The 234,642-nt window shown below is 37.9% G+C and overlaps 5 protein-coding genes, 1 long non-coding RNA gene and 1 other non-coding gene across 14 annotated transcripts; 5 read left to right on the top strand and 2 right to left on the bottom strand.

Annotated features, from left to right (window-relative positions):
• Window positions 1-2,399: 2,399 nt before the first annotated feature.
• On the top strand, window positions 2,400-19,152 carry ERCC4 (ERCC excision repair 4, endonuclease catalytic subunit). The gene is made up of 11 exons (XM_058850002.1): window positions 2,400-2,583; window positions 4,126-4,306; window positions 7,056-7,251; window positions 8,582-8,789; window positions 9,862-10,042; window positions 10,387-10,521; window positions 11,098-11,208; window positions 12,358-12,949; window positions 13,663-13,755; window positions 14,388-14,500; window positions 15,544-19,152. The coding sequence occupies exons 1-11, from the start codon at window positions 2,410-2,412 to the stop codon at window positions 16,275-16,277; spliced, it is 2,718 nt and encodes a 905-aa protein (XP_058705985.1). The 5' UTR covers window positions 2,400-2,409; the 3' UTR covers window positions 16,278-19,152.
• An 11,771-nt stretch (window positions 19,153-30,923) lies between these two features.
• Window positions 30,924-98,830, top strand: MRTFB (myocardin related transcription factor B). 4 transcript variants are annotated; one of them, XM_058850066.1, is made up of 17 exons: window positions 30,924-30,967; window positions 34,034-34,078; window positions 47,315-47,479; window positions 71,746-71,811; window positions 72,780-72,835; window positions 73,372-73,447; window positions 73,954-74,115; window positions 74,648-74,832; window positions 79,316-79,456; window positions 80,906-81,153; window positions 82,723-82,876; window positions 84,994-86,016; window positions 87,359-87,514; window positions 89,583-89,741; window positions 90,070-90,207; window positions 91,645-91,705; window positions 93,429-98,830. In XM_058850066.1, the coding sequence occupies exons 3-17, from the start codon at window positions 47,335-47,337 to the stop codon at window positions 93,965-93,967; spliced, it is 3,309 nt and encodes a 1,102-aa protein (XP_058706049.1). In that variant the 5' UTR covers window positions 30,924-30,967; window positions 34,034-34,078; window positions 47,315-47,334; the 3' UTR covers window positions 93,968-98,830. The 4 variants fall into 4 exon arrangements, with proteins under 4 accessions (XP_058706049.1, XP_058706052.1, XP_058706048.1 ...); XM_058850065.1 differs by lacking the exon at window positions 30,924-30,967 and adding an exon at window positions 33,636-33,761; XM_058850069.1 differs by lacking the exons at window positions 30,924-30,967; window positions 87,359-87,514 and adding an exon at window positions 33,634-33,761.
• A 4,354-nt stretch (window positions 98,831-103,184) lies between these two features.
• On the top strand, window positions 103,185-103,256 carry TRNAT-CGU (transfer RNA threonine (anticodon CGU)). The gene has a single exon. It is a non-coding gene; the product is annotated as a tRNA-Thr (tRNA).
• A 3,373-nt stretch (window positions 103,257-106,629) lies between these two features.
• On the top strand, window positions 106,630-128,822 carry LOC131584698 (uncharacterized). The gene is made up of 2 exons (XR_009278784.1): window positions 106,630-108,211; window positions 119,979-128,822. It is a non-coding gene; the product is annotated as an uncharacterized LOC131584698 (long non-coding RNA).
• A 35,297-nt stretch (window positions 128,823-164,119) lies between these two features.
• Window positions 164,120-210,692, bottom strand: PARN (poly(A)-specific ribonuclease). 3 transcript variants are annotated; one of them, XM_058849444.1, is made up of 24 exons: window positions 210,558-210,692; window positions 210,205-210,282; window positions 209,262-209,341; window positions 208,843-208,910; window positions 208,669-208,750; window positions 207,950-208,010; window positions 207,169-207,334; window positions 206,891-206,956; window positions 206,101-206,139; window positions 204,669-204,711; window positions 203,947-204,027; window positions 202,075-202,131; window positions 201,149-201,226; window positions 200,213-200,256; window positions 199,683-199,725; window positions 197,930-198,005; window positions 196,851-196,961; window positions 196,696-196,765; window positions 190,951-191,006; window positions 187,390-187,476; window positions 183,067-183,141; window positions 172,696-172,885; window positions 166,535-166,728; window positions 164,120-165,019 (listed from the first exon to the last, which is right to left on the bottom strand). In XM_058849444.1, the coding sequence occupies exons 1-24, from the start codon at window positions 210,574-210,576 to the stop codon at window positions 164,967-164,969; spliced, it is 1,917 nt and encodes a 638-aa protein (XP_058705427.1). In that variant the 5' UTR covers window positions 210,577-210,692; the 3' UTR covers window positions 164,120-164,966. The 3 variants fall into 3 exon arrangements, with proteins under 3 accessions (XP_058705427.1, XP_058705429.1, XP_058705428.1); XM_058849446.1 differs by having other exon boundaries at window positions 209,281-209,341; window positions 210,571-210,639; XM_058849445.1 differs by having other exon boundaries at window positions 210,571-210,633.
• Window positions 210,693-210,841: 149 nt separating this feature from the next.
• BFAR (bifunctional apoptosis regulator) lies at window positions 210,842-220,292 on the top strand. Of its 3 annotated transcripts, none has more exons than XM_058849448.1 (8): window positions 210,842-211,174; window positions 214,525-214,855; window positions 215,700-215,898; window positions 216,223-216,392; window positions 217,009-217,153; window positions 217,409-217,579; window positions 218,036-218,238; window positions 219,126-220,292. In XM_058849448.1, exons 2-8 carry the CDS (start codon window positions 214,590-214,592, stop codon window positions 219,316-219,318), a joined length of 1,347 nt encoding a protein of 448 aa, XP_058705431.1. In that variant the 5' UTR covers window positions 210,842-211,174; window positions 214,525-214,589; the 3' UTR covers window positions 219,319-220,292. The 3 variants fall into 3 exon arrangements, with proteins under 3 accessions (XP_058705431.1, XP_058705432.1, XP_058705430.1); XM_058849449.1 differs by lacking the exon at window positions 210,842-211,174 and adding an exon at window positions 213,131-213,379 and having other exon boundaries at window positions 214,578-214,855; XM_058849447.1 differs by lacking the exon at window positions 210,842-211,174 and adding an exon at window positions 213,131-213,379.
• Window positions 219,662-230,521, bottom strand: PLA2G10 (phospholipase A2 group X). The gene is made up of 4 exons (XM_058849451.1): window positions 230,334-230,521; window positions 225,629-225,794; window positions 224,014-224,120; window positions 219,662-221,586 (listed from the first exon to the last, which is right to left on the bottom strand). Exons 1-4 carry the CDS (start codon window positions 230,383-230,385, stop codon window positions 221,441-221,443), a joined length of 471 nt encoding a protein of 156 aa, XP_058705434.1. The 5' UTR covers window positions 230,386-230,521; the 3' UTR covers window positions 219,662-221,440.
• Between the last annotated feature and the right edge of the window lie 4,121 nt (window positions 230,522-234,642).

Genomic DNA, 234,642 nt, shown 5'->3' with positions numbered 1-234,642 from the left:
TGTCTGCTTACTATTCTATGTGGAATGAAACCCCAAAAGTTACTCCAAGTGTTTATTACACACATATATAAAACATAAGTTTTAATATGTTTAAAATTAAAAACAAACCTTGATTGCTGAATATAGAAATGTGTTCATGCGCTCCGCTGAATAACATTCTCCCAGCCTATTATTCCTATATAAAACTACATAGCTCATTCTTAAGACAAATTTTATATATCCTGTTTGTATTCAAGTTATTTCTATGAATTTTTTTTCAACATTAATCTAGTGTTTTGCAAAGAAAAATTGCACAAAAATAAATTGCAAGATTTAGGCCTAAATTCTGGTCTCCTAAGGCAAGAAATGACAGCCCTCTGCTGGCTGATAAATATGTACCCACAAAAAGGATATCTCACAACAGCTTTACTTTAATACTACATTTAGCCAGAGTAAAAATATATAAAAATATAGAGTAAAAATAAAATGTTAATACAGGGATGCCTGAAATATTTTATCTGGACCATTAGGAAACATTCTCTCTACTTCCTGTAGGAAACAGCAGGGTAAGGAAATGGCTAGTTCCTAAATTATATGGAAAATTCTGTAGAATACTGAAATTCCTCAAAAAAGTAACCTTTTTGGGCCTCAGTTTTCCATACAGTATACAAGAACAGTAAAAAATGTTAATGGTAATCATTGTGTTACTGTGCAAGTCATTGTTTTGTTCAATTAAATGGCCTGCAGTCCACAAATGACAAAATGTCAAAAAGAAAATACTGATTTTCTGACATTTTTATGGTCTAAAATAAGTTTTAAATGCAAACATCAGAGCGCTGATTAACAACCAGACAAAAAGTGAGAACCAAAGTGGTGTATTTGGCACAACAGTTAGCAATGTGATCCAAATTGAAAAGAAAGAATTGCTTAGGTTTCAGAATAAAATTTCATAAACATGAAATGTGTATGAGAATAATCAAGACTAGTCCCCATATTTTATTAATTTTTGCCTGTTTTTAAAGATTTGTTTTCTACTTTGCCCTGAGAATCTGTACTGCATTTTAAAATACAAAGGCATATATTGTAAATAATATGTATTTCTCCTACATTAATTAAAAATGTTCCATAGCATAATTCTGACTGCATGGAAAATTTACAAATAATGCTTTGCAAAGTGGCTCTTCATTAACTGTGCCGACTGGAACAAGTGTGCAGTAAAGGAACGCGTTGGCAGCGTACACTTTATTTTCCCTCATTAGAAAAACACTGAAACCCAAAGGAATCCCCGCTGCAGCTGCCCACAGGTGACAGTGTGAAACTAAGAACTGAAAGTGTTTATTTGAATATATTTGACCGTTGACTCAATGCCCTGATAACGGCATTTTACCCAAAGAAGACAATATTGACAGAGATAACTGGAATCAGCGCCCTGCACAAATAGAAGTGATGGGAACATTTTGCCCAGGTTCCCAGGATGGAAGGAGCGGGTGGTGAGCTGCTCCCCTGCCCAGCAGCCCTGCACACAAAGCTGGCAGCTTTCTTCCCTATCCAGAGGGGGATTCTGACCCAGCTGAACCACCCCGGGGGCTCTGAGCAGCCTGGGCTAAAGGGAGGTGTCCCTGCCACGGCAGGGCGTGGAACTGGGAGATATGAGGCTCCTTTCCATCCCAAGCCCTTCTGTGATTCCATGATGCTCGGCTGAATTGGAGGGGAAGTCTGAGGAGCGCCCTACATTTCCAGCTGTTTCTGAAAGCAGACCTGAGGAGCGCCTTTACCCCTGTGGGCACAAACAGCCTTTTCTGGGGCGGGCACCACGGAAACAGCGAGGTGCCGATGCCTCGTGAGAGGGGTGATCAGGAGAGCTTGGATTTGGTGCTTAATAAATGCAGATACCCGGTAAAAAATAACGGAATCACAGAATATTCTGAGTAGGAAAGACCCACAAAAATCATCGATCCAACTCCTGGCCCTGCGCAGGACACTCCGACGATCCCGCCCAGCGCCTGAGAGCGCTGTCCAAATGCTCCTAGAGCTGTCAGCATTGGGGCCGTGACCACTGTCCTCGGGAGCCTGTTCAGTCCCCACCCTATGGATGAAAACCCTTTTCCTAGTATCTAACCCAAACCTCTCCTGAGGGAATGTCAGGCCGGGTCGTAATAAACACAAAATAATTGGAGAAGACCGGCCAGCTCGCATTACCACTCGGCGCACACGCCCCGCGCGGGGAGAAGCGGGGGCTCATCTGGCCGCAGCAGGAGCCCGTGTGTGGGGTCCCGTCCCCGCCCGCTGTGGGTGTGCGTGAGGGGACGGAACCTCCCTCAGGGACCCTCGCGCGCGGGGCGGGAAACCGCCGGGCTTGGAGGACCGCGCGCGCGGGCTCAGCAGGGGGCGCTCCCGGGGCGCGCGCGCGTGCGCGGGAGCGGTGCCGCGATGGCGGCGCTGCTGGAGCACGAGAGCCAGATCTTCCTGGAGCTGTTCCACCGCGACGGGCTCGCCGTGTGCGCCCGCGGGCTCGGCATCGACCGCCTGCTGCTGCGCTTCCTGCGCCTCTACTGTGAGCCCGCCAGCCTCGTGCTCGTGCTCAACACCAGCCCCGCCGAGGAGGTGAGGGCAGCTGCCAGCGCCCGTCCCTTCCCCTCCCGGCTGCGGCGGGCGCGTCCCGGGGGCGGCCGGCAGCTCTGTCGCTGCCCCGGCCCGCGGAGCGGCTCCCCGGGCTGGCGGGAGGGTGTGCGGGCTCCGGGGAGGGCGGTGTGGGGGGTGGGCCTGGCGCTGTGCACCGGCCCCGGCACAGAACCACAGACTGGGTCAGGTTGGAAGGGACCACAGGGCTCATCTGATGCCACTTCCCCGCTCAGGCAGGGTCATTCCAGAGCGCACAGCACAGGACTGTGTCCAGACAGTTCTGGAACATCTCCAGCCAGGGAGACTCCACAGCATCTCTGGACAATCTGTCCCAGTGCTCGGTCACTCACAGGGAAGAAGTTCTTCCTCGTGTTCAGGTGGAGCTTCCTGGGCATCAGTTCCTGCCCGTTCCTCCTGTGCCATTGCTGGGCCCCAGGGAGCAGAGCCCGGTCCCTGCTCTGAGCCCTCCCCGCTCACACTGACAGACATTGGTGAGGTTCCCTCTCAGCCATCTCCTCTTGAGGCTGAACAGCCCCAGCTCCCTCAGCTTTTCCTCACAAGAGAGATGCTCCAGTCCCCTCATCCTCTTTGTCACCCTCTGCTCCGGGAGTTCCGTGTCCCTTTTGTCCTGAGGAGCCCAGAACTGGACCCAGCACTCCAGATGTGCCCCAGCAGGGCTGAGTCGAGGGGCAGGGTCACCTCCCTGGCAACGCTCTTCCTAATGCACCTCAGGATCGCCTTGGCCACAAGGGCACTGCTGGCTCAGGGACAGCTTGTTGTCCACCCCCAGGTCCTGGGGAGGCTGCCAAACCACACACATGGATCATGGCAGTGGAATCTCTACTCCTGCAGCGCAATGAAGTCCTAGTAACGCTAATGAGATAAAACAACTACATGACTTAGAAGTGACCAGTGAGGAGAAAGGGGTGAATCAGGGCTTGACAGGTTTGTCCCTAACTGCACAAAAAAAACCTGCTCTTTTTTCTCTGGAACCAGGTAAATTTCCCACCGTCAGGAAGGGGAGGTCTTGGGGGACTTTTTATAGCAACCATAGGTGAATAAAAATCACAGCTGTAGTTTATAAGATTAAGCTTGGTATATATGATATACCTGCTGTAGTCATCTAATGACAGGTGAGGGGACTACAAGATGATCTCTTCCGAATTCTCTGTTCTTAAGGCAATATTAAAATTGAATTTTCTCTGAAAATGAGATATTGAAATATAAGAAAATATAAGCTCCTTCATTTGTTAGTTGCTCATTTTTATATAAGTATTGTCGAGTTACTACCGAGTATGTAGATTTTTTAAATCACCCAGAGGAGTTTGAATCTGAAGAATGCATGTCAAAGGAGAAAAAAATCATAATGATTCTGACTTCTTTTAGTATGTTATACTATCATGTCTTAATTTGTTTTTGACAGCTCCTTATTATATACTGGAGTATATATAATAAAGGTGCTTTTTGGATCCCTTTCCCTGGATACCACAATAACGTCTTGTGTTTTTATTGTGTTTGGTTTAGGAGTATTTTATTGATCAGCTGAGGTCAGATGGAGTTGTTCATCTCCCTCGACGCGTTACCAATGAAATTGCAAATAATACTCGGTATGAATTTTATACACAAGGAGGAGTCATCTTTGCAACAAGTCGGATCCTTGTGGTAGATTTCCTTACTGACAGAATTCCTGCCAATCTCATTACCGGTAAGAGCTTAATGAAATACAGGTAAGAGTGTTCTGTTTGAAAATACACAATGCTTAATTCTATTTGAAGAGTTCTACTAACAGCTACTGAGGTTGAAGAATTATTTTTTTTTTCCCTCACCAAGACTGAGGTAAAAGGAGCAAATACGTAGTTCTTTCATATTTTTAATTTTTTTTTCTCTCAACTTGTTTGCCTTACTTAATCATACAGTTTTAAAGAGCTTACAAAGAAGAATAATTGACTGCGCTTGATGAAATATTGTTCTGTGTTCTGTTGGACAGTAGCCTATCATTAAAGCTGATTTAAGATGTCATGCTTTATGCACCATGCACACTACCTCTATTTTTGCATTAACAAATTACTCCTGATGATTTCTCATCAAAAAAATACCTCACTAGTATTTGTATTGACACACTTGGACACTATGAAAATAGCAATATTACAAAGTAATGCTGTTACTGTGATTGTAAAGATTTGGGGAATAGCTTGCAACTCTTTTATCGTAGTTATATAGAAGCTATACATGGAAGATGTGAGAGTTACCCTTTTCTTCTCATGTTCTGTTCCCCTTCTACCCCAGCCACTTCTGTTTTTATGTTCCTTTCTAAGCTGGAAATCCTGTTACAGCCTGGAGAACTGGAAAAGGAGATATCTAAGAGCCAGGGATTTAAGAATATTTTCCTGTTTTCTAAGTGTTGACAGCTTAATGATTAAACATAGCTGAATGTTGTATGCTTAGAACAAGTTGAGTTTCTGCTTCAGAAGCTGTACCTTCTTCCTTTTAGTCAAGCTATAGCAAGTTCCACTCTGAAACATTTTGAACACTTTTATGCTGGAGTTGAAGAACACCAAATTTGTCAATTCTGATATTTCTAAGTTCAAAAGAAGTGAATAGTTTTTTTGGGAAACCTGTGGTAATCTCTCTTTTTCCCTTGACTCCCTCCACTCTACCTTTCTACTCTACCAAAGAAGAAAAGGGAAAAAAAAAAGAAGAAATACAGTAAAGTTTTAAAACTGCTGCTGTCCTGTAGTGCCACAGAGCTGTGACAGGTTTTGCATTGCCACCAGAGGTCAGTGTGAGAGCAGCTGCAATCGATTGGTTCAATGGTTCATTCATTCCCAGCCACCTAACACCTGGGTCCGTGTGCCTTGTCTGTGTGTGAGATTGTACAACAAAATCTTGTAGTAGTGTTTCATGAGGAATTAACAGCAAAAGCCTTTCATTACATGACATTAAAAAATGTCAATTTTTAAATCAATGTGAATTAACATCTGATAAACTCATAAATCCAGCTAAATCAAGATAAGAAATTATCACTGCAGTAAAGCAGAATTATTCCTGGTGGTTATAGCTGACTACAAATTATGTACCTGACAGCATAGTGATATTGATGCAAGTTGGTGTAATAAAAAGTGGCAAGTTATTTGTAGCAAGGCTTACAGAGCAGGTGTGAACTCCACCAGCAGATGACCGAAAGCAGGAAGGTATTATAATAAACACAGTCTTACTGACCTCTTAGAAGTTCTGTCTTTCCTGTCATGTCCATCTGGGGTAACAGTGTGATAAACTAGAAGTTGCTCAGAGATGGATATGATCATTATTATGTACTGAAAAGTTTGCTTCATAGGGCAGGTCTAACAATATCTAGATAGAGAAATACCTTGTAGTGGATTATTTTAGGACTTAATCATGAATAGCTAGCTGTTAATGGAAGTCTTTTCTGGATGCTTGTTCATTTAGCAGGCAAAGACATGTTAAAATCAATGGCTGGGTGCTGAGCTGAGGAGACTTGTTACAGAAATTGAACACTAGCATATTGAATTAGCATATGTAGGCACAAGGTAAAACCTTTGATGTTTGATGTCCTTTGCCTCCATTTTAGAAAGGCATTTATGATTCCACTGGAAGCTGTGAACAGATAGTACACAGGCCTTACTTCAGTAGAGGGAGAGGGAAAATAATGAAATGTGCTGTTTAACATGATTAGCATGAGGAAAAAACAAGCCTTGGTTTAGCAGGTCTTGGCTGAGTGAACTGTGAACTCCAGAAGTGTTCACCTCAAACACGTAATTAAATTAAACTCTTTCACTTCTCTTTATTGAAATGTGCTTGATAGGTCTTTAATTCCTACTATACCCATAGCCATAAAGAAAGCTGGTGGTATACTCATATTTTATAATACTTGCTGTTCTTGAATGTGAATATGACTGTCAGATGGGAGAGAAAACCAAAATTAATGTTTTCAGACGTTCTTTGATTATGTAAACACTTGAATTGTTACCAATGAAAGTTACTTGACAAGTCTGTATTTCCAGAATTTCTATTAACAAAAGAAATCAGCTATCACAGCCTCAAACACATCAAAGTTGCGTTGTTGTAACAGTGCAGTCGTGCATTTGCTTTTCCTCCTTTTAAAAGGCTCAAGTTCAATTTATGTTTCAGGAGTAAAGAAATTTACAAGCTAGTAAGTCCGGCCACTCATGCATAAGCTTTGTTTATTCTGTTAAAGATGCATTATTAACCCAGTTCTGTTATTTGGCAATTCCATGGTATTAACACTGAGGAATCATTCGTTTCAACCTCATAAAATTTTCAATGTTCAACCTTCATTTTAGAAGACTTAAATTCCTGTAATTAAAAGAACAGTAGAATAATAAGACAGTTATGGTGAGAGAGGAAAGATCTGTACAAACCTGGACCTTACTGTGTTTTTTCTTTTAAATTTGATTTTTTTTTTCTTTTGCCAGGCATTTTGGTGTACAAAGCACACAGAATCATTGAGTCCTGTCAGGAAGCGTTCATCTTGCGACTTTATCGTCAGAAGAACAAGCAAGGCTTCATTAAAGCTTTTACAGATAATGCAGTTGCATTTAACACTGGCTTTTGTCATGTGGAAAGAGTGATGAAAAATCTTTTTGTTGGGAAGCTTTATTTGTGGCCAAGGTGAGGTACTTCTTTACTTCACTGGAGAGTTAAACTTAGAAGAAAGATGAAGGATGTTACAGTGGGTTCCTAAGAAAATGAGGTGCTAATCTGTGTTCCCTCTTGTATTCCCAAACAAAATTTTTTCGGGTTTTAACAGAAGTAGTCTTAAAGATGCTGAATTTCTGAGAGCATTTTTGAAAATAGACTCAAATTGACTCTATTAAGAGGATGAACCTTATGATAGAGCTGTCCTTTTAGTCAACAGAAATCACAGCAAAAAGTGACATTCTTAACAGTTTGAGAATAACTTCTCTTACTAAACAAGAGTTTTTAAGCCATATAATGACAGGAAAACAGTCTCTCAGTTCTGCTAATCATGGAGGCATTTGTTTCCAGCTGTGATAAAACTCCATGCATCTTTTTCTATATGTCAGATTTTTTCAATCTTCTTATACACATATGTTGTGTATGAAGAACATTTCTTGATGACTGTTAAAAAACAAATTGCCAAGATGTGGCATGCACTGTGTCTTCCAGGAGCAGATCCACAAATGGAACTGGACACTGAGGACCCAGTCATCTTGCCCTGGGCAGGAGCTCTGCCCATTTGTTCCACTAGTCTGGGCTGGAATGTGTTTCACTCCTTAATGAACTGTTCCTCTGCATTGTAAATTCCTTAACAGTGTTTCTTTCAGTATCCCAGGGAAGTAGAAGTGGACATACCTAGGGTAGGAAGGATTAAGTAGAAGCTCTCTAGATTTCCTTCTTTAACATCCATGAAAAGACCTGGGGCTGCAGGCTGCAGGAAGGAAAATGTCCATAGAGTTGCAGAGGTCAGCAGCCATCAGGTTCTCTGAGCCTCATCCTGTCAGGAGCAGTCAGATGGCATCTCTGGATCTGAGCAGCTGGAGTGGCTCCAAGGGCAGGGTTCCAACAAGGGCCTACAGGTTGTCATTGCAAGCTGGAAACGTCACAAAATCTGCTGGCACAGCCGTGTGATTTCAGAGATTTTGTGAACCCCTTCCAGTTTCTCCCTCATATGATTTTGGGCTTATTTTAATATTTGCTATGTGTGGTGATGATGATGCAGAATCCAGTGCAGTAATTTTCCATGGATCATTCACCAGCACTATAGGCTCACATGACTAGAATGACTTCAGTCATAATTGTGGAACAGATGGTCCAAGGCTGTTCATAAGATTGCAGTCTTCACATCAGTAGAAACTGTTTTTGGAATTAACTTACTTGTTTACATTTAAAACAATTGTAATTGTAGTTTATAGAAACTTTTGAGTAATTCTAAGTCAAAACTATCCATGTAAATCTTAAGAAGCCTTTTTTCTCTTAGATTTCATATAGCAGTGCACTCCTTTTTAGAGAAGCATAAACCTGAAGTGGTGGAAATACATGTGGCAATGACTCCTGCTATGCTTGCTATCCAGACTGCAATCCTGGACATTCTGAACGCGTGTCTAAGGGAACTCAAACGTTACAACCCAGTTCTTGAAGTAGAAGATCTATCTTTAGAGAATGCTATTGCTAAACCTTTTGACAAGGTAACCATTTTGATTGTTCTGCAGCATCTAAGTAACAGGATATAGAGCTCCAAAGTGCCTGCCATGCAAACAGAAATGTTATTTGCAAAATAAACAACCAGCAGCAGCTGAGTGTTCTCCCATGATGTGTTTATTACTGGTACAAGGGGATGTAATGGTGATGTGACAGTTGCCAACAGGGTTTTTGATGTGTTGGTATTATTGTTCTTCCTTCATTTCCAAAGTCACAACAGTAAGAACATCCTGGTTATAATAATAATTGTCGCTGCTGTTATTAAAAAGATAGTTCTAACTTCAGCTCAGAATACTTTGGAGATAAGTATCAGTAATTGCCACACACATACTCCCTTTTTCCTTTTGGATTTCATGCTTGTGTTTTTTATTTTCTCTAGTAGGAGAGGCACCATACATAACAGACAATTTGCACATGCATGTATCTGCTGTATCTTTAATCTTGTATATCAGTAACTTTGTGTTCATTGTTATTTTTGACAGATCTGCAATGTTTGGCACATATATGCTTTCATTAGGATGAAATCAACTATAATAGTGCAACGCAGTTATTCGTTAACTGTGATTTAATCTGCATGGAAGGCCTTCTGTACTTTAAATATTTGCAGGTTTTTTTCCTTGGGCTCTAGAAGTTGCACATCTTCATGGCACTTATCTGCTTTTGGAAACTAAATTACATTATAATGGTTTTTGCTGTACCTAAGTAAAGAACACTAGATATGAAATACAACAGGCCAGTACCAGTAAAATAAAGGTGGTTTTTTTATAGTTTTACCAGTGGATAGAAAAGAAAAAATTTACTGAAAGCATTGAATTATATACATCTGCTAATTGGTGAAATGTTCTTCATAGAGACAGCTATATTATGTTAACTTTGCTAAAATATGGTAACTTACATCAAAACAAGTATGTCACCAGTACATCTTTATTTTGGTATCTGTAATAACTTTGGGAAGCCAGAGCGTCCCCTGTAAAGTTCAAGTGCATTCTCAGCTTGGTTAGAAGCTATAATGCAATAATGTATGTTTGACACTTCAAACTTGCCAATTTTTATTTCCAGACAATACGTCACTATTTAGATCCTCTCTGGCATCAGCTTGGAGCTAAGACAAAGTCTTTGGTCCAGGATTTGAAGATCCTACGTACTTTGCTACTGTATCTAACCCAGTATGATTGTGTCACTTTTCTTAATCTCCTGGAGTCACTGAAAGCAAGTGAAAAAGCTTTTGGTGAGAACTCAGGTAAACATGGAATAACAATACAAGTTAATGCATGAAACAGTGCAATGTTGATGTTTTTAATTATCATTCCCAAACATGAAGGTATCTAATTAGGTTTTACACAACCAGCCATAAGGACGTAGGTTTTTATTGACAGATAATTCTTTCATCTTCCCACTTAACTGCTGTTACTTAACAGTACGAGAGCTGCATCACATTTCTGTCTTTTATTAAGCTGGTGATTACACAGCAAGCAGGTAGGGCAGGTATTCGAGCTGAATATCTGGGGCTTTACTGCAGAGGATTGGAACACGTACACATTGCAGATGTCAAACTACTACTGCTTCCTCTCATTTCCTCTCCAGGCTGGCTGTTCCTTGACTCCAGTACTTCAATGTTTGTGAATGCTCGAGCTCGAGTTTATCGCATTGCAGATGAGAAACTGAATCAGAAAGGCAAAGGCTCAGGCTCCGAAAAACGTGATGTAAAGAAGGAAAATGGTACTGATCATTCCTAATTTTAAGTTTGAGAGTGTCACACGATTCCAAGAGCTTTGCATATTATTACTTGTGCTCTGGTTCCCTGCATGAACTTCCACTACTCAGGATATCAGTCTGTTAGCTGGGATAAATTGAGACATAATCTTAGTTCCAAAACTATGTAATAAACAACGTAAAAGAGTCACGAAGTAGGGGATTCTCCTAAGCTTGCTCAGCTGATCACTGGAAGAGTTTTTGTGGAATTGTTCTTGCATTACATTGATGTTTAGTTTCATCTTTATTATCTTATGTGAAAGAGTAGGAGGCTGTGGTTGCTTTTATTAAAAAAATATATTCAGGAGTTTCAGAATTGAAGAATGAGTGAATATTTCAGCGTTTTGCTTCACAAAAGCACTTATCTCCATTTTTAAATTTAAGAGTGTTCTCCAGCTCATTAGCATAACAAGTTGCATATGTAGGCTGTTGAATATCATATGTGCCAACAACCATCACACTATTGACATCTAACCACTGATTTAAAGTCTGAAGGATATTTTGGCTGCAAGAGCTGCTATCTTCAATCTTACTTTGTTTCAGAACTGAAAAGGGAATTGGTTCTAGAAAGTAATCCAAAATGGGAAGCTTTGAGAGAAGTCCTGAAAGAGATTGAAAATGAGAATAAGAACAGCGACAACCTTGGTGGTCCAGGTGAGAGAATACAAAACTATAGAAGTTTTCTAGTACTTCTACTGGTTTGTACTTCTACTTGACCTTGAAGAGAAGGAACTACCTCTTTTCTGTAGTTTTATCAAAGAGCTTGTTTAAATTTAGTAATTTGTGGCCTTAAGATGAGTTTAAGTACATTATATACATAAACTATGTAAAATCAGATAGTTTTACATAAACTCTTACTAGGTCTTGCTCTAAAAGAGGAAATGCTGTTCATTCCTATACAATGCGTTTTAGGAAAGAACTGCATTATTCCGAAAAAACATTTTAGGTTACATTTCAGTAGTATACTGATACCTTTGTTCCAAGCCAAATAAAACTGATGTGAAAATTTATAATGATCAAGGTACCATTCACTCATTTCTGAAGTTTGGGTTCAAAACAAAAACAGGGGTTCTGTCTTACACCCTTTCTAACTTGAAAATTCTTCTCACGCACCTGAAAATTTGCTTCTCATGAGTTGCATATAAATGAGGTAGAAATTAGGAGGCAGGGAAGAGAGTCTAACTGCTTTGCTGCCTTTCCTATTTTAGGGCTTTTCATTCCCTTAAAATTTAACAAGTTTTATTTTAGGAAATAGTAAGGGTAAAAAAATGCTCTTTTCTCCCACCCACAGTGTTCTGACTCTGGGTAAGAGCTGGCTCTCTCACCTAGCCTTGTAGGAGTTTATCTGAGTCAGCTTGCAGAGGATTGTTATTCACAAATGTCAATAATACTGTGTGAAACATGTGTTTTGTAGACTCTCTAACACAGCTGACAAATTAGAATGGTCTAAATTAAGTTCTCTCTTATTCCACATCTTAAAAATGAGTAGTTGTTCAAGTATGTTTTAACACATGCTGTGTCTGCCTTGTTTCCAGTGGTCAGAAGGGAAGGAAAACTTTATGAAATTAGATACTGTAAGAATAAGGAATGTTGAACTTCCATTAGTCTTCTCTAATTTTATTTGGTACAAAAAGCCATTCAATTTAGATTCAAAGTCCAGAGTGACTGTGGCAGCCGAATGTCAAGGCATTTGGCAGGCACAGAGCTTAGATCAGTGCAAGCCCTTGGCTCGGGAGGTGCTTGTAGCTGGATAAGCAGCACAGCATTACAGGCTGTAAACATGGTCTTGTTTCTTGACTGCAGGGCAAGTGCTCATTTGTGCCAGTGATGACCGAGCCTGTGCACAGCTCAGGGAGTATATTATTGCTGGAGCAGAAGCTTTTTTAACGAGACTATATAACAAAACCTTTGGAAAGGACGAGAAAGCTGGAGAAGTGTGGATTAAGGACAGAAAAGCCATCAAGTCCAAAGGAAATGCCAAACCAGACACAGGACCTCAAGCCAAAAAAGCCAAACTCACAGCTTCTTCAAAACAAAATAAACAGAAGAAGCAGCAAGACCGGACTATAATCCAAATGATAGGGAAAACTGAGGAGGAAAAGAGAGAGGAAGTCGAGGTGGAAGACATCAAAGAATTAAGCAGTAGCCAAGAAAGCAGCACTGAAGAGACCATTCCTGAAGATTTTGATGTGAACTTACCCTCAGATTGTTACTATGGGATTTTCAAGGACCCACTGACAATTATCCACCCACTGCAGGGGTGTGGGGATCCCTACGCGCTCACTCGGGTGCTGCACGAAGTAGAACCCAGATATGTTGTGTTGTATGATGCAGAACTCACTTTTGTTCGGCAGCTGGAAATCTACAAGGCAAGCAGGCCTGGGAAGCCTTTGAGGCAAGTTGACTTGGCCAGGGTAATTCTAGTCTGAACAGAAAAAAATCAAAAGTGCACTGTCAGCAGTTAAGGCAGAACATGCTGCTGTTCATTTTCATTAGCTACCTTTCAGTTCTTGTTGAGCCCTTAAGTTTAAACAAAAGCATAACGTCTGGTGTAACCAAAAGATAATTTTTACTTTCCAGCAAATATTTAATCCCTTAACAGCAGAAACATATCTGTTAAAAAAAACCCAAACAATTCCAAGACCTCTGCTTCAGTTGTTTTAGTGGCAATAGATCATTTTGAGGTGGTGTAGTCTCATTTTAAACCATCTCTCAAGATATGATTTTTTAAGCAAAAGGATTCGAGTTTAATTAATTTTCACATTTCCTGATGTTTATCATGCTGAAGACCAGTTATTCAAAAACTGTGACAGAGAAGCAAGTAAAGGAAACACAATAAAGAAAAATAGTATTTGCAGTTACTGCATTAGCTGACAGAAATATCACCACATTGGGTATATGTATTTAATACACCTTGAAATTGTAATACTCAGTTTTATGAATAGATGCCACATATTAATTAAAAATTTAGAAAACTTAAAATTTAATATACTTTTAACTACTTTGTCAGGCACCGACTGCTACCAAACTAAAATTTATTGGTTGTGGATTTTTTAACTCAATACAAAGTTTTGTGTCCTCTATTTTTTTTCTCTTTTATACCTACAGAGTTTATTTCCTCATATATGGGGGCTCCACAGAAGAGCAGCGCTACCTCACAACTCTGAGGAAAGAGAAGGAGGCCTTCGAAAAGCTCATTCGGTAACACAATTAGTTTAACTGCCTTTATTGTTAGTGTTTCATGTAATTCCCTAATATGCTTACATTTTAAATAGATTGAAGTTCTTTACTGGGTGAGGCTTTAAATAAACTTTTAATTCAATTCTTTGTTGGATGTAAAGACTACTCGCCTATCGAGAATCAACAAAAAGTCACAACTTTCCTTTTCAAAGCACCTGGTATTTTGTTTAATAATTTTAGCAGCATTTAATATTAATGTAAAGGCTAATCAGCATCACTTGAATTTTTTCCTAATTGTCTATGAAGTTCATTTGTGTAATTGTGTTTTTGTAGGTAACATTTCTTGTAAGATAATTTTTAAAGCTTTTATAACATAAGTCAATTGGGGAAACAAAATTCTTTCCTTAGACTGTATAAGACAGTATTTTTACTGACAGTTCCTTCTCAGCTGGTTGCAGTGCTATTACTAGTTATTAGTTCCTTTGTAAAAGGAAAAACCTAGAAAAAAGCAGTGAATTGCATTTCTGATCAGGTTGGCATTTAGTATTAAACTATATATAATTTTACATCGGGATGAAGGGTATTGAAGTATTTCAATCTTCTTTACTCCTGCATTTGCAGTTTTTAGTGTGTGTTTGTTTGTGGTTTCTTAGAGAGAAGGCCAGCATGGTTGTTCCTGAGGAAAGAGAAGGAAGAGATGAAACAAATTTAGACCTCCTCAGAGACGCTAGACCTGCCTCTGTCTCTGCTGACACACGCAAAGCAGGTGAGCAGCTCCTAGGACAGGCTTGCAGCCCAGAGTTTTCCAAAAGTCCTGTAACTATTGCACTTTAAATCCCCCTCAAAGCATCGGGGGCAGAAACATGTTGCACGTTGGTTCTGCAGTCTTCATACTAAATAAACATTATTTCCCAGTGACAATGGGCTGTGGTTTCCTTTGAAAATACAGGTTAATGAAGTATTTGACCATTAAGACAGATTCCATTTGGATTGTTACTAATCAGATTGTTGGTTATGAGGCTGTCTAGTGCTGTTTGTAGGAAGAGAAATTAAAACATAGAAACTGAAGTCTGTAGATGGTTAAAGGCAGTGTTGTCCTTGAGCTAATGAATGTTGGGGACTTCTTTTCATCTTGGCAAAACATGCTGCCTGGATAAACAACTGCACATTATGGATTTGATCACTTCTTTTTCAATAAAGCATCCTTTTCCTTTTGGTGCAATTTTAACCACATTTTTGTTCTTTTCATCTAACATGTATGCTATGCCTCTGCTTGTTTTTCTCTGCTGATGTTTCTGTAATCCTGCTCTCCTTTGCCATGTACTCTCTAATCTTTGCTGTTACATCTTTTGTGGCCTTGGTGCTATATGTGTCCTGCAGATCTGTAGAGGCCAACACATAATTCCTACAATAAAAGCTGTATTTCTGTGGGAAACAGCCAGAAATAAAAGGGACCAACCTCATTATTTTGTTTTGCAGGCAGCCTTTTAAAGATTTCCCTGATTAATGTAAATAATTTTCATCTACAGCTTAATTTCATTGTCACCTATACAAAGCTTACAGCAAGTAGCATGGTAGTTCTATCAAGCTGCAAAGCATGCTCCATAAATTACAGTATGTATTTAAGCAAGTGTTTTTTTCTCTGATGGTAAAAAATCAAATGAAGTCTGGATTTATTGTACTGCTGAATTTGAGGTATAATTTAAGATGATAAGTCCATCCCCTGCAGAAGCCTTGGCAGCAGACAGGAAAACAACCGGAGCAGGAGGTGCCAAGTATGGGGATAACTGCGTTTATTTTGCTCTTTAGGTGGACAGGAGCAGAAGGGTGTTCAGCAAACCATAATCGTGGATATGCGGGAATTCCGTAGTGAGCTTCCATCACTGATCCATCGCCGTGGGATCGACATTGAGCCTGTGACTTTGGAAGTTGGGGATTATATTCTAACCCCTGACATCTGTGTAGAGCGGAAGAGCATCAGTGATCTGATTGGTTCCCTAAACAATGGCAGGCTGTACGCACAGTGCGTGTCCATGTGCCGCTACTACAAGCGGCCAGTTCTCCTCATTGAATTTGATGCTAACAAATCCTTCTCCTTGATCCCACGAGGTTCCTTGCAGCCAGAAATTTCCAGCAATGATGTTACTTCTAAACTAACCCTTCTCACCCTGCACTTCCCAAAGTTACGAATCCTGTGGTGTCCCTCTCCCCACGCTACTGCTGAGCTGTTTGAAGAGCTGAAACAAAATCATCCCCAACCCAACGCAGAAAAAGCGATGGCCATCACTGCAGATTCTGAAATTCTCCCTGAGTCAAACAAGTACAACCCTGGGCCTCAGGACTTCCTGCTAAAAATGCCAGGGATTAATGCAAAAAACTGCCGTGCCGTAATGACCCACGTTAAAAGCATTGCAGAGCTGATGACACTGTCCAAGGATGAGCTCTCCAAGATTTTGGGTAATGCTGCCAATGCCACACAACTCTTTGACTTTATTCACCTGACCTATGCAGAGGCACTAGCCAAAGGAAAAAGCAAAAGATGACTCATGAGATTGTCAACACACAGCACTGATAAGTACTTTGGCAAATACATGAAATGTTTTAATAAATGCCCCATCTAAGATAACCAGCTGTTTCTTGCTAATGCTGTCCCATCAATTTTAACACGTGAGTTAATTATTGAAGGCAAGTTTCAAGAAGAAAAAATATATTTAATAGAGAAATGTGAGTTATTTTTATTCTTTTTGAAGCACTTTAACCAGTTCTATACCACTGAATTAGCTAAATGAAGTTTTTACTAAGACCACAAGAATTAAGTGCTAAGACTAACTGATAAAGGAATTTTCTTGTGAAAGTTATGATGTCTTGTTCAAGCTAAAAATGTGTTGTGTTTTGATTAGTCTGTGTGACCTGCTACATGATATAACACTGCTTTTACCATTTTTAATGTCTCACTCTCTGGCAACTGCCTGTTTTCAATGGACAGTGATGGAGGAATGTCTTTAGAATATACTGGGACTGAATTCTGAATTTTAGAACATGACCATAAGCGTTTGTCATAGTAAAATCCATTTGTATGCTATGCTCTACATTTTGCCTGCTTACCAGTTATACTTGTTACCATTCCAAAGCCAGTACTGCTCTGCCTTGCTGGATTTTGCAAAGGGCTTTCCTTTGGTCTGACTGGGTAGAGATTCTGTGGTGCCACAGTGCGAATTAATTTTGAGTGTGCCTTACTTATATTTTTAAGAGGCTTTGTTTTTTACTCAGTTTTGATAGCTCTTTTGCCTCTTTCACTAGGAAGTGAAAAACGTGTATACCACTGGCACTGTTCCTTTATACCAAAGAGTAATTCCTCTTGTAAAATACCATTGTTTTCTAAGCAAGATTTTCGAAAACTGTTGAAAGTTCTTCCAATATTGGCTTCTTTTGAGTCCTATTGCTTTTGTATTTTTATGTCTCAAATCAACTGTTTGTCAATAAACTCAGTAAAGTCATTGTCATATAGAAGATAATACTTTTAGCATTTTGTGTAGCATAAAAGAGGGAAAAGTTTGTGAATGTGTGCATTGTTAAATTATAATATTCTACATTGAACTCTGATCCAACAGTAGAACAAACTGCCATTGCCAAAAGGGTTGGTCCAGTGTTATTCCATACTAATATATTTACATTTGCTATTTACAAAACCTTTATCTATGACTTGCACATGTATTTATACGATTCTAATGGGAACCAACAGACCAATATTATTTACTTCATGGAAGGGGAAAATATTTTTTGTGTTTAGGAGTAAAAGAAGTAAAAACTTTACTGTGCACTTTAAGGTAAAATATTTATTGTGCATTTTAAGTGTGAATTATGAATTGTTAACTTTAACCTATGGCTGAGCTGTGACAAATTTCCAAGGGAACATTTTTCTGCAGATGAAAATTTAAGATGAAAATAAGATTAAAATTTGCTAATTATCTTGTTTTTCATTTGGCTGTATTGATATCAGAACATTTTTATTTTTAGGGTGTGGTTTACAATCCAGATCTTAGGGTTTCTGTTGCCCTGGATTCGAATTTACTTAATATGAGAAGAAGTCTTTCCATGAGACTTTTGCTTATTCAGACTGATGATGTCAGATGTGCAGAGGATTGAGAATGCCTCTAAAGTGTGCCAAGAGAACTGAAAATCCGAGTAAGATCAAGCTGTCCTGAGTGCATGGCCTGTAGAGCCTGGTTCAGAAAAGGGCAGCTGGCAGCCTTTGAGGGCAAATGTTGCTTGTGCAATGGGCATTAGGGTGCTCCACGAACTGTGGGTTTGGGGTTTTTCACAAATGCTGCCTCAGCTCTGTAAGTGAGGTTTGGGGGTTTTGCATTGATGTGCATGGGGTGAAAATGAAGGGTATAGTAACAGGTGATAAAGTTGTAGCCTTGTGTTGTGTGCTAGATTAAAGTTACATCATGCAATGAAGTAATTATTTGCTAAATATTTTAAAGAAATTGCCTTTTGCTTGTATGTGTGGAGTTTTTGTAAAGCTTTTCCTTTTTTCTTTCTCTATGTAGGTTTTGCCCTTTTTCTCTAGAACAGCAAAGTAGCACTGTTGCATGTTGTTATTGCTCATGTGCTTTGGCATTTCACTGTATTAAGTTCAATTGCCAGTTAGAGCTGTGTCCTCCTGGGGCAGGAGGTACAGACTGTGCTCCCAGGTGGGAGAGGTCCTGTGTCCTGAGACCACTTATCCCTGAAATAACAGAGCCAAGGCTCTGCCTGAATGCAGTTAGAACACAAGTTTGGATGAATGGTGAAAATTCTCTCTTTGATCAACAACCATGGAATTTGTACATCTTGTCATTGCTGATATTTTAAATGTGTGGTTTTTTATTAAAAAAAGCAAACACAAACACCACCTTCCTTCAGTTTGGGAGTGTCTCAGCTTCTTCCTTATCCCCAAGACTTTATGCTCCCAGGTCACTCAGTAGGTGATGCCCCTCTGTGTAGGGTTCATGTGCTAAAGAGTAGCCAAGTTGCTCTTTTCTGAAGTTTCTCCTGGGCTTTGGTCACTGACAGTTCTTCTAGAATAACCACACAACCTCTTAGGAGCAAATGCAGCTTATATTAGCAAGTCTATTTAGCACAGGATGGATCAAGCTGCAGTTCCTGTGTTTAAGTTACCTGGTTACTATTCCTCCTGATGGGGACACTTGCAGTTTTGAGCTACAGCTGCAAAAGGAGGCTTTGCTGGCAGTGTTGTTACTGTGCAGTCCCTAAGCAAACCAAACCAAAGCAAACCTTACCTGCAAAATTACTTCCGCATGAACACGTAAAGTAGGGTTTTTCTGGTAGCAGATAGATTGATTGCTTTCAAAATTTAAATGTAAGCTAGTTGACCAGAAATGCACAGGGTTTATAAAATAGGTAGCTATGATGTTAAAAATAGTGACTCTTTTGGAAAGTGGAAAAATTTAATGTGTGAGTATTGTTGTGATTGTGATATCTTATTTGCAGAGTGACAGTACAACCACAAATAACTTAATTTTTAAGGATTAAAATATTTGTGTCTAAAGCTTTCCTTAGTCAGGATTCCAATTCTGACTGTGAAATAGAATCCAAAAGCAAACATCTGCCAAAAAATAATTATTAAAGGGATGCATTATTTCTATGCCAAACAGCATAAAGAAATGTAACTGAGTGTCATTAAAGAAACTTGTCCTGTTTGCAGTATTTCAGGCTCCATGAACTGGGTTTACAATCCTTTCCTAAGGACCATTTTAGGATAAAGTTCTCCTTAGCCCTTACTCCAAGATAACCTAAATTAAATTAATATTCAGTTGATGTGTTTTGTAAAATATGTGATTTTAAGAAATGCAAATAGGGTCAGAAACAGAAAATTCAGAAACCATTGCTCCAGCATTTTGTAATACTTTTGTCATTATAACTTATTTCATATGTTCATTCTTCATTTAATAGCAAGAATTTTGAATATTTGCAGAAACAAACTAAGGATAAACCCTTTTATGTGTTTCATATGAAGTCTTTAATATCTGATTAACTGTTAGGTACCTTCTTGCATTGAAAATACACTTGCCAATAGTATATGCACCTTCTTAATTTGCATGTTTTGATAAGGTTGTACAAGGAAATTCTCAAGTGTTTTAAAGTTTCAGTGCCATTTTTTTGAGTACAAAGCTAATCTCCCCGACTTTTCAATGCAAATACAAATAGGCTGGCCATTTTTTTACTTGAGTTTTGATCTGTGTTTTGAAAGCTTCTCCTCAGTAAATTAAAGTGAAGAAAATCTTCAGTCACAGTCTTGAAAAAAAGGGAAGAACTGTTCAGTAGCTTGGCTGGCCAAGACTTAGCTGAGAGATGAATTCTTACTGAAGTTGTTGAGGGTAACCAGGGCTGCTACACTGTTATGGTGATTTGTTGTCTAAACAGAAGATGTTGCTGCAATATATCAAAATGGGCCTGTGTATGTACTAATTTTAGTGTCATTTTTTTTAAAGCATGGCAAAATTACCTTAATTCACAACTGCTCTAAAGCAGTCTTCCTAGGAATATTTAATCAGGGATGGATAGATACCATTTTCTCAGCTTGCATTTTACTGTGGTTCTGTCTGTGAGAGCTTCCCTCTATAAATAAAAGCATAGTTTTCATTTCTAGGGTTTTTTTTTCTTTCACCTTGATCATCTCCTATCAAAGAGCAGGAGCCTGGAGTTACTAAACAGCTGACATTGTTTCCAAGCTGGCATTATTAGTCAGCAGTGCAATCTTGTTCTTGCACTCTCAGCTTCTTCCTCAGCTCTCAGAATGGCACTAAGACCATTCTTATTTTTATTCTCTTTTGTTTAGGAAAACACAGCAGCTACATTGCAAAAGTTTTTGGAACTGACTTGCCTTTTTTAATGTAACCTTTCTCGTGTAAGTTCAGATCACAATCAATAGTCAAAGTAAAACCACACATAAGTCTTCCTGGTTTTGACTTGCTAAGGTTTACCATGAGCTAGGCCCAGAGTTTTTAAAACTATTAAGCTGGAACTACTGATTAATGGATTTTAGCCAGGAGCCAGATAATAAGTTTATAATTTTGAAGGTAGAATTTTCAGAATCACTACTAAATCTTATCACATTTGTACAATAAATTTATAAGGGTTTTATTTTAAAATCACTATTCATATCTTTAGCTTCACTTTGAATTCAAATTTCATCCACCCAAACTCAGAGAACTTGGAATTTTACATTGTTGAATTAGCAAGAAGAGAAACAAATTCTTGCCTGTAAATTCAATGCAATATCTCTGGTTTCTGTCTCCTTAATGGCTATTACCTGTTGTCCACAGAAACATGCTAATCTTCAAATTTCAAGTGCATACAAAACCATCTCCCAAGGGATTCAAAGCCCGGGAGTTTTCCCAGTGAAACTGGCACATGAAGCCTAAACTTGACAAGGCTGCATTTCAGCCCCTCTAAAAATAGGCAGCATAGTTCTAATTTGAGCTCTCTGCGTAGAGCCCTGCAGTTCCATGAGGATACACAGTGGGACACGTGCATTATCCCTCCTCTGAGCATCTTCTAGGGTGAATGGAATGTCCCAGCAATGGCCCAGCTGTGCAACTGCAGTGGAGATCTGTGTGTCCTGTACTCACAGCATTATTTAACACTGAATTAAGTAACATTTGACAGTTTCTTCATCACCTTTTTCTTGTGAAAAATGTAAATTCTTGTGAATTTACATTATTCGAAGATTCTCTATTCAACTTTTATCTTTCTTCTATTTTTATTCTGGAATTTTCTGATTTATTTCTTTTTCACATCCTTTATCCTAACCATGACTGTCTGTATTCTTGTCCTTTTGTTTCTCTTCAAGAATGCAGCTTAAATATTGTGGCAATTTGTCATGTCTGTTGAGCACAAATAACACTGAATTGTTTGCAAGACTGGCTGCACTGAAGCCTTGTCCAGTATTTATTATCCAGGGGCTTACATAAAAAAAGTATTGTACCTTGTTTTCCTTTTGGTCCCAGACTTGAGGCATTGTCACACTTGGAAAGCTGACACTCAAAGAAAAGAGACCAGCAGGTTGGCAGCTCTTGTAATATTTAATTCTCGGTTTTGACTTAGATTTCTTTTTAAACAGATTAAAAGCAGTCCAAATAACAGACACAATAAAATCATAATCAGTTGATTTTACAAATTTTTCCCACCCTGGCAAAATTTCAAGGTATTTTTTATGTGTCACAAAATTCTTAGAACCTTAGGCATAGATAGCAGAAGTTGCAAATTTTCTTGTGGCATTTATATCCCATGACCATTTTTACATATTGCAGTACTACCACTGGCAAGTTCTCAGATCCTGCAAAAACTCATTTCATGCTTAAGCATTTACATTAGGATGTGGGAGATCTGCAAGAGCAAAAATATTAACTACATGTCTTCTACTTTTGTCTAATTTTTCTTTATTGAAATCCCCCTCTCTAGTTCTTCCCATTGTCAAAATACACTTTGTTTCTGCATCATCTTAAATCTCTGAATGTTAAGTGTTGGAAAGAACTATGGTCTTTAAAATCAACATATATTTGTGTTAAACTATCACATGATTTTAACTTCTGCAGTCTCTCTAATGCTCTGGTTTCATTTGTTACAGATGCATTTGGAAATCTATCAATCCACTTTCTCTACAGCCTCCACAATGTCTTTCCAACACTTCCAATGTGACAGCTAGGTGAGCAGACACTCCTGACCAAAGCTTGACCACAATGTAAATGTTCAGATCACCTGCAGCTACAGCACAACAGCAAAATCTAGAGATCCCTCAAGAAAATCCTGCCCATACCAAATATGAGAAAATACCTAAAATCTTCAAGACATGTCCTGTGCAAATCTTGGTGCGTGAGGTACTGTCTATACAGACAGTCTTTCAGATAATTAAGATGTCTCAGCAAAGCCTTGAACTGCAGCAATAAACCTGCTGTACTACAGTTAATACAACTATTAGGGTAAGTTGCTGTTTTCTTAAATATTTGCATTATACTGCACATCACTAGCTGACAGAAGTCATAATCAAGTTTTCCTTTTTCACTTTAATATTTACTTGACAGAAGGTCTGAATCACATACTAAGTTACCGGAGTTCTTTTCCACAAAGTGCAATTGGTATTAAAATGTAGAGATTTGGGGTTTTTCAGTTAGCCCCACAAGCTCCTTAGGGATCTCTGACATATTTCTAGTGGCTTAAAAAGCTCTTGTGTTATTACCCAAACAGAGGAATTTCAACTGGTGTCCACCAGGAATGTCTGACTTTCCTTGGGCCATGAGCAGCTTCAGCCGGTGCTGTCCCACAGCAGGCCATGCACACACACACAGAACCTGCACATCTGCACTGGCCATGTCTCCACAATGACCCTGAAAAAACCAGCTAAGCCCATCCCTGGTTCTATATTTAAAACTGTTTGTTTAATTGGTGGAGTGCACCAAGAATAAATAATGAGCTAATTCTGAAGATCATTCCTAGAACAGCCAGCTCGGATATTTTTCTGCAAGTCAGAACTCTCTCCTCTCCTTTGTTTGGGTTTTCTGGATTTTGGTGTTTTTAAAGGTTTCTTTATCTGAAGGTGAACAGTTTTATCTAAATGCAATTGTAGGAACAGTACAATATTTCAAGCATGAAAAATTCTGCACGTAAGTGAGGTTTTGCAGTGTTTGTTTACTGAATATAAAAATAGTTAAAAGTTCAAATTCTAAAACTGGATCAACAATTCTAACCAGATCGGAGATGAAATTTCTCCCATGCAAAAAAAAATCCCCATCAAAACCCCACAAACAAACAAAAAACAAAAACAAAAACAAACAATAAAACCCAAAGAAACAACAAACCAAACCAAAAGTCATTTAAGGAATATTACCACCAGAGTTTTTCCAATGTACTGTACAGACCTTCTTTACATTCCTTGATAAAGTTAAAAAAAAGGAACTTAACTACAAATTTTATCTCCAAAAATAAGCATTAAAAAAGACTTAAACAGATACAGTAATACCTTTTTCAAAATTTTCATTAACATTTTAGCTGTAATAGGCTATAAAGGTTTGATAATATCTGTTTTTTTAAAAAAAAATTTGTATTTTGCTTTGTTCTAATAGTTCTAATTTCTTTGTTCTAATGCGATCTCCTGCTTGATTTGGGCATGGATCTCTGTATCTTGGTGAGTGCACAGGCAGAGAGATAAGGTACAAAGTAACACACAAAGTTCAGAGTGCAGTGAAATGACTGCCCAGTAATAGAATAGGCTTGCTCGTGGACTTGATGATTAATAATATTAATACAGCAATTGTCCTTTTTAATGACTATGGACATAAGTGGATCTGATTTAACTTGACCTGCTGTGGTTGAAAGAATACAATCTTTAGTCAAATACCAGCCAGACCCTGGGAGAAGAATACTGTGTCTCTTTGCTAGGTTATAAAATAAAGAACTTAATTCTGTCATGCACTCGGTGTTGTACTCATTTCATCTCACACATAGGGAGCCAGAAAAACTAAAGGCAGAGGTTATGCCCAAGCTGATAAAGAAAGTCTGTGATGAAGTGTGAAACTGAAACTCACCACTGACTCATAGGACAGTTTAAACCTTAAAATCTTATCTTTCATATATTTCCATATGCTTTTTCAGCTCTTTTATGCTGTTGCTTATTACCAGTTTCAGATGAAATCTTTGTTTCAGTAGCAGTGTAGTGATACTCTGAGCAGCTTACACTGAAGTTTCTCTTGATTCCCAGCACTGATGCACCAATTCATCCTGTCCCAAGCAAAAACATTCTGCCACCTCTGATATAGCTTTGGGATCAAATATGACACCTATCCCATGGCATGAGGCTACCAAAAAATCTGTCTAGAAGCCAGTTGAATTTTACTTTCTGGCTTGTGTCTAACTACCCTGTAAGACAGGAAAGCTGTGGATTAAGTGGTAGCATGGAGTCAAAAACCAAGAAGTTACTGTTTGCTGCTAGACTTCCTCAGTTCAAATCCTTTTTCCAAGAATGGGTTTTAAATACTCAAGAATACCGAGAAATTCAAGCTGGCAGGCAGGACCCAGTTCAGACCTGGAAAATCTGGATTTCTGAGCAACTGTAATTAGCTTGACCCTTATTTTTAGGGTCACACTGCTTAAACTGGTCGATATCAAAATAGGCTGAGGGCCAAATCAGTTATGATCTGGATTTATTTATCTAAAAGTCTCATATGGACCTAATTTGCTATTTTGTGTTAAGAAATAATGAGTAAGTAGAAAGGATTACGAACACATGTTTGGCATAGAGAGGAAGAGAGAATGCAGCCATAGCTTCAATTTTAGAATGTCTTACTTCATCATAAGCTTAAGTTTCAAAGCTGACACAGGAATTTTGGTAGATCATGCCTCATTTTCATCTCATTGCATCTTAGCTGAACATTGAAACCTCTAATTTGGAAGCTCAAATTAGCAGCTATATGATGGTAGTTTCTTCCCCAATTGTGTGTAGATGCCAACTAGAGGATCTAGACATATGATCAAGTCTTTAAATGTGGTTTTATTAAGTAAAATGCACAATCAATATATGGTGACAATTTTTACAAAACAAAACTTCTTATAGTCTGCTGTCTTATCCTTAATCAGTATCTTGAATAATTCACCCTGGAGTTTTCTCAGCACTCTATGTAGAGAAAACAGGTACCCTTCCTTGAAAGTGCCTGGCTTTTTGGCTAATAAAAAAAAAATTAAAAAATTAAAATAAAATAAAATAAAATGTAACTGTTCTAGGTAATTCCCATACTATGTTGTGTCAAAATTGTATTTGAAAAGTTGAAGTTCCCCCAGGGAAAAGTAAAAACATCCCTGGTAGCATATACCAGTTAAATATGAGTGCAAATCACTGCTTCCTTAACTATTTATGAAAATTAATCTTTCAGCTGGGTATGAGATGTTTATACTTTAAGCCTACCAAGCTGATTAATAGTTTGGTCAACATAAGCCTTGGTTCACAGGGAAGGCATCTGTAGATAAATAAATCAAACACTACTTGCCAATTTGTAATATTGTATTTATACTTCTACCCTGTGCATGCTGAATGATGGCAGTGGCACATGAATCAAAAGGAGACTTTACAGCTTCTCAAATGCCACAATCTGCCAATTTCATTAGCAATACCATAAAATAAATTTTTCAATCTGGGTAATTTCCTAAGGAAATTAAACTTAGAAAAACCACCCTGCGTTCTTTGAAAGTATGGAAAAGATATATGAAGTCAAACTGTTGGAGAGCAAGGTGTGAGAAGTTGCAGAGGAGGAGTTGAGCCACTGAGGGTTGGCAGTGAATGGTGCTGATAGAGACAGAAATGTGTGTTTAGTGACACAGCCATCCACAGAAACTCCTGAGTCTGTGGTGCCCTTCCTTCCTTCCTTCCTTCCTTCCTTCCTTCCTTCCTTCCTTCCTTCCTTCCTTCCTTCCTTCCTTCCTTCCTTCCTTCCTTCCTTCCTTCCTTCCTTCCTTCCTTCCTTCCTTCCTTCCTTCCTTCCTTCCTTCCTTCCTTCCTTCCTTCCTTCCTTCCTTCCTTCCTTCCTTCCTTCCTTCCTTCCTTCCTTCCTTCCTCCCTTCCTCCCTTCCTCCCTTCCTCCCTTCCTCCCTTCCTCCCTTCCTCCCTTCCTCCCTTCCTCCCTTCCTCCCTTCCCTCCTTCCCTCCTTCCCTCCTTCCCTCCTTCCCTCTCTTCCCTCTCTTCCCTCCCTTCCCTCCCTTCCCTCCCTTCCCTCCCTTCCCTCCCTTCCCTCCCTTCCAGACAGACACCCTGGCTCCTGTTCCCCAGGGATCAGTAAGCATTGTGTACAGCACAGTGGGACAGAGAAGTGGAGAAGCCTGGGCCAGAGCTCTGCAGCTGAATCAGCGCTGCATCAGCATGAGAATGGGGGACGACAAAACTGGGTTACATGGCTGAGCCATCTCACAGACCTCATCCCATGGAACAAGCAGGACAGGAGTATCCAAAGGATGGGAGTTAAAAGGCAGAACGAACATGCATAATTAATTTTCAGGGACTGGAAGATGATGCGATCACCTTCAGATTTTCCCCATCTGTTGCTAAGCAGCGTTCTTAAGTCACAAGCTTTGCCTTACCAAATGAACAGCAGTCTCCTCACATTTTGCTATTTTTCCATTTTACAATGTTCTTTTGCCAAGCTTGCACTATAACTGTATTTCAAAATGCTTTAAAACAAAGATGAGCACTAAGCTGCAATCTTTGGGAAAAGGTTTCAGTTACTACCTGGGACAAATAGCCCATGGACTTGCCAGTCCCCAAAAAGGAATTAGAAAAGCCTCCGTCTCGCATGTACCAAAGGAATTGCTTTCTGCCTTTCAGCCCTGAGATTTACATGAGAAATTGAATTTGCATCATGGAAAAGACAAGAGTATCATACATTTGGGGTTGTATATTCATTATCAATCTCAATCTGTATAAACAAAATCTTAGAATTTTTCCTGTGGTGGTAGTAAATTAATTGTATTAAGTCATTCGATCTGGGCTAAGGATGTTATTCCAATGACACCCATTCAATGCTCTGGGCATTCTGACAAAAATTAAAATTAAATCAAGGAGGTCTCTCTGTTAGAAATTCTCTCTCTCATTTAATTAGAAGTAAAGGGCTGGCTGCCAGTATTCCGAAAGTAATACCGAACATGCCCACTGCAAACACCCTCTCCACAAATGCTTTGATTCACACCAGAAACTTCAGAAATCCTCGTTCCTGGAGACCAAGAGAAGCAAGTGACAAAGAGTTCAGGATCTTTCAGCAACTGCGGGGAATTAATTCCTCACACTTAGATCCCACATGTCTGCAGTTTAACCACTGTACACTGGTAGCTCAGTTAAACAAAATGAGCAATCATTTTAAATTGCAAAATGACCATCAGCTCCATTTTCAATATTCATGAAATGAACAAATCATAAAGCTGAATAACAGGTGATCCTGTGGAATATGTGGCCGGAAGCAGAAGATGCCTTCCAATGAGATGTTTTTTGGAAAACCGTCCCCTGTTAACTGCGCTACCATTTTGTAACTAGTGTTAAAAGCTTATACAAATGCAAATAACACTGTATCAACAACTCGTCCACTTCCTCCTCACTTACAACTCTTTGGAGAAAGCTCTGTGGAGAAAGTAGTTATTTCTTCCTTGCGTAACATGTTTTGTCAATCTTTTGATCTCAGGCCTTTAAGGAATTTATTGGAACACAATAATTACAAATTATATGACTGTAGTAGTTCTTGCCCTAGTTTCAAAGTAGCTTGCTCAACTGTAAGCCAACTGCACTACTATTCTGTAATCCTGCAAGTTAGGTGGCAAAATTGTGGTTTTTACTCAATTTTATCTAGAAATTCAATGCCTCCATTGAATATGTAGTTGCCACTATACAGAATATAATATTGTATGTTTGAAATAATGACTTGTCGTTATTAACAAATCTAAACAATGTTTACATCTCTAGAATAATAAAATTCTTTGTATAAAGCCTGTACTAGAGTTCTTGTACAGCATAAGTAATTAGTAAAGCATAGGTAATTTCTGAATAATTCTTAAAAGATGTTTGCATTGTTTCATTAAACAAACAATCCTTCCCTAAAATATACAGCTTACAATTGCATGATTAAATACATATTCACTATCAATCACAACAAATATTTTTATTTGTGCATTAATTGGAATATTAAAATGCTCATATTGTGTCATTTATCTGCTTTTCATATTCAGCAGTTTTAACAGCAGAACACTGGTTTGAAAGTGAGAGAGGGAGAGTTGGGTTCATCCTTTCTCTGCAGAGCTTTGCATTGCTCTGGCAGCTTCAACCACTGTACCACTACTTCTTATCATCCTGTTATAAAAAAGGGAATATAGAATCTACTGTTATTCTTGGAGGCATATGCCAAGGGCTCTTATTGAACTATTCTGTAAGAAGGAAGTACTGTACATGTCCATGCCCAAGACAGGAAAGGTGGTGCTCAAAATTCAAGAACAATTGTGTGGAGCTGGACAACTTCCATAGAGTGATTTTATGGAAGAAACTTTTTAAGTAGTTATTTGCTGCTTTAAATGTGTCTTTTTCATTGACTCCTATCACCACATGGTTTCATAAAGCACAAATGCCCTCAAGAAATGAGCGCCATCTGTGTTCCATGTCACACCCTTTAACACATCTCTGTCTCAGCCATTTTTTTCCAGCTTTTCAAGTTCTATAGTTTCCTTTAGCAAGGAATACTCCATGTCTTCTGCAATAGGAACCATGTCTATACCCTTCTAATCAACGAACAGGCAATGCCTATTAATGCGGCCATTGGAACAACTATAATAATCTAGGCTGCATTGTAACATTAACAAGATTTACACCTCTTGCACAATACTCTTGTATATTGTTTTTAGTTTGCTTCTGGAGTTGGATAAAATCTGATTAGCTAACTGTAATCTAGTGAATATAAGAGAAATTTACCCTGTTTTTCAAAGCTTAACAAAAAAAAAATAACCTTCCAATCCATCTAAAGCAATTTGAACAAGTCATTCTTTAAATGTCAAAGCATTCATTTGTAGTGAAGTGTACTGGAATGCTGTCTTAAAAGCAAAAGAAATTAAAAACTGCCTCTTTTTTTGTGCCTGTGGTATCACTGCTGAACAAGTGCACTGGAAAACTCTTTTGGAGCAGGGAACCATGTTTTGCTTGGTCGGCACATAGTGTAAGCTCAGTGCAGTCTCTTAGCAAGCTCCTGGACATCAGCAAATTGCAAATAATAAAAAATCTGTATTAGACCATTGCACCAAATGGCAGCTTAGTCCTTAAACTGTGAGCTAAAAAAATAAAAATACAATTCAAAAGCAGAGTTGCATAATACTGGGCCTGATGCAGTATGCACTTACAGAACAGGACTGGCTCGATATTAGTAAAAGTCAATTTGTTAGATATTCGCTGTGAGCAGAGTTGCACAATATGTGCAATAAATTACTGTGTGCATGCATGATCATACTTTGATCACAGAATAAATGCCTGAGTTCTCTATTGCACATTCTCAAGTGTAAATCATCAGGTTTCCAAACTTCTTTGAAGAAAATTTTTTCCTTTGTGATTGGTTTGATGTTGAATCAAGTTCAATAACCTCAGACGCTGACAGCTAAGCCTGAAGGTGAAATACACGAGGTATGAGTCCAGTCTTGTTTCTGAATATTTGCACAGCCAACATTTGAAGTCATACCCAGTCCATTGGCATCGAATTTAAAATCCATGTGATTGCAGCAGCCCGAGGAGGGACCCACCCACTCACCCGCCTCAGCCTCTGGCTGCCCCGGGCCAAAGCCCCGGGCACGGCTCGGTCCGGCCCTCCCGCCACTGCGGGACCACCACGGCTGAGGCACCGCTCTGAGGGATGGGCCGATTTGCCTGGGCCTGGGGAGCGATCCCAAAGAACTTTTCAAAAAATACCTGCTCCAGGAATAGTGTGTCCAGCAGGACCGGGGAAATGACTGTCCTGTACTTGGCACACCCCAAGTGCTGCTTCCAGTTGTGGATCCCTCGGCTCAGGAAGGACATTGAGGTGCTGGAGTGTGTCCAGAGAAAGGCAATGAAGCTTGGGAAGGGTCTGAAGCACAACTCCAATGAGGAGCAGATGAGGGGGCTCAGCCTGGAGAAAAGCTGGCTCAGGGGGGACCTTATTACTCTACAAGTATCTGGAAGAAGGTTGTAGGGGTAGGGGTCGAACTCTTCTCCCAGGCAAACAACGACAGGCCGCGAGTACAGTCTTAAACTGCGCCAATGGAGCCCTACGTTGGACGAAGGAGGACGCAATGTGCTTTCCGACATTGGAATGGGCTGCCCAGGGAGGTGGTGGAGTCACCGTCCCTGGAGGTGTTTAATGACAGGGCTGGACGTGGCCCGTAGTGCCATGGTCCCGTTGGCACGGTGGTGCTCGGTCCTAGGGTGGACTCGATGATCTCAGAGGTCTTTTCCAACCTCAATGGTTCAATGGCCCCGGTCCGGAGGCAGCCGGGACCGACTCCACTCACCCTCGCTCGCCGGAGGTGCGAGTGCCCGGATGTGCGGCCCCGCCTCCCGCACGTGCGCGGCGCCAGAGCGCGCGGCTCCCCCGCCCCCGCCAGCGGGCCAACCGCCGGGGCGCGCGCCCGGGGAGGGCGGTCCCGGGCGCAGAGCTCGCGAGAGGAACATGGCCGCGGCGGGCCGGGGTGAGCGGGGCAGCGCGGGCGGGGGGCGCGGGGAGCGCGCGGCCGGGCGCCGCCTCACGGGCTCCGCGGCTTGCGGACGGCCGCTGTGCCGCGGGCTGCACCGGGCTAGGCCGGCCCGGGTCGGGTCGGGTCAGGCCGCTGAGCGGGAGCGGCACCGCCGGCAGCCGTCGCCGCCCGGCCCCGGGGTGGGCTGCGCGCCGCCCCGCCTGCAGAGCCTTCTGAAGGAGGTTGAGGCGGGCGGGAGTGCCGAGAGCGGCGGCCGCCCCCTCTCTGCCGGGATGGGCAGGGTTCCCGCGAGGTCGCAGCCGGGGACACGGGAGGGGCGGCCCCCGGCTCCGCCGGGCCGCTCTGGGCCCCGAGCAGGTGAAGGTGCCGGTGCCCGCACCGCGCCCTGGGACGCGGCTCGCACCGGGCCGGCCGCTGGCAGATGTGGCCCGTGTTATTATTTGTTAGTAAGGAACACTAGCTCCCGGGGGAGGTGCGGGGCTGGAGGCAGCAGGGCGGCGCTGCGGGCCCGGCCCGAACCGAACCCTGCGGGCGTTGAGATGGGAGCGCCTCGCCCGGGAGCCGCGCAGGGGAGACCTGAGCCCTCCGTGACCCCAATCGTGCAGCTGCAGCGGAGGTCACTGGGCTGTGAGAACATCTGCGACCCTTAAACCAGGGGCTGTTACCGAATTCGGCTCGTTTTCTGCGACGTGTGGATTTAGGTGGCACTTGGTTAACCCATTTTAGCGTGGTCAGGCATTGGAATAGGTTGGCCGAGAAGATAGTGGAGTCACCATCCATAAGGCGTTTAAAAGACTGGATGTGGCGCTGGGAGATGTGGTTTAGAGGTGGCAGTGCTGGTTTGGTGATTGGATTGGACGATATTAAAGGTCTCTTCCAAGCCTGATGATTCCATGATTCCGGAATCAGCTTTGTTAGCAAGTGCATCCACGGCACGTTTACGCACAGATCCTCATGGCGGGTGCTGGTCACTTGGCTGACATTTGGGCAGTGACATTCTTTGGGGCGCGGGGAGCCAGGTGGAGAGCTGTGCTGCCGTGCGTGCCTTTCTGCCAGCAAAGACATTTTCCTTTGTCCCATTTATGTGGGTTTTGTATTGGTGTGCAGGTGTGCAGTGCAGAAAACTGGTGTTAGTCTCAGTGCAGTCGAGAGATACTAGGACTTCTGCCTGCTGCAGGCAATTAGGTGAAATAAAGACTACAGGATTTAAAGAGAGTAAGTTGTTTAGCTATGAAGTCAATATCAGGAAAATTATCTTTTTAGGAATGTTTTGAAAACACCTCCATGAAATCTGTTACGTCAATATGTCTAAAATACTTAGAGCTTAAACATCACTCACCTTTTAAGGAAAAAAGCTAAGCTTCCACTGTCCTATGAATACAGCATGTTTTGAAGTTCTTGCTTATGGGAAGGTGTTTACACTTCTTCCTCATGCTACATCTTTTCCTTTATGAGAAAAAAATGCCCAGGTTTTGAATTAATTGAGGTTTTAAACCTCTCAACAAAGGCATTTCATAAAATTATTCTCTTAATGTGTGACATTTTATCTTGTTCCTTCCTAAAGTTTTCTTTCCTGAGTAATTACTTACAGATGTGACTTTGTGGTATAACTTGCATTTAAAACTCGACAAGATTGCTGTTTGGTAATGACACCAGTTATTAAGCAAATAAAAACATATGGAAGCTGAAGATCCTTAGTACATTATTGGGAATGCAGAACATCTTTCAGGATTTGGCAGTATTTGGAGAAGTGTAGAAAACTGAACTTAATGATGCAAATGAGGTTTTAGAAGCAGTCATACTATAACATGGAAATCACCTTAATATTTACCTTTTCTATTTGTCAGATTATGTTGAATGAGATATTATAAAACAACTTTAACAGTGAGGGTTAATACATAGATATTCAGACAAAATTAGTGGTTTATATGCATATCATACTTAAAATTTGGAACTTTTACTTGTTAGCCTAGCAATGAAATTAGATAATTGATGACACAATGCATTAATGTAATATTGGATAGGGAATATACTTAGTTGAGGTTTGGGGTTTTTTAAACAGTGTTTAGATTATTGATGAAATGATTATTGGAAGGAAGAGGGAATATATTTTATCATAGGCCATTTATTTTTGTGAGTCTTTTTGGCATTTCTGTCTTGTAGCCTCTTCCTTTTGTGTGTTTTGCTTTGGTTTTTTACATGTTCAGTTTTTAACCTCTGTCACTGATATGTACAGAAACTATAACATCATCTTCAGCCTTTAAAAGAATTAAAAATAATCTGTTAGGATTCATCTCTGGGATTAAAAGTAAAATTGTGTGGCTGAGCAATGTCAGGGACGTTTTAAGTCTGGTTCAGTGCCAAAACTGGAAAACCCCATTAGTGTTACTGTATGAAACAGCACTTGATAAATGCCAGACTTTAAAATAACTGATTTTTAAACTTTTCTAAATACAGTGTGCAGTAGGTTTCGGTTGACTTAATGTGTCTGTATATGTATATATGTACACACATACTCTAAAATACTCTAGTAAATTAAATTTTGATGTTGAAACAAGTCCATTTGAGTTGGTGACTTAGCAAAATGACAAAATGCAAACGTGAACGGTTTCCTTTTTTTAAAAAAAGTTCAATTATATTTGAATCTATAGAAAACTAATATATATTTCAGTTGTATAGTTGGCACTTCCAAGTGTGAAGACTTGAAGGAACTACGGTGGGTTTGTGTATTGCAGTTGAGTTAAAAGGAGCAGATGATGCACATCTGGTACTGCTGTTCTTGCCAGAGGTAATTGGAAAGACAAATATCGACTTAGAATTGAGTAGGAATATGAAAGGTGCTAAAAGATGCACATAGAATATATTGAAATCACTTTAATCTCAAGATTTTAACCTAATAACACACTTTAACATCTGAAAACTGCAGAAACTGAGAAAGCTGAGCTAGTATTCTTACGGCTTTCATTTCTCAGGTAGATCAAAATATGTAACTTTTAAAATAAAGAATCCTTGCGACATCTTTGTGATTTTTCTTTTTCTTTTTCCTTTCCAACAAACTAGGAATGTGCTGAAACAGATACTCTAGAAGGGTGCTAGAGATATAAGGTAAGTGCTGTGTCTTAAAAAATTTTAACTTTTTTAATAAGTTATTTTAATAAAGCTGCTGTGCTATTTTTTTTAGTGAGCAGTGTATCCCTTATGTTGTGATGGTTTTATAATACTGTTAAAATGGAAAGTTTTCCATGAGATCTGTTCCTATACAAACAGAAATTTGGTTACATGTAGTACTTGTATTACATAAACTTAAGAGCAAGTTACTGTGACTTTATGCTTTGGCCTTTGATATGAGTGGACTTTAATCACCTCTTAATATTATGACTTAAATACTCATATGCTGATTTAACAATATTTTCTCTTTTTAAAGGACTGTCATGCTTGCAAGTCTTCACAGATGTTAGATGTTTTCCAAACATAAATAGTTTTGATGTTAAAACTTTGGCCTGTGGAGCATTTTGTTTATTTTTAACAGTTTTTCTGCAGTGGCTCAGGCTTGTACCAGCACAGCACCTCCAGAGCAACTCCAGACCCTCTGTGGTTTGGTAAAATCAATCCAGTTATAGATGAGGAAAATTCTCTCTCAAAGAGAGCAACCAAGGGTGTTTAATGGCTGGTGATAGTGCTGTTTCAGGGGGTGTTAGGAAGGGAAGTCAAGCAGTTTAGTAAAACAAGGAAGCTGGGTTATATTGGCTAACACATTCTCTGTTCTGGAACTCCGTGCTTCTGGTGTTAAGCTGGTCCCTGAATGGTGAAAATTCTGATCCTGCCCTTCCTTACTCATCTTCTGTGTGGGAAAAAGAGGGTGGGACAGGTTGCCTGATTTTCAGGATAACCAAGACAGAGCATCAAACTTAAAGCCTCTTGGTAGTTTCCACTGAGGCGTCCTAGATGAACCGGGGCATTGGTTCCACCTCTACAGAAAAAGCAGACACTGCACACGACTCTCATGGCTAAGAGCTGCTCCAGAGACTGGAAGAACAAGATGTACAGAGCTGGATATACACAGAAAGGGGTATGTATCTGTAGCATTGATGTATTCCAGCAAACCCCAGAACTGTGTTAGGCAAAAAATCCCGACTAGAAACACTTAAAGGTAGGGGAGGGCAAGGTGTGTTTGGGGTTGTGTGTAGGCTCTGTGAAGAGCAGGTTTGATTAGACTTGGCAAACCAGTTCACTCTGTGTTCTCTTCTAGTAAATCTGCAACCTTTGGTTCTTATTTTGAATAAATCTGCTGCTCTTCTAGCTATATGTCCAAAAAAAGACAAATTAAGACTACTTGCACTTGACAGCTATGAATGTTTCATGTTTGCTTCTTCAAATGAAATTATTCCATGCTGTGCTGAGGACAGGGAACCAGTATTACTGGCATTGTCTTTAAACCTTTTTAGCACCTGAAGTTCAAGAGCCAAAATTGCCCAGTGTTAGTTACAGAATACAACTTTTTTCAAACTTCTGTGGCAAGGATTGATGTCTACCACAAAAATCTTCCATATCCTGAAACTCCAAAGCAAATGCACATTACAGAATTTATTGAAGAGTTCAGATTACTATTATTAAATCCAGATGTTAATGTAACAGTTGTGCACTTGTGCAATAAACTGGATCTCTTTAATTGTTGACTCAGTAGAGAGTATTTTAAGATTTCATATTTGGTACTTGGCTTAAGCCATTAATAAAATGTTTGAAAAGGGGCTTTTACCTGGGCATGGTGCCAAAAGCAACAAAGTGAGAGAAGAGTTCTAGTTACACTCAGTTTTGACTAGTGAAACACAAATTAATGAAACAAAAATTAAAGACTAAAAGGAAACCTGCTGGTTTTCTAACCTTATAAGTGAATTTATGACACAGGTACTCCTAGTTCCATACCTGAGAAGGACATGCAGTTGTGTTCTTATTTCCACCTTCTGCTAGAAGCCTGCTGGAACGCTACAGAACAGTTGCTGAAAAGTTGTTTACAAATTCTAGAGACATCAAAATTAGTTTCTTAGTCATTCTTTAAATGTAAAAGAGGCAGCTCATAAAAATTCAACAGAGGAACTCATTAAAATGAGTTCATATTTGTAAGTCCAGTTAATACCCAAAAATGGTCCTTATATCTCATGTAGAGCAAATTTCTCAATATTTGCTATACAAAAAAGATAGAAGAGAGATAGAATTCCAGATACTGAAATTCTGTTTAATTACATTGCTGCAATGCTTAATTTTGTTCCCAATATTTTTAAAATTGAAAATGTAAAGCTTGGTAAAGTTGCAATCCAGCAAAGGTTTAAGCATGTGTTTCTGACACTGAATGGGTTGCACAAAGTCAAATACACACTTAAAGCTTTTCATGATTTAGAACCACATGTTAGTAAAGCTTTAGCAAAGTAAAGTTGTGACATAGGCAGAGCTGTGTGTGAGTGTGACTGTGGTGTCTGTCTCCTTGCAGTGCTGCAGGTGCAGTCCTGCATGCAGGTGCTGTGTTACATTGGCAGGGGTTCAGTGTACGTTGGGAATTAGGGGTTTGTACGTTGGTTATCTGAGAGAACACCTGATGTCACCATTAATCTCTTGTTGTGTTTTAAAATGCTGCACAAGTTGTGTTCCCAGTCTTTGTACATTGTGCATTGACCATCTTGGCACATTCCCTTGTACCTGAGTGACTGGAAGTGTGAAAGCAAAGGAGTGTTAGTACTTTTATAATCTTCCCTTGGTCCTTAGGCAGGTCAGGGTCTCAGGATCGGTGTATTCTGAACATGGAGCTTACTGAATATACTAAGATGGCTATACAGAAGCTAATGAGGATCAACCTGTTCATTATGGTTGGCCTGAACTGTACCATTTGTGTTTTATTTTAGGAGTTTTTGAATGGACTAATAAACCTCTCTGAACTATTTTTGAGTGTGTTTTCTCCTTATATATCACTTGGTACACTATTTTTTTTAGTATTTCATTTTTAAAAATAAAATTTTAAACATATTTTTCCATAACATATATTTCCATAAAGTACAGCTAAGACAGGTACCCAAAAAGAAAAGCCTTAATGTTTTGCTAATGTTTTTCAGAATGTAATTTGTACTCTCTGTACAGCTGTACTCTTTATAGATGTAACTAATACATTTATAAGGTTTTTGTTAAAACTTTAACGTGTGTGAATAAGGAATTTATAGAAACAACTGGAAACCTCACCATTTTCTACTTTATATTTTCAACATTAATTTCATTTGGAGTGTCTGGACTGCAGGAGGGTTTTAATACCCAGTTTATGAGGGTAGAGCTCACTTACGGTATTTCTAGTAAATACTTAATTCAAGAGAAGTTACTGCTTTATTTTGCAGTCTGTATTATTTCTGAATTTGTATGGGTTAATTATAGTAATGCTTCTTTATTTTAATGTCAATACAGCAGCATTCAAATACAGAGTACTGAGCAAATACTGTCAGTTTTTGCAAAATAGAAACCATTTTTATGGTTTTGGGAATTATAAGTCTTCCAATGTGAATCAAGCCCTAAATAATTCTCTCTATATCTGCAGACAGTTTTAACCAACTTTCTTTGATTCTATGAATAACAGAGTGTAATTTGTGATTTCTTCTGGAATCAGATCCTCACTCCTCTGCCAGATGTTCCACCCTTCCTCTGTTCTGCCAGCTAAACCATTTGATGACTCTTTTACCAGGTCCTGCATCAGAAGCCTAATTTTAAAAGCTTGTCATGCAGAATTGGTAAAAGACAAAAGTGGAGTCTCTTGGAAAGGAGGAAATGCAGGTGGTGACAACCTGCTCTGGCCCATAGTTCATCTTTGCTGTCCTGGGAACACTGTGAGCAGGAGCACAGGTGGGAATGTGGAGCCAGCCCAGCTGTCAGACGTGGGGAATGGGGGGCTGCTTCCCTTTGCTGCAGAGTAAACCACGCTCCCAGGAGAGCCTTGGACACAGTTCTACACCTGCTGCTCCTCAAACACCTGGGGCAGCTGGGCCCTGGAGGTGGTGCAGAAGAGAGTTCCATAGTGGCTCCCATCTGCCTGTGGGTTCTTGGCATCAGTAGCAGACTTTGCCAAGCTTTGTGCTGGCCGGCTGAGGAATGTGGTCAAGAAAAGGTTATCAAGGAAGGGTGGTAATACAGAGCATTTTTGATGAGTAAAGCTGAGTTGAAGTGATTCAGTGATACATGGAGGATAGAAAAAGTAGAGAATTCAGGAATAGAAATCAGGAAAGTGGGTAGTGATCTGGGGAAAAAATAGCTATTGTCTGACACTAGAAAAAGAACAATGAAAATAAACCAAGAGGAAAAACTCCTTGGCTACAGTATTTATATCTGATCAGCTTATATTTAATGAATATCTTGTTTTCATCAAATAATCAGTATTTTCCAACAGAGTTTCTAATAAAGCTTTGTAGTATCTTTTTAAAATATTTTGAGAGCTACTCAAACTACAAGGACTACAGAAAGTAGATGTGTGACAGCTGCTAAGTGCAGAAATTTGTAATCTACTGTAAACAATTTTATGTTGCCATTTCTTATTTATTTTTAAACAAGAAGCTTTGTATGGAATGAAATATTGGAACACAATAGTTTAACAGATAAGACTTCTTTGAAACAGGCCTTAGGCAACATAAACTCTTCTGACCCAAAGTTTCTGCCCTATTAGTCTTTAGCTAATTTCAGTAGGGAAAATGGAATTTGAGTTCATTTTAACTTTGGAGATCGTGAGAAATTGGTTCTTAAAGCCCTGAGGGCATGGACCGTGGATTATAGCATTAAACTGTTTAGAACATCAGAGTTTTCAGGAACCATACTAATATCATACTTCTTCTGATTATTTTAGAGTATGGGTGTCGATCTGGAGATTAGGCTACATCAGTTATAATCTTGGATCTGTATTTACAAAGAAGCAATAAGTGATATTCCTTCATGTGGTCCTACTCTGTTCCTTGTTAGAAGAAATGTGTTTGATTTCAAAAGCAAAATTTGGCTTTTGTTTAGTGAAGAGTGTAATTTTGTCTTTAAGAAATGATTTATTATGCTGTTAGTCATAATACTATGTGTGTGGTATATCTTTATGCTTAATTTCCAGTGTTTAGGAGTCTCAGGGCTGGGATTTTGTAGTCTGTTGTGGGATTTTTCTTCCTGGAAGTCTGCTTTACTGCATGGAATTCAACATTCTTTCAGTCTGCGTCCTTATTGTTTCTATTAAAAAAAATCCCCACTCTAATTCTTGGGAAGATTCTCTAAGGTGTAAATCTAGTACAAGTGATGTAATCACACTCAGATTGTGACCTTTTGTCACTGCTGTATAAAAAATGAGGCCATATAACACAATGTGGGATTTAGAAGTAAGAAACAGGAAAGAATTTTGTAGATGAACTCTAAGCACTTGGTGTAAATCAGGTAAAGAATGCACAGTAAATAGCTGCTGCTTAAGATGTACCACAAGCTGATTTTTGTATATTTTAATTGAACATTAATCTGTCACCTTATTCTTTTGTCCATTAGCAGATTAAATATTTAAAGTTTCATTTTCGGAAGTTGGGAGCAACAAGTTGTTTGGTTTCCATGGGAGCTAATTCAAGTTACTGTTTGCATTGTTAATACCTCAAAGTAGCTGTGTTGGTCCGAGTCAATATGCAGCAAAAGGTTTGTGACAGAGGCATTTTCTTAGCTGTCCTAAGGTTGTGAGTAGGGACTGCCTAACTGAGGACCTTCTGTCACTGAATTTCAGCTCAGACAATCATTCTGATTTTTGCAAGATCCCCTAAACTTAAGTTGCTTGTAATCTCTATGCTTACATTATTTTGAATTAATGTCTAATGAGCAGTTTCTTGCTGAATGTAAATAGTATGTTAAATTTTGTCCAATAGAAGTTTTTAAGAGAACACCTAATAATGCAATAATAAGACTTGCCAATCTCTGTAAAGTGTGTGGTTCTAAAAAGATGCAAAGTATAGATTTGTCAAGAAATCTCATCTACTAGAAATGGTTGTGCAATGTTCAGTCCCACTTCTGATAGGAGATAGAAAGCAGCATGTTCAACGGGAAGCAGTCCTGCAGTTCCTTCCTCTTTGATTTGAATCCTTGTGCTTTCCTTGCTTTGTTCAATTCAAGGGTTTGGTTTACAGGCAGTAAAATAAACAGAATAGCACCTGCAGCTTAGTCATAAATGGGAACATCTCGCAGTATCCAAGCAAACAAATGAAATCATGGAGTCCTCTAACCTTTCCTGAAATGCCTTAAGAGCTTTACCAACATTCATTTTTAAGATGGACCACTTTTGGCTATCAAAGGTCTCTGATACATACAGGAATTGGGAAAGATTATGATCCAATTCAATGATAAAAGTTACTAATTATTGTCTGAGCTATCAAGTGCATTTAAAATACCAAATGAACATTTGGCATTTGATTTTTTCCTATGTTGGCAACTTCAATTACATAAATAGATTCTTCTGGTTGCACCTTATGTTTGCTGGCCACAGAAAATCTTGGAGCACATGGGATCTTAGATGGGATCCTTCTACAAAGTTCTGTCTGTATTCCAGAAGAACTGAACTTGCTTTTGAGCAGGTTAATCAGAGTTGATCTTATTTAAATATGTAGGCATTTATGAGGGTGAGAAACTACAAGCATGATTTGTTTGCACACCACACTAGTGCAGTTAGCTGTTTTTTGGTTGGTTGGTTGGTTTTGTTCTGGTTGGTTTCTTTGTTTCCTTGCCTTGTTAAATTTAGGTGTAAAACTGACTTGTTTTGCTTTGTAAACTCAGCCTAAATGTAGTTGTTGCCAATGTTAATATCAGCTTTTAAAATTAGAGTATTAAAGCAAATGTAGAATATTGACAGTCAACATCATCTTCACAGACTGAAAAATAGGAATGCCATGTTTAGATTTTTCTGACCATTTTCACACAACGTATTTCCATATACAGTAACATCTAAACAAGATACTACTTCATGTTTTGATGATATAGTTTAAAGTATTTTTATGAAAACTCTTTATTTTAATAGAACTAGTGAGGATATATGCTATTACAGCTTTGTATCTATTTAATCAAATATCAATATTCAATCAAAAATCAAACCAGCTGAATGACTTAACATTGCCTTAAGAGGAGCATTGTTTATTAAGGATATCCACAGAAAAAATGAGATTAAATAAAATTATGTCTGCTTATACAGTGATTAAAAGTAAAAAGTTATTGAGGACTGTGCCTGATGTCTTTACTTACAACAGGTTATGGGACAGCATTTTCTCCACTTCAGGTATTGTGGCCAGAATTCAGGTTGCTGCTGAGTGCTCAGGCAGCAGCTCTTAGGGAAGATGGACTTAGTGGTAGATTAAATAAGTCATCATCCCCTCGTGATTCAGTTTTCAGCACAAATCTTTATGAACTTTGCTGCAAACACTGCAAGTTAACACAGCGTGGTTCTGCTTATGAAGCATTGTGTCAGTGGAAGGCAAGTTGAAAGCTGTCCTGGGTTATCAGGATGGGTTAATGGATGTTTGCTTCCATGCCTGGTCTTCAACAGCTCTCTAGAGGTGAGCATCTCTCTCGCAGGGTGGAATAGCAGAGCAGTTCAGACTTCTTAAAGATGGAGGTTGTTGACTGCGTTACCTTTCTAAGAGGAAGCCAATTTTAGACTTTACTTTTTGTTTGGTCCCTCAGACCAATTTATTGATTTTGGTGCACACTACTGAGTTTCTTAATGGAAAATGACATATTTGAACAGTTTTATATAGTCAGTAAGCAATTTAAACATCATTTTCATCTGACAGTATGGGTTTTGTTTCAGTGATGAATATTGTGCATATTGAACCTTTGCTTGCTTTACTTAAAATATTTATAAGAAGTTCAGCATTTTGAATAAATTCTATTATTATAATTTTAAAGCCCTTGAAATGTGAATACAGAAGATAGTTTTAATATTTACAACTACTGAAAACATTTGTATGAGACCTTAAGGTATTTAAACACTAAGCTTCACAACATTGCTATGAGGTAGATTCTTTCCAGTGAAGGTTTATGTGTAGCCCAGATTTCACTAACTCTTGTTTGAACAGGTTAGTTTGAGAAGGCAGTAATGTGAGAAAAAGAATAGATAAATCATCTCTATGGCCCTACACAGTGACAGGGTAGGCTTCAGTTTCCCCACACTTTAATGGAGCTGTGGGAGGCTGCCTTTATTCCTCAGAGCCCCACACTGCTGGGTAATTCATTTGCACTTAGCAGGGCACAGCTCCAGTTACCAATTACTGTGATTTTTTTTTTTTCCTACCTGGAGGCAGCAGTGGAGGGAACATATCATCAAGGATTCTCCTGACTCATCCCCAGCCTGTGTCCAGATACAAGTAATTCTCTACACATTACCTCATTTACGATGTGCATTTGCCACTGTAGCTTATTCTGCATAGCAAAATATGCAGAAGTGTTAAATGAGTTTCTGGAGGTCTTTTGGAGTCTGTTCAATGGTATTAATTTAGCTAGAACAGACAGTTATGAAAGTTTAATCTCAGTTACTTAATAAAAGTGGACATTTTTCTGCAGTATTGACCAGCCCAGTCCAGGAGGATTCTGTGCTCCTGGAAGAAACATGTTATTCCAGGTACTAGAACAGTGAGAAGCGTGACAGAACTTCAGTTTTGTCAGATACTTCTGCACACTGTTTTTTAAAGAAATGAATAGTAATACTGAGTTTCTCATAATGCATAATCCAAGGTGATTACTCATAGTTAGTCAGCTGCTATTTCTCATCTTTTTCTGCTTTTGTATAATTACCTTCATAAAAATAGCTGTATGATTTAAATAATTGTTGCCCTGTATTTGACCACAAAACTTAATTAATTAAGTTTATTGACATTGTGTTTTAACTGTAAGAATGAAGTTTTTATTTCAATATGGCAACTGAATGCCAGTTTTCATGTCACAGTTCACGTGCTGCAGTAAGATGGTGTCAGCACAGCAGGGGTGAGGCTGTGCCTGCCCAGTCGGGGCTTGTCCCCCACAGCCCTTGCTGCATTTCTGAGCTCCGGCAGCTGCTGTGGCTGGGCTGAGGAGCGTCACCCTCTTTGGAGCACAGCCTCTCTTTGGTGTTGCTCCAGGAGCTGGTGGAGATGGAGACTGCAGCCAAGCCCATGATTTGTTTCTGAATTTCTCTTTACCCCTTGCTGATAGGCAGCATGCCAAGAGGAGCCGTCCTTTGAAACTCTGCAACTCTTCCTCTCCTTGGACTGGGTGTTCCATCCCCTGGGCTCGTCTCCGGGAAGCAACTCCCGTAGCTTCCAGTTCCCGGACTGTTCAGTGAGCTGAATGTTCCCGACTACTTTGTTTATGTTCAAGCCTGACGTGTGTTGATCCTTGGAAGAAAAGAGAGACTGAGCATTCCAAGGGTCTGACCACTGGACTGGACTAATTTGTAGCCTAGGAAGGAAGTTTGCTGTAGGCTTGTGTAGGCACCGGTAGGGTCTGCTGCATTCTGAAAGCACAGTCTTTGCCCTTCTTCATGAGAGGGGAAGGGGAATTGCCAGGTCAGTCTCAGATTGTGACTTCTCACATTCTCTCAGGTACAAATCACGAATGCCCTCTGCTCAAATAGAAGGAATATTTAAAACTAAAACAACCCCCAAAGTGCTTATTGGCCTCAGTGTCAGAAATCACTGTTCCCACTGCACAGATCTCCAAGTCTTTCCAGACTCATGTTCACACCATGGTGCTGTAAATCCTGGAGCTGGTATTGGTAATACCTGATGACTTTGATTCAGTTCAATACTGTACTGGGTACAGTGACCCAGGCTCCTTGCAGGTGTGAGTGAGTGAGCAGTATTAATGTCAGCCAGTTGACTTGGCCAAAGCTTGAATGCATTGTGATTCTTTAACTGTTATTTTCCAGCAGATTGCTAAAATAAAAGCTGATTTACTACTGAAGTGTCATCCAGATTTCTGAGCTTGTGCCAAATTAAATACCAGTTCTGGTGTCTCAAGCAGCAGGGAAGTATGTATTTCCCCCCCATTATAAGATTTTTCCAAGGAAATACATTTTGTCTTTTGAAGATAAAATGTTTAAAAATAAAAGGAGCGTTTGTCTTCAGCAGTTAAGAAGATAGCAACCACCTACAATCTGTGAGAACACTTACATAAGGTTCATACATTGTACAGGAGTTCTGGTTTGCCAGTGCTGGAACACTGTTCCTATGTACTTGTCAGGGAAATGTGAACCAAAGCCTCCTAGCAGTGCTGGTGCTGATTCTATTTTGATAATAGATTCTAAAGGCTAAGTAGGAAAATAATTTTTTTCTAGTTTTCACTTTACTACTCTTAAACATTTTGCTAAATTCTATGTTAAAACAAACCAACCAAACAAACAAAAACCACAAAAAAAAAACAACCAAAAAACAGCCACCTGTAATAATTTAGAACTAGTGGAGCAATTGAGTAATTCTATTTTTAGTTTCTGGAAATAAATTGGTATTATGATTTCTAACAGCTTGTAAGCAGAAATGGTTTTCATACCTAGCAGAGTGATGGCTCACACAACTTTAACTTCAGGTGTCTTAGTTTTGAGGAAAGGAATGGAAACTCCTGGAGTGACAACTGATTTTTGTCTGATCAGCCTGGTATAAAAGGTGCTTTCTTGAATTACGCTAAGTAGAATACTGAAACTTTAATAGAATGGGTGGGTTTTTTTAATTGTATTTTTCCTGGTTTTTCCTGGTTTTCCTGGTTGAGTTTCAGTTATGTTATTAATATACTTTGTGTATAGGTCTGCTTCCATTCAGGGGTTACACAGATAATGGTTACCATCTGTAAATGCAGATGGCAAATCTGAAATAATTCTTCAGGATTGAGGAGGCTTCAAACAAATGAGAAAGGGAAGGCAAGTTGTTATCTTTAATACAAATTATGAGAGTATCTTGACCTTTGCATTCTAAATGAGAGGTTTTTCAGTTTTGCACATGGTTGATGCACATGGATAAAGTGTTTATTGTACAGGCTTTGATTTTAAACAAGGTGAACGAATGTTTTCTACTACTCATTTTGAATTGTTTGTGTTTCTAGTGTTAAAGGATCATTTGAGAACATAGCTGGGTTTTTAGCACCCTATCTAAAAGATTTAGGAAAAAAAGGAAGTGCAATATCTGGGACTTGACTGTGAGTTGGAAAGTTTAAAATTAGGGTTACAGGTCTGCACAGGAGAACTTTGGATTTAGAGGTTTCCTAATGATGACATTCATGCACTGTGTGAAACTACAGTGAAAATGGGGACCTGAGAGTCATGATCAGCAGGGGAAGAAATTCTCTGTGAAGAGGGTGGGCAAAGCATTCATAGTGAGGTTACCCAGAGGTGGTGAAACCATCTGCTTCAGAGATTTTCAGAAGCTGACATGGCAAGTTCCTGAGAGCTGGTAATCCCATGGGAGGGGGGGATGGACTGGATGACCTACAGAAGGTCCCTTCCAACCTGATCTATTAATGTTCAAACCACACATCAAGCGCATTTTGTGTGGGAAGTCAAACTTGTTTTGAGTTGTGCTGCTGTGCTGCAGTCAACATCATCTAATTGCATGCTGTGTTCTCAGTTGGATCTGGACAATAAACACACATTTCTGTACATTCCCAAAACAAAAATTACGAGATGGACATGTTAGCAATTCTGTAGTGTGTTGTAGAAATGGTGAAAGTCAAGCTGGTTTAATTCAAAGCATGATGATTACTTACCTGTCACGGGGGAAAAAATAGTCAAAGCTAACCTGCAGCATAACAAATGTGAAACTTTTAGTACAAGAAGGTGTTTCTGTTAATTTCATCTGGTTTGAAAGCATGAATACAGCTCACGTGGCTTAATCTCTTTGAAAAGTGACTCCAAGACAACTCATAACTAGTAAATTGTGGATAAAATGCTGTGAATATGAACAGATAAGCAGCTAAATTTTCACTTAAATTCTGCTCTGAAGAGACCTGCTTGGTTAATAATGTACTTAATTTGTATGGGTGAGTGGGAGTTTGAGGAGAGTGTAATGTCAGGAAATCGAGTGAGAGCTGAGTAAATTATGCTTCTAAAAGCTAAGAACAAAGAAAAAAAATCTTGCATAACAGAAAGTTAATGTGTCTTCATTTAATGTGAAAGCACCACTTGGTAACTAGGGAAAATAATGAAAAATATGCACTCAACCATGATAATTGTTCTATTTAGGTGTAATCAAGCAGTTCTTGCTTATATTTCTTATTTTTCAATTCACGTTTTCAGAACATGGTTCCTTACCCTTTTGTAGTGTAGGCCATTCGTTGGTGGTCAGGATAACTTTTTGTCATCTTGTTTTTTTTAAATATCATGCTAACACTTGAAATATTTTGGTATTGATCATTGAAACATATATTGCATTTTAAAAATTCTGAATGCACACCCCAACACATATGGTGTTTATATTCAGAATATTTGAAATTTGAAGTTTAAGGCTGAGTATGGCAAGCAGTCGTGTTTCTTAAGAAATACAATTTAAAGTTAACAAAAAATCTCACAATAATAAGACATTTCTTAATTTTTGTGGATCTTTCTGAATCATCAGTATTTCCTATCATTCAAGTTTCCAAGAATTCAGGGATAGGACTTCAGTCCATATTGATTTATTGAAACTTGAGTAATTCATACTTCTGTCTCTCCTTACTGTAGATCAAGTACTACACTAATGATAGAAAGGAAGGAAATAGTAAATTGGGACTTTCATTCAACTATTCAAGAAGTAGCTAATGGGCAGTAAAATTAATTTTAAAATATTCATGGCCAAAAATCTTCCTTGCTGGAGAGACTGAGGATGAACTAGTTCTAATACAGTGCTTTGGTGGTGTGAAGTCCTATATGAACACTGACGTTGATTTGGGATCTGAAGGAGAGTTGTACAGAGCTTCAAAATATTAAAAGCCATGTGTGTGTTAGCACGATCTGTTAATTCAGCATTCTCTAATAGAAACGATTGGAAAAAAGGGATGTTGCCGATACGCGGGTGGTGGCAGGGGGTGAGGCACGGGAGCTTCTGGACGTCCATCGTGAGGGTTAACGCCGGGTGCTGTTTGTGTCGGTGGGAGCGGGGAAACCGTCCCGCTTCTCCGGTAAATTGCCTCTGCATCCGTTCCCTGGCTACATTTTTGCCAACCCGTAATATTTGTGGGGAATCAGTAGGTAACGTCCATAATTCAAAAGCTGAATTTCTCGTGCGAAGGAACCGCCCAAAGCCCAAACGTGAAGGCAGAGCGGTGTCCGAAGCGTTTGTCGTGTTGCGGGAGCAGAGAGTGACCGGAGCCGCGTTGTTTCCGCAGAGCGCCGAGGCGTGCCCAGGATGGAGCCGGCGGACGGCGAGGACGAGCCCGGGCCCCCGGCGCGGCTGGCGCCCAGCCCGCACAGCGAGGCCGTGGCACACGAGCTGCGGGGGCTGTCGCTGCAGGCCGGGCCGTGCCTGCCGCCCCTCACCGAGCGCAAGAATGGTGAGTGCGTGCGTGGGGCCGGGCCGCGGAGCCGCGTGTGGCGGGGGGCGCTGCCAGCTCCGGCCCGCAGCTGCAGCCGCCAGGGCGGCTCTGGGACCCACAATGGAGCTGAGCAGATTTTTAAGTAGTTTTGAAACTACAACTGGTGTATACTACAAGTATTGATAAAATATTTTTGAGAGTTGTATTATTATCTGACAAAAAGGGATAATTTTCAATAATAGGTGGGTTTTTTCTGCATAAATAATACATAATTAATGTTTTGCATTCTATAAAGTTTAATTCAATGTTGGTATACTTCTGGAAAACTTGTTTTTCCTTAATTTCCTGTAAAACCAAAATGGATGAGGTGGGTATCTGTGTCCTGTCAAACTATTGCTCATCTATAAGTTCAGATTCAGTAATTTGGGTTAATTTGGTTAGAAACTATTTTTCATAGAAATTATGAAAGAAGAAAATTTATAAAAGTGAACTTTGAACTTGATGGATTCAAATTAAAAGTAGTTTTAATAACATTTTTACTTCTTTCCAAAAATTGGATATTTGCAAGAGTATTTTGGCATGTCACTACTTTATAAAATCTGTAAGTGTAAGAGATTGCAGTTCACAGAAATACAGTGGCACTTAAAAAAATTCTGACCTGTTTAAGGGTATTTTTTTGGTAGGATATTTTTATGCAGGAAGCATTATGCTTACTGTGAGCTTTGGTAGTGATCCTTTAAACCTTTTGTTTACTTGAATGAGTCTTTGGCAGTAGTCCAGTAGGAGGCTGAACTGTTCTAATGTTGTTCAGCAGTGTTGTTAAGCTGACTTGCACAAGTTAGTACAGAAACTGTGTTTCCAGCTTTTCCAATGTCACTGCAAGGGTAGGAGGCTTCTGCTCTGGTTTGGTTTTGTTTACCATGGAGGTAATCACAGCGTGCCTGGTGAGCCAACAGTCACTGGAGCTGTTACTACCTTCTCCTTTTTCACATTTTCCTCCTCTCCCCTGCCCTCTGCCCCAGAGATCCCAGTCACAGAGCAAAGCAGGCATAAGAGTTCAGGTGGGCAGAGCTCGGTGGGTTTGCTGCAAATTCTCATGGTTAGCTTAAGCTCCAGTGGAATTATTGTCCCTTGAGTTTACAAAGGTACATTTATATGCTGTGCCAACTCTGTTGAAGAGGTTTTAACTTCCAGCAGAGGATCAATAACAAAACAGTTGGAGTGCATTAGGAGCTTAAGATTTTCTACTTACTTATTACGTGCAGGTATTTACTCCCTGAACAAAGACAAATGGACAATTTTGGGAGGTGGATGTTGAATGTCAGTCTCCTGGGCTGTTACAATTTTAAGGTTCTCTCATTTCATTTGAGCTGTTTTCAGGTTCATGGCTGTGGACAATACTGTATTGCTAATGAAACTAATTTCAGGTTCTCATTATTCTGCATCTCTCTGGATAATTAGGCAGCACATACAGTGCATTGATCATGTAAGCCTGTGCTCTGTGTGTTGCAATGGTTTATCATGCCTGTCCTCTGGAGGCCAACTCTTGCTCCAGTTGCTAAAAAGCAGCAGAAGTTCCTATTTCATTGCTTCTGCTCTTCACACTTGTTACTTCCTGAGTGATGACGGAGATGTGTCTGTGATTCTGGCAGTCTCATGACAGTGTGCAGTCTCTCTCATGAGCAGTGGGGCTGCTCACATACGCGGAGTTTGGGATATAGGCTTTGCGTTTGCATCCTTGCCTGAAGTATGCCAGGTTGGGTCCAGTGTATGTGCTTTTTAGGCAAAATGCTGTGTCCCTAGGAAGGACAGCTTGGGGGAAAAGTGACATGGATGAGGCTCTTTGGAAGCAGGAGGGATAAGACTGATGCTAGGGTGTGGAGTTGGACTGCAGTGGAGGGAGGCTGACAAGAGTAGCAGCAGCAGCATGGCACAGCCTGAGTACCAGTCAGAACAATGTGCTGCCCACACACTGTACCACAGTTTCACGAGCTTCTGTCTGAGAGCCAGGAGGTGGCAAGGGAGGGAAGGATATGCTGTCTGCTGCTGACAGCAGGAGGGTGGATGGGAATGATGCTGCCTGCAGCTTTCCAACCTGCTGTTTCAGAGCCAAATGATGGGAAGGGATTGCACATGTAGATACCGTCAAAAAAAGGAAACAGTGCATGACCAGAGCTTTTTTGCATGCTGAATTAGTATTTTTCCAGAACTGTTGAGCATGCCACTTTGGCTGGAAGAGGGAGCTGTGAAGGGCTGGGTGTGAAGAGCCATGCAATTATTTCAAGGTACATGTAAAACAGAAAGCTGCTAGCTTGTGTTTTACAGCAACCTCTCTTGGCTCTGCAGTGGCTTCCTTGATTATCTCATTGTGCCAGACTCTGCTTGTGACAGTGGCTACTAGCTTTTGAAAAAGATATATGTAAGTTGCTCTTGTGCAGTTGTCATCCACAGGTGGGAGCCTGGTTATATTCTTGTAAATGGGTGGGTAAGTGGCTGCCACCTGTCCAGGCCATTGACTGCCCTTCAGTTCTGCCCTTTGGCCATAAATCCTGTCAGAAGAGGAGGGTGCCTATTCCCTGCCCCTTGTGCAATGTGGAGAAGCAATTCTGATCCAGGCAGTGAGGGCTGTGAGGTGTCTGCTCCTCCAAACTCACAGCCAGCATAGGAATGGGATTGCTTCTGCTTCTCTTTGGGTTGTGCATCATGAACTGGAAGAGGGTAGAGAAGGTAGTGCTGTTCCTCCCATGGCTGGCAACAACTGTTCTCTAGCAGAACTGGCTAATTGAGAGAAGAACCAAGAGGCTTGGATGTTCAGGAGGTAAAAAGCCTTGGAACAGTGAACATCTTAAAGTAAGAGCAAGACTGGTAAGATCTCAGTTTGGAGAAAACAGCCTAAAGAAGGCAGTGCCCCTGGCTGTGTAAGAACAGGGACACTCAGGTGCAGAGACCCTGAGGCACAGAAGATCAGGTGAGAATTGCAGCTTCTATGGGGCTGGGGAGCTTGTGGGGAACTGTGGGGAATTCAGGGGGAGACGGAACACACACACACACAAAACCCAACACAAACCCAAACAAGAACAAATACTCCAAATGGTGTATATTGAGTCCTCCTAAGGGACCAGTCTAGTCAGCTGGGAGACAGAGTTCTTAAAATAACTGAATGAAATCGACATCCCACTTAACCTAATGGTATTACTTAAATAAATTTGATGATCCAAGGGATTTTTTTTGGCATCTAAAAGAGTTGTGGTATATTACTTTGCCTGTTATCTCTTATCTTCTACTCCCTCAGTATGTAGCACTGGTAATGTGCATTCTTGGCATAGTTTTATGGCTTCTGAACAAATTCTTAATCCTCTGTGCAATTAATAGATTTGAACTGCAAATTTGATACTCGGGAATCAGGTGAGATTTGGGATTCTCCTTGCATTTGTGTATGACAGGTTTTTCTCCACTTCTCTAAGATCAGTGATTAGGTGTGTTTTTTTCCTCTTGTAATGATATATAGGTAGGTCACTGTGCTTAGAATTTAGGTTTTTGAGAGAGTTGGGAGAAAAGGTACACTACACAGTGTAGAAAAGGTGGCTAGTGGAAAGACTAGAGAACAACAAATGGAAAACTTAGTTATAATTAAAAGTAATAGCTTGGCAGGGAATGTAATTGAAAATGTCATCTTAAATTCAGCAGTTTCATAATCACTAAGCTGAAAGCAGTGAGATCTGGAAAACAGCACACAGATATTCTGATTAACAGTACCACCACCACCAATAACATTAGCAAACCAAACATAAAAATCCCCCACAAACCAGACCTCAAAGGAAGTGTATCCTGAAAGACCTATCTAGATAAAGAATGGCACAATCTAGATAAAGAGGTGCACAATTTCTGTAAGTTTACAGGAGAAATGTGTGCATTTATAGTATAGTGCATAAATAAGGTGTGTGTGTGTGTACACTGGTGGCCTGGAGAGAATGTGGAATCTCCACCCATGGAAATACTAAAAATCAGACTGGGCACTGTCCTGGGCAAGCCTGTTCCAGCTGATCCTGCTCCAGCAGGGCTTGGGCCAGGGGATCTCAAGAGGCTGGTGCCAGCTTTAGTGATTCTGGGGTTTGTCTTTCCGCTAAGGTTTTAATAGACCATGGAACATCCAATGCAAATATTCTACTAAATAATCTTTGCTAAGAACACACAGCATATTGTAATTAAAATATGTTTTCCTTTGTGCTTTGGGTTTTTTTTTTGAGAGTGCTCTGTTTTTTGGAGGAATTGTTTTTGGGGTTTTGTTTGGTTTTTTAACATGTCAGTAGAAAAACCATATCTCTTGGTCTCCTTTTAAATATTTGAATGTCTCTCTATCTCTTCCGAGAGGAGAGCGCAAACTGAGTAGGTACTGATTTCCCAGTAAGTCTGTCTTTGTCATTGGTACTGCCAGTTCCCACAATCCTAGCATTCCCAGGCCATCAGTCAGTGTCTACAAGGAACAATTTTCAAATATTAAAGCATGTGAAAAGACATACAAGCCAAAACTCAGAGATCTCTAGGGACTGTGACCTCTTAAATGGAATATATTCTGACATTTTCACAGGCTACATGAAAGAATTCCAGCAGGGTCATTCCATTTGGTAAACTTCTAAACAAACATTCCATCATTTTAGTTTGATTTATAGATATTATTTTTTTTAATTATCTGCTTATTGTGAAGAGATTAACAAAGGAGACATGACCTGTGACTGACTCAATTCAAGGCATCTGGTATATATGAATTGCTGTTTGAGGGCCTGGCATTTGAGTGATTACAGGAGATACAGAAAGCATGTTTTCCTTTAAAGAGATCACTTGATCAAACTTATTCAGATCTTATTCTGACCTTTTTTCTTGAAATTCCTTGTGTATAACTAAATGCATAGCTAGAAAAGAATGTTGAGTTAATTTTAAATTCCATTGTACAGTTGTTTTAAGTTGTTAGAACTAAGTCCTAACTGCAAATGTTGTGGTTGAAATGTCAGCTTGTGACAGAGCCACTACAAGAAGGTAACACGGAGCAAACAGGAGTGGTAATTGCTGTGCAGCACTTTCCACCTTTTGCAAATCAGAGCTAGCACAGTGGATGACTAAATATTGTCCTCTACAGGATATATATATACGCAGTTAAACATAGATCTGCATAGTTAAACATACAAAAATGCGTATTTTTATGTACTTTATATACACATTTTAAAAATATTTATTAATTTAGATATGTATATGGGCAAGACCAAATGGAAGGTAGTTTTCATTTAAGCAGTGAACACTGCCAACATATGTCCTCCCTTAAAAGGAATTTGTGTGGGTTTTAGTGGGAGAAGTAGAACATGCAGACTTACAAATTTGACATCACTGTAAATGTTTGGTATTTTTCTGGGAAGGGTGACTGAGGTAGATGGTGATCATTATTTATGTTGTTTGGGTCTTGGTTGCCACAATGGTGGAGAATATAGGTAGAACTCCCCCAAAACAAATCCCCTTATTTAATAATTTGAAGTAATGTTCTTAATGTTTATAGAAGTAATAGAATAAATTATAATAGGGGTTATGTAAACTGATGTTTTAGTTTGTGTAGTCAGAGCACTATTTTCCTATGTGAAGAAATTATTACACTATGATCAAGAACTAGATTATCCTAACACAGTATAAAGCTCCAAGATATTAACCAAGGTGTATGTAAGGCCAAGGTGAAATAGATATTTGAGTAATTAGGCTTTTTTCCCACTTGAAAATGTTATTGTGGTAGTGAAAGAGTTTAAACACCCGAGGGAGCTTGGTTTGGTTTTGTTTTTCTTTTTGGTGGGATTGCAAAGGAATGAGTTCCATATGATGTGAAGAGTTGGAATGTACTGTTAAAGCAATTGTTGCTTAGTTACTTGATGTTTAATAAGGTTGGGAAGCAGCTCCCAGTCAGTGATGTCACTCAGCAGATCACTGATGCTTCACCCAGATTAGGCTCTGGGAAGGTACCGTGGGGCTGCATGGCTTCCTCCTGTACTTTGGAATTTTGGCTAATATCTACTAGACACTTCCACTTTTTAAATAACACTTTTTCTGTAGGCTGAAGGTTGGCAGAACACTTGGAAGTCTGTGTTGCAGAAGAATGGAAGGAACAAGCATTGATGACCTTAGATGTAAAGCAAACATTTATGAAAAGCTTGTGCAATACATTACCATTAAATGAGATGTTACTGGAGTCTGGTTTATGGAACTGACAGAGATGTTCCATTCCAAGGCCTTTTTTTTTTCATTTCACCCAGTCATGCAATATATTCAAATTGAATTTAAATTCAAATGAGAGGTGCTTGTGCCCTCTGAAAATACTTCAATTTCTAGCAGATTTAATTTTCATTGAAACCAAGAGCTTGTTGTGCCTCTTTTACTTCAGCCTCTGGTTTGGATACACTGATGCAGTGTAACAGAGTTTAAACCTGTAATTGAAAAATACAGCATGCACAACTCAAGATTTTCTTTCAGTTGAAAGAGATATTTTGGTTTTGTTGTTTGATAGAAACCAGTCTCTCAGCTGCAGTTTTGTTTCTAGGTCATTATAGGTTTCTCTGTGATCCTCAGAGTCATTTTGCTATTTGTAATGTTAAAAACAGCTCTTTTGAAACAGGTACATGCTCAAATTGCAGAGGTTTTATGTCCAATGTTTAGTTTGGAAATGAGTAGTTCTCTCTCTTACAAAACATCTCTATTTAAATAGTCAGCAGCAGAAATAGAAGATGAAAAAATTGCAATTTGAAAAAGTTTTTCGCCTTTTTTTAACAATGCTATCAATTTCAAATGACAATCCAAATTCCAGCTCACTTTTAGACACTGAACACAAAATCATTTCAAACTGAGTGGAGATCTCAAGCAAGATCCCAAGCTTTTTTTGTCCCTAATTTATATTGCATAATTCATGGGCTGTTCTATTAATTGTATTACTGCTAAAATAAAGAGTCATCAAAGAACAAACAAGTTGCTATTGTTGCACTAATACTTACTCTACTTTTTGTGGTAGGCCAAAATGGGTGATTTGAATAGGAAAGTATTAAGTCGCCCCCTGTAAAGTCACCATTTCTTTTAAGATAAATGTGAAATTCAGGTCCTTTAAAATCAACAACAAAAGTAACTGAAACACAAAGCAGTTTTTGTCTGTCAAAACAATCTTCAAGGCAGATACTGCCCAAACATAAGCAGTGTGTTTAATGTTTCAGTGTGGTGGTGGTGGCTCATGACAGAACTTCTACTATTTCATTAGAGCTTAAAAAATTACCATCAGATTTGAAAGTGCATGAGTAAATTTGAGGAGTCATTATGGTGCTTTAGCAGTCAAAGGTAAGAACGTATATGAACCATTCCAGAGGAGTTACAAATTTATTTCATTTGGCAGGGAAGAGGGAGTTCTTAAGTGGCAGGTGGGTCAGCACTGGGGTAACAGGCAGCTCTCTGCCTTGGTTCACATGGGACCTGCTCAGGACACCTTTGAACACCTGGGTGTTGGTAGTGAGAAGGTGAATTTAGTACTGGAAAGTGCTAACAGTGTTTCTGTTCCTTCTAGTGCAGCTCTTAGGAATGTTGACAAGGTCCATCATAAGAACATGCACCTTTCCCACATTGCAGTGCTGTGGAGCTGGGAATTGTGAGATGCCCCTGGGTACCTGTGAAACTGTCTCAGAGTTTTAGACTTTTCCAACAGACATGTTGAGACAATGAGTAGTTTTTGTTTGAAGCCTTATCACTAAAAATACAAGAACTATATTGTTGCACACTCAAGTAACCAGTAAAACCAAGTTATCAATTGAGTTTGGATTGATATATATTCAAGACTGATGGGAAAAACAAGAGGTTGTTGGAGTATTTTTTCCTGATGTGGGAGATGTTATTCATGCAGGGATTTAAAAGAAACTTTTCCCTGAGCAGAATATCCAGATATTCTCAATATTCACAGTATACCTGAATCTGTAGCAGAACTATTTCCTTCTTCAGAGGCATTTTTTTTTCTCTATTTGTTCACCCAAATATTCCATATTGTACAGCATTTACTGGCAACAGCAATATTTGGTTACATGAAAAATACACAGCATCATTTTGACCATTCATCTCTCCTGGTCTGTACAAAAATTTCCTCATTCTTATTTTTTCATAAATTCTGTGATTCCTGCTTTTTCTTACTAAAGATTTTGCATATTGCTGTTGAAATTTTGATCAGACTTCTTAAAGGTCTTTTAAAATATTCATCTCTGTGTTAAACTTGTATTGAACTAAGAGGTGAAGTTGAGGCACAATATGTGGTATAACTCCAAGCAGCTGAAGCACACTGATCTGCTGTGGGGTGACTACCCTTGGAAAGGGGGAGGAGTGGATAGCACAAACTCCTGGCTAAACTCATCTTTCTGAACAAGAGAAATGCTCCTGAAGGCTTCAACTACTCCCACCCAGCTGCTGTTACTGTCATCACCTTTCACCTGGGCACAGGGAACTCTCAATTTATATAAAGCACTATAAATGGATAGGAATGGATAGCACTTCCTTCAGAAATATGGTGTTTGAAGGAAAACATCTTCCTCTGGGTTCTTTAATTATACACTTCCTCATTAGAACATGGAATTTCTTAAATTTCAAAATACTCTGTTTTCTGAATCATTGGGAAATCACTTCAGACTGTGTGAAGTGCACTGTACCCTTTCCATAGAACAATTTCTCCTCTTCTGTATTGTTATACTGTTAGAATATAACTCATCCATCTGAACAGTTAACTTCTCTCTTGGTACAAGAAAAATGTGGAGTTATAATCTGTTATATTAGTAAGTGTGTAAGATTCTGTTTATTTACTGTGTCAGAGTTTAATATGTGTTCAAGTTTAAGCAGTATGTGTTTGTATTCTGCTTGTCTGAGTTTTTATTTTCTGAATGTGTGGAGTTTCTCAACAATGATTTTATTTCTTATGCCCAGTAAGTGTTCAGCTGCAGGCAGTTAATTTGATTTATGAAGGAGCTTTTCCACAGTACTTTTTTTTCTTGTTTTCAGTAAAAATCACTGCAAAAGCAAATGTATTGGAATAGTCTGTAACTTGTATTTAAGCAGAACATAATTTAAGCTGATAATTTTCATACAAATGATGTGCAGACAACTGATTTTTAGGCTGGGAGAGTGGCCTCAAATCATTCATGCTGCAAAGAGTTTTTTGCCTGTATTGTCAGCTCCTTACATGTCAAGGGGTTGCTAAAGCCTGGTGAGCTCATGCCTCCTTGGAGTGTGCAGTTCTGAGCAGATCTAGGTCTCCCTTCTCCCAGCAGCAGGCAAACAGGGAGAGGCTTCCAAATCCTGCTGGCTGGGCCAGGCAGCTTCACACCCCATGGTATCGCTTGCCCTGGGAGCGCACTGTCAAGGTGAACAGTCACTGCCCAGTGATTGTCTTGTAGAAAGATCCAAAGAGGAAAAGATGGGGTTTTCTTTCTAGTTTCCACTTTTAAAAATTCTGTATCTGAAGGTATATAGATATTTTTAATTCTGATTCTATAGAAGTGAGATATTTTATGTGAATGGAGATGTCCTTTATAATTTCAGGTTGAAAGATTTAAAATATAAAGTAGATGTGTGGAAAATGTGTGCAATGATAGCATTTTTAGGCCAAAGGGAAGGGAAAATACACCTGCCAGGGTTCTTAGTTGACATGTAGATACTCTTTAACATTATGTATAGTTTATTTTCTCTAAGTACAGGAAATTAAATGCAGACTCGTCTGCTGTTCCCTCATGGCCAATGCCAGGTAATTAGAGGGGATCCATTTCCCTGAAATCTTCCAGGTTGACATTGAAGTTGATGACTCATGTAAGATAAATGGGATATGCTGCAGAGAATGGCACATCAGAAGCTGTGGGAGGAAATACTCCTGAAACTGCTGGGAATAATGAGATGTGTAACTAATGCGAAAAGGAAAATAATAAAATACTCGGAGCTTAGATATTTACAACAAGGAACCGAGGCTCTCATACTGCAGGGAAAGGCATGGAAATCATCACTGGTTTTCCCAGTTACCTCTGCTAGATAAATGTCTCTGGAACCAGACCTAGGGTTTGGGTGGGTGGGAAGGTTCTTTAACATAACATTTTCAAATGCCACTGTGCAGCTTTGTTTACTGGTGAAACTTAATGAGTAATGAATGTGCCGGTCAGGCAAAGATGAAGTATTTCTGCTGCCTGCAGCAGTGTTCCGAGGAGTGGGGGCAGGGAGAAGGAAGGGGGGAAAGGGAGAGAGCCCTCAGCAGCCGTTTGTCTTAGGTATCAGCGAATGCTGCTCCAGCAACTGCTGGATTTATTTTTAACCGCTTGACTCATTCTTTGTCAGATGATTGACCACCGAGCTGCATACTGAAACACCAATGTGCAGAGGAAGCGAGCGTAGCTGAAGGCACAGGGGGAGTGTCTGGCTGGGCAGAGAGGCGGGGATTGCGAGTTGTGCTTCACATGCTCGGTGCCCGCCGTGGGAGCGCGCTGCGGGCTCGGAGCGGGCTGAGCTGAGCCGAGCCGGGCTAAACTGAGCCGAGCCGGCTGAACCGAACCGAGCCGAGCTGAACCGAGCCGGCTGAACAGAGCCGGCTGAACAGAGCCGGCCGGAGCGGGCTGAGGCGAGGCGAGGGGCAGCGCCATGGGCGGCGCGGCGGCGCCGGGGCTGCTGCCGTAGGACTCCGCGCCGGGCCCCGTGCGGACCGCGCTGCACCGCTGCCCATTGCGGCCTGCGTTTTTTCGGTGCTGGATGTTGCCATTCTAAAGGATTCCCACCATGATCGATAGCTCCAAGAAACAGCAGCAGGGCTTTTCCGAGATCTTACCTGCAGGGGATCTTAAGCCACTGAAGGAGAAGGAATGCCTTGAGGTGAACAGCCAGAAAAGTCTCAAGGAAGGTCAGTCACTTGCTGCATGGGGGACAGAGAATGCAGAAGTCCTGGGCACTTTCAGTTCACCGGCATGTCTGATGTAATGCTGTAGGTCAGAAAGAGTTTTTATACATTAAATAAGGTATGGTTTTCCCTCTGAAAAAAACCTGAAACATAAACCTCTAAAAACTGAATTTAAATTTTACCTGAGACTAGTAAAATAATGATGATAACTTGATAGGAATTGTAGTATGAAGAAAAATGAGCGATGAAGTAGTCTTCAAAGTATCATTTACAGCTGAATTAGTGAAGGACTCTGAAATTGCCCTGTAAATATTGCACAAAGTACTTCAAAATGTCACTACTGAAATAAATATAATGGAATAAACATCATTAAATATGGCATGTCAAAATAAAACCTCACAAACCTTTAATATTGGACATATTGCTACCTCATTTTCAACAGCTTTTTCTCAGCTCTTTTCTTTCTTTGGAATTCCCTTCTCCCCTCATATGTTAAATCAGATTTGATTCTGGTTTTGAGACATGTGCTTTTCAAACCACATTACATCTTTTTACATGATTGTATTTCGACTGGCATTAAACTGATAAAATGCACAGGCATTAGTTTCTAAAACAGCAATCATCAGAGAATATTTGCAACATCATTTAAAGCTGACAAATAGAACTATAGGCGATTCATTTAAAGTAATCTTTGTTAGGTTGAGGCAATAATGCTGCTGAGACGGAGATTGTCTTACTCTGATGGGCAGGATTCTTCCAGCTGCCCTGGGTGAAGGAGGAGAAGGCAGAGACCTGGAGGTCGGCTGCCAGCCCTGCCCAGAGCAGCCTGACACTGGTAGGAGTTAACACACCAGGCTCTTGCAGCTCTGGGCTCAACTCCAGCTTCTTAATCAATAGGACACAAACTGTATTTGTAGTAGACAAAATTCCTGCTTTTCCTTTTACAGAACTCTGCCTTGGTTTTTCCACCAGTATCTCTGGATTGTCTGGCGATTCAGAGATTTCTCCCTTGGTGTGGTGGCAAGAGTTCTACATGAAATCCTGCCTTTCTCAGAATTTAAATGCTGGGTTTGTTTGAGGGTTTTGTTCATTTGTTTTATAAATTTGGACCTTAATAATGTTTAAAATGGCAAAAAGATAACCCATATCCAGTACTAAATTCAGTACCTGACAGGTTAGTTTAAAAACCCCATTACTTTGCTTTAAGTTAGAGCTAGAGAAAACACTGATTTTTATGCAACGTACTGATACCAAAGGTCTGTTGTTGATTAGAAAGGTAATAAGAGGTTGAGTGTTGCTGCATGTGGCTGAGAGCAGAACAGATCTGTTTCCTTTGTGGCAGGAAAGTACTGACTAAAAAGTACTGACAGCGACTAAAAGAAAGGGCCAGCAGTGGCCTCATGCTCAGAGTGGTTTTGTCTCACAACTCAGAAGAGGCCGGGTTCAAACCCTGCTGCTGCTGAGACTCCGGGAACAGCAGCGAGGGAAGGGAGTGAGGAGGTTCAGAGGGTCAGAGGAGTGGGAAGTGCTGTAGGAAACAGAACCTATCTGGGGTAAGCTACCAAGAAATAAAGGGCAGAAAAACATGGCAAAACCCAGCACGGTGGGTAGTGTAGGTGGGCTAATGAGTAATCACAGTAATGATTATCTTCAGGCCTCCTCAAGCATGTCAGTTATGGAGAAAGTGGATGAAAGAATGTACATTACAGTAATGATGGTCTGTCAGAGTAGCAAAAACCCTGCAATTATGGGACATTCTGCCAGTCTAAATTCATGAATATTTTAGAGCTTAAATTATTCAGTGCATAAAAGAAGATATAATTATTTTCCATAATCACTATCTTTGCTTCCTTTTCTGTGTTTTAGTACCTGTTCTCCATTTTCACTTTCCCCAGTGAATATTGCTTATCCTTTTATCTCTCACAAGTTTGGCAATGTAATGATTAAAATAATGAACCTCATCTTGAGAAGTTGATTGACTACAAGATCTCCTCTTCCAGCCTTTCCTCCTTCTAAAGCTTAGAAAAACAATCATTTTCTTTCTTGTAGTATATACAATAAATTATTGAAAACACTCCAAATCTGCTTGATTTATGTCTGGAGAGACTAAAACAGAGCTTCATGTTTCCAGTTTATAATGTTATGAAATATGTAGTTCAGATATTTCATAGATTTTTAAAAATTCAGTTGCAGTTGTTAGTTTAATCCTGTTTAAATAATGCTACAGGTAACATATTTTACTTTGTTAAAAACATAAATTGTAAAGACAACTTATTTTACAAAACAGTATCTTCTAAATTAACTTGTGCTATTCTTTCTTTTTTTTGCCCTCCTCTTTTCTCCTCCTTTCTTTTTCCTTAAAACAATGTGGCTGGTTTTGCCATGCGAATTCTCAAACGTTTCTTCATTAGGACACAAAAATACTTAAAAATATGATATATGATTTGTAAAACCTGCAAAAATTAAAAATGTAATTGTATTAGCAAACTCAGAGGAGGTATGTAGAGATCCAGCAATTCAAAATGTGCCTTTGTTTCTTAAGCTGCTGTTGGGGGTATTTTGCACAGGTTTGATAAATCTAAAAATCCTGAGATAGTACAGTGCTTATTTCAGCAATGAGTACCTTAAGAGAGCTGTGAGGTGCAATTCTTTTTTTAGTTAGTATTTCTTTATATGGAAAGAGATTTTTGGTGGAAACAAAAACCCTAACACTGTCTTCAGCAAATTAATATTAAGGACATTAGCAGTTTAGATTGCAAAGCTGAATTTTGTTCTTTGTCTAGGCTATTGATACACATTATAGCATCCTGTAGCATGGGAGGAAATCCTCGTAGTTACCCTACTTTCTTGTAAACAGCTCAGATACTATTGTTGCATGTCGCCTTTTTTGTGAAAACAATTCTTAGTTTTATCTGTCTGATCAAAATTACCTTTTGTATGAGCAAGGAACAAAGATATTTTCTTTCTCTGAGGTCAACCACAGAGTGCTAACTAAACAGCTTTTTCAGAAATTCCTGTACCATTGACTGTACCTCCTGCAGCGTCTTGTAGCACTGTCAAGTAAGCAACCAAAACATTGGGAAAATTTAAGTGAAAGACCTTAAATGTGCATACAGTTACTAAGGAAGATTCAGTGTTATCAAACAGTGCATGTATTAGGAACTGGGAAAATATCTGGACTGCAGATTGAAAGGCTTCTGACAGCACTGGAGAGAGCTGAGGAAGTCTTGTTTTATACCCTAAATTGTTTCAATATAAAGATGGATGAGCTGTATGATCATGCAGAACTCTTGAAGATACAGTATTAAATGGTGAAGCAGATCAGTCTGGTGCATAGGTGGGATTTAAAAGGAGGTTGGATCCCAGTTTGTTTGCCCCATATTTGTTCATATGATAATCTGAGTTTCAAAGTTACCATTTGCCTACAGGCTACTCTAAATAAAAAAACTAGCCAGGAAGGAAAATTTGTTTCCACCTTGAAACATAATTTCTTTCCGGGATTTGTTTTGCATTTTAAATTTACTGGTTTCTGGGGAACTGGAGACTTGACAAGTGCTGGAAACAGGATACAGGGTGGAATGAGTGGATTTCTCAGGTGTGCACTGGAATTGTCTTTGTGCTGCTTGAGTAACAGATTACCAGGTGTAGTCAGGAGGGATTTCTTCCCCTCATCCCTTGCAATCAAATCCATCTTGCATGAGAACTGTTTATTCAACAGACTTCCTGCTATTGCTAGTATGTTGAGTATTGATACTCTTGACCTCTTCTGCTCTCCTGCCCTGGCATGATAAAGATTCTGCTCTTGGTTTGTTGAGGTTTTTTATAAAGAAAAAGCTCTGAGTCGTGTTGTCTGGTGTTTAGAGGTGTTTTTATGACCCCTTATCAGTGGTAGTCTATCAGGTATGTTTCTTGAGACATAGCTAATGAGAAAAATACTGGCGAAAAAAGTGTTATTCCTTTGTTAATAAAGGAAGCACTGTAAATTCCATGTATTGATCCTTCAGGGCTGTGCTAAACTCTGCCATAAGCACCATGTCAGTGAGATAGATGGATGTTGTTAATCAGCACTTACTCCACAGAATTTTCTTCTTCAGTGTAGCACTTCAATGAATAATAAATATATTGTAATACCATTATAATAAACACATACTTAACTACTTCAGTTAACCAAGACTACAATGTACTAATTTGATTTTGTATGTAATGTGTATACAATTAGAAGATGAGAGTGGCTAACCAAGAGCTTTTAAAAAGGCTATGGCAACTGTAAGATTTTGTGAAGTTTTTATAAAAGGTTAGGATTAAGACTGCTGCTGCCAAGAGCCAGGTGTATTCCCATCCAGCCCTGCCCTGCTTACTGCCAGCCTCTGTCTCGTGTTGGCATTAGGAGTTACACAGTCCACAGTGAGTGGGATCAGTGACCAGGTATTGCTGAAGAGAATTTATTTCATGGTGCTGCCAGGCCAGAGTACAGACCTGACAGGGGGCATCTCTGCCAGAGTGAAAGCAGCAGAAGCAGCTGGGCTTGGAGGGAGGCACAGACTGTTGGCTTTTCATCGGTAATTCTGTGTTAGGTCATATTGAGTTATGAAACCACACTCTGAAACCACCGTCTGCTTTGCTGCTCTGCTGGGAGACTCTTATCTCCTGTCACATCCAACGCAACGTGTGTGAGCCTCAGCCTCTAGTGCAGGGTCCTCCCTAATGCAGCAACTTCCCCATCCCTGTGATCAGCTGGACTCACCCACTGAGCATCTGCAGAGTCTGGAGCTGTCTGTAGCAGAGTTGACTCAGTACCTTTGCTCACATCCCCGTTTGCACTCAGGCAGCTCAGTGACAAAATCCACCTTCTTCTGTTTTGAATTAATGCGTGGTCTCCTGAGTTGGAGAATCTGCTTGGGTGTGTATTTTGTTTGCTGTGCCTGGAATAGCATGGACAATGGAGGGGGCTTGGCTGGAAATCATCTGTCATCATTCAATGTAATACATTCCAAATTATTGCATAGGAAGTTGTAATACATGTAGAATTTAAACTCAAATTTCATGAGTCCCTTGCCAGTACACTTTTTGGCTAATAGTTGTATTTGAGGAAATGCAGATTATTTTTTAGAAAATCAGAGGTCTGCACTATTACAAGAGTAATTCTTGCAGATTTAGAAAATGTTATTGTTAATATACTTAAGTTATGCAATTTTACAGAAAATGGAAATAGAAGCTTTAGTTTGAGACTTCTCACCCAAGATGGTCATGATTTTTCTCATTTTAAAGATGTAAACAGAATCATGAAAAGTATAGATTTTACTTTTTACATATCTATATCTATATCTATATCTATATTCATCCCAGCAGACACCCCACTAATTTGTTTGGAGGCTTGTGTATGTTCTGGCTTGTTTCTAAGCAACATGTTCCATAGCAATAGGATACAATACAGGTCCTATATCCCAGTCATTTAAGCCTCTCAGCTAATGATATAGTTCATATGTTTGTTTGAAATGTTGAGCTTACATGCAGCTCTCTTTGTCATCTAGGTTTTCATTTTCTGCTTTCAATGGATGCTGTTACTGCTGGGAGCACTTACCTGAGCATCAGCACTGGCTACAGACAAAAGCTTTAAATCACAGTGGTATCATTTAAGAGATTTGGAGGTCCTGCAGAGCTTCCCTCCAGAATTCTGGAGAGATTATCTGAAATTGCCCTCAGTAGTCTCCTCTCACATACTTTATACTTACAGAGTACATTTCTAAGCTGAAATGGAAGTATGACTGAATAATTGCTTAAAATTAATATGGAAAAGAGCTGCTTCAACTTTTCTTAATTATTTTGGAAATACTCTTAGCAGAAAAATCGCTTATACAACAATGGAAAAAAGGACATTAAAATTATATAACAAGTGAGGGTTTTTTTTAACAAAAGCAAGTTAAACTAAGTAAAGTAGTGCCTTTATAAAATTATATCCTGGCATACATGGAAGTTTTGAAGGCATTTACCCATGGTTAGATGATGTCTGATATTTTTTACAAGATGAATTGGTGATGAATTACTTTTGTTTTAAAAGTGAGAGTATTTAACATGCTGTATTACCATCTTCAGGTTGATGGGGAATGAGTACCACAATTTTAAATGCATTCTATATTTAAAATTCTGTGCAACTTACTTAGAATCATTTCCAACAAATTAAAGGGAGCTATTTTCATGGTTTTCCCTCCTCTCTTTCTCTGACATGCCATAAAAATGAAGTGAACATTATATTTATTAACAAATTTCTGACTTTATGCTGGTGGAATGTGCAAACTACCATATTCCATAACTTTCCTGAATTATGTACCTTGCATATCACTCACTCTTTATTTTACTTACTATCAAAGTACACTTTCTATTGGTTTTTATTTTTTTATTCACAGAACAAATATTAGTGGGAAAAATGAACCATTTTTTAATAAATAGAGTAGAGTACCTCATCATAGAGTTGAGGGAGGAACAATCTCAGCTCAGGAGAAAGCAAAACCTATCTCTGGAGGATTAACCTAGCATAAAGTTACAGTGTTTAGAAAATGTGAATTTCTGGATGCGAGCAGCCGGGGTTTGGGGCGCAGGGTAACAATGCAGGGTGCACAGAGAGCACTCGGTGCTCAGGTTCTGCACTTCTCGAACTGCTGCCCTGTGAGGCTGGGCCACAGTTCCAGGACACAGCTGATGCTCGGCTCACTCCAGAGTTCACCTGTGCCTGATGGAATTCTGTGCTCTGGAATTCACTGTCCCGTGCTGGTGACACACTGCAGCTGAGGTACAGCTGCTCCGGTTCTGCGCCCGGTGCCGCCGCAGCCTCTGCCCTCTGTGCTTCGGCCTCAGCCTTCAAGGGGCAGCGGCTGCAGAAAAGCTGTTGGCTGCTGGCAGAGAGAAATGGAGGTTTTCAGTGTAACAGCTTTTCATTTAAAGGAAACTGCCGTGTTTCCAGCACTGTCTGTTTCCATGGCAGCCAGCCTAGCAGCCTGCTCTGGAGTTTCTGCTGCTCTCGGAAATTTCCAAGGGGGTATGCAGGAATGTTGGACATTACATTTTCTCATTTTTACTTGCAGTTTTAAGGGTTTAAATAGGTAATAGCTATTGGATTTTAACTTCGAGAGAATAATGAGATGATTACATACAGAACACTAAAAAAAATCTTGATGTGTTGTTTTTCTACTTGCTGCCATTTGAAAGGACTGTGTGGTGTCTGCTGGAACCCTTGTCCACGGTGAAGTGTTTGTTTCAGCTGTGTAATTGGGAAATGGCAACAACTATTTGCTGTTTCATAGTATCTTCTATAAAAAGATTAAATTTTGATCTTAAACTAATAGGCTATGTAATGAACTATGTTAGATGTGGAATTATTAGTGCTGGAACTGTGCACAGTATTGTTCTGGCTTTTTTCAAGGCAAGAAGCAGTGGTGAAAGCTTGTCAATCAGTGTAGATAGCATTGTTCCTGCAGGACAACTATCAATTTATTTTTGGCATCTTTACATTCCAGTGCTTGTAATTATGTAGTACTACTTTCTATAGGATACACATTACAGATTCGTAACAGGAGTCACTTGCTCAGCTCTGATAAAAGCTGTTTGTTGTAGGTGATTTAATAATACACTTTATTTCACTCCTGCCACTCCCAGCAATAAGATGTGCCCAGACTGCTCTGTTTGCTGCCTTTCCAAGGTTGATACAGAACGTGCTGTGTCTCCTCAAGTGCCTGTTTGTGGCACTTCTGCTCTCACCCCCTCAGAGTGCTTCAGCAGGAGATTGAGGAGCTGCTGGTTCTGGTTATCCTCAGTCTCTGCCCCTTTGGGGCACAGTGTGTGTGAACCTGAGCAGGACTCCCAGTGTGAGAAGAGGGCATTGGCTTTATAAAAGTTACTGCTTTACAGAAATACACTTCCACTTAGCCAAGTGCATTGGTTAACAGATGAGCTCCCCTTTCTGCACCATCATCTCCATTCCCTGGCTCAGAGAAGTGTTGATTCCCTGGTGTGCTAGCACTAGAAGGAGCTGGAAGAGTGGGAGCACCAGCCTCTGGCACTCAGCTTTTGTGCTGGCAAAAAACTCTACCTCCAGTGCAGTCACAAGACTTCTGCTGACTCTGAGAGTCAGATAACCAGATGTTCTTACTGTGAGGAGGGATTATGCTGTTTTGTTTTGTCAGTAAGTATTAAATAAGATATCCAAGCTTTAATGATCATCTTATTGACTTGAGAAAACACATGGAAATTTTGAAATCTCTCCACCTGGTGTTCAAGTGTTAAAATTGTATGCTTAGTTGAAAACAAAAAAGAATACCCTCCCTTCTCCCTCAGTCAAAGCTGGAATTTGACTGACCTCTCTGCATGGCTTTTATTCAGAAGCAGTTCACAGACAATTTTTAGAGTTGCAGTAGTGTGAAGGAGGACTCCTGCCAGATAATGTGAAGTGCAAAATATTTGTACTGTCCTTTAGCAACTACATTTGCTCAGCGGTGTTAACATTGCCTTTCTGCACTTGTACTTTAAATAGGAAGAATAGTATTTACAACATTAATCATTTATCAACATATGTAAATATTTGCTAATTTTGTGTCTTCATTTTTGAGATCACTTATGATTTTAGATGTTATGTAGGTAAATGCCTGATTTTAAAAGTGTAAGAGTGAAAGGTAAACTATATGGCAACAAGCTGAATGGATTTACCTTGATAAGAACCATCTGTAAAACACAGTATTTGAGTGAATACCATTCCAAGGGGAACTTTGCTTTGTAATACCTCCACCTCCTGTCTTTCAAATTCTCCCTTCCCCACATTCCATGATGGCATGTCTGTGAATGATTCTTTAAAATAAAGGGGAGGGGGAAAAACAAAAGAAGGAAAACAAATCCAAACCCTGATCCATCTATCTATCTATCTATCTATCTATCTGTCTGTCTGTCTGTCTGTCTGTCTGTCTATCTATCTATATAGATATATCTAACATGTGTTTTATTTGGGTAATGCTTCAAATTTTTTTTTAACTTTTTGATTTTGTTTTTTTGATTTACTTTTTTTTAGGTTGGGTTTTTTTTAGGCTGTGTCCTCTTATATTATCCAGCTTTACTAGATTTACCACTTTGTGTGTTACTGACTCTTCTAGAAATCTCTTGCTCTATGGATTTCCATACATATGATAAGCAAGGTCTGTATTAGCTTTAATTACATTAGATTCAAACCAACCTGCATTCTGTTCTAGATAGTTTCTCACAGAAGTAAATGAGCAATTCTTTGCCATAAGTGCAATTCTCAGATGGCTCATCCTTGTGTCTGAAGATAATTTCATTATATTTTCCTTATTGAAAACATGTGATTTAGTTTCCATGGCTCCCATCCTCCTGTCGGGCTGGCTGTTCTTTGAGCTGCTTCTTGTGAGTCCCCATTTCTCTCTGAGCTTTTCACAGACCTTATTCCTGTTCTGTTCCTCCATACCCACTGCAGGTTCCCCTCCAGTGTAAAGATACACATCTGTCTGTAACTGCAGAGACAATGGAAGGGTCACTCCTGACTGAGGTGTGACCACCTGCTCTGACAGCCTCACCTGTAACCCAGGTGTGCTCTATGTGAAGTCATGCTCACAGACTCACAGACAGGCATTCTTCATTAGAAACAGCTCTGCTTTTTACTTTGTGACACTGTAGGGGCTGAAAGTATTTTAGATTCTCTAGATTCTTATATCTCTTTCATAGAGATGTCAATATTGGCTTTTTTCCTGATGCATTTGCTTTGAAATGGCAAAACCTTTTTAGCTTTCCAAGTTTAAAAAATAATACATTTAGGGTTTTTATTCGCAATTGCTTCCTCTTTGAAAATTTTATTTTCTTTAATAATGCATTCAACTGTTCAATATTTTTCTTTTTTAAAAGTATAGATATGAAACACTTTTTTAACCCTAGTTTTGGAGCTGATTGCAAAAGCAAACATCTGGTTTTCATCCAGCTTGGTTTCTGTTTAACCTCCTTGCTCTGTTCAAGTCAAACTCTTCAGTTATTATCTTTCTAACTATGAGTCATCTCTTCTTTAGCATTCTCCCTTGCAGTGCTTTCTTATTAGTCGTGCTACTGGCTGTCCTTTCCTTATTATGTAATATATAAGTTCATGGTATTTATTTAGTGAGTGAATAACTACATGTTCTGTATCTTCTATATCTCATTTTCTCACTGTTCTTATATCTTGTCCAGATACAGATGGGACAACTTCAAAATCCTTTCTTAGTGCTTTGTAATGCCCAGTGTAGATGAAGAGATGATGGGCAGACAAGTAATGTTATGAGAGACAAGAATGGTTTGTTACATGTTTTTCTTAAAAAATGCTAAAGCTTCACACGTGAGCACATAAAGTTTATGTGCAGGTACATTCTTACTGTTTTTCTCTCCCTTTTGCTCTAGTCCACTGCATATTCTCTTGTTACACTGTGCATTGTTTAGGATATGGCTCAGTTTTAAGTCTTCCTACAAAGCTTAAGCCAAATATCTGACCATAATTGAAGCCACAAATCATAGAAACATTCCTAAACTACACAGCAGGGCTTACCATCATTTATATTTAGAAATAATGTTCAGTATAATATATTCAATAATAATGTTCTTTCCCATTTGTGATTACTAATATTGAAAGCATAACCCTAGCAATGCTCAGGTAGTTACAGCTGAACCAGCTACACCTACAATGAGCTTTTTGAGAAAGCTTAGTGAAAAAGAAAGTCTGAATAAAAACATATTAGAAATCTGGGATATCACCATAAATGTGTTATTTCTTATTATATTACCTGCCTATGATATGTTGGTATATGAGTCATGGCATTATTAACATTCCTGCACTTGCTGTGATATTGCCAGCATTCACTTGTTGACCCACTGTGTTTCAGGTGATGGGACTGACAAAGAAATACTAATTCTGGTTTATTTACTTTGTCTGGCATATATCAATTCTACTGTGGGCATCACTGATGTTGGAACAGATCATTTTGCTTGAAGACCTTGGGCCTGAAATAAAGAGGCATGTGTTTAAAACTGACCTGTAACTAGGTAAAGATTTGGAATGCACATCTGTCATTTGCTTCGTGTTCCAAGAAAACCAAATTTAAGTGTAGTGTGAATTTGGACCAAGTAGAGCTGTTAGCACAGATGAGATTCCTTCCCAGAGCAGGACATGATTTTCTAGCCTTGTCACAGTCTCCTAGTGATGTAAAAGAAAGCATAGTTTAAGCAAAGAACAGAAGAAAGACAAGTTTTAATCTACTCAGAACTAAAAACATTAGAATACAGTAGTCTTGCCATCCTGTTTATAAATCGTCTTTCACATCATTTGGATGGGTAAAATTTATTTAAGATTTTTAGAAGGATTGAACATACAGTTTTAAGGCTGACTCTGAGCTTTCTTAACTTACTAATTGTAAGCAAGGAGCCCCAAACCAAGAGCATATCAGAGTTCTTCAACTTTCCTGTAAACACCATTGCAGTCAGTGAGTTTCTCCATGCCTTGGGCTTGTGATGTACCCCAGGGTTAAAAGCTTAACATCACTGTGTGCTTGAAGTAATTTTTTTAATGCACACTAGAACTGATGCAGGATTCCAGGCAGTACAAGTTTGCACCTATTGGTGAGAGATACCTTAAGAAGAGGTCTTGGCTTTCCTGGCACCACAGGAAATTAAGAAACACAAAAACAAACTATTATGAAGTTATTCTTCTGTTGACTTCTCACAGTCAAGATTAACTGGAAAATACAATGCCCTACTTAAAGCAGGTATTTTCAAGTTTCCAGAGGAACTCAATACCTTTTAAATAAAATGACTTTTCATCAGTTTACATTTTAGTGTTGTTCTTTATCATTCTCACGTCTCTGTCCTCTGTGTTTCTTGTGTCACAATATTGTGAAGTCTGAACAGATCTGCTGTGCCACAGTCCTGAAATGTTTGTATCTGAACTCTCAATGTTTGTGTGAGACAAGAAAATAATGTCCTTGTTTTCAGGACTTGCTATTCCCGGTCTTAATGCTTTAGCCAGAGGAATATCCTTCCTGTACTGCAGAACAGGAAATAAGCTGGTTCCTTTTAAATTCTGGAAACAATGAACTTTGTCCTTAGCTTAATTTTTTAGAAATTACATTCATTTTGATGTTTTGGACAATGCATTAGCTTGTTTTGCTTCCTTGTGAAATACAATAGGAACAGCATACTGTAATCATACACCCATAATAACCTCTCAAGTCTGAATTTCAGCATGTAAATATTACACCTTTAATATATTCTGTCTCTTGACTGTCCCTTGTTCAGAAGATGAAATTTCACTTTGGGGTAGTGGCTATATGTGTCAGAGATAATGAAGCACTATGATGAATTGATACAGAAACAAGGGGAGTGGAGGACTAGGAGAAAGAAAGAAAGAAAGAGCTCTTTTTTTTCTTTCCTCTTTTATTTCCCCCTTGCAACAGAAAATCACAGTCTTTGAAAGTATAAAACTTTTATGTCTACATCTTCCCCCAGGTTTTGTGGTTTCTGGTGTAGTATTTAGTATATGTCACATTGGTTACTCACACAGGAACAAGAAGAAACTTTTTATTAAATGTAATGAAATGTGAGAAGTTATCTCTGGAGCTTTATAAATGGTTTTTCCACATTTGACAGTATTTGATTTATTTTGTCCTTTAAATAATTATGGTAACACATATCTCAACCAAAAAAACCAACATATTCTGTTATTTAGAGAGAATGAGGTGTGTTCCTGATTGTAACACTTTTTTGTTGTTTTTAAATAAGGCAAATAAAATCCCACTTATCTCAGTTTCTTGTGTTTCAGCAAGGTTTATTTAAATGTACAATCAGGCTTCATACAAAAAAAACACCCTTAAGAAGAAACAATCAACAAGACACAGGGAGCTTTTCTTCTAAAATGCTCTGCAAACATCATTTCTATTTCAGCACAGTGCAGTCATGTAAGATTGGCTTAGGACACACAGTAGGGCTCTGTAGTCATTAGGGGCTCCAGTTTATGGTTTAAATGAACTCTTTTTACCTCACTGTTTTCTTGATGTAAGCACAACACTCCTCCTGAGGCCTGGCTGATAGGAAAAATGGATGCACTTGGGAAATACAGTCCTGGCATCAGATGAGATTGAGAAGCAGCAAACTCCAATGAAAGTGGGGATGGAAGTAGTCCCAGGGAACTGTTCTAACAGCAGCTGTTCCTGGGATGGCTCTTGGGGGGTTACTGTCAGGTCTGAATACACAGCAAAAAGTATTTCTAAGATTGCAGTACTTGGTGTCTTTGGAATGGGGGTTTTGCACTTTATGAGGAGGCTGTGCTTACACAGGAATGAATGTTTTCTTTTGGCAGTACTTCAGCTGAGGCTGCAACAGAGACGGACACGAGAACAGCTGGTGGACCAGGGCATCATGCCACGTAAGACTTACTTCTAGTAATTTGTATTTCTATAGTGTTAATTATGAATTATTAATTGAATATATAAAATAATGAAGAGAAGCATTCCTGTGAGATCATTAAAAATAACTTAGCATTTGAAAAGATTTGTGGGATCCTTTTGATAACCTAAGCAAGTGGGTAGTAAATTCATCGTGCTCACATCATGTTTCAGTTAAAATAGCCATTGTGATGAAAGTACAAGGATTTGTAGACGTAGTCTGATTTTACTTTTATTTTCTCTATTTAAATAATTATTACTAATTTACTAAATAAACTGAATTACTTAAATGAGTGGACATTAATAATAAAACCAGCAGTTTTTAAAGAGTAGAATGACATAGGTTGACAAATGAGGGGTGCACAGAAAACATGGAGAATCTGTAAGTGGACAATAGTGAAGTGGAGCACTCTACAGTTTATACTATTTCTAGGTGAACTGTGGTTTTTTTTACTCTTTTTGGTTATTTAGCAGCTAACCATCATTCTGTTTTCTAAGATGAACATTTAAGGTCTCTACATATTTCTATTTTGTTTTTAAATCAACACATAGTTCTTAAGGGAAGGTCCAATTCTCTGTAATAACAGCAAGTATGAGGTATGGACAGCCAGAAAATTAAGTTGGCATTTTGGCATTCTAGACCTTACCTCATAAAATTTCCACTCTGGGACAGTTTTGATAAATAAACAAACACCTTCGTACATAGCAAAAAAGTTAACCATTTCATGGTAATAATCTGTTAAAATAAAATATTCCAGTTATTCTATATAGGAGTATTGCTCATCTCTGCTAAATATAGGTGGATACAACTAGCACGAATCAAATGTAAGCCTGGTCAGATGCAAACCCAACTCTGAGGTGGTGTTAAACACCCATACACACATTCTGGTTAGCATATTTCTTTTGAAAATCACTTCCTGTCAGTTTAACTCTTACTCTCCCTTCACAGCTTTGAAAAGTCCAGCTGCATTCCATGAGCAGATAAAGAGCCTGGAGCGAGCCAGGGTAAACCACTTTGTGTAAACTTGTGATTAACATCTGGAAATGGAGAGTCAGTTTTTTTTTGATACTAAATTCTCTGAGTACATGGAAAAATTCTTACCATTACCGTAATAGTGTATGCTTTTATTTTGGGAGAATTCATTAAAATAAAATATGTGTGTCAAATCTGTGGGGGGGATTAAACTTATGGGGGGTTAACACGTAGCTACCTCCAGTTAAGGATTGGATATGTGGGGAAATTATGCTTGTGCAGTTTTTCTATAGCAAATCTATACTATTGTGATGATGTGGTGGTGTGGCATCAAATCCAGAAACATTCCCATCTTGTTTGGGGAAGCTGGAAATCCATCAGCCCTGCTTAACTGCTAGGAGAACAGAACAAAGCAAGAGGAATCCCTCTACTGCCTGTGTTCTGACAGTGCTACCCACCTATCTGAATGAAACTGCAGCTATTCATTGATTGGACACAGGTGTTTTGTCAAACTGCTTTGAGTTTTTAAGTGAACAGTAGTTAATGGTGTTTTCTCCTTTCTTTTAAGACTGAAAATTTCTTGAAGCACAAGATCCGGAGCAGGCCGGACCGCTCGGAGCTGGTCAGAATGCACATCCTGGAAGGTACGTGCCGGCTCCGCGCTGTCGGGGCTGCTCACACAGGGACTTGGTTGTGCTCTCAGTTGTGTCACTGAATTACACTTGGATGGGAATTATTTCTCAAGGTTTATTCCTATATTCCTGTACTTCTACAGTGTCTGTGGTAGTCTGTATTCTAAATGTGTATAGTAATAGATAAATCCGTGGCAGTGAAGGTATTCTCAGCAGTGCATTTGCTTGCTATTGCATATTGTTCTTAATCTATACTCATAATTATATTATGGGATATGTACATGGAGTATTTCTATTGCGTCAGTTTCTACTCATGCCCTGAAATGACCTGACAGCTTTGTGCTCTCTTTTGGCCCTGAGGGACCTTTAATAAATGTGACTGTTACCCTGTTACCTGTTATACTTGACTGCTTTTGATATGAGAGGAATGGTTATTGCAAAGACAAGACAAAGTTGTTGTTTGTCATGAAATTGGGGAACAATTGGAACAGAATGTTTAAATCAATAAATCCTTTTAGAGACCTTTGCAGAGCCTTCACTACAGGCCACTCAGATGAAACTGAAGAGAGCTCGGTTGGCAGATGATCTGAATGAGAAGATTGCTCAGAGACCTGGCCCTATGGAACTGGTAGAAAAAAATATTCTTCCTGTAGACTCCAGCGTTAAAGAAGCCATTATAGGCAAGTAGAAGTCAGCTTCTATTTGTGATCGACATGGCATTGTGGAAAATAAATAATTTAACTCTTCAGCTTAAGTTCACGAGAAGATAACATATGCTAGGTTTATTACTACTTACTATTTCAGCTTCTGAGACCTAAACTTTGTTATGATTTAGATAAAGTAATCCTATTTTTATATGAAACTTTGATAATACTTGTTTTTAATAAAAATCATTACAGAGTAATCAAACATCTGTGGCCATACCTCAGCCTGTCTTAGGTGTCTGTGTGCACTCCACATCTGTTGAATATACCTTTTATACATTTTTATTGAACGTACCTTGAATATATGAATATTATGAATATATATGAACATATGAATATTATGATTTAATATGACTCTATATTAAAAACTCAATAAATACCATATGTTTAGACTGCTGAAAACTGATCATTTTCCAGCAATTAGCTAATTCTGCCATTAATGTCTAAATTCTATTTGTTTGGAATTTGTTTGTTTGAAACATTATTTCTTTCTATGCAAACATTTTAGCAGTTGGACAAGAGAATTACCCTCAAGCTTTGGATGATTTCTCATTTGATGAAGACAGCAGTGATGCTTTATCACCAGATCAACCAGCTAGCCAAGAATCCCAGGGTTCAGCAGCTTCCCCTGGTGAGCCAAAAACAAGTGACTCACCCTCACCTATAACCCCAAATGCTGCTACATCAACACAGGTACACTTTTTTAATGTTTAAATCTTCACAGTATGGTTTTTGGTCTGACATTGTAGAAATGGGGCATGGTTTCACATGGAGTGAATACCTCTGCTGCTACAAAGGAATATCTGGGACTCACTTTTCTGATTGGGAGTGCATGGATTAGAACCCTGGCTTAGCTGGTGGCAGTGATGAAATTCCCATAGGCAGCAGTGAAGCCATAAATTCCCTGAAATTCATTATGGCCCATAGAAGATCTGTAGCTTTCCCAGAAGTTGTTTAAAAGGTCACAGCCATGGTTTGCTCCAGCTGTTATTGATTACTTAATGTCTGTCTTCCTTCTGGGCAAGGTCTTGAACTCACTTAGAATTAAACTTAGCTGAAACAACAGTTGACGTCAGCTCCATTATCTTCAGAAAAGTCCATAAAAAAATGGTTTCCCACATAATTTAAATATTCTTTCCTATAGTTTTAAAATACTCCCTAATAAGAAATCAAAATAACAGTTACAGTGACTTTTCTATGAGGTTTTTAGTATTTTCTTAAGGTACTTACAAAGAAAGAAAAGTAATTGTGTCATGGCAGATAAAATGTTATCTTTATAGCAGAGCATTTAGAGGTGTGAGGATTTTGAGAGCTGTGGATTTGCTCCTTACTGCAGAAAGTAATTTAAAATTCAACTGTTAAATAAGTAAAAAAGAGATAGCTCTTGTTAATGCTACAAAGACTATATTGCCTTTATGACCATGGACACTTGACATCTGAGTGGTTCAAGATCTGGTATTGCTTTCCTTGGTTTTCTTATTACCACAGTAGATAGAAAAAGTATTGCAAAGTTCATATTCAGTAACAATGCTGGACACAAAGTACAGCACATCCACATTGAGAGAATATAATTTGTGTTGAATAAATTGAAAACAAACCACATGAAATTAGATTCCTGAGTAAGGAATTAGGTTCCTAATAGAGAGTTAAATAAAAATACTCAAAGCACTACATGCCAAAAGCTTTCCAAGTAGGAAGCATAAGAGAGATATGTGACTGCAGAAACAAAAAGGCACTTGAGCTTGATTGAAAAAGCGCTTCAGATAGAAATTCAAACCTTTGCTTACAGATTTCGTATCACATTACAGACACTTCTGTACACACATCTAAAATGAGAAAGTTGCTCTTCTGCAGAAAAAACCAGATGCTCCCCTTGTTGTTCCTTTTGAATTAAAGAATAGCAGCGCAGCAGGTTTCTACAGGAGATGTGTCTGGGAATGGCTCCTTTATTCTTTTAATTTCCTCTGATAAATTTTAAATTTTATTACAACAAAAAAATACGAAGAATGTTTTGAATAAAGCGAGTGCAGCCAGAGTTCTTTTCAAGGCTTCCTCCTCCGCACATTTCCAGACTACAGAGGATGTAACATAATTTTGAGAACCCTCAGCTCTTGTTGACTGATGACCTAAAACTTACTTTAACCCAGTGTACTTGCATCTGGTAAGGATTAGGCATTTTAGTCATACTCCAAACAGATCAAAATGGGGTATTCACAATTCAGTAAATGTTAAACAGTTATCTTCAAAACAGCCGAAGAACTTTGCTTGATGGCACAGAATAACTGTTTTCTTAATATATTCTCTGTAGCTTAGTGACCTGCTAGATTCTTGTTGGCATCTAGCAGAAAACTCATATTATTTGGAAATAGCGATCTGTTCAAATTAAGTAATTACTAGTTTATGAAGTAATCAAGTTAAGAAGTCAAGACCTGTTAAATCTAATTTTCTGAATTTAAAAGTATATAAAGTAAATGATGTCTGTGGTTCATTGCCTCGTCTAACACTTGCAGGAAAAATTGGGAAGTCTGTAAAAAGCTTTTTGTGTAGGTTAGGATAATGAGTAGTGTAAGGAAAAATAATTTACTCTCTGGCAAGAGGAAAATGTTTTGCACCATGATTTTCACACAATGTGATAAGAGATAATTTGGGGGTTTGGTGGTGCTTTTTTTTGTTGTTTTGGTTTTGTTTAGGCTTTTTAAAAAATATACTAACTTTCCCATTTTTAAGAGTTTTGCTGTGCTGTCATCATGAATTTGTTTTCCTAGCCTATAATGGGTTACTAAATAGGACGTTTGAAGTCAAGTTGTTTGGGTTCAAGAAGGATCAGAACAGTACACGACTATGCAATGAATAAGTGAAGTAGCAAACATTTAAAATGGTGTTTAGTTAAGAATCAGTGAAAATCGAGAGGTCATTTTAATTCCTCTGTGCTTGATGGTAATATGGTACTTGACAGTTTGATTCTAAGACAAACTAAGACCATTTTAAAGTTTTGCTGCTGTAACTTAAATAAACCTTTTAAACTGGATTGCCATAGGGATGCAATATGTTGGAATACAGCATCCAAAATCCTTTCTTGAAGGCTAAGTCCCTCTAGTGTCCCCTCCCAATTCTTGTGCAAGCAAATAACAGACACTGTGGAGATATCAGATGCTTTCCAGAGCAAACACTCTGAAACTTGGATATAAAATAGAGGCCTTTGTATCTTTAGCCTGCCACCATAAACTGACAGGAGCCCAGGATGGGCATGTGCAGTGTTACAGTGACTAGGGAGAGCATGGTAAATCTGCTATTTAGTAAAGCAGTCATCAGGAGCTGTTCCTCTGTGTGGCTGCAAGACAGAGGGATCAAACCTATTCAGTTTTGCTGGATTGTGGGAAGGCAGCAATGTTTCCTCTTGGCAGCTGATGGCTGGGAACGCAGTGGGATTTCTAAATGAACCACGAAGATAAAATGGAAATTTATTACAAATTAATTGTAAGCAGAAGTTGGAGAGCTTTGCATGCAGACTGGCAGCTTGGGAACTGCTATCCCAGAAATAAAAAAGAAGCAGGACATAGAGGTGCAAAATGTGTACCAGGTTAAGTCCTTTGTGGTACAATCTCATAGAAGAATATGGGAAAGGTACAGGAAGAAGTGAAACAGAAAGAAGTACCTGTCACACTTAATTAGAATGCAAGTCTTGGAATTAATTTGTAAGAAAAAGGATGTTTACTGGTAGGAATATAAAAAAGGGGCTTTTATAAAAGGAATATTGTACTAGGTGATCTAATTGCTTTCTTCAACAATGGAAATGCAACTGATGTAATCTGGCTGGATTTATTACTGGATGATATTAAACACTAGGAAAATGAAGATGGAGATTACCAGAAATGAGACAGAAAGAGGGAAGTCCTGGGCTGAAAGGAAGCTGGAACCAGTGCTCTGTGGGAGTTGATTTGGGACATTCTGGTTTCATGTTACCATTAACAACCTTGACGTAAGAATGGGTCACCTAACAAAAGTAGGAAGGCATAGTCAGCACACAGTTGGATTGTTATAATGCAAAAAGAACCAGTTGATTTGGCTTTTAAAAGATAAATGTAATTCCAATAGAATGAATAATTATTGGAAAGAAAAATATACAATGTCTCCTTCCCATGACAAAGAAATGTGGAAACCTGGGGACTTCTGACTCAAGATAAAACTGGGGAGGAAGAGAGCTGGGGTGCAGTGTTCAGCAGTGGAGTCAGAGCTACTGTGGACATCCTCTGTAAAATTGCAAGTTTGTCAGAAGAGATCATTCCAGTAAAAGTGGTAATGCCACTGTAAGGACTCTATATATGTAAATATATATCAAGAATACATGAATATCCTGTACATTTTCAGTTACTTATATCCCAGAAAGACTAATGAAAACCATTAACAGAGTTACCTGTAACAGGTAAAGATAATCAGAGAATGAAAAATCTGTTTGTGAGAAAAGAGTAAAAATTTCTTTTGTGTATCTAGGAACACAAGGACCGAGATCTGTTTATGTAGAGTGTAGATTCCATCAGAGGGATACTCACCACAGAAGGAAATCATAAGGTCTCTTTAAGACTTAAAATCACAAACCAATTTCAGCACAATAAAAATTGGTATGACAAATTTTAGATGTGCGAAGTTTGGGTTTACACTTCTGCTGGCATATGATAAAAAAGAAATGTACCTCCTGGCACAATCAGAGGTGGGGTTCTGTGAAAATAGGAGTAGGAAAGGTGAAAATACATCTGCTGTCCTGCTGGGTGATCATTCTGAAACAAGAAGTTTGATTACCTGTGTTGAAGTTTGACCTTTATGAAAGCCGCTTTTCTGACAGTACTTGTTTGGGTGGTAAGATTCTCCTTGTATACACAAAAATCTAACTCCACAGAAAAAAATACTGAAGGCCTCAATTTCATAGTAATAAAGCAGTGTTTTCCTATCTTGAGAAACCATTTTATTTTATTTGCTATATTTGAAGTGTGCCAAAATGTTCCCTTACAGAATACTTATACACATGTACAGGAGTTCTGTTTTCACCATTCCTCTGAAAAAGATTTTGTATATTTGATGTGATAGTAAATTGTCTTAACTTTTTCACGTTTTTTTCCAGTTACTCAGGCAGTTGATGTTTTTAATGTTTCTCTTTTTCCTTATATTTTTTTAATACTAGTATCCACCTTTAACCTCTCCAGTTCCTGAATTCCTCAAAACTCCCTCTGCAGTTGAACAGCACGTGACTCGTTCCACTGCTGCAACCACCCTGACCACAACCACTGTATCTGCAGCAAAGCCTGGGCCAACGTTAGTGAAGGTGGGTACCTGGAACTGTGGCCCATGAGGACAATATTCTTCATCTTTGTCCTAAGCCCACAGTGCTGTTTTTAATGGAAAACTACACAAGTAACCTTGCAGTGCCTGTAGCTAAGAAAAACTTCTGGTGTTTGGATGAGCATACTGGGCTGGGGTGACTCAAAGCTTTTGTGTGCTAAGGTCAGCCAGTAACCCGTGTAGGAACAGCTCATTATTCCAAGAAGTCCTTACAGTACAGTTGACAGAAGTTTTCAGGCAGAATTGTGCATAAAGTTGCTATGGAAGTTTTTAAGAAATAAGGACAATAGTTTTTTGCAATAGAGTTTCTGCTTTCTATTTCTATCTGCCTTGTAATCTAGTTTTATATGGAGGATAGTTGAATAGAGAGTCACTGCATTCATAGTCTACCTGTAACCAAAGTGATGAAGAGCAGCAGCATTGCTCCTTCTCCACAACTATTTTCTTAGCTGGTTTAATGTATAAGCATTGTGAGGAAGAAGTTATTGTGTCCTTGTTGAATACCAGAAGAACTTACACAATTATCTTTTCTGCACTGACTTAGCCAGCAGCCTGGAAAACCCTTTCAAAAACAGTTAAGAGAGGGATTTCTTTTAGATGTCCATAATGTTTCATTTCAGTAACTTCACTGTCTTCAGCTGTGTTAATGAATATATGTATGCAGACTGCTCCTTACCTACATTAAACTAATCCAGTTAAATGTACAAAGATGATCTCTGGCAGTCAATTTCTAGTATAAATTTGGCTATATCCTTTGAAATCACTGGATTTGTACCAGCTTACTTAATGCAGGACCTTAATGACAAATTCAAATGTGCCCCAAGAGAGGCTGTCTGTGTAGTAAACGTGCATGGATCAACACAGCATTTCTGCTTTGATACCTTCTGTATGATTAGGTAACTACCTTCAATTTTTCCCTCAAAATAATTTGTAAAGGAAGAGCTTGGAAAGAAGAGAGTTTTACCACTTGAGCAGGTATTGCTAATGAGGGTACTGCTGCCTCTAATTTATAGTAGTGTCTGCCCATGCTTTTAGTCTAGACCTCTAAGTACCTCAGATGTTTACAGATGGAATTTAGAGTACTGGATTTTACTTCCACAAACTGCTAAGTTGCTTTGAACTTACCTGCTTAAGAAGAATGCCTCTTGAAAATGACAGGTCATGACTGGTAGAATCCCTTATCTGTGCCACCTTTAAAAAACCATTCACAAACTGTGATTTGATGACCTCTACTTGTGCAGGGGATAAGCCAGCTGGAGTATGTTAACCTTCCAAGGATGGTTCATTTGGGCATGTTTTCAAGGACAATTGTTTTCAGTAGCTCTCCACAGATTAAAAAAGTGCTCTGGTATGCTGCATCTCTGAGCCATGCATAACTGCTTTAAATGACATCTTTTGTGGTTTTGTTTCAATCTTTTCCAACCATAAACAGCAAAGCCACCCAAAGAACCCAAATGATAAACATCGGAGCAAGAAATGTAAAGAACCTAAGCCAAGGGTGAAAAAATTGAAGTATCATCAGTATATTCCACCTGATCAGAAAGGTGAGAAAAATGAGCCACAGATGGACTCCAACTATGCTCGTCTGCTACAACAGCAGCAACTGTTTTTGCAGTTGCAGATCCTGAGCCAACAGCAGCAACACTACAACTACCAGACAATTCTACCTGCACCGCTGAAGTATGTGAAGCATTGTTTGTGTCCTTTAAAGAAAAGCATATACATCAGTTATAGGCTTAGGGCTTTAGAAGTAAACACGGTTTGCAAATGTTAAAGAGACAGTTGGAACCCAAGAAAACTTGAAATGGCATTGTGCATCACTGTGGGTATTATTTGCCTTATTTAACAAGGTGATGAGGTTGTTCTCTTGTTAAAATAATCCTGTGGTCTGATAAGCCTTGAAGTGGTCCTAGTTATTTTTATGTGACATGGAAACAACATCTTACCTGTCAGATGTGTTTTTTCTGACCAAATGCATACTTGAAACTCAAAAGCATTTGTGCAAAATCAAGAAAAGTTTTGACAGCATTTTCACTCAAGTGTGACATAAGTAAGCAAAGCAGGAGAGATGCTTGCAGACCATGTCTTTAACAAAGACATACACTATTCTTGTGGGCTTATTTTTTTACATCAAATTCACAAACCACATTTTTGCAGTTTATAAATAAGACAAAACAGTAATTTTAAATTTGATAAGATCTATCTGTTGTTTATAACCTCATCTCTAATTCTTATGAGAGTTCCTCATTAGTACTGATCTTTAGCACTTTTAACAGTGAGAAGTACACTCACTGATTTATAGGTAGAAGCAGTCAGAAAAATAAGTGTTTAAAGAGTTGCCAGCACCCTGTAACAAAACAAGAATCTGACTATCTGCAGAGTTACATTCTCATCATCTATGACCAATCTTTTCCTAGAAGTGCTTCAAGTGTAACATGCCACAGTCACACAACCCTAAATTCATATTGACTTTCAGCTGTTCTTTTAAAATGAGTTTTCACTGAGTTCTTTTTCTTCAGCAAGTGAGGCTAGAAAAGTTAAAGCTACCATCTGTGGTTTTATTTATAATTACCATGTATCCTAACATTTGGACTGGCGATGTTTCTGCCTGCTTGCCCACGCTTCTTCTGTTCCATTTAGTGACATTTCAGAAACGTTTCTTCATAAATCAGCTGAACGAAATAAAAGAGATTACTTATGGTACCTAGTGTAAATGGTGGCATTTTTAATCTTTTACAATTATTTCAGAATCCTTATATGAGATTCTTGAGTTCAGCTGATAAAAATGCATCATCTTCAAAGTGCATTGCTTTATGTCAGTCCGAACTGTGTGTGAACATTGGACATCTATGGAAGGGTTGATGCACAGAGTTCAGTACTGGGGGTGGTTATTGATGCCAGACAAAAAACTAATTGCCCTGGCTGGTGATTAATTTGTGTAAACTGAGTTTGCAGTCCATAGTGTTCTTCAGGGATACCATGACAATAATTAAAACTATGAAGCATAGATTGGTATGCTTAACTGCAAAATCAAAACAAAGTAGCACCACACGACTCTCTGTTTTCTTATTTGTTTTGTTTTACTGAAAATACTTAACAGTAATGTGTTAGGTTAAGCATGGATTTGTAAAAAGAGTTAATTAGTTCATTAGCTTCACAGACATGAAATTCAGAACCACAACCTCTTGATTGAAAACATAATAAATTAAACATTGACGTTTTTGTCCCTCTTTTTCCTGTTACTTGAAGGTCACTGAATGACAAACAGAGCAACAATGGGAATTCACCACTGAATACTTTGAGCAACAGCACACCAACATCAGCTGCCAGTTCACCAAGACAGAACAGTAATGCTCCTAGCAGAAAACCAGGTCCACTACCTTCAAGCTTGGATGACTTGAAGGTAAAAGATAAAAGGAATTTTTCCATTTCCTGTGCCTTACTGTAATTCATAATTTGTGAAGAGTTACTGTCAAGAATATGCCTGGTAATTTGTACCAATGAAAAATGTCCTTTCCTCCTAATTGGTTAGAGAATAAGATTGTCAAAGTTTTCATACACAGCTCTCCTGGACTGAAATATTTGATTCCTCATATACATATGTTCCAGAAATGACATTTCTTTCCCAAAGAATTAGAAGAGGACACATTGTATAAGTCCCTCACTATGACACCTTGGGTCACCTGTGGGGCTCACCTCATGTGAAGTTTCAGCTCAGGCAGATTTAAACTCTGGAGCAGTAATTTCCTCATGACATATCTCAGTGTATCAGTGGTTTAGTTAAGCAATATAAATTAAAAGATGTCCTAATAAAAACATTTATTAGCTTATATATAATATTAGTATTCTGAGAGGTCACTGCTATAAACAGAAACAGCAATAAGACTGTAAAAAGACAGTAGAAAAGACATTCTTACCAGAGTTCAACACGTCATCTGAAAATGAACACTAAATTCTGAAGTTTTTGAAGTCATAACTGTGTAGACTGTTGAGGTTGCACTATGAGGGCATTGCACAGGATCTTCTTCCTTCTAGCAGGAATAAAGACTGTGAGGGACGAATATGAAGCAGCTTGTGGAGGTTTAGGATTCATTCAGCAGCTGCAGGAATGTGCCAAACCTCAGCAGCAGGATAGGGACATCTAGTGGGCATTTAATCCCTTTATCTTTGCCTTTACCAAGGTTTGTGAGGGGTGGGAGGGAGGATTTTTTTAGATTTGAAGGAATAAAAAGAAGAAATCTTGGAAGATTAGATTCTCAAGACAGTAATGTATTGTCCTAAATTAATGCAAATATTTTAGTATTAAATAAGTCTATAAAATTTGTAACTAAAAATTTGTAAAGTTTTAATTTAAATTTAAGTTAATATCTGAAATTGTGCTTTGCAGTGATTAAAGCTTCTCACTTACCTATTTCTGCACAATTTATTGGTATTCCTGTTGATGTGGTAACACTAACATAAGCCTTTCTTGCAGACCTGCTGGTGGTAGTTTTACCACTGAATCAGCTAAATCAATTCAGATTAAGAGTTCAGAAATGAATTGTTGAAAAAGAGAAAAATTAGAACACACTCTCAAGTGTAGAGGGTACTAGACTGGGGAAAACAGCTGATAGTCATTGGCTAGGGAGTTATTTAACATTATTGCTGTGGGTTTTAGAGATATAAAATGTATTGCTGTGACTTTTCATCATTTCCAAATAAAAAATACCTCCAAGTTAAATTCTAGTTGGCTGATTACTGAAATACTGCTGAGGTACCTCTTGTCCTATTAGAGGTAACTCTAAAATGCGGAGAGCCCCAACTCTGCAGTTAGCTGTGGTGCATGTTTACGATAAACAAAAGCCATTCTTTATGATTGCTTTTCTTTAATTGATATTTTGAAGCACAAAAGTAATTTACACTCAACGCATTTGCACTTTACTTTGTAAGCTTATTAGAAAAAACTGAGAACATTTTTCTATCAGAAAATAATTTTGACTGCTTACACTGTCTATGTAAAAGAAACCCAGATGGCACATAGGGTAACTGTTTGGTTGCTAATTAGCAAGAGAGCCTTTTGTGTTTGATGGGTCTATTGAATCATCAACTGACCTGATAAAGTTTCTCAGAAACAGATCTGTCTGTCCTGATGGTGTAACAAAGGGACTCAGCGTGCTGCTGTTCACTGCTTTTATCTGTACTGCTGCCACTGTCTGCTGGTTTGCTTCAGAGGTTTTTAGCTCAGAACTGGAGCTGTAGGTGCATTTTTCCATGTTGAATATTTATGAAAAACATCATCAGTTTGCTACTATTCACTGTACAACTGAACACTCCTAAGATTTTGGCCACTTAAACACTGAAGTAAGTAGGAAGTCATGGAAATGTGTTCATAGATAATGCATGCTGTCAGAACCCAGAGGTGTAATAACCACAAATACACCACTGAAAATGATTTTCATTATTGAGATGTAATAAGAAAGCATATTAGTAAGTTTTAATATTTTCCTTTTTTATTATAGTGTTTTATTTTATTTATTTCAGGTAGCAGAGCTTAAAATGGAGTTGAAACTGAGGGGGTTACCAGTGTCTGGAACAAAAACAGATCTTATTGAGCGACTGAAAACCTATCAAGATCTTAACAACAATGGGGTTGCTACAAGTACCTCTGTGACAGTGACTACTTCTAGTGGGGCCACAGGTAACACTGGGGAAGTGACTGTGGCATTTCCTGTTGCAACACTAAATAAACCAGTGGCTAATACGATATCCAGCTTCCCTCCAGAAAAAACATCTACTGGACCTGGCAACAAAGCAGCAAATACTGAAAACATCAGCTCTCCCTTGCCTATATCTCCCTCTCCTTCTGAACAGTCGAGTCTAAGCACAGATGATACGAGTATGGCAGACACTTTCCCAGAAATGACCATGATGTCATCGTCCCAGTTCATAAGTACTTCACCACTGACAGCAAGTACAAATGAGGATAATCAGAATCGCAGCAGTGGAAGCATCTCAACCATGGAGTTTGATGTAGCAGAAAAGGACCGCAAGCTTCAAGAAAAAGAAAAACAGATTGAGGAGCTCAAAAGAAAACTGGAACAAGAGCAAAAGCTTGTGGAAGTATTGAAAATGCAGCTTGAGGTTAAAAAAAGGGGACAACAGCAACAGTCTCAGACTTTTGGTAACTCAGCTGCTTTGGAACAGAAGCAGATCAGTGCTGCTGTCAAAGATGAAACTGCTCCTGCTGACTGCGCAAGTACAAGTCAATCTGTACCTGTAGCCAGCCATTCCTTAGGGCAGTCAGTGTACACCGCTGGCCAGAATCCAGTTGCCAAAAAGGCGGTTGTTATCAAGCAGGAGATACCTGTGGCCAAAGCTGAACCTCAGAATGCCATTTCTCAGTTTTATGTCAGTCCACAGAGGCAGCCACAAACTGCGGTTGTTGCCCAGCCTCAAGCTCTATTAACTACCCAAGGAACTGCCCAGCTGCTCCTCCCACTGTCTATCCAGGGACCGAATGCTGCTACTGCAGTGCAGTTACCAGTTGGAAATATCAAATTGCAGGTAAGAGTGTTTCTATTTTTTTTATCATGTAACCTGTATGGCAGTATTTCATAACTTAGTGTAAATAGGTAAATGTGCTGCTTATAGGATTAACTTAAAAATCAGGCATAGCCTGTTTCTGCTTAAGGGAAACAGTAGAAAAACTTGAGCCAATCTTGTAATACCTGCTTCTAGTACTTGTTTCTTTGCAACTTTTTTTCCCAGATACTCTTTCCTGGAAAGCAATTCTTGCTATGTACTGCCTCCATGCACAATTAATACCATCATTTTGTTAACTGAAAATTGTAATAGAGGGCTACAGCCTTAGTACTTTGTTTTGAGATAGCCCTGTTGGCAAAACATATGTGAACTACCTTGTGTGGTGGTGCTTCAATGCATTTAAAAATGTGAATGCCAGGTTGTGGAACTCTGCTGGGGACTTTGGAAAAGAAACCATGGTTACACAAATATTATTTCTAGGCTGATTATAGCTAGTGAATAAATACAGCATAAACCAAGACAGGCTATAAATACAGAGTTATAAGAGTAATCTGACCAAGCTGAATTAGTGTAACCTTTTGATCTGATATAGAATTAAGCAGTAATGCATTGTGGAATGCAAATGGCATTGTGGGAACATCCCCTGCCACCCATCACGGCAGCTAAGTTTTCTTCCAGCTGCAGTGTGTCCCTGGCTTTTGTGCATGCTGTGGGCCTAGGCTTGCTGCAAACCTGTGCACATCCAGCAGTCTTTGAGGGGTGGAAAATTCTGGTGAGGATGGGCCCCAGTCTGCAGTGCAAGAACTGTTCCTAGGAGCTATACACCCAGATCTCCACCTGAATTGTTCTAAAACACTGCTAGAATTCTGTAACAAGCTTAAGCAACTTTTCCTGGTATTTCACTTCACCAAAACTCCATAATGTTTTCCACTACCACTTAAAATAGTTTTTCATGAGGTTGGACATGCTTCTTGTCTTTCACTGGCCATTAAAAATTACCACGGTCTTAAAAGCAACCTTTTCTTGGATCATCAGTTTTGTCTTCTGGTTACTCAAGCCAGTTCCTTAGAGTCCTTTCTTGCTGATTTATGCTTTCCCTGTCCCCTGACATTTTAATCACTCTCCACTGGGCTCTCTCCAGTTTTTCTTTGTCTGAAACTGTGTTGGCTAAATAAGCATCACCTTGTAACTGGGAACTCCCCAGTACCAAACATAGTAACAGTTTGGTTTCCTGTACAGTTCACACTCATCCCTCCCAGCATACATGTTACAGCTACTCTGCATAAGGTGTGCAATAGATTTTTACATGATGCAACTTACTGTGAGATACAAATAATGCAAATATTTTATCTTCATCCTTTAGGCTCAATCACAAGCTGGAATACAGACCCCATCACAAATACCTGCTCCTATTTCTTCCTCTGGCCTGGTGCAGACAGCACCTCAGATGCATACTCCACAATCAAAACAAAATACCAGCATGCAGCACGCACTTGGTCAGACCCAACCAATCAGAAAGGTTTGTGGATAGCAATAAACATTAAGATAAGTAGTTGTATAATCTAGTTCTAGGCAGTGCTTTTAGAATCTTTCATGTGTCATCTGTGTTATATACAAATGATGAAATCACCTAACACTGTAGGATAAACATCATATTTATCTGGGTGATACAATGGGCTTGTAACTCCTTCTCTTTCCAAAATTTTAGTCTGTGCAGGACTTGATTTTTCAGTTGCAAATAAATACATTTTCTAAAGACTTTTTATCTTAATGGTACACTTAGGGCATGACCCTTACTACATTCTTCCTCATGCTTGGCACAAGTAGTGTGTACCAGGTATATTCCAGTCAATTTCTCTTATTTGCCACTGGCTCTAAATGGGAAGTTCTCATAGGCAGCTCTTAAGAGAAAGCTTTTACCTATGACTTCAGAGATTTATTCTTTTATAGAAGTTAATTTTGGTTTTCTTATTTTCCTTGTTGATTTCATCCCTCCTTATGAAGGAAGCTATGGACTCAGATTCTAAGGATGGTAATTCTAGTGGGTCAAAACCCTACCATACCTCTTCCTAATGAATGTAGGGTATGATTCAGAGAGATCCTTCTCTTTTTCCCTACCAGAAACAGTCAGCTCTGTAATGTCCCATTGCAACAGATGTTCCTCAGCACTGGATGTTCGGTTGTGACTGCCACTCCAGTCATGTTCATATGGGAACTGCTATCAACTCATCAGCACCAGTCATCACAAAAGAAAACGTTTTCTCCTCCCCTGAGCCTCTTCCAGACTGACCTCTGTTATTAAGAACATGGAGATTAGTTTTGGACCTTTATTGCATTCTTATCAGTATAGCTACTTCTGTTGACTGTAGGGCTCCAATTACTTAGGAAAGCAAGATTTTTTAGCCTGCCCCTAGGGACAGATAATTTAGAAACAAATTCCAATACGAAGAGGGTAATTTTTGCAGTATATTATGTAACTATTATATCTCAACCTTCAAAGTTCTTATTTCAGTGTACAAAAGTACATCATGAACCCCGTGTTCTGCTGTGATTTGCGGATTTTACCTGAGCAGTGTCACCTTACCTGCCTCTGCCTGGGTTCTTGTTCCAGATAAAAACTTACCTTAGGAGATGTATGATTGTGCTTTGCCATTCTCTAGAGAGCTGGCTAGTAAAGGGGGACACAGCTAAAGGAGCATCAGTACTCTTCAGACTCCTTGTTCAGTCTGTTTAATTTCATGGACATTGAGGTTATCCTCCAGAAGTCAAAACTGACATACATCCAAAAAGCAGATTTCAAGCAGGTTCTCTGGGATTTGATGAGGGGTTAATCTTACCTGTTAATTCAACAGGTCCTAAAGAGAAATTTTCCAGTCATTCTGAGGCATGTACTTGTGCCAGAGACTGGCAGCTTGCTGCCATTGCTGCCTCAAAGTTCCTTGAAATGTCCATAGGACATAACCAATCCTCCCTGCTATTCAGATCAGTTGTCACAAAGACCACAGTTCCCAGCAGAGTTTGCAGCCTGCTATTGCACTGGTGTTTACATCAAAATGAAAATATTGATGTGATACAACAGATCAGGACACCCCTCATGCATTCAGCATTAGATCTACCTCTCTCCATCCATGACCTAGGATTTGTCACCTTTGTCATAAAGGTATCTGGGAGTGATACAGAATTTAAAACAGCCTTATGCACTATGCATTGGTAGCTTCTCTTTATCTCCCTTATGTTACTGACTGTCCACTAGGTGGGGAAATCATGGATATGCTGTTTGAACTGTTCCATACACTTTCCTTATGCTTCCTGGAAAATTGTAGGAAAATGTTTTTATTATTGAGTGATGAGTGAAAGTATGTTAGAGCACAAAAGTTCTTTCAGAGACCAACTGTTCTGAATTTAGAAATTAGTCCACTGAAAGGAAAAATCAGTATAAATAACATTCACTTAATAGGAAATTGAAGCAAGCAAGCATTTTAGGAAAAAAGGTCTTATATTTCATTAATGTAATTTATCCCATATTACCTGTTTTTTTTAAAATAAAAAACACCACAATCTAAGACTGATCTGTTAATCCTTTTCAGGTTTTTCCACCTGCCACATCAAATGCAGTTTTTTCCTATCAGACTGCACCAGTTTCAACACCTTCACAATCTTTTATTAATAAAACATCAAACTCTAGCGTCCACCCTGGTGGTAATCAGGTCCTCTCTGTGCAGAATGGACCTGCTGCTCCCAACAAGGTAAGGATATCCCAACAGTGTTCCATAAAGTTCTTTTATATTTATTTTATATAAATATCATTTTACTCTTCTTCTATAACACATGACTATTTACATACAGAAGCTCACTCAAGGAAGAATGTTTTGTAGATTTTAATAGCAGTTATATGTGCATGTATATGAGAAAGGGAGAAAGAAACTTATTTTATCCCTCTGATTATGCTAATACATAGATTGACGTGACAAAATAGAATAATCTGTAGAGCTGATTTCAGTGAATTTTCAGAGTGAATCCATCTTGAATTCACTAACTCACATTATTTAGTCACTGTTTTGTTATTTCACACAGCCTGGGTCTCCATCTCAAGCCCAGCCTTACATTGTTCAGCAACCCCTCTTCAACAACACAGTGTCCAAGACGAAAGATCCTCCTCGTTATGAAGAGGCCATAAAACAGACCCGCAATATCCAGCCAACACACCGTGAGGTACTTATTTTCTTTAGTCTGTTAAAAATAGAGCTTTTCTTCACAATTACCAAAACCATTGCTTGTTTTAAGGATTTTTAGTTTTGTTTTGGGGTTTGTTTTTGGTTTTTGTTGCTTTTGTTTTTTTGTTTAGCATCAAGGTTTTCTTACATACCCTGTTACTAGTTGTGTAACTGTATTTAATTACAGGACTCCTGTTTCATTATTCTTTTATTAAAGCAGCATGTATGTAAATAAGTCTTACAGTTCCCAGTTGGCAATACATCTAATTGGGTTAATGCTGCTATTGCTACTAACAGTATCTAGCCTTCAGGTGACTTGTTTTGAGAATGTGTGATACCCAAACCTTATGCTTAAGAGAGGAAAGATGCATTTTCCAAAGAGAGTAAACTTGAGGAGAACGTGTGTGAATGTTTATGCAAACAGACAAACATGAACATAGGTGTTTGCTTGAAAAGAGTCTGTATTGAGTGATCTTGGTAAATAATCCTGTGTAGTGCTTTGCCAGTTTACCTTAATAAGGGTGGAAGTTCCTTTATATCAGAGGAAATTTGTAAACAAAATGAATGAGTATCCCTAATTTCATGCTTTTATCCCAACAGTTAAAACCTTGTGGCCCCTAGTGTTGGTTGGGTGTTTGTGGTGGCAGATCTCAGGAATGACTGTGGGTGTCTAATGCTCTTTCCTGTGTCCTTGGCATGTCCAGGACATCCCCACAGTGAGGGCACACAGTTTGTCTTAGGTCACTCTTATCACTACCAGTCAGTCAGGGGCTCCCCACTAGATCTGATGACAAATCACTTCCCATCCATCCCTGGAGTATAAGCAATGGTTGAAAACACTTCTTCAGACCTTCATTAAAGTCTCCATTTTTTCTAGATATGTTATTGAATAAGTGGGTTTGTGGGGGGCTTTGTTACCTTTTCCTTAAGATTCAGTTATTTAGGGGATGTCTGTTTAAAACAGAGGTAAGTTCCCGAAAGCTTACCTCCCCCCCATAAAAAATAAAAGAACATAAATCTACAGACTGGGAAAAAAACCACAGATACATAAAATGCATTTTACATGACGGCCATTCACAGGCTGTCTCTGAGATACAGTAGAGCAGGGTTTGCAACCCCAAAGTGCTGCAGTTATTATTACCCTGGTACAAAAGGGGGTCAGTAACTCTCCTGAGCCCTAGCTTCTTGCACCTCTCTCCTAGGTTGCCTTCATGAAGTGTTTGTCATGCTCTTTGCCTATTCCTTTGTACTGAAACCAACCACAGAGATTACAAATGTCTCTCCAGAGTATGTTTTCTAGATAGACAATTTCATATTAAGCATTTCAGTCTTTATCATACATTAGTACTTACATGCTGTTGAGAGAAACTAGGAACAATGAGTGTAGGAAAAAATACCACATGAAAGAGAATAACTCTGTTCTCCTGCACTACAGATTTCCAGTGCACACAGTCAACAGATGGATGATCTTTTTGATATTCTCATCAAGAGTGGAGGTAAGCTTATTGACAGCTGTGTGATGTAGAGATTTAAAACCTGGTAATAAAAACTCACTGCTATAATCAAATGAGAATTCTTTTAGGAACAGGAGTTAGAAGCTATCCAGCCTGAATGAAGCTAAATTTCTGAAAGTTTGTTTAGTTCCTTATTAAAGAAAACATTTACTGAAACACATACAGTTGACCTGCTGTGGAACTTCAGTGCTTGCAAATTAGCTCAGGCAGACCTTTAAAATAATCTCATTCAAATTATTAAATAACCCCTTAGGTTAGCACAGACATACTTTATCAAAATTGGAAAAGTTGAGCAAGTCCATAACATGTTTATTGAAATTATACAAAGAGTAGAATAGAATAAGGTAAGAGTTAAAGCGTGTTGATAGTAAAATTTCAATAAATATAACCATGTGCTATCAGCTATAAAAATCAAATATACATTACTGGGAGAAGTGTGCATGAACTCTCTATGAACATATGATCTCTATGAACATTTCATATTCTATGAAATCTCTATTAACATAGAGATTAATGAATAATAACTTTATGTTAGTTAAAATAAGGAAGTTGTCAGAAAGGCATTGAAATAACTAAAGTAATAAACAGAGTAGCTCAGCAATAAAAGAAGGAGGCTTTCAGCCATAAATAAGCTTAGTAGACTAAGAAGCCATTACAATACTGGGAAATGTGGTGCCAACTGATTCAATTAACAGAATGGTTTGTAACTACTGTCATATAAGGATCTTGACAGGAATGAATGCCAGGGCAGGGGTTCTAGGCTACTGGAAGACTTTAGCCATATTCTAAATATCAGAGTATTTTTTTCTTTTTCAAAGCAAATTGCAAGGTCACCTGCTGAAAATATGAGTAGACTGAGATAAGTAACTTGTGTAGTCAACAACTCAAGCTAAATTAATGATCATCTTTATGAAAAAAATGAAGTAAAGCATTCAGGCCTCTTGCACTTAATGTAAGCAAGCTCTGCACTGAAAAATGTTTAGCTTACCAATGTACTTCAGGAGTGTGAGAAGGATGTGGGTTTTTTCTTGGAAGACCAGCACATAATACATTGTCAGGTATATTTTTGCTGCTAGGAACATCACTCGTGCTAGAGGATTTATTTGCATATTTTTCTGTCTTATTTTTGGGCTTCATTCACATCTAAGAATTGGAACTTATACTTTAGTTCCCTTTATTGTTACTGCCGCTATGTTACATGAAACTTCTTGGCAGAAGCATCATTTTAGATTCTAGTATTGGGAATAAACACATAGTAATCACACCAGTTCATCTCGTAGACTCTTAATTAAACAATGTGGTCAGTATTAAACAGGGATGAAACTGAAAATTGGTTTGGGTACTCTTCTCTAGACAAGGAAATGTGTTGATTCTATAATTATTCTAGTTAATGAGAAGAGCTACAAACATGAAGGAGGTTAATGTAACATCTAGAAATATGTTTCTTTTTTCATCAATACTCATACTAATTGGCTGAGCTATCACTGAAAGCAAAACACTGGGACTTTTTAAGAATACCCTGTTGTTCATGGAGGTCTTGCCAGAGTCTGGTGTATGTAAGTGTGAGTATGAGTGGAGCAGCAAAGTGACTGCTACTGCACTTAATTCACTGTGGATGCATCCCAAAGTGGGCAAAGAAGTTCTAAGCATGAGGATGTTACGTCATTATCTTTTTGAATTCAACAGTGGGTTTTTTTTATTACAGAGATTTCCCTTCCAATAAAAGAAGAACCATCTCCCATATCTAAAATGAGACCAGTAACAGCCAACATCACTACAATGCCAGTGAACACAGTGATATCCCGTCCACCTCCACAGATCCAAATGGCCCCTCCTCCTGTGTCCTTAGAACCAACAACCAGCTTGTCTATAAGTTTGGAGAACCAACTTGAAGCCCTCTTGGATGGAACTTTACCATCAGGTAATGAAATTCCTCAACTGACAAGCAGTAATGAGGACAGAGAGTCATTTTCTTTAATTGAAGACCTCCAGAATGATCTGCTTAATCACTCCAGCATTTTAGATCACTCTCATTCACCCATGGAAACATCTGACCCACAGTTTACTACTAATAATTCTTGTCTGTCTCTTGACCTTCCCGATACAAATTTGGACAATATGGAATGGCTGGACATTACAATGCCCAGCTCCTCATCTGGACTCACCCCTCTCAGTTCTGCTGCCCCGAGCGTGTTTTCCACTGACTTTCTAGATCCACAAGATCTACAGTTGCACTGGGATTAAGCTATAGCCAATGAGAACACGACCTGCAAGTCTCTCTACAGCAGAGGTCCATTATTATACCATTCTGATTGCAGTTAACATAAATTAAGACAGTAATGTTTGGAAGAACAAATGCTTGAAGCTAATTCTTTATTGATTTTCAAGTTTACAACAGTGAATCACTTTATGCACCTATCAGTAATGCAGATCAGGGCCCTCTGAAAGCTGTATTTCGCAAGTCAAGAAAGGATGATTGTACTTTGTGATTAAAAGTACCCCAAGGTAAATGTATCACAAATATTTAAGAAAGAAGTTACATCTCTGACTTTGTAATGCTTAAAAGAGCAACACAACATGACGACACTTAGAGTGAGATGTCAATTCTCTGTATTGACCCAGTGAGCAAATGTCTGGGGGAGGGGAGGTATCACTGCACTTCATTGTTCCTGTGGAAAGCCTGAGCCAGGTTCAGAACTAATTGAGGGCAAAGGCAAGTAGAAGCACTGGCTGGTTCAGTGAAATTTCATATATCTAGTCTCTTAATTTGTTCAAGTTGTTTTTATATTTTGCTTTTGTGGATTTTAAAACACTTCCCCCATTCTTTAATCATGAGGGAGGAATTTAACTGCATCCAAAGGGATATTTAAGTATAACTGCAAGAAATCCACTGTAGCTATGCCAGGTAATATTGAGAACACTGAATTTTCTATAGCAATGCTCTGGATTTAATAGCTAGGTTTTAATGTGTATATCAGACAGTTATTTGTATACTCTTTTAACTTTATATAGCTTATTTTTGTGAACAGAGGGGAACACAGTGGTCTTCAAACAAGAGATTACTATAATGGAAGTAAATATCCTATTTTTCTTTGTGTTTGAGGATATTTGTTAGATCATTGAATCCAGTATCTCAGCATATTAGAAAAGTTTGAGGAAGTAGAAAAGTTTAATTAATAGTGTTGTACACTACAATCCTGCAAACATCTATGCAAGAATAGTCCCAATGCCCTCAATAAAAGATGTTTGTAGGATGAGATCAAGTTGCAGGAGACAGTGCTGACAGGACAACCATCATTTCTTAATGAATACTTTGTTGAACAGCTTTGTCTGCCACTACATAACATCAGGGAAGCCAGCAGAGAAACTGCTCAGTGTGAATCCTAAACACCAGAATCAGAATGTACTGTTTGTGATAAGAAGGCATATTGCATAGAAACAGAATAGCAAAAATTAAGCTCTTACCTCACAGCACAGCACATGAATATTTTTTTTTTGGTTTTAAAGCCCTTAGTTGTTGTTTTCAAAGTCTATTATGTAAGCAGTTAGAAAAACAAACAAAAAATTTAAGTAGAACTACTATACTTTGAAATTCTATGGTTGTCTCTCAGGTAATAGCTGTTAAATATTGCCATAGATGATGGAGGCTGATAATCAAACACAAAAATGGAATTTCCTATTAGGGAATTCCTACATTTAGATAAACTTACTGTTTCCTAAAATAGCGAAATATTGTATGTTTTCTAGTCTGAAAACTTATCTCATTGCATGGTTCTTTCCTCACCAACAAGTTTCAAAAATAAAGTTTTGTAGGATTGAATGAAAAAATGCCCAAAAGCTTTTGCCTATTTCTTAGAATGATGATATATATCAAAGGAATACTGAAAACAGTAAGTAGCTGTTTTCACTTAGCAATCTTCATCACATTTTTCAAAAATAAAAACATAACACAATCATGTTAACATGAAACAAATATTTTTGTTAGAAAATGTTATGGAATTAATTGAAAATTTGCATCTCCAGATATAATGCAGTCTGGTGTACTGCTATGACAGAATTCCATTGGCATCAGATAAAATAATGGATTACATCATTGATTCAGGGTTTGAACTGATACCATGTTTGCATCATATCAATTACAGCACTTTAAATCATTATGTATCTTCACTGGTTTTACTGGCCAAGAATTACTGTAATATGAAACTAAGTACAAGAAAACAATCTTAGGCGATTTTCACTACACACAGTTGAAAGACATAATTCCTTATTCCTTCTTGCTGTGCCTACAATACTTGAGTACAATATTACATGTGGACTGTCTGCCTTAAGCTTTGACGGTATAGGACTTTTCAATAACAGTGAACACTTAACATTCAACTTTTTGCATTCCTGTTCATCATCCTATCTTGGGAGCTAATACTTTGAGATACGAAGTGCCCTCGGCTGTTATGAGAATAAGAATTGAGGACTCTTGGTCTGATAGGAACAACTCTGAATGAAATTTAGTGTTCTGCAGTACTGTCAGTTTATGTGTGATACACCAGACATCATACAATATATGTGTGGTTAGAGTTATCCCTTTTTGACCCTGCCTCCTGATTAAATGAGAGGCAAGTAAATTAATTTTTAGAGGACAAATTAACCTAGAGCAACTGTACTGTCATTTTTGATGTGCATGTAAATAGAGCTTGAAACTGGCAAAGTCATCTTGCTACAAAATTACCCTTATTGGCAGTGTAGAATGTTAATTAATCCATAGGAATCTTTGTGCAGAAATAAACCCAAACAGCTGAGATGTCTTGTTATCAGTACGGTATAGCTTTCTGCTCTGAACGTCTATTTGAAAAAAAAATAAAATAATAAGGGATCATTTTAGTTTCTGAAGTACAAATATTCTAGTGTAGGGAATGTGTGATTACTTTTCTGTACATTTCAGAATTGTGTATTAAACTTTATATAAAATGGTTTGCTTTAGACTTTGTTCTGAAATGTTTGCCATAGTTGTATATGCCTGTTTATGGCAGAAATAGGTTTTGCTTAGACTTTTGTGTGTGCATGTTTTACATGGAAATTTTTGTAGCACAATACAAGTACATCTTAGAAATTTAATCATGCTGTGCAGTTTGACTGCACAGAACTAAATCTTTCTCATTAAGAGAACAGTTGCAAAGGAATGCACTGGCACTAAATTTGCCATTTAATGGCTGCAGTATACTAACAGAATGCATCCTATCAAATGTGGTGTTAGTGGGTCCTTCAAAGTAATTAAGAATATCTTTTAATCAGTGTGAAAATCAAAAGTTGGTTGTTTACACATCTAGACAGAGAGCTCAGACAAGTTTTCTAAAGCTTGTGTTACTCAAGAGGAGTTACATCCTGTGTTCAGTAGAGAAATGGAATTTGTTACGCACTTTTAGTGCCATTCAGCATCAGTTACAGCAAGGAAGTTTACAGGTAAAATTTTGTTTAACATTAGAAATAATTAAAAAAGCATTGTCATACTCTCTGATAATAAAATCAATTTATGGCAGTTGTTCTCTACAGAAATTTGAAGTGTAATCCAGCAATGTGGGCTTGCAGACCTGCAGAATCAGAACATTAAAAAGCTGAGGTCACAGCTTTTAGAAATAATCACTACCTAATACTGACATTTATTTCCCAGGTATTCCTAAATTCACAGCAGGAGTCATGTTCAGAGAAGATGATGATTCGAACAGAAGTGTCAGTATTAAACTTTTCTGTTATAGAATCTCAAACATTCAGATGCCTCAAAAGTACAGGCACTGTAATCAGAACCCAAGCACAAGCTGCTGAACTTATTTTCAAGGCAGAGAAACTGCAATTACAGGATACATTGAACTGGAACAGCATTATGTAATCAAAACACAGGAAAGCTCACCAATGTAAACAATTATTATTTGGATGGCATCTTAAGTGTATTATAAACTTAAAGCAAACACTATTAAAACTGGAAAAAAAATCTTCCACTTATCTCTAGTAAATGTTCTGTTGGAACTCTTCACATTGTGGTTTATGAAATTACCTTTCAGTGACTTCTAGACCATACTCCAGAAGGTATTTCATGTGAGATCTGTGGAATTGAGTTACATATAGTATATACATGGCCAATAAAGAGCATCCATTAAAATGGGAAATAATCTCAAATATTCCTTTTATACCTGTTTGCTAGGAAGAAAGTGCAAAAAAGAGACACCTACGTCATTCTGTAGTGTCCAATACTGAATATAAAGTGTTTTTAAGTTAAAAGTGCATAAATGTATTTGTAGAAGTCTAGCCAAAAAAAGCCATTCTAGCTATGAGAGAAAATTCTCAAAAAAAGGCAGGGAATGGTTAATAACTATATAATCACACTATTTTTATAAAAATATACAGCTCAGATATTCAAAAGACAGCCTAAAATAAATTATAATAATATAAAAATTTAAATAGGAACCAAAGCATTGCCATTTATATTGCCAAAGGAGGCACTTTGTATTTTAAAATATAGGAAATTAAGTCCCCAGAAGTGTTATCCATACTTTTTTAAAATTAAGGATGTAGATATTTTCAAAGCTGTTTTTGATGTTTAACAGTACAGATTTGTTTTTGTTGTTTGAGAAATTTGTAGTAAGTAATAGCACAGGCTTTTTTTCCAGATAGGATTTTCTTCACAGTACGGCTTGCAGTAGAAATAACGCTAACCCTCGTAGGTGTTTCTCTTCTTATTTTCATAGTCATAATTATGTCTTAGCATCTCATTTTGTGAAAAGAAGAAGATAAACACCTGTCTCTGGGGCCCTCTTCATGTAAGCACTACTTTACTAAATGCAAATTATGGCAATCAGGGCGTCAGTTTATGTATTGCCTTTCTAGAAGAAACCATGATGCCTTTGTATTTGCTGTTTGCACCCCTGAAATCAATTCCATATGTTTGAATGCCATATGTTTTGCACATTGTACTGTATATATGTAATGCATACTGTATTTTTATATGTGTACTACATTTATCAAATATTTTGTACATAGTGGCAATATTGTAGCTACTGAGGAAATGTTTGATATTTCAGCATTTTTGCTAAGTGTCTCAAATAAAAAAGGAAAACTGTTCTTTTGTCCATGGTTACTACTTTAAAGTGAAAATATCATTCTGACTTCTGTGAGTCTGAAACATTTGGCCTATGTTCTAAGTACTTTTCCCACAAAAAGGAGTAAGAATGAACCTGCACTTAGACAAACTCCAAAAGAATTATGGTTTGTCTTTAAAATCAGAGACAAATTCTGTAAGAACAGAGACTTCCTGAACCCTCAGAGTTTAGGTTTGGACTTCCTTTTTTTTTTTGCAAATTTTTTATATAGTCATTTCACCATAGAATGGCCTTGCATTGGAAGGGATCTTAAAGCTCATCTTGTTCCCTGCAATGGGCAAGGACACCTTCTACTATCCCAGGTTGCTCCAAGCCCAGTCCAACCTGTCCTTAGACACTGCCAGGGACTGGGGCAACAACAGCTGCTCAGGGTGACTCACTCCAGTATCTTAGCACCACAGTAAAGAACTGCCTCCTAATACCCAACATAAATCTACTCTCTTTCCATTTGAATCCATTCCCCTTTGTCCTCTGACTACAAACCTCTTGTAATGTATTTTAATATATGACTTTCCCAAATTCTTCCAAGGTTTTCAAGATATGTTTGGTTGTGAGATTTTGTATTTTCAATTTGCATTCTGCTCAGCTTCTAGAACACCTGATTGAATTTTTTCAGGAGAATGAGCTATGAGCTGTTTGCACAAGTTTATTTTAAGGATGAAGCTGTTGCATTTAAATATTTAGTGTTACACTTTCCCTTGTGAAGGCAGTCCTGTACTAATCACCCACCCTTTCGTGTCTATTCTACACTGATGCAATCAGAACTTGGCCAAATATTAAAAACCCCGTCAAGTAGTAAATAGTAATTGAGTAAACTGAATAAATTAAAAATTACTAATAATCAGTTCAAATTTCATAAAATACCTTTTCTCTATGAACTTTAACCATTGTAAAAGTTTGTAGGCTATATATGCCACAAACTTACATTCAGATATCACACACCAAACACAAACATTACAAAACAAGTGCAGCACTTTTTGACCATATATTTGTACATTACATTTAAATTACAACTGGAGTGTAAGAGAGATAAAGCATTTGGTTTGGTGCCAACTGGCAGTCTGGGGGGTTGACTGTTTTACAATGACAAAGAATACAAACACATAACCCTCCCTTACAAGCCGCCTTCATGTTACTATTTGATGTAAACACAAAACAAGGCTTGATAAAACTTGAGATTTTGCTGAGTGAACTTTTTCCACAGGCGAAACCCTGATTTCCAAGAAAACCTCAGTTTATTCAAACATGTTCTACAGATGGCCATCAGCAGATTTGCCTTTACTGTGTACCACGTTTAATGCCATTTGCTCCTGCTTATTGGCTTGTTTATTGTACAGATGTTGCTACAGGGATGTATTTCTTAGAGCATTTCTACTGTCTCAAGAAGCAGATTTTTCTTTGATGGCAGAGAAGTCACACAGGTTTCCCCACACCCCAAGGTATAGTCTGCAACCTTACCAAGATATTCCCAATGCAAAATCAAAGTAACAAATTAGAGCTTCTGAGAGCCAACAGTCAGGGCTTGGGGTTTTTTGCTTCAAATGTTTATCCATAAATGTAGCAAGTAACTGAGATGAATACTTCCCTTCCTGTAGAAAAATTACCTGAAGTTGAGTCTCCAGTCTTCTCTGCAGAAAAAGGCCTGCAGGGCTACTCTGCCATCTACTGTATCATTCTTGAACCCCTCCAAGACAAGTACTGGATTAGAAGTTAAAATAGTGAACAGAAACATTCTTTCTTACAGCTAAGACAAAGTCAAACAAGTAACTGCAACTGAGGAGCATTCTACCTCCTTAGCATCCTATAGCAAGTCTTTATAAAACTTATTTGCACCAAATCTACATAAATAGGATTGTTCCCCCGTATCTCAGAAGAGTCAGGGAATGTGTTGAAAGGCCTGGTTTTGAACATGAAAATAGACACCAAAACCTTCCTAAAGCAACATCTCCATCTCATATGTGTGATGCTAAGGAAAGAAAGAAAAAAAACCTGCTGATAATTTCTCCATCCAACAAAATCTCTGACAGTATCTTTTCAGCAATAGAGTGCTCTAAGACTTCCCTTTTGAAAAGCCATGTTGGGTTTAAAAGAAGATCGTATCACAAGAGAACAGCCCTTAATGCACGGACGATTCAGCGTGGAGGAAGGGCTTTCACACTGAGCTCAAACAACGGTAAGGGCCAGCATAAAAGACACTTCCAAACACAAGTATCCAGACACTGAAAGGGTGATTACACTTTTTAAAATCAAGTTAACTTTTTTAATTATAAAAACAATTGTGATAAATCAGCTCACCATTAAACAGCACTTTCTTTAGACAGAAACAGTTTCTCCAGACACAGAAGGAATTTAGGCTCAGAGAGTAGACAATTTTTTTAAACAAAATCAAGTATTTCCTCAATCTAGTCAGAAGATCTTTATGAATTCAAATTGAAGTTTCCATCTCCCCACACAGTTAAGGAAGAACTTGATCAATATTAGTTAATTTACTATTAAATACTACTCCTAATGCCAAGCAAATACATTTATTAAAAGTATTAAATTTATTAAAATTTAGTGTATTTGAAGACATAAAACCCACATGAATTCCACCAACAGTTCAAACAGCCCTCACACCACAAAATTGCCTCTCAGCTCACAAGGATCCAAAAACATTAGTAAACATAGATACAACCTGCACAGGGACTGTGAAGACAAGTTACAACTGGCAAGTATGGCACATAAAAGAGCATATTTTGTAATAAGCAAGTAGGCCAGAAATGGCATATCATCAATCAGACATGACTGATTAAAACTGAACTCCTTCCTGATGCCAGCTTGGTAATACTAAGAGTAACTCCTTCAGCCAGGGAAGTGGCTCTCTGAGGCCACCCCGTTCATAAACATGACAGGTGTGAGAGTTGAGGGAGGCAGCTTCCACTCATACACACCATCACACTTTAAAATGCTGCAGTGATTACACTGACAAGACAAAAGCAGAATACAACAGTGCTATTCTCACTTCTCAGCTTTCCATAGTCCAGATGAGGGCATGTGATGAACAAGAGTAGCAGATAAATTCCAGCAAGCATTCAGATTGAGCAGGCCATCAGTTATGCCCAAAGGGACTGGAAAATCAGGTTTTTGGGGCAGATTTTCCAAGGTAGCAGCAAACACACTTAACATGGGCTGACTATCCAGTAAGGTAATTTAAATTAAGCACTTTTCATTGCAGGTCAAGCTAATTCAAATCACTCTATTTAAATACAGCCATAGAGTTACTATAGATAAACTAACAAATGATAACTTATCAAGAACTAATTTTTTTTCATACAGTCAAGGCATCAAGCATGACTTTCCATGAGGAGACCTCAAAGAACATCCCAAAAGGATACTTAAGTATTTCCCTGCTCACTGCAGGGCAGTTCAACTAGAGGACCTTTGAAGGTCTCTTCCAAGCCAAGCTATTTTGGTTCTATATCAACCTTTTAATGCACCTGCATTACAGCACTACCAAATCAGTAACTCTTATCTCAATCTTTACAATGGTACCACTGTAATATGTTCACATGCTTCTTCCACAAGGAAACCAAAACCACACCAAAAGGAATATAAAACTTGGATATCAAGCAACAGTTTTGTGGAGAATTTAAACAGACATCCACAACGAACATTAAATGAAAAATAAAAGCTTTGTTTTCAGGTCACACTCGTAACAATCTAGGAGACCCAGTCTAGAAAATAGCTAGAAAGCATCTTTTCTGCATTTCACAACACTGAGGTTTTTGAGGGAACAGCTACCAGGCAGCAAGTGTGTTTAATTTAGTATTTACCATTTAATTATCCCAACGTTTTTGCATTCCTGCTTCTCTTCTCGGAGGAGGAAAGTTTTAATCCCACTTATTTCCTCCTCTCTAAGCCGTTGTGGCCGGTGTGAAGCAGCCCCTCGAGTGCTATCTCCGGGCACCGCACCCTCACAGCCCCGGGGCCGACTCGGACAGAGGACGCTGCCTTCAGAACGCCTCGACATCGGGAGGGGAGGTTCCTGGCAGCTCCAAGAGCGGGAGACAGAGGGAGACGAAGGGGAAGGGAGAGTGAGACCGAGAGCAAGAGCCAGAACAAGACCGAGACCGAGAGCGGGCGCGGGCGCGGTCCCAATCGCTCGGTCCCGACCCCTCCCTCCCTTTCCGCCCCCTCAGCTCCCGCCGCGCCCTCAGCGCCTCAGGGCCGCGCGCCCCCGGCAGGTGGCGGCGTAGGCGCGCGCGAGGGCGGGGCGTGGGCGGGCGCGCGGGAGTGGCGCCAGCGATAGAAGGGCGTCAGGAGAGGCCCTTAACGCAGGCGCGGTGGCCAAGTGGTAAGGCGTCGGTCTCGTAAACCGAAGATCACGGGTTCGAACCCCGTCCGTGCCTTGGCGGGTCCGCGCAGGCGGGAGCTCTCCCTCTCCTTTTTAGGGGAAGGCGGAGCCCCGGCCCGGCGGCCGCAACCGCGACCCTCCGCGGAGAGTCCGATCCGCCGGGCGCCGGGCATGGCGGCTCTGCAGAGCTCCGGCTGGCGGAGTGCACCGCACCCGGCGACGGCAGAGCCGCTCCCTCCGGCCGGGTCCCCGGCTCCACCCGAGCGCCCGTAGCCAGCGAAAGCTCTCGCACCGGCGGCAGCGGCTCCTCCGGCCCCAGCAAAGGGCTCTGGTGAATGTCATAGCACCCCTGCCTACGGTCATTCCTGCCCTGCTGCACGACCGCCCTCCTAACATCTGCAGCAACAGAAACGTTTTTCTCCGGTTTTTTCTTGGAGCCTAATCCTATTTTCAAGAGACCCTCAGCTCAGCCTGAAGAAACAAAAAATACTTTGAAATGTGAAAAGCCAAGAGGACTGCAGAGGCCGAGTGGAAGTCACATCACATGCCTTTTCTACACAGCACCCTTGAGACAAGTGCTGGTGCCCACCTTAACATGGAGTCATTCCTGGGAGGAACACGTGGAGTCTCTGCAGGGTCTTGTTTGAAGAGATCCTCCAGCTCCTTCAAACTCTTGTTCGAAGAGGGCCTTCTCCAGAGGCTGCAGCTATCAAGATCATCCTGTAATCCCCCAGGTCCCTTTCATTGGTTCACCCCCACCCTGCCACCATGTAATTATTTATTAATTTGGTTCTGTCTTCTGATTAGTAAACCATGAGGTTTCTTCATCTGTCTCACTAACCACTTAGAAGGATTATTTGCAATCTGATTAGTGTGTACTTTACATTTTCTGTTTTTTTAATAGAAAAGGACTCTCTGTGACACTGAAAATGGGTAAAGGTGCGGGGGCTACGCTCCCAAGAGCCCAGCAGTGCTCCCCTTCTCCAGGTGGAACAAACACTGGGTGTTTCAGGCACAGCTGATCCAGCAGGACCGGACTGCAAGTGGCCAGGAGGTCCAGCTCGGTGACACTGACGGGATCAGGCACCAAACCCACACACACAGTTAAGGGTTGACAGCACTTAAACCCATCCTAACAGTGTAAATAGGAACAGAATTACTAATTGAAGGAAATCGTTATTGATTCATGTTTGATATTTACTTACCATTTGAAATTTTACTGACCAGTATGTCCACACAATCAATTTTGTTCTCTTCCTGATAAATATTTCTCTCATATTCTGCACCACTGTTGTCAGGAATATAAACTCTATATTTGTTGTATGAACAGAAAGACATGTCCTCAACTGTTTGCACTGGATTTTGTAAATATTCTTAGACATTTTTCCTCATAGATACAAAGGATAGTGAGGTACATCCATGTCCCTGAAACTACTTTCACAGGAGGGCTGTAAAAATTAAATGCAAAAATCAAACTCAAGGGCAAAACGTGTATCTGATAAATACTGCTTTCTGCTTCTTAGAGCCTCAGGGATAAGCTTCTCGGGTTAGTGGAGATGAGCCACCTTGCCACTGATGAGTACAGCTTTCATAAATTCTTGCTTGTGTTTTAGAAATAATATATTTATAGGACAAAGCCAGGTATGCACAAGAGCTATGGCTGTTGTGTTGTCACCCTCTTAACAATGGTTTGAGGCCTGTGAGTCTGTGTTAGATGACACAGAAATCAGATAACACAGTGCTTGTTTTTCCACAGTTTGCAGACAAAACTTACATTTTGTTGAATAACATTACTAAACTATTAGTGTGATAACAATGTTGCTAAGTAACATTTAGACATGTCTTGCAGTTATTAACTTGAAATTAATTTTGTAATTAGAAAACTATCTGTGCACTCACAGCCTAGGAGAAACTTGTGCAGCCCAGAAATAGTAACTCCAGCTGCAGTTAAGAGGTAGAAATAATTAACATGTCACACGGGTGTACTGCCACAGTGGATTCACTTACCTGATGTTAAACCTTTTTTTAAAGTGTTGCTGTATTTGCCTTCAGCTTTATTCTTTTTAGACAACACAATGCCCAAATCTTAAAATCTCTCCTTTTAGGCCAGGTTTTCTACACCTCTAATCATCCTTGCTACAATGCTCCAATCCTGTCCAGATGCTACATCTTCTTCTTGAGCAAAGCAGTGAGTGAGGCTTAACAGCAGTGCTCAGAGCAGGGCATTTCTGCCCAGCAGAGCCCCAGGGAGCGCGGCACGGGCCAGGCAGGGCTGTGCATCACACACCGCTGCCATCGGCACCTGCCCTGAGAGGCTGCCCAGCTGCCGTGGCACCGCACGGGTCACTGAGCACTGACCAGCACACCGGCCCTGTCCCCGCACCACACCTGTGTCAGGTGATGTGAAATTTAACCCCCAAACTCCCGCTCTCGCCAGGCGCTTGGCCCCCCGCAGCCCTGGCTCCCTGTGCCACTCACACGCTGGGCACGGAGGGTGAACCAGCAGCTGGGGGCCAGGGAATCCCAGGGCTGAGTTTGTACCACGGTCGTGTGAAATGAGTCCTCTCCATAATCCAGTTTCTGTCATTGCATAATTAAAAAAATAAAAATCCCTTACACTGTGCAGTGATATTGGTGAATGCAGAAAGTGAATCAAATTTATTTTAGCTTCATATTCTTTTGTTGTTGTTGTTGCTAAAACAGCCTCTTGCTGCCTTTTTAATTGAATTTTACTTGTGACAACCAGTATGACCAACAGAGGACAGCACATCCATTTCTTTTAAGGATTAAAAGATCCTGAGCTTGAAGCTGCCATTCACTTTTTCACTCAGGAAATGAGAGTGACAGGCAGAGAGGAGCAGTGTGCCATAAGTAAGCTAGCCAGATTAAAAAGGCCTTTTTGCAATTAACTAGAGCTGTTTTGAATTCCAGGAGATTACTTCAAGTAAATCTACTTCTAACCAGGCATTACTGCTAATGAAACACTGTGGGTGTACATCGGTAAAACCTGGGTCTGTATTTTGATGCAATTGTTTACTGAGCACTGCAGTAACAGCTCAAACACACTTCAGAGTCAAACCACACTCAGAAGTGTCAGGTGAACTCTGCTAATTCCCCTTCAAAACTGCAGACACACAAGGTGTCTGTAACCAAGTTTTGATTATATGTGAGTGTTCATAAAACACTGAAGTGAAGCCAACTCTGGTGTTTTTATTGCATTTGATTTGGGGGCAGAGAAGACTCTGCAAGTCATAATGAAATTCAGAGAACAAACCCAAGGATTTCATGTGGCTGAGGGGAATTTCATTAAGGAAATCCAATTAACCTGCAAGAGTTGCACACATTGAAATCTATTATCTTCCCCTAAAAGCTGGCTTCTTGGTTTTTATAGCAACCTTTGCTATTCCTGGATAAATAATGCTTTATTACAAATGTACTGACATCTTCATATAATTAACAGCATATAATACATCTTCATTCATCTCTGCTTTGCAAACATTCCATTCTGTTTCCTGTGAAATGTATCAAACAGTGTTTTTAAAGAATATATAAGTCAGGAAGGATTGGGTGTTAGACACTGGCACAAAGCAAACACAGGTTTAGGAGACACATGAAGAATAATGTGGCTCCTGACAGCATATGGGTCTGCATTTGTCGGTCAGGGCCTGATCCTGTGAATTGCTGAACTGAATTAATTAAGAACCTAAGATACCATTAAGTTCATGGGAACTGACAGTGCTCAGCAGTACTCAGTGTTGGAGCCCTTAAATAAAAGCCAACCTACAAATTCCGATTCATGCGAGTAACAATATTGCACACATCTACAGTGGGCACATGAATTATTCACATCAGTGTAGCATGAAAGATGCAAACGGCAAAGCCTGTTTAAAATAACACACAAACACTCAGTGTTTCTGTGATATGTGGGAGGGTTATCATTTGGCCCATTTTTCACTCATATGCATATTCCTTTTATTTGCTGTATGTATAAGTCTGATATGAGGATGTGGAGAAAATAAATACAGGAAATAGACATCTAATAAACATTAGTAGAAAATGAGGAAAGGAGGTTGCTCATTAGCATTCCTCCCATATGAAACTACTAGATTGTATCAGAGAAATGTGAGTTAAGTGTTTTACCGTTCTTTTTTTTTAACCATTATCTGATCAGAGAAGCATGAAAAGCACTTTATTGCCTTTTTTTTTATCCCTGTGCTAGGAGCCCTCTGCAGGAAGTGAAGCTGAATTTCACAAATCTTCCCTTTCTGACGTCTCCCGAATTTCTAGGAATACCCCTTCCCTGTTACTATATTTGGTGGTAGTTTCTAGGAAAAAAAATAATTTTCGGACGGTCTTGGACTCACCACACCTCCTGTCAGAGGACTGTGCGCCCCGGGTCTCCTGGCACGGCCCCCGCGGAGTTGAGAAGCTCACGGCTCGGGCTCACAACTCCCGGCGCAGACTGCACGTCTTTGTAGCACTGTTGGAGGAATGAGCATGGAGAAGGAGTGGGAAGGGGAGAGGTGTCTTTGTGGCAACAATGAGTGAATCTTCTCTAGTTTTTTTGTTGGTTTTTTTTTTTTTTTTTCCTGGCGGCTGCTCTTTTATTTTTTTTTCTCCCTGCACTTTTTTTTCTTTTTTTTTTTCCCCCCCTTTTTTCAAGGAAGAGGATCCTAATGAAAGAAAAAAAAAAACCTCTGGATTTTTTTTTTTCCCCCTCCGCTTCCCCCTCTACCCCTCCCCTTGATGTGGCCTCTTGTTTAGCTTGTGGCGTGACCGTGATGAAGAAATGTTTCAGGGCGCCTGGCAGGGTGATCTTTTTATGTAATGAGTCAGGATTTTGCCAACGGAAGGAGCCGGCTCGGAGCGAGGACCGGAGGGCTGTCTCCTTTCAAGAACGGGGACCTGCCCGGCGAGCGGCTCCCTGTGCTCGGGACCCCCGCTCGCTGCGGGCGCCGATCCATTCCCATTCCCGGCTGGCGGGGGCACCGCCGCGGGCACTGACAAGTGGTGAGTTGCGCTCTCCCTCCGCGCCCCGGCTCCGCGCAGCCCGCGGGGAGCGGCGCGGCCCCGCCGAGGCCGCAGGTGCGGCCGCCGCCCCGCGCCCCGTTCCGCGGGCGGCCGGGGCCGCGCCCTGCGCGGGAATGGGGCGGCTCCGCGGCGGGCGGGCCCCGGCGCGTGCGGGCACGGCCGCGGAAAGGCGCCCCGGGAGCGGCGGAGCCGCGGGGCCGCGCATGGCCGGGCGCGCGGCCCCGGGCAGCTCCCGGCGCGGCCCCGCGCCCACCTGCCGCAGGCCGCGCAGGGGGCGCGCCGGGCGGGGCGCCGGGCCCGCCGCGCCCCGCGGGGAAGGGGCGGTTCGCAGCCGTGCCGGCACCCTCGGGAGCTACAGGTGTCCGCTCCCCGCGGGGTCCGCTCCCCGCGGGATCCGCTCCCCACGGGGTCCGGCCGCCGGTCCCGTCCCGCCGCCTCCGCGTGGCTTCTGCGGCGACTTTGGCCAGGCACAAATAACTACAAATGCCCGTGCGGAGGGGTGCCGATACGCACCGTCTGATCAGCTCGTGTGAAAGCATAGCCGGAAAAATCTCCTAAATCATCACAGCCATAAATAAGTCAGTTAAAATGTATGGTCTGTAGAAAGAGGAATTATTTAAACATTTCTACTTAGCCAGAATTTCCATCAACTTCTCTGCCTTTTCCTTTCAGGATGTATTTGGTGATTATAAAGCATTTCAGCTAGGACAGCATTCTTCGGCTCTGCATTTTGATTATCAAGAGCAGAATGAATGTAAGAGTGGCTTTTCAAGGACAGTAATTATTTTAACGTAACTGACAGCATTAACCTACTTCAGCCACCCAAGTGTAAACTATAATGCTTTTAAACGTTGATTTTATTTAGAAGCTCTGTTTAAATTATAAAGTGAAGATTTAGAATATATGTAGTTTTTGTCCGTGAATTTCTACTTTTCCTCTCATCTTTGAAAGAAGATCTTACGAAACATAATATTTAGGGTAGTAAGACGATGTAGAGCTGAATACTTGATACTATCATTGTTAGTAATAAGAGACCTATTTTCAAGTAAAGTGAAAACAATTTCTAGTTTTTTGTACAAATAGCGAATTTAGAATAATGACAGACATTTCTCTATAATGTGTCCACTTTAGTCTGAAATACAGTGAAACAGATAATTAATAACTTGTTACATACTTTGAGAAGAAATCTTAATAGGTATTTTGAATGCTGGGTCTAGTAACTGTTACTCTGTGTCATTTTATAGACACTTAGAAAAGGTACTCCTTTCCTGCTTGATAAATAGATCTATAATATTAATATTATAGCTAAAATATTCATAAAACCAGTTAGTATCTGTTAGCAATTCCTGCTATCCAAAAAGTGAAGGAGGGTGTATTGCAATTGGGCTATAATGTTCTCTTTTGATTAATCTGAAAACTACCCACTCTAGAAGCAATGACTCGGTTGATTGGGCATATCTTACAAAGATATTTTACTTACAAATTGAATCTTGGAAGGCTGTGGTTCCAGAGTCGGGGTTTTGGGGGCGAGATGAGCTTATCTTTTATCCAACTGGCCCACAAAGTCCCGCTTTTGGTGGTCACTTTGTTCTGCAAAAGAAAACAGCACATTATGGCTCTTACATTGGACAGTAAACTTAGTAGTAAACTACTGCTGCAGGCTATTATACACCTTAAACAAATAATCATGTTCTAACTTTAATGTTGTCTTCAGCAATAAAACATGGATAGAAAATACAATAATTTTGAAAGTTAAACATAAAAGTTTTCTAACTGTTGGTGGTGTTTTTCTCTTAAAAAGCCAGCAAAAGCTGAAGAAAAAGTCACCTTTCAAAGGGTGGTACTGAAATACAGGTGAATTGGGAGAAAAGATGGTACCAAGAAAAGAGAGGCTTTCTAAACCTTGAAAAAATCTTTTAAACGCTGGTGGCATTTGTATTGTCGATCCCTGCCTCATTTTTTTTGTTGCTCACAATGTATTCAGTTATAATGTATCTCTTGAACAAGCTGCTGCTTTATGTGTGTCTGTGTGTGTCTACCTGTGTACAGTCTGTATCTGTGATTCAATTTAAAGACTGCTAATTTTTGAACTGGTAAAAGTTGTGGAATATATTATTGTGAGTAAGGCAGTGTAAACCTAAGCATGGTAGAGCTGTTTACGTTCACGTTATTATTTACATTTTGGTATCAATATACTAAAGAATTTAAGTATTATATTTACTTAAAAGTTACACAGCTGTACTTTCCTCATGGGATTCTTGAAATTTTTGAAAATGCTGGTAGAAGCACTGAACTTTCTCATGGTTCCAGATATACTGCACAGATATTTAACACTGATGAACACATGATACACAATGTAATTTATACAATGTTTCACATATACAGCATATTCACACAACATACATACAGGAATGTCCTCTCATTTGGTGTAAATGTGTCTGTCATAGTTTTGACATTTAATGCCAGCTAATCACCTGTGTAAGCTACACATAAACATCCAGACATTCACATTGTGGTCACATTGTCATTACAGTCCAGTTAATTTTAAGTGTTGACCTACACAGACTGAATCAATTTGAGTATTTCAAAAAGGCCTGGAAATTCAGCTGAAATGAGACTGACACACTGTTAAAGCAAAGTTGTTGGCATGTGATTTATCATATGACTAGATGCAGGATCTGTACATTTATGCAAATGAATATCAAGATGAATTATCAAGATTTTTCTATAGAATTCTCATATTTTACATTTTACAGCAATATAATTGCAACACAAGTGAAATAGGATGTATCCAAGCCTCAGTGCAACAAATTCCTCACTTGTTTAAGACTGAAATCTGATTTGGAGGAGCTTAGGCCAAAACTATGGTGGTAATATGCTTTTTAGCTACTATTTTCCATTAAATAATACTGTTCAGAAGCAGCATTTATAAAAGGTTAAATTTTAATAAGCCAATTAAGTTAAAAATTTAACTATAGAAATTTTTTTATTTTTGAATTTTACTAGAGTATATTAGTACTTAGTTTGTTAATACATTCCAGACCTGTCCAATCTTCCTAGCTGTCAGATTTGGATTGGTTTAATTCTTGTGGTGTCTTCTCTAGTATTCTGAGAATGCAAGAGCAGAGAATCAGACATGAGAAAGTGAATCAGTGTGAGGATCTTGCTTTAAGGGAAAAGAGAAACACTTATATCCAAACAGCAGCGAAGATCAGCCCTGCTCTGCTGAAATACCACAGTTGCTTCTCACCAACTGTTACTTTAAAGCTCTTAAATTAAAACATAATTCTGTAGAGCTACTTCCAGTAAGATGTGCTTTATGTATCACACTTTGTTAATCAGCTACTTTTAGATTATTTTTTAAAATAGATTCTATGTGGCTCTCTACTTAGGATATATAAAATTCACTTGCATTGCTTTTAGCATCAATAACCTAGCTATAGAATTAATACACTATTTAAATGATTAATGAGCAGTGTTAAAGAACACAGTTACGCTTCTGTAGGCCTTCCTCATACAATATTTTTTTCCCATCAATAAGCTTACAGAAAGAGCTCCTGTTTGTCTCTGGTGGGTAGTAGAACAGACAATTTGCTGCTGCTATAGATAGCATGCATATATTTTAAACTTTAAATGTATGTTCATTTTGTATGTGTTACTTAAATTAATGATGATTAGACAAAACAGTGATAGATTTCCTAAACATCTGTGTTATAAAAATTTGATCTCTTTCCCTTGCACTGGTTTTCCCACCAGGTTTGCGTGCAGCTTCGGGTGCTGGCCTCAGAGCTGAGAGTCCTGAAGTGCACTGTGTATCCAGAGCATTAATAATTAAATACCTGGGATCAGTCTGTCTTGCTATTTGATATGAAAAAAGAAATTTACAGAAGATAAAAAGTAGATGGTATGTTTGTAATAAAATTAATTTTTCTTTGGATAAAAATTGTCATTAATTATTGAAAAAATAATATTTGGAAATATCAACCTCAATTATTTATTGCATTTATCATTTATAAAGTTGAAAGTCCTACCTAGCTATCTTTCTATTTAGAATAAATTTAAAACTACATTTTTAGAATGACTTTTCTGCATTTTTAAGCAAACCTTTAAAAAAACCAGCTTACAAACACACTGAATCAGCAGAGGATTACCAAATGGCCTAATCTGTTTACTTTCGAAATTTTATTGAAAGCAGCGAAAAGATCAGGATTTCCACCAGAATCCTGGGGCATGGTTTGGATATTGGTCTGGGGCCTGCATTTTCTGAAGCAAGGCCTCAACCTTTGACACCTCCTGACTCTGTGTTGCAACAGAAAAGTTTTGTGACTCCCCTCTGATCCAGGCACAGGAGAAAGAAGTAACAGCCCCAAGTTTGGAAACTCACAACCTGGAACAACTGAAAATTTTCCCTTACTAAAGGCTACAGAATCAGTTGTCCTTTCCTAGAAAGCTATCCAGAGTTTTTCAAGGGCAAGAACACAGACATCTGAGCTCTGATTTTTAAACTGTGCCTTGTTCTTTGCTCCTTGTTGCAGTGTCACACACCAGCACTGCTTCCCTGTGGAAAACCTGGACCTCATGCCACAAGGAAAGCCTATGCAAACACAAACCAGTACATTCAGGCATATTTTCTAAGGACATCACTCAAAAGATCATTTTACCTGCCTTGGAAATTGTATTTAGAAGCCTATGAAGCAAAAACAAAACAAAGAAGTTGTGAATTCTTTTAAGTGGGTTTTTTAAATGGGTTTAAAAGATTAGGGGAAAAACACTGCTATCACCTGGAGCTGTGCCCATTGTGGAAGACGTGGTAGAAAAGTGGTTCAGACCACGTGGCTTGAGCCTATGAAGCTTCTGGTGAAATCAATGAATTTAAAACATCATTTGCCCAGTTCACAGTGCACATCAGTTAATAACTACACTAATCCCTTGCTGCAATGCCATATGCTGTTCTCAGTTAAACTGTGCAAACATGTAGGGAATTTGTAAAGGTGTAAGCATGGAAAAAAGGAATAAAGAATTAGGAGGTTTTGCCTGTTGTCAAAATGCCCAGATAGTTTTGGTTACAGGGTTTGGGGGCCAGGACGATAATTCTGTATCCAAGTGTGAATGGATAGGCCTTATTCAGCTTGGGAATTTTTTTTCAGGACCTTTCTTACAACACCTAGAGAGTAAATAAAGATAACACCAACAGAAATAAAACCCCACACACTACTGAGGTAACTGGCTTTGTGAGGTAGCTGATGGGACTACGTTAGCAGTTGGTTCCAGAAGGTTACCCCTGATCTCTGACTCTCTGTTGAATATAAGGCTCTTTAATGACCACATTTTTTAATATTGGAATCAAAATTCTCTACAGACAGGCTCCAGAGTTTTGGGGTTTTTTTTCCTGTTTGGAGCATACCTGCTCCTAGCTGAGCTCAGAAGCCAAAAATTTGAGTCCTATCTGATTTCCTAGTATGCCAAATACTTACATTGTTGATATATACGAAAAACTTTTAAACAAAACTATTTTGATCTTTTCAGTTAATACTGCTAATTTTAATTTAGCTGTTAATGGGGGACACAACAATTCAACAGTATAAAATAGCATTGGTGCATTTTTGCTATTTGAAGTATCTCAGCTTCAGTCAGTTCAAATCCTTTTACTGCAATCATGGCCTTCCTATACGAATCAATATAGAATAGTATCTAACACTATTTTTTTAAGTAAAGCTTTTCATTTGTAGCTCAGGACAAGAATTAAAACACACACCCACCCACCAAAAAAATATAAAATGTGTTGTGTCATCTACAACAAGGCATGGGTTGTATGACAAGGTGAGAAAAATAATTTCAGGGTGTTTCAGGACTGGCCACATGCATCAGGAAAAATAAGTGAATGCATTAATTGTACTGAAAGGACATTTCTAGTTGTTAGACATTGCTGCTGTTAAAAATTTCTGGTTTATTGTCAGCAAAATCTTGATTTTAGCTTTGATGATGCTGTTGTTTGTATTAAAGCTTTCTTTTGTAATGAAAGGCCTATTTCAAATTACACAAAGAACACACACACCTCTGTCAGTAGGTACCTGGATGCTGCTGTAAGTCAGAAGTACCTCTACTGAATTCCCTGGATCTACATCAATAAAAAATGCAAGTGAGATCATGTTAAAATTTCTGGAACCTGAGAAAAGAATTTAGTTAAAATTTCATATTTTAACATGAACAAATGGCAAATGTATTGCACAGGAAATATTATTAAATAATGTGAGGAATTGAACATTGCTTTTTTCCAACAATACTATGATATTTTATGCTTTGTGCTACAAGAATCTGTGAAGAATATGCCTGTTAGGTGCTATTCAGCGTGGATTATTTTAAAATAGTTGCTTTTTATTAGGCATGCCAATTGAATGGGCATAGCTTAAAGTTCAAATATGCTACCTGTTTTACTAAGGATATTTATAAATATGGATAATTCGGCTTACAAAATTTGGATTCCACTTTGTATTTCTATTATGACTGTTCCTTCTATATGTATGGAAATACTGTATGAATATACTGTATGTATGGAAAACTGCCCAGACAGTTCATTGGAAAATATTTTAAAATTCTTTAAAATGAAAGATGTTCTATAATTCTATTATGTATAATTTTCTTCTATAAACTAATGTTCATTCTGTCACTGAAGTATCCTTAAAAATGAGAAATGCAGGTCAACAGTTAATGATGAAAATCCTGGGAATTTGTTTTGTTTTGTTTTTCTGTTGGAGATCTGAAAGAAGAAAAATTGTGTTGAGTTGTCTGGGCTTCATACAAAATGTTTTTCACTTCCCGATAATAGTATTTCTAAGGTAGCTGTCTCAAAATCCACTTTATTGCATGGATAGAAACATTTTATACATCCAGAGCTAATTGAATTAGAGGATCCTTGAAAAACTACTATTTTCCTATCCAGTGGATTAACAGAAAATGATGAAATCCTGATGTATTATTGGAAAGTTGTTCTAACTGAAAAATATTTTCTTTATAGTTTCATTCTTGATGTTCCACAGCATTCACCACTTCCTGCATGGCTTTTCACCGCAGGGAAAATGAGGGACTTTTGGGGGCAGATGTGTTTCCATTACACTATCATAATGCCCCTAAAAATCCTTATTGCTCTTGCAGTATTCTTCCGTATTGCTGGGCCTGGGTGAGAACTTCTTGAAGACCTATCTTATAAATACAGCTTTTCTCTAAAAACATTTTAAAAACACCACTGAGTTTTACTTTGTTTGTCTTATATTATTTTTAGTTGTGTTTACTGTTGCTTAAAATATAAATGGCAAGATACGCAACCACCTGTTGGTAAATAAATGTCATAAGTCATAAATCCAAGGGACATGCTGATAACTGCATGGGATTATGAAGAGGGATCTGTTTTGGCTTAAGAATGAGAGCTTCATTTTTTTGGTACAACTAACTTGTTTTTCACATAAGAATTTAGCATTTATGTCTCTGAAAATATGACAGATGTTTTGCAAACTAACTTGAATGACTGATGTAAGTGAGCCTCACTTAGAATTTTTACTGCTTCTGGAAACACTCATCAGGCCGTTTATCAAATGCATAAATCTGTCCAGTACATTTATTTAAATTAAATGCACCAAAATATTCAAATCATGTTTTTATACAGTCTCACAATAAAATTATGATTAAACCTGAAGAAGACATTGTGGGTTGTCAGGTATTCTATGCTTACTCAACTCAAAAGCTCTTTGTGTGGCCGTACCTCTTGCTGAGGCTTCTGAGGAAGGCACAATCCATTGGGAATGCAGTCATGCTCTCTGGCTCCTCCCATGAAGGGAGAGATGGCCAGGGTTCTCCCAGGAACAGCTTACTTCTGCTAGGTCAGTCTTCCAGTTCTGGAAGGAGGGCAGAACATACACATGTAAACATGGTTTGTTGTCTGGTCTTGCAGAGCAATACATCATCAGTTTGATATGCACAGTGCTGGTAACATTTATTTCAGTAGCTGAGTGTGGGGCACACACAGTACTGTCACTGCTTTGTGTTAAATGTACTCTTGACTTTACTGAATCGCTTAACAGAAATTATAGATAGTGTGGCATGGTCCCTCTGACAGTGCTAATATCTGTAAATGCCCTTCAAAATATTTGGTGACATAGGAAAGAAACTAACTGGGTGGATTCACCAGACCACTTTAATATAGAAGTTTAATCTCCAGGGAGATGCTCTTCTTCATTCTGCTGTAGGAATGTGTCTCATTTTTCACGCCGCAAAATCTTACAGGTCAAGTCACGTACAGGTCACAAAGCAGGCTTGCTGATATGACTGAGGCTCAGAACTGCTGCTGCCCAGAGAAATACTACAGTAACAAGAAAATTCCTTTCTAGAAGGACAGACTGAGCAGTGTTGAACAATTTTATATTCACAGGTCAAAATACACTGGAATATGTCCTTCAACATAAAACACTGCAAGATGCAACAGCATTTCAAATTAATGCATAGAAAGAGAATAGAAAACACAGTCATTACATTAATTTGAAATTTTCATATCAATATCTCAGTGATCCTGTTTGGACTACTGATCACAAGACGATCCCTAGTACCTTCTGACATAAATGGAAAGTATAACACAGACTGTCTTGAGGCTTATCCAGCCTTTATAATTACAGTTATTTACAAGGTATGAAACTAATTGAACTATTAATAGAAGTCATAGAAGTTTTTTGTATGCTTTTACTCTAAACATGCCAAGGTGTATGTTCAGCATTCTGTTTATTTCCAAGTGACACTCCTAGGTAAAGACTCTGCATCTAATGGAAAATGTTTTTTAAAACAAGCACATAACAGCAAATATTCTGTGGAATTCTACAGTATTAAGGACCAATGAAGGGATCACTGCCTGAGCTACAAATTCTATCACCTTTACACAGAAGACTTATTATGAACAGAGTGATTTTTCTAAAAGTTTTTTGGAGGCTATGCTAGTCACAATCCTATGTAAAGAATACTGTAATAGATTTGAGCATTAAAACTGAACTAATTTTCTATTTTTCCTATGTTGCCATCTTATCTTACATATAATCTTTCAAGGATATCCAAATTTTTTCCCTAGCATATGCAATCATTCATATAATTTCTTGCATGAATAACTTGTTGATTGAACAGCTGACTATTGCATATATACCTATTTATATACACATAGGTTGTCGGAAAAGTTACATTCTTTCTGAATGTGTGCCCTGTAAATTTGTAAAAATATATTATCGTATGACACTACTTTCAAGAGAAATATATGCTTAAAGCAAGCAATCCTGACATTAAATTCAAGAATAGGATCAAAACAAGTAACATGATATTCCAGTCCCTTTTACATTTAATAGGAATCACCTGGCATATAATTGTCATTTTGTTTTATACATTTTTATCATTGAAGAATAAGCATTAGAAAATGAGAGTCAAGCACATGGTTTGAGATGTGTACTTAAACTTCTGAATTCAAATACTTGCTTAAAATTGTTTATTTTAAGTATTTAAATCATTTTGGTATGAAATCATATGTCACAAAAATCTTTGGATCCAATATAGCCTCAAAGGAAGCACTGCAAAACTCATCTGTAAAATTGTCCACTGCAGCTAATAGCACATTGGGAATAGGCTGTGAGTAGGTTTCAGTATCAAACATTTTGTAAAAGATAATATTTTTCTCTGTTTGGTTTCTTAAATATTAGCAAAGCACAGATTTCTATTATCCTCTTCTTAGGGATTTTGATTTCTTTAAATTACAGGGCCAAGAGACATCAACAGGAACAAACAAATTACTCTAAAACTTAGAACAGTAGCAAGTAGGTAATTTTTCAAGTAGAATTTCCACAGTGGAAAAGATATTAGGTATTTGCTATGTGCCAAGAAATGAGTAATATGAGAATATTTGATTCTTTTACAAAATGGAAGAGCATTAACAGCATTTTAGTTTTTTATTATATATAAAATTCTTTATTACCAACAGTCTCATAATAGATAAACAAAAATAGAAGAAAGGATGTGCAGTTATTAAATAGGCTGAATAAGAGACACTCATTTATGTATTGAGTAAGCCCGTTTCTATCTCAAGTTTTGAACACTACCTCAGCTGTATGTACACTATTTAAAACGTGATCCAGAGTACAGAACTTGGCTGATCCATTTTAACAGTGTTTATTTATTTATTTGCTATGTTATTTCACTTCCAGTTTGTTACTGAACTAAGAGAGTGTCCGTTCCACTCCAGCCCATTCTGAGGGGTCCCTGTGCAGCTCCTGTGCTGTCACCTGTGGGGAGGTGACTCTGAGCACAGGCAGCAGCTCCAGGCTGTGGCACAAGGAGGCTGCTCAGGAAAGCTCAGATAAAGCCACCTAATTCCACACTGGGCTAGAGAAAAAGGTGGGATGATGATTAATTTATTCAGTAGTTAGACTTAACAGGTGAGATTACCCAATAAATAATTGACTGAGAAACTGGAATTCTTAACCAAAATTACTTTTTTGTTGACAAATGGGGCTTGGGTTATTTTTTTTTAAGGAAAAGCCACTTCAAAATTTTCTGTACTTTTCCAATGACAGACTGTGTTTTGTATATTCCTTTAAAAACAAAATCTACAGCCTTGCTATGACTGCCGTCTGAGGCTTTTGGAGATCTCAATTGTGAGAACAGTGCAAGCACCAAACAAGATTGCAGCAGGTTAATTTTGATTTAGAGGAAGCAATAAGATATTCCTATATGAATCCAGGGAATCTGTGCTAGTCGTTTTTGGAGTGCTGAACTAATCCATAACGAAATTATCCCATGACTTGCAGTTGGCAATATGGAGAACTGAGTGAGCCCACAAGGTCCCCAGACTGTAGTCTGGATCAAACATTGACTTTGAGATAAAATCTGGGCTTGTACTAGATTTAGTATTTTGATAATACATATAAAATTATCTTATCTTACAGATTTATTCTAACTTGTACCAGAATGTCACAATTTTATTAAGACTCTGTGTGTGTCTAAAACCAAAAAGGGAACAAATCCCTTCTTAGAACATATCTGAAATGAAAACTGTAGAGTTCTGGTTCCAGTCTGGGCATCAGGAGGTGCATGTTGCAGCAGGAGGTTCTGGATTCAAGGTCTAGTCCCTGATTTTCCCTCTGGCCAGTGACAGGGAGGTGCCAGATGCCCTGACCAGGTGAGGCCACCGGTGCATATGCCTGCACTTCACCTGTCAGAGGGAGCAATACAGCTGCCACCTGATTCCAGAATGTGTTTTGATCTGGAATAGTCAGCTCTGGCCTTAAACACTGTATCTTTCTGTACCAGCTCCAGTCCTATCTCCTCCTTTCCAGATTATCCAGTTAATAAACAGAAAGTTCCAAGAAGTCAAAAAACCCACCCAAAACCAGAGGTAACTCCTCCTGTCAGGAAGTAAAGATGGAGCTGCAGCTGCAATTTCCTGATAACACCCCTTGCAAACCCAGAGAGGGTTGTGTGAGTGGAAAAATGACAGCAATTAGGCAGCTCAAGCCTCTGGATTTTCGTTTAAAGCAGGACCTGGCCGTGCCTAGCGTGCAGGCAGTGTCCCATAGGCCACCTCTGCTGGGCTGTCACAGCACAGGATGGACCTGGGGGACCGCAGGCCCTCCTGCAGGGCTGCCCTGTGCCTCTGTCCTTCGCTCAGCAAGCACAGCACACTGCACTTTGTTATTGCTAGTTTATGGTTTCACTGACTTTTTCTCAGGTGTCACCCACAAGATAGCAAGAGATGGTGAACTGCTGGATCTTGAGTTTCATCTCATCCGACTCCCAAAGAGAATTTCCTTCATCACTGTCAATAATGGAACTGAAAAACTGCCCACAACTCTGTTGACAAACAAAACAGTCATTCTTTAATGACACAGTTTTAACTGATTTCATTGGAAGCTAATATGAGCAGAGAATTATTTTTTATATATACCCTTGAACAGCAAATCCACAGAGTGTATTACAATTCCTGTAATAGCAAGTTTATCTCATTGCACAAAAAAATTTTAACTTTTCTAATGAAGCACGATATTGGGTGGTATTGACATTATTACATATTTTCATCTTTTTATGGAGAGCAGAAAAACGTGTTTTCCTATTCTGCCTACAGAACACTTGAAAATAACTAAATATTTTATGCTAAGGCACCAGCCTATGTCAGTATTAGATCAGAAACATGGAGTTTTAAACATATTTGGGAGATGGGGACTTAGTTTCTGTTCTGTATGATGATTCTGCATCTCCCAGTCCTGATGTATGTGTTTAACCCTTGGGTATTAAAAGGTTGGAAAGAACAAATCATAAATTAAAGGTGCTGTACCTGATTTTGAAATATTTTTTAGGCTGTAAATAATTATTGCCAATCTTTAGCATCAGGAATACAGAAAAATTTGGACTGAGAAAAGGCATGGGAACAAAGAAAATAGAAGAGTAAAGCAAAGTTTCTAGACTTCAGGCCACTTGCCAGCTACTTCTTACATCAACTTTCAGTTCTGCTGCTTGCTTTGACTGTAGCAAAAAGATAAACATTTTCTTGTTGCAAGTTAACAAACACTGCCATGCGTGACAAGTTGATAAGGGGTATTACGAGTTGTATCAGGAGTTTATTAGTTATTTGAGCAAGAGATAAACATGGTAGAAAGTTCTGATGTGCTGCTGAAAAATTAAAAATAACTAGTCAATGCCAAAAACAGTTCAGCTGAAAAAAAGGTTTCTATTCTTAGTGACTAGAGCTTTCATTGCTATAGACAATTTTTCCTTCTGTTTGTAGTAAATTCCTCAATGTGTCTGCCTCCCTTGCAAATTTACACCACTGCTCTGAGTCTGTATTTTCAGGTGGTACAGATATAGCAGTCTGAATTCTACACTCAGAAGGAACTCAAAGTCATGGCACAACAGGCAGAATTTGGTTTAGTGATTTAGTCACTTCTGTTTGGTGTATTTTGACATTAACTGTAGATGTTGAGATCTTGTCTCCATGTTTTTGTCTGTTGTAGTTATTGAAAACTAAATACAATGTATTTAAGTATCCTTTGATTTAGAATTTGCTTAATTAAATTTTTGCCTCATTATTTTTCTACATGCCTTACAACAAACTGATAGCGTTTGACTCTTGATATGTTCACCAAATTTTTATTTGAACTAAGATCTGCCAAAACAAATATTAAAAATCCTGCCATACATCCCAAATGTCACTTTTAGTTTCCTTTTTGTAAGGCAATGCAGTATAATATAAACAAGGAAAAACAAAGAGATAACACAGTGATGTAGGATCAGAGTTTACTGGCAAAACCTGGATGTGTGTATATTAACCACAGATGATAAAAACATAAGCAAAAAGGTTTTCCTAGATTGCAGGAAGAGACCTATATCCTACACTGAAATGACTTTTTTGTATCTTTTATTTTATTGAAAACTTATTTTAGAAAATTTTTTGGGGTTTTTTTTCCCCTTATTAAAGTAACTGTACTATTCTATAGTCCCTTTCCCCCACTAAGACAGACTTTAAGGCACCGTTGATATTTGTGGTATGCCAGTTTTTATGGTTCTAGAGAAATAATAATAACACATTTAGGAGAAAATTCTGACATTTTGTCTGGCAAATGTTGTTACACTTTGTCAAAGGCATAAGAACTTATTTTAATATCCTGTCTCACAATATGGGGTAAAAAGGACAAGAAAATTAGAAGATCAAATGTACACTTTAGCAAGATTTGATCAGTGACCAGTCAGGTAATATTTTCAGTTATTTGCAAGACTTCAATGATTCCCAGATGCCTGAAGTAGGGCAAGGGTAAGGACTAGCAACTTCTGGATTTGCTGGTTGCCTGGCACTGTGGAATGTAGGTACCTTTGCCCATTGTACAAGAACAGTGTCCTTTGCCTCGGCTTCCCACTGGGAGCTCACGACTGAATACACTGACAGTCTTTCAGGACTTCCTTCCTCCTTCACTGAGGGCACAGTCACGGGAGATGCCTGTGCAGGATGTTTATGGAAAAGAATAAAAAGTTTTACAGCAACTGAATGCTCATGAGAGAGTGTCACACATGTGGATATTTGGTGAAAGTAAACACTCCTGTCTGTTTTGAAAGAAAAAGAGCAAGGGCTTTTCTTCCTCTATTCTTAGACATTGAATTGCATTCTGCTACAAGGCAGAAATTATTTATGTGCAGATGCTTGGCTTCCTTGAAAATATAAAGTTTTCTTGGTAGCATATTTATCCATCATATTAATATTAGTCAACTAGGGGTTACTATTTTTGAAATTGAACTACTCTGAGGCTAATAGCACAGAAGTATTGCTATTGGCATGTTAGATATTTTCAATTTACTAAACAAGTTCAATATTTTAATAAATTATTTATCACTCAGTTACTTATGAAGTTCACAAATTTAGTTGCTTATTCTGGCTTCTTATGATTCTCCAGTCTAGAATTTTAAAACTTAGACAACAGACTAGACAGTGACATGTACATGTAAATTCAGGTGTGGGATATGGCCTTCATAAAACAGGACACTAAAATTTGAGGTCTTTTGATACAGGAGACTGTTCCACTATTAAGCAACTGGTGCTAAAAGCAGGTCTAAGATTCAGAATGTGAGGAGTCTTGGAAGATGGTCTATAAGATGTACATTTCAAGTCTTTTGTGAAGTTAAAAGCTTCTTGCAGTGCAATGAAATTCCTCCGAAGTGTGTGGTATTTAGCAGCAGCAGACCTTTGTGTTGTGACAATCAGCAGATCTCTGTTTTGTCAAAGTCTATATTGTGATAATCTCCAAGTAACACATCTTACAAAACTACTGTACCTTGACTGTGGCATGAAGCAAGTAAGCAAGGATACCAATGGATTCTTATGGGAATTTATGCAGGCCTGTGCCATAAATAGCAACCTGTGGGAATGCAGGAACAAGAAGAAATGTCCCAGAGGAGCTGACTGGCTGCCTACAGGAGCACTACACTGCTTAAAGAATCGACTGTCCTCCAACTTCACACCAACAACTCAGCTGAGGGTATTTCCTAATAGATCACATATGGAAAACACAGAAAACAGACAGATAGCATTTGGGTTCTGAGGTTTAAGAATATTTTGCTTGGTCTGTACTGTAAGGAGCTAATAAAATGAAGATAAAATGGAAGAGAATATTATTTGATAACATTTGTCTTATATTGAGTCTGCCAGATTTAATGTTTAGGGTAGAATAAAGCTCATATATCATGAAAGATCACTTATCTAGTACTTTAGACTCATTTTCCTGCCTAAAGCAGATTTTTTTTTTTTTTTTACTTTTTAAATTGGGTTCTATTAGGTTAGTAGGGTCTCACACATCATTGCAAAAGTAATCTACAAAGGCACTTCAAGGACTCCTTCATTTAAAACAATAGGCCAGCAGTATGTTTTTGTGGGTTTTGGATTATTTTTTGAGGATGCATACTGGGAGCAGGCCCTGATTCTGAAACTCCTCATTTCAGAATGGGTTGGAGGGAATTCTGTTTATTTGGAGGTGGAGAAACTGTTCTGAAGTAATGGCTCTGAGGTGGTGCAGCAGGAGCACTGCACAGGAATTCATCCCATCTGGTGTTTATCTTTGCTCAGATAATGCACCTAATCTGCTCTTACATCATGTATTCCAGCCGTGATTAGAATTACATAGAGTTCCTTCTGAATTTTAAAAATAATATAGTATGAATTAAGAAACCTCACAGATTATTATGAAACAGACATGAATCTTGCAATATATAAATTGCAAGAAATAAATAGCACCTTTGATGCAAAGGTGCTACTTAGTTGTACTTGTAGGCTTACCTTGTACAAATATCATTTGATCCTCTACATTCAAAACTGTACATTTCCATATTTAAATTGTTTTAATAAGACACGTGTTAGTTAGGCATTGCTAAACACATATTATGTTCTTGAGTAATAATTCAGTCTTTATTACTGCAGTAAAAAAGCTCCATGCCACAAGAATTGGGTAGCAAAGAGGATCTTCCCAAATCCATACAACCCAAGTAGTGTCAGAATCATTCTTCTAAGTATGTGCTGCTCCAGTATGTGGTTTTTAATCATTAAAAAGTGCAGTCTTTTGTAACTTGAAGATAAGGACTTTAATGAGAATTTTTGTGAATGTATTACTTTCCTGTTATAATACTTGGAACGCTTTGTTAATCCTATGTGCCCTAAATCAGGACCTCCTAGTAAAGCAGCAAATGGAATGTAAAGATGAATGGAACTGAAAGAACGTCCTCTTCTATGGAAAAAAATACTACAGAGCTGAATGGTAAGTTCTTTACAAAGGCATATAAACTGAGGAGAGTATCAGAAAGAACTCCTACAGAGCATGACTAGTTTAGTTATTAGTGAAGTAACATATTAAAAAAAATCAAAAATCTTTATCAAGTGATTTTTGATTATATGGAAGTACATTATCTGTACTATAAATTAAATATCTATTTCTACTTAATTTTTAGATTTACAGCCATATAGATTGTTAGCCAAGGTCTAAATGTAAGTGATTAAAATAATGAGCAAACATTTCAGAATGCAGGTAATGTATTGTACGTGGTTCTATCTCATGGCAACAAATTATCACTTAAGGACCAAGACCTAACCAGTACCTATTCAGTTATATATAGCTATATATACACATTTCTGGTTTGCTTTAGTAGATGCAAAGGAAATACTACCCCTTTTCTATGAAACCCGCATTTTAATGTTTTTAGGGTGACTTAAAAGCTTAACGCCCCTAAAGACCATGTCTGGTTTTGTAGGTAAGTTCAGATTCAGAGTTGAATCTTTCAAAACTCAGCAAATTCCTCTTTGAATCCTACCTACCTTAGATGCTTATAATGTGAGAGTATAAATAACTATTTGACAGTACCATTACTCTTCACTGATAAACAGTCCTCTTGTTTATCATGATCCCTAGATTTTAGACACCCATAGTAAGGAAGGATTATTTATCCTTAAAGTCACTACGTTCCTTAGAGGATTAAAAAATGAAAAGTCAGCACATCATTTTTCTTACATACAAGATCAGAAGAAATCCTGAAAAAAGGGAGTATTCTAATATTGTCTCATTGTGGCTGCTTATTCTATTTATGACACCACTTTATAAAGTGCACAAATCTATTCCTGCAACCTACAGATACTCTGAATGACAAAATAAAATTGAGCATGAATATAGAAAACATCATGTATTTATCATGCAGAAATAATTTCCACCTATAAACACATTCTAAATTGAACTAGACAAGGCTAATATCACATAAAAAATAAAGCAACTAGACATTTAACTCACAGGAAGTAACATGATCAAAGATAAAGTCTAAATGACAGAACAGTCAGTAATTGTCTCTGTAAAATTACTGTCAGTAAGATTTTTATGTCATTATTATCATATTGGTAAAACTTTCACAGTATAAAAGTATACATTAAACATTGTGTTGTAAAAATCCCTGTGGTATTAGTCAAAAAACCCAGCAGAAACAGGCGTCTCTATTACCTGACATCTCTAAAAGTCTTTGAAATCAGAAACTGATCTGCACAGCCATAAGTTTAGCATGCCTGTAAGTAAGTAGACTTGTAAGACCATTTTGCTTCTAATGAAATACAACAAAGTATTCTTTTGACAGAACATTCTGTTCTGAGTCTCTATTTCTATATTTCACCCTAAAAATCACTTTTATAAATTGCAAGTGTCACATAGATCAGTGTGAATTAAAAAACAAATCTCAATTTATGAAAAGAGTCTTGATTTGAATAAGCCGTTTTGCTTTTAAATCAACTGGAAACCCAAACCAAATTCCCTTTAACACCTTCAGTGTGTCTAAACTGATTTTGGTTTCATTTCAACAAAGCAAATAGTACTGGTGATAGGCAATAACATGAAACTGGAGAGATTTTGGCCATGATTCTTGCAGAATCTGGAGAATTAGTAAGTCTGAAGTATGTGAAAGCAGTACAACAGTGAAGGATTTATCCATGCTAACCTTTTCATGCCTAATCATTTACCAAAGTGAAAAGGTTTTGCTGTATTCATAAAACTAAAATCCCAATTCGTACAACTGTGCTGAACAGGAAGGGTTCCTCTCTTATTAAATGCAGAGTGATTAAATATTGGAGACTGTAAATGCTGGTTGATAAAAATGGCTGGTGCCTGTCCCAGAGGAGGCTCTCTCTGGAACACAGACTGATAGCTGGATTAACACGCTGAATAAATAAGGATGATGACCTTCTAGATATTACTACTGGCAGGTTTTTTTGTACTCATTCCTCTGGAATACTCCTATTGGTTTAGGAGGAAAGGACACAACAAATTAACCATAAATCCTATGCTTAATTCCACATTTAAACTGGCTCCTCTGCTGCAGCAGGAGTTGCCACTGTAATGAGAAATTGTGTGTGTGAGAGCAGCATCCCACAGCTGTGTATCTGTACTTCATACCAAACACTGCCTGGGCTGGCCTGTGATCTCAGGCAAGAAGGAGATCGCTTGACTTTCTTATAAAAAGGCATGTTGCCTGATAACTGGAAAATTATTTTTGCATTATTTCAGTAGTTGGACCAAATAAAAAGCTGTTGTGATGTAATCCCAGAGACGCATCTCAGGTACTTGCTTTGCGCTGCAGAGCACTGTCAAATGACTAGGATAATCCAGAAATCATCTAGGAAAACTCCATTTTGTCCTTAAAACTTATGTTCAGAAGTATTGCTTGTGATTTATTGTGGTGTTATTTCACACTTTACACAACAAATAACTGATTCCATATTTCAATTATACAAATATACATTTTTGTTCAATATTTACACTCTTCATACACACCCATTATTAATGTAACTCTTACTCGCTATCTTAGAATGGCTTTATACCTGTAGCATAAAGTTTATCCATAAGCAAATGATAGAATGAATAATGTAAAAAGCACATTTTCAGTTCAGCCACCTTAAACAATCACCTACATGAATCACTAGGGGTTAGTGACAGAGAACAATGTAGTACAGTTTGCTGTAAGGTCTTTTAATTCTTGGATTTAAGTTTTCTGGCAAAATGTTCCCTAGCTTGAATTAACTGTGATAACCACTTATTCACCAAAACAAAGAAGTATACATTATACATACACAATTCCATCAGAATTCCTCAAGTCTTTACCAGCATGGACAAACTGCAATGGAAAAACTTTAAAGGATTTACTGGAAAAGGCAGGCTCCGTTGTTAGCCTAAGAGTCTGTCCTAAAATGAAATAGTTTAGTTGAAATACATAGGACAAGCCTTCATGGTGCTCTCCACACTCAGCTTGACTGCAGCCAATACTATTAATCCTCTAATGTCATAAATACTGTAGGAAAGACATGCTAATAAAAAAGACAGCACTGACGCCATTTATCATGTATAGGAATATATAAATACTGCAGAAATCTCTCCCACTTTTACAAGAAAATTAACTTTACAACAGTTTTCTGAGAGAACTGACTATAATTTCACTGCAAAAATATTTATACTCTGAAAATAAAAATATTTTTAAATAACCACATGGCTTTAGTTATCATTGTTATATCTATGTCAGCTTTTAATGAAAGACTTATGGATGTGTTATTAATGTTCCTGCTATCTGTTGTGGGAAGGTTTGATTTAGTATTGAAATATGCTCCATTTGAAAATTGCATTTCAGCCTAATTGTCAGAGCTCTATAAACCTGGATTGGTTTGATATCTAAAATGGCTTATAGCAGGGAAAAATGGGGATCTCCTAATTAAGGCAAGCTACAATGTGATTATTCAAATCAACTACTGTTAACAAAAATTCCCAAGTTACTTATAGTTAGAAAAGATTTACAAAATAGCTGTTCTCTGATACAAGCCTGCTCCAGAGCTCTCTGTAGGGAACCCCAATCTGTTTGTGGAATTTAAGGGAACTGGTGGAATTTACAGTCTATACATCACATTCCTAAAATGTTGATAAAGACTGAGTTTCAGTTACTTACATCAAATTTTTAAAGGTTGTCAAAATAAATTCTGCAAAGTAAAACTCAGCAAAATGCAGCATTGGTTTTACAATAATCTCTATTTTCCAGGTATTTGTAAAACTGCTCAACCCATTTCCAATTATGAAGAAATGCTTTATAATTTTGAGTTATGGATAGTGGCAATACTCATAAAGAAGCAGACAATAAGTATAGTAATGGTTTTGGTTCTAAATCTAAATCCTAAACCTGTATAACATTGTAGAAGTAGTTTTTATTTATGATATATAAATGCGTTATTCTTCCTTGTGCAAGCTGTGCTTTTGCAAGAAGCCCTGTAATCTTCATTGAACACAATTCAGTGATGGAACTCCACAGAGGAACAGGACTGCCTGGATACAATGCCATGCAGAACTGAGGAGTTTTTATTCTTTTTATTCAACAGAAAATAAATAAAAGTATATTTTGCTATTGTTTTACAATGCTTATGGGAAAATTAAAATATATAAATTTTGTCATAATCCTCATTTTGCTTATTCTTTTCTTATGGGAAAAATATTCTATTATTTTATTTATTTGAATAAAAAGTTATTTAAAGCTGTGTTGAAATGTGAGGCAATTCATGTCCATACAAGTGTCAGGATTGTGTATATTCTGTATATTTAGAAATTCACAATGAATATAACTTTGGAATAAAACATGAATGAAATACCTTTTCTAATACAACCTGTACAGATTTTTGAAAGATTATAAAACCTTCTAGGGGCCACTTTGGTCAGGTGCAGCCACCTTCTTGCACATACACTGATTATAGGAATAGATGCTAGTAAATAAAACATCTCTAGCTAATAGTACCAAAGATACAATTTATAATAATAATAATGGAATTTGTTGTATGTACTGCTATGGATTATATTTTTCATTGTATGACTTTTTTATTTCAACCACAATTCAACAGGATGACAAAGGAAGGTGTGAATACATGTAAATATGAGATGTGACTAAGCACAGGAGTGTAATGATGGGAAATCTTTCCTACAAATCAACTCTTTGCATGAAGCTTTGAATATATTTCCTCCACAGAACTCAAATCAACCCCCTGATGTAATATTAAAGTGAGTAGCCTCTCTGTGTATGTCTCTTACATCATCATTCCTTATAACTGCTTTGTATGATACAAGACTGCACAGAAAAGAGTTTGCTGTGACCCAACTTCTGCAGTTCCCAAAAAAGCTACCACTGAAATTCTCAAATGCCTGCCAGAAAGCTCAGTATTGGGAAGGGTAAGAAATTTATCAGCATGGTTTTTAAAGAAGCCAAGAGCATCTTCAGTTACTTACAGTGATTACATTTTCTGATGTAATATCTGCTGATATTCATCCATTCTTAAAAAGAAATGAAGGCAATATGTGTTTTACTTTCATCATGCTTGGGACTGCAGATTCCAGTTAAAAAGTGATGATAGTTACAGCTTTTGTACTTTCATTTTCCCCTTCAATTTGTCAAATGCAGTGAAATGGAGCACTAAAAAAAGGAGAGAAGAAAAGAGGTGGTGAGGCATCTAAATATAACCAAGATTGTTTATGTCAATGAGCTCTGCAAAAGGATAGTGTATTTATGTGACTGTCTTAGGGAGTTGGTTTGCAATGCTCACTTATACTGTGCATCCCTTATTGTTCATATTTCAAAGGCCTTTTTTTTTTTCCAAGGCTCTAAACATACAGATCAATAGTTAAATTATTAACTCAGTTGTGGAAATTGAAGTATTGAAGCTGACTGACTCTTCCAAGTCAATATTTACTACTAGAAGGATTAGATTTCATGTCATCGCTCCAAATCTTACATCCAGAATTGTCCACCTACCACACTGTGACAAATGTTGGTGTGTTTGGGTTTAAGTGCTTAGTACCCAGGGAAGAACAATCAGACAAATGACTAAAGATTTCTTAAGGATAACTCAGACGTTGAACATAAAACCCCCTCACATTTCATGTTACAATTCTCCTCACTACCTTTCTCAGGAATGTTCTGATTCATCCCTGTGGAACACTCTATGCTGCAGTTTAACTTTGTATTTCTACATGGTACCAGCAACGTGCCAAAACAACGATTTCCCTACAGCCTGTGTACAGCTCGCTCCTAAACCAAACCGTCCTGTCTGCTCCCATCCCTGCTGTCTGTCACAATTATGACTTTTTGTAAGACAAGAAAATCCCATTTTTACCACTGGAGAGCCAGGCTGCTTAGGTCACAAGATTCTCTTGGCTTAATCCTTGCGAATGAATCATGAACTTTCCCTAATAAGTACCGGCATTCTTCAGATGATCAAGCTAGCTTATGAAGGCTTCCAGAGCTTTCCACATTAATTATCACCATGTTTAAAGGATCCAAAGCAGCAGCTAATTAAGAATTATTAAGACTATAAATTGTTTATTCTTACTTTTCCTTTCTGTCCTCTATTCCTCACTCTTATGTGGGTTGATATTGTAAATGGCAATAATACAACTCAGTTATAAGAAAATAACATCTGAAAAGGATTATGAAAAATATAAATTGAACTGAAAATTAACTATGTGACAAATTGGTTGCTTTGTACAGTAGAACAGGTCAAAAGTAAGCTACACATGACCAGAATTTCAGTTCAGAAAATTCACATTAATTATCAGAAAATTGTAAGATAACCAGACTAATAGTAAGCCCCTACAGTGCAAATAAATGACTTACAGCTTCTGCAAAAGTTGCAGAAGCACACACACTATTGAGAAGTCATAGTAAATACCATGTTATTAAATAAGTATTTTGTTAGAAATAAATAAGATGAAGACTTTTAAAAGAAAAAATAAACTATTTCTTAACATTTGAAAGTGGAAACAGAATATTCACTCCAGATTCAGAGTACAGAAAATTGTTGAAATAAGTCTGGACTTCTAAGTGCTTTCAATCTGGTAATGTGACAATCCTGGGCACTTAATGAAAAAAATTATATTCTTGCACCAAATTCAGATACTAAGTTTAGTAAAAGTAGAACAATTAAAAGCCTAATCGGTTTAGCTACCAAAAATATGTATTTTTTTTATCTTTTACCAGGATGAGCATATCTAAATAAAGACTGGGTAAATTCCTCAAACACTGTTTTAAGTGTAGCACAGCATGACAGGAAAAAAGTGTATTTTATATTTGGGGAAAAAAAAAAAAAAAGGAGATTTGTACTTAGCTGGCAGTTAATTAACAACATGTATAGGTGGATCAATTATATATGTATGAATAACAGGATACACCCATGTCATAGTCATAAATCCTTTGGGAACTTCTGTGAAGACAGCAAATAGTTTTACAATAGCAGTGATTAAACCTGAAAATAAAAGGAGAAAGCCCTGAAAGGAAATCAGAAATGAGTCAAAATCATTAGTGGTTACTCTCATATTTATCATCCAAAGTGAGTCAAAATCAGCAGGCGTTACTCTCATATTTATCATTATATAAACTGTGTAAGAATGCAGTCAAGAGGAAAAGAAGAAACAAGATGAAAAGAGCAAATCCATCTTTAATATTCTTTCCAAAGAAAGAGCACTTGAGAGGAGCACTGAAATTTGAGAATAGTACTACTAAAAGTAGCATTAAATAGAAAATTCTTCTTTAAGCGCTCAAATGACTTCTGAAAAAGAACTAAAACCAGTGGAATAACATTCCAGTTTATGTTTTCCAGACAAATCCTTTGAAATCAAATTCAGATACTGTACGTAGATATTTACAAATTTTTAAAATGCACAAAAATATCATAAAGGTTCAGGGCAGCCCTTTTTTGAGGCATAATTCAGTGATATACTTGCCCAAGTGAGTAGCTAAACATGAGTCTTGCTTCCAAGGACTTGCATAATTTAGCACCCAGGTTCAGGAAATGACTCTAAGTAATACCAGCCTGATTCAATGAACTATTTGAAGACACAGGGTACTGAGCATTGAATTTAATGTTTGCTATGTCTATAATAAAATAAACAGAATCTTACTCCAGGATGAAGGTGTCTCTGCAGAAAAAGAAACATTCTCTAGTTCTAGTAACTGTTTTCCTGACAGAATACAGTATACAGAAATTAGGCAGAAAATCTAGCATCTGTGGGTACAGATCTATGCCATCCCTGTCTTAAAAAAAACATTATTTGTTACAGATAAGCTCAAGCCACTTAAGTAAGAGCTACACAGAGATAATCAACACTTCTGGTAAAAAATGTTACTGTATTTTTTCCAGACTTAGTGAAAAACACTGCAAAGTTTTATAAACATTTCATAGCATCATGCAAAAATTTAAATTAAAATTTTACACTTCCACTTTGCTGAGTGTTTAGAGGAGAATTTTAAAGTTCTCCAGAAGCTGTACTATTTGATTGTTAACTCTTTTTGTCCTGTTTCTCACTACCTCTGAAAATATTTTGAGTTTTCTTTTATGGAAGGGTAAAAAATGTGCAGAAACCATTTCACAATTCATATTTAAAAAAAAAAACAACTCTAAAGCCATGCTTTCAACAAAACACAGCATAACATCTTAATCTAATAAAGTACTGCCCTACTTTCTGATTTTCAGACCTCAAAATAGAAATTTAAATATTTTGCTTTGGCACTAGGGCAAAATTACTTCCTAAGATAAAAAAAAAAAAAAAAAAATTGAGAAAAATTACCTTGTCTTGGTATTCCTTCCAGTCCTAGAAACTGCAGAACCAGAAACTGTTTGGAGATGTGACAATGTACATGATGCAGATCAGTAACAGGAGCCACATTCAATTACTGTTCTACAATGGCATTAAGTAATCGGAAAGGACAACAGAAAAGAAACATTTCCAATGCTGTTTTTTTCCTTTGGATGAAATGAGCTTGTGTAGAGTTATAAAAATGAATTGAAATTATAAGGCCAGAGTACAGGCATCCTAAGAAGAATCTGTTTCTATCTTCCATATGCTGTACAAATAGAAAAATAATGATCTATCTGAACAAAAATACATTTTATATATGAAGAGCAAACTATTAATAAAACTATTTTGAGATAGCTTTAAAAGCAACAATGAAAAAAAATAAAGGTAAGCATGTAGGAAAATGTGAGATGGTTTTGAATGCTAGACAGGTATACAAATGATTTCCTAAAACTTCTATCAGTTACTATTAATTGTGTCATTCTTTGTGGCTCATCTTTGCCCAAAGAGCTCCATCATTGATCCAGTGCAGATTGTTGATTAATTCTTCACATTCTCTGTGTATGCCTATATTAAAATATTGAAAAGTAAAGCTATTCAGGGCTTACACCATCTTTCTTTTCAGTCAGTAGTTGCTTCTCTTATTTGTTTTGTTTAATCTCTCAAAAGGACAAGGGAAGGAGAACAATAGATTTTCTCTAAAAAAGTACTGCTCATAAGATATGATATCTACTTCCAAGTATTAAATTCAGCTTCATATATGCAGTGATCAATAGATATGAACTTCATGGGGAAGTAGGGTAGTAAGACTACATCAATTAAACCCAACAATAAGTCACAAGGACTGCTGCTGGCTGTTCTTTCTGCCCTATAGGTTTTCTCTTGATTGATTTACCAGTAGATTTACATTATAAACTTGATTTTTTCTTATGCATGTAATATATTTTAATATATAAATTCAGCAATGGCAACTGCATCAGTTTAACATTCAACACTTTTCTCTTCTTCATGATCTTCATTTATCTACCTTATTTTTTATCACATAATGCATATGTATATGCATAGGATTCTTACCACATTACCTTACTGCTTATGATTTAAAAGCAAATGAGTTAATTTTTTCTTCATAACAAAGAATGCAGCATGTTATTTTTATGTACCACTAGAAGAAAACTGATAAAGAGGAAATGAAGCAAGGAACAGAAAAACAAAGTGAGAAATTAAATCCAAGTTTCTAATGCAGCAATGTAATGCCAAGAAACTGCTCCAGAGAAAATGAGTAACTGCCAGCTTTTCTACCTGTTGCCAAGAAAATGTTGCTGTGTTCACTGATCCTGTAATTAAACTGAGTATGTTCTGAAACAACTTCTTCTGAATTGTGCCATCTTCTGTGAAGGGGGGGAGCTTCATTCTTATAATACACCAATAGAAAGATGGTTCTTCTCTAAAAATTAGGTAGAAGAGCAAGCTTGGTTTAAACTTGTACACACATTCTTTGAAGGAAACAAGTAACATTTGGAAAGAGAAATCTTACTGTGTACAGACCTTTGGAGGGAAGCACAGAACTGTAATTTGCATCATTCAAAATACTCACATGCAGGGCAAAAACTTTTATTAGTTGTCCTTTAACGTCCTGTAAAAACAGCAGTCTTGCTGACTTCTGCTGTTTTATCTATATTTTAAAACGTGAGTTATTAATTGTAGTGTCTTGTAGCAGTTTATTGCTAAGATTTTTAATATTTAAGTTATTGCAATTATCCATGCTATTCAAGGTATTTGTATACAAGTATGTCAGTAAACCAGATCATACCAGTATACTTCTGTTGACACATTTTATCTTGTTCAGCCCAGTGTTGGTTAACCAAGATTTCATAAAGGCTGACTGTATTCTCTTCACCTCCACTATGGTCCTCTGGGATCTTCTGGTAAAGCTTTATTGTACTTTGCATGGCTTTTCTGCATTCCTCATGCTTTTACACCTGATGAGCTAATGAAATGTTGGCTTTTCCTAGCTGAGTCATTCTTTGCTCTGGGCTGGCTATGCTAGGCAGGACAGTGGCCCTCTCAGACATTTGTCACACAGAAGCACCAAACACCTGGGATTGGAAGGGACCTCTGGAGATCACGCAGTCCAATACCCCCGCTGAAGTAGATCCACCTAGAGCAGATTGCACAGGATCACATCTTTATTGGATCAAGAAATGTCTGGATCACCAAATAAAAGTGTTGGAAACCCCTTGCTTCCGAAACAGTTCCTAATCCTCTTCCCCACATAGACCAACAGCAAACTGCCTGAACGTGCAGGCTGACAGGTTCACTCTGAAGCAAGAGCTGGGCACAGCTGGCACCCACATTCTGCTTCATTTGCAGGAGAGTTGCTTTGTTTTCATTCTGACTTGGCTTGTTTAGTTGATGAGGAACAGATCAGAGTCATTCACCAGACAAAAAACTCTGCTACTAATCTACCTCCAAAACAAAATTCAGAAGCAGAGCCAGGTCACTCAGTTTCCTGGCTTGCATCAGTCCTGCTCTCTCTTGCTGATATCAGCACTATGCACTGACTTCAGTGGACATGAATAGGCCCAGGTGGTCCATTACTGATCATTGCTTCTAATCCTGATATTAGCTAATTAATTCTTGTATTTCTAAGCCAAGCTTTGGACAGTTTAGAGGAGAATGAACAGCTAGCTGTTGGTGCTGACTCATTATCACCTGTTATTTCTCAAGCTGTCAGCATTGATTCCAAATACATCGCTTCACATTTTCACTGCTGAGCAACTTCACTTGCTACGGATCAAGAAACAAGAAGTTTCCACAGTTGATAATATGAGTACTTTTCAACCACTACTAGATGCACAGCAGGAGTAACACAGAAATGTATCTATCTAATTTGACTCACTGCAAGAAAGGCCAGAAGATGGATGCACAGTTATATTGCACCTGTTCAAAGGAAACAACATTCTGTAAATATTGGGTTTTCAGCAGCCTTTCCAGTTGCCATCAGGGCAGCTAACAAAGCTGTCTAGCAGGCAAAGTTCAGCTTCTGGGAGCCTATGCTTGTTACAGTGCTCTCACCCTCCAGTTGTGTCTCTGTCCTCGTGCCTGCCCTGGCACCAGGGTTCCCTGCACACTCACAGGGATGATGTGAGAAGCCACCGTCTTTACAGAGACAACATTACCCACACAAAGCATCGTGTGTGAGATGTGACATCTCACAACTTGCACAAGGTTCTTAATCACAGCATTTGGAAAGGGAAATTCAATCTGGCATACAGCCCTTAATGTTGCCAATGTATGACCTAGATTGCATTTCCCTAGATGGTTTATGAGAATGTTATTTGAGACATTTTTCAAAAGGGCTATTAAAATTAAAATGTACAGCGGCCTATCCCTCGTTCACAAGAGCTGCTACCCTGTCGTAGAGGGAAATCAAACTAGATTAACTTGGTTTGTTCACAAATCCATCCTGTTACTTTCTGCTTATCTTCTGGATGACAGCAAATTATTTTTCCTAGTTTATTCTACAATTTTTTATTTTTATACTTGTCACATGAAAACTCTTCTTTCTGTCCCAATGTATATGAGTAAAACCTTTACAGCTGCACATGGCTTTAAGAAATAAAAGAAATAACACCTTGAACTTTTTATTTATGACATGCTTTGATAATTCAGTCAACCTTTGCAGCAGATGAAATTGTCTTTGAGATTGAAGACCACATCAAGCTCTTTTAGAGACACAAATACATTAAATCATCTTTTTGTGAGGCAGATTGTATACTTGCCATTGTTTTACTGGTCTTATGGGATAAAATTAATTTGCAGGGAGTTTTGGATTTCTTTTTAACATCAATCTACAAACTATAAAAACTAAAAGTGTTTTTTCTCTGTGGATGTTTATTTTATGTATCAGAACTTGCACCATTTGGAATATAACAGTAAGAAGTGCTTTTTATGTACTCAAAAGCATTAGTTTCTAAGAAAAGATTTGACACATACTGTATAGGTTAGTTCAGTTGCGTACTTAACTGTACTGATTGCAAAATGCTGAACTCAAACCAGCTCACACAGGATTTAATTTATCTCTGTTGGAAGAAATAAAACACATAATTTAATCCAAATTCCAATGCTGTGCTCTGAGTTTTACTAGTACATGCCATCTAAAATGTACTAATAATGCCAAAAACTGAAACACTGAATGTTCTATTTATTCTCCATGTATCATTTTCTCATTTTGGGAATCAGGTTCTGAAGTGCTGGCAATTGAAATAATCTGAACCATAAGTTTTTGAAAGCTATTCCTTAATATAGACCTTGATTACCTTTGTGGGTGGTGTTTCTTTGTACCTATGTGAAATGAAAAACTTTTTTTTATGCCCCACCTACACTCTCTTATTCTTACTAAAGATTCAGAGAGAAAGCTGTGTTTTTCTCCCTAGATTTCCTGATAAATATGACAAATGCATTTCATCTGTTTAGAAAGACGAACAGACTTCATTATGAGAAAATAATATTGGCATACATTTTTGTTGAGCCTGAATTGTAAGAGATTAACTATTACATTTATAAAGATTTCTGGACTATTACAGTAAACACTTTTTTGTTCAATGGATTTAGATGACAATTTACTAAGTAAATCTGCAGGCTTGTTCAATTACATTTTAGAGTGAATTTAGAGTGAAACAAGGATGTAGAATTCTTTCTGGACAGTGCAAAATAAAAGGTCTTTCCTTTTTTAGTTCCTACCACGTATGCATATTTCACACAGGCCTTCTAAAGAGGACTCTGCCAGCATAAAGTACTAATTGGAAGGCTTTCTCAGTGCTTTCTATCATTGTAAGAAAACAAGGCAGAAGTAGCAGGACCATTACTATCATGGTTCCGGGGAACTGATTTTTTTGTTGATATGCCAATAAAATTGTTCATTTAAATCTGCACTGTCTGTACAGTCTGGTGAAAGATGGAAAACAGAAAAGCAGCACTCCAGAAGTGACTGCTTATTTACAGGAAAAAAACCAGTTGCCATTCCCTGGGAAGTGACTCTTCAGGAATTCTAGAGTAACTGAGACTAAAAAGCCAATATGTAAAAAGGTGGAGTGAGAACATTGTTACAAAAGAGATACAAACTTAATCTCTAAATTGAGCAAGAATGAGAACAATCAGCTCACAGAAATTACCGGGAACTGGCCCATCAGAAATGGATGTTTGAATACACACAACTCACAGCTCTGAAATCAATGCTGGCTTTTGGTGTTTTTTAATTGGTGATTCCCTAGAATCAATCCTGCAGAACTACAGACAGCTGCAAACCAAATGTAAGCCTATGGGCAGTAGGCCAATTTGTATGGTGTAGCAAATCATGCAGCACTGAAGACTATCATGGCAACAACATTGCTACTATGGAATTTTTTTGTAAGCATAACAGTAGCAAAAAAAAATTATTTTTAACTAACACTCTTTAAATTTGTAGCTAAATGCAGCTTTTATTTTGAATGTGTATAGGTTAATGTTGTTTCACCTCCTTCCATAAGTTACATAAAAGATGCAACTTGATTTATCAAAAAAATTGCTGAGAAGTTTAGACTTAGTTCATCACAAGTGAGAAATGTTCCTTAACCTTAACATGAAAACTTTTTCATTAGGAAGATACATATGAAGTAGCTAAGATACATACATGCCACAGTACAACTGTGGTTTTAAATCCACACATACATATAAATAAATGCAACCAAAATTATTGGTAACAGTAATACCATGTTTTCACAGTGCAAAGCCTGTGCCCAGAAGTTTAGAAACATTCAAATGGCACTGTTCATCATTACAGCCACATTCTTAGTCTGGTCTGCTGCCTTCAAACTCTGCATGGTCTTAAAGAGCAATTTTCTGATCTAAGTTCCTCTAAGAATATCACTTCCTTTCTAGTCCTGTGGCACTTCAGGGCTACTGTTGTTTGACTTTAAATCACAAAGCTAAGAGTGTCTCAAATGCTCTATGTCATTATTTTATCAATAAAGCTTATCAAAATCTATATGCCAGGAAGCCAGCAAATCTGCTTTTAAGTACCAATATATCTCTGAAGCCTTAGGTGTTATTTCTGGAAATGACACACCTGCATGACAATAAGGCTATTTTAAGATGTACCACCTTCTGAAGGTAGCTCCAGTACAATTCAAGAAAACAATTGTGATTACTTATATATGCACACTAAAAGGTACCAAACTATGCTAACCTTATCCAGCTGTACCCAATTAAACAAGTTCCTTTTCAGCTTTCAGACAACACAGCCACTTCCCTCTTGATATTACCTTCCTGCTTTTGTAAACTTCTGACACTTTTTTTGTCATTCTATTTTCCTCTCAACAAGAGCAGTTCCTTCACTGTTTAATAAAAGGAGAAAGCTGTGACTAACACAGTGCATGAGCTTAACAACATCAATTTCAAGGACTTTTATATGTTAATTTGATAATATACTCATTTTTAAGCATATTCCACACATTCAAGGACAAATAAGATTTCTATTAAGATAATGGATTGAACTACATGATGTGAAAATTGCAAACAGGAGGGAAGGAACAGTACTGGCAACTGACCATCATTAGACAATGTAGAGGCAATAAAGAGGCAGGGAGCAGGTACCTGTTCAGAGACAGATGCCCTTGAAGTGCAGGAAGCCAAAAAAAGGACAGGTAAACAGGGAAGATAAACAGGCTTGTGGCAGAAGAGCAAGAGTTACCTTATGGTATTTAGCAAAGCGTTTATTTCAAAGCAGCCTGGATATGTCAAGGGGCATAATTATGAGATTATGTAGTACTTCAGTCCTGGACGTCTTCTGAACACAAATACTTCATTTCCTCCTGAACCTTGTGGGTTGATTTAGACAACACAATTATTTGCCTAAGAACAGGATAAGCTACAGAGCACAGATCAAGCACTGCTTGTGGAGCAGCTCATGTTTCTGACATTTCCTAGTGCCAAGCAAGTGTCTGGGAATCACCTTGCTAAATTCATAAAGGTGTAGAACTCCCTGCTGCTTTGAGCGATCAAGATAGAAAAACGTGTCAAAAATCATCCTTTAATATGCAAATACGAGTTTGCTGGAAATGCAAGATAATAAAAGCATGTAGTGATTCACAACTGCTCCAGGAGTTCTTTGGATTACTGGGAGTAACTTGAACTGTTTTTTTAAGCAGCAAGTCAGTATTTCTCAGTAAGCATTCCTGATTAGAGTCACAGCTTTATTTTTTTTTTTAACTTTTTTTACATTTTCTATCTGGGACAACATATTTGTGTTTTTTGAGCTTCCAAGGATGAAGGTTTTATTTCTTTCTTCTCCCAATTCTTGTGCGAGTAGGACAAATTCTTTGGGAATGAATAGAAGCTATTTGGCCTGCAACACTTATCCTTTTTTGGTTCTATCTTTCTCCCATGATGTCATGCAGTTATTTTTCTGAATGACTTCAATGTGTTTGCCTCAACAAGTCTGCTATTTTATAATTATTATTGTACTTTTTAAAAGGAATATTCCACCTTTTCATTAAAAAAACCCTCAAAACCTACAACAAAAAAAATCCAAACAAGAGCACATTTTTCTTTTCTTCTTTTCCCCTTTTGGTTCATCATAATATCCTGGAATTGTATTGTAAGGAATATATAAGATGGAAAGTACTACGTGTCCTGCAAACATCAACTCCTACTACAATTTCTGTATTAAGAATCTCTGATAACATCAAGGTGACTCTAAATAATTAGTAGGACTCATGTAATTTTAATCTTCCAGTTTTTCAATCTGTTTTTGCCAATGCCTCTCTATACTCTCTAATACTTAATTATGATGATGACGGTGATGATGCTGAAAGTATATTACATCTGATAAAATTATATTAGTAGGAATTTTAAAAATATTCCCTCCCACTCCCTCAAAAAGAAAAAAAAAAAAATTCCTAAAAGAAGGGATTCAATAGAAAGGAAATTATAAAACAATTATAAAGATTTCTGTGGTAACTGAAAATACACAGATATGTCCCACTCAAGTGGCTTCGGAAGTAAGGGAGACAAATTCCAGATTGCTAAAATGGAATTTGTCAATGTAGAATGTGGAACAGCTAAGTGGGATAGCAAACCTGAATCTGAGAAGAAGGTAATTTGTGGCACTGACTGCCTTTCCTGCCTAGCTTCTTGGTAAAACAAATTTGTATAATCTGTTTGTTGGTCTGTCAGTGCTAAAATTAATTACAAAATGTTTCCTGAGAAGCTTGAGGAAAAGCACTGTGCTCCTAGCACAGCATTTTTTTCTCTACTAGTGAGAATTTATAACAGGATCTTGTCTCTTGAGAGTACACTGGATTTAAGAGGCTACTGTGTACACATTCTGGTACATTAGGTGGATACAGTCAGAAAAAACCAAGCCAGTTGCTCAGGAATGTGCCAGCAGCAGTTCTGACCTAGGGGACAGAGGTGTCCTTCCCACTGCACTTTCCTGGGATGGCTGTTCCTCGAGAGGAGCTGGCACTCACAGAGGGGACTCAGGGACATTACATGGCCATGGACTACAGCAGTGTGGAAATGAACTCCCCTGGGAAGAACACCAATGACTGCACCAGTCTATCCTGAATTTCTCTGATGAACCCTGTAACATTGTTTCAAAGATGGCACAAGTTATTTATATAATATTTAAAATCCCCACAAATATTCAGTTGCTGTTGGCTTATTTCCCCTTTATCCACTCAAGTCCGACATACCACAGCTGTTCAAAGATTCATTTCATATCTTAAAAATAAATTCAAAACCACATATATTCATCCACTTTTTGTTGTTTCTCACTTTATGAAAGGCTTACGAAACTAAAATATAACCATTATGATTTTTAGTTTATTTTGATATTGAAGATATATTCTTCTATGCAATTGATCACTGACAAAATTACATATCTTTGTGAAGTCTGTTAACTAGCCTTTAGATTTGAACAACTTGAAATAAAAACATCTCAATTAAATACTCCACAAAATCCTGCATAATTTCAGAAGTTTTAAACAAGACTTTGAACTCTTTTTCCATAGTCCCAAATCACAAATACAAAATAATGACCCTAGTTAGAACCTCTGCTTTCTGAAACTCTTTATACACCTCTGGTATGTGCTGTGCCTTTATTTGTATTATCTCACAGAGTCTGCATTTATAATACAGCAGGTAAAGGTAATGAGGAGCTGTTAATAAAAGATGAGAAATAATATATTTGTGCTTCTCTCATATTCTTCAGTTCCTTTCTAGGAAAAGCCCAGAATAAATCCACATTAGAAAGCCACACAGCAAAGTTGTCAAGAACTTAGAGTAGGCAAAAAAAAGAACCTGAAAACCTAGTCACACAAATATTTGCACTGTGGGAATGTGATGAGTGTCTCTCTCTGGTTATCAAGATAAATTATGTTGTAACTGACATTTCTCTCATTCTCCAAGTTTTCAATGAAATTCAGCTGGTTAAAATCTAACCTTTCCAATCAAAGCTCAGACTGTGGTCTCCATGAGTCAGAAGTTGCTCTATGAAATAACTGCAGTTGTTTTGGGGGGGTTCTTTTTGGTTTTGGTTTGGTTTTGTTTGTTTGTTTTCTGGTTTTTTAATTCACGTACTTGCATTGCCACTCATGCAAAAAAGAAAACATCCCATTGTCCAAGGGAAAACATAAGGAAAGGAATTCAACACTTACACTATTTTTATTCATTTGTAAGTCATGCTTTTGGCAGTAATGCATGTGATTGTCCATGTACTTCTTTTTTCACTAAACTGGGACATTCTGCTTTATATTTTCTGCACATTTAAAATACAACTGTCCTCCTCACTACCATAAACTACCGTTAGCATACAAAAAACCTGCTCAGTTTCCAACTGGAATATATATCAAGCTGTTTGAATACTTATATTGTGGAGTAAGAGGAACATGGAATAATTACTCACTAACTAGAATGTTTTAAAAGAAAAGCAAAAGCAAAAAACCACTTTCATTTTCTGTCTCTTTGGTTATAATTTTCTAATAGACTATCCATACAGATCAACTGATATAAAGGACAAATTATTAACTTCTTTTAAAGTAACATTATGTAATAGTAATTTCATATTTTTAAATTATAAATCATCATGCTGTTTTCAGGAAATGCACTGTTACTGAAAAGATGCTTTAAAAAAAGGGTGGATGTATTAGACAAGATGCAAAGGATGCAGCAAACTCATTGGAGTTTAATTATGGCACTGACTTATCAGAAAGTCAGTTATCCAAAATATTTTGAGTTACTAGAAAAATAGGATTTTTCCAAGACTGACAGGAACTAAGAAGCTTTTCAGCACAACTGGAGAGTGCTCCTGGCAGACAAGTCTAATATTAAGGAGAATTCTAGAATCCCTGTGCAAGCTTTGCAAAGATTCAATTGGCTCAGGAGAAAAAGATAATCAACATAAAAGAATTTTATTTTATCAAAATAAAAGATTATTTAATTCTAAATATTATGTTGATGTCAATAAAAATGAAAGCATAAAATAACAAGTACCTGGAGTTAAAAGGATGTGATTTTTAGGGCCTTATTCTCTCCTCTGTGCACTTGACATATATATTTGTTCGTGTGTAAACTGCAAGTTAAACAAAGATTTTGTACTCAGTATTTCTAACAATCATTTGCATTAATTTTTGACAGACACTGGAGACAGCACAAAGTGAGAGGTGACTTCTTGACTCCCCTTTGCAAGCTCCACATGTAGCTTTATATGCGCACTTATATGTGCTTATGAAATGATTGGAATTTTGTTATTCAAGATTTATATCACTGCACATTTCTGTATGAATGATGAATTCTTTCTGCTCTCAGTTTAAGATGTAAGCATCTAGACTGCTTAGTCATAGTGCAGTCAGGAGCCCAATATTTAAACAGACTAATCATAAAAAATTAGTCACTAAAAATCTTAATTAAGGATGACAAAAGCTTGAGAAAGGTCAACATTAAATTGATGTTCCCAGTGAATTATTTAAATTTTTTTTCCAAGCATCAGGATTCTTAGATAAGTCCTAAATCACTTACAATTTCTTCAAAATTAAAATTATTACTCTTCATACTTTTTTAATAATTACTACAAGGAGTGACAGGAATTACAGAGAGCAGAATTAATGTTAAATCCTTGAAAATAATTCATTTATACAGCTACCAGTAACTTAGATAAGGTGGTTAACACAGAAAGTTGATTCTGTAAAGTAAAATCTCTAACTCACAAAGACAATGTGAGTTCAGAACTTTTGCAATTCAGTAGTTCTGCAGAATTCTTTGGACAGAACACATCCTTTAAACCTTTATCATCAGATTTAACTGTCATGTCTCTTTACTTTCTTAGCTGCAGGTGAAAAGGTTGAGTAACTGCAAACACACTGTAACCATTAACTGCGGGTAATATTAAATAAGGCCAACCTTTCACTCACTACTTTTTTCATGCAGACACATCCAAAATTTAGGTTTGTAACCTTTAATGCTAATTCCTCAGAATAAAAAATGGGGGAGGGGAAATCTACAGCTCAGTGCTGAGCAAGTGAAATGAAGCTGCTATTTGTTAAATTTTAACACAGAGACCCATGACCTGCAATGACCACAAAGCCAACATTCCTTTTGTTCTGCAGCCCTGGAATGGGACAGCTGAGCTGCAGAGCTGACAGATGAGTTGAACTCTGGAGCCAAGAAATTCACCTACTTGGGCTCTCCAGCCATGGTCAAACACTTCAGAGAAGTTGTGATAAGCCTTAAGATGTCACCCCTTTTAAACTTTTTATTATCCTCAAGCCCCAGTAAATGGAACTGCCTTTCTGAGCCAGTTGAGTTCAGCTGAATTGCCTTCTACAGCAGTTAAAAGCTTTCTCAATTCATTATGCCAGAATATCTGCAGTCCAGTCACACCGAGACCTGTGAGGGGCCAGAGCATATCCAACAGCTCAGTGGAGCTTGTATGCACATGCTTCATGTGGAGAGAGGTTATGGAAATAATCTGGAATAAAATTATCAAAGATTTTGCTGTTTAAATCTAGCAAGCAGAGATCATACTAGGAGTTATGCCCTAAAGGGTTAAAGCATGGTTAAATATGTAGATTTTTCACAGAAATAACAAAAAGCACATGCTCAACAGGCAGATCACTTTCCTGCCAACATCAAATCTCAGTTCCAAGCCTTTGGGTCATTCCAGTATTTCAAAGAACAAAGTTTCCAGATCTTTGTTTTTCAATAAGGACAGTATAGAACACATGTCCCTAGCTTACTTTAAAAAAAATTTTGAAGACGTTTACCATGTTGATTTTTTAAGTTGTTTCTTTGGATTTTGTGTTTGTTTGTTTGTTTTAAGGATTGCTATGGTATTCATAGTTACCCAAACTACATCCCAGACTATCACATGCGGATACTGGGTACAGCAGCATAACTTCTAGGAGTACTCATTTAGAATTTGTAGACATTTGGACTGAGTGCCAAAACATAAATTCTGCAGAATCTGAAGCTTAAAATTTCATTCAGTTATATTCTTCACATGCAAGAAATATATTTAACATTACAAGACACAAGATATAATATAATGTACACTGTTACACTGATAATTTTATAAAATTAGAACACTTAAAATTGCTTCTTAATAACTCTTCCTTCTCTTTCAATTTTTCTTCCTTTTCTTTCTTTCAAGTGCTCTTTCAATTTCTAGAGTTTTTAACACAATAAATTTTAGCTAATAGGTTCATATGTCCAATAGTCTGGGAAAATCTAAGTAAAGCAGTTTAATTTGAAAATGCTCAACATGACAGAGAAAGTGGGGATGATGGAGCTAATGCAATGCAATTCTTAGGCACTAACATCAGGGCCTTCCCTTGCCTCTGGTCACACATTCTCTCCTCCCAAACCAGCATCTCCTGACATGATGCTGCTCAGAAGGACCTGCTCATCTTTTCAAGTAAGCTCAAGAAGTGAAGCAAGCAAAATGTTATCCTTACAAAAAAGGGAATTATTCTCTCCCAGTTCATTTCCCTGAACTGGTACAACAGGGAGGTAGGAATATGAAGCCAGGATCAAGACAACGGTTCCTGCCTGGACGTTCACTGTGTGCAAGTCAAAAATAACAGATAATGCTATTTGAAACAACAGCAGGAAAAAAAATGTGGCTTTTGAAGCCACAGCTTCTGAAGCCAAAATTATGCTTCCAAGCTTCTAGCCTTCTATGTGTCTATTAGGTTTTCTCATGTTTCTGATTCATAATCAGTCTGAGATTCTTTTGTTCAGAGAAATACTAGTTATAGCTTAAGATTGATATAAAGCAGTTGCAGGCTTTGTAAATCACCTTTCTACTTAGAAGTTATGTGGTGTGATAATTCTCACTATTCATATATTATTCCACTCTAACACCTCTTACATACTCTGCTCATAAGAAGCAGTGAGGTAAGTATTGCATGAAATAGAGAATGCCACCAGTATAGCTTGTAGGTAAAATACTCAGAACTGTTAAGAAACTACCTTTGAAAAAGCATCTGTGCCGACATGGGAAATCTATCTCTGTGCAAAGTAGGAATTGTGGTTGTGGTTATGAAACTGCTGTATCATTAAATACCTCAGAGGATGTGAAATCAGCCATATGCTGTCAGGACTGAGTCATTCATGTCTCAGACATGGGGCTGTGGAAAGTGTCCCACCCTAGCAGCTCCCAGTTAAGAGGGAACAAAAAAGGACAATGGGGTATCTGAGCCAGACGGCAATAAATTCACCCAAACTCTTCCTGCATGCCAGGGTCTTAAGCTATAGATTTTCCCCAAAACTGAAAGGAAGATCAACAGCTACAACCAGACCTTAAAAACTAAAGCATTTGAGAAATGCTGTGAATCATAGAAAGAAAGAAAACTTGTGCATGGAGAAGGAACAGTGAGGTGTGCTTTGTTAACTGAGGGCCAGCCAAATGAGAAGGAAATTGGCTTCAGAACTGTGACACAGACATGTATGCAACATAATTTAGCAAAGTTATGCACAGAAGTGGATGGCACAGAGTGCACAGACTATGCCCAAAACAACATTAGAACTGAGGAAGGGAAGTACACACAGTATATCCAGTGTTTTCTCAGCTGTATGGTAGATGCCAGCTAATATAAAGAATCATTGACTTTATGAAATTTTTACACCTGTGTTTGTCTCCTTCAACCATCACATCTTTCTAAGAGGTGAACTATAAACCCTGAGTGCATAAAAGGGGGGCAAAAGGAAAAGCTGTGCTTAACCTTTCAGAGAATGTAGCGACACAGCAGTCAGTGCTCATCCTTGGGCAGGGGGCACACATGCAAGCAGCCAGCAAAATTTACCAAGGAATAGAAGACAATCTGACTGAATACTGAAACAGAGAGAAATCTGCATTCCACTTAGATCAAACAAAGCTTTAAGGTATATGTACTTCAAGAGAAAGAATGGGAAAAAAGTAATCCCTGTCCATTTCCAGCTGATGGACAATATGAAGCCTGTGACAACCCTGTTTCTTCTCACTAAGAAGCTGAATCAGTTCAATATGCATCAGTTGAAATTTGAAGATCAGTTGCCAAATTTTCACTTTCAATAAAAGTAAACAATTATGGTTATTTTAGGAAACCTTTCATGCAATCATACCTACAAATGGCTCTTCTCTACAGAGATACTCTTCATAAAAAACTTTTATAAAATTTGAGCTGTTACTTGTCTATTCTTCCAATGGTTTTAGCCAAATGCCAGAGGAAGGTTTCCTGAGATAAGTACTTGTTCTCATTGAATTCTATATTCTTCCCTATATTGTAAAATTACACCCAAGCTTCTAAACTGGAATTTCAAACCATTTGTAGATATACCAAAAATAGGATCAGGACAATATTCAGAGTTGTTTTCTTGACATTGTAGGTAACTAATTCTGTTCTTGGCTTCTTTACTCAGAAGAATAATTTATTTCTAAGATAGCAATTTGCATTATTAGTTTTCAATTAGTTTTCAATGTATCTTCATTATTATGTATTTCTTATTTGTGCATAGAAAAAAGTATGAGGGTGCATTGTGATTGTCTTCTTTTTTTCTGGGTGGAGAACCACAAGCAAGAACTTTGGAAATTACACATTAGCACAACATTCAAGTCAAACCATGTCCAAACAGCTCTGGCTGCCTGCACTTCAAAGCACTGGCAAAGCCCCACACAGTGTTCTTCCAAGGTTTGCTCGATTGCCATAGTGGTGAATCATGACCATAAAAGAAGTTGTGTGAATGTTGGTTGGGTTTTTTCTCTCCATACAGGAAACAATAAAACATTAATAAAAAAGTGAGGTCAAGAGAGAACTATAGAACTGTTCTTCAGTGAGATCTAAGTGGCCATTTTGTTTTCCACCTGGGACACTCAGTCAAAACATTTGTTATTGAAGACCTCACTGTGACTCACATGTTAAAATTCCAGATACAGATTTAACTCACTCCTAACTCTGACAACTGTGACAAACAAACCCTGAAACATTTTATATCAATAAATCTGACAGAGTTTGGTGTAAGTCACTCCAGAGCATTCTAGCTTGTTTTGGGTTTATGATTCACAAGAAAAATTAAAGTATGGCAAAATTTATGTCACTTAGTTCATAGAAAATTTAATGCAAAATTAGACATCAAAGTTAATGCAGGAAGCATTAACATATATTATGAATTAGCATTACCAAGTTCTGATACAAAGATTATGAAATGTTTGTCTTTTCTTTTGAAAGGCATTTCAAGTTTAATAAAAGATCTGCATGCCCTTAAAAAAAATTGCTCATCTGTTCAAACTTTCAAAAGCAAACCAATCTTTCAACTATATGGCAAATCTTGCAAAATGTTGCTTAGTACAATACTTCTCCAGAAACATTTCCTCTACGGCATTTCAATTTTTTTTCTAGAAGATATAAACCTGATTTAATATTTCAGCTATATAAAGGAACACACTTCAGCGTAGGATAGGATATGCTCTATAAAATCTTTATATGAAAGAAATATTTTTTGAAGAAAAGAGGATTATGTAAAGCACCTATCAATTTCATTGCAAATAAATAATTATATAATTCAAATAGCTAGGACCTGTAATTAGTACTCGTAATAGTACAGAATGCATTCCAATTTATTTTCTCTTTATGAATATCTACTAGAGAAAACATTTGAATTGGATGCTTGAATCTCAAGGGAGAAGAACATGGAAAAGCAAAGCTGAGTGAAATATGAAGTTCAGATATCTTTTGAGACTTCATATTTATGTAAAAAATAGCTCTTAACTTTAGGATGTCAAAGTTAACACCAGATCATTCACTGAATTACCATTTTTGTATACCAAAAGCACACAGCAACAGTACAACAGCAGTTTCTGTGTACTGACTTTCAAAAAATCTGTCTTTAAGGACAATCAGTCAGGTATGAAAATAGCAGGAAATTTAAGACTTCTGTACAGCATTAAATATCACTCATTCATCTGTCAGTCCTACTCAAAAAACTGGTTTTATTTAATAATTTTTAAAGTAAGCATTAGGCTAATAAACAGCTTTCAGCAGACAAATTTTACAACTTCAGCTCTTGTCTAAATTAAAAATATTGAAATTTAAATAACATAAAAATGTAAAAGTAAAGATGTAACATTTCAAATAAAAGACTTCCTATTTCCAGTGAACATATATCTGTATGAAATGTGTTTGCTGTTGACAGGGGCTGATGAGAGCCAACTGGATTCAGCATTAATTTACAATTGTTTCAAACATACATAATACAGAACATTATGCCAAATTCAGATGAGAACAGTAAAGCTCCTTTACGAAATACAGCTATGTTTAAAAATTTCCATTAAGTTGGTTTTTGGCACCAGAAAGATTCCTATGACCCAATTTCCACCTGCTTATTGGCTTTATATACCATCCAAAGTAAAGTACCAAATGGGAAATTGCTAAGTAAAAGGTAAAAAACAAGAGGTTTTTAACAGTTTGCCATGTGTATAACATTATTTCTCCACTTATGAAAAATAATTATGGGTTATGAAAGTGATGGAGACTGTGAACATTACAATTCTTTAGGGAAATGTAAGTTAGGAGACCAACTGATTAATGTTCTGACAATTTATAGCAGCAAACAAATAATCACAAACATTTATTGGAGTTACTATATAAAACCCCGTATTTTTATATCCTGTGTGTGGGTTTCACATAATTACGAATACAACAGTCAACAATGCCATACCAGGTAATGCAGACACAAATATTACATTCTAAGTCCTAGATCTTTTTTAAACAGATGGCTTCCTAATGCTTTTATTTATCAAAATAAAATTCCAATTAAGCTTTTCAGGGGCAGATTGTTTAACTGAACCCTATTTAATAATTTCTAATTGTATATGTGCAAAATAGTTCTAGGTAATGTACAGTAAGTTAGGAGATTTCATGCTGCAAATGTGACATCATTGCCAAGTGCAACAATGGCAAATTTATAACATTTCAAATTGAAAATTTCCCCAGGAGGTAAAACTCACTTCTTAAAATTCTGTGGGGAAGCACACTGGCAACTGCCCCTTATGTGCAGCCTTTCAAAAAGCTTTATCTCAGTCTCTTTTAGCTTCCCAAGAAACATCAACAATCAAGTCCATTCAAGCCATGCCAATTGCACCTGTTTGCACAAGGCTTGAACTCTAACTTGTCTGAAGTTTATTTGGTTACCAAAATCTCATTAAATGCTGCTAATTATTGACTCAGTCATTTCAAGCATGTATTGGTTTGCATAGGCCTGCGCAGAAGTAATATTCTCAGCTCTGAATACATTTGGTTTGAGTGTCTAGTTTATAAAATTGGTCTTTTAATTAAAATGCATTTAATAACACACTTAGTCTATACAGAGTCCTGAAAGACTTTGAGTTCTGCACTACAGAATTTTTAAATCGAGGTCAAAGAAATTACAGCGTGCTTTTAGGAAAGAAGCAAAAATTTTCAGAAAGGTCAAGCCATTGAATCTTTGGAAACCCTGGCCTTAATGTCTTAATTGGGTCATTCTCAAATAAAAACTAGCTTGTTATATCACTTGGCTCTTCTGCAAACAAAGATGGTATTTTCTTAATTCACACTTATTATGTATTTTCATGGGATCATAGAATATCCTGAGTTGGAAGGGACCCACAAGGATCATTGAGTACAAGTTCTGGCCCTGTACAGGATACCCCAACAATTCCACCACGTACCTGAGAGGATTGTCCAAACACTTCTTAAATTCCTACGTGCCCAACTGTAAAGGAAAATTCGCTATCTACTTCAAAATAATTTTAAATAGGTGATTTAAATACACTTTTCCTGCCTATCTTCCACCAAAGGGAAATCTTGTTATTTAAAATCACTCAGATGTTTTAACCACAGTCACATTTTGATGTATACCTTCATCATATGGGACTTGTCATATAGCAGTAGTTAACTATCAATCACAAAGTCCAACTCTGTTGCATATAATAAATCACCCATAAAATCCAAATAATTCAATGCTAGCACAGTTTGAAGTTTAGTCTGATTACTCTTAGTGTAATGCTCATCTAAGATGTAGCTATTCCTTTAGAGAAGAAAATTCCTACAATACAGTTTGTAGCATCTTCATGTTTCCTCATCTTGGAAGAAGTTCTGATCCCATTTATGTGATCTACACTAAAGAAACTAATTAAAGGTTAATTTTTAAAAAAATTAAAAAGAAAGGTATTTGTAGTTTTACTTTATATTAACAAATCTATTATTTGTATATTTAAGGAGAAAGAGCCTCAAACTGAAGTAAGCCTGTTAGCTTCAATATTGCAATTCTATTGGTCTTGATCACACTTGGTTTTTTTTATTCCCTTTCTTTACCTCCAAGGCTTCATAATGTGGTCATCACTCCTCATGCACACTTGTTTTCCAGCAAGGCCTTGTGTCCCATTGTCACATGAGGGTCCAACAGCCCAGCACTAGGACAAGAGAGATTTCTTTAGAAGTTCCTGTGATACTAAAGCTACATGCGTACTACTACTACTTCAGGGCAAGGGAAATAATGTGAAAACTAACAATTGTTCACCTTTTAAACTGACAGCATTGTGTCCACTAGGACTCCACAAACTTTAAATCAGAAGTGTTAATTATATTATTTCTGTTTATGAAGGTGATTTTCTGTTGCAGAAATCTAAGAATGCAAATTGGAAAAAAAAAGTTAGTTGAATGTCAGGAAGCTATAAAGTCAATTTGCACAAAAGTCCCTCTCTTACTGCACACATTCAACACTGCTATCACAGCAAAATATTCTTAAACTTTACACTGTAAATTAAAAAAAAAAAGTATAAGTGACTTATGTATGGTTCAACTTGGCTAAATTACTTTGGACCAAATTAAGTTCAAGTTCAAGCTTGAGGTACTTCTATTACAGAGTTGGGTGCTGCACTTTGCAGGCATTGCATATATTACATGAAGAATTACATCCTAAGCAAATTAAAAATATTTTTTATAGTTTGCTACCTTTCTTTGTGAGCCCCAGAGACATTTTTTCTACACTCAAAGAACTCTCTCTGCATAAATAATATATTTTATGAGTTTCTACTCTGCGTAGTTTTTAAATCCCAGACACTTTCAAGCCACCTTCATAAGCCCTCTCCTGGAGATACCTGGCTCAACAGCAATGTGCATAGTTGGCAGAATGTACATGACCTTTAAAATAAGAGACATTTTGTTTTTTCTTACATGTCCTAATAAGCCTAACCACAGCACATAAGAAAACATTGTATTGGAATAAAACAAACAAAAAAAATACTTTGTTGAAACTTTAGAAAAAATCTTGAATGTGAAATTAAAATTAAAATTTTCATTCCAGAAATAAAACTATACAGATATAAAGAGAGCATATGTGGAAGAAGAAATAAAAAATAAATTGAAGCATTGTTTCTTCTTTTCTATGCTCTGTCTTCCACACAAACTCAAAAGCAAAAGTAATAATTAGATTATTGAAACAAAAAACAAAAAAATCCAAATTAAGCTTACTCCCATTTGTAATGCAATCAGAGTATTACAAATAAGTGGCTTGAACCTTACCTGGTCTGTCTGTTAGGGAAGAGGGAATGCACTGGATATGAACTGAAATTAGTATGTCTCACAACACTGACCAAAGGCAACAGGATAAACCCTTCTCTTTGTGCTTACATGACGCTTAAACTACACCAGGAAAATATCTGAAGAGAACTGTAGCAGATACTAAACGTCACTGGAAAGTATTTTTGTATATTTATTCAAGAAATTTAAAAAACTTTGTGCTTTTTCCTACAAATACCAAGATGAAAAGGCTATGATGTCTCACAAACCTCCATTCCTACACAAATACACAAATATTATCCAAGAAAACCTGGAATATGATTTCAAAGAACAGCTATTCTAATTGTTGTTTTACTTAATTTCTCCTGCCTCCTCCCAGTACTGCATTATTCCTGTGTAGAATTCAATTTGCATAAAAAAACAGCTTATGTGTAGCAGTGTAACTGCCCAGGTTAGGTTTACAATGAATATTTATCTGCGAGACCTCGGGCACGATTTCAGTGCCTACTGTTGTGAAGACATCTCAAAAAGTAAGAATTTGTCTTTTTTGCCTGAGGCAACTGCTCAGAATTAACTTCTCTAAGAAATCTCTTACACAGTAATTAACTTCCAAATTCACAAAGCCTTAGTACACATTGTTCAAACTAATGTCCTCACCGAATGAACACACATTTCTAACTCCGTGCTCTGAGCTGAGAGTTTACAATACCAGGAAAAACTGCACTGCAGGTCTTTTCAGGACAAGAAGGGAGTGGGGGCCAGGGAGGAAGATCACTGCATTAACTAAGACTATAAAACAACACTGTCCCTATGCATTGAATTAGAATACAGAATAACACAGTTTAGTTAAATAACACAGTTTAGTTAAAACAATGCAGAGGCAGGGGGAAGGGGAAAGAACCAAGACACAAACCCATGGTATTTCACATATTTTCTGCAGACAGATCCTGGAAGGATTTCAGAAAGAACAAATGAGGGAGAATATCTTTAGGTGTGTATGGTCATATTGGTCAAATGAAATTGAAGTAAACTGCTATACCTGATTTTGTTAAACACTTTATAATAAATGTAAAACAAGTTCACCATGTGCAGCTTTAATGGAAAAAATTCACAAAACCCCCAGTAAATAAATACTAAATTAATTTAATCAATGATTCTTTTAATTTGCAATAATGTGTCACATGAAAATAAAATATACTTATGGAGCTTAACTGAATTCAATCTCAGAGTAACATCAGATATTTTACAGACAGAGAAATCAGAGACACAGAAGGGTTAAAGTGTGCTGCCCAGAGGCACCCCAAAAACTGATGGCTAAGCTGATGGTGACAAAAATCAGATTATCCAGCGCCATCCTACCAGGGAAAAAAATTATCTGTCTCATAAATAACAGCAGCTCAGAAGTGTTTCGCCACTTTGCCAACATTGTGGATAAATGTTGGCAGTGTAAATGTGTGGAATTTGGCATAGAGCCTCTTTCCTTACAATGTGTCATTCATCCTCATTTTTAGCAATTCAATGGCTGTTCCTTTTAGGTAGCTATTAAAGGGAAGAATAACAGAATAAAACCAGACAATAGAACACACTTATATTACACTAATGAAACTTAAGCAGAACATCCTCTAGTAAGTTTGTAGCATTAAAACAGTTCTACAATAACCATCAGATTAAGTGTTGGAGCCATTCTAGCCCTGGGATCTGTTGAAATACTAATTTTTCTGGTTCAATTTTGTTGGAAAAATGTGAAATTCATTGTGATAAGATTTTATAGTAAACTGAAAGAAGTGACAGTAAAAATGCAAGAGCAAATACTCTATCTAGAGCTAGCAGAGACAGGAAATACTGTACTGTTTCCCCTTAAAATGCTGTAAATCTTCACAGGTTCCCTGAAGAACCATCCTCAACTACAAACTTTAGTTGTATACACTATTAATTCACATTTACAAAACACTTTAAACCTCTGCAAATCTACTCAGTTTTAATCTCCTAGACATTGCTACTTAGATACCACTCCAAAAATTAAGGATTTCTATCTTTTGAGAATAAGATTATGTCACTGTGAATAAAAAGCACTATGAAAGCAAGTAAGAACTCCCTTAAATTGTATTTTATCCTACACTAAGTTTAAAAATTTGTGAATTGTTCTGGTTAAGTTGTATGTTGCTGTATAATCCTCAACAGTTCAGTGGAAATACAAATAAACTAAAAGAGAAGAAAAATTCATTATTCACATTTGTTATAAAATCTTAAGTAAGTACATATAAAAACAAAGATCAAAATGTTCACAGATTCCCACCAACCATGAATTTCAGTGTTAAACTTGTGATAACATTGCAGGGTGGAATAGAGATAAATCCCTCTATGAAGAATTGCTTTAGTTTCAGACAAATGATTTCTAGAGGCTTTTTAGCTTCCAAGTTCAGGATTCTGTAGAATATAATATTCAGCAGCATGTACGGCATAAAAATTGGGCGTTGTACAAGGGAGATCATGCAGCTGCTCAAACTCCAAGCCTTGCATTTGTAGCTCCTACTCAACTCAGTGCTGAAAGGAAAAAAAAAGTCTTCCAGAGCATGAAAGGTGCGAGACAGTTGCAGCCACGTGAGAGTGAGCTGGATCACAGAAGCACATGAACTGGCATGTCTGAATATGACTAAGTGCCAAGCAGTTCTACAGTGATTTAAACAGGGCTCAAACTTCAGGAAATGAAGGGGGAGTGGGAGACTGTGCTTTTCAGTGTGGCATAATATTATTTAATCACTAAGCCATTACCTTCTTCTAATGAAATATAAGTAAAGCACTCATGATTTTCAACTCAACTATGTCAATTCTCCAGTTATTCTTCTGTTTGGATATTTTGAATTTTAGAAAGGCTGCTAAGTCCCTGCCTTGGTTTTATTATTAAGCAGATACTGTGTATCAATGATTATGGATGCTTTAATGTATTTATATTACTAATTTTTTCCAGTCCAGTTTCCAGTGCTAATTTCAGTTACTTAAAACCCAGCCAGAGCATGCTAAAATGCATCCACCCAACCAGAGGGATCACCAGCACAGTTCAGATTTTCTCTCAGGATAAATCACACTGATTTCTATTTCACAGAAAGAAGTCTGGAACGTGGCGGCATTCTCAGTTTGTTATCTACAATAATAACTCTGTGTTGCTTACACTAAAAACTTTGAAAATTCAGTGTGATGTGGTTTTTAGTTTGAATGTGGACAGATCTTAGTAGGGCACTCCTAATCTCTGGAGTAAACACTGATGTCTGGTAGGTTCAGAAACACAAAGCAAGAGCAGTGATGGAAAATACATAAAAGTCACAAGTCCTGCAAATTTTTCTGATCTACTAGAAGTACTTGGATTTATATCTCACTACAGTAAACATTTTTACTTTGTTTTTCTAGGTTAGACTACATTAAACTTGGCAAGCAAATCACTTCTCCTTACAGAAAACTTAAAAACCATCTGACCTTTTTGTCAGACTGAACTCTAAACCTATGTGAGATGCAAATACATTTAAGAAAAAAGGACAAAGCCCCAAGTTTCCTGAACATGAGTTAGCTGGCACTTACATTACTCAGAACGCTAGACAAGTGTCAGCTTCCTGCTGTTTTTTCCCAGAAGTTTCTACAGTTGGACTGTTAGCAAATATAACTCCAGTCAGATTTATAGGCCAGAAAGATCACTTACTCTGCTCTGTTTCCCACAGTACTGAGATGCCAATGCTTGGCCTTATTCTTCCTGTGCATATCATATACACATCTGCACTCATCACATACTCCCATCTAGAGCTAGACAACACAATTTGTATCTTATTTTTGGTAAGTGCCTTGCAATACAACCAAGACCTCCCAAAACCAGGATGGAATAGAAATGGAATATTCTCTTCAAAGATTGCTCAGACAAACTTATAGTCTTCTTGTAGTGATGTCTTTCTCAGCAAAATCTGCTCCCAGCTTTGGTAATTATCTATAAACTGAAAAACTAAGCAGAAAACTGAAAAACTTAAAAGTATGCACAGCATCTTCCAGCTGCCTCCAAGAAACAAAAAGATAGTAAACCTACCAGGAATGCTTGACAAGAACATACTTATTACCTTTACAAAATGATGTAAAATTAATCAATTAAAGGAATTTGGACAATACAAACTATTTCATTCATTTTCATATGTCTATTTGACTAAATGTTTGTTTATTGCTTGCTAACATAAAACAAAGTAGGTTCTTGTAAAGGTTTGTGATATAAATGCCACGGTGCTGGTATTTAATAGAAGAGCTGTGCAAACAAGTAGAAGTAACCTCAGAGCTTGTTCCACTATTAATGCATGTTAAACAGTAATGTCAGTGACTATGAATTGACTGTCCCTAATAAGGATAAGACACATAAAATCTTCCCCAGTGTGAAACATCTATATCCTGTGGTCCAGCTGAGTGCTCAACACTTCCAGGCAGTGTTGATAGAGTTGCATCCTATTCAACAAGACAGGAAAACAACTTCACCATTTTTCACTCTACTGTCACATTTGTCAAAGGGCACCCCTGCATGAAATCTTACCTGCTCATGACGTTTTTGTTCTGTTTAAGAAACATTAAATTTGAAGACACAGGCAAGAATTCAACAACTAATTAACTTCTGATAACCTCTGTTCATTTTCTTTCACCAATTGCAGGATTATTTTGGTTTTGGATTAGCTCTTCAGCTCAAGCAAAACTCTACTTGTAGTTTTCTGTAGCTTTTATCATGTTTGATAATGTACCGTTCTCAGGCTGTTAGATGAGCTGTTTGTCAGTGCCCCCAGCCTTCCTGCTCACAGAAATCCCTTTGCACTGGTGGCAACATGGCTGAACACAATCCTTGCAGTACGTTAAACAGTCATCGTGCCAGATTATTCATTTTATCTTCAACTTCACATAAATATTCTGCATATGGAAATGTAGTGCTCTGCCATGAACACACTGAGATTATACAGGTTTCCTGAGCGATACAACAGCCTGTGAGATGTAAAGAGACTGCAATTTCAAACACAATGATAATTTCAGTTCTTGCAGGGAGAAACAACATGAAACCTATTTGCCAAAATGAGTAACGGAGCAATAAATACTGATTACAGTTCACAAACCTACCTTAAACTGTGTATGACTATATTTTAAATTGTACTCCATGTTAAATTCACAGCAGAATTTTTATCTCAATAATTTATTCCCACATAGAAAGGTAGAATACACACAAGCAAAACTCAGTGTAATGCAAACATTCACAATTTTTCATTTTTTTTACTGCATTTCTAAATGCTTTTATGTGTGTGCTTGTTTCTCAGAAATGTGTTCAAGAAATAAGAAAGTGTTTGGTTTATTTAACATAAGTGAGCATTTTGTACACAGAAATAGATGAGAATGTGATAGCCACCTTTAAATTTGTTGTGCATTACCTTAAACTGTTGAAATATGTTCGGGATGGAAGGCAAGGAAGTACCTTTATTTAAGAAATTGGAATACAGAATTTACCACAATTCTTGTCTCATCTGAACTCCTGTTGAAGCAAAACACAGAACTTTCCAAATTCCTTATATGAACTGAGAAAACATCTACACTAGATTGAAAAGCATCTACTGACAGAAAATCTGTTCCACCAAAATACACAGGCCTGAGTGTCTGTTTTGGCAAGCCAGAATAAGAAAGTCTGTGTGCTTTTTAAGATCCTGGGACATGCACAAAAGCTGTTAGCTCTTGCTCATAACACACATATCGTAGGATTAGGCATCCTATACACAAAAAAACCCAGACAAGGTCCCTTCAAATATGAGTTTGTACATTCAGCAAGTCTTTGAAAATTGTCAGACTGTACTGGGAATACTCTCAGAACACTGAAGGGGTTTTTTTGCCCTTTCCTCAGAAAATGCTACTTTTTACTGTTACTTTTTTAGACCTATTTTATGTGTTACAGTAGCAATTTCAGATGCATGTCTTTTACAGATTACTTGAAAGGCAAAAAACAGCTCCACCTGCTAACATTTGACTGCTACTAGTATGGAAATATATTAAATTGAGCATCATCCTATTCTTTAGTCTTAGAAATCCAACAGTTTTGTAGAGTTGTATAGCTGCTGCTATAATATTTTCAGGATAAACTACATTAATTTATATTTTAGTATGAGCTATGGAATTTACTAATTGCTACTGTCAACATAAGTGTTTCAAAGGATGTTTCAGAGTGGTTGTAAGGAAAAGAGGGATTTCCTAAAACTATCAGTCTAAAATATTTTCATATTTAGTTTATATTTAGTCTAATTCTTCTAGGTCTTTCTTCAAAAAGCAGAAAGAATGACATAAAAAGGCTAAAAGGTATTGAACAAGGGATCCTGCCATTGAATCTCCATTTTACATTAGACACATCCTCATCCCAAATTTCATATTAGACATTAACTAAATGAACAGTTAAATGTTAAATTCCTGCTCTTGGACATGATCAAAAACCAAAGTCATGAGTCTCAAAAATTCCTCTGCACATAATTGCAAATATCCATTAGAAATTATTATTAAGATGTTATAAACACTTTAGAACACCTTAGAGCTACACCCTCTATGAGACAGAAGAATGTACTTCAATTAAGAAACCTGACTGAAGTACTAAAAATACAGTGATCTGTTCTATGAGAATGGAATATTAAACATTTCAAGCAACACCTCATTTAACTCCTAAAATTTGCCAGTTCCCATTAACTTCTTCACAGACTCATTACCACCATCTTTTAATCTGTTTTAGTAACAATTACTGTAAAACCCCAGGGGAGTATGGCACAACCCAGAAGAAAGGGTTATTAGTCTACGGGTGAGGGAGTCCAGTAATACTGAGGGGAAATTCTCTGGCAAATCATCTCTTTGCAACACTGCATTATTCATTGAAGACAACATGCTCAGCACAGGAGCAAACAACTGAACTATTATTTCCACTTTCAGCAGTTCTACACCATTGTAGCAAGTTTCTAATGGTAACTGGCAGCTTCTCAACAGAACATCAAAAAAATCACTGAAATTAAATCGAGCATATGAGAGAACTGAAAGGAAAGGCTGAAGCATAGACCTTTTCCAAACAGAAGGGAGGGTCAATTTTAAATTACTGTGGTATTGTTAGCAAACATGTATCAGTTATTTATTGCAAATGAGGCAAGCAACTTACCCTAATGCAAAAATTTTAAATGGTAGACACATGCATATGCTTGGAGCAGACATATTTTTGAAGTAAGAAGCATCCTACAATTAAGTCACCTAATGTCTAATAAAAAAAACCAACAACAAACAAAAAACCCCCCACCCCTGAGTATATACATGACCTAAACACATTCAGTTAAATATTCTAAGTTTAAAATCTCATTTGAAGGAAATATTCAGATTTATAATACATATTTAGAATCAATAATAATTCAATAAAATAGCCATTCTTACCTCAGTTACAGTGCAAAGCTTTTTGAGGCATATAAAAAGAATTGGTAACTTCAAAAGTTTTTTTTTTAAGCAATCAGCTTTAATACAATTGTATTTTCAGTCATTTGATGGGTTGAAAATGGGTCACAGATTAGGGTTCAAGTGGATCAGCACAGCCACAACCTCCAGACTTTCATGCTCAGCTGCACATGACTACCAACCCCATTGTACAGGGTCAATCTGGTAATAAACCACAACAATTGTTTGTAAAACTTGCAGACTGTAGGCTGCTCATGTACAAATAAAATTATCAGCTTTTTTAAGAAATTCATGTAAGTGCAGTGAAATTAACTTTTCCCAGTTTGGCTGAATGTTTTCTATACTGCACTTCTGAAGAGGTGTGTTCCATATGAGTTTGCCTTGAGCTGGGACTGACTTGTGATCTGCTATAGCTCTCATGGAAGCACATGGCTGCCAATAATTACTCTGACTGAAAAAAAAATATTTTTTAATGAGCTTCCTGCATACCTATTAAAGCAAAAAGAACATCCTAAATATAAAAACATCGATCCTATAAAACTCAGTCTAACCCACCATCCATTGCTCCTTATCCAGTGAACATGTGGCAGTATATCTGTAAAGCATACATGTAGCGTTAGTTTAGTTTAAGTTTAAAGCTGTAACAGTACAATACAAACAAGCAAATGTTTATTCATTTACTAAATGTTCTGTGGAGGAATCTTCTTCAATGTACACATCTGCTCAGCTGGCAGTAGTCTAAACACATCAGAAGCCAAGAACTTAATTGTCAGGAGTCTTCTTTATGCTCCGACGCTGAATTGCAGAGGACATTTTTGTCTGCATTACATTTACTATGATTTAAAGACAGTGAACACATCCAGGGTACCAGACATTTTCTGGGCATCATGACAGAACTCAAAAGTTTAAAGAAAGAATTACAACATTTACTTTTTCCCACAATAACCAGAAGTTTTAGCTTTCTATCTCTCTCTTGGTTTTATCACCTGTTCCATAATAGAATTTAGGCCTCCAGCTAAATTATCTGAAGCTTTTAACTTTTTGCTCTAAACCATAAGTTCAAATCTGAGACCAAGAACAGGCCATTGCACTCACAGCAATCTTAATTTCATGTAAGACTCATTCAGTCTCTTACCTGTCCCCATTCAAAACCATGCTTTAGGGAAACACACTCTGCCCTTCGTCTATGCTACACAATTATCTCTATTTCTTGTTTACCAGCAACTTCCTATATCCTGTGCTGCAATCCTAGGCATTTTGACTCATTAGCACTTCTCACTCGTAAATACTTGAGATGAATTTGAAAATTATTATTTCACATACAGTTTTAGCATGCATTTTGAGGTGAGCAATGTACTCCAGACATTGCCGTCTGGAGACAAGAGTACTCCATCACCACAGATAAATTATCACTGTCAAGTCTAAGTTCCAGCCAAATAAGCCCATTCTCGTTCCTCACAGTGGCAGGGTTTCAGCTCACCTACCTCACTTGCTGCTGAGCCAGACCTCCCTCATGTTTCTCCACACTATTTCGTCAGATACCCCCATGTTCAGGCCTACACTTCCAAGCGCCCTTTTTTTTTTTCAAACACTTCTCACAGAATTCCCTCATTTTCTCAAGGCAATTCCTCAATTCCTTCAACGCCTACTTCCAGCGTTGCTTGTTGCTTTCTACACCCTCCTCAGCGTTCCCCCAGCTCCGTCCCCTCAGAGGCAGCGATGAGGGCCGGCCGCTCCTGACCCTGCCCCAAGCAGGAACGCGCGGGACCCGCCGCCTCAGCAAAGCCGCTGCACGGCTGCTGCGGAAAACGCTCCACGTCAGCACTGCCGAGGGCAAGGTCATGCAGGCTCCTTCAGCCAGTCGGAAGGCACAAGCACAACCCCTCAGGGCGGCTGCAGCCCCCAGCCCCACGCGGCCGGCGGGGAGGGGAAGGGAGAGGCGGCGGCCACGCCGCCAGCGCCCGCCCGGCCCTGAGGGGAGCAGAGCAGCCGAGGGCGAGAGGCGCCGGGACAACGCTCTCAGGTACACGGGGGAGGCTCGGGACTGCCCGGTGCACGGCCAGGAGCTGGACTCCACGATCCTCGGGATAGTCTGTGATTCACTGACCTCTGGAGTCAGTAACAGCACAAACGCCCAGCGACCAGGAAGCCCCAGAGCCATCACAACTAGCGATGACAGCTTTGCTTTCCCAAAACAAATTCTATGCACATGTTTTAAACATACATTATGAAATAAATGTGGATCTAATTTAAGCTGCATTCTTTCCCTCCTAGAATTAATGACTTCATTTAAGGCGCAGTGAAGCGGACCAAACCCCACGCAACAGTGAGGTCTGGTGAAGGATGAGGGGCGTCAATCCCTGCTTAGGACACCACCAGACCTGACCTCTGGCATTCATCCAACAAAATTTAGTGTCAGAAATATTTCCGCCCCATCCACCACAGTTAAGTAGTTAACCCAGATGTCAATTGGTAAAATCAAACACACATAAAGTCTAGGGCATGCAAGAACCCCGTTTTCTTAAACAGTATTAATTACTGACAGAGATCAGTAACATCCAGCTTCTCAAAATGACAACTGAGAGGAGGTTGAAAATAGAAATAGCAGGTACAGCTGTTAACCTCTGTAGTGTACAGATGTATGTATATAGCTACTCTGAAAAAACAAGTTTTAAGGGATTTTATTGTAATGTATTTTCCCCGCAGGTATGTAAGCATTGCTGTTCATGAGTAAAGAAGATCCTAAGGGCCTTGGGGTACAGACTCCAGGTGGATTCTCTGCGACAGTGTGGCCCTCTGTCTTTTGAGCAGCTAATTCCTTGCCCCTTAACCTCTACTTCTGACAATCTCTTTAAATGTTTCTGTACCCTTTTGTCATCATGACTCAAGCTCTGTCCCAAATCATGCTATGCCAGTTCTTTAGGATATACAGTTAATAACTCACTCCAAAATTTGGATAGAACACCATGTGATTTACATCTCAATGAGAGATGAATACAGCTTATTAGGTGTTCACATATTCTGAGAACTAAATTTACAATTGGTTTGGATACTCAAGATGAAAGTGATTTAAGTATTTAGGCCTAAGGTCATGAGCTGTAGGGAAGAAAAGCCTCTGGATCCTTGAAAGCAGAAGAGTTCAGTTACTAATTTTCCCTTGCATCACTAATAGCAAGTCTTGTTTCCCACATTTTAGTGTGAGAATGTGATGATAGAGCTGCTATTAAACAATTTAATTATAGTACTTCTGGGAATATTCTAAGGTTAGAAATGCAACATTTCACATTTAACATCTTGAAATTATTTTTCCCTTTGCAATGGAAGTTCGCAATAACTTAAAAACATACCTTCAAACAGGTTATTCCATGTTTAAATGATAGTGGTTCCCACTCTAGTGTAAATATAGTATTATGAAGCCTTCTTAATATTCCACTTTTCCACAGAAATGGCTTTGAACTTGCTGATTTGTAGAATTCTTTTGTTTTCACCCCTCCAAGGCAAACACATAGCTATTTAAATCTTATGACAATAGGCTTGCTTTTCTTGGTTACATTCCACAAATATCTTGAAAATAGTCCATGGAACAAAAGGGTCTGCTACTCACAGGATGAAAAAAAATATTAGGAAGAAAAAAAAAAATTCACTCACACTGTTTTAGATGCTAATAAATAAAAACAAACCAGTTCCTAAGAAAATGTCTTTAATTTTCATGTTATGGAAATACATATTTTGGTTTTATTTCCATGATACAAAAATTTAAATATCAAACATTTTCTGAAATCTACCAATGCAGATCCATTTTTAAACAAATAAAGGGCTGGTGCAGTTAGCAGGTTTATCACAGGTACCAAAAAACATTTTTTACAAAATCAGGATTTAAAAGTGGAAACAACAGATGTGAAAACAAAGAAAAACTACCTCCCACCAGGAAATTAATGTTTGAGAAACTTTTAATTTACAGTTTTTTGAAAGGGTAAGGTATATGTAAGGCTGGTATTTAGATGAATACCACCTGCACTGGGGGTGGGGGTAGAGATCAGAAATTCAAAAATGTTCCTGGACAAAGTAACAGGTAGAAAGCAGTATGTGAAACTGCAGATCTACCTGTTTCCAGAATGCTGACAGCATAGTGATGCTGCCTCAATGAATAGCTAAATATTAGGAGATCTGTGGTAACTCCCCAGGCAGAGGAAACAGCCTAGCACAAAATCACAGAGTGCCAGTTCTTGTACAGCTCATAACCAGCATGCCAAAGGAGGTGACCAAAGGACATCGAGTCTTGCTTATTAAACCTAACATCAGTTACAACAGCAAGGATTTCACAGGATCAACAACAAGTCATATACTAGGTGATATACACATGAGTAAAACTGACAGTGATTGTTCAAGAAACAGTTTAAAATAATTAAACTGATTTTCAGGACACATACTGCTTTGTTAACACCACTTTATTTAAATAAAGTATGGCTTCCAAGAGGTGTATTCTCTCAACTGCTTTCAGTCATTTCCACTTGTTAAGGCAGTTGTTTCCTACCATGTTTCAGGAACCTCAAAGATTCCAGTGGAACTAGTTGTGAGGCTTCCTAGAAGACAGAATCATGGAATAAAAATTAAATCAATATTTTTTTTGTTGTTCTTTCAGACGATATTAAGACATTTTCCTATAGAGAGAGACTCTAGATACATTACTGGCAAGTCAATATTATAAAGAGAAACCAAGAGACTGTTTATGAATAGGTACTTAAATATTTTAGAAGGGAAAAAATAAAGGCTAATTTTAGGTTTTTTACATAAATGATGAATACTATATTCTTAACCCTAGTAATTAGGTAATTTTGGTTTTGCAATTACTGGGATAATAAAGTTAAATACTATTTTCCCAAGTGTACTTGTCATTATTCTTGTTTAGGCTGTTAAGACAGGGAAGAATATTTCAATCCCATATTAACTGGAGAATAAAGATGAATCACTAATACCAGTAACACATATTCCTATAATGCCAAATACAGAATTACCGTAGCTATTCTTGTCATTTTGCATATGCTTACAGGCCCCAACTGCCCTTCTGAATAAAAAGAAGAAAGCAGTTCCAAACACATCTTTTGAATCAGCAAAGAGATTTTACTCTACCAAGTCAGGAGAAAGGATGCCTGGTATACAATACCACTTTCTGGATAAAAGTTGCTAGTGCAGTTATTGAAATGAAGCTTCAATTGCAATTATTAGAATATACTTCAATGCAGGCAGTGCTCCAGATGACTAATACGGTATGATCATCTGGACCAAATTAAGATACTATTTAATTTTATTATAGTCCAATTTCTACAAGAAATTACTAACAAACATTGAAATAAAATCAAATAAATAGATCAATAAAATAATTTTTTTTGAGGTTTAAATTAATGTGATCTAAGGTTATTTACTTTTTTTGTACAAGCTACAATAACTCATAAACCAGCAAAAATTACAAGGTGAAACATCATGTGATTGTAAGTTGCCTGCATTTAGTCAGACATTCAGTTCCAAGTATTTTGGCTAAAAAAATATATAGACATTAAAATCTGAAAACACACACCTTCAAACCAACCCTAGGTGGAAAGTCTTCAGCCAAATAAAGCACAATAAAGGTTATAGTTACATACACCACACACAACACTGAACATACGCACACATCAAAACAGAGTGCCATAAATTTCGCTTACTATATGCAAAACACATTGTGTAACCCTAACTACAGTCATATTAAAATAAAAATTAAGAATATCTAAAAAAATATTCAAAAAGTTTTATTTTAAGGAAGAAAGTAAGCAAAAGGAATAAATCAACCACATTCTGATTCCATTGGCTAGTGTCAGATTGGGTTTTGGTTGGTAGTGAGTTTTTTGGTTTGGGATGAGTTCTTTGCTTTTTGATGTTGTTTTGGTTTGTTTGTTGAGTTTTTTTATCATTTTTATATTATGCAGTCTTCAGTTTCAAGAAGAAGGTGGAGTAAGTTACTGCTAGAAGCAAAGACATTCAAGAAAAGAATTTCAGTTCTGTTCAGGCCTAGAACATTTTCAAACAGAACAGAAAACCACATGAATGAACACTGCACTTACCTGCTGGAACTTGTTCTGTCTTGATCTTTTTCAACTTTTTGGCTCTCTTCTTACCATCTGGAAGGGACTCTGCACAGGAGTCTGTCTGATCATTTTCTGGATCTTGGCCTTCTCCCTCTTCCATATCATCAGAACCAGTTTCTTCCTCAATAGGGCTCATGCTTCTCTTTCCCACTGTACTGGTACCTGTAAAACTGGAACATAGAAGAAAGATGATGATGAAAAAGTCAAGAGTAACTATTATATAGGTACATGTACATCTAGTAAATGCTTATGAAGGTAGGAAAATAAACTGTCATAAGTGGTGTACTATGAAATTAATTACATTATATGAATGATGTGGCTTAACTATAAAATTCCATAAATTTGCTATCTAATCCAATCTTATGTAGATCAAGGTATACATTCTTTGTACTATCAATGTTTCACACTTAGCTGCTATTCTGATGAGATCACTCATCCGAAATGTAATTAAATCAGTTCTCTATCCCTGCATGGTTTTACTTGATAGTTATGCAAGCTCTTTAAAGCACTGTCAATAGACACCAAATCATGCACAACTCAAGCCTCAAAACCACATCTTGAAATTGAAGGAATCTGCATGCTAACTTCATCCTCTTACCTGGAACAACAGGTAGTTTTAAAAGCATTTCTACATAAAGGTAGAGAAAATCATCAAGCTCCATATATAAACTTAAATCTGGCTTTCAAGTGCAGAGTCCTGTTATTCATGGGGCCAGTAAAATAAAAATCACAAAAATTTGCACACTCATTTCATTAGCAATATTTGAATGAAACTGGACTAACACAGTGCAAAGATGAACTCAGAGTTCCACTCCTTTCAGCACTCACTGAAATAACCTTGTGTAGGCTTTTGTTTCACTGAAATGCTATTGTTACATTTCCTTAAAAGACAAATGACAATATTAAAATCAAATTAGCATGAGTATAAACTAGAATGCAGTAGCAAAGGGACTAATCAGAAACCAGTTCCCATTATGAACTTCTAGATAAGTAAACTATCTAACATATTAGACTTAAATGTCTAATATAATGCTTTTAGAACAACCAATTTTAAAAAAGGGTAGTTTTAGATTTATGAACTTTTATTTTTTAATTAGAGCTACATAACATGGCTGTATGCATCTAAGCCATGTTCTATTCTGTGAGTTAAATAAATACTAATACTAAGTTATAAAATAAAGCTTGACAAGGTATATTTTTATTTTTAATCAATAGCAATGAATTACTGTGTTTCAATAAAGTTTCAGCTAAAGGAAGAACTCTGGAAGAATTCTGCTGTATAGTTTTGGCTTTGAAATTGAATTTTCTCAGCTGAACATTTTGCAACTTGAAACAGTCTGTCTGGGATGTCCAAAGGCAATAAACAAAGATGAAACATATGATTACATCTCATGCTCTTACTTCCACTTTAGGAGCACAAACACCATTTACTTTGATGAATAGCTGATTTTTCCTCCAAACATTCACACACAGAAGGCCTTCTTGCATGATTTCTTGCAAGTCATCATTTTGAGTCATACCACAACTACCACCAATAAAAAGCTGGATAGAACTGTTAATCCTATGTACACACTTCAGTATTGCAAAACAGGCAAAAACTAGGGCTGGAAAGAAAAAAAGTCTAGGGAAGAAGGAGCATTTAGGTAATGAAAGACTACTTTTTTTTAAAAATACAGTTTAGAAAAGCTTGTAAGAATTCTACTTTGGGGAAAGACAGTCTGAAAAATACATTAGGAAGAAAAAAACTCAGGAGCCATAAATTATGATCCCAGTATTTCTTCAGCCCTTGGCTCTCAGAAGGAAACCTGCACTCACTGTAGGAAGAAGATCCCTTCTTGAATGGTCTTACGGCTGAATTTAATTTTTTTCCAGCTTAAGACTCCTGTGAAGTTATTGGAAATAAAGAGAAATAAGTTCTTGACCTTCAGTGCACATTTAGCTCGGTATCAAAGAACAACACAGAAATTAATTTTTTGCCTTATCCTTATCCTGCAGATACCTTAAGGGGAAAAAAAAAGCCACCACCAAAAAGTGGCAGGACAAAATACAAAATAAACATGTTTTATAATGAAGAACCATTGTCTTCCTTTCTCCCAAATTATTAATTTTATTTTATATTCATTCATTGATTGCATGGCTTCTAGAGGGGAAAAGGTTAATTTTTTTACATCTTGTTCTTCTTTAACCTTAAATAAGATTCAAGATTACAGCAACACTATGCACTTAATAGTAAATGAGTATGGCTGTATATAGGACTTAGAGCACTACTCAAAGTTGAGTTTTCTAATCATAAGTTATTTTGGATGTGTCCACATAGCTGCCTCAACTTCCTTACTCAGCTGAGACACAACCAAAGTTAGAGATTCAAACACAGTAATAGCTTTCAGTTCTTGTCCAATGCAGACAGACTTCTTTTATGATCCTTATGACCATTTAGAGACACAGATTTACACCGTCCTCTAACCATGTAACACCTAGGTTTCAAAACACACCTGTACAACAGCTATCCAGGCAATAACTATTTATTTTCTAGAGAATGTATTTCAAGAGGTACTGAATAGCAGCAACCCAATTAGTACTATAGTAACTAAATTGAAAGAATCAGCAAGTGGAGGGGGGCAAAAGGCAGGAAAACAATTATGATGATGTAGCACTTAACATTTTCTGTTTTGGAAAAAAATGTCTGAGTTTTAAAAGAAACACTTTATCACAACAAGGCATTTGGAACTGGCCTGGATATATGAGGATCTACAATTTCAAATAAATTTCATTTGCACAAAAACCTAAGGTCTCTTGACACTTGAAACAACATTGGGGGTGGGAGTAGATACTGTTCCATCATAAAAATCAGTCATTTCAGCTGAAGAGCAGGTGACATCACCTGAAATAGCACTACAGTGCATGAACACAATGATCATTTACTTGCAACATTTGTTATCTATACCCTTAATACCTCAGCTTTTGCCAATTCTTATTCTTTAGTGGGTAATAAACCACTATAAACAACCATTTCTGTAATAAACCAAAAGAATCATCAATAGAAACACTTGCATATTTCAAAAATGAGGTAATTTGGCAAAATGAAGACATTCAAGAAAGTGGTGCTACAAACAGCACCCTGAATTGACAGAAGATGCAGCACTCATAATTTTAGGTAGAATATGTGTAAGGCAAAGTGATGTATCCCTTTATTGTACTTCATACAAGTCTTTTTCCATTGCCCTTACTCTATTTTACTATTTCCAGATGATGATCAGGAGAATAAGTACATATAAATAGAGCAGGGCACATAGTTTCCCATAGAGCATACCCTATTTGACTTTTCCTGCTATGGTTTAACACTATTTTGCTAAGGAAAAGCTCTTAAAGCCATGCATTTAACAGTCATGGCAGAGCTGGCAGGCAGTCATTTGCTAAGCACAACATAGCCAGTTCCATCTGTTTCCTAAGTGTGTTCTGAATAGCAACAGATCTGGACACGGGGATCTTATTTACCACTTGAAGTTTTGTCAGATGCAGCAGTTTTTTCCTCTACTTCTCCATCTCATATTAATAATTAGGCATATTTCCATTTAAATAAATTTGTATATTTAACAGTAGTATTAAATTATATGCAAGGGATATATATTAACTATAAATAATTTTACCTTGTGACTGCTATTAATACTATTAAACTCTATTTTCTGAAGATTAGTTCCTCTACAATACAGCACTACAGTTTTATTAGCAAGACAAGAATTAAAGAACCTTTGTTACATTATTTATCAATCCATCAATTTAAGACAAAAGTTCCTTACAAGAAATACTCAGCAACTTCCTTACTGAATGAAAAAGTCGCCAGGACACATTGTCATCATGGAGACAAACAGCTATCCCTGCAGCTGTGCTCCTTGGCAGAAGCTGATGCAGCAACCTTATTAAATAATAAATAAATAAAGGATGTAGTAACATGAAGCTATTATAAGGGATCAGCTGCTGGATACATCACAGTGCTGAGTGCTCAGCTAGATATGACTTCAACTAATCTGGACAAATATACATGCACACGTACATATTCATCCTGATTGTTTATATAAATATTGATATTATATTTTACATCAAAATTATTGTATATAGTAAATAAAAATATAAATGTATTATACACCTTTAGATAGAAATATTTTTATATACCTTTGACTGGAAAAAAAAAAGTGTTCGTCTTGAGTAAAATAAAAGACCATGGTTTGCAGTTCCATGTTCTATCTAACCAAATTACGCTTCAGAGGAAGCATTTACAAAACATAAATTGACAAAATAATTAAACATAATTAGTAACAAATAAAAATAAATTAAGAAAAACATGTCAGAAGACCTGCATGATAGGGAATCTGGGACTGAACCAAATCATTTTATTATAAACGGAGTAATAAGAGAACAAAAAATTATGTAACATCAATTACAAGAGATCTGTCAACAAAATAAAGGCTGCTATCCAAGGCTATCAAAATGTTGATCATGTGAAAATAAAAAGCCTCTTCTTGTAGAATTTTACAACACTAGATGAAAAAAATATATTAAAAATTTTCAAGGAGAGTAAGTGCTTAGACAAACAACTCATTGGGGTATGTCAAACTTTTAGGAAAAGAATTTACAGAAAATTTTATTCAGCAGTTTTCCAAATTACACATTTGCATATTTGGTGGATCTTAAACTTCTTTGCAAGACAACAGCAAATCAGCTTTCTGCATTTCCTGCTCTTCATGAGCTGCCACTGTTACCATCTGCCTGAAACCTGTGAGGCACCTAAATGCCAACATTCATTGAGAGGGGACACTTTCTCTGGCAAAAACAAAACTAGGACTTAGTACTTTTCAAACTCAAGGTGTAGTATTTCCAGACTATTTAATAATCTACCACCTTAGTTATAGGGCTGAGCCTTAGCCACATGCAGGCTGGTGTGAGGACAGTCCTTAAAGCTCCTCATCTCCTCACAGCATGGACTCCTCAGGAGTCCCGAGTACAACAGTACAATTAAGCTAACTTCATTTGATATGGATTATATCATCACCTTCTTCCATATGTTTTTTTGAATCAAACATGTCTATAACACATTTAGAATTCCCACCATGACAAAAGCCATGAATATCTGACTGCTTGCCAAAATACACACCTGTAAAATCATAAGGTCATGAGAAGAACAGAACAAGTTCAGCAAATTTGTTAAACGACAGATTAATGTTTAGAGGAAGATATAATGAGAACTAGAACTTAATGTAGCATTTCCAAGAAAGATAAAGCAGAAATACCTCAGCACTGGTTTTATGACCACCAAATTTGGTTTGTGTAAACCACGGGGCAGGGAGGAAGAGAAGAGAAATCCTCCTCCCCCCCACCCCCCAATAAGCCAAAATATCCACCCTGAGAAATGTAACTTATATGCTTCACTCAACCTTATTTTCATATAGAATTGATAGAACTGGGGGGACAGTGCAGGAGAAGGGAGGGGGAAGAATGGCAATAACTTAATACGTTATTTTTACAATTATATTAACACTTAAAAACTCTTCACGTGTTCAGCTACAGAGATGACTGAGAAAGAAGCTGGCTGTTACCATCATATCCAAAACCTGTCATTAATATCAGTGGGTAAATATGGAATAAGAAATACACACAGCAACATAGGAAACATAATGTACCAAAACCAAAAGCAGCATGTCCTGACTTAATTTTGTCCTTAAATAATGAACAAGCCCTTTTCAAGTTTTATACTGAAAGCTTAAAGCCATGCATCATTTGCCATTCTATTTCTGAAGCATAAGGACAACTTAATCACTTCAACTTCACAAGTGTCACATGAATAAAGAAAATAATTTTTAAATTTTGGTTATAAGAAATGGTGCTGCTACATCAAGCTCATAAGCTGTGATGTGACCTGCCCTAAAGATCCCAGCATTTAAAAATCTGTCTGATCATATTAATGATGAAATTCCCTCTGTTCCTTTACCTATCATCTTGTGACAGCTGATATACCACTACTGATTTATATGCAAAGAAATACATACAGAAGAATGTCTGTATTAGTTAAGAACTATCCAAAAATTGCTAGATTTTGGATGGAAATGCAGAAAGAACATGAGCTGGCAGCTCAGACGTCTCACCTGTTAACACAGTAGTATCGACTCTGGGTAACGTAAGGTGTGCACTGGGTTTTTAACCTCTTCCTCTCCATCTCCTTCCAGCTATCTTCTGTACATTTTCTCTTGGCTTGTTTTTCTTCATGTTTTTTCTCCACATATTCTGCATATGTCTGGATCCTATAACTTTCAGCATACCGGCTGGTGTTTACAGCTATGGAAAAGGAGAATGATATTATACACAAAACACTTAAATGACAGCATGCCCTCTACTGAAATAGCTTATTTTGAAAAGCAGAAGGGTGCAAGCTATTTGTTCTGTTCATAAAACAATTTCTAGTTCCATTGTTAGCAATTAAAAAACCAAACCAAAACAAACCCAAAATGCCATGTTCTCTAGAAGTCACAATGTCTGAACTAGATGCTCAAAGCTCTTCTCAAAGTCAGACTGTAAAAAGAGTTAAATCTACTTAAGACGTTTCTTTTAAATTAGAAACGATCAATTCTTCAGTCGTAACCCTCTTCCAGATTGCTTGTTGGCAAGAAAAGATTTCCTGGATTTTTTCCCTTTTAGTCTCATTACTTAACCCAGCAGGTTTATTTTGCAAGTCTGCCAGGAAAAGACGACATTTGCAAAGCCTTTGCCAAAACTCTGTTTGATTGCTGTGAAACATAAGCTTATTTGAGCTGCATTTTTGGTTGCACAAGATATCCATGGAAGAAGCACTTAACTAATAGCCAGCTGTTCCATCCTTGTATCTTTCTAATGGCTTATCTCCCTTTAACCAAAAAAGACTTCAAGTTCAAGGTAGAAAGATTTCTGTCAATGCAAAATTAGAAGCACTTTAAAACTAAACAGAAAAACTTTCACTGCCTCTCCTCAGTAACAATTTAACAACATTCCTTCAAGTCCCAGCATCTTCACAGCTCTCAGCCTTTAGTCTGCAAGCCAAGCTCTGGCCTGACGCCATCCCTGTAACAGATGAATCAGCAAATTAAACTGACTGTCAACTGGTGTCTTCTGCTGCTTTCAGCCTAGCTCTCTGAAAGAAAGCATTGTAAAGCAACCAGTAAACTAGTTTAAATATAAACCAAACAAAAAAGCCCCCCAAACCTCAGATTGTTTTTCTGTACATTTTAAAATACCGCAGTTGTAGGGGAGAAAAAAAACGGATTTTATTATGTACTTCCAATTTTTTAGAGCAATTTCCCACTTCTGGACTCTAGTTGAGCTGTTTTAAGTTCAGATACTCTGTGCTACTTCTGGTGCAAGCATAGAGATGGCAAGCTCCAACATCAAATTTCAGAAAAGGTGAGGAAGATGGCTGGATGTGGTTTTCCTCCTCTTTCAGGAAGGGAGGAAGGGAGAATGGATCATCCATTCTGTATATTTGCTTTGTAACAGTGAAATGAGATATCTATAATACCTGCCATGGTATATAGATGCTGCTGTTGCAACATACATAAAACCAGGCAAGAGTTAATTTTAATCCCAAGTATAGATAGCAGTAGTTATGATTAACACCCCAGTGAAATTGTTGCACTAATCAACAAGTGTCAGACATCCCTCCTTTCACCCCCCTTGTATTTGTTTTGAACTACAAAGTTACAGGATGTGTTTGCAAAAATTAGGGCAATATTTCTTGCCCATGAAGTTACGGGGCAGGCATCACAAATGAAATAATAAGGCTCACTGGAGTTTACTGCATGCCAGCCAACATTCCTAGGGGCAGATTTTGTTTAGTTAAACTCAAGCATGTTTTTACTTGCTAAAATCAAGCACAAAGTTACCATGGATCATCTGATACATACTCATTTGTTAAAACACAATAACTTTATTTGTTTTGCTACAAGCTATGAACCAAAGTTATGGGTCTGCCATTTAATTCCCAGACAAACTCAGCCCTTTTTTAAGGAAGAAAAACAAATCATTTGAGGCCTAAAGATAATTCTAAAATAAATCTGTGCAAGAGTCAGTATTTTTGTACAAAGACAACTCTGCTTTCTTGAAATAAGGCATGTATTTTACAGCAATCCATTCATATGGCACACACATACACACACAAATATATTTATATACATATATAGCATATATATTTGATATAAAACGTTACATGCTGAATAAATTGCTTCATCATTGAAAAACTGAAATGAAGGCATATGGAGAAGTCGAAGGAGCCACACAGATAAATCAATTGTGCATGGTCTTGAATTGAAGAGCAGCTCCCTGTAAGAGTTCAGTACATTTTCCCTGATGCTTTTTTGATGAATGCTGTCCATATTGCCTAACAAAGCAAATACAGTTAGGTCATTCTACACTCCCAACAGAAGAGATGCACTGCTAGAATGCTCTGTGAATTCTAAAAGAATGAAGAGAACTTAGGGGGACTACTTATTTATTTCTTCAAATTTTAAGAGATGAGAAAAAATCTTTCTGTGAGAAACCTGACCTAGTAACCAACACCATGTGGTTATATTTCACATTAATTGCAGGCCTAAAATTTCTGTCTCATAGAAGAATAATAGTAATTGCAATTTATTTTAGGAAAAGCACTTCTAGAGGATGGCACCTTCCCTTGTTATTAGGGAAGACATCAAACAGGCTGACTGTCATTGAGTGGTTCAACAGGAATTTGTACAAAGATACCCTCTTGCCAAGTCCTTGCTTTTATGCCGAGCAACATCCTGACAGATGGCCACTGACAATATTAAGCCTCTTAATAAATAGACAAATATGTTGGTGAACTTTGTAGGTAAAAGAAGAGCTACAATATATAAATGCAATAAACACACAGAGCTATACAGATTAAGGCTGCAATATTAAACACTTATGCTTATGAAATACTGAAGTAAAATTTCACCTGTGAAGCCTTTAAGTGACCTCTGTATTGATTCTGCATTAATCTTATCTGATCATGTTCTACTTAAAACATAGAACCACTGCCTCAGCCAGAGCAACAGTGTGCAATTAGTGAGTAGCTAAGTCAGTGCTTTGTTTTACTCTCAATACTCACCATATGGTTCCACAGCCTTATTTATTGACTACCAGGGCTATTCATGCCACATGTAACAATCCAGAAGTTTGCCATGATGACAAAAGTGCACATGCATTGTCCAGTATTTCAAAGTAAAAATCAGGGGTGGAAGCAGTAGTGCTGTGTGCCTATTTTATCAACAGAATGCAGAAGACTCAATGCCCCAGATTAGAGAGCATCTTTTAAATTAACCTAAATGGAATTAAACTGTCCTCTACAGAACATTCAGGACTGAGTCCTTCCACAGCAAATGTACAGACATATTCCCAGAGAAGCCATAAATCCTAAAGAAACCACATGATCATGTAACCATGGACATTATGAAGGTGTAAGCAGAATTCAACTATATTTTGTTAAATATTAGTGAAATTATCAGTGTAATATTAATGACCCCTTTTGTTAGCCTATATATAGTTTTCAGTCTTTCAAGCATACCTGGACAATTTCTGCTGCAAGGCATCAAAACGTTAACACATGACTAATTAGCTGGACCAGAGTCTCTTAAGTATATTTGATAACAGCAACTATCTGCAGGCTGTACCCAAACTGATAACACCAATTTGTACACTGTGCTGCCCATCCCTTTGTTTTCCTCTTGTGTATCAGCTGAGTATCAGCTTAAGATAGAAAATGCTTATACGGATTCTAAAAAAAAGGTGTTGTACAAAGGTTGTTCTCTCTCTTGGTATCTGAATTCAGAGCAAAGAGCAGTATAAATGCAGGGACAAAGCAGCTCTTCACCTTGCAAAGGAGGATGGCAAGTTAGAGAGCAAACCAAAATGAGGCTTTGAACCTCCATGCTGCAGAACAGGGGAAAATGCACAGGTGATCTGAAAGAAAATGGTTTTACTGAAGGAAAATACACTGCTAAGTACAAAGTATGCAAAAAAAGAGGAAGGGCCCTTGTGCAAAGCTTAAACTTAAAATATTTTCTTCAACAGGGATGATAGTGTAAGTCCACTAACATGTCTCATGCTATGCACATGTATGTAGATTATTATAAAGGACTTCAACTCCCATACAGATGAAGTTTTTTAATTACCAAAATAATTCAAGCTACTTAACCTTTCCACTCTATTAATTACCTCAATAATTAATACATTTCACAGCTTTTGTTTCAACTTATTTCAAAAATTCCAAATAAAATGAAAAGGTAGTCACAAGACTTCCAACGTTAAGAAAAACCCCTATTCAAACTTATGGGTTACAAAGGGCATTTTGGGTTTGGGGTGGTTTTTTGTTTGTTTTGTTTATTTATCAGCTGATGAAAAAAAAATATGGCTGCAGACACCTTGAAGGTGAATGTATAATCTGTCCTCTTAATTCCACAGCAGTAATACTGGAAGTTGTAAAATAGCTATCTCTAATATGATTTATACCACAGGTTCCACTGTAAAACCAGTAAGTCATTTTCCTGCGGCTCTCAAGATTCCTGAACAACACAAGCTGAAATTCACATCTCAATCCCTGCATTTACTACAAATTTTAAATAAACACTGCAGAATTTTAACTCCCAGGATTGCTAGTAAACTGTTCATATCTGTGAACCTACAAATTAAAAGCATAACGTGTTCAGAACATTTTCATTCTAGTCAGAAATTCTCCATGACTATTACTGCTCAAAGCACAGAGAGCTCAGACCTGCAGGACTTTCAGATAGAAATGGACACAGTCTGGCCCCACAGCTGATTTCACCTTGGTACCAAATGGGAGCACCCTGCTTCCCTGGGCAGCCTGTTCCAGTGCTTGACACCCCTCTCAGTGAAGAAATTTCCCCTAATGTCCAACTTGAACCTCTCCTGGTGCATCTGGAGGCCATTTCCCCTCGTCCTATCATTTGTTACCTGGGAGAAGAGACCCACTCTCACCTGGCTATAACCTCCTTTCAGAATGTATCTGGTATAAATTTCACATTAACTTATTGCTGACAACACAGTCATGTGAAATGTAATTTTTCAGACTCTGGGTAATACAGAATCTACTACCTGCCCTTTCCCTGAAATCAGTGAGGAGAGATTGATATACACACAATCTCAAAATACTTCTTAGATATTTAAATTGTGGTGGTAAGCATTCATGCTAAGTAACAGGCTCTCTAGTAAACCTCCAGAACAGTAATAAGCCATAAAGCCCAGTCCTGTCTGAGAAGCTCACACGTTCAGAAAGATAAATGATTTAAACACAAATCATTAAAAGGCTGTCACAATTTCAGCTGCTGCACCTGCTTTAGTCCATTGCTTCCCTGCTGCCCAAAAGCATCGGGCTTCTCAAAGCCAAGAGGAAGAAGATATCTTGCACACACTAAATTCTGTATGAGCTCATATATCAGGGCATCAACACATGGAATAACTTAACATTATTTTAGTGCTTGCCATTTACAACAAGCAGTTGCTTTCAATGTGTATTTAAAATTACAGGTTAAGTGCATTTATTGCATTTTAAAACAGCAAGAAACACATTCTCAGGAAGATTCACAGGTTAAAATTACTCTAAAGTTGAACCATTGGTCCTAAAATATTGCAGAAGTTACTCATAATCAGAACATAGATGTTATTAAACTGAACCCAAGCCTTAGGTAAAGGGAATTACTGCAAGTGTTGGCTACTAAGGGAAAATAAATGAGGTGTATTTTTGAGGTACCACAGATAATTTTGTCCATTATTTTCATGTAATATATGAAAATTTTCATATAGCATGTAAAATGTCTCAAAAGCCCAATTTTATTTTCAAGCACTTTAAAACTTTAAACATATTTATAAGACATTCCCACTTTTAAAAATTAACCCATTCCAAGTACCAGTGTTTTTAAGGGTACCTTTTAGATGGGCTACAAAGACTCCACAAGTGCAAAGACACCTACAGGAACTTCTCTTTAAGTATCAAGGTTCTTTTCAGACCAGCAACCTGAACAGTCAAAGCTAGATGACAACATTCAAGGAAACCATGAAAAACAAGAGCTTAACATTGATCCAAAGCATTAACTGAGGACTCACAAAGCTAACTGCAGAGAACAGTTGAGAGGCTGAAGTGGTTAAAAGACAAATACTTCAGGTTATACCAATTTATTCATTAAAATAAAATACTGGGCTTATTTGACAGTTAAGACAAGCTGAAGTCTCTCCCATTTTCCCCAACATTTCCAGACTATCTGGATGAAGTCTAGATCTTTGTAAGTCATAGGATCATGGATCACAGCACTTACCCCATACTAACCTCTCCAAATGAAAAGCCAGCTTTTATAAGTATAAACACACAAAGCTGAACAGCATCTAAAGGCAAGCTTATCTAGCAAGACAAAAATCTTAAGAGACAGAAGTTGTATGCCAAAAGTTAGTTCTAAAATTTCCTGTGTTCATCAGCTCTAACAACGCACAGTGTTTATCTTTGCCACAAACTTAACAAACGTGTGCTTCATGTTTGACAGAAATGCTGATGCCACTTGCAGTGCAACTTGGCAACAAGTTTTGTCTCCAACATGTCCAACTAAAGGAATAATAAAGGAATATCAACCACTTAACAAATTCTTATTACCTACTTTGAACAGCAAATCCCAACAGAACACAGACAGTATTATTGTCCATTAGTTTTCGGGTGCTTGTAGCCTAGAAATTAGTTTACAGCATAGCATATTGCAAAAAGTTAAGACAAATTACAGCCATCTAAATCACCACTTTCATAAACCTGTTACTGGCTTTAAGATGACATTGCGGCAGCCCAACAGAAAGAGTGACACAGAACCCACTGGAAACCAAGAACCTTCCCCTGGCAAAGGTCAGGTCCAGTTTGCACAGACAGGCACGGCAGGGTGACTGTGCAACTGCTCCCTAGCATCTGTTCTGCTGCAGCTTCCACCTCAAGCTACAGAGAGCAATATGATTTTATAGAACAAGCCTTTTCTCCTCATAATAGATCTGAGAGTGAGCCAATGTGTGAGTTGTGTGAATAACTAAATAAAGTGAAGATTCTTGGACATTATCATAAGCAGCAAAATGAGAAGTTTAAGGCATTTGACTCTTGTTTCCCAAGGTTTCTGGTTTGTGTGTTTTAAAGCATGCCATATTCAGTTGGAAAGTTAGGAGCAGCCCCAGAATTGCCTCTAAAAATACTGCCTTTTTCCCTAATTAGTTTTTCAGAGGAAATAAAGTGGAAAAGGAAACAAGTCTTTTTATATTATTCAAAGATTCATAGGGTAACACTTAAACAACAAAGATTTCTTCAGGGTAACACTTTAACAATTAAAACATTGGAAAACATTCTCCCTGGCAACATAAACACTACTGATTACCATGTGAAATTTGAAGAGCTCCTTATTAGCTAAATTCAGCTAATTAAATGTATACTTTATAAATAGAAAATCTTAGTGGCCAATATTTTATCAATCAGTTTTGGACTAGGTTTTAATGGCTACCATCCATGATATCATGTAACTCAGGCACATTGTTTGAGTAGTTGTGAGCACTGGGGGATGAAGAGATATATTTTATTCCCTACATATTCAAAATAAATTTTTGAATCTGTAAGAAATCCAACATATTCCCAGGATGCTGATGAACAAGTTTTTAGCCCATTTAAAATACTGAATCCAGGAGAGTTAGAAAAAATGAAAACAGCATAGCATAGCAGCAACAGCTTATGCAAAGTGCCACATTTTGAGAGGTCTGTCATTTGTAAAGGTTAAGCATGATAATTATTTTTTGAAATAGAAAAGACAACTCTCACAATTTCAATACTACCCTTAGATACAGTTACACAAAAATAGTCATATAGACAAATCATATTTCAAGTTGTCTTGTATCACCTATGAAGCTGAACAAAATTAAAAGGCATTGGAGCTAAATTGTTAAGAAACCAGCCAGACTCATCAACTGGTTATTTTGAACATGTACATCAAGGGAGGATAGCAGATCAGTCTTTAAATGATCTGTTGTTCAAGTCTCTTAACTTGATCTTAGTTCAGCCAATTTTCAGTATTTGAATCTCTGCTGCAACAGAAAAATACAGACACCTCCCAGATGTAAATGGGGTTTCAAAATCTGATAGATCCAAATCAGTTAACACTCCACAAAGATAAGTACAAAACCAGTCTCATTTTCATCACTTTTTCACACATAATTTCCTTATTAAAAACATGCAAAGCAAGTCTGGCTATTTTTACAGTACTTAGACTCCTCTATAATGGAAATCTGAACACTTTAGAGAAAACTTCCATACACTTTTCACGTCCTCGATCCATTTACGTCCCACAGATATTCTTGTTGCATTTGTGTTTTCTTGAGCTATACCAAGATATCAGTACCAGCTCAAAGTCAGAAACCTCTCTAAGAGGTAAACATAGAAGTATATCCGTACCAAAATCCTGCCTTGTGTTCATATTGTTTTACAGTTCTCCAAGGCTTTTTATAAAGTCCAGAAGATGCAGACATTTATATAAACAGGTTAAAAAACAGGCCACATTATTAGTTTTTCCTAGGTTCTTCACTTAAGTACATCTCACTAAATCACAAGTACAATCAGCAACTTTTATTACCAAAGCAGTTCATTAAAGAATTTAAGATCAGGAAACAGAATAACAGAATTTATGATGTATTTATTACAGGGAAAAAACCTCTAACCAATGAAATACCAAGGATTTTAAGCAATTCTAAAGTAAAATCACACAATTCTTGGTAATTGAGGTTGCTATAGCTTATCAGCTTGGTTGGTCCACTGCTTTCAGTATATGAATTTCTACTAACCTGATTTCATGAAAATCTATGGAAGACTATAATCACCTGAACTTTCAAACAAATAACATGTTTCCCAGCACGTAGGCCACAGAACAAGCCTCTCTGTTTGTCAAAGCACAAAAAAGACACAGAGCAGTGCCAGAAAGATTCAGTTTCAATATTCTGCAGACATTCAGTTCTTTCCAAAATATGTAGTTGCTATAACAAAAACAACAAAAAAAACCCAAACCAAACCAAACAACAGAACAACAACAACCAAAAGTAGTGGTGATAATGTATATGCCAAGAATTTAGATAATGGATAAGTAACTGAGGTAACAGCAGCGGGAAATTTACTGTAGCAGCATCTAGGAAGGCTTTATTTGACATAATTCTTTACTGGAACTTCTCATTAGAAGTTAGATCATTCTTATATCTATATATAGTTGGAGAAACAATGGCTCTTGCTGCTAAGGAGCAGTTGCTGGAAGGAGGCTGCTGGTGAGCCCTCAAAATCCTCTGTGGAGCAATGAATGTATGAGGAAGTATGATAAACACTCCCAGGATGTTAATAAGGAATTAGAGAGATGCACTGACTGTACATCCAGACCCTGAAAGCTTCTTATTTGAGCTTAGTAAGGATAGATGATGGTAAACTCAGTGGGGTTTTCTAATCTGTTTTATTTCTTTTTAGAACTTAATTGTGGGAATTCTGCCTGGATAGCTCTTAAGTGCAACAAGATTTTAGCCAGTTAATCAGAAGCGCTACATATACTGCTGCTCTCACTGGCTCCACAGCATCTGATGCAAGAATTTCAGTGAACAGAGATGGAACTATCCCAAGATATCCCAGACATATCCCAAATGATCATCTATAATGGCCTACTTCTAGCCATTGTTCCCTGAAGTAAGGGTATGGGTCAATCCTCAAATATATGCCCAACAGAACTACAGAAACCACTAAGAGCTTGTGGATTCAACTATACTCAATCAAAAAATCTATAAAAAACCCCACCCCGAACACAAAACCACCGCCAAAACAACAAAAAAACCACAAACAAATCCAACCTAAAACCCCCATACACCCAAAAGACTGCTTGCCCCCATAACTAACAGCAATATTTTCAAATGTTCAAATGAAAATTTAAAAACTTAAGTCTGTAGAGACTGCACATTGTTCATAAAACAAACTGTAGACACATTAGCAGTCCAGGTTCTTCGGACACTGTTATTTAGCATGTGCTCCACAATGCACCAAAAGGCATCTCTGCATTTGTTCCTTGCAAATGTAAACCAAACTAAATGTGTATCTGTCCAAAGCATACTTGGAGGCAAAGACCACAAAAGTCTTTGATAGTCTTACTCTGTGGAAAGTAACAGTAAATAACCTCAGTAAGTACTGCACCAAGTGAAGAAACCAGCAGTACTCTGTCTACAGGTTTAGGTACTTGGAGGCTCATGGAATGAAACACAAAATTCTCAACCAAATCCAGTTTGGGCTTGTTTTTGCTGCCACACATGTGGTGCTGCTATGGAAGTCCACTTCCTCTAAGCAAGTCAGTGGTTTTGCCATTAGAATCACAGACCCTGGTGGCTCAGAGCATTTTGCAGGAGCCAGTTAGTTTCAATGCCAAAGTAAATCCAGCAACACGTACCTATTTGTACTTGCTCTGGCTGGCTCAATGATACAAATGCTGATGTATCATCAATCCACGAAACCTGAATGTTACCTAGAAAAAGCAAAGGAAATTATTATGACTACTTTTATTTTAGACTCAGTCATAGATTTTTATCTCATATGCCATGAAATAAAAAAGCCATCTAAGAGTAATTGCACCTGAGGTGTCCACAGAAAAGGTGTGTATTTCATACCCAGTTACACAAGGGCCCAGAGCTGTTCAGGATATCACAGCTGCATGTGCATCCTGTACACCCTCAGACCCTCACATCCTCCCTTCATGACTTCTATATGAGTCTACTAAATAAACTGAAGTGATTTTCTGAATTTCAGCCCTTTACTCAAATAAATAACAGCTCTTCGAGGGATGATAAATTCCAGTCGAGAGGGGTAGATAAAAGATTGATCACATCAGTGGAGAACTACACTATTGGGACACTAAATCTTCAAAGTCTGGTTTGTTTGAATACCACCATACATAATTTTCTGGATGTGAAATAAAAACTTAATTTGAATCAACATGAGGACAAATGCACAAAATCATGGACCTCATTTGGAAGCTGTTACAATGGAACAGTGACTGGGAAAAAAATCCCTCTATTCATCAAGCAGTTAGTGCATTTTCTATGTGAATGGCTTAAAATGTCACATTAATACTAGAAGAGCTCATAATCAAGCAAAAGCAGAGGAAAGGATCCCCATTCCAGACACAAGGTCTTATTATAGTCTGAAATCCATTTACATCTCCTGTCCTTACCTAAGCACTTTACTGTTAGTACAATTCAAATATTGAAAATTGGTGCCATTTTTTTCACGTAGACTAGAAAATCAAGTTATTTATAATGTTACACCACCATTTAACCTTCAGACATTACAAGGTTAGAAACAATGATGCAAAAGGGCTTAAAATACATTTATTCTCAGTTGTTTAATCTATTGAAATCTAATTTAGTCTACAGGTTACAAGGTTATAGAAGTCTCTTCTGAAATCCAGCCAGATTATAAACAGATTTTCTAATTATAAAAAAATAAAAGCCTAGATAGATTTCATTCACATGCTATACACTTGAGTAGCCAGCTATTTAGGAGTTTAAGTTATAATCATTTTGATCATTGCCAAAACCATAATTAATTCGGTATGGTTTCTGACATCTCCCTGTACTGAAAGGCTAAAGCTGCTATTAGGATGAGCCTACACCATGAAGTTAGAATTTCTTTAAACATTTTTTAGGGCACATAAGTTCAATTTCTAATAATTCTGCCTTTGACAAACATGTAACTTTTCTGCCTATGGGTAAGGCTCTTTGGTGTAGGGAGAACGTCCCTTTGGCAGGACACTAACATTTCACAACACAAGAAAAGCCCGAGCTGACTCGTGACTGCAGCTCAGAACTGTAGTGCATTTGGTAGGACCCCAACACTGAGTTTCCTTTAAAGGACAGAAATTACTGTACAAATTCATATTGCTCTACATGCATTGACAAGTCTTTGCTCTACAATTATTCATGTATCGAGTTCTCCATTTTTGTATTACTAACTACAAGATTTTCTAAACAATCATTTAAGATATCTGAGACCATATTCTGTTATAACTCTGGAACACAGAAATGCTGTCCAGATTGTGTCCCCTTCCTATATATACAGATAATTAATTTCAATCTACCTGACCAGACTGTTACATCAGAAAGAAAAATTCTCCTGAATATCTTGCAATTGTGCTGTCAGTATAAAGTAAGAAAGAGGACCAGTGCTAGACAAAAAAAAAATCTCCTGAAGGAATTCAGCTGCTATTCAAATGGACTTCAGTGTCCATATTTTCACTTAGTGCCAAATAAAAATCCAACCTATTGGTGGCACATCATTTCAGCATTTCAGTATCAGATCCTTATTTATTGTTGTAGAAAGGCTACTGCACTCTATGTGACTTCTGACTTTGTATTTTTAGCTAATAAAGGGTTTCAATACCGGCCAATATATGTCGCTTTTATCCTTGGACTTATACACTTTAAATATAGAATTTAAATAAAGTCAAACATTAAGTAGCAGACACTGAGTTCCAATCTGAAGCGAACTGCAACAAATGCTCTTATGCAACTCTCCATGCTTAAAAGATGCTCTCTTCAGATTATGCCACATTTCATCATTGTTAAGAAGTAAGAATTTAGGAGAGATAAGATTAATGAATTAAATCATGCAGTAATACTGCTGAGCACTCAGTAAATATTGTGCATTTCAAAAGTATGGTGAAATGCAAATATAGATCTGGAAAGCAAATGCAGCTGCAGTGCAATATTTAGCAATCACCAGAGCCCTGTGCCAGATCACTGCAAGGCCAGTGCAGATAAGCCATGGACTGCAATGTAATGGAACACCAGTTCTATGGAAATAAACCAGGAAATTTCTCTCTGCATTTCTAGAATACATCAAGTCTTCAATACTTTGAAGAATGCCGAGGGTGGACTATGACATGAAGGTGCAAGTAACATGTATTTCTTCTGTAAAGAAATTTGAAAATTCTCCTTATATCAGCTCAAACATGCAAAGAAGATTAAATCCACAGAATAAAATTATATTGATGGATTACATCATTGAAACATTTTTCTTTTTATATTCTGTTCTTATACATTTCCTACATGACATTTACTGGTAATTAAGCGGTAGTTTTTATAACATTTTGATAGTAAGTTGAGTTTTAATCAAAAGCCCAAAGACATTAATTTAAGTAGAATTTAAGGCTGTACACTAAATTTAATATAATGATTTGCTGTATTCTACCAAATCCTATTTTAATGACTTCATATTTCACATCAGCATGACCAAATAAACAATACAAATTTAAGAATCTGAAGTGTTCTAAGAGACTGCATAGTGCTGCAAGTATTTGTACAGTGGAACTACATTCACCCCTAAGACTATAAAAACATCTTGCATGAACAGGTGTCCACTTGGTATGCAGGCAGTCCTGAAAGATCTCAGAATGATGAACATCCCCTCTAGACCAGCAAATGTGAACCAGTTCCAAGTGTGACATTGCAGCCCTTTCAGCTGTTTCACCATATTTTGTTAGAAGCTTCATGGAAGATTATAATTCTGCTTCAATTAATTCTAAAATAATTTTTCTGTAAAATTCAACTAATACTGTTGATTTCAATCCACTTTAACTTATGTAATAAATTAGGCTAATTCATGTCTGTTACTGCCTTTTTTTTTTAGCTTTTGGCAAATCACTCAACCTCCCACTGCACCACTCTGCCCCTATCCACCTACAACTGGAAAAGCATGGGTACTTCAGTATTCCAGAATTTTGGAAGGAATAATCTGCAGTTTGTTTCCAGATACCATGGCAAAAACACTTTAAAAAATATACAGATAAATTCTCGAACCTGGAGTTTGCAAATCGAAATGTGAAAACACTCAGCTCTACAATCCGGAGGAGCGCGGGAATTGGCAATTCCCAAAGCGAGCATTGATCCGCGTGTGAGCGCGCCCCCTGGCGGCGGTGCCCGCCCGCAGACGGTGGGAGCCCAGCCCGGGCGATGCTCCCCACCCCGAACAGCAGCTCCGGGAGAATCCTGCCATTCCTACATTCTCGCCTCCTACATTTCGGGGCTATCACATGCCATCCGCTACACTGAGCCCTGCTGCGGTGAAGATCGAATGCTCACAAGGAACTGAGGGAGTTTTGATACAGCTCCAGAGTTCCAAGCCACACGAGAGTAGGAACAGGAGGCCACCATCAATTAGTTCAGCTATCCAAGTACCTACATTTTATACTTCTACTTAGTAGAGGAACTACTGCTGCTCAGTTATTAACTAAGTTATTAACTATCCTTTTTGCTGTTTCTTCTCACTTGGATGGTGTTCACAATCTGGAAATCAAATTGGTTATTTTCAAGCCTGCTTCCTTGCCTAGACTCACATATGCTGGAGTTTGGCTTTACGCAGACTGCAGGATGAACCTTGTCCCTAAAGCCTCAATCTGCCTTACACCAACCCCCATTCTCTTTATCCACCTATATAACTCTTATCTCCTTTCAGGAGAGGATGGAAATAAAAGGATAAAAGATCCTCAATATTCAACAAGCACCAAATAAAGACTTCTAAAGAGCAGTTAATAAGAACGGCAATTTTCACATCATTACATCATTACAAAGTCCACAGGACACCGTTCAAAAATTACAAAAAGAGATTCACTATTACCTACACTAGGAATAAGTCTGCACAGACAGACTAAAAACAAACCAGAAATTTAACTTGTTAATAACAACAACATAAAAGGAAGACAGATTATATCACTCACCAAAGGCACTGAAAAGCTGGTATAGGTCACTAGTCTTCCACTCTTTGGGAAAAGTAACATGAAGAACATGATCTCGTTTGGGCTGTACTACAAAACAAAAATGTTTTTGTTAAAATAAGAGACACTACTATAATCTTTAAAATATCCTAAAACAGTCATATAATGTAGTCATGTAGTTTTTTCCTTTTCTTTTTCAAAAAGAAAACAGGACAAGATTTATGAAACTGCATCAGGTACAGTTAGAATGTGCCTACACTTAGGCATGAAAGATACACTAAATCCTACTAGCTAGTTCATCTATTTAAGGAATTGAAACAGCATTTCCTGCAGTGAGAAATGCCCACAAATGTAGTTCTTCCCATCCCTTGCACCAAACCAAGTGCAAGGACAGAAAAAAGAAAAAAAAAAAGCCTTTTCATGCTCCACCTTTAAAAAATTCTTAGCAATGGTTCAATTTTTGTCATTTTCCTGTGAAACAATGTTTAACTCAGTATTAGATACAGTATAAATAAAGTATTAGATACAAGCTACAATATACACACTGACATTTTATTATTACTACAAATTACACCAAGAAAAAAAGACAACTCATCAAGGCCAACATCTAAAGAAGTGAATAAGTCTTTAGTGCATATTGAAAGAAATTTTAAGGTCTGTGAAATTGAGAGAGAGAATCCAAATCAAACTGCTAGAAGATGTAAGAATACAGCATAAATTATCACTATCTTACTTTCACATATTTCTCCCACCTCAAGTTCCTTTCACTAAAGATGTTTTTATAACCTGTGAATTCCTATTGTATTTTAAAAAGAAACAAGTTGAACACTGTATTTTCAGGGCCAAAGATACTGAAATACTTTGTATTTTCCTACTAAACTATTTGCAGTTCATTAATTAAGCCTTTCCACAGCTATCTACAGAGATCTATTTTGTTATGTATGGCACATTGCTAAATCTTATGTGTTGTTTTACGTTTGATGACAGAGGCTGAACCACTAAAGTCAAGTGCTCCACTTTACAATGTAGTGCTCCAGTTTGTTCAGAATAACTCAAGGGTTAACTACACACAGCTTGATGTGATCAGATTTTAATTTGACCACCTGGTAACACTCTCAGGAAAATCTTCTCTTTTGGTATAGAGACTTAGGGACTGTTTTTCATTTTAGGGAATGATTAGTGACTTACCTTCCTGAATTCTTTTTTAATACAAACTTTTTTAGTTTCTGATCTCTTTAGCTTTCAGCTTTAAAACCGGAGACCTCTCCAAGGTGTATCTCATTTGTAACAGGTGTCCAAAATCAGACTATCAGCCACTTGTTACGGCTAAGTGTTTTAATCTGTTCACCTAGCAAGTGGGTTATCCTGAGTTGACAAGAAACCCCTAGTAATAAATTACAGGTGTACATGAGCACTGGGAGCTCAGTCAGGCTGGACAGAGACACAAGGAGATAAGGAAAGCAATCCCTTCATGAGCACAGGTGAAATCCTGTTCCCTAAATCTGCTACTTAAAGAAAAAGGATAAAACATTTTTTAAGGACTAAAATTCTTTTTTTTTTTTTTTTTTGCCTTATACAAGTCAAACACCAAAACCCCACAAGCAACAAGCAACAATCAATTCATTGTTGTACAATTTACTGAACAGAGAGCAACTCAAAGTTTAATTATTTGTAATCCAGCAGTAGAAAATCATAGCATGAACAAAACCAGTTTCAGATATTACAGCCTTTATATATTGATTAGAGAAAAGAAACTATTCCTAACCTTCTTGTACCTGCTTATTCTTAAATTCAGTGAATCTGCTGTTAAAATCTCTAACTTCTCCCTACTTGGGTGAAAAGTATTTGATTCTTTTTCTGCTTTGCAGTCATTTTGTGAGGCAACTTCATTCTTTTAAATGAGTTTTTAACACACAGTAACAAAAGATGATGAAAGCCACATTCACATATTCAATCCTATTTAACTTAGCACATGTTACTGAAAACCATTATTTCAGTAAAAATTGCACAAACTTGATATTTCACTACCTGACAAACAGAAACATACAACAGTCAGCTGTGCCTCATCTCTTTTTTAAAAATACAGACTCCAAGTGCACCTCCCACAGAAACCTGGCTGTACTTTTTAGGTGGCTTTGCTTCTCTGCAAAACGGCTCCCCACAGACAACCACTAGGCAGCTTCCTCAACCTACAGTGGTATTTACATCTCAGAACAGCACCAAAAGTGGCTAGAATAGCCAGCCCAACATGCCACCCCTGCAATGCTTTCTTTTTTGAAGCTTAGAAAGCCTCTTGGCTCAGGTTCTCCTGGAACATCTGCATCGGTCTGTTCTACAGGAGTGGCTTTCAGATAAAAGAGACAGACTTTCAGAGGCAGACTCTTCTTTGGCAACCCTTCCTGGCAAAGTATCAAAACAATCCTGTAAGTTGGCCAGCAAGTGGAAGTAGCATCTTTACAAATTAGTAGCTTTGGCACTCTCTCAATGGCCCAAAGTATTTACCCATTCTTCCACTCAGTATCAAACAGTTGGGGAGGGAAGATGCAATGTAATTAGATTACCATTCCAGCAGAGCCAGAGCTCAGAGATCTGACCACCTAACTGAATTTAAAATTAAATATATGCCCTTACAGAACGTATTTTCCTCTCCAACAGTTAGTTCCATCTCTCTAGGGCTGCATTCTGTTACTATTACACTGACATCTTAGAAAGCCACACTCAGTCTGAGCTTTCCGATGCAAGGAGTGGAAAACGTATCCACATGAGTACTGCTTCCAAATGTGTAATTTTCAAGACATTATGTATCTGACTCCTCAATATAGAATTAAGCTTTTATCTAATCAAGGACCAGACTGACCTCCAGGGCTTCACATTTTCCTAAGTCAAGGCATCAATGGGAACCCCCATCCAAAGTTCTCCCCCTCATAATGAAATCCCGTAACAGTAAGGACATTTACGTTATTAGAATCTTTTTCATTTAAATATATTATAAACTAATTACAGCTCCAGGTCTGTAAACTGAAATAACCTATAAGGTAAAAATGTTTTAAGTAATATGTTTCCATTACCATAACCCCATGTGGCAAAAGAATCCTGATGTTTAAGCTGAAGTTAATTGCATGTCAATTGACAAAGTGGCCACAGGATTTTAAGAACCACGTGCTTTTCACTAGTTTGCATTCTGTGTTTACTGCTGGGGTGAGGGGACAGTGTTAAGATCCCACTTCTTATGTGATATAGTACATAAGAATAGTAACCCAAAATAACAATAAAGCTGTTAGTTTCAAACTCATTTAGTAACATTAACTTAATTTGTTCTCATCAGCCCCCTTTATTATGCAGATTCTCTGGTCAAAGTTGAACAATTTCTGGGTTTACTGTTCAGTTAAAGGAAAACAAGGGAGCAGATACTTTTAAATCATTTCATAAGTAGCTAATAGCCTAAACATAGCTGATAGATATGTTGACATCCTTGCTTTAGATATGCATGACTAATTTTTACACTTCCTCCTCCAGGATGTTTGTCAGAATGGTGTTAAGATTACAATGAAAGAAGCTACTTACAGTCTGGTCCTTCCAAATTGAGATATGGTATGTCCATTACTCTCATAAGAAATAACCTAGAAGCAAAATGGAAAAGAACCATTAGCAAATTTCTGCCTGAAGATCTTTTTCTTTTTATAGTTTCTTTGACACGTTTGTTCTGAAGAAGCAGAATTAACAATCCTAAACTTATCTTAAGGTATGTTAAAACAAACAGACCCTCTAAGCCCAATCCAACAACCAGATTCAAACATTACTTGGCATCATGCCAGGAATTTTACTTGTTCAAGAAAGCAAGAGCAAAAAAGGCCCAAATCAACAACTTTTTTTGGTTTTGCTACAACTAGAAGACAGAAAACAGCCCTAAACACTGGGGTAAAATGTACTGTACGGCAGGTTCACATGTGAGCCACAGGGTGTGAGAACTGGCACCAGTTGTGCCACACACTGTCGCACCTAATTTATCTTCTGAGTCCCAGGAAAGGTACAGTCTAACATCCACTGCATCCCCCTGAGCACTGCAGCACCTAAAAGGAGCTTTATCAATAAAAATTAGAAACATCTGCACCAATTAGCTTCAGAAACTTCACCCGTTCCAGCACAGCACTGAGTAATGAAGACATTCTACAAGGCAGCCAGAGTTTCTTTCCTATGTTTAGCCTTAGGTGCCACACTCCTGAGGACCTGGCTTCAACACAGCTGTCTGTCTAAACTGGACAGGGTTGGCTCCACCCAGAAAACAAGGAGGCACAGGGATACCACCACAAAGGCATCTTTTATGGAATTAAAGGAAGTGGTATAGAAAGAGGCAGCATGGGACACATCCTCCAAGGAGTAAAAGAAGGTATGTGACCACATTCCAGCTCTGGTGGAAGACATTAGGTAGGATCATAGCACCTTAACAGGGCACCCAGCTGGGCAGAAAAGAACTGGGATCTGTGTTCTCCCAGTAAGCTGCTCCCAGACCACCAAAAGAGGCTCAATTTGATTTATTAGCTATGATTTGTGCTCACAGCTTCATCTGAAATGTCGGTGTCACTGTTAGTAAGAGATACAGCCCTCTTCAGACCCCAGTGCAGGGGATAAGCACAGCCTAAATAGGCTAAATAGAAATTTTCTACTGGTCAGTAAAAGCAGTTTAGTCTTTGCTGGATAGGATGTCCATCATCCATGCAGGACAGCAAAAGTGGGAGGTTTTATTAAAAAAAAAAAAAATATATATAAAAAAAAAGGCAGGTTTGTTTTAAGCTGAGTTATCTGAACAAACTTCTCCCAAGTTCTTGGAACCTACTGTTTTTAAAGCACTCAAATAGTAAGTTTTGTAGGTTTTCATAAAAATAAAGATGAAGTCTACTAAAAACACACCAAAAACTTCTGGGGAGAAACACTAATTAAGTTTCTTTCCCCAGGTTTTATCATATTGAGGAACACAACAAATTGGCCAATTACAAGAACAGACTTAAGTAAAAAAAAAAAAAAATATATCCCTGAAATTAATTAGGGTCAGTTTCTTTATTCTCTGAAACCAATCCTACGTTTATTTGTTTGGCCAAACAATTATGTCACTAAACAACACATACACACACAAACACACATATTCTCTGTAGCCTAAATATTGATTTTAGTATTAAGCGCACTTCAGGTGTGTTACAGAAGTAACTGCATCTTGTAGCACTAACTTACACCACATGGATCATGAACACCAAATTCCACCATAATCCATAATTAAGTATCCATAACTATGGTTCTGAGATTCTTCATCTATCTGCAGAACATTTAACTTAGTAAGACTCTTCTGTATGACAGCAAGAACTCTATATTAAATTATCTCAATACATGAAGTTATGAGTTAATGTTGTAAAAATCTGTGTCGTAGCTACATTTCTTTAAAAGCTAAGCAGACCAAGCTAAAAAAATATTATTTCCTACACTGTTTAAGGACTACAGCCAGATTACACAGTCAGAGGACAGAGATCCATTTCTCAGTAAGAACTATGAGGTATTTTGACGAAGCTTTTTGGAAGACAATTGTTTCTGTGGCAAGTCAAATGAAATGAGGAGAGGAAGGCTATCATTGTGCCAGTCACAACAGTGCATAAACAGTCTCAAGGAGTCAACACTGCTCCTCTGCACTGAGCTAGGATTAAAGTTTTCATATCTGTGTGGTGAACTGTGCACAGAAACTGATCCAGCTGAAAAAAAAAGGCTTTTTTTTACTGTTTTTTTTTTTACCAGTTTACTGGTTTTTGCTTTTTTTTACCAGTTTACTGGTCCAGGTCAGTGACTACTTCAGCCACATGTTGCTGCAAGCACAAGAACAGAGACTGTTTACTCCTACACTGTGAGAGGGAAGTTATTGGTCAAACTGCACAAAAGCATACCAATCTCCTTTTGCAGTAATTTTGCAAAGGAAAGTAAAGCATATAGAAAAACTGAGGGATTTCCAGTACATGCCAGAGAACATAGCCCCCTATGAGAAACTTTCTACTAATATAGCACAAACCCAAGTGATTTGCATGGATTTTGGTTACTGATATCCATTGTATTAAAAAAAACATTTCTAAGCTTATTTCTATTTCTACAGACCATGATGCTATTCAGGTCAATAAAACATGGTGTTCTCATTTCTCTACACCTCTTCTACCCCCTACATCAAAAGAATAAATACCATTCAAACAACCCAAGGAGATACAAAAGAACATTGTCATTAAAAGTTTGTGAGGGGCTTGTGGGTGGGGGCAGGAAGATACGGAAGAGCAGTTGCCCTAAACCAGTCACAACATTTCAAACCAACTCAAAAGTATATGAGACAGTAACAGTATCTAAATTATACATACAAGAGTATACTCATAAATGTTCATTGGGGATTACTCACAGCAGACAAACAGGATTTTTCAAAGATTTTATATATACAATAAAGCATAAAGATTACAGAAATGCATCTCTGGAATTCCTGGCTTATTGAATTGTTTATCATATAACTTATGTATTATGCCTAAAAGAGCCAAACAACCCTAAGGGAAAGTCTGTTTTTAATCAGTTCCACTCTCACAAAAGCCCTAAAACTAAAGATTTTACCTGTGTTCGTCATCAAGCTATATGAACATTAGCCTATATCCTGGCCATCACTCTTCAACAGCCAGCCAGGAGGCTGACATAATGAAAGACATCAAAATTACTTTTGAAAAAAGTATTGCCTTAATTTGAAAACTAAGTTCAAGAAACATCAAATCTTCACGTTTAAATTTATATTTACTAATTTAATTCACATTAGTGTCAAGCCCATTTAAACAAGAAACATTTCCAAAATCCTAGCAATGATGTGAAAGTTTAATCACTAAACTGTATTTAAATATTAACATATAATATACAGAGATCTTGAAATTAAGACGTTATAAGCAACCCAAAGAATCATGTCTGTTTTAAAGAACATTTTCAAGACTATCTGGATAATAGTTCAAACTGAGAACACTGCTTCTGAATAGCTGCCTTATACTAAACTCCTCCGGTCAGCTTCTTTCAGGAAAAACTTGTGACACAAGGTATAACTTTCATTTGTTTAGCTTACTGTTTGCATGTTGTAGTTTGTGTTTTGCTTGAAGAACATGACTACAGCACAAAGGAAAAGGTTTCCTTGTTCTGACTGCTGCCCACAGGATCAGGTAGAACTTCTGGAGGAAGGAGGAACATAGTTTTTTTTCTCCCCAGCAGGAAGAAAGGATGCTCAGCTAGGGAAAGATTCTAGACCACAAACTAGAGACAAGTAGGTGTAGCAGGAAGCTGGCTGGCAGCCCAGAGCATACCTGCCAAAAAGCCCCAGAAGCAACACACTCACTAAGGGACCTTTAGGGAACTCTGAACTGCAGAGCCCAGATACTACTACAGGTGCTAAAAACACCACCTGCTGCAGACAGAGACTTGCAAGGACTGAATGAATGAAGCAAAAGACTTGTTCATTTAAATACCTCACAGTTCTGACTTATGACATGTAGTTAAATCTTCTTTATTAAAAAAAAAAAATAAGTAAGAGTTGTCTTATTCTGGTTTGTTAGTTTACATTACAAGAGAAAGAAAACTACCTTGAAAAATACAAGCCTTGGCCTGCTCACTGTAAGGAAAAGGTGAGATAGTCTCATCTGCAGGTTCTTAGGTGATGTGGCAGATGTTAGTTAGAATATGGCAAAGCTTCTGAAATCATTTGAAAGTAAGACATGGCAAGGCTTCCAAGTTTCCATGATTTAAAAATAATACATAGCTTTTCTGAAACAAGAAGCTACAAGTTCTGAATAATGACAGAATGGATAAACATTATTTTCTTGCAAACACTAATTTTCAGTTCTTGCTTAGAACAGAAAAAAAAAGGCAGCTGTTGTCCCTACAGTTTTTTAACTCTTTCTGTCATTACAGTCAGGCAGTGTTAACTCTGAAGCCAGAACAGGCACAGCAGGCTTCCTCTCACTCACTCACAATTTTGCAATGTCGCTCCTAGAGGAATGTCACATTTCAAGTACACAATTAATTTGAAAAGCTTAAATTTAATGTACTATTGTGACAGCTCTAGAAGCTGCTGTTTATACTTGTTGCAAATATGTATTTCTAGAAAGAATTTTGGTTAATGATTGAAAAATTAACCTGCTCAATTGGCACCTACTACTTGGCGTGTGTGTGTTGGTGTTCCTGAAAACAACCTAGTGACACATCCCATCTTAAAATGAAATTGTGCTGATAAATTTTATCATCATCTTCACATTCAAATCAAGCAGTCACTGTTTCATCTAGGGAATATTTGTAACATCTGCTAAAATATATGGAGTTACTGCCTCATGTCTCAGTGTCAAGAGAATCACATAACTGCTGTCACTATAATAATATGATTTTCAGAACAATGAAAGGTGAAATCAAATGATCACAATGATTTCATCCTTTGTGTGGGCCATCTGAAGCTAAAATAATATATTTTGCCAACTCGTGTATTATGGGTTTGAAAGCATGGCATTTCTCCTGAATTTAAACAGACAGAGCAAGCACTAGAATCTTTTTAATTTCAACTCCTTTTCCTTTATGTGACAGATGGCAGCATCTTTAGAAGTTTCCTAAGGTAAAATCTACAGATTAACTATGTAAAGGATTGACTCTGTGCATAAAGGTTTCTAGATTCCCCAAGTCTTACTTCAATTTGTTCAAGGAGTTTGCATGAAGATCCAATTCAAAAGAAAAATACTGCTCATAGCATCATCCCATAAATCATACATGTCTATTTCTTACGCCATCTTAAAAATGGGTTACCCAACAATCTTAATACCCATGCTTTGTGTCATTTGGACTGACGTTACCATGGGTGTATTTTAGTTTTTCCAAACTGTTGAGCACATTCAGTTTTCACTATCACCAGTTACTGAGGGTCCTACAACATAAAGAACACCTGACCAGCTTTTCTTCAGTTCCACTATTCCCAAAGCTTACTCCAGAAATAATTTTCTAAACTGTAAATATATCCTCAACAGTGGCATGGGCAAGGCCATTAAAGCAGTCCAGGTTCTCTTCTAAGTGTCCTTTCACAGGTCAGCAGAAAGTAAACTATCCTCCGCAAATGAAAAGGTATTTACTTCATAGCCTCTCCAGTATTATCAGCATGAATCAGAAAGCAAAAAAAAACTTAGGTTAAAGAAAAATGCAGTTAACTATTGCTCCCAAGGCTAGAAGTAGATCTGCCAAAGGTGGTGCTGTACTTCCATGTTTTAGCATGTTTTTTATACAACTACTTACTTGTTAAAAAAAGGTTCAATGAGTTTTGATCTAGCAGACACATGGTTTTTCGGAGGACTGAGGAATGAACCTGATGAATGAAGAATAAATTCAGTATATAATAAGCAGCTACAGACAGCACCAAGGAGAAGGTTTGGAAAAGACGTCACAGGTACCTAGGAAATTAGCCATGGAAATGAAGCACAGTCCAGTAATATACGCATCATATCCTGCTTCATGGAGTTGTTCAGACGCTGTATCGTAACTTGGAAATCCTTCTGCACTTTCTGAGGGGAAAAAGACATTTATAAACACCTTATCAGAAGATAAAGGTAGTACTGTATCCTTACCCATAGGCTTATTTCATCAGAGCATAACATTTGGAGATGTCTATACAACTTCCAGAATCTTTGAATTTTCTTAAGTTCTTAAAAAAGCAGTTTCGTTTGGCATTTTTAAATAAGGATAGATTCCTAAGATGGAAAGTCTTTCCTATTAAAAAGCTCTTAATACCCAGACCTACTCAGCCAAAATGGAGTATTAATTGTAAGACAATTACAGTAGAATTCCCCACAAAGAGTATCTTTTTTTGCATTTAAGAGAACAGACACTCAGTCTAATTGAAAGCTTCACTATTAATCTGTTTGCCAACCATCTGACTGACCTATGGTCAGATTTTTCAAGATATTTAAATGAAGACTAAACTAAATGATTTAAGGATGTCTTTATTGACAAATGTACTTGGTGTTTATGCTCTGCCCATTCAGTAACATAAAAAAGTACTGCTCATCTTGATTTTGATCAAGCATTGAAACTTTGCCTTTCAACATACTCCACTCTTGAGTATTGCTCTCCCTTATCTAAATCAGCAGCTTAAGAAAAATTCCAGAACCTTGAGCTAAGCTTGCCCTTTGAATAAATATCCTTGTGTTCACCTCAAAGCAAAAACCCCTTTTTCCTACTAAAAGAACTTCAGTAATTTCTAGAACACACACGACTGATCAATACTGTATAAGTTTTCTTGGTTTTGTTTGTCCATTCTTTTACTGTCTGGATTCTTACTAAGTTCCAGTTATACCTTTAAATATAATTGCTCTGTATGTACAGTGCCCTCATTTAAAGTCCCTTCATCAAAACACTAAGTATTAGCAGGGGAATTTATATTTCAGACCACGAGCAAAAATAATCAAAACATTTTGTTTCCCCTGAAAGAGAAAAATATTTCAGAAATAAGAGCATTTTGATATATCCTTACCAACTTTAGGAGGGCTGAATGGAACCTCTTTTAAACGCTTTTCCAGTTCTGCAAGCGATGTATTATTAATGATCTCCTGCAAGAAAAGCCATCATTAACTGCCAAGCACATTTTCCCTGGAAACTGAAATCAAATAGGATCAAATTAATATTTACTGCTGCCACCTTGTGTTCTCTAAGGATTTACACATAGCCCTACTTCAAACTAATGCACCAGAGGTATGTCAAGACAAATTTCAGTTACCTTCCCTCACTTGCATCATAATGAATCATAAGCATTTATTAATGCTGCTCAGAATTATTGAGGGATTATGGCGAAGTATTATTTCTATTTGAGTCTGGTTTTATGCAGGGTACATGTGGTAAGGGAAAAGACAATACAAAGAACAGGCAAATATTCTAAATATTGATCATAATGGTTGAAAGCATTCAAGGTGAGTATTGAAATGTGCTTGCTGACTGGACATTCTTGAATAGTTTAACAAGTGTAAATACTGCTAATTTAAAGTAATACAGAAACAGTGAAAGAAGCCTGACAATCAGAAAGTTTCTCCTACACTTCAACTTAGTTGAGTATCAGTGAATCTACTGATGAATTATATACATAAAACAAAAAGCCACAAAGATGTATTACAGATTAATTCCTTATAGAAATTCTTTATCAAATATATGTTGTCAATCAGTACAATGGAAATAAGCAGAATCAACAGCCAGAGAAAGCAAAACATCTCACACAATCTTTATTAAAATTGTATGAGATCTACGAGGACCAGATTTCATTTGATTCTCAGTCAAACTTAGCTGTTTACACTCATCTAGTCTGCAGACTGAAAAGTTATGAAGAACTAACAACAAACAAGCTCAAATGATGCATTAATCTGGCATCCCAAAGCAGGATTTCATAACAACAGCCTAAAAACCCAAGCACCTGCTGTAGAATTACAAATATCAACATAGCAGTACCAAATACAAAACTTGTGGAGGACTCTTACTTTTCAGAATGCCAAAGCCTCTATTCTTACCACAGCAGTGTGCAACACAAACTTGACAATATCTATGAGTATATTTAATAGCACTTCTTTATGGAATGCTCTGCAGTTACAGAGCTATGCACAAAGACAGATGCTGCTTCCTCAGCATGTTTTTTAATTAATTCAAAGACACATAGGAAAACAAGAGCTTATGATAAGAACACTTATCTCATACTTCTTTAGAGGAATAAGACTCATGCTGTAAGATATTTTAAGAGAAACCTGTATTTTTTTTCTTCCTGCTGACTATCCACTGAGCAAAGGCCACAAGAGAACTTAATGATGATAAAGCATTTTTCCAGACAAATCTAAGTTAGCATTCCCAGTACTCTAAGGCTTTGAATATACAAGCAGCTTCCAGATCCTATTTGCTCATGAACAGCACTTTTTTTATCTCCTGAGGGCATATGCTACTTAAAAAGAAGAAAATAATCTACTAATCACATTTTACCTAGCAAAAACTCTACATATTTTGGAATCCAAAGCTGCCAAGTTACCATAAAACTTCAAACACAAAAGTCACTAGTAGGAAAGTAAAAATTTACGTTCTATAAATTCTTTAGGTTTAGATAAGGGGTAAAGAAAAACCATTCTTCAACAATAAAAGGAGCATCACAGAAAATATTATTAGACAGTTTTCTCTACAAAGAAGTATAATTTGTTTCAATACACATGTATTAATGCAATTTTGTGTCTTCAAATCATTCTATAATGTTAATTTACCTTAAAAGGTTGTGTACTTGCCATCAATTTAGTATCCAGTAACCTAGAAACAAAATAAGAGCTAAATAAGTTGAAACAGAAGAATGCCCATTTTGCCAAATCCTCAAAAATGTTTTAGTGCATTAGCTGGGAAACAGCAGATACACTCTACTGAAAATTACTGTTGGATTTGGAACAGCCAAAACATTCCTTGGCTTTGTTCAGCATGAAAAAGGACAGCAACCAAGGAACAGCAAGAGATACAAACAACTAGTAGCAAATAAATCTTGTTCCAAATGAAGTGTAGATTCAAAACACCAAACATCATGCCAAAACCAGGAGAGTAGCAAGGGTGCATCTTTTGCCAAGAAGTGAACCAACGGCAATGTTTTTCTGAAAAAAAGCTGCTCAAAATTAATTTAAAAATAGTATTTATCTAACTTGATTCCAATTTCTTTTTCCAATAACAGCTGGGGTACAGGGCTGAGACAAAAAATATCAGTTTTCCAAAGCTATACTGAAATGGCTGAAAGTTTGAGCTAAGAACTTACCGGGGAAAGACACATGATGTTACTTCCTTGAACTCACTTAGGTCCTAATTTAACATTAAATTGGAAGACAAAAATCAAGTCAGCGAACTGTTTACAGTCTGGAGAGGACAGAGAGCAGTAGCTACAATTATCCAAACAGCCTCTAAAAGTGAACCACAGTAACTGAATTCCTAATGTAAGAGTTGTATTTGTCAGCACTACCATAGACACCACTTGCAATTACACACAACTGCAGACTACATATTTCTGATTTGTCTGTCATTAGTAATAAAAGGTCCTGTCACTGCCAACACCTTATCCTATTTTATACTCTAGGCTACTTCTGATTCCAGCCTACTTAACAGTTCTTAAGTGTTCCCAGCATCTAGTATTTCAATAGAATATAAGCAGTCACTCCAGGTGCCTGCCTACATGTTTAGATCTGCCAAGGGTCAAAAATACAGGAACTACTGACAATTGCTTATGTTCCAATACCATCCAAACCAGCCCCAAACTACTTCTTCCCATCTTATGACCAAGTCTTTTCCCCAAACACCCACAAGCCCCTTAAGACTGCAAGTAACAATGTCATGTGAGCCATCCTTCCAAGGAGACCTTTGGCCTCCTCAATGTTCTTGATTGTCACCAGTCACCAGTGTCTTATAACACATCAGTCAGTTAAATATACCTGATATAAGCAAAAACCACAGTTCTACGATCTGTTTTGATCATTTTAAAAATGCAAAGGAGAACAATCCAACTAAACTTTCTACGTAAATATTTATGACAATACGGCAGTAGCCCAGAAGTACCAAATGGATTTTTTAAAAGTACTTTTCTATACTTCTTCATAGACTGACCAATTCTTTCATTCAGAAGAAAGTGTGGAGTTAACACTAAAAGACATATACATTAAGGCATTTATTTCATCATCTGAACACCCAAAAGATTACTTACATCAGGTAGAGGACAATAGAACTGATGTATGGTGTGCATAACATCCAGCAGCATGTTGTGCCCAATAACAAGCTTGCCCTGTGAAAATAACATTAAATGTCTGTTACACTTCCAGTCCTGATCACGGTGAAGGGAATCTGTGAAAACCCCTATTCCAGCTGCCAGCCAAGGGCATGTGGGAAAACACACATCAAACCTCTCCATTGCCCTCTGCCTGCCCCACACACTCCTCCATTCTCTCAAAGCAGCCACTCCTTTTTCCTCTACTGCCACCCATTTACCACAGGCTTCCACAGCAGCTTCATATGTTGAGATGATGCACTAGAACAGCTACTTACAACTTGGTTTCCAAATGTAGTCTATTTAAGATTGAAGCCAAGGCATTTCTCAGTCCATTACCTTTTAATTTGTTCTACAACAACACACAATATACTCCTTATGGTTATAATATACAATAGTTATTAAGGGCATGGTCTGGCTTGGTCACCTTTCATGCCAGATGTTGTCCAAGCAAGCTCCTTGAAAAAGCTCAAGCAGTTTTTTTAAATGTTAACTTTGATTCATTTGACATGACAACAGTCCTTCTTTGATAGTCTTTAACTGCCAGGAAAAAAATAAAAAAGGAAAAAAAACCCACAATCTTTTCAGAATAGAGAAAAAAGAAGACACCAAAGCTTATTTACAGCCTAAGATGTTCCTATTCTTGACTCCTACAGATAATAAGATTCTTCATGTCATTCTGTAGTTTGAGCTTACCTAACCTACCACACTCAACCACTGTAAAACATGAAGCAACATAAACTTGAAATGTCACTTTAACTTGTATTTCATCATCTCTTCTAAAATGTAACAGCAAAAGAATCCTTTCTTTGAATTATTTACTTTTTCTTACAAACAAAGGTAGGTTAAAAATCACATTAACTTACAGAATTAGCAATGGCATGAACAACTCTGGAAAATCCTACAGCATCATTCAATTCTTCCTGTAAGCAAAGATTCTGACGTTAGTGAAGCAGAAATCCAAATATTACCAAAACTGTACCTGCAAACTGCCAGATGCCCCCCGTCTGCCTGTGTTTCTCAAACATATCCAAGAACAGAACACAAAGGAAATGTCAATATTTGGAAGACACAAGATGTCAAAGCAACGGAGATGCTTCTTCCAGACTTCTCGTTTTGTGTGTAGTTCTTTCTAGCTCAATGTCAGGTAGGACAAGTCACAAGCTGCTGTCCTCGGTTGCCCCTGGTCAGAAGCCAAACAGCCACTCTGCCCTTTGCTCACTTCCCTCACCCAAAATTCAAAGACAGACAATAAGATTTGTGGATAAGGATAATGGGAACCCATCCCCTCCAGCCTCATTGCTTTTGGGGGAGGGTGGGAGAGAAAGCCTTGACACTGTGCAAGTGCTGTTCAACAGTAGACAAAACACACAGGTGGTATCACTGGTGTTTTAGCCACAAAGCAAAGCACAATAAAATACAGGCTGCTACAAAGAAAGGAAACTTCACCCCAACCAGAGCAGTAACAGCTGCAGTCAGCTCATTGTCAGCACATGATCGCCAATAGTGCTCAGCAGCTATGACACTGCAGACAGTTCAGAAGGTATTAAAATGAACCTATATATTAAGCTGTACTCTTTACATATGTTATATATGCAACAGGTTGAATCCTGATTGTTACTCCTACTAAATCAGACCCGAACTTTTATGCTAACACAGATTGGGGAAGAAACATTCTTCATTAATTACATAAACAAAACCAAGAAGAAACATTAAAATGTATGACATATTATATAATATTGTAGTTGTATAAACTGACTCTGGATTGGTTTGGGGGGACCTGACTACAGCACAAACTGTTCTGTAACAGATTTTTCTTTTTCAGGTCTAGGGAAGTAATTTCAGCTTTATGTTACCTGTCTATTCAACCAGAACTGAAATTTAGTAAAAACATTCACTGTTAATTTAATTCAGCTCTGAACACTGCTAGTCCAAGCAAGTAATACTCCTACTAAATTTTTTTCAGAAAAATCTACTGTAGAAGTAAATTGTTCCTGACTTGCCTTCTGGAAAAAGAGATGTCACATAAGTTAATGTCTCTTTAGATAGCTCTTTCCCTCCTAAAAGCGCTTCTGCATAGGAGTATCATTGGCTCCACCCAAACTGACTTTATCTTGACACATGAAAGCACAAGAGTCTGATCAGGAATTCCCACAGTTCAAGTCATAAGACCTCCTGAAATTTGCATCACTCAATAAGCAAAATACAAAGTCCCATAAACAGTGAGAGTGCCTGAATACACCATGTGTGACCTGGTCAGCCTGTTACCACAGCAGTAGTGTACAGTGTGTTTCTATTGAGAAATGACACATTCATTGTACAGGACACTAATTCAGACAGAGAAGACCAAGCAAGCTTTGTAAGAGAAGGGGAGACTGTGAATCCAAACAATGTAACAACTTGTTCAAGAATTTCTGCAAGAAACTGAAATTTCCTCTTACTAGGCCACTCTTCTGTGAGAGTGGAGATTCATAGGAGGTGGTCACTACTCCAGAATACTCATTCAGTATTCCATAAATTCTGATTTTTAAATAATTTTTAGAGTGTTTTGCAACTCTTTTTACTCTGTTGCAAAGCCAAAGTTATCTGGTAGAATTTAGAAAATCAAATTTAGCCAGAAACAGCAAACCAAAGGGAAACAATACCAAACCCTATCCTGCATTTTTGCATTCCTGAGTGAAGTCAGAGATTCTCACCCTTCTTTTCTCACACAAACACATGGAATTTAATTTATTTACCTGTTCTTTCGCTTGTTTCTGCTGCTCTCTTCTTTTTCGTTCCTCTTCATCTACCTTACTAATAACAATATATCTCTCCTTCTAAAACAAAAAATGTATAGTTTGAGGAATGACTGAGAAGTTCAGATTTAGGGCTGCTGCAAGTTTCTGTAAATTTACATTGTAAAGAACACTGTTATACCTCAGCAGCAGTTACTTGGCAACACAACTGTTTCTATTGTAGGCATCACATTATCACCTACTCCCAGAAGCCTACTTCAGAAAGCTGGATTTGATTCATCCACGAAACCTTATTTTTTCTAAACCCACTTTTTACCTCTCGAAAACAGTTATCAGCATTTCTTGGTATATAGTTTGTTTCAAATACTTTTTGGAGCAGAGATCTGTGCTGGGAATTGAGGACACAGCATGTGATGCTGCTGGTTTTTTCTAAGATCACAACCTGCTTTTCACTAATATAGAACATCAGATCCACTGTATTTTAAAACACCTTTTAGTATCTGTTTAAAAAGTAGTATTAAGCCACAGAAATACATGCCCACACTCCATATGTTGGTCAGATATAACGTTTAGAACCTAGTTCACTGAAATCCATTTAAAATGCTGTGCATTTACATAATAAAGCTCAAGTTAAATCTAAAAATCAGGAGAGATAGTGAAATTGAGAAATACAATTTCTTTTAAACAGATCAAATGTTAGAGGCAGTCATAGGCCTAGTTACCTTATCTGACTCCAGAGTTTCCACATGGATACCTTTTGGATACCTACATCAAAACAAATGAAATATTAATAGCCATTCACTTGGCATTTAGCATATTGAAACCACAACAGTAATTCAATAATTTCATGTTTCACTATTTCTGTAAATCTTAGGTATAAAATAACTATTGCAAGTTTCTTTTCAATGTTAATAATAACAATTTTAATTTTAATAATGCAAAATTTGAAGCAATTGAAGCAAAATGGACTCCTTACATTGTCTAACAGTAACTAGCACTTACACAATTTCCCATACTATTGTTGTGGAACCTGTAACCTTTTAGTTTGGTAATATTAAGTAAATGTCATCTAGATATTACATCATAATGTAGAAACTTTGCTGTCAAGAAATTCAAAATGAAAACGCTGGTGAGAATGGTCTCATTTATTTGCAGCCCCATGACAGCTTCTTTGAAGACTGCATCTCTTGAAGACATCACTAATTTGAGGATTTATTAACAACCTTCAACTTTCTGCTAGCAGTAAATTTTAATAGGAATTATTAACTCAAATGTCATCACCTCTGCTACAGGGTTGCATCACACCACCACAGTCATTTAATTTCACATTTAATTTCTAAATGTCACATTTAGTCACATTTAATTTCGAAAACAACATCATACACAGAACCATAGAGCATCCAACTGATAGCAAAAGTAAGAGAATATTGCCTTTTCCTGCCTAACCAGTAGCAATTATTCTCATCATCTCATAATGAACTAACCACAACTGTGCAATAACTGCAGAACCAGCAAATTTCCTTGTCCTCTGGCTACTCCTAAAATTAGTACTGGAGAGCACACTCCAAACACTTGTGTCCTTTGCACCCTGACTCCTCAAACAGTTTTGAGCCTCCATCTCACTTACGAGCTGCTTCACGTGATAAACCTTGCATGCATCAAAACACTGATACATCAGAGAATACTTCAACAGAGGAAATGACCTTTGAAGAGGTCATGACACAAGGGCAATCAATAACTTCACTCTTCTGCTTTAATTATTTAATTTAACTCCAACAGAAAATTATAACCATACCAGTACCTACTAAAGAACTATTATTTTTTCAGGTAAAGCCCACAATCTGTATAAGCACATGCACTTTCTGTTCACTAAAAACCTAGCATGCTGCATTTGTTACATAATTCTAGACTGTGCTGTTCTATTCAGAGATCTTATATACAAATGATAAAACAAATACTAAGCTCTAATATCTAAATTAATCATCACAAAAAAGTTCAAGGTAATTCATCTTCAGAACATTACAAAGTTTTCTTTTAAAGGGGAAAAAAAAAGTCAAAATCAATCACCCCAAGGTTAAGTAGATTAGCTCTTACCCAGATCTCTTATCAAAAGTACTAAAAATATACAGTAAGGCAGTATTACCAGTAACTTACTTCCAGCTCAAGGTCTGATAAATTAATTTCCTTTGAAATCTAAAACCAAAAGACAATCATGTTACTAATAACCCTTTCACAGAGTGTCTCCTAGTAATGATTTCCAGTTAAAGCTAAGTGCTCATTTGTAGAAAGATTTTTAAAGAGTCACTGCTAGCAGAACTATAGGCTAGGAAGAGATTTACTGAATTCTGATGTTCAGCTGCCAAACTGTAAAGGCGTTTACATCATGTTTTACAGTTATCCACATACCTTCCAATCAGAGAGTATTCTATAGTCATGATCCCTCAACATAGATACAATGATGGTTCCTTATCCTCAGCTTTACTATTTCTGAATTCAATTTTATTTTTTTTTTAATTTTTTAAACAATCATACTCTTCAAATACCTACTTTCCAAAGCTAATTAGATTGTTTTGGGACGGAGACCTACTAAAAATAGTCACACACTGCCAACTGTGAACAACCAATAGCTCAACAGATTTGAAAAGCTTCTTTATAAAATGCAGCTCCAAGGCTTATGGATCACTTCAGCAGTAACAAAAGGTAGCTCACACATACAAGACATTTCTTGGCTATGCATAAATATTTTGCCACCACATGCAGAAGTTACAGATCAAAATAAATTACCCGTATACATCACCACATTATCTCGACATCCAAATATTAGTCAAATCTAGATTTTTCTACAGTTAACCCAAGTGAACATATTCTTCCCTGTCACTCCCCTAATTCTAGAAGACCAAATAAAAGAAAAAAATTTATAAGAGATTCAGTTTCAGAAACTGACCCTGTACATGGCTCCAGTTCCAAACTTTCACTTTCTTCATTCTTTAGTAAGTCTTCTATCTGTTCCCTGGAAGAAACAGATTATTTGCTTCTGTATCTACTATTCTATTTGTTGGAAGTTTACAGCTCTCTCCAAAAGACAAGAAAATGCTTCATAACAAAAAGAGCAGCATTTTACAAACAGTGAACTAATAGAAATGGCTTCAACATATGAAAATATCACTACAGCTCACATTTTAGTTTCAACAACATCAGAGGATATTAAACAGCTGTACTTACACTACTTTATCAACAAATTTTTTCTGATCTTCAGGAATTGTTACAGGGCACTTTGTGGAATTAGGAGAAATGTATGACAGAGATCCTGCACCATTGGCTTGAGAACGTTTTTCATCATACTGTTCCCTTAGCTGTCTTTCTTCTTCCTGATTTAAATAAGGAATTCCTAATAAAAAAAGTAAAAGCTCATTATAATTAGAAATAAATTAGGGAGGCATTTGCCCCTGCAGGCTGAAAGCACACCCTTCCCTTTCAGTGATCTGCTGAGGATGTGTGTGTCTGTCCAGCCACCCTGCACGTGCCAGGTTAGCTGGTACCACTGCACAAGGCACGAGCCCCAGCACTGCAGAGCTGCAGATCACAACCACAAAAGTAGTGAGCGCTTCTCTGTTTGCTCTGTGCATCACAAATAACAGACTGCAGCAGCCCCAGTGAGTGCACTGGGATTCCTTTCCTAGACATTGCTACTGGTGTATCACACAGCTCCACACTTTGTTACTCTCTCTATTTATTCACCCTTTGCCTCCATACAAAAAAAAAACAAACCACACTCTCATGTTAGTGGGAATTCTGTTCTGCTGAACTACACAATGAATTCTTGGAAAGGAAACTACAATCAGCACAACAGTAGACTGGATAACAATAATTCAAGAATTTTATTACATATTAAGACAGTATCATGGATGGCAGTCTTTTTTCTTTTTGCAGAAAACAATGAAAGGTGTCATCATAAATTTTGCAGAAGTTGAAAGAAATTGAAAAAAAACCCAAAATAACTCACCGTTGCGAAAAACTTTATTAAAATCAAATCCTTGGTTTGCTAAAAAATCTATACTTGAACTCTGCAACAAGAGAAAAAGGCTTTACAATTGGCAAAAGTGGCTGTGGCACAAAAGATAAGTTATTTTTACACTTTTTAAGAAATTATACAAAGTCCAAAGCCAAGAACAAACAAGTTTGTGGCCCTAAAGAAGCCACTGATAGTTTAGGCTATGCTACTTTTCTTACTGATTTTAAACTTCCATAAAGTACAAGAACAATGACCATGGTAAGGGATAAAGATAAAAGAACAAACTATGTAAAGAAAGAAAACTAAAGAAGGCCAAATGTGGTTCAGGAGAACAAATCTGAGACCAGAAGAATATTGACAATAGCCTGGGAAGCAGTGAAAGGGAGATAAGCAGATGAGAATAAAGGATTACAAAAGAGAACTGGAAGTTCAGCGAGAAAGGGGACAAAAACAGAATCACCTTCCCAAGTTTAGAATGTTATTTCAAATTCCAGAAATCATACATTGTAATGTGTAACAAGATTTAAAAACTGAAATCAAGGATTAAAGCCTTAAAGCTCATTTCTGGGATTGCTCTTAACTGACGCTTAATTATTTTATTAAAAAAAAAAATCAAAACAACCCAGAAACAAACGTTTTTCTACCTTTTAAGCTGAAGTTTTTTTCAGGTATAACTTAACCTAATAAAATTAAATTGTTTTTCTACTAACCTGACAGACAAACTTGACATCTGGTGAACTTCTGTTAAAGGGTTTTGGAAAAATATAGAAGTTAAATGACTTCATTATATACCTGTAGAAAAGATGAGTTACATGTCAATACAGTATCAGTATTACTTTAGAAAATCCTCAATTAAGAAAACAAGAAATAAGAGAATAACATACTTTTCTTCTGTGTCATCATATTTAAAAGTGCAAAGGCCAAACTGAAAGAGCAAAAAATCCATGGAATGCTGGAAAGGAAAGGAAAACTTTGGATGAGAATGAAACATGTACACATTTTAAGACTGCCAGGGTGCATCTACATACGATTTCTCTACATTTCAAAATTAAGTAAAGTGAATCTTCTTAACTAATGTTGATAATTTTAATAAAAACAAACACACTAGAGTTTTCCCACTAGATTTCATCCTCATTTAATCATCTTACTCTTAGCCCAAGATGACTTTAGTATGCACTTTCATTCCACAAAGAGACAAAAACTGAGGGAAGTTTTGTCTCTCTTTCCTCCTGTTAGTCACACACACAAGCTACTACACCAAAAGTACCTTCAGTTTTCATATTAGCCCATGTAAACACTTTACCTTTTTAAGTTTCTGATACCTTTCTTCTGGAGTGTCAAAGCCATTTGTTAATGCACTAACTGAAGGCCCATCACTGATCCCTGAAAAAGTAAAACATATTATGCTTTGGGTAAGCTTTTCAAAATTAATCACAGCAAAGAAATGCAACAACTGGCAATTTAAGAAAAATGCTTTCACTTAAAGCACGTGCCACAATTATGTCATTTGAGAAAAATACAACTGCAATAAGCCACTCATTTTAATAGTGCTGCTCTAGTAGCAAAGCTCTTCTGCAAAAGCTCTGTCATTCTGGCTCCTACTCAACATGTCAGTAACAGGCCAAGACCTACCAATACCCTAATGTAAATGTGCTTCACAACACAATGCAGGATCAAAGCCAAACTAAAACTGGGAAGTGTTGCCCAGAGATTTATCGAATAATGTAGTCACCTTAAGCAATATGCAACAACTGTACTTCCATAAACACCACATGTAACAAAACCTAGTCTTGCTCACATTTATGTCCCATGGGTGAACTGAACTCTGCATCCCAAAAGCAAAGCATCTCTCTGCTGCATATATGCTCTGGGTTTCACAAACACACACGTTCTTAGTGCTGCCTATCCCTGTCCAAACACTTGCAAGATCTCCCTCACACATATCTCAGTCCATTGCTTTCATGGCATATATAACACATATTTTTTACCTTATGCTGCAACAACTATCAGTTGTCATGTTGAAATTACTGTGGGAGCACAAGCAGCACGAGCCTGACATGTATCTTTGACCAAAGCCTTGTATCGCACATGTAACAAGTGGTTCAATCGCTTTCTGGTAGCCACAGCTATAGTTTTTTCAAGCTAACCAGGAGACACATCACAAGAACGAACTCGGGCACCGAGGTCAAACCACCCCCCTCAGATACTGCCAACAGTTCGCTATCACAAAACAGGTGCAACTGTACCTGAAAACTCTCCATCGATGGCCAGGAAGTCCGACTCTTCAATGGCTTCATACACTTTGTTAAGGTTATCCTTAAAATCTGCGGGTAAAAGGTTAAAACACGCTTGAGACTACGAATGACATCCTCCGGCAGCCCGGCGCCCCTCGGGCGGGCAGGGGTGGCCGGGGCCTGCCCGCCGCCCCTTCAGCCTCGGGGCCGCGCCTCATGCGCGAGAGGGGGAATGGGGACCCCTTCGCCATGAAGGAGAGGCTGAGGCCGGAGCGGCCGCCAGCCCAGGGCAGGACGCCGGGACGCCGGGCCAGCTTAGCGCCAGCAGCGCAGTGCTCGGGATGCAGGGCCGGGTGGTCACTCACTGCTCCTGATCACCTCCATCCCGCGCCCCCGCCCGCCGGAGCTCGGCCCGGCACCGCCCGGCACCGCCCGCCGCCGCCGCCGAGCGCTTCCGGGGCCGCCCCGCGTGCCGCACGTGAGCGCGCACAGCAGCTCGGGCCGCCGCCATTTCCTACCGGGGCGGAGCCCTCAGGGCCGCACCGCCCTGTCCGCCCGCGGCCTCGGCTTTGGGCGGTGAGTTCGGCCGCCTGCCGTGTGCTCCGAGCGGGCCGCAGGAGTGGCTGCAGCAGCGCTGCCGCGGGGAAGGAAGTCTTACACCAGCCGCAGTTCTGTGGGGTGTGGTGAAGTGTCATGGATGTGGGCCTTGCCCTCAAAGCCAGAAATGCGTAGCTATCACTAACAAGAAAGAAGGGATGGAACTGCCTAGGAGACACCAGAAGGATGGTGCAGAACTGCTAGCGACGATGCCTTAATGATGATAATTCCAGGGGAACTGCAGGTGTTGGCGTATTACTGAAGGAGCGTTTTCCTGTTAGAAGCGGCACTTGGACACCTCGCTGTGGAGGAGCAGCGCTCAGCGCCCAGCAGGATGGGCCCGCAGCAGCGCTGGGCGAGGAAGAGCTGCCCCAGGGAGAAGAAGGTGCTGCACAGGGGCAGAGCGCAGGAATTGTGGGCACGGGCGGCAGAAGAGTTCAGAGTTTGTGCTACAGGGCTCATAAAACATCTTTTCCAGAGTTCCAGCAGAAACTGTGGGGGGTAGTTTCTGCATACAGAAAAAGATAAAGAATTATGCAGGATTTAGTGGAGAGAGTTCTTCAAGATTCTTCAATATTAAGCTTTGCCTTTTCAGTATAAGCAATTTATTCAAGAGACATTCCCAGCAAATAATCTAGTATGATTAAATGGCTCCCAGTAAGATGTTAGTTAAAATGGCAGAGATGTTTTTATTTTGCAGTAAATTGGCTGAAGCCTAAAATTTTCATGCTACTCCTCTGTCTTTTAAGATGCATTTCTGCAGTTTCTAGTTAAAGTGCTCGTGGCACTTCAAAGTGGTTGATGGCTGTTTCAGAAGACTATTTTCCCCCAAGTAGCTGACAAATCTGGGGAACTCTTTGCTTCCCTCACCCACAAAATAAGCTGCAAGTCAAACAGTAAGGGACTGTAATAAAGTGCTTCAATAAGAATTGAAGTACTATGTCTTGCAGATTAGACATTTTTTTACTTCAGCATGTACGTATTGTTAGGTAAGCAGAAGGAACACTTAAAAAGTGGGAGAGGGCAATACAAGCAGTTAGTTTGAGATTCCATAGCTTTTTATATGTCAAAAGTTTTACAAACTGGAACAGAAAGGCCATGTTTTCACATCATTCAAGTCTGCTGCACAGACTATCAAACACTTGCATGGTCTTTTACTTTACCGAACATTGAATGTGAAGCTAAGTGAAAAGACACTAAAAAGTAGTAAAAAACTGTATTTTAGAACAAGTATTCTGGGCTGCATTTTCACCTTGCATACCACGGTAGATGCACTTCCTCAGATCTAGAAGAGGTTGAATTCTTTCATGCTAGAGTAGTTTAAAAATCTGCTTATTGGTTCTCTGGACAAAAATAGATAATGTGAGAGAGAAAACAATGAGAGACTATTTTCTTTCTTGAAATGAGCTAGCATAATTAAATGTCATTTTAACTGGACTTGTAGATTGTATCAAACTGGAACAAAATCTTAAAAGAAAATGTCACTGTGTTGAACAGTTGAAAAAAATACATCTCAGAGGCACTTCAAAAATTCACAGAATCAATTAGGTTGGAAAAAACCTTTGGGATCGAGTCCCACCTGTGACTAAACACACCAGATCACTCAGACCATGGCACTCAGTGCTATGTCCAGTCCTCAAATGCCTTCAGGGACGGTGATTCCACCACGTCCCTGTGCAGCCCATTCCAATGTCTAATCACCCTTTCCTAATGTCCAACCTAATGCCCTGGTGCAGAGTAAAGCTATGTCCTGTCACTTGTTCCTTGGGAGAAGAGGCCCATCCCCACCTGGATACAACCTCCTGTCAGGGCAGGCAGGAGTGAATCAGGGTTTTTTGGACTAGTCAGAAAGAATTTCAGAAAGGGAACAGAGACTGAGAGAAGTCATTGTGAATGTGTGGAGAGATAAACTTATGCGGTAAGAACAGTCTGTGCAGGATACGTTAGCACTGCAATCCGACTAGCACCTTTAAGTCTCGTTAAGCCTCGAATCTTTATTGTAAAATCAACCTTGAACAGTTTCTGCGAAGGAAGGCTACCTGAGATTGTAGTGTACAGTAAGCAAAGGTACCTCAGTTCTCATGAATATGGAAGTGCGTGTATTCCCAGAAATGGGAGTGTAGCAGTGCTCATGTCAGGTGATTCTAAACGCTTGAAATAAAAAGGCGAGCGGCGGCGGTGAGGAAGGAGCGGCGGTGCCGCCGTGCCCGTGGGGCGGGGCGGAAGCAGCAGGGTGGGCTCGGCCCGGGGCTGTAGCCGGGGCGCCGCGGGGCCGAGCCGGCTGCAGGGTGTCGGGCCGGGGCCGAGCCGGCTGCAGGGTGTCGGGCCGGGGGGCCGAGCCGGCTGCAGGGTGTCGGGCCGGGGGGCCGAGCCGGCTGCAGGGTGTCGGGCCGGGGCCGAGCCGGCTGCAGGGTGTCGGGCCGGGTGCCCCCCGCGCTGGCCCTGCCCGGGTAGGAAGCGCCGCGGGCCCGGCCCGGCCGTGCTGCGCCTGAGGAGGCAGCGCGGAGGGCAGGAAGCTGAAGCTGGGAAGAGACAGGAGAGGAGCCAGGAGTAATTCTGCTGCTGGCTCTTACTTGGCGCAGACTGAGCGGTGAAATATTTTTCCTGTATTTTCCACATAAATGCTGTTGTTTCTGTCTTAAGGGAAAACTAGCAGAATGCTTTGAGGTGCAAGATCTTGTTTTTTCCTCTTATAACTGCTGTTTCCGGTTTGTTTTAGAAAGCTGACAGCCTGTATTTTGCCAGGGAAATACAGGTTTGGAAGTCTGAGGATTCTAATTTCACTATTGGTTTCTGTTTCTCTACTTGGGTTTTTTTTGTAATTTCTGTTCTTTACCTGCTTGCGTCCTTACCTCTTTGTGCTTGATCTGAATGACAAGTTGGTAAGTTAGTAGTAAGCAGGAGCCACATGGTGGAGAGTGTAATCATATTTTGGTTTGGTAGTGCCTGAGGAGAAAATAGTCTTCTTCTTGGTATCTCCTAATATATCATGAGTATTGAGTGAGTGATCCGCAGAAGTGTTTTTCTTAAGAAACTATATTCTGCTATCTAAAAGAATAGAGTAGGAACATCAAGCAAATAGGTTCATGTGTTTTGTAAGCTTGGAACCATCTTAAACTCTTCTTATTTGTGCATTTTCTGTAATACTAACCAAGTGCCTACAAGTAAAATTAGTGTGGAGTTTAGAGCTTTGATGAGAAGGTGTGCAGATCAGTATCTTATCGTTCTGAAGCTGGTGACTTGATGGATCAAACTTTTTTTAACATTGCCCAGCAATGTCTGGCATTGACCTCTGTTAGTAATGTTTTATTCCATATGCTTGGAAGGAAGAGGGGTGAGGTAAATTAGATCAGTATGTTATACTGGTATTTTATTTTTGTATCCTCTGATGGTACTTCTTCCTTTGACTGGTTTCTTTTACTAAAACCCCGATTAAAGCTACTGTCAAAAGTAATGTGAATCAGTAAGTTATTTTGTTTGACTTTCATGTATTTTGTAACATGGGAGAAGAAAGCATAGGGAGATTGAGCCCAGCTGTTTACATCTAGAATCTGGTTTTGATTGTTTTGTTGGCAATGAATATATTGTTGAAAAAGTAGATCGTGTTTCATTTTGGGGAGGGCTGAGTTACTTAAAAAATTTTACACCATCCAAGTGACAAAAGCGGTGCAATGATAAATCACATTTCTTACAATTCTAAACTTCTGTAATAGCTGTTTTCTTGTTGCTTTGCAGAAGTAATGCCTTATCTGGTTTGAAGATCTAAGAGAGCTTTCTATTTGTGTAAGGCATAAAGGAAAATGGAAGAAGATGAGACTTTACAAGGGGAAACAGAGAGGGCAAAAGTCGAACCATGTGCTACTCCTGGCCTGGGTCAGCAGATATCAGTCAGTGAGTTCCTGTGCCACTGCTGCTACGATATTCTGATCAATCCTACCACCCTGAACTGTGGGCACAGTTTCTGTAGGCATTGCTTGGCCTTGTGGTGGGTATCATCCAAGAAGAATGAATGCCCTGAATGCAGAGAAAAATGGGAAGGATTCCCCAAAGTCAACATCCTTCTCAGGTGAGTGAACTACTTTGTGAATGTCTTTTTTACATAAATAGAACCACAGAAACCTTCTGGTTTTTTGAGTTTTCTGCAGATATTCTTATATAATTGGTAATCTGAACTGTCACAAAGAAATTTAAATCCCAAAGACTTTCATCTTATGCGCTTGTAATGAACTGTTCAAGCACATGGAATTAAGGGTTGGGTTGGTTGGTTTAGTTTTGAGGGAGGAGGTTTGTTTGGGGGGGAGGGCTTTCCCCCCTTTCTAAATTTTTTGGGAGCTGGAGAGGCGGGATCCTCAATCTTCTAATATTGCTGGTTGTTTTTAATAATTCTAAGTTAGATTGATCTCGGATAATTGTGTAGTAATTTCTGTAATAGAAATTATTTATTGGAAGAAATATTTTCATATTGCAGAACAAAGCTAAAAACATCTATCTGCTGTCTTGAATTACCCACAAGTTGTTTTGTTAATAACACATTATCTGGGATTAATAATATTTAAATAAATAGGTGGCAGGATTGATGGTAGGCTTTTATGTTGTCTTTTGCTTAGCATTTTTTAATAATTGAGGCTTGCCAGTGGCACACAGAATTCTAATTTTATACAGATATTTTATATATTTTTATATTTTTCTTTATATTTATAAAGAAATAACTTGGGATTTCTGTGGAATTTTAGCTTTAGAAGCTAAGGAAAATGTTGTTTGACAGTGATTGATATAACTCTAAGTTTCCTAAGCTTTAATAACTATTTTTTTCTTGTTTTCAAAGATGGTAGTCTTCAGTAAAGGCTGGAAAACAAAAATACAAAAATTAGTCCCTTTTCTGAATATTAAGCTTTTATTTTTCCTATTAGGGATGTTATTGAAAAGCTATTTTCTGATGCCATTGAACAAAGAAAAGAAGATATTCAACAAAACAGTGATGTAGCACAGAGCTTAGCAACTTTCCAAAAATATGGGAATGACCAGATGCCTACAGTTCGGAGCACAGGAAGAATTAATGCTCGAGGAGGGTTTTTCTCAGGCGTTCTCACAGCTTTAACTTGTGTAGCAGTAAGTTTCATCTGGTTGGTTTTCCCTGTCTGCTTCTTTAAGCATGCAATCAAATATCCTTAAATTACATGCACAGAAGAGGTTCCAGCTGGGCAGTGTAAGTAAAGTGGCCTTCAGAGCTGTCTGTCAGGAACTGCAGTATGCAGCAAATGGAAGTTAGTGGCTAAAACTTCAAAATACTTTCTTATAACCTGAATATTCTAGTCTCCATGAAATGGAAAACTCTACGTGTCAAGCCTCTTATTGTGTGTTTATTTATATCATTTATGTATTTGCTTCTCAAGTAAAGGATCTTTGTTTATTTTTCTTTGCATTTACCTGTAGGTAGTTCTTCTTGGCTATCACTGGAGTAGCAGAGAATTTGAAGATGATCTTCTTGTCCACAAGCCTGTTGCTAAGTGGACTGCTGAGGAAGTGATACTCTGGCTGGAGCAGCTGGGTCCGTGGGCTTCACATTACAAAGAAAGATTTTTACTGGAGAAAGTAAATGGAAGGTGAGAGACCTGATGGTCAAGGACAATTATTATGGGATTGGACTACTGATAGATTCATTGGGGGTGGCTTATTGTGAATGACCATACTGTGTTCCGTAGATTATGGGAATATTCTGTTGATGTATAAGAATAAATTTCAGAAGTTCTAATAATTGCTGTTGAAAACATCTAGTAGTAGATACTTAGCAAGCTACCTAAAAATTTCTAAGAACTTTTTAAAATGCTAAAAATGCAGACTGAAATGATACCTAGAGTAAAATTCTACTGAGGTATTATCCACCCCTTCCACCTTTCTTTTCTTGTGGAAATATGCATATGCTATATGCATATGTATTCCAGCCAAGAGCCATGCTGAAAGCAGGCAAGAGGAAACTAGAAAAGTAGGAAATTTAAAACCCAGGCTCTGAGATGCAGTTGGTGTAGAACACTTGATATGCAGTGTAATGATGATCTTTGCAAGGCTCTGCCAACCCAAAGTATTCTATGATTCTTTAACTCAAAGGTTGTGCTACCTTGTATCAGTAGCTTATTGTTTCAGTATGCAGTCATGTATTTGTTAGTCATCTTTTTTGGTGAATAGGCACTCTTTACCTTCTTGATTCTTCTGCTTTTGTAGACTCCTCCTAACACTGACTGAGGAGGATTTCACCAAAGAGCCTTACAGTATAGAGAACAGTAACCATAGGAGAGCTATTATTGCAGAACTGGAATGTGTGAAAACTTTAGGTGTTAAACCACCACAAAACCTTTGGGAATATAAGGTAAATTTAATATGAAGTGTGTCATGTCATGTATATTAGTTATTTTAAAGTAATACTTTTGAAAGAAGATTCTCTTAAAGCCAGGAAAAGTGTTAAAGTAGTGGAATTACCTATGTAAAACCTGCTCAGTTTAATGGACTGTTGAATTTGAAAAGCAACCCTTGGAAAAATGACTGTCAGAAAATCTGAGAACTGGCATGTTATTTTAATTTTATTTTTTCACTGATTAAAACTTGAAAATGTGATATCTTTTAGGCTGTAAACCCAGGAAAATCACTCTTTCTTCTATATGCACTGAAGAGTTCTCCAAGACTCAGTATGTTATACCTATATTTGTTTGATTATGCAGAAGCTTTCCTACCTTTCATCCACACAATTTGTCCTATGCAAGAAGACAAGTATGAAGATACTGTCACAAAACTGCTTGTAAGTATTTAAAACATTAAATATGCTACTTGCTTTAGTTATAACCATTTTAAGACTAGCAGCATAAAACCACATGATGTAATTATTCATCATTTCATCTCTTTACACTATGACTTTAAAAAGGACAGACCTACAGAGTAAGTAGTTCTTTGATTTTATTGTATGCAATCACCAGTGTTGCAACCATTACTTTTAACAGGATTGATTTTAGGCTTTTAAGACTTTAAATGTGTGAAACTGATTGTTCTGAAGTTCACATGACTACAGAAAGTGATGTTCTAATCTAATTGAAATTACTGCATTACAGTATTACCTACTAACAAGTATAATAAAGATAAAACACTGCTTTCAGTGTATAAAACCCCCAGCTTTTCAACAAAAGACTAGTGGAAATAAGCCAGTATTAAATCAGTTTAATATAAAATTGATTAACAGTCTTTTTATCCTAATTTACAGGACCTTAAAGATCCTTCTTGGAGGCAATGGAGAGAATTCACTGTAAAGTATTTATTTTTGCCATACCAGCTGATAGCTGAATTTGCTTGGGATTGGCTAGATGTGCACTACTGGACATCAAGATTTATAATTGTAAATGCCATGTTGCTCTCTGTTCTGGAATTATTCTCCTTTTGGAGGCTCTGGTCAAGAGGAGAATTGAAGTAAGTTTAACGAAGCTTTTGGAAGAGGGTAGGAAGTACACAGCCTTATAAAGAGAAAGTAACAGCCTTACAGTTTCACAGTTGCTTACTGAAATGAGTGTCTAACCCAAACTCCAAGTTTAATAACAACACGTGAATCTGCATTCCCATATTGCTTAATCTTGTATGCCTTTATTTCTGTGCACGCTTCCAAGGGTTTCTTAGAGGTGGTTTTACTTATCAGATGTAGCAAATGTGGAAACAGTAACAAGCACATTCTTAACCACTGGCAGATACTAAACTTTATCTTGAGAACTGCCTCTTACAGGGCCTGGTATTAGCTGTCAGCTGACAACTAAATACATCAGAATGTAGTCATGATACAGTAGTATAGTTATTACAGGATAAGTCTTCATAATCATAAGTAAGTTTAGTTATACTGATACTAGTTATGATAATTTATCAGATTTTCTGTTTTCTGTTACCGCCTCAATTCCGTCTTAATTCAAGCATATTAATATTCATAGTTGGTGTGATCTTTGGAAATTGTATGGGAGAAATTCTTCTTTTGGTGTGTAGTGGGTTTTCCCTTTGCCAGTCAATAGAGGGCAGAATGTGCCCAGAACAGCACAGGGAATGTAGGACAACCTGAGGCACAGCTGGGATGTGGCACTGGAACCTGCTGGGCTTCGGGTCTAAGTGCACTGATTTAGTGCTTCCTCTTTAAATTTGGTACTACTGGGTTTTAGGAAAGTTTTTCCTGGAGTGCAAAATGTTTGTTTTTTTTAAGAAAACAACCCGAGTAAGAGCTAAGTAATTTAAAGCTGTAGCACCTATTACCTTTTCTTAGAGCTGGTTAAAAATAAACCAGAAAGTTCCTCTAAGCCTTTCCCTTTCCTTTTTCACAGGACTATTCCTCATAGAATGTGGAGACATTTCTGGAAAGTCTCAACCCAGGGACTTTTTGTTGCCATTTTTTGGCCTTTTATTCCTCAGTTTGTCTGCAATTGTTTGTTTTACTGGGCCTTGTATTTTAACCCAGTTATAAACATTGATCTTGTGGTTACAGAGATAAGGCGTCTGGAGACACAAGTGCAGTGATTGGCATTGGAACTCTTGCGCTGCTTAGCTTCTAAAAATGGACATTTTGAGTAAACTTTGCTTTTCTTCTTTATGTATGTGGCAGTGAAAATGGTGGACTATGTTAATTTAAACACGCAAAAAAGCTTTAAGGTAAGTTATTAAGCTGATTCCAAGTTGGAGGATGAAGGAAAAAGGAATTTTCTGTTGATAAAAAAAGTACATTCCTGTATAGCCATGTAAAACTCTTACAGTCTTCTAACCCTATTTGTATCAGATCCATTTCTTTATTCTGTCCTGAGCATTCTGTGTATTTTCAAGCCTGCCTTAAAATCAGTGTCTTCTGCACTGCTACAGTGATCTCTTTCTTTTTAAACTTAGTATTTCATACCAGCAATATGTTCCTCAACTTCAGTTTGCCAAAGGAATGCCCTGCCTGGATAGGCTTGATGTTGAAAGAACTTTATTTATTTCAGTCTTCCTTACATGTAGCATTGTGACTGCCCTATACATACGCAGTCTCACTGTAGAGTTTGTTCCAAAATTCCTGTAGTTGAAGGCAAAGACTACTTGAATTCTCTTGTGTCTTGGAAAATGTGGCAATTACCATGGAAATTTTTTTATTCAGATCAGTTAGACTTCATCAATAGCTCCTTTCATTCTCTCTTCTTGAGTTCTGTTGCTAATTCTTAAATGCAGGGTTATCTCTTAAAAAGTATTGTTTTGGAAAAGTGACCTGACACTGTAATTACTCATGGCAATATAATGTCTGTATCTATATCTGTGAGCAAGTATTGACTGGAAAGTTATTTTGGGTAAGCAGGATTGACATTTGTTAATGTATATTCCTTTGCATCAAAAGGTAAGATTTTTTTTTTGAGAACTTTGTCCCCTTGCATTCTGTATTTGTTGTTTTGTTTATTTCATTTGTGTCAGTAATGTGAACTAAATTTGCTATAAATATTTTTCACAATTAAAGATCTCTCTTGAAATCTTCACTATTCCTAATAGAAGTGGGTTATTTTGTTTGGGGGTTTTTGGGGGGATTTTTATGGTGTTTTTTTGAGTGTTTGTTTTTTGTTGGTGTTTTTTTTTGTGGTTTTTTTTTGTTTGTTTGTTTGAGGGTTTTTTTGTGTATTGAAGTATATGTCATAAGCTTTGACTGCTCTTTAGCCCTGCATTTTTGATTAAGTTTAGGTGGGAGAAATAAAGTAGACATAAAACACTCCTGGCTCTATAACTGTTAAAATCAGCAGTTACAAAAAAGTGTATTATTCAGCAGTTCAGGGTACTGATTTCCCAAAGGGTTAGGTTAAAAATATCTATGAAGTGACCCTAGCTAAAACCAGCTTTACATCCTGATGAGTTGTATATACTTCTGAGCTTCATAAACTCTTGCTGTGCAGGATCAAACACTTGTGGGAAAGCCAGTTGGTCCCAACAACTTCTACATTTTTTCATGTTTTTGTGATGGTTTGCATTTGCATTTTTAAATTTGACTCTAAAGTTCTAAGGGTACTCTCTGTGCTTACAGGAAATTTAGGGTGTACATAGAGTAAGGAGTTTGAGCCATATCAAATAAGCAGCTGTTTAGAAAGCTCTATTTAAAAAGTAAGTGCTAGGAAAAAAAATAGTATAATAGGCCATCTTCAATGCGGGTAAAATTACTGTAGGTGAATGAAATTCAACTCTTAAATTAGGCTTTGTAATAAGTGTTTAATGTAGATGAGAGGGCTCCTTGTGCTGATACTGTCACTTCATGCACTTTTTCCGGTCAGTTCAAAGTTAACAAATGCTAAGATATGTTAGTGGACAAGTTTGATTTGTATCTTATAGCCAGTGGAGGGGGGATAAAAAGTTCCCAGCAAATGATATTATCAATCTGAAAAATCTGTGAATCTGAATATAAACAAAAATTAACACTGTCAGTTACTCCTTAAGCTGATAAACTCAGATTTCTATTTAGTCAATAAAAGTGCATGGGAGAAGGTAAATAAGAGGAAAAATGTTTACTTTGGCCGTTTTGGGGTGGAGAGGCTGAGGTGGAATGAGGGAGTATCAAGAAAGGGGAAGATCATTTGTTATCATTACTGTGGCCGAAAAAAAGTCATTGTAGAGGTAAATATATACAAGAGTCATATATCTAATATCTACACAAAGGCTGAATCTCACCACACATAAAGTCTGGCCACAAAAGGTATTTTCTATGGTAGGGAGCTTTAGAAAAACATTTGGCAGCTTCACGATCACATTCACATGCCATTTTTTGACATTTATCTTCTAGTGAGTCTGAAAGAAAACACAGTAAGTTTGGTATTAGTCTGAAGAAATTGAAAATCCCCAATGGAATACCAAGAATTGCTCCCTCACATTCCATATTTGCCATACAAATGCCTTACATTTCAAGTGCAATAGGAGCTGTACTGAGCTTTGATAAGAACCTGTGGATCAGTCAGTAATCACCAATCTTGGCAGGTGAAAATACAGCAGCCAGATAAAGATTTAAATACTCTTCTTCCAGTTTTTAATAAAGGAACTCTGATAATTGATCTCACTTTAGAAAGTGGTATGGAACCTTCCCTGACTTTCCTCTTGCTCTAGTGAAACTTGACTTTGGGAAGATACTCCATTCATATACCCTTTGTAATCTGCTGTAGGATATAGCATTAAAAATAATACATGGGATATATACATGGCATGCAGATGTATTCCATGTCCAGCCTATGGCAGCCTAAACTGCCCACCTTTTTTTATTGAAGTGTTCAGTAAGAAGTTAGGTAAAGTGTGTTTGTGTGATAAAATCCATGTCTTGTCACGTTTGTTTTATAATTGTAGTGTTGTAACTTAACAGATTTCTTGGCATGAGTGTTTCTTCTTGGCATGAATATTTTCTTCTGCAGCAACGTATTTTGGGTTCAGCATGCCAACCCAGAAGTGTGTAGCTTTTTTCTCTCTGTAACTGTCTGTAAACTGAAGAATCCTTGATTACATTTTGCCTGAGTGTTTACCATTTTAAAAGCTTAGCCAAATCTCTGCTTGAGATTTGTCCAGGAGCAGAACAAGTGTTCAGTTTTACGAATGAACTCAAATTCTGCCATGAAATGGAAGTGTTCTTAATGTATATGTGTTTATGCTGCAACTAGCTGCCCTTAGAGATACTCAACAGCACAAGTGGCATGAACAACATGATAGGATAAAAAAATCAAAACATGATAACTGAGAACTATTCTTTCTTCTGTTCTTCTGGTATGCTCCAGACATTATCTTCTCCATGCTGCACCAGGGACTTGGTTTCCTGACACTATGCCTGCTATCTTGGCCAGTATTTTGAATATGGTCAGGAGCAGAATCTTTACAGTCAAATAAGGGCAGACTGTAATATGATTAATCAGTTTGATTCTCTCTTAATTAATTTAGAGAGAAGTTGCTTTGTACATCTGGGGCAGGGGAAGAAATGAGCAAGTAGAGATTCTGAATGAGGTGGACACTTGGGCAAAGTAAAGGTTGAATGTGAAGGAGGAAAGGAAGTAATGTCCAAACTTTCATTTCTTTTCAGGTCAGGCAAATTTTGAATTGAGTTATGAAATGAGAGGGTTTTGTGTTCTCTGTGAATGGCCAACTGTTGACTTTAAAACATGGTAGTCAGAAACTCAGACTTGTTTTAAACAAGTTTATGTAAGGGTTTTTGCATTTCTGTCGTGCAAATAATAACCAGTTCTTAAGCTCATTTGCATTCTAGCTAGAAGCGTAAAATTATACGCGAAGTAACTGACCAAGCACCTGATTTTAAAAACAAAACAAGGGAGCAACATCCCAAACAGCCAGCAAACAAACAAAATTACAAAAACATGACAACAACAACAACAACAAAAAACCTAGAAATATTGGGGAGCTTGTGAGAAGCTACAGTTTCAATGAGTCTTTGAGACTCATATTGGAAAGTATTTGCTAAAACTTTGGGAGTTGTGAACAAATAATGTAAAAGAAAAGCTACTTTCTGTTAACCATTTTTTGAGGCTTTTCTTTCTTGGTGATCTCTTTGTCCTTCCCTTACCTCAGCATGGCAAATATATTTTGAAGCAATCAAACAAAATTTATCAGGATGTGGTCAGCAATCTGTACACTTGTCATGTAAATATTTTCAAATTAATATTTTTTAATTTAAATTCCAGAAATAAACATACTCATCAAATATTTTATTACCTCATTGTTTGAAACTGTAAACTGTAACTGTGAATTCATTCATAAGTTTCAACCATCAGTGCAACTGCTCAGGGATAAATATGCCAAAACCATGTCCATTATAAACTTACAAATAGTGGGAAATATTTTCAACTAAGTAGGGAAAAGATCTTTTTAAACTGTTACAATTTCCTTGTCTCCTGTTTGGGTTCCTCAGCAGATATAAATGTTGAGTAAAAGGAGGATGGTTGTGTTTTCTGAAAAGGTAATAGATACTTCTAGATCACAGTTTTATTTGCTTATGTCAGTCAGTAGGGGAGGATTAAGAAGAAACTGCATTCATTTGATCAGTTTAGCTGTGCTATCTTGGAGGCACAGTGTGTCCTGGCAATAAAAGTTATAGAAGGAAGTATGGTAAACTAAGAGTTAAGAAAATACCTTTGTAATGAGGTAATTAGTAGAAGTAAGAAACAACCAAACCAAATAACCCAACTCCAAAACCCAACACCAAAAAAATCCCAAGTGCTCACTCACCACACACAGCAGAATTGTCTTCGCATTCCCAGTGGTAACTTTCAGTCTTTGGTTGACAACCTGCTTGTTCTGCCCTCCCATAGCAGCAGTCGTGGTGAAAGCAGCACCTGAGAGGAGCAGAAATGGTGATTTATGGTCACACAATCCAGATGGGGTTTATCAATGGGTTACTACAGCTGTGACAAAAGGGTAAGTATCAGTGAGTGTACAAACGTTACCTGCCCAGGAACCAAACCAGGGTAATTGGAAAAAATTACTACTTTTTCATGTAATAAGTGATGAGAAGAATGTCTGATATACATTGAGCTAATTGAATCTTCAGGGCATTCGCAATTATATGAGAATTTATATTATATTATAAAGCGTGAGTATGCTTTTCTCCTAGCACCATCCACAAAATGAACTGTTAGCTCATTATCATCAGAAAATTTGGAAAGTTGCTCAAAATTATTGTTTCAAAATTGTTCTTGTCATAGTTGGCACAAAAAATTTATAGTCTTTCTATGACATTGTGAAACTGAACAGTACAGGTAAGAATTAATGAGATTTTAATGTTTAAAAAAGGCATTAAAATATGCTGTTGTAGTGTGTCTTGTGTGGAGTCATTGCAAGCCCAGAAAACCAAGTAGAGGAGGCAACAAGGACCTGAAATTAGGCAGCTTGTAAGTTTTTGCTGCAAACTAATTACACCCTTTCTTTCTGACTTGCTGGAAGAATTGGGTGTATCCACCAAGTACTCAGTCATTATTCATTTATTTAATTCCTTCATTTATTGGTTCAGTTTCCTCCTGGTAGACTAAAACCATCAGATTACAGTAGGTAGATGGTGTTTAGGTTGTCTGTGGAATTTATCTGCGATAGGAAAAGTTAATGCTGTGAGCTCTCCCTTTGCAATTACTGTTTTTCCTGTGCTTATTAAGTGATTATTTGGTCATTCCCCACAGATCACTGTGTAAAGATCCTGTGGTACATAACAGTTGAACAACACAGCTCAGTAACTCCCTTTCATGAATATAATTTTTTTAAAAAACCCAAACCACACAACAACAACAAAGCAAAACCAGAACAAAACCCAGACCAATCATCTAATTGTCAATTAATGTAAAATTACAAATTACATTGATAATAGTATGCTGAAATTAAGTACTAAATGGAAGGGTTTGGTTTTTAGAATTTTTACCAGGTTGAATTTTGAGCAATTCTTATGTATTATTTTGAATACTAATAACATGGAAGATAGTAAAATCAAAATATTTTTATTGCCTCTGTTTTTTAATTTTTTAGTTTTTTTAATTTTTAATTTAGATAGCTTCAATGCTTGAACTTTAAAGCTTCTCCAACAAGTCTTTAGTTATTTAACTCTTTGCTAAACAGTGATAGCAAAGAAACTCAGTTGTGTTGTGAATCCTGTACTAATGCAATGAGAATTTGAATTAAAGGAAAGCTCTTGTAGATCTACAGAAACACAATTTGAATGTTTCAGAGTTTTCTAGCAATCTGAGGTGTATTTAAACTTAGTTCCTTCTCTCAAATAGGCCTAATTTATATTTTAGTCCTTTTATTCGTCATCTGCATTCAGCATTTAATTAATTGTCAGATAAATCATTACTCTCACCAGTCTACTCTGTCCTTGGGCCATCCTTTTCCTCCCAGGCCACAATAGCATCCATAGCGGAGGTAGGCAAAAGGAGAGCGCCCTGTGGTGCATTTGATGGCTCCGGCTAATTCCAGAATTCCTCTTCGATTTCTCAAATGGGCTTCCCCAAAAGTGCCTTTATAAACTGTGGAAGAAAAACTACTATTGAATCCAACATGCAAATATAAAATCGTTCGGATTGTTTGGGTTTTTTAAAGCATTGATAATAAATTACAGGACTTGAAAATAATCCAGTTTTATTTTTGACACTTTGGGGTCATGCTGCTTGACCCACTCCCTTTGTCCCCAGTCCATAGTGAGCAGAATCCTGACGATTGAGAACTGCTGCAGTGCTTTCCTCCCATGGAGGCAGTGTACAATGGCAGACCAGTCATTTCCAGTCTTCCAGCTGGTGAGGGCCAGCGTGTGTTCTATGTGTTCTGTGGCCCTGACCCACCCAGTTGCTAAGATTAGCTGCCCCAGGGTTGCAGTGTTTTCTCTTTACATAACGTGCAATTTTGCCCATGTTATTTTGTAGAATGTAGTGCTTTACATTGGAACAAATAGGTCCTTTATGATAGGGTTTTGGTTTTCCTCATTTTTAGACAAAGCAGCCAAATAACTGGTGTGGGATGGTGTGGTGGATATAAAGCAAGGAAATGGGTGGGTGCTTGGAGTCTTTTCTAGGGAAATTAGAAAGGTGGGGTTTGGTTATTTTCCTTTTTACTTTTGTTTGGAGTTGCTGTTTAAGTGATTCTCAATACTATTTCTCCTGAACACAACTTACTTTAGGTACTGTATTTTAACTATCCCATATCAGTACTAAAGCAAGAGTTCCCAAGCACCAGAAAACTGTTGAGACTCTGGGTGACATTTTTAGGTGTTCATGTCATCCTGAGAGGCTGAACTAACACACTGAAGATCCTGATGGTAATGGGCAGCCTCTCCTTGCAGTGCAGGCTCCAAGTTATTCACAGCAAATTTTAAAAAGCTGAATGACTAAAAAACAAATTAGTTTTAGAAGGCTTCTTATTAATTAAACTAATTACTTCTTTTGGTAGGTGAAGAAGAATTTATAAACCTAAATTCCAGTACTGGTTACAGATTCCAAAAGACATTAAGATTTAATGACTGATAATACCTGTGATGGAGACAGACAGCAGAAAAAAAATAGACTTAGTTGTTAAAGACTTTGATAGTTACTTTCCTACAAAATAACTATATGGTTATGCAGTTTTTATATAATCTGCATAATCACATAATCTATTATAATGGCACAATAGAGTAATCTTTTGTAATAGATTATATCATGATAGATTATATGATTAACTCTAATCAGTTAATGGAAAATCTGACAGAAAAAATACCGGTCCCAGCACAGTTGAGTAACTTGAAATGTGTGGGATGCTGGTGATCTCTGGCACTTGTAATGTCATGAAACAATAGAATTTAAGCACCTCATGAAATCACCTTAGTAAGAAATTCAATTGGTTTGTGTGTGAAAATAGTAAAAAAACACTTAGGAAGAGTCCTGAGGCAGCAGTTAGTGCTTTCCTGACTGGTGACCACTCCCATATCTTGTCCCTTGTGCTTTTTGGGCATGTGATCTAGGGGCAGAAGTGTTGAAACAAGGTTGTTTAAACTTGCACATGCAGCTTCGGCTGTTGATTAAAAGCAATCATATCCTGAGGAATTAAGAAAAGCTTCCTTGCTATGTAGTCAATTGCATTTCAAAACTGCTGAGTTGGCACTAAACTTCCTTGCTAAGACAGTGAACAGTGTCTGTTGTGCATGGCTCAACAGACCATTACATGTATGTTTAGTGTGAAATATTAGTACTGGGTAGCAGAAGCATCCATTTGATTATAAACTGATTGGCCTTATGATAGATTGAAAGTGTTATCTTCATTGTCAGTACAAGTTCAGTATATTCTGAGCTGAAAACCCTGCAATAAAGCTGCAGCATTACAAGTGACAACTGGTTATGCTCTTCAATGTTTAGTCATGGTTACTCTTTTAGACAGCCAGTAGTGTCTGGAGGAACCATGGTTAATGGCAAAGCTGGGTTTGCTCTGCATGACCTTGGGGATTCTGAAAAAAGTGAAGAACTTTTACATTGTGTCTCAGTTCTTGGCAACTGAGGAAGGATGGTGTAGGAGAGATAACAGTCAGGAAGAAGAAAATAAGAAATTTCAAGTCATGTTCCTGGTTTCCTCAGAGAATTGTTTGCTAACTTGGGACAATTCCCAGTCCCTTGATTTAAATCCATGACAAGTAGAAGTGATGAACTGACTGGTACCTGAGGACCTCAAGTATAATAAGCCATGTGTCTTAAAGAAAAGGACATAAACCTTTTGTCCTTGTAATATATTTGTGTTACAGCATCTGGACATCCAATTGTAAACCAGCGCGGCATAGATACTCTCAATGTGATAGTCTGTCACAACAGCTTCATGAGCTGAGTTAATGCAAGCAATGAAATACCATCTGAGAATGCACAGAACAATGGAAACAATCAGAGTATCAATATGTTGATAATGATGATGATGATGATAGCATCAGTATGTTTGCCATATAACAAAATCTCCAAAGTGTTTTTTCAAATATGTTGTGGAATATAGTTAGAGTAAATTGATATTCTGCGTATTTCCAAACATTTTATGATCAAGGTTTTGAAATCTTCTGTGTTTTTGTTGTTTTCATGAAGGCTTTGTGGCTGAGAGGTTTGATTATGCACTCCTGACAGGGAAGTGTTGTCCCTCAATATCTGGTCAGATTTTTGGATTTTGTCATGCAGATTGTATGCATGCACCTTGTAGGTGGAGAAAAAGGGAGTGAGACAGATTGTATTTATTTTAAATTAATTGCTTTATAAGGTATAGAAAAAAAGAACTGTAAGCCTTATAGAAACCTTAGATTTTGCTTAGATTTTTACTACTTGCTTCATAAGCCATCAGGAATGGCCTTTTTCACCTCATTTTATTGCCCAGACGACTTACATGCTATCTCCAAAAATTCTGGTCACATGTAAATTTTTTAAAAGGTTAGATTTGCCCTTTTTGATACTTTGGACCAATTGGGAAACAGGTGAATTGCATTTCCCGTGCTCCTCACTGCCCACGGAGTGAGTGACTGAGGTGCCTGACTCAGCTATCAGAGCGCAGCCAGGCTCTCTGTAATGAGCACTCAAAGCTGGCAGAAGCAGTGCTTTCCTTAATGTTCTTGCTGAGGTTTGTGCCATGCAAAGGATAAAGTCTGGAGGATGATCAAAATGCAGAAGGAATCATAGGGGCAATCTGAGGTCACGAAGTAGAACTGGGGCAGGGAGCTTGGTGGGGCCCTAAGTTGGCCCCATTATGCAAGCACCTTACCTTATGGGCTTTAATCACACGACTGCCTCCCCCCAGACCCTGCTCCATTCTGTGCCCAGAATCTGTTCTAGGAATGGATTGAGGCTCTTCTCTTAGGATCCTGCTATTTGCAAGATTTGGTGTGGTGGTGAATTTGCAAGCTGTGTAGAAATATATAAAAAAAAAGTGCAAGAGAACCTTTTACTTAAGGATTTTATCCTAACAGCAGTCACAAAGGTTCAGCATGAGGTTAATTTAATCACTTTAAAACAATGCCTATTGATGTTTACAAATAGTAGGTTCTCAGCCTGCTGAATATCCTGGGGTTGGAGTACCAAGCTGCCACAGCATTCAGCGAGAACCAGGCTTTGAGCAGTTGAAGTTCCACATAATTCTACATAGAACAGGTTGTAGGTAAAATTGGGTTCCACCATGTCCCCAAGGGAACCTGAAGTCAGAGGATGTGTTTTTGTGTCAGCCCACCTACCTATCTGAAAATGAGGGATGATAATATAGTTTCAGAGAAATGAGTACAATCAGTTACTGTACTGATGAATACCTCAGAAACCCTATGAGGAAATGGACTGTGAATTGTTACAACCAGTCTTTAACACTGATTAATAAATAGGATGTAGGAGACCAAAAAAAATAATTAAATATTTCCAAAGTGAGTAATTGGCTGTGCGAAGGTGTGAGGCAGGGGTCCTTTAATTATATTCTCACATTATAACTCATTCATGAAGAACTGATTCATTTTTCAGAATAACCCAGTTAGGGTTTTGTAGGTAGTCTCAGTTCTACCAATTAATTCCTGCTTCTGAACTGCTTAGTAACTCAAGAGCTCTGCCACAACTCACTCCAGTACCCAGAGAAGAGTGGGAGTAAAGCTGCTGGCCTTATAGAAATATTGTTATTGAACGTGCAAGCTGCAAACTGATTTGAAGCACGTAACTTGGTTAGCAGAGTTGTACATTACTGACGAACTTTACAGAAGTAACGTGCGCCCCTCCAGCCCCGCTCCCGTGAGCAGTCCCGGGCTGTCGGGGCAGCTCCGGCCGCCGCTGGCAGCGGCACTCGGGGCTTCCCGTGGGCGAGTCCCACCCAGCTGTGCCCGAGCGCTGGCCACCTGTCACAGGCGTGGGAAGACAGGCACTTCCCGTCACTGTTTCTCCTAAGACTCCTTTCTCTACCCCTCTTCCCACCTCCCCTCCGATGCTGCCAAGCCCCATCCCACCGGGTCCGAGCCCGCGGAGGCGCCGCTGGACGGGGCGGCTTCCCTGCCGGGAAGGATCGTGTGGATGCCGAGCCCCGGCCCGGGGCTCTGCTCTACTCACCGGCCACCGGCAGCAGCAGCAGCAGCAGCAGCAGCGGGGGCAGCGGTGCCATGGGCAGTGGCGGGCGGGGGTGCGGGTCCCGGCAGCGGCGTGTGCTCGGCAGCGGAGCGTGTACGTGTGAGCAGCAGCGGCGGCGGCGTGCCGGCTATAACAGGCTGCTTTCTGCCCCGAGCCGGGTCCCCCGGAGCCGGAGCCCAAGTCCAAGCTGTGCTGTCCATCTGGCCAGAAGGGAGGAGCTGCCGCTGGAAGAGCCGGCGAGAGCTGGGACCTGTCACTCGGGCAGCGGAGCGCGGTGCAGGCACAAGGAGTCACACCCCGCAGGTCTGGGATGGGGCCGCCTCTCCGCTCCTCCACACCTTTTTGCTCTGGTAGCTATATTTTCTTTTTGAATTACAGCACTAATTTTATCTAGATCTGAAGAGGAAAGCAGGAACTGTGTTGTAAGTTAGTCTAGTGGTTAATTATAACCAGTGCTGAAGACGTGCTCTATCTGGAGTCTGCATCAGCCAGACTTCATCTACTGATTACTCCTTTCCTTGGATGACTAAAGAACAACCAACTGGTTGTAAACTGATTACGAATATTTGTAGGTTGATAAAAACTTTTTAATTGTACCTCAAACAAAATAGACTCTCAAAGTGAGTATTTTTTGTACGTTGTATTATATTTGCATCTTTTTCGGTTCCCTTTCTAACCCTTGTATTATTTCGTAAAATACATTACTAGGTATCTTATTACAGTCAGTTTCATTGCCTCTCTCCACACACAGACAATACCACTTGTTTTTATGTGATTTTTTCTGTGTTCATACTTTCCAAGTATTTCTTCAGACATTTTATTATTGCACTGAAACCAGTGCATTTCCTGTCAGTTGTTTGAGCAATCAAGAGCCCTGAAATTCAGAGTATTGATTTTGTGTGCATGTGTTTTGTCTTGTGGTGTTCATACTATTTTAATTTTTTTTTTAGCATTATTATATTCCAGGATATTACCCCCATAGGATCCCATTGAGGCCTACACTGCTAGGATATGAAAAGAGAAATAAAACTGGTTTTATTTATGGCACATACCAAGAAATTTTTCTTGGTCACATCATCTATTGGAGAGCAGCTGGTAGCTTGGTGGGGAGGGTTTGTGAATGGTATTTTCATCAAAGAAATAAAATCGTTTTTTCATGCACATAATAATTATAATTCTATTAGGGATAATTCTATTTTTGCATTAAAATGCTCTGATTTCTGTTTTATAACATACCTCTTTATTCAGGAGAGGCAGAAAATCATATGTGACATGATTTCAAGAGACAAAATGCATGCACAGACAGATCAGATTTGTTTTTGTTATGCTCTCATTAATCCAGGCTCTCTGAAATGTTTGTGTTGGCACTGAGGTGAGGGTAGCGTGGGATAAATGTGCAACACTGATCGGAGGCAGGATATTGATAAACCATTGTACACCTGGTAGGCCTTTGTGCAACTGTGTGCAGAACACCAGGCAAGGTGTGGCAGCTCAGCCAGGACTGTGCATGGCCCCTGGCAAGGCAGAGGGTGACAGTGTGAACTCCACACAGCAGAAGCAAGCAGGGTTCCCACCCAAGTGCTGGTGCTCTGCAGAGAAGGGAAGGTTGCTGGAGGCTGCCTGTGAAGCTCTGATGCCTGGCAGATCCGTACCAAGCAGCTGCAGGTGCTGGGACAATGCTGCCAGCCCGTCCTTCTTCCACCCCTGCTCCTGGCTCTGGACAACATGGGGAGCACAATTGCCACTGTGTCCTAACACAGCTGGAGTGGAATATGAGTGAAGTGGGTGGTGTGGCAATCAGAAAGGTTGCTCATGACCCTTATAAGTGTTGGTAGAAAACCCATATGGGGAAATTTTTAAAATTTTTTTTTTTTAAGATTTCGTTGCTATTGCCATCAACTGGGTCAGGGCAATTTTCCTATTACTCATGGAGTCACATCGCTAATTACTGTTACTCTGGTCTTGTACTGTCACTTATACTTCATTTGTTTACCGACTCTTCCGCTCAATAAGTCACACCTATTAGAACACTTTAATGGTGTCCGAGAGCTGCTTAATGAAACTTCCAGTTGAACACTATCCCATCCAGCATACCATTGCATATGACAATGAAAACAGTATCCAAGGGAGCAAGGTGAATTACATTTCATGTTGTTCTTCAGGAGGGTGACTGATGCAATGTGTTAGTGCAGCTGATGTATTTTTCTCTGAGGAAAGTATAACCTTATAACCACTGAAAAATCAAATGAGACTGAAATCAGACTATAGCTGCTTCAATCAGAAGGTACACAAAGATGTGTAGGGTCAGAAACTGTATATAGTGATGAAGTAAGGAATGCAACTCATGAGTTCTGAGTCTAAGTATAGTAAAAGTTCAAGGAGAGTATCCAGTGAAATTGGTGAGAGGGAAGGAAATCTGATAGAAGGAAATACGTTTATTGAGGCAGAGCTAGATTGTCCAGTTAATTGCCAAGCATATGGCTAAGAAAATATACTAGTAACAGACTGGGAGTTCATATGGATTACAATGACAGAATCGTATTTTTTAAAATGAGATTTAGTTCCCTTTAAATTTCCTAATTAAAAACTTATGTGGCAGTGTAGACCAGTCATATTTTGTAGTGTTTCTTTTCTTCTATTTGAAGCACTTGGAAACTGGCCTAAGTCATATGTGACAAATAGCAATTTCCCTCTTACTGATGAATTCTTTTTGACTGTCAACTGGAGCTGTGCAGGGGTGGGGAGAAGTATTTGCTTTTCAAATATACTTTCTCAAACAAGGCTGCATGTGCCTTATGATTACTTTAATTGTTTTTAAGTCTGAGAAATAGATTAATATAATTGAGACACATGGCTGTACTGAGGAACATTCTCACAGCACAACACTGTTATTAGTAAACTTGTTAAATGAGTTCTAAAAGCCTCATTTCTCAGGGTCCAGGATTATGTACATGCAGGAAAACAACAGAATATAATAACCTAAAATGGTAAAATGTTTATGGAAAGTGCTAGAATGGCTTAAAATATCGTTAATGTAAGTGCAAGTTATCCACTACCCTGTGATCAGGTGAAGGTAGTGATCTTACGAAAAGTGTAACAGTAGATTTCCTGCTGACTTAACAGCTGAAAAGCTGCATTTTTGTAGTAATAATAGTTCCATTAATTTTTTTTATTTCATGAGAGTGGTTATTTTTCTTGAGAAATGAAAAAGCATAGCACCTACCTTAGTCAAATTTATATATACTCTGCATTTAGCTGTTGTGAACCAATGTAGTGTTGCTGCTGCTGAGTACAGAAGTATTAGGGTCTGTAGGTGTCTAAGCAAAGTGCTAAAATATGCCTACAGCATTAAGCATGTGGCATTTGAGCCATAGGACATACTTGCTGCCCCACTGAATTAATGAACTAATAAAGAATGGTGAAAGCAATTATTTTCCCATTGTTAGAGATGGGAATAGAGGCAGGATGATTTGCTTAAGGTGCTTTATGATAGCTGTAGCAGAGCTGGGAAACAGGAATTTGATGTTTTGCATCCCAGGTTAAGTCCCAGATTAGGTTCTTCTGTGACACTGTCTCCTGGAGGAAAATAAGGAAAGAAGCACATGCCTTACTGTGAGGGTATCTGAATAATTAGAACTGAAGAGTTGCTTCCCAGCAGTTAAGTCAAATGACTGCATTTAATTGTTGCTATACTTGGTAAATGTCTCCGAGTTACCCCATGTCTTCTTAAACATTGGATTGGGACAGAGGTTCTGCCTGGAATGTATTCTTTACAAGTGTGTGTTCCTTCAGATACTAAATGTCCACATAGTACATAACTTTTTTATAATTTCTGTCTTCACAAAAATACCAAACCAAATAGCCTTAATTATCTGAGTATTTGTTTGGAAACATTCAGTGCCTTTGTTCCCATTTTTGGAGCTTTGGCTGGGTTTCCTCACTTTCATGTCCTTCCATCTTCTCTTAGTTCCTTTTCACAACCAATGCTTCCTGTTTATCAATGTTTTCTTCAGCTAATATTGTTGGAGATGTTGTCCCAAATTGTACAGGAGTTCTAAACACAAGTTTAGAGAGACAAGCTCCATGTGGAAGATTAGAAAATATTCTGCTAAGCCATTTTATAGTATTTAGCAATGTACATGTATTATCTCAGATCCAGTCCCAGCATACACAACAAAATCCAACTTTAAAACTACACCAGCCTGTAGCATAACTTGTAATGTCTCTGGTAATACTAAGTCTCTGAGTAGCACAATATGCCCCAAGAGAATTTTGGGGATCATGTCTGTAG

This window comes from Poecile atricapillus, chromosome 14 (assembly GCF_030490865.1).
Source record: "Poecile atricapillus isolate bPoeAtr1 chromosome 14, bPoeAtr1.hap1, whole genome shotgun sequence".
Classification (NCBI taxonomy): domain Eukaryota; kingdom Metazoa; phylum Chordata; class Aves; order Passeriformes; family Paridae; genus Poecile; species Poecile atricapillus.
The sequence above is the reverse complement of the archived record's forward strand: the minus strand, read 5'-3'. Positions and strand labels throughout refer to the sequence as shown.

Excerpts from the sequence above, each read along its gene's own strand:
- MRTFB (XM_058850066.1), top strand. The coding sequence starts at position 47,335 with ATGGAGCCGGCGGACGGCGAGGACGAGCCCGGGCCCCCGGCGCGGCTG. Across the intron at positions 47,480-71,745 it reads CCTCACCGAGCGCAAGAATG|TACTTCAGCTGAGGCTGCAA; the intron begins GTGAGTGCGTGC and ends TTCTTTTGGCAG. Across the intron at positions 74,833-79,315 it reads ATGCTGCTACATCAACACAG|TATCCACCTTTAACCTCTCC; the intron begins GTACACTTTTTT and ends TTTTAATACTAG.
- BFAR (XM_058849448.1), top strand. The coding sequence starts at position 214,590 with ATGGAAGAAGATGAGACTTTACAAGGGGAAACAGAGAGGGCAAAAGTC. Across the intron at positions 217,154-217,408 it reads AAAACCTTTGGGAATATAAG|GCTGTAAACCCAGGAAAATC; the intron begins GTAAATTTAATA and ends GATATCTTTTAG. Across the intron at positions 218,239-219,125 it reads TGGTCAAGAGGAGAATTGAA|GACTATTCCTCATAGAATGT; the intron begins GTAAGTTTAACG and ends CCTTTTTCACAG.
- ERCC4 (XM_058850002.1), top strand. The coding sequence starts at position 2,410 with ATGGCGGCGCTGCTGGAGCACGAGAGCCAGATCTTCCTGGAGCTGTTC. Across the intron at positions 2,584-4,125 it reads ACACCAGCCCCGCCGAGGAG|GAGTATTTTATTGATCAGCT; the intron begins GTGAGGGCAGCT and ends TGTTTGGTTTAG. Across the intron at positions 10,043-10,386 it reads AGCTTTTGGTGAGAACTCAG|GCTGGCTGTTCCTTGACTCC; the intron begins GTAAACATGGAA and ends TTTCCTCTCCAG.
- PARN (XM_058849444.1), bottom strand. Across the intron at positions 208,911-209,261 it reads GGTATCAGAAACTTAAAAAG|CATTCCATGGATTTTTTGCT; the intron begins GTAAAGTGTTTA and ends TTTCCTTTCCAG. Across the intron at positions 200,257-201,148 it reads TCTATTGTCCTCTACCTGAT|GACCTAAGTGAGTTCAAGGA; the intron begins GTAAGTAATCTT and ends ATGTTAAATTAG.
- PLA2G10 (XM_058849451.1), bottom strand. The coding sequence starts at position 230,385 with ATGGCACCGCTGCCCCCGCTGCTGCTGCTGCTGCTGCTGCTGCCGGTG. Across the intron at positions 225,795-230,333 it reads GCTGCTGCTGCCGGTGGCCG|TTTATAAAGGCACTTTTGGG; the intron begins GTGAGTAGAGCA and ends TTTCTTCCACAG. Across the intron at positions 221,587-224,013 it reads AGACAATTCTGCTGTGTGTG|ACTCACTAGAAGATAAATGT; the intron begins GTGAGTGAGCAC and ends GTTTTCTTTCAG.